The following is a 253249-nucleotide window of genomic DNA, read 5'->3' on the forward strand; positions in this document are numbered from 1 at the left end:
TAATATCAAGTGGATTTTTAATCGGCTCTGCGTTGGCGCTTGCAAATTTTCTTCCCGACAACAACAATATTCATGGCCGGAAATATTCTCATGCGCGTGCCATTCAGTTTTAAGTTCGCTTCGCTCAGGGAAATTATTTGCTGCAACAGGAAAGTTATCATTAAATTTGATGTATTTTTACTTGATAGAAAAACGTAAATAAAATTGGCGAAGGCCAAAAGTGGGTTAAAAAGTGACGATCAAATACTTGTAATTCCGTATTCAGCATACAATTTTCAGCGCGTTAGGTTGTCGGTCTCTTTTTAAATTGATAATATGGAGCCGAGGCATTCACGACCTTCGATAGCTCAGTTGGTAGAGCGGTGGACTGTAGAAGCAATGAGTTGATAGAAATCCATAGGTCACTGGTTCAAATCCGGTTCGAAGGAGAGATTTAAAAACTTTTTTCGATTTCATTTTTTTAATGATTTGACAAAAACCTTTTAGTTTAGTTATATTATTTATTTTATATGTTTATAATAATTTATTTTAATAGGATTGGTTTTGTTGCTGCACATGCAGCTTCAAATTCACTATGGTTTTCTCTCGAATGATTATTTTTCATTTATAAGAAAAATATGCACGTGGTTTTTGACAGATGATCGTAGTAACATAGTAACCGGCAAATACATAGTTTGAACAGCGCATGCCTTTTGAAACAAGAAAACACAGTATAAAAGCCAAAACAAGTTCTTTATGCGTGTTTGATGTGCGCATTTGAGCGACCTCTGTTCATCACCTTCGATAGCTCAGTTGGTAGAGCGGTGGACTGTAGAGGCATCTCTTAGCAATAGTAATCCATAGGTCACTGGTTCAAATCCGGTTCGAAGGATGGTTGATACTTTTTTTTGTTGACGTTCAGTTTTCAACTTTTTACTTTTAACTTTCGCAAATGTTTATTATGACACTACGTTCGATCGATCGGTATTGCAATTTTTGTGCACGTGAATGCTACTATGCTAATTTAAAACGACTGTACATTTTGCTGACATGTGCTTACATTTGTTTTATTAGCTTATGGATATAATTTTACGCTGTGTGTTGTTGCAACCGCATGCAGGGGATTGCCGAACTTTTCGAAAACGATATCAACTTCCCAGCTCCTTTTGCTCAACAACCTCCTAATTTATGTTCATTATTAGTTATAATCAATTACCGGTCCACTTTTATATTGTTCTTCGTTATGTTTTGACCTTTGCGCTGTCATTTTGCGCAACATTCTGCGGACCTTGCGTTACGTTCTTCCTAGCCAAACATCTGCCTAGCAATCGAATTTCGACCGACTGGCCAAACTTCAAATAAGGGTCATAATGGTAGTACAATAGAAAAAATATAAAACAAAGACAAAGTTAAAAAGTACAAATAAAGTCCAGTAGAAACACCACTGCGCAGTGATTTTTTTTCATCACTTTTTAAAAACTACTCTAGATGCAACGGGGGATACATTTAAAAATCAAACATCGTCAAGGATAAACTATCGTGCTAAGCGTCATAACACTGCCGTCCGCTGGTTGAGAGAGTTTAGGTGCTATTAACAATTTTTCTTCCTCCTTCCGGGGGGCGAACTCCCTTACGCCATTTCTTCGCGACGAGAAGAAACTTCCATTATCCAAAGTTCTGCATACATACTATTATTAAAAATTGGATAATCTTTACACCTTTCATCACGACATTATTTTCTGTTTTTGAGTACTGATTACAATTGCTGTTTTTTTAATGTTTTTTTTTGCCTGGTACACCCACGCATACCCCTCGTTAAATATCGGTTCCAGGCTTGATGCTTTCGATACATGATTGCAAAGAGAAAACGGAAAAAAAGAAACAAAGATAAGTAACCGAAGCGTAAAGGAAAAAAAAAATATGCACATTAAATGTAAATAAAAATGATGAGCTACTAAGAGAAACCTAACAAGCAGAGGTCACCTCGATGGCGAATCGAAAGCTTCCTGTCCAATGGTTGCGCGACCTGTCGTCGTGAGTTTTCTTCCGTCGATCGTTGATCTCTTTTGCTTGCACGCTCCATTACTTGTTGCCACCGGACTCTGGCAGTTCGGTCGCCGGTGTCGACTTGGCCGACGGAGCCGGTGAGCTTTCGATGATCGCAACGAGTGCACCAAGCTTACGCTCCAGATCGAGCTCCTGGTGGCGTCTTAGATGCGCGCGCAGTTGCTTCACGATGCCGCACGATGAGTCCAGCTTGAGCAGCACCTTCTGCGCCTTTGCCCCGGTGGCAGGTGCCGCCGTGTCTAGGACGCGCACCACCTCTCGCAGAAGTGTCATCCAGCGGGCCAGGATCACTTCCTGCGGACTGTTGTCGTTTCCCTCGACTCCGTTGCCGTTAATCGACTCCACACCTGCGCCGCCACCACCACCAAGGCCACCGGTCGTCATCAGTTGTTCCATCTGTGCGATCAGCGTCAGCACGGTGAGCAGCAGAAACTTGCACTTCAGCACGAGCCCGAGCAGCAGGTCCGTGTTGAGCAGCGTCTCGAACAGTGGCAGCAGTTCCGCCGCACTCGCGTACTTCACGTGCAGCTCGAGCTGGGCAAAGAGCGGACTCAGCTGATCCTCGGCGTCCTCCCGATCGCGCTTCGGCAGTGCGACGAGCGTCGCGAGGATCGTACACCAGACCGTCCACCGGGCCGGATGGCCGCTGAGTGCCTTCTGGATGCGCTTCAGCAGCAGCTTGCCCTTGCGAACCGAAAGGAGACGCAGTATGCCCTCCGCATTCAAGCCGGGCAGTATTCGCTCGAGCAGATTCTCGATCGTGTCCTGCTCGACCTCCGACACGTTACCAGCCGCGGCATGCTGCTGCTTCGACGGACCGCCGCCGCCACCGCCACCGGCAACATTGTTCTGCTCGTCGGTGGCCCGATTTTCCTGCTGAGCGAGCAGTCGCTCTTTGGCGCGCTTTTCCTTCATCTGCTGCTTCGCTTCGATGGCCAGCGGGTTCGACATGTCCTCGAGGCGCAGCACCAAGCGGTAGAGGTTCTCCACATGCAGCAGCACCTGGCGCGAGCGGCGCTGATTGGCGGCCGTGTCGGAGGAGCTGTTGTTGCCGCTTCCGGAGCCACTTCCACCGGCACTCGCACCGCCTGCCGCTCCGCCCTCCGCCACCGAACGATCGACCACGACATCCTGATCGATGATTTTTCTCGGCGCAATCACACTGCCGCACTGCAGCTTGCCGAGCGAGTTCTCGAACTGTACCGGCTTGTAGCGACGCGGCTGAATCTCTTTGATGTTGTCCTTCGCCGAGGACGAGTTGTCCGAATTGCGCCGCTCGCGGATCAGCCCGTTCCGGTGCAGCATCTGCTGCGAGAACGGATGGTAGAACGTGTTGTCCTTATGCGCTTTGCTTTCTCGCTCCGCACCACGCTCGCGCTCCTTGCGGTCGCGGAACACGCAGAAGTAGTAGTCGTTGTAGTACGCCGTCTCCTTGTTCAGCTGCGACAGCTGGATGCCGAGCAGCCAGTGTTTCGCGCGGTCGCTCATCATGTTCGCGTACTCGTCGTACTCGAAGTGACGGTTCAGCTTTCCATTTTGCAGTCGATCGCCGCGGCCCTGCTGCTGCTGCTGTTGCTGTTGCTGTTGCTGCTGCTGCATGTTGCCGCCGTGATGTTGGTGGTGCTGTTGCTGCATATGGTGAGGATGGTGGCCACCACCGGGATGATGGTGCTGCATCTGCTGCTGGGGGAAATGATGATGCCCCGGGTGATTATGGTGGCCATGGTGATGATGGTGCGCCATATTGTTGTGGTGATGCGGTGGACCATTCCAGTTGGGCGCCGGAAACGGAGGATGAGGATGGTGGTGCGGCGGCGGCGGCGTCATAAACGGATGGTGCTTAAAGTTTCCGTGGGGCGGTGGCATCGGGGGAAGCACCGGACCGGGGCCCGGGGCACCCGGTGGCACACCCAGCGGCAGCGGAGGTTGCCCCAGACCTCCGGTGGGCGGCGGCTGACGATAGTGCGGCAACATGGGATGATTCTGCTGGATCTCCTCCACCAGACGCTGGCTGAAGCTGGCATTGTTGTTGTTGTTGTTATTGTTATTAGTGCTGTTGTTACTATTGTTCGGCGGAGGTGGCTGGAAGGTTATCGGAAAGGGAAACGGCCCACCGCCGCCAACTCCTCCCTGCTGCTGTTGCTGCTGTCCAGCTACCGGGGGTGGTGGTGGCATGTTCGTCGGGGGAAACCCGAGGGGCGATTGAACCCCTCCTGCTCCACCGAGTAGGGCGGGTGAGGCAAAGGCCAACGGGACAGGAACGGGACGATGAAGCATCGGATTGGGTCCCGGGGGCATCGGTTGCGACTGGCTGGAGCTTGGAGGCGCGAAGCCGGGCGGTGGACGAGGCAGTGGTGTCATTCCTCGTCGCATCTGCTCTTGCTGCTGTTTGATCATGTTTTGCTCGATTTCCTCCAACGAGCAGATACGAATCTGGCTCGGATTTGGCAAAGGATACCGTCCCAAGGGTGCTCCGAAGCGGTCTGGAAAAGGAATAATCCTTGTGATTGAATGTTTCTCTGAAAGCCGACGGCCATCTTTTACTTACCACCAGCTGCTGATCCTGCCGGCACAGGGGTTGATGATCCGATGACCGATGATTGCAATGGAACAGAGACCGGGGGTACAGTGTGGCGTGGTGTTTCCGGTTTGCTGGGCATCGTCCACACGCTCGGGTCGAGCTGCAGCCGGGCCTCCGGTTCCGTATCATTGTCCAGCTCGAAGTTGTCGATCCCGACCGACGAAAAGTTGATGTCCAGGTCGGAATCTGCCCCGGAATCACCGTCCCCTCCTTCGCGCTGGTCCATTCGCACGAGATCCTCGTGCAAATTCTCCCAATCGTCCTCCCGTGCCTGCCCGAACGTTTCGTCGTTGAGTGCATCATACTCCTCCTCCGAGTCGGAACCACGGCCTCCACTGCCGGCACCTCCACCGAGCACTCCACGATTGCGACCGGCCCTACCACCTCCACCGTCGTCATCTTCCCCGGGTAGAGCCGCGTCAAAGCCAAAGAATGAGTCCGACATCTTCGCTACCTTCGCCTCGCCAACTTGCCAGCCAGTGATTCGTCAATCGGCTGCACTGGGGCGGGACCTTACAACGACACAACCTTCGGTCACCTGTCGCTCCCAAGTGGACGACGTCGGCGACGTCGACGGAAGGCAGGAATCGATCCTCGAACACCTCCTACCTCCTCACTCAGTACGACGACCCGCGCGCAATAACACCTGGCAACAACAGCACCGTGTCCACCCGGGGGCACTTCAGCGACCGTATCACCGACGGATTGATCCACTTTGGCTGCAGGTACCCGAGGCGAGCGATAAACAACGAGGCTGCTGCTGCTGCTGCCACCACACCGCACGGCCTTCCGCCGTTTACCACCGCGCCCGGTGGCGAACGATACACACACTCAGCTGCGGCAACTGGTTCGATGGCGCGCTGCTTGGAGATTTCCGCCGTTTTCCGTCACAATTCCGATGCGGCTATTGTTTGCTGGGTTGTGAAATTGCCACAAACGGTGAGGACGGCAATCTCCGTGGAGTACAAAAAAAGGACCAAATCACACGACAGCAGACAATGCGACGGACGTTTTTCTGACAGCACTGCGCGGTTTGACGTCTATCGAGCGGCACTCGATATCTATGACAGCGCGATTATACCTCCGGATCGAGTGCTGCAGCGGGCAACATTACTTGCAAAGAGTTTTGCTCGCATCTGCCTGAAAACGGGTAAAATACTGTTTTTAATTTTTGCTGAACAAGTGTGTATTAATGATGGTAAAAAGAGTACCCGAGGGACATTACTCATCATCGTTCGTTCAGTACGATTTTCAATATAAAATCTCTTTATTTGGGATGCTTTTGCTGCACTTGCGATGGATCTTCGGAGTTTACCACAAGATTATAAACGAACTACAGCATCCTGATCTCGCACTTAGAAGATGCAGCTGACGAAGGAAGGATCCTTTCTGCATCGATGCACGTATTGCAGCGCGCGCTTATCAAATTCCGTTGTCCGATAATGCATTTTGAAAGAGTTTGCGGATCTTTGCAAGCAATAAAAAACAGTATCATCCAATCTTGTACTCAAACACGGTTTCATTTTATTTTCCGATGCGGAATCATGGTTTCGTTTGAAATGTGTATAAAAATACGAAATATTCCCATTTTTCTGTATACTTAAAGCGATGGCGATATTTTTATCTGCTCTCTTGGTGTTTTCAAAAACTCCGGTACTTTCAGTTGCGACTGTTTCTAATAAATGGTCTCACAAATCACATCTGGCATTCTATTTGGTTTAAATATACGTTTCCCAACGACAAACTTGTTTAGTTCTAGCTCTGTAAAAGTATCCTTACTCACTAATTGACTCGATTTGGTTTCACTTAGTTTACTAAAGAAAGTCGAAACGCCACGGCGTACTCGGCCACGAAATCTGCATCTACGCTGCGCCCCTATGGGTTATCAGTGTGGGATGCCCTTGTGGTGGAATTCACCCATGTGATGCGGTCAATAAATAATAATCTTTCTTATGATAGTTCCAACGCTGTACGCAACGCCACACACTTATCTTGGAATAAACACGCATCATAAAGACACTTTCTCTATTCAAGTTTCAACATCTCCATCCACTGTCTCTCTATCTTTTGTTAAAGCTGAGGAATACTGGTTTTCTGATTCGCCTCCTGATTGGTTTGATATGCCTTTTTGAAGACTGTGTAAATTTTAGAAAATTGATCGTCATATTCTACATCGTGATACGTTATGGTTTGCTTCTTATGATAAAAGGATTTGGTAAAGTTGCTGTCGAATGCTTGCTGAAATCTCATCCTTTCAAAAATGGCAGTAATTCTTTGGCAATATCGGAATTCTTTCATTACAATCGCTGGGAGAGATATGCTTTGGCCGAAGCTGTTTGTGTTTGGAGCTTGGTGTTCCTAACCATCCCATATGGTCTAGTGGCTAGGATATCTGGCTTTCACCCAGAAGGCCCGGGTTCGATTCCCGGTATGGGAAAGATACTTTTTTGTTTACGGCTGCGACTCATTCGTATCACTTTTTTGTTTTTGGTTCTAACAGGCCATTTCGGCGCCCCAAGGACGATAAGGCTTGGCGGCCGTATTGTAGCCGTGAGTTGATGTGCTCACGGGGTACTGCGGGTTACCGTACGCCGATAGCCCACGGTTGGGGTTGTGGTTGGACAGCTCCGTGTAGGTAGGGGCGCCGTTGTTGGCCGACCCGGCACCGGCTTGTTGCTGTTGGTCAGCTTGTTGCTGTTGTTGCTGCTGCTGCTGCTGTTGTTGCCCATTAGCGGCCGAATCGTGCTGGCTGCTGTATAGCTCATGCAGCGGCGCACTGGACGCGTAAATGGCCGCGGTCGCTGCCGAAGAAGCGGTCGATTGATGCCCACCGGTCAGCTGTTGCTGTTGTTGCTGCTGTTGCTGCTGCTGTTGCTGGTGGTGGAGGTGTTCGTGGGGCGGTGGTATGGTGGCCACCTGAGGAATGTACGGAGCGGTCGCACTCTGGTGTGGTCCGTAGTTCTGGTGAGGATGGTAGTATCCGCTCGTGCCATGGTGTGTTGAAGGGTAGGCAACGGCGGCGGCCGCCACCGGATATGCCGTGGTACTCCCGTGGGACCATGCCGGGCTGGTAGCGGAGGCGGCATTCGCTTTCGAGGACAGTTCGCGCTGGGTTGCGAAGCACTGCAGGTGAGACATTAGCCGCAATCGAAGGGGATCCTGCACGTCCATCCCTTCGATCGTGACCAGGTAACGGGCCACTTCGGCGACACACTCCCGGAAGCCAATGATGTGATAGTCCATCGCGAACCGTTGCGGATCGTAGCTGGCATCATCGAGTCCTGTAGGGCAAAGAGAAAAAATGGAGAAACATGAGTTCGATGTCAGAAAGAGCAAGGATTAACACCTACAGAATTATGCAATGGTATTGGCGTTACCGTAACGTTCAACAGTAGTAACGCTTTTCAATAGAAAACACGTTGCTATGGTAAACCGATGATGTAACGCCAATCTTATCGTTTAATGCTGCTCGGCTAAGGACCCTCATTATACAAACTATTGGAAAAAAAACATAAACCCTCTTCCACTACGAAAGGCGTCAATAAGTCAACACACAATCATTGACGCCACTTCTATCCCTCCCTCACCAACACCCGCCCATCAAACAAACTCCCCTTCCTTGTTGTATCCTGTGCTAAAGCCGGCGTGTAACCGGCCAGGAACGAACTCTCTCACGGTTCGCGCACCGGACCTATTTCTCCAGTGGCGTAGAACTCGCGCATACGCAGATCCTTTGCGTTGCTCAACATCGAGGGACCACAGCAATTGCTGCGGTATTCCAATTCGTGTACGTGTTCGTATCGCACGGTTCGCCGGATCCGTTTCCCCCTGCATGGTTCCGGATCGACGGGTTCCCGCGGGTGTCAAGGGAGGTGCCTTCGTGTGTGTGTGTGTGGGAAATTACATGTACTCTCCACCCTCTTTCACCCTCCATATGGAATCATCATCATTCTAAAACATTACCGCCAACATACGCCGTTTCTCCCCTACGAGCTGGCGTGAGTTTTTTTTATTCAAACTTTTATTAATCTTCCCAGTTTTGCTGGTACTATCGGCGGACCTCATTGCGAAAGGGGATTAAATCATCCGCCTGTGTGTGTGTGTGAACCCTTTCGGTTTCGTTTCCATTTCGAATGCAGCCAGTGCGTTGTGCTCACGGTTCGGTAGGAAACACTATCGGCTCCCCTCCCCGGAGGGAAAGTATGCACCGCATTGACTTGTTCAGGCCACACGCAGGGGGAAACAGTGAAGGAGGGGGAGGAGGGAGGGATCCTTAATGGCGTGGGAAAGTTCTACGCGCCATTTCCCGGGCAGCTTTGCGCTCCTTCGGACACTAATGATTGTACCGAATGGGTGAAAGAGGAAGGGGAGAAATGGACGAAAATAAAAACACTACAGACCCCTTGCGATTAGAGAAAATGGGATTGGGCGAGTTGATGCTGCCGGAATCAAATTATGCTTTGTTTCAGCACCATACCGGAGTTGCATTCCCTTGCGCCGGGGCCACAGTCATGTAGGGTGATACGGGGCAGTATGGATTCGTTGAAGATAAACAAACATTTGTCTCAAGTTCGAAATAAATGTCAACATTTACTCTGAGGAGCCATAGATTGCTTAAAACAAACCAAAGGTAAAGTTATTTAAAACCAAAGTTTGCTTAGACCTGTGATGCGTATGTTTGGAATCAGCTGTCACACTAAACCATAAAATTACACATGGCCCCCGCGGTGCATATTGCACCAACCTACCTTAATAGTAGGAGCTGGTGCAGAGCACGCCGATAAATTGATATTTATCGCGTAATTGGGACCGCGCTTCCTCGTTGTGACTATTGTGGGGTGAATTTGGTGTTATTTAGTTTTTTGTTTCTCACATCCACATGAGAGTGATGACTTACTCGTGCCGCGCGATATGCCCGAAATGGAGACGAGTGTCAATTTGGAGTTAGAAAAGTGAGGAAGCGGGCGATAGGCCTTAAAAACACCTCAGGCCTCCCAGAGGTTTATTTATTAGTTGGGAATCGGATACTGTTCATTAGGTTTCTTCCATTGTTCTTTGAATGCAATTCTAGACGCAATAGGCTGTAGAAGTTAGAACGCATCACAAGGCAAGTGGATCACAAGATCTGTTAGGAAAAAACCGCCATCAGGTTTTTTTTTATGAGAAAAAACATAATCACCTTCCCTTCCCTTCCATGGGCAAGATCAACGGCATGTTTCGTTCCGTTTCGCTTCAGTTGACGCACAAAGTATCGTTTGCGAATATCGTTTAACTTCTGAAAACTTGACCCTACACACGCGGTGTTTGTGGAAGTTCCAGAGCCAAACACGGACCGCCACTATAGGCATGTTGTTTTCCACTTCAAAGCACAAAGGAGGGTGCTCGGGGGGAAATGGAAGGAAAATAATAACTGGGAAAGAAAGACCGCTAGGGTCTAGGAAACAGCCGTGGGAAACACAACTGCAAAAAGGGACTCGGGGCCTCCTCACGGCAAAAGGACCTCGGAATAGAAACTCGGTCCCTAGCGGGACCCTCTTCAACGTTGAACGTACGGGGAACGTTAGGGAAGCGTAAGGTAAAAGCGGTTCTCAGGCGTTAAGCACAAGGGAAAAGGACACCACGTCGAAGGCGAAGTCGGTCCGGACGACCGGATATTGCTGTCGGAAGCAAAATATATGAGCCTAAGAAATAAAGGCCCGCTTTCGGGACCGGGATCGTACCGAGTGACTACGGTTAATTAAACACCAAAACGGGCACGTCCCTGCGTTCGCTGTAATGAGCCGATCGTCTTACACAAATCTCATACCAATGCGGGTCCCGATCTTCGCTCGGGACATTGGACGAACGGGTTCCGCTGGAACGGTTAGGCATCGGAAGGATCACCTTTCTGCCCGTCTAACCCAAACGTCAATACGTCTTGTGTCCGAGACAGGAAGTCAACGTCGACACAGCCGAGGAGCGGTTCTCCAATTTCTTTCGCAGCATCCCGAAACAAAAAGAGTATACGTGAAAGGAAGCACCCGTAAAGCAGTCTTACCTCGTGCGTGTAGCGCCTTCAGATGGTCAACCGTCAGTTGCAGGATTTCGGCCTTCTCCAGCTTGGCCGAGCCCTGCTTCTCGTACGCGCTCGGCACCAGCCGCTTCAGCTCGGTCAGCGAGGAGTTGATCCGGTCCCGGCGTTTCTTCTCGATCACGCCGCGGCGCCTTTTGCGACTCAACAGTTGACAGCTGTCAGATTCGCCCGGTGATGTACTGCAAGGCGGGCCACCGGGGAGAAGGGTTCGACGACGACGACGACGACGACCATGATGATGATATTGCGAGATCGTGCGAATTGATCGACGAGACGTGAGAAAGAAAAAAAAGGAACACACACACACCGTATTAAATAATTTGTTTGCCGCAAGGGAACGACGAGGGTTTGCTGTTATTTCCGGGTTTCGAAAAAGCGTGGGAACGGAGGGTTCTAAGATTGGTGGGACTACGTGAGATCGGAAGTCTTTAACTGTTTATTGTTACCGAACAGAACATGAATTTATGGAGATTATGATAACATTAGAAGTAAGTCTTGTTATCAAATAGATCCAAAACAATTTTCTACTATCATAGTATATTTATGACGATAAAACGACAATATCAAGACTATTGAGATCGCATTTGATAAAACAAAAAACAATTTTTTCCTGAATCTTGTACTTGTTACCACCACTTCTTCTTCTTCTTCTTCTTCTTGGCGTAACGACTTCTTGGTCATGCCTGCCTTTTAAGGGCTTACGAGACTTGTTTCCCTGTTGTACGTGGATAGTCAGTCGTACAGGGGAGCCACTTATTTAAATTAAAAAACAAACTTCTCTAAATGTGCATTTTTAATATAAATGCATCTTGGTATAACTCGTTGTTTGGAGGATCGTTAAAACTAAAAGCGCAAGGAACACTTTATCTGACACCAGGAACCACTCCAATGTTGATTCTATTTGAGAACTTCACCGTAAACACTCTGATAGCATTCTTTTCTCATATCTCTCCACAGACGTGAGGTAACAAAATACTCACTGCTCCTTGGACGATTCCTCTGAGTAGAGATCCTCGCAGTCACTCTCGGACAGCGTCCGCTTGTGGCCCTTGGAGGACGGCGGCGTCCACGTATTGTGACCGGCGTGCGTCGGCGTGGAAGTTGCACTTGGCGTTGTTGCCGCGGTCGTGGAGTAACCCCAGTGCAGCGGCGTACTGTGGTGATGATGGGCGGCATGGTGATGAGGTAGGTGATGTTCCATTTTCGTTTGTAAGTTTCCTCCCCGTTCACCCTGTGTTTCACTGTTTATCACTGCTTTTCCACACACACACCACACACGCAATCTTATTGAAGTTGTTTTCACTTTCCCGACGGCAACGGTCGATTTGAATCTTGTAAGACACTTCCGGATTCGGCCGTAAAGACAGACACAGGCACACTTGATGCAGATGCGGATGCACTTGGCGTAGAACTTGGCACTTGGCCGCAGCGAGCTTGCGACAAGTCGTGCGGCTCACTTTTTCGGTGGTCCGTCTTCCGGTGACGACGACGACGAGGACGAGGACGACTCCTCACACGTGACTTGTCATGTGCGCAAACGGCGTCCGACTGATTTAATGAGCGTACGCCGAGCGCATGCAATGCATGATGCCGCACACACAGCCCACCGCACCCCTCGTGCACACGACCCCCTCGCCTGGTTCGCCGGCGTTCGGTTGGTTGGTTCATGCGCCGCACGCCGGGAAAAGATACGCACGAACGCCACGCGACCCTCGCACTTTGCTGCCCCCGGGTCGGACCGAGGGCGGCCTCGGATTGGCCGAGAAGGGCGAGCGAAAGGGACTTCCTTCCCTTCCCGCTGGTGAAGGGCACAATCGTTTCCACCTCATGCCCGTTTCGTTCATTCTCTTTTGCGTTTCTGGACGACTTTCCGGTGGTGGGGGAAGCGTTCTGTTCTACGAAACGTTCATTCTTGGTTCCCCCACCACGCCGCTTTGTAAGATGAATCATTCACCTCTGGTTCATCTAAAGAGGAAGGGCTGGATATATACGTCCTGCTTCTACACACGCACACACACACACGAACGAAGCATGGCCGATGAAAGGACGCACGACGGACGGGCACACGCGGAGATGACACGCGAACGAAACGCGAACACACAATTCGCTGCTCCCGAGTTGCATCCCCTCGGCGGTAGGTGCAGGGGGGGGTAGGTGTGGTGGAAAAACCTCATCCCAACCCCCGAGCGTCTCGGTCCATCCACCGGCGGCGACCGGCGACTGGCCACGTGGACCGGCATGCGGCCCCAAATGCCCGCGTGGCACGCGTTTCCTCTAAGCGTCCGCGACGAGCGTGCTCCCACAATGTTGGCGTCTGCCCTGGTTACACACACATGCACTTGTTGCTGATGGCCGGATGCTGCCGCCCGCCGGAAACACTTGACCTTGGCTCAGCTGGGCGCAATTAGGTCTGCCATGCTGACGATGGCGATGTACGGATCGATCAGAATAAGGGCAGCATCGGGCGTGACGATGTCAGCTGATCTGCCGTGCCAAACTGCTGGCTTCAGAGGACATAATAACTTAACATAAGTATTCCTGCAACCGATAAACCACACCGTTAAATTTGTGTGTTAAACTCCTTTCTGCTCGTTTAACACGTTGACTGCTAAGCGTTTTTAGCACACTTTTTTAGAACTATCTTTTTTAATAAAATTTGTTTATAACATTTATTAAACCAACGGTTTTTGACGGCTAAACAAAGACTAAGCTTCCCAAAGAATTGATATTAAATATTACTATAATTTTTATGTTGCATTTTCAATTATGTATGGGCCAAAAACTTTTTAGAACTAATGACAGCTGGCTATCAAAAATGATACCCATGGCATTCAACGTGTTAATATTTTCTCATTTATTTCATCTCCTTCTTCGCAGTGCAGCTATAGAAATATTTTAAAACGAGATACCGTAGATGTACCATATTTGGCGCAGTTAAGGAAATTCTGCATAAAAAGTTTAGTAACAAAATCAATGTTCGGTCAAATCATACCATTTTTTGCACAGTGCTAGCCTAACTACCATAGAATATAAGAAAAATAAGTGAGAAACTCTTATATTGTTATTTCTTCAAGTTTCAGAAACTCTTTGTGTGGCACATTATGTTCCTAACTTGGCGCATAGTTTTTGCAATGTTCCTTACTTGGCGCGATGTGTTCCTAATTTGGCGCACTTAAAACAAAATGGATGTAGTTCATTGAATTCAACAGCTATATTCAAAAGTCAACTTAAAACAATAGAAACACTTTTCAACAGCAATTTAAAAAACAATTTAGCTTTTTTTGCAGCGGGATTTTGGCTTCTCTCGTGAAAATAAAACTATCTCATCGCTAACTTTTATAATCTCATTCATCAAAGCCTTCTATGATTCAAAAATATCTAGCAGCGCAAACAGCCATATTCTCCACGGTGAATAATTAGGAACACTGTGAGCCAAACTTGGCGCAAAATCGTTCGCTTCAAAATTAGCATAAAAATCTCAAAAAGCGCCGAATTTAACCACGATTCATTGAAAATACTTACTTTTTGATAGTTTCTGATAAATAAAATCCCTAATAATTTTTCCTTTGCGTATAAATTATTGGAAACAGTTGAACCCACTCCTTAGCAGCGTTGCTAACGCGGGTAAAAAATGGCGCACTTGTGAGATGGATTTTTTCATTTAATTAAATTTACATTCAATAACTAAAAACCAATAACATGTTTTGATGCGGATGTATTGTACAAACATAAACAAATATTTTACTGCATATTTTAGGCTGAAATGATTTGGAAATAGTCTAATATCGAAGAAAATATTAGAAAGTGCGCCAAGTTTGGACCCGCGCCAAGTATGGTGCTTCTACGGTACCAATAATGCGCAAAACTTACATTTTATTAGCCATCGATCACCAGCAATTAGCTCAAATAGCTAAGCTTTTGAAGAGCAACATGATGAAGAGTGTGAATAAAGAAATTTGTAAAAGACATTGGAGAGCCTATAGTCAAGGATATCGACTTATCCATAAATAAATACTAATGCAGGAGTAATTTTATCTGTATTTTTGTGCATCGTTTTCTAATCAGCAATATTTCAGAATAACTGACCATTTATCTTTTTATTGCTTCAATAAAAAATGTATGTTGTGCATGCGAGGGAAATCACTTTAGTACACGGAAGAGTCAATTAATTCCACTACACTTTTATTTACAAATTACTGTTGGTGGATTACGGTGATTTTCTTCGATTTGTTAGAAAAATCGATAGCTAAGACTCATCGTTAAATAGGTTCCATTCAATGACCCTTGATTCGAAGGATTATTTGTTGGTCCTTTCAGTCTTTGATTACGTCATTGCGTACATTTAAATGAATTCCGTTTTGCTTTCCCACAACGGTGCTTTGCTAGAAATAGAACCAGTGCACATTTTTATTGCCAAAGATAATCTTCCATCGTTAATCTGCACCTCGTCTGCGATTCGCATTCGTCCTTTTCGTCCTGTTTGTCCTGCAGGTGCGAGCCGATCGTGGGAAAGTGCTCCCGCTCCGTGTTCCATGAACCTTTTCACACAATTGTTTTTATTTCCTTTTTTTCGAGAGTTTTCGTATTTCTCTCTCCCTCTTTCTCTTTCGGTTACGGCCTCAAGCCACCCTCGTAGTCCTGCACTTTGCGTCGTCCTTGTGGGATGTCCAATGAAAGTCCCGAACCGAGCACAAACCGTAAACTCCTCCCATCCCTTGTCCGGGGTGTGGAGGGTTTTGCCTCTTGCCGGTTCCGATAAAGGGCCTCCCGGTGCCGTTTTCATCTAGCATCTCTAGGAAGGGAGGGCTTTTTTTACGCTTGGTTTTTCGTTTGGACTCCCTACGATGAGAGTTTTGCTACAAACAGAACCCCTCACGAGTTTAGGCCTCGAACAGAGGGGTGCAATGTCCTTAGTGTATGTCGTGTTTCCCTTTCCAACGCCCTGTTGCCATTCTGATCGTCTTCTCTTTTGCTTCCTTTTGCGCTCACGCGTGCCGGTCTCGTGTGTGAACCGAGCCTCTATTTGATTTCCCACGATTTTCATCACGACCCATCAGCAGCAGCGGCTCTCGTAAAACCATTTCCCGCACGAGACCCGGACCCTTCCCGGGGTTGGGGTACTCCTTCCTGGGTTTCCTAAAGGATCCGCTTGCACTCTTCATCTCTTGTCCGGTGGCGCGTGTTGTGTGCCATCACCGTCGGCGTCTGCTTGTTTGACTTTCTTTGCTTCTAGCCCGACGGAACAAGGACGAGGAAGAAGTATTTTCACATTCTCAAGTAAAACCCTGAAAAAGAGAGCTAAACAGGAAAAGCAAAATAGTGCATTTGTAATTTAAATGCATGAAGTAATTTGAAATTCAACAAAAGCTGTAATTGGTCACTATCAGTTCGTTATGAACAGGTACAAGTACATCTTTTAAATAAAAAAGTAGACAAAAGTGTCTGACCATTAATGGTCGTGGTCAGTGTCACCATAAAAACCATTTTTTTCGTGTACAAAAACACTTGTCATTTGCTTTGTCTGGCGAATTAGTTTATAATGAATAAAGCGTAACCTATTGTTGCGCTTGAAACACGAAATGACATCACACACACATTGTGGCCTTCCGCAACACTCATTTGGAATGACATTCGAGGTGTGAAAATAATAATCTTCACATTAGCCGCCCCGGTGGAAGGCTTTTTAAATCCACATCAGACGAAACTGGATTCAGATGCATTCGGGTTCGTGTGACCTTCGGAACTAACAATGTGGCCCTGTGTGCAATGTAGTGGCGAATCGGAAGTGACCTCAGGTGTAGCGGTGAGGGTTTTCCTGGGACTTCTTCTCGTTGCGTGCGGCTCTTCAGCGTTTCCGGAAGAACGGCGCATCGATGTTCCTCAACCGAAGGCTACAATAACGGACGCAGCGGATGTGGCTTATACTGACGAAAGCCGGATGGTGATCGACTGGCAGAGCCCACTCCGACATCTGAACATCTTGTACGCGCCAAGGCTTCGAGAAATCAGCGGGACACAAAATCTCCAAGCACTCCTCATTAGCGGGTGTGTTCTGGAGCGCCTGGAGGACTCACTCGCTCAGTTGCCCGCCATCAGAATTTTAAAGCTAGTGTCCTGCCAGATGAATGGCACACTCGATTTGTCGTTGCTCTTCCTTACGCCATCCCTTACTTCGCTCAACCTGGAGATGAATCGCTTCGAGTGGGTCGTTCGTACACCGGAACCAGCGTACGCCAACCAATCGCTACCGTTGAAGTTCCTAGACCTCTCTGCCAACGCACTTGAGCACTTCGACCTGGGCGTTATGGAACCGTTTACGGCAATCATGGAGCTTGTCCTCAGCCGCAACCGACTGATAAGCTTGGTGGGAGAAGTGCAGCTACCCAAGTTGGCCACCTTGGACCTTCAATTCAATCGTTTAACGCAGGTGGACCTGCGGGGTTGTGATTGTCAGGCGTTGAACCAGATGCAGTTTTCCAGAAACAACCTGACCAGCTGGCCAATGTTTGCTTCGTCCTCCCGAGGGGTAAAATGTCTAGCGCTAGGCTATAATCAGCTTGAGATGGTGAACTACACCGCGCTGGGGCAGCATCGAAATCTCCAATCGTTGATGCTGGAGAAGAACGCCATCAGCAGCCTTCATCCGAGCGATTCAAGCGACCACAACGACACTACGGCACTAGTGGAGCTGCCGATCTTAAAGGATCTCTTCCTGTACGAGAATCACCTGGAAGCGCTGGAGCTGGAACGCTGGCAGATACCTTCGCTGGAACTGATCCGTGTCGATATGAACCCACTGCGGTACATTCCGGCCGAGCTGTTCCAACGGTGCCCGAAACTACGCTACTTTTACTGCTTCTGTCCGGACATCGAATGCGAATGGATCGAGCTCCAACGGAGCCACCTTCAAGCGGAACCAAATATGCAGATCGATCAAGTGGGGCCAAATAAAACCAACCGGGACTGCATCAGGATGCCAAGGGATGATTGTGTATATTGTAACCCTCGCTAAAACGATTTGGAATAAAACGAAATGAAACGAAATTTTCTTTCCTACCGTTTGCACATGAAAATAGAGCGCAACTTTCGTAACTGTAATTTCATAACATTTTAATTCACTTTAAATCATAAACCGATATGTATAGATAGAATGAATCTTGGCATAAGTGGAACGAATATCTACAAAATATTACACTTGAACAAAAGTTGTGTTGCCGTACACGCAGTTACGCAGTTGCAAGGCCTACCACCTTGACTGGCCTGCTGCTTTCTTGCTTCCTGCCGAGCTGCGGATCCTAATGCGAATAATAAATTTTTACACTTGCACTTCGGCACGCAACAAAAAAGGGTGGAAAAATTACAAATGCTTTCTTAGGGGTAAGTACAACCGGAAGTGGTCGTTGTACAACTGCACAGCTTCGATGGAATCTTATCAACTAGAATTTTCTATCCCCTACTGGATGAGGAAACCCACCACCCCCATCCTGGCATAATCGATAAGTAATTCATTTGCTTTAGAAATAAAAACTGACTACGACGGGGGGCAAGAGAACGAAAGTGTGACGAGGAAAAGGGGAGGTCACTTCTTGCCATAGTGATTTTGATAGTGGTGATGGCCTTTGCCGGTGGTGTCGATGTACTTGGAGGTGTACGTCAGCAGCATGTGCCGCTGCTTGATGTGCTTCGCGCGGATGTGTGGCGACGGTATTTCCTTGGTGTAATTGCTCGGGAACCAACCGACGGCCCCGTCCCGGATGCGTTCCCCCTCATACCATCCTGAAAATCGGAAAGAAACACCGTATGGTTAGCGAATTTCGGTGGGAGTGTTATTGAAGACCCCCTTTCTTTCTCTCTCTCATACCGTCGGCCATTTTGCGATGCACGTTCACCACGTCCTTAATGTCGAGATCGAGCTCATCGGGCTGCAGGGCCTGGTACGGATGGACGGCGATCACCTGCGGACAGTTCCACTGCTCGTAGATCTTCTCGTCCGGATTCTCCGACGCGGGCGGTTCCGTCACCGTTAGCCAGCGTTCACGCTCCGTTTCCGATGGGCAGCTGAGAATCTGCGGAAACAACAAGACGGTTTAATGACGGTTTCATCAATTCTTTGGCATTATTTTCCCCCGCGCTTACCATTTCGACCGTCTTTCCCTCGTGGTTCTCCAGAAGCGTCATGATGATGAGATTTTTACCGATCGTTTGCATCTCCTTCGCCGGCAGCCCGGGCACAACGTCCCCCGAGCTGACGGTCAGCAGTGCTCGTTGACAGTAGTCCGTCACAAGAAAGCTTTCGTCGCTGAAGGAAAGAAGAATGGAGAGAAAGTGTAAGTACAAACGTTTTCCGCACAAAAGACGTTGACGCTGTGCGTTTGGTACCTTTTCTTTTTGGTCAACACGAGCAGATCGGTAAAGAGAAAGGCGTACAAGTTGCTCTTGGAAAACTTCTTGCCGAAGGTCAGCTTGGCGTCGTCTCCGCGCCACAGCAGGTGCATCAGCTCGCCCCGCTTCTCCAGCTTCCGGTGCATGCTACTAGGGGCCGCCCCGATGCCGCACGGTACGATCGCGAGCGGCCGCACGTGCGTCGGAAACTCGATCTGCCGCGACAAGCGCTCCATCTCGTACATCTGCTCGCTTCGGTGCGCCGCATCGTTGCACTGCGTCAGGATGCGGTTGATCAGCACGAACGTTTTCTCCCAGCTACCGAACTCGTCGTCGTTCTCCGGATGGCAGCGCTGCAGGACCGCGTCCAGCAGCAGGCGCATACGGGTGATGCGCTGCATCGGAAGCATCAGGAACGAGGAAAGGCTCAGGCTGCAGCAGACGGGATCGGTCTCGAGTTCGGCCAGCGTGCGCGCAAAGTCGGGCCGGTTCGCCCGGAGCGTCTTGAGCGTGCGGTCGATCTTCGCCTGATGCTCGCAGTACGACACGTACACGTGGAAGTGCTTCTCGGCGTGCTTGTAGATACTGTGGCTCAGGCCGAGCAGCATGATGTTGTCCTGCCAGCAGTTCTCCAGGTCGCACAGCAGCCGATCGGAGCACTCCTGCACCGGGATGATGGACGAGAAGAGTGTCTTCCGGTCGGTGGCACTGAGGATGCGCTGGTCGCGGAAGGCCGGATGGTTGACAAAGTGTGTCCGCAGCAGGTTGAGCGACTTCAGGTACGACGCCTCCGAGGTGAGAATCTCAAACTTGGCCTCTTGCAACCGCTTCTCGGTCGGTGTTAAGGTGGCTAAAATTAAATAAAAAATAAAGAACTTTAGTTCCGTGCTAAGAGACTGTCTCGAAGAGTATGTTACCTAATATTTCCGAGTTCCGTACTTCCGGTACCTCGCACCAGAGCGTACGGAGCTTGCCGACGTGCGGCTCAATCAACTCCAACGCCGTCGGTCGGGAGGGTTTGCGCAGATGCAACGACGAGGTTTCGCTCCGGTCGTCTCCATCGGATCCACCACAGCTCGAACCACCATCGTGCTGCTCCTCCGCCCGGCGTCGGTTGCGCTCGGAAATCTTCTCGTACCCATCATCGTACAGTTCCTCCATGGTTTGGCCACTAATCTCCGCGTCGATATCGCGCGTGATCGACTCCAGCTTGGCCGCGTTATAGATCTGGTAGAGCGGTTCGTTGACGAACATACTGTGCGAGTGGTCATCCCCCGGACCACCCTCTCCACCCGTCGATACGCCCGAACTCTCGCTCGAACTCGCCACCGACGCGCCACTGGTTTGGTAAATGTCGGCGTACCACGAAGACGCGCCGGTCGCTGCCGTCGTACCATTCCCGCCTACCCCTCCCTGCACACTACCGATGTCCTTCGGTGGCAGCGGGGAACGGGGACTACTGCCACCGGCACCCTTGGCCAGCGACGATTGGTCACTGTCGGTGCCAAACGAGTGTGGTTGCTTGAACACGGCGCACTCCGCGTACCAAGAGGTGGCGCCTAGTTTGCGGGTGGTGGAACCGTTAGACTTGCTGGATCCCGTTCCCTTCCGGCTGACGAGGCCAGCCTCGGCCGGGGGAGGTGGTGGAGGAATCGACGGCCGATTGCTTCCCGCGGTCGTGCCGAGTGCGATCGATTTCCGACGGACGTCGCCGAGCTTTAACGCATCGTTGCTTGGCGGCGGTTCCGTGGACACCTGACACGATGGATCCGTGCCGTTGAAAATACCCGAATCTACGTCCACCGCCGACGTGGACACGTAGAAGGTGCTGCGCGACCCATGGAACGAGCTGCCCATGGTGTGGGTGGCCGTGTCCGACACGAGACTTTTGCGCAGCTTCGAACGCAGAGACTTGGAGCTCTTGGACTTTTTGCGGGTGGCCTCGGCGAGGGGTTCTCCGAGCGGCCGGTTGCCACTGACGTTGCTCGATTCGCTGGTGCTCCGCGGTAGACTGACGGCAAGGGCCTGCTCCGAGGTCGAGGGACTAGAGATGAGCGTGATGCTACCGGCTGGAGGCGACGGCGGAGGTCCCACCAAGGGTGAGGACTGCTGCAAAGGCAAGGGCGAGACCGGCGGCAGTGGTGAGGGCCCACCTTTCCCAAACGGCGCATTTTCGTAGTCCTCGGGTGGCGGCTTCGGAACACCACCCGCTCCACCTAAAGGGATCGGCAGTTTAAAGGCGCGCCCTGAGGACTTCGACGATGTCTTTGAGGACGGTTTCGGCGGTAACACGGTGGGGGAGTTTTCGTACGTCACAGCACCGCGACCCCCATCACCACCACCACCAGCACCGCTCGCTTTGGGAGACTTCTTTTTCGACAACTTGTGGAAGCCTTTCGCTATCTCCGACTTGGAGAGCGTTCCGAGGTTCTTGATCTTCTGCACCAGCACGTAAACCTGGCTGCTGGACGGTGGTGGATCGGGCAGCTTTGCGTTCCGGATGTAGACCCCACTGTCCGTGCGGTGCCGACATCGCTGCTCGTCCTCCTCGTCCTCCTCCGTGTCGTCGCTGTCGAACGAATCGAACTCATCGTCAGGGGTGACCGCGAGGTCGGACCGGTGCTCGTGGAAACTTCCGCCGGAAAATGGTGCCTGTTGCTGCTCCTGCTGCAGATGTTGCTGTTCCACTGTAGAGGAAGCCCGCGATCGTTCACTTCCATTCCGGTAACAGTCATTCGCTCCGATCGAGTACAGTGACTCATAGTGATGGTCGGAATCGTCTGAAAAAAAATGAAAAATAGAAAATGTTACGATTAGATGTCTATTGATAAGGATTGCATCTACTGATAAGAGGTAAGAGAAACCGCGACTACATTGTAGTGACCCGATTGATGCCAATCTTTCATAACACCGTAAAACGGCAATAGTGGCATGTGTTGAGCAGCGATCAGTGCACTTATCAGTACCATTGTAACAACGATCAAAGACGGAGGTTGTATAGAAAGAGTTCTCACTATGATCACCATGATCAACCTGCTATCACTCGCCATGTAAGTAGAGATTAAAAATATTAACATAATTTTTCCTAATTGAACAATATTTTCTCTCGATTTGCAGATTGTGTCTGTGTGGAGTGACCATCGGGGCTACGGTTAACCTATCGTGTGAGAAACCGAAGGCCACGGTATGCCATATAGCGAAGCTACCGGCAGGGATGGACATCACGCTTCCTGATCTAAGCCGTCGAACTAAGCTAAGCATAAAAGAAGGAACGCTGAAGAACCTCACGCAAGCGATGATCGCTCCGACCGGGTCGCAGTTACGCACGGTGCATTTGGATGGACTCGGTATGGAAAGTGTCTACTTGTTGCCCAACTTCGAGGAAGTCCGGCTGCGTAACAACCGACTGTCGACGATCGTGTTGCCATCTGGTGAAAGTTCGTTCGCACTAAAGGTTCTTGACTTGAGCCGAAACCAGTTCAAAAACGTCTCCCAGTTGGCAGCTTTCACGAAGCTAGAAGAACTCAATCTCGACGATAACTTCATCAGAGAGCTGCCTATGGGGATGTTCGAAGGAATGGAGAATCTCCGCGTACTCTCGGTAGCCCGGAACAACCTGACGAAGGTGGTGACACCTACGGGTAGTGGGGAGTTCGTTTTACCCAATCTGGAGACTCTGTCCCTCGCCTTTAACCAACTTCAGGAGATCCAGATGATGCGCTGGCAGTTACCGTCCCTGAAGGATCTTTTGCTGAACGATAACCAACTAGTGCAGCTATCAGAACTGGATGGTTTTGATCGGTTCTACAGCCTGGAAAAACTTGCACTGGCCAGAAACCGTTGGAGCTGCGCATGGCTTGTACATGCCTTGCAGAATGTCACAAAACCCGGGCAGGGTGTGCAGATAGTTCGCGATCCGGCAGGCGAAAATCAGCAGAGCTGTACGTTCGAGAAAGTGGCCGGCATTTGCTGTCAGTTCAACGTGGCCGAAGATGCGGGAACGAAGCAACTGTTCGATCCAGAAGTCGAAAATGCACGGGAGATGACTATGCGCATCGACAAGCTACATGACGAGTACCTCAAATATGGTGCGGAAAAGGTCACCGAATTTGCCAAACACGTTCGCGAGCAGATAGACAAGCTGACTGAACTGGTTCAAAGCGGCGAACCACAGGTGGTTACTTTGGAGCATGTGTTGCACCTCCGCGAGGCTATGGAAGAGATGACCGAGAAGGTGGCTGAGCATGAGAAGTTGGCGGAAAAATTCCTGGAAGCTGATAAGGAACAGAAACGGTTGCTACACTTCATGGTCGATATGAAGAATAAGCTTGTCGGTCAAGCAATCGATGCGGACAAGATATTAGACCTTGTGGAACAGGAGAAGGCTTCTTTCGATCAACAACTGAAGGCACACTTGGCCAAAAACTAATTAGGCTACAAACTTTTTCGTACGAATATATAAAAACTGTAATTGAAACCGTACTATTACTTTATTGTGTTTCCTTTTTTTAATCCTCGAGCGTTTTATAATGGATGCTTAGAAGTCTTCAGCAAGTTCTCCCGATATTTGACTGCATGTTTTTCTATAGTACTCGTACGTTGCACTCACTGTATTCTCCAGCTTATCGTACTTATTTTTGAGCTCCTGGAATAGATCCCGGCCAGTGGACAGTTCCTTCTCTAAACCTCCAATACGATCGGATTGGTCCTTAAGTTTGATACGCTGATCGTAACCTTTTCCCGTGTAGAAGTTGAGCTTGCTCCTCATATTTTCCAGCTCCTCGCGAAGTTTGCTCAGGGCAGTTTCATGTTGCGCCGTAACCTGGGTCCAGTTGGAGAAGAGCGAGGATCCGTTGCTACTTGTACCGTCCGCCTCGATTGCCGAGAGGGTTTCGTTCCACTTGGCATCGAGCTCGGTGCGAAGATCTCCCATGCGGGAGGACAAGTCCGTTTCGAGCGTGTCCAAGCCGTCTCGATGTATGCCGAGGCTCTCTTCCAGTTTCTCAAGGTCCTTCGAGTGCTCTTCCTGCTTTTTGAGAAGTTCATCCAGTCGTGTGGACAGTGCTTCGTGTTGGCTTTCTAGCAGAGGCTTAACGGTGGTCGATCCATTGGCGATCGACGCGTTCAGCGTACCGATTAACTGCGTAAGTCGCTGCAGCTGGTCCCACTTGTCCTGGTACACGTCGAGAAGGCTGACACTGTCCTTACCACGATGGGTACAGCAGTGGTCCATATAGCGAATCATGTTTTCTTCCTCACAGCGGTCCGCCTTGTCTGAATCAATCTGAAGCGACGGTTTGAGGCTAGCGAACACCGGCTCCGCTATCAGCCAGTCACAGTACAGTCGATTTCCAGCCACAGCCAACGATTTCAACGCAGCGAACTGCGTAAGATTGCCCTCGATCCGATTGAGGTTGTTCGAGGCAACGCTGAACGTTTCCAGCGCATCCATCTCCCAGGCGTGCATATCGAGCGTGGTCAGCTGATTCCCGGCGAACGAAAGCGTCACCAAACGTTTGAGCTGCACCTGAGAAGTCACCGTGTGCAGGCGGTTGTGGGCAAGCGACAACATTCCCAATACGGACAGTTTGCTGAACGCACTCATGTCCAGAGTGGTCAACAGATTGTGGTCCAGCTCCAGCAAGTACAGCTCCACAAACCGCTCGAGCGAAGGCAACGCTGTCAGCTTGTTGTGCGATAGCTTTAGGAATTGCAAACTGTACGGCTCATCACCTGCTTCGTCCAGCTGCAGCTCATCGATCTCATTTTTGGTGGCAAACAGATATTTATAATCCGCTCGAATGTACAGTTTCACGATGCCGAGTCCATCCAGTCTGAGATCGGTCACATCGGATAGCTTGCTGGCCAGCGTTTCCGAAAAGTTCGGAATCCGACCGGACTCAATTACCAGCCGATTGTGAAGATCATCGAAACTTGCGTACTCAATGTCGCTATCTGTTTCTAGCGTGACCTGCGCCAATCTGCACATCTCATGCAACGACGAACATCGGTAGGTTTTCCCGGCAAAGGCAATACTAGAGATTTGTATCAAAAGTGCTGCACAGCGAAAGCTACAGATGGAAACATGAGTTTAGAGACAAATTAAATGTCTTGGAACACTAACAATAACTTTATCAAGCTACTTACAGACTCAGCTGGCTAACCATTGTGATGAACCGTGTTGTAACCACAACGTTCCTTCAAGAACTGAACCTGAACACTGAATAAAGGATTTCCTCCCATCGAACGATCTCCCTCTCGACATGACCCAATAAAACTGCAACAAAGTATCGCAAAGAGCTCGTATCAGCACGCCGATCAGTTGCGATAACCGCGAGGTCAAATCTGCTCAACAACAAGACGTGTTTTGTCAATGGAGTAGAGGATCTTATCGTGGTCCTGCTTTTCCTGATTCATCTATGTGATAGAATGTTACTCTTTGAGAAGTAAACAGTTTACAGGGATGATCAGTATAGTATGTTTCAATTCATCATCAGTCTATTTCCATCAGCCTTGAAGCTTAGTGTCCGTGCTCCGTTAGCCATGTTTGTGCACTACTTTGTATTAGGGTAAGTGTAACAGGAGTTATTAGTCTTTTTGTTCGAGGGTACCCTGGATAAAAGTGGTTATATGCTTACTCTTCCAGTTCGTTGGCGTACCTGGCTAGATTTGCGCAGACCGCCCCCGATCCTCAACTAGTGTATAAATGTGTTTCTAAGATCGGATCGGTATGTGTCATCCCAGTGATGAAGTTCGAGGATTCTTCACAAACATTTCAACTGCACGATTCGAAAGATAAAACCCAGCTAAACATCAAAGGAGGCAACATTGTTGCCTTAATGAACAAGCAATGTGAAACTCTTCGATCGTTCGAGAAGATCACTATCGGCCCGACCGGCCTGGGTGAACTGTGCGTTGCGAAGTCGTTCCGGGAAGTGTCTGCAGAAAATAATAACATCCGAACATTGCATGCGAACGTCGCCGATGACGGAGAATTCCGTATCGAAATTTTGAAACTGAACAACAATAAACTCGACAGCCAGGCAATGGGGGTAATCAAGCATTTTGTTGCGCTGAAGCAACTCCATCTGGAGCGTAACGCCCTGACAACGTTAGACATGGCCGATTTCACTGAGATGACGAACCTGGAGGAACTTCGGTTGAACAACAACCGGCTCAATAAGATCACGGACGGGATGATTGCTCTGCCAAAGCTTAGCTTCTTTGGGCTGGCGAACAACTCGCTGACGGGACTGAACGTGCAGCAGTGGAACATGGAATCACTGGAGACGCTCGAGCTTGCCTCCAACAATATCACCTACGTTCGTGGTTTCAAACAGTTACCCACACTGAACGAGGTGACGCTCGCCGGAAATAATTGGGAATGTTTTGCGTTAGAACACATGCTGGAGTCGTTGGAGTCGAGTGCTGTTACGGTTCGAGACGGCGATCGCAATTGCGATGGTGTTCGTAACACAAGCATATGTTGTACGGTCGAGGCCAACCAGTCAGAGCATACGCTTCTGGATGAGTTGAAAAAGTACTCGGAGCTAGAAAAACGTTACATAGAAGCTAATTCGACGCTGGAGAAGAATATCAACCTCCAAAAACTTTATTTTGCAAGTGCTATAGAGGAATTCAAAAAGAAAATCGACGAAAAAAAAAGTACACCGCAGTTCGCAAGTTTGACAGAAAAGTCTCGAACTGGTTGTAAGGAGGAGAATGTTAAAGGTACAGCAACATCATCTGGCAGCGATCCTGCTCCTGGTACGCCTGCTCCTTTACCTGATAACGATGGTGGTGAATCGACTCCAAGTACCGATCCTACCATTACAGACGGTAAAGCAGTAGAGAAGCTGGAGAAAGAGCCCTGTGAATCATCTGATAAAGAATGCATCTGCCCCAAGAAGGAATTGGACAATATTAAAGCCGATCTGAATGCTCTGACAGCTAAGCTCGAAGAGAGCGATCGTAAGGTGACGAACGCGCTAACTAATCAACCCTATCTGCAATCGTTGGCGGCATTGAACCGCCACGAGTTTCGTACGATGGTTAAGCGCGGTGAGGAGAAAGTAAAAGAGGTGAACACGAAGCTAAAAATGCTGAAAGATTACATAGCGAGTGAGCTAAACAAGTTGGTTTAATAAAGATCCCTCACTGTGGTGATCATAGACCCAGTATCCCCAGAGTTCATGTTTGTTTATTTGCGGTAGGGTTATCGCTCGCAGTCGTTACAAACAATGTAGTCTTATCTGATTTCGATCATTTTGAAGGTACATCAGTTTCTTCGCTGCGGGAGATGAGTTAGTTTTCATTCGAATACGGAACGCGCCAGTAGTTACGTACTTTCGCTAGGAAGATGATTGGCTTTCGGTAAGCACAGTTCACTCGGTTTGGTTTCGAGGAGGATTCGTTTCAGTGTCTTTTCTCTTCCACAACAGGATATTGCTACCCCTATTGGGACTTCTGGTTGGAAGTGCGGTCGGTGTTAGTTACAACTGCGAACAACCTGATGTAAAGGAAGTAAAAGGCACATGTGTTCTTGAAGGTGTTACGCTACTATCTCCAGGGGATATCAGTAATGCCTCTTTTCCTGACGATATTGCGAACGGTCCAGTCAAGCTTATCAAAGGAAATGTTACAAACTTTTCGCTTACATTAGCACGAAAACTATCCGCTGTAACGGACGTTACCGTGGATGGCATGGGCATCCGAGAGTTGGTAGTATGGCCTACCTGGAAGCATCTTTCCGCCCAAAACAATAGTATCACCACGGTTACCTTTGCTGGGGCCGATTTGTTGGGGGGTTTGACAGATGTTGATCACTGCCAGCTTCTAACGCTGCACCTTCAAAACAACGCTCTCAAGCGTGTGCCATCGTTCGGAAGGCGTCTCAAGCATCTCAAGGTGCTGCTACTCGACGATAATCTACTGGAGAGCGTGTCTATGAACAGCTTCGCTAATCTCGGCCAACTGCAAACGCTTTCGATCGCCAGGAACCGGCTGATTCAGGTGACGACCGGGGCGGAAAGTCTATCGAGTGTACAGCTGGTGAAACTGATGCATCTCTCGTTAGCCAGCAATCGATTGCTGGAGTTGCACGTCACCGGGTGGCAGATGGAATCACTCGAAACACTGGATCTATCCGGAAACGATCTGTACCAAATGGACGTGCCAAATCTCGGTCATTTCCGTGCCTTAAAGGAAGTCCGATATGCCGGGAATGATTGGAATTGCGAGTGGCTTAGTGCAATGCAGCTGCACCTCGTGGAGAATAAGATCTCGGTCACCGATGCTGAAGCGAGCGGAAGGTGCGAGCGGGAAAAACTCATGACCCTCAGAGGGATGTGCTGTTACGAGCCGGCCTCAAAAGATTTCTCGCTGGATCTGTTCGGGGATCGCTGGGAGCAGCTATACGAACTACAGCGCCGTTACGATTTGGTGAAGTTCGGCTACGACAAAGCGGAGGCAGCAGACATGAACTCGATCGTTGAACGTACTCACAGCTTTCGAGCGAACCTTTCCGAGCCAGCGAGTGGCCAGGAAGCGATCGAAGCGGGTTTACGCCGGTTACGTTCGGCGCTGGACATCGAAACAGCGCGCATGGAAGATCTAACCACCCGAATCGATCGCTCCGTGACCGAAGTTCGTCAGCTAATCGAAGATATCTACCAGCGGGCGACGCAACCAAAACCGACGTTCAATGCCGTCGTCCAGGAGTCGCTGACGGACAGCATTGCTCGAATCGAGAAGAACATCGTACCGCTGCACAACAGCATTCGTGAGTACGTGTCCGAGATTATTGCGTACGATAGAAAAATTCTGCAGCTCGACAAACAGATTGCTTCGATCGACAAATCACTGTTGGAGCAGGCGAGCGATTATCGACAGCTTAGCGAACGGGTCAAACACATCGAGCGCGACGTTGCAGTGGCATATAACCTCGTTGAAGAAAAGACTAACGACTTAACTTCTCTGTCCGATCTAGTTGAAACGGGTTTCAACGAGCTAAAGTGGGAGTGAAAACAAACAGGGTCGAATGATATCTGAAGGAAACTCTAAAACTAGTGCACCAAAAACTTTTCATTATTCAAGCGAATAAAATTATCTAAACGACGAGTATCATTACTCTACAGCTATATCGTTTATTAACATGTCTCTAATCACTCCGAGTTAGTGGACGTTTCTTCCTCTTGACTATCTTGCGTCGGTGGGCGTGCGCAAAGTGCCTCTAACTTCTCGAACCTTTTGGCCATCTCCCGGAACTGATGTGCGTGCTTGCGTTGTGTCTCTTCCAGTGCGTCTATTTGCTTCTTGGCCCCACGAACCTGATGCTGCAGCTCGTCTACAATCCCGGTACGGCTTACGAGCAGCAGCACTGGATCCGGCGTGGTAGCGTTTTCACTGCAACATAGTTAATTCTCCAGCAGCAATCCAGGCTGACAGTCTGCTTCGTCCTCGGTGGTGAACGAGTCCATCTCGCGCGATTCTAGCCGCTCCAGCATCCCGAACAGCCAGCCACAGTTCCAGGGGTTGTGATGCAGTTCCACCGTCCGTAGGGCCGGCAGTTCCTCGAGAAAGGTTAGCAGGTAGCCGAGCCGATTGTGGCTGAGGTCGAGTACGCGCATTCGCTCCATCCGCCAAAGGGTGGTATCGAGCACCGGGAGCTGGTTGAACTGCAGGAAAAGTTGCTCCAGGCGTGGCAGAGACAGTGTCCGGGTGGCGCTGTTGGGATGCGTGGTGATCGTGCGCAAGCGGTTCCGTTGGAGTGTTAGGATTTTCAACCGCCCGAGTGCCGCAAAGTCGTCGAGGCGAAGCGTTTCGAGTAGATTGTCGTGCAGATAAAGCTGCTCTATTGCGGTGAGTACTCGCAGTCCGCTGACGTCGGTCAGACGATTCTGATAGAGATGCAGCTGTTTGAGTGGGAGCCCTTCGGAAGCCTCAACGCTTGTAATAACGTTGTCGGGTGCAAACAGGATATGCAATGATTCGCACCCCTCGAGAGCGAGGTGTTCTATTTGGAGTTGGTGTATCCTAAGATTTTCCACCGTCTTTAGCCTCTCGAACAGCTCGCGATTGAACGTGGGAATGGTGCTATTGATGATCCACAAGGCTTTCTCTCCAATCGGAAACTCTGCTCCTTCTAAGGGCTTGGTTACATTTTCAACCACGCAGAAATCTTTCACAGGTTTCACACAATTGTAGGGGAAAACACTAGGTATGATGAACATCAGAAGTGTCACCATGGGCGTAAGAAGCACTAACTTCGACATTGCTAACAACTTCAAGCTAAACACAGCTAACAAACTGATCACTTCACAAACTCGCGAAGACCAACCAGTGTTCACGAGGAAGTTTGTGTGTCGAATAGCTTCTATTCCTACTCTGACATCTCGTCGACCGATCACTTCGAGATGCTGTTATCAGCAACGTTATTCCAATGATTACGGAAACATTCGCAAAGGTCACCATTCGCGGACGAACCGTGACGAGTTGATGATAAAGCTCTGTTGATATCATTTGTCATTAATACCACTCACCAAGAAAGGTGGAAATCGATTGCACTTCGAATCGATCCCTGTCGGCGTCCGGCAGCGGGTTGTTCGCGACCACCTTCCACTTCTCCTTGCCGTCCTGTAAGGGTCCGTGGCCGCCTTCAGTCTGTTCGGGTTTGCGATCGATGTCTATCACAGGAAGCGACGGTCCCTTTGCCGCGTGTTTCCTCCTCGGAGGTACATTCGGAGGTTTCGGTGGAATGCAAGGCGGTTCGGAGCTTTCCGTCACTCCCGCCCGAGGGTCTGGATGGCGCACCCGAACCGTCGTAAGGAGGGACGCCGTGGGGGCCGGTTTTCGCGGGCGCCCGGTGGCAAAGTTTTCATACACATGATCCGAGGAGAACGAAACCCTTGGTCCGGTTCGCTGGAGGCGCTCCGGTTCGTCCGCGTTCGGCGGAGGTTCTTCCGCTCGCGGAGGATCATTGCGATCGTACAGGTAGACACTGGAGGTGGAGGACACGGAAACTTCGCCGACGGCACGCGGGCGTCGTTTTCTTGGCACTGTTCCGTTGCAAACCGGTGGAGGCGGCGGAAGGTTCGGGTTCACACCACCTAACACCATCCTAGCGCCGTGTCCGTGTTCACTTCGGCCGATTGGCAGCGCCATCGCAGGCCGCTCATTGTTGTGACACTATTATACAAGTAAGTCCAAGAAGCGTGGAAGCTTTTCACAGCACTAGAACTGAATTGTTGGGTTTGGATTGGAAACTAGCTAAAAGATTTACTTATTTAGGACATCTTTAGATGTTTTCTAGTAGTACAAAACAGAACGGAATGGAACTCATTGGAATGCGTAAACTTGTTGACAGTGAAACTTAATGTAAATAAGAACAAAATGGAGAAATCTTCACCAAAACAAAGCCTCGCTTGATTGACCATCGATGAAAAGGGTGATGAAAGGAGTCCATCGACTTTGCCATTACGTTGCGGGGGTGAGTTTGAAATTGATCCGGTCCATCAATTTCCGCCGGTAACCTTTACCATCTCAATCTGCCCCTTCGCTCCAATCCTGTACGGTATCCGGCAAAAGCAGAAAACAGTGAACTTTGAACCTCACCCCGGCCTCGCTTTCCGTCCGTCTCGTGGGAACGGCTCATGTCTTCCGCTTGCGCGATCATCAATTTGGCAAGTCGGCGAAAGTCGGCGCTTGGGAACGACCATGGGCCCGGTTACTAATGGTTGCAAAAATCGATTCCACCAACAATTCCACACGCGTGGCCATGTTTGGCTTGGTACAAATTTTAAACCTGTCAAAATGGGGTGGATTTAAGGTGTCGAAACGGGTTCATCCACAGTCATCGCTTTTCAATCGTAGTACGCGGCGAAAGTGATTGCTTTTTAATTCTTTAGGGTTTTGAGGAGTGCAGCGTAGTAGACACACTGTTTCCATCATCCATCGCACATCTCCAAAGGTATTGGCTTGTGTTTCCTTTGCGGCCGAATGATTTTATGGACGCGCTGAGTCATAAATACTTTCACCGGCCCTCAATTAAGGTTGCAGTTTGTTTGCGGTTTGGTCCGTCATATGCTCGTCCAAATGCATACATAACGATTTTATTGATTCAATTTGATCGGTACTACCTTTTCCGTTGCCGATTGCTCACTAAGCTGCCCGAAATAGCGGAGAAAACTCGCTTAGAGCAAACCACGCGAGTTCCATTGGAAGCGGTTTCAAATTCATCAATCAACAACAATTGGATGATTTTTTTTTAATCATATGTTATTTGTTTCGTGCTCTCTTCAGATAGTCAAATTGGTTTAGACCACGAAAAGAAAACACACACACCTTTAAAAACCTCCCTAAATAGCTTTGATGAACTGCAGCGACTTCTTCGCGAGTTTATGAAAGGGAAATTATAGTTCCGAATCGTATCCGTTTTTCCCCGCGACGGCCATTGCTAATCGTTGGGCCGCCTTGCATAACACCGGCGCGAGCAGCGGTTCGTTACACCTTTGCGGTGCGTCGCTTTTCCGAGCCACCGCGGAAAAGGCCATTTGCGCTACTACACCGGCGGAAACAAAAACGCGGCTTCAATTTAAAGGCAATCATTCGATTATTACGGGGCCACCGCGAGATCACATAATGATCGGAGCGATTGAAGCGCTCCGTTTCGGCTCGAGCACAGGGGGTTTTCCACTGGCCACTGGGTTTTCGTAGCACCCAAAGAGGCACAACTTATATATTTTGTCAACCGCTTCCGAAACAACGGACTGTTAGTGGTGGTGGTGGGAAAGTGTAAAAACGAAATTAAATTCCACCGGAGGTCGCGATCAATAATTGACGGCCGCACTTTGGTGCTTCCGTCTTTGTTTTGGCTTTGAACGACGTGATGAGGCGTTTACACTTACATTTGGGAAAAGTAGTTCTTCGCTCCGGCGAGGCATCATTCACACAATCAACGCCAAACCAGCTTCAGCCTCAACGAGCCAGCATGGTTTTGCATTGAATTCATCAGTTACGAAAACATTTTCTATTTTGACACCGGCTGGCGAAGGTCAGGTGGTGAAGCCTCCGGCGCAGAGAAGCAAAAACTCACAAAAGTGAATCTTTGTTTGAACCTCTTGCTCATTTTCGCGCGTCGACAAACGCCCCATAAACGGGGTATGGAGGCACGAAGGCAAACCGTTTGAGACAACAGAGAGAGGGAGGCCTTTTTGGGGATTTGAATTTTCGATTAAAGCACTGCGCAACTCCGTTGGATTGTTGGTTTTGTAGGAGATTATGTTTTACGAAAACGGCCCCGCTTCCTACCGTGGGTTTTGTTGGAGGGAATTTCTTAATTAACTTCTTTACTTTTTTCTTGTTTCCACCCAACGAAGATTATATCCGGAGCCCCGGGGTTCAAGCAAACAGTGCAGCCTCACAGTGGTCCATGCATGTTTTATGGAGGAGGTTAAATGTGGCGCCGTGTGCAACTCGACTCCCGAGCCCGTGATCAAGATACAAGCGTCACGCGGCTCGGTTGCATTCTGGAGCGAAGAGAATGGACCCAACTAGCGCGCCGGATTAATGGCCGAGATGTGTCTACTTAACATTGAATGGTCACCGTAAAAGTGTGACGCCAACTTGCCGGCAAAGTGGAGCATTTGAAAGTATAACAAAAGCAAAACCACCCTGGTTACTGGATGGAAATAGTTTTAGAGAAAGTGCCGAAAGCGTTTCTCAGATTCTAAATATTCTTACCCAAAATATTAAGTGATTTGTTTGTTTTCAAATATTTGCTCTTTGGAAAGCAACGGGTTGTAGATTATATTATTTCAAATCAGATTGTGGCATTATCTGGGAATGGTAGTTTTTATAACAGGGTTGAAAATATGAGCTACATTTATGGACCACAAACCAACACAAATAGTGTTTCCTCATATGATTGCTGTTGCCAACTATCCGTGACGATTTACTGAACCACAGCTAATCGCTTTCCCTAAGCCTAAGTACATCCGGTGGTTTGGAGTCAACACAACTATAATTCCGCGGACCCATTGACGTACACCAATTCTAACGCTAGTGTCACACGCATTCGTGGCCGATTGGGAGCGCAGACACAGACAAGATAGAGATAGTGAACAAAACCGATTTCACAATGGCACAAAACGCTGATGACAGTTAGATGACCGTTCGGACGGGAATTGTGCGTGAGTGGAGCGCTTAAGTGGGCGTATGGGGCGATTATGGGGAGCCGCCAAGGTCAGGCTGATTTTGCATACAGTACCAGCGATCTCAAGCCTGCACTGAAGAGGAGGAGGAGGATGAGGTGGTGGTGGATGGATGCATACTAGAGGCGGCTACTTCAACACAAACTCACTGGTGTGCTGGAATAAATTTATATCGTTTGGTTATGTGTGTTTGTCGGGTTGAAGTGTGGAGCCGGCGGGTGTCTAGCAGATTAGAACCAAGTCTCACAGATAATACCATAACCACGGTGTAATCGCGTGCATTGTTACCTAACCTACACACCTACACGTCGGTGCACCTGAGCGCACCTAAGTGCATTCGAACGTTGAAACGCTCGGGTGGGTGAAACTTTCCACGGAAACCCTTTCCCTGGCACTACGAGGCAGGTGGAACTCCACACCCCAGTTTAAGGCCGCTTGGTTGGGTGTCGGATGCCTCATAACTCACGCACACACCAAGCAATGCATTTGCAACGGCTCTCGGTTTCGTCAATCGAAAGTCGCGCGTCGAACACCGATTCTTCTTCACTAACGATCCACTTGGTAGTTATTGCATAACGCCAAGCCAGCAGCATTAGGTTCGCGAGGAATCTAGATCTAACAACAACGAAAAACGGCGGACAGCCTTTGGGGAAAACATGGTAAAAGGCTGTAACAAGCACTGACACCGAGTACTCATCCATGCCTTTTTTTAAGAAAAGGTCTACCAACGACACGAACCAAAGAAACAACAACAGAAGCAGAAAGAAAGCAAAAACGCGTCACATTATGTTGATCACCCTTTTCGCAGTGAGCCACGAGGTTGATTGGTGCGAGCATTTTTCCTTCGCTCCAAGCAAAGTGGCCAATTTTCCGTTACATGATGGTTCGGGAAAACCAAAATCAAAATATTAGCCACAGCGAAACAACAATGGAGCCAAAGTGCAGCGGAAAAACTGCATTTCGTGCAATAATCTTCGAAGAGGTGCTTTTCATCGATTATCACGCTTTACAAACGGACGAAAATGGGAATAAATGGATTGTTTGCGCAGCAGTTGTTTGTAATTTTTGACACACGAAAATGGATCGAAATTTCAAAAGGAAATCCTTTTCATCATCGCGAAGACGAATCCAGTTTCGATCAGCTCTTTTTTTCATTTCATTCGCGTGGTCCCAATTGAGCAATTATTGATAAACCGATGAGAAACGGTTCGATCGAATTGGCAGCGAATGACGTAGCTCGGAAAATTCACTTTGAAGATCAGCTCAGTGAAGGCGAACGATAAAGAGGGGAAAAAAAAAGAAAATTGGATTATGATTCGATTGATGTTTCAAAGATTAAACAATCATTGCAAGAATTAAAATCATATTGCTGATCGCTTGCTTGTGGACTAGATTTCATGGAGCTTGTTTAGGCACAATTTTGAATTGTTTCCATTATGAACACATTTTTTCTAAAGCTTACGCTGGTTTGTTCGTTGTTCGAGTTAGAGAAGGAAACCCCCTAACTACAACACGCTTGTGTGACAACGTCCTTGCTTCAAATGACTCTGAATTCTATTAGAATAGACCATTGTAACGTTGAGAGCAAAGGAAGTTTGCGGATCCAACCACGGATGATTAGACTACTTCCTTTTTTCCCATCAGCGCTTTTCGGGGTGGGAAATTTCAACCGTAGGAGGCTCGGTTTGGAGGATTTATCGTTTTATAATTCCACCACACGGAGGGACAATCGTCATCACCATCAACATCAGGGCTCATAATCATCTTCTTCGCGCTGTCACCCGGGGGTACAAATTTGGATTATCCATTGTGATCGAACGGATACGGATCTACGACGATGTTGGTCCACGGTCGCGATAGATGTTAGCCGTCAATTAAAATAGAATCAAATGCCAACCCCCGAGGTGCGTCCTAACGGCCTTCCGGCGCTCACGGCAGGCTCCGGTCGATTGAGAATAGCCTTGAACGCTTCAGCCGACCATTAGCATGGCGTGCGATGATGAGGCCGCATTATTACAGCCCGTTTGCCGATGTTGCCAGATGGTGGGGCCCACAAAAGCTCCGAACTCTTTTTGGCATCTTCGTTTGCCTACCGTGCGATCGTACGATCCAACGGAATGACGCAGAAAAGAGTTGCTCCCGTCGTGAGCTGGATTAAGCCCGAAGAGCAGTTTGGAAGTCTCGAAACCTAAAGATAATGTTTTACGCCCAGGAGCGACTACTACGACAGCAAAGAACTGGAGCTATCAGAGAACGTTCAAGTGCGTCAATAACGCTTGTTTCCTTGTTTCACTATAGTCCGCTAAAAACCAGTCCCGGGGCAAGTTAAACTTCGTCCGACACGTAACACTGAGACCAAGGAGTGTGTGCCAGCGAAATATAAAGGTGTTCAAACACCGAAACTGTAGTCAAATTGGAACCGACACACTGAACCTGAACCGGTTTTGGGGGATCATCTGTTAAAGGAAACTTGATCCAAATGCCGAGATGACTCATAACTAGCCGCAGTTGCTTTTCAGAACTCGTGTTCCACCATTCATGGCACGGCCTGGCCTTCGTTGCCGGTTTGCGGAATATTAGCCAACCTCGATGGCGTCTCTGTTGGCACCAAACACTTTGTTATCACTGTGTAAATTATCATGCCACACAAACAGCTCCAAGAAAGCCGCAATTGGGACAAGGGATCCAACTTCCATTGGATGATGTAACAAAGACTGGTTTTCATCTTCAATTTGCCTCGATCCGACTTTGGGAAAGTAAAGCAATCGTGAACGAGGAGGCCTTCGTTGAGGATGACGCAGGGCCAAGGGTCAACCAGAGTCGCTCGATCGAAGGGAGAGGTCTATCATTCCACTCCAGTGAAGCGTAATTCCTGAGTATTCCGCCCACTGGGAGCAGTCACAGCACACCATCCCTCGGCGAGGACAGAGGATTGCTCAGAAGTCGCCCCGTAGCATGCACTTTCGTCCATCGATCGAGCCTACGCTGACTGGCTTTACTCGCAACGTATGATTAATCGCGTTGGAAGTTATTTGCATCGCTGACCAATATTTTCAATTGAATCCCATGAAGCTTAATCAAGAGGGAATTTCCGGTTCTAAAACAACAACTTTTCTTGGAATTCATTTCAAACGCAAGAAATGCTCAAAATCTCACCAATTACCATTACTGATTCCGTACAACATGATAAGAGACCAAGCTGTTGAAATATACGTTGACTTATGACCTTTCTATCGCGTTGTTTGATGCGTTCATCGAATCGGACGATCACTTTGTAGAAGAACACTCTTGCACGGTATATTGCTGATCTCATACGAGGGACACCAGCAATACGTAATACTGTTTTATTAGCTTTTTTCCGTACCGTACACAATGCAAGCAAGTATTTGTGATCGCTTTGCGTGTCCGCAATGTGCTGCAGAACAAGTTTTTCGTATAGCTGTTGCGGCTTGCCTTGAAGCGCCCGGTTTGTGCAGCTCCTTCTCCATACTCCATTGCTGTTCACGGACAGGATACGAAAATCGTTCGCCGCAAGTCTTCAGCGCATTCTACAAAACCCACCCCAGACGTAGGTCACCAACTTTCGCGGTCGACGATCTCCAAACGCAATTACCAGCATCTCTAGATGCTCTTGGGTGGGATCGTGGGTAGTCGGAGGTTCGATTTAATTAAAAAGATGAGGCGAGAGCGCGGTTATTTAGACAGTTATTTAGACGACGCAGCATTTAATCCAGTAGGTTTTTACTTTCGCTTGATTAATCTTCGCTTACGTGGTATACGAAGGCCGCGTATTTTGGGGGATAGAAGCTCCAAAGCAGGAAATACAACTCACTCTCTTCGAGCAGCTTCATTCCCGAGCTTTACCACCATTTAAACGAACGACATGACACAACTTCCGGCCATGTTGGCTGCTCCGAAAAATGGTGCACCATGGTTCGACAAAACAAAAAGGTTGGCAACGATCGAGCGTTTCACGAATCCGGACGAACTCGTTGCAGGAGATCCAACGGAAGTCTTAGGCTGTTAAATAGGCCGGACACTCGTCAGACCTAATTACAGCCTGCGACACCCTGCATCATGACATACGGTGCTTGCGATTAAGCGTTTCGGGACCGCACACAAGGCAGTAAAATGAGAAATAAGAAATCCACCACTGGTTTGGTTCCAAGCTGGCGTTAATTGCTTCAGGAACTAGGAACACACCATGCACCGTTAGTGAGTTCGAATTTGGGAAGGAAAATGTTGACCTTCGCAAGATACAAATGGATGCCAATTAGCAGCTCTGGCTTCAGCTGTGGAAACAAACCGTAGAAGTTAAACATCTCATCAGCTACATAATTCAACAAACAAGATTTGAGGCATTGGAAACAATTTGTGATGCCGATGTCTGGGCATAAATGGAGTTGGTTTAAATACTGACAAGGGTCGCCCGATCACGCCCGACCGGATATATCAATCAATATAATTTGAAATGACTCTAGTTAAGTTAATGAGGTCAGCCTGAAACACTCCTCGAATTCCGTTCTATTCCATTCCGCTCGGTTTTATACGACTCCAGAAGTAACGTAAAATAATTTGTCCGGACCACTCCCTGAATGATGAATTCGATTCGAAAGCATTCAAAAACTTTGGAACAATCGAAGTGAAGCATGGATAATGGTGACTCCAATGTTCAACTGAATTACTGAGTGAAACACTGAATGCAGGAATCGACCATTTTGTAAAACAAGTGTTTCCAGTTGCCAATGCCCAGCTATTTAAATTTCCAACACCTCCACATAATTCACTACACGGCGGTAACACTTTCTCTATCGCACACGACACCTTGCCGTTCGGTTCGGAATTTTCACAACGAGTCGTCACAGTCCACGAATTATTACTCTTTACTTGCGTAACAAAAGCAAACGTGGATTTGCGAAAAAAAAAGCTAAAAATTAACACATATTCAAGGGGGACTTTTGCACTACGACGGTATGTTGATGAAGATACACATCGATCACATGATAAATAACACAAGAAATTTCATTCAACAAATTTCCACTACACATGTTAAAGAAGTTGTTATTGAAAAAAACTTAGTCGAGGAACAAATGACGACGTTTTTGAATACGTCCAACGAGCATCTAGAGAAAGGATTCGCGTTTATTATGTCACTGCGTTTCGTCGATCGTTTGTGCAATCGGCTGCATTTGATCGAATCCGGTATTTCTGGTTGGTATTTATCGGAAATGTTTCAGTATGCTGCCGCAACCTCGTTCACCGTGGCGTGTCGTTTTGTTGCATTTGGTCACATTTTTGTGTGCATGCTTTGATCCTCAACTCCCTCCTCGATCTCCAGCATTTTTCTGCGCCACCCTTTCCTACGTCCATATCCATTGATGGAGCATGACTCTTCGTTGCATTCGTTCCGCTTGGGTTCAGATGTGCGGAGTTTCGAAAACATGCTCGTAGCCGATCATAACCATCAAACTGCAGGCGGATGGCACCGAAAAGCGCTGTTGTGGAAAGTGGTATCCCTTCGAACGGCACACATACACCACAAATACACTAAACAAGGCTGTTTACGCCTCATTTCAGGGCTCTTTTCCGGTGTTAAATGCGAGAACTTCGTGCGGTTTGCGCCAGGGGATTTATTTTACTTTTTTTTTCATACACAGAACTCTTCAACGAACAATCGACAGAACACGGAACAAACTCTCGATCAATTTAGGCACGTCCCACGCGAAGATTAATCCCCTTGACGGACGGACTCGTGGGTGCTACGGCGTAAGAAATCCTTTTGGAACGCATTACATGACCTCACCGTGGACCACACAACAAACGGAGGGAACAAATTCGCGCATACCTTAGGGGCACATAAACACACACACACACATACATCGGTGAAGTAGCACACAAACTGGGACATAAATGTTACGAGCCACTGGCGACCAGAAAAAAACCTTTTCCTTCAGCATTTACTCGAACAACGAGCCGTCTGAGGGTCACGCTTGGTTTTATGTTTTCAGTGCAACACACACACACAACACACACACAGGGACAGCCAACATGAGTGGCATGCTTACGTTGAATATTCCAAAGCCCCACCGACTGGCCAACTGAATCACGATCGACGCCACAACAGCGTGCAGCGGATGAGGGCGACGAGAACTGAAACCCCGGACCGATATTGACGCGTGCGTACACTCTCATGCACGAAAGCTTACTAAACCCTCCGTTTTTCCAGCGATCGTGAGCCTCGCGAGCGTTTTCGCTGGTGGCGCCTAAACCCCGGACCCCCATCGTGGAGCCGCGATCGCTTAGTCGCGATTCTTGGAGAGCGGTAGAGAGGGATCGTGCTCTCTTTGGTTGCACTTCTCTCCGCAGCATCGGTGTTATGCGACATTTGCCGTGTGTCAAACGGATGCCCGATGGAAGGGGGGATTCCACATCTTCCCCAAAGCCGGGGAGATATTTGTGATCAAGCAAACTAAAGGCTACCAATTGACTTTATCGGTGTGTGTGTGTGTTGAGTTAAAGATGACTGATTGTTAATGGAAGAAAAATAGAGCATCACTGAACCAGGCGCAAGTTTTATACTGATGGTTTATGTTAATTTTCTGCTTCGCATCAAGCGGAATGCAAATGATCACACCGTTTATCTGCTGCACCAGAAGACGAGCTAAAGCCAAGAATTCACCCCGGTCCTATTGAATGCTGAAATTCCGGCACTGACCAGATTTGACAGGTGAACTAGAGCTGCCAATAATTGCCTAAATTGCGTTTGGAATCGTTATGAAACGCAGCTTCTTGAAACTTCAAATACCCAAGGTTGTGCATCGAGAGATCTTGCTGATGCTGCGGACGACTCATGCTGTGAAATTTCACACCCTCTCGGAGACCGCTTCACGATGGCCGAACAATGGACACATGGAGAGAATCGGATTGCAGTGGGGTTGGAGAGTCTTTTAATAAGCATCATCGTCCGAGCATCAATGGTCCGGTATTTCGAACGCTTCTAATTTCAGTCCGTAGGAAGCCAGCTGCGAAAGCATTGCCAATGCCATTAGGTGATGCAAATCGTACCCGATGAGATTGAAGAAGACGGGTGTGTGATGGGGATGTATGTGCATCACATGCACCCGGCACCTTCCACAGCTTGATTAGATTGACATTTTAAGGTGAAAAATGGCCTTCATGATCATCTTGGCGTTCGTCTTTTTTTGGCGATCTTGTGCAGCGTTACTTGAAGCTCGCAAGAGAGGCCCAAGGCACGATGACCCTTCGTGAGTAGTTCACTGAACGCCATTGTCCATCCCAGCTCATCCGAGATCGACGAGATCGTTTCAGAATGCGTAAAAGTGGCTCGCAGTGGATGAAGACTTGTGCAACTGGAGATCAATCAGCCGGGTCAATTAAAAAGCCACATAGATACACCCACGTACGTGAGAAATCTCCCGCTCCACCACGGCGATCCTTGGAATCTCCCGGGAAATCTCCGCACCGAAGGACCATTCGGGCGTAATCGATTGAGGCCCGTTTGTCAATCGAGACAGTGTTCTCAGCCGCCCTGGGAAGCTGGTACAATGTCTCCGTTGAGTCAATTGCTCCGAGTCCACCTAATTTAACTCATACGATGGGGTGCCTGCTCGCACACAGAACAATAGTGCGATTAATAGTGCTGTGCATTTTGTAGTGCCAACACGATGATACGAAAGCACCGTCTCTGCTGATGCATTCGAGCAAGTGCAGTCCCAGCAGTGGTGCAACCGATGGTGTCGTGGTAGTGACTGTCGCTGCTGGTACTTAGATTCGATTAATTTTGTGGCAATGATGACGGCGTTGAATGGCGCTTGGAACTCTCTTAGTTCCCAACGTGCCCGAGAGTAGCATGTTGCTACTGCCCGAACATCTTCTTATGTAAACAGGTTTACTATTGATTTACTTTCACACCCCCGTCGGCCACAGGCACACATATGGGGGCGTAAGTCCGTGAGCTCCGTGGTTCAATTGTTGAAGGCGAGCATTACGGGCAGAAAAACGGCATTTCACCAACGAATCTTTCACCGTTTTCTCAGCTGGTCGCAATCTAGCCCAGTGCACATGTTCACACAGTGGTAGCGTGCTAGATGCAATGGAAAAGAGATCAAACAACGTGGCGGCAGACGATAACAATGACAAATAAAGCGTGAAATAATCATAAACATCGTGTTGCGATGTTCAACAAAACCCGCCAACGCATGCAATACTATGCGTTGCGTAAAGCAAACGAAACAATAATCAAGCTAATCATCATCTTTACCATAATGCGAAAACTATCTCCGCTAAGAAAATAATCAGCTTTAATCTCCACAATATCGCATTAAAGATAGATAATAGAAAAAATGCTCTAGCAATGTAATTAAGCCTTGTTTAATTACAGGCACTTCATTTCACCTAAAAAGAACAATTTTATGATGCGATTGAGCAGTATTTCTTCAATCTAGTAGACTGCTCTCTGAAACCCTATTTGTTCTGCTACCGTTACCGTTACTAACGTAGCCGTTACGGTGTTTATACTGTTGCATACATTTAGGCGTAACATTACGAATTTCGTGCGAAAACGAAAAACGGACGAAAAATGTTGGGAATATACGAAAAATCTTGAAAAAACGAGATGTTGAACTATTGCATTGAGTTTCTCAAGATTGTGGACGAAAGAGTACATAATACAATGCTACTCGCTATTCATAAAACACTGATCAGGTTTCTACAACAACAAAGTTGTATGGCATATTCGTTTTCTTAACCAATAATATTTTTTTCTTTTCAAAAATCGGTAATGAAGTTTAATCATAAATAATATTAGGAATGTAGCGTAAATGACCAGCGGGAAGTGATTAAAACCACAGCACACTTCATTAGGCCGATGGAATACCGTTCTAGTAACGGGAAACTAGTTGTAAGGGTACTGATCGAACCAGTAAAGGGGGAGAAATGATTTGCATAAGCAGACGATCATCGTGTGCCACTTACCGTCTGTCTTCGGGTGTGTGATGCGAGGCAGTTTCCGCGACCTTAACGGCGTCTGGTGGGTTCGTTTACGTTCGCGCACACTAAAAGAGAGAAAATTGTATAAAACAAATACAATGTAGTGTCAAGCCTGCTTAGTGGAAAGCTTCCCCGGGGGAATGGGAACTTACACGATAAAGTTCGGCCGCTTAGATGCCGTCGTCCCAGAGGAAACCATGCCGTCGGATCGGTCACCAGCCTCATCCTCGTCGGAGATGTCGGTCCAATCGGCGCTGTTGCTTGTATCACTACCACGTTCACTTGGTGGTGTTAAGCTGGCCAGCCCTGCCGTGGTACCGTACAGACTGTTGGTGATATTTTCCGACGCCAGCGTCGTCGTGGAGCCGCCAATGTTTCGCCGATTAAGTGCCATGTTGCGTACAAACTCTAGTCGCGAGCCTATCGATTCGTAGCAATTCGACGATACCAATGAAACGTTATCTCCTGGTGGCGATGGAGGCTGCGTCCGCAAACGCACCGGTTGCAGCATCTGCTTCTCCTGTTGCTGCTCGTACAAACGACGGTCTGGCACAGGAAGTTCCATTTCAGCTGATCCACCGCACGCCGGATCATCGTAGTCAACACCATCGGCGCTACGAATGAAGTCGTAAATATTCTCTTCGTAGATATTCTCCTGCTGTGCCTGCCCGTACTTCTGCGATCCGTGGGGCGATTTGTCCAGCAAATCGCCACCCGGACTCAGTGGAAGTTCAGTAGATGATATGCTCTCAAGTGTGAGGTTTAATCGATCACTGACCAAAGTCGGGCTGGTGACATCACCTAATGCTCTGGTGTTGGTGCTGGATGCGCCGATTAGATTATTCCTTGGTGGTAGGGGAACCCCCTCTGGCTTTGGAAGGTCACCGGATGATATGCTCTCAAATGTGATGTTTAGTCGATCACTTTCGGCAGTCGAGCTGGTTGTGTCGTTGGATGCGACGCTGCAGTTATTCCTAGGAGGCAGGGGAACCTCCTCGGGCTTTGGTGGCCTTGGTGGAATCTTGCTATACTTGATCATCTCATAGTTCGACTGATAGGTCACCTGCAGGTGCTTCGGAAGCGTTTTTGGTGAGGACGAAAGATTGCGCTTTGGTTGTGGCAGTGTTAGATCGTTGCGGGTATCATCCCTGGCCGGTGGAAGATCCGGTGGGGGGCTGCAAATCTCATACGTATCCTCTTCCTTCGCTACAGCGTCAGCAGATGCATTCTTTCCTTGTGGATTTGCGCCGAGTTCAAGCTCGATCGACTCGTAATTTTCAAAGGACTCATAGCTGTTGATGCTGATCGTATCTTCGGGGATGAGATGAGTTGCTGGGGCATCTTCACGTCTACTGTTCGTTCTGGAAATGCTCTGGTAGATATTTTCTGACTCCCGCTTGGATTTGTGAATAAACGATTCAATCTTGCTTGTGAGCTCAGTCAGATCGATCGATACCACTGGACTTGAGCTGGGTACCGATTGCTTCTCACTGATCCCCGTTAACTGCGTACCCATTTGTTGTATTTCCTCCGGTTTCGTCACGGGCTCATAATCGTCCTCCAGATCCCGCTGCAAGCGATCCCGCCGTTCGTTAAGACTCATTCTTTCCACCGTTCCACGAGAGCAAGGAAAATGATGGTCATCCATCGAGACCGCCTTGTTGATAACAATAGTATTGACCGCTTCAACAATGTTCATCTGGCTGGTATTTGTGTCACCATAAGATAGCGAACCTGACCCAGCGCCACGAAACAGAAAGGACGCATTCGGACGCACCGGCAAATTGTCACCACTTGGCTGTTGACCTTCTCCCTCTTTCGTCCCTCTGGCCTCGTCGGGATCATTGAGTGTCAGGTCGTTGAAACTTTTCGACAGATTATCGATTCTATGGCTGGCGGCAGAGATTGCTTCCAGAATTTTCTTCTCGGAAACTTCCATCTGTTGGCCGAATCGTTCCGATTCTATCGCTTGCTCCGATTGTGGTTCATCAATTTGTATCGTCGGTATTTCGATAGAAGAGATGAACGATCGTCGAGTAGATCCGGTTGCCGTCTTTTCGCCGGGATCGTCACGCAGAACCACTTCCACAGGTGCGTCCGGCGGCCTGGTAGTATCGATTTGTATTTTTTTCGATGATCGGAACGTTAGTCGCTCGTATATTTTCGAAACCGTGCTTTTGCTTTTCTTCTTCTCTTTTGTTTCTTTCGATGGAATAGCTTTTTCTTTGCCTTCAATGTTTATCACACTTTCCACCGAGGGCTCGACAATGTTTGCTTCCTTAGATGGATTCTCTTCGCCGGACGCTGTGCTCTGTCCACTAGATTCTATTGTTATAACACTCGTTTCCGTAGTTACGGTACTTTGGCTATTCGTGTCTTCCGGTATCTCAGGGGTGTGAAGTTCAGTTCTCGACACTGCGACACTGCAATCCTCTTTCCCAAGTGTTCCATCGAGTATCGTATCTACTTCCTCGCTGCTAGACACCGGCCGGACCATCTTCGACTTAATACCTTTTGTCTTTTGGAGCAGCTGTTCACTTTTGTCCGGCACCTTCGGTTTACTGCGTCCCGGTGGAGGCTTACCCGTATCACCGTGACTAGATGCTCCCGCTCCATCGCTCTTCCGGCCGCGGGGAGTAGTGTGCTGTACGTTCGGTTCGAATATCTCCAGTACCTTTCGCACGCCGAGTGAGCTTCGACCCATTTCACCCCACTCCGGGCGTCGGTAGATATTTTTCCTCAAGCTCGGACGCTTCTTGACACCCGCTTTCCGAACCGACGAGCTCTTGCTGGACGCCGACGATATGTCATCCGAGCTTTCATCCGTCCGACACGCACTACCGGCGGTGCTACTACTGCCACTGCCTCCAGCGTTGGAAGAGTTCTTCTTACGTAAACTCGCCCTTCCACTACCGTTCCGGCTGGCCGCTGTGAATCCGTACGCATCGGCTCCAACCGATCTACCCGTATCCTCCACGACCTTATACGCCACGTTACCGCACTTGTGGATGTACCCGCCACGCTTCTTCACCTGCTCCAACAATCCCGCATCCTGTTGGATCATTTGGTTGAACTTATTGGTCAGTGCGGCAACTTTGGTGCCATTTCCGGCCAACAGCCGTCGGTTGTACGGTGAAATGTTGTTCATGAAGCTTATCTTTCGCGTCGGAGTGTTTCCTTTACGCCCAAGCGACGAAGTACTCGGTTGCGCCGGTTCCGGAGATAAAGCGCACGTATTTGGCATACACCCATCGTCGACAGTTTCTTCGATCGAATTTTGTTGAACATCCATTTCTGCTGTAGTTTCTTCTTTGTCGTCGACATTTGACGCGGTTATGGTGCACACCGAAGTCTCCAAAACATCTTCCGGCCCGGTGATATTCTGAATATCGACTCCAATAAAGTTGTTGACGTAGTTCTCCACCCGTATCGGCATTTTGCCTTGCTTTTCGTCCTGCGTCAGTGCACGAATTCCAAGTAGTTCCTTCCGGCGAGCCCAGTGTATCTGGTTCCCCGAGGGAGTGGAAGTTACCAGCGGAAAGGAATCGCGTACCGTGGTTCCTGCGGGAGTCGAGCTGGGAACAGCTAACGCCGCTAGCCCTCCACCACCACCACCACCACCACCACCAGTGCTAATGCACTGTCGTTTCTCCACCTTCTGTGTGTCTCTGTCGGGGCTAAGAAGAGCCGCATTAGAGGTCCGTTTTGCCGATCGACGGATTGAGCCGTTTCGCTGAAAGCGCGAACCGGCCTTAGGTGAGGCGGACTTCCAGGTTGCACACCGACTGGCCGCTCCGGTCGGTGTACCGATGGTAGCACTTTTCGCCTTCCTCACCAGCGTATCTATGGCAGTTCCACCAGCTGGCGGTGTGCTGGCACTCGAGAGCAACCGGCTGTTCCAGAACTGGCGCAAACGCTGCACGCTGTACGATGGATACTGCACCGGTGACGAGTCCGGTGATGATGACGATTGCGTGCCGTTGCTCTCGATGGCGCTCGAAGGAGGCGATTCCCGCCTGGACTCGATGTCGCCTTCAGCCTTTGCCTTCTTCACCTTCGGCTGTCCGTAGTCGGGGCCGTCGCTCTTGTCCGTTCCGGGCGTTGTGCCAGCGTTCGTCCCGAACAGGTAGAACCTTTGGATGAAGCTTGCCACCTTCCGGGTGTCGGCCGCCGGTTGCGGGGGGTCCTTCTTCAAGGGCTTCGGACGCTTCTCACCAGCCACCGGCGTGGTGTGGTTGCTTTGCACATGCATCATGACCCACCGAGGCAGTGGAAACTCTCACCACCGCTGACCTAAAATGAAAAGGAAATCACCTTTTAGTTTTATGGAAACACGTTTTTATCGGATGCTAGACCGCTCAAAATCGTTCGTGGTACACGTTTAGTATCGCGAAGTTCATATCTTATAATCCTCCACCGGGGTGAAAGCTATTCAGGTGTGTGGTTTTCTTTTTTTTTCCAACAAAGTTGCACACTGCTCACACAAAGTCACGGTCAGGGGAACGCGATACATCCATTCAGGGTCGACGGTTTGTTTGCCATTGCGGTTTTTGGACGCCTCGTTCGGACTCGTAAGCAACTCTCGGCTCAACTATTCGTTTTGCAAACCACCAGAAACCAACCGGTTTGATGGCGCACCACCAAAAATAGCCTCAAGATGCACTTTTACTCTCTTTTGTTATGTTTCATTTGTGTGCTCTTCCAGCGAATCTAATGGAAGAAGCAGCGAACAGTTTTGCATTCAAACGGAAGTGCTAACTGCTTTTTTAAGGCGAATATTGGTGATTAAAGATTCCAATCCGTTGCAGCTCGAAAGGCTAGACTGAACTAATTGGATATGCAACAAATGTGTGTCTTAAAATTGGCTGAAATATGTCTGGTAATTTTCACTTCGACACGTGTTTGGCATACCGCATGTCGGAATCGTCGGAACACAAATCTGTCGTCGGAAGTTATATCGATTGATTCCCTCCATTCGAACCGGTGGCAGCGACAAGAAGTGGAATGTCCGTCGCGGACAAAGCATTGTATAACTGAATAATTACAAAAAAAAATATGGAAAGATGGCCACCACCCCGCACCGGGGGTGAGTTTTGTATGAAAATGCAACAAATATGCCACCAAGTAGCAGCCTGGCCAAGAGGAAGCTAGGAAGAGCCACTTTCAGCCCCACGGGGCGGCAAAAATTGGAAATCGACCGACGGGGGGAAACCCTAGCAAATAATAACGGCAACAAAAAATTGGTATGAAGGAAAAAAACGCGCGCTGCGTCGAAGACGTGCCCGACAGGTGCTTTTCTCTTGCGTAACCGCGATGGCAAAGGGAAGCCTGCGCGCACATACATCCATTTTGCCCCAACCAGGAAGATAAATCAATGGATGGTTCGGGGGCAAGGGTAGTATCGGAGCAAAGGGGGGGAAAAAGCTAAACTGTCGCCGTTTGTTTGATGTCCACTCAATAAGGCCGGAGCGTGCGTGCGGAATGGTGAGCTGTATATGTCCTGGGCCACAATCTGGGCTGTCTTTTGCCGGGGTTTGGTCTGATTGAGACCCAACCTGGCCATGAGGAACGATGGTTCCGAGGGGCCCTGATAATCCCTGATACTCTGATCCGATGCGATGCACGTGCCGGTCCGGTTGGCAAAAAACGAGGTGCATAAAATAGGGCTCAATGTATTAACTTTGCATTGCGTGATGTGCAGCGACAACTACTGCGAGGGCATTTTTAAAAACCTTCAATGCACCACGAACAACAATACTCCTAATATGACCCGTATGGATGAGCCAGAGAAAGCCAGAAACATCGCAGAGGAAACAAGGTTATGCAAAGAAAAGTGTCACAGCTACATTTCCATCCAAAATGGACAACAGTGAAATATATGTATTAATGTTTTGCATACGGCAAAGGAAGGCGGTCAAAAGTGTCTCGCCTCAAGCTGGATTTTTGCATATCAAAAGACGAGCCCACGGAGGAAGGCTCCGGAGCACTTTGCGTCGTAACCTTTTCCAAGGATTACGTTCGAGGCTTCGGGCGAATTCGCGACGTGCGTAAGCGATCCTGATCGCGGGGACACCGATCCACCGATGACATCATATTTCGGTGATATAATTTGATAAGATATGTAGCACAATCATGTGTGAGAAGATGCGACAGGTTGGAGAACAAATTCATCAAACCATAAATATCGCTTTCGTGAAGTGATCTTCATCATTAAATGCAATTGTAAAAGAGAAAGCATGTCATCCTGCAGTATGCCATCTGCTGCTGCAGTGTTCCACAAAATGAAACCAAGTTGGTCGTAAATTTGCTGATAGGTAACCCAATTCCAACAGCCATTTCTGAGTTACACATCCTCGATACCGAAACGGTACAGACAAATCTAGTCGAGTCTAATCCCATCGAAAGAATGAACACCAAATGATGCGCCCCACCGGGTTGAGATGTAATCAGATAATGGCCATTCCTTGCCGGAATAACCGTTTCGATGTTTTCCTAATTGTGTAGAATCGTGGCGTGAAGCTTGGAACGGAATGCAATAAAGTTGTTCTTCATGCCGTACTTTTTACGGAGATTGAATCAGAATCGTTTTTATTACCGTTTCCTAGCTTATCGTCTAACACCCTGCTTCCTGCCTGCGCCTCGGACGATGTTGGCCTAAATTAAGATGCCATCTTCCACCCCGAGATATCCAAGACGTTCTCCAACCACGCGCACTCCAACCAACACATCCGTACCGTTAGCCCAATAGTAAGCGATTTTGGAGGGAATTGTGGAATCTTGACCCAGCTGGAATTGGCAAAAAAAAACGGAGAAGGAAGGAGGAGGAAATAAAGCTGCTGATGGCGAGCTTTCGCTGCTGAAAATGTTAAATGCTGTGGCATGTAACCGGGAAGGCGAAGAAGAACCCGTTCGCCAGCGAAGATCGACAGTGGAAGTAGTCAAACCGGCCCCTCTTCGGAACCGGACGAACCTGTAGCTTATGAGAATGTCGGAGGTCTGCAAAACCACGGTGGTAGGGGTGGCCACGGCGCTCTAAGATCGGACACCCAAAGATTCAAAAGGGAATGTGTTGGGTATCTTGCTGTGTGTTGTAGTGTTTCGCGTCATACAGATGTTTACCTCTCGTTTAGCAATCGTTCGTTGTGGATGTGTCTGTTTGGGAGTGCTTCATTAGAGCGGAGAACTTCTCGGTAGAAACCCGTTTTTGTCTCGTTGGGGTGATGGAACCAAACCAAGAGGCTACCACGAGTCGGTGGTGGCTTTATACCTGCTCCAGCATTCGAGGACACGGGCAAACAAAGTGCCAACAACTTCCTTCAAGTCCGGTTCAGTTTCCAGAAGCTTTGGTAGTAAGGGAAGAAGAAAGGCACGCAGATCCAACGTACTATGAACAAAGAGCATAGGCGAAAAAAAATCAGCGTTCAGGAGTACCGCAAGATCCCGTTTTCCAAGTCCTCCAACACCTTCTCGCTGCCTCTCTCCGAACGTCCCAAGGTTCCAAAGGAAGAATGTCGGAAGAAAGGGTAGGCCATGGCAAAAGCGAAATCAAAACCCAAACAACCCGTGATCTCTTGGATGGCGAGAGAGGGCGCGAAAGACGCAAGGACTGTGCAAAGTCGGCGACGTGCGTGGAAAGTTCCAATCCCAGGGGTTCAGAAGACGTCCCTGTACGTGGAAGGTTTTTTGTATGTCACGCACACGAACGGAGGCCTTACGGGCCTTGTGGATATCACAAACGGGAAAGGTAGGCATTCCTGCTATTGGAGAAATACCCGCGCGTGCACCTTCGCGCGGGGATCCGATATTTTGGATCGTTCCCCCGATTCCCCAACAAGGGCAGAAAGGAGGTTGATCGTTTTCATTGGCTACAACAACGGGGCGTTGGGTGCGTTCGAATCTTGTCAATCCGGAGAAACTTACTCGAGACGGGGACCGTTCATTCATGCACATTCATGACGATAACTGAAGGACTTATCTGCACGCCAGGCAACAAGCGTAGTACTTTTCGTTTCGTTAGGATGTTTCAGTTACGATGCGCCTCACCCGAGACGTTAGAGGGATGATCAGGTGTCGATCATACGATCCGGTCCCCCCTCCCGGCGGCAAAGTTTTCTCATTTCGATTTCAACCAGGAGAGTACAACCAGGAAGCGACACATAAGAAACCAATTCCTTTGCACTATTTCCGAGCAAGTGAAATTATGTCAACCGGCAAACCCTTAGGTCGTCGCGTGGCTGTGGTTTCCTCCCATGTCCAACGTAGGTCGCGTCTCAAATATAGCTCACACACCTGACTCACCGACGAAGGTCCGACAACTTCTCCGGAATAAACACTGACTGATTTATGCTGCATTCATCGCGCGGACTCGCTCAGGCATCGTATATCTCAAGCGGGGCCAATACTTTACGATCTAACTACCAAGGAAAGGTGAAACGTTCGTCGCATAAAGCGCGAACAAAAGGCACAACAACAGCAGAAGCACCTTTGAAAGACGATACCTTCACCAAACCGCGTCACACAGTCAGTCAACTGTGGCGTGTTCTTTCACGGCCGTTTGGCTGGAAATACCGCGATTCTTGGCCGCTGCCCGATCGATAGACGTTTTGCATGCCGCAGACCACGGAGACGCGCAAATTAGTATGCAACAACCGAACACCCACAATAAGGCCGCCGTCGGCGGGGGGTTGAACTCCGATGGAGCGATGGAGGGAGCGGGTTTTTGGCAAGGTTTGGCATGTTTAATTTGTTTGCGCCGGTCCATTAGTGGACGAATCTGGGTGGCTTCATTTGTGAGCGTTCTATAGAGGTGTGTGGTTTAAAATCTCAGCTCCAAACCGGATACTAATGAGATGACTATTTAAAATTTGTCTTGCTTTATTTGCTCAACGACTTAGTGACTCTTAGTGAGTAAGTAAGAACGATCCATAACGAAAAAGCTTAAGGAATACGCAAATTTAATAACGTTTCCGAAACACTTTTCCTCTTCCAATGCGATGGAGACGGAAAATAATGCAGCGAGGGAGAGAAAAATTGAACAATTATTACATTTTGTTTTCCTCTCAAATCAAGATCCAACAACCCCCGCACTGGTCAATGGCCGCGCCGGAAGCTGCAAATTCGATCGATGAAATGGAAAGTGTGGGTATATGTGTGTGGCTGCCGATGTCGTCTCTTTGCATTGGAAAAGAAACCCGCTCCCCAGACAGACCACCCCGCGTTCGGGTAGTGAGTTCATTAGAATTAATTGCTCTAATAGTGGGCAGCTGAAAAGCAGCATAATGCAGAACAAGCTCCACCGAAGGTAGGTGAGAAAATGAGTGGTGTGAGATGCGTGAAAGCGGCAAACGCATTTCGATGACCCGTTCGGTCACTTTTCGGACGCCGGAAAAATGGCAGTCGGCATGAAAAACTTTCACCCGCTCCGGTGTGGGTTTTTCCCGCAGTGACCTTTGCCCAACCCCCCCTCCCCAATGCCGTTCGGGTTTGAAATGAGGCGCTGTGTTGCGGGGTCACACAAATGTCGTAGGTTGAATGATTAATAAAATTGACACTTTTCCTCTCTCGTGGACGATGGTTTTTCTTCTAACGTCTAACGTTCTAATCCCACGTCAAACCGATGAAAACCCGTCCCGGCCTCGAGACAGAGTGGTTCTCTAGTAGGAACGAGTTAAGTGAGTCTTGAGGTGTGTTAGGGCTCATTACTTCGTCCAGTTTCTTCGCTGTGTGGAATACAATTGCAAGACGTTTTCCCCGATGCACCCGGTTGTTGATGGGTGTTGTAAAACTCCATTGAAAATTTTAGGTATCTCCATCGACTGGGGGTTGGATAAAAAAAAAACAAAACACAGCTCCTCTTTGACGTCAACCTTGATTGGCAAACGACCAGAAAAATTCCCAGCGTCGTTATGGTGCGGAGTGCCATAAATTGTAATTTCAATTGGTCACTCAAAAACTTACCCAACCCATCGTCTTCGCCAGTGTTCATTACCCCGGAATGTCCGAAAGTTTTACCGAATGCTTCCTGTCCTAGAATTTCGGAACGTGTCAACGCTGAGTCGCAGTTTTTGTCGGGGCAGAAGCGTCAGGAAAAAAAAACGGTAAAACCATGCATGTAACATGTTGTCAACTAGATTTCTTTTCCTTCAACATTATCCACGAACATGTAACAACATGGATAATGGTTTTCTTTTACGGCTCGGTAATAGGATATCTTAAGATCGTCTTTAAGTTGGCTAATTAATCCAGTCCGAAAAATGTTACGAACTGTGTTGTTGGTGGAATGGTTTCAAGGCAATAACACTGGCCACAATGTAAGCTTGGAAAATAAGATTCTTTTTCAACCAAATCCGATGAGTGACACCATGGAACGCAGTTGAACTTGAAAAAGGAGTGCAACCACTTGAGACCGGACGATATTGCTCCACTTTTTCACATTTAAAGACAATCCACTCGAGAGATAAGCGAAGCAAACGGAACAGGAACACATGGGAGTTAGATAGTGTCGTTGCAGTAAAAAACGGATCGAATCAAGGGCAAAGAAGGGCCAATTTTTCAATGGTGCAGTCGAGTGCACGGTTAGTTAAACCGATGCTTGACTTTGGGCCTATCGAAGAGAGTAGTCGCAAACGCTTCGAGCGCAACAAATTAAATTTAATGTGAGTCAAAACGGGGCACACAAAGCTGGGATGCAGGCGACTCAGGCAATTGCGACGAAATCATGAGATCGTGCCCAAAGCCTGAAGGCTTCCGAACGCGTCCGGAGAACACGCGTTGAAGCAAAACACATAACCCATCCGCAGTGGATGTCGGAAATTGAGTGGATCGCGGCAAAATGCAGCTTCTTTTTCCTTCGCCTGCAGTTTTCGCCATCGCTCTTAGGGGTTGGGTTTTGCGTGGTTGGGAGGCATGAACAATAAATGAACATGATTGTTATTATTTTCGACTCGGCGAGCCATTTCGCTCGTTTCCACATTCCATGCAATGTTTCGCGTGCGCGTCGAAGATGCGCTTCCGCCTACAAAGAAACGAACGGCAGAAGGTAGCTCGTCTCTTGGCCACCCAATGCAGCAAACCGTATTGCTTTGCACGACACTAAAACAAACCATCAGCAAAGAGGCAGAACGAACAAACCATCGTAACGATCAACGATCTGAAAGTGGTCAGAATGGACCAACGCTGGTGATGCATTTCCCGCATTCTTCTCGCACGGACCATTGACTTTTACGCATTAATTTTCTTGCACCATCTCCTCCATCTCTTCCCGCGAATGCATCCCATTCATCATCATCCGGAACCGGTTTGTTTTTCTTATCGGACGTCGACGCGAGGCGATGCAGTTTTTCCGAGCGACCTCCGGAGTTCTACCAGAGTAAGGTTTTCTTGCGTAAGAAACATTCCTATAACGCGTCGTTCGTGGCGTTGAATGTGTGGTGCTGACCTTTCAGTAATTAATTCATGAAGAACGCAAAACATCCTCTCGGAGATCGAGCGGTCAGTTGCCTAACAGCAACTTCGTCAGCAAAATTATTGTTTCCGGAGCAAACATTGCCGTGTTTTTAAGTATTGCCTAGTAGTGTGAGAGAGGGAGGGAGGCAAAGTGGAAGGCAAATGTTTGCATACCACTAACACATTTCCGGACCATGCAGGGAGGGTGTTAACCATGCAGAGACTGCTATAACTCGTGTTGCATACACATGTTTGATTGTTTATTATTCAATCATCGCCACAACTCGTTCCAAACCTCTTCGTGCCTTCATTTAGAAGATTGTAATTACAGTATTCGTCTTCAAGCGAGATTATAAAGTTTAGACACATTTTCAAACGCCTCGCCCGTCTCGATAGTCATGCGATTTACTCGAATTGATTTTCCATAATCGTCTTACGCCAGAGTAAAGTAAAGGGAATCAGGCTATCGGTTATCTAGACTCCATTTTCTTGACTTCGATTCCGTGAAAAGCGTGATAGCCATGAAGAAGATACCCTAGCGCGATCATTTTCACACCTAACAATGGAGAGTGTGGAAACGAGGCATAACTCATGCAGCGTGTCAACCGACAGCATCGCTGGAAAAACAGCCACACTAAATCTCACCGGTGTCGATGTAACGGGCCTCCATCACCGTTTCTCCTGCCGTCGACGGCTGCGTGTCGGCCGATTGTTTGCTGCAACGCTGGCAGATGCATTGCAACCTTGTACTTAACGTATAATTCACCATCGATGCAGCTGCAGGTGGCTCGTCGCAGTGCAATCGAGTACCGGGGAAGGGGACACCAACGGTGTGAGAAGTCGTAGCATAACGCAGCATATAGCTGTACCTTCAATGTCTCCCTTGGGGCAATTCGATCGAGGTAAGATCAGCACCTGTTCGGTGCGCGAGTGAAATAAGATGTAACGGGAAGACTCCCACCGAGTAATCGCTGCGCGACTTTGGTGCCTTCCTGGCTATCCCACCCGGTGTTGTGGCCACAGTTCACGTAACCTTCCAATAGCAATTATCGTTATTACACCCACCACAACCATTAGGAGTCGGGTAGTTCTCCTCTTCGGCGGCGTTGAGGGCGTTGACAGGCGATCTATTTTCCATGGCTCGGGGGTTCGAGGTTGAGAAATCGAGACATCCACCGAACGCCGGGGGTTTACTTCAAGTGAGGCGCCAATTCTACGGAAAGGAACCACTTTTTGCAGGCGTCGGAGAAATACTTCATCCCGTTCGCTGTAGGCCATTTTAATCACGCACATGCCTCACCGAAGGCTACAGGGTTGAGTTGAGTTGCAGAAGTGTGGAAGGAATTGCCACACTGTTGTGACAAATATCAACCCTGGCAGAGGTCACAAAATACTTTGTTTATATGTTTCAACTTGCTTGTGGAACATGCTTTCGGAGCACGTTCGGGCACGTCCAGCGAAGCGTCGTCTTCATGGAGTCATTCTCTTCACGAGTCGTTACATGCCTTTCCTCTACAGTCAACGTTGTCAACTAACCTATTTTAATGTGGTGCGCTAAGTCGCCGGGGAATATCAACACGTGCTTTCCATTCTCAACTACAACCGGTGCCACATTCTTACCAAAGGGCATCATCGTAATGCTTTCACCTGCCGGCCCTAAGAAATGAGCGTGTTCACAGCTTGGTGTTAATTTAACAACCGTGCTTTCTTTTTTAACACTCAAATAATCTAGGGAAGGGTGCCTTCCTCTGAAGAATATGCTTAGACTTATGCTATGTTTACCATCGTTAGACTCAATTTATGAGACGGTCATCTATCGAGCAACTTCTATCTAGGCCAAGTAAAAACAAAGCACAAACCGGCTCCAATAGCGCCCTTCAAATACCATCAATTGTCTAATTTGGTGAAAGGAAGTATCCCTAAATACACGGCCAAAAAACTCGTGCAAAAAACTCTTTAAAGTATTACAAACTTTGCTACTGACTCGAAGACACAATCGGGATCGGTTACGTCGAAATGAACGACCGTTTAAAAGGCATCTTCCTTGCCCGTCAAACATCTGTCCGACGAATTTCTCCACCGTTTAATCGAAACTTTCACGGCTCGCTGCGCCACGTGTGAAATATCACGCACCTGCGCTGGCCTGGCTCCATCTCCACGTCGTTGCCTTTGGAGTATGTTATGTTTGACGTGTGTTGTTTATAATCGGAAATGCACCGTCCACGATGCGGCATCATTTACACACAAATGAGCATCGAATGGGACCGTCTAACGTGAGCATTATAGGAAAATGTTGGAAATCAGGATCGTTTTACGACCACCAAAAGTCTCCCTTCAACAGCAGGGAGGTTGGTGACAGGGCTGGACTTCCCTAAACTGTGCTGTTTTATTTATGAAAATATCTCTAACGGCAGTGGGAAAAAACCAACGCCAAAGGTGAACGATTTTCTCTCACGCTCAAGAAAAAACGGTTAAGATATTTATATGCGTCCGCTGCAGTTTATAGTTTTCTCTTGGATATTGGATTATGATGCTTTATGATCTACACGTCATGGGGTCGCGTGTTGCGTAAGGCATTTAGACATCATTAGGCGGAGGAATGATTATGATTTCTTTAACTCAATCAGGTTACCTAAGTCGAGATATGACATGCAGTTTACTTTCTCGGCGAATCTACAAAAGTAAATAACTCAATCAGCGATAAAGAAGCTGCATTTGTTGAATCGTTTCCACTATGAACCGAGAACGGTATGATAAAGGATTGATTAAGCTCGTGCCGCTAGCCATGACACGATCAATATGTTTAGCACATATTGACATATGTATTTCGGCAAACGTTATCTAATCTTGCAATTCTGAGAAAGTGTGCCTTAGGATTTTGTTTACGAACTGTACAGACAACACGCACGGTAGGAGGGCTTGTAAGAGTTTAGTAAATATTGTTATTCAGTTTGGTAACACACACACATTGACTACTGTTATGTTCGTTCCCTTCCAAAAAAGCGGTAAGATTGAGCAACGAACCATCACCATAATTCGAGTCCGGCATGAGCGTGAACGATCGCACATGATTTTAATGATACCGGGATATCGTTTTCATTGTCGTCTGATTTCCATACCAGTCCACAACCAAAAAGGTTTGTTGACGTCGCCCGAAGCTAAATCCGAACATGCCGTTTTGAGGAAGTCGTGAAGAAATGAGGTTTCGATTTCACAGAACCAATGATAAAATCGAACTCGATGTTCAGTGAATTACAGTCATCTTTCGATGTAGTTGCCTATTTAGTCGCGTTGTTGGTGGATTCACTGATGCCGAGATGTGCCCAAACGCACACACTCGAAAGAAAGGCATCTACCGATAGAGTTGTCTTTGTTGTTGCTGGACTATCTAAACAATGATGTAATTTAGCTAAAACAATACCGCATCTCCAATCATGGGAAGATTAGTTCGTGACATGTGTCTCCAAAGGGTTAAGCACACACATTCACATCATCTACAGAAACACCCGTTTGTGCAAATGCTGTCAAGGGCTGCAAGTAATCACTGAAAAACATGCATCCACGATAAGCAGAAGCTCTTTTCATGTCGTCAGTATCGCCAGTACCGTACGTTTAGCAGGACATTCCACACTGTTCGCAAACACTGAAACAAATTACACACATCCTTTCAGCTTCACCATAAACAGTTCTTTATCACATGCATTCTGTTTGTTTGTTTGTTTCTTCTGCTGCTTCAATGATCGTAGGATATTGAAGGATGTTTCATAAACAAATCTATAACTCATCACTTTTGCTAACCTTTATCTCACAAAGCCACTCGATCGATAGCTGGTCGGTTTGCCTGTTGGTATCCGCTACATCCCGTCGTTTGATTGAAACAGGATCGATCCGGATCAAATGTGCTCTTGCTGTGGCGATTCTTCTGTCAGATCTATCAGATCAGAGCAGTGACCGAACGCGCCATCTTCCTTTGCTCGTGCTTTGCAGAAGCTCACACGCGCCAAACACAGAGTCAAAAACGGAGAAAAGACACAACAAAGCTCTATTCACAAAAACACTTCCTACGTGATCTCTTCGGAATCTGCGGATGGAATCTAAGGAAATTTTCTCCAACCGTAGATAGTCGCGTTTGGGTTCAATCGCACACGCACTCACAACACACACGCCGAAAATCAAACCAAAAGAAACCAAATGGACATCGCAAAGGCAAATGCCCAACAGAAAGCACACGAGAGCAAGAAAAAAAACTATAAACCACAGACGGAATTAGTACAGCTTCACACAACAAGCGTGGACTGTTGAACGCGAAGACCGATCCCTACGAAACGACACGATGGACTAAACGTGCCACTTGGGGCTACAGAGAGATGGAGCCCCCATGAGCGGCTCCAGCAAAGCAAAGATCAAATTGGCGAGCGATGGAAGTGACGCCTTGTGGTGCCTTAGAGGGACAGGGAGCGCTGTATGGAGCCAGCTATTTTTCCAGTGAGAGAAATTCCCCCCAATAATGGGGACTCTCTGCTCTCTTGGTCGGAGGAAGATAACAGCCCCCCACTGGGGGGAACGTAGAGAACTACGCGTGTAGTTTTACAGATGCAAAATAAAGTTGTTTTGTTCTGAGAAACTTTTTCATTTGAACTTTACAGATTTGTAAGGTGGAGCGTTTTGCTCGAAAGAACCCTTAAAAATAAACAAGTTAGTGAGATGATGCATGCAAAGAAATGTGTTAAATAACGTGTTGATATAACGCATTCTAAAAATACTTCCAATAATTCCTGCAAACTCACAATGGCCCTCCTATTGTCGATCTCTGATCGTACACGTGGTGAGGAAAAGTGTAAACAAACTCCACCGGAGAGAGGTATCCAATCTTACCAACTGGAAAGGATTATTTTTGACGATGTGACCTGGTAGATAAATAGCGGCGAAATTTGAAATTTGCATAGTTTTTGCTTTCCTATGGAAGAGAAACTTTAGTTCCATTCAAATCACAACTGTGCTATAAAGCCTAAGCAATATTTTCGAGCACAACGAATTCCACTAGTACGTGATGATAATTCCAATTTGTACTGCTCTTCGCAGGCCCATCCGTACACAAATCTTACCGGTTGATGACGGGGCAAACAGCTGATGAAATAATCACTTCGTGGTTAGGGTACACAAGCATGAGCAATATCGATATCGAAAATATCCATCGAAACTTAAAGGAAACCTTTTTAGTATAGTAGAGGTTGCGCAAAAACTGGAGGGCATCTGTGCAATATTTTGCAATGTGGAAGATGAGCTATTCTTGACATGATGTCATAAGGAAGACTGACTTCACAACTCATCGGTACATCACCTCATCGGTGTCTCATTTACGCTTTGCAGCGAATAGTTAGATGACGGTGGTATTTTCGATTTGAATCGGACCGTTTATAAAGCCTCAAAGATTCTTTTTCTTCTTCCAAGATTATTGTGTATAAAAAGTTAGCTGGGTTTATCTAAAAATTGGGATTCCTTTCGAAATTGATAATAAATAAGACTTGAATACAGAGAACAATAACACAAAACAAAAATGGGTTTTTAGATCAACTTTACTCGATTCCGTATTGATTTACTTCGTTTTTATTGGAAAATACTTTCCCGTTCGGTGGAGAAAACTCTCCCGGAAAGTAGTTGCATCGTCTTTGCTACAGGAAAATCGTTAGAGAGCATACATATCCGTTGAAAAGAGAGATTAAGTGACGCGCCCCAGCCTATGATTCCCTTGTTTCCGCCAGACACCACCGTTTGATCAACGAGGCTAATGAATTGAATTGTTATAAACCTGTTTGTGAATGCAATCGCGGGCTGTGATTTTCTCCACGTGCAGAGGAAATGCTCTTGGACAAATGTTTAGTCGATCAATGGCCGTGAAGATTTCGTGTGGCTAGTAAATGTCAAGAAGTCGAAAAACACTCCTGGGAAATGTCAACATTGTCAGTGGAAGAATGTTTTTATAAAATACCAGATGTCAACAAGAAATACCACATGGTAAACACTATGTTGCAGCCGGTACTACCGGCTTTAAGGGAAATATTTTTTAACATATTCATGCAATGAAACAGAAGCTGCCGTATATTGTTCTCTATATGCACATTGCCTTTTGCAAATTGTTTTCGATTTCAGCAAAATCACGTTTTCCACTTACGTGAACGACGATAAATCATGCTCATCCGTTGACACGCAGCTTGTAAGAGTTTTCCCTCGCGTTGACCCGAAGCTTATGGAAAATAGCGTCGGAAAAGAGAAAACGATTTAACAAGTGCTTTTGGCGAGATATGGTGGCTTGACTTCACGACAAACTTTACACCGCGCAGTGTAACCGGCAAGCCGTTGGCCAAATCTGGCGAAGGCAGGAAATGGGGGGAAAGTGGTGAAACAAACAGGAAGCAAAATGTGTCGTGCCGGTTCGTTTGTACCGGCGCTGGAAAAGCCGACAAACTAGCAGTTCACAAGCTGCGGAACTTTTTAAGCAGGCGTTAACCAATCGATCGAACGTCGAAGAATCGGAAGAGGAACTTATCTTCGCTTCTCCATTGCGGGTGAACAGTACCGCACGAGTAATTTTGAATATGTTCGGAGACAAAAATAGGCCAAGAAAAGACGTGATAATAAACGATCATCACACAAACTTGTAACATTATATAAGGAAAGCATTTTTATATACATTAAATTGTTCGCTGTATTACAGTCAGTCAGGTTTATTATAGTAGTCAATTAGATCCAACAGTTTGTTATTTTACTTATACAATAATTATGCATTACAATCCATTGAAGAGTTTTTGTTCCGTACTGACACACGGATATCCTTTCGTATCGATTATTCCGGCTCTACCCTAGCGCTGACACATATCACCTCGCATGTGGGGTTTACATTTCATTACCACGTCTTTCGTCATGGTTGGTGAAAAAGCATTTCCGACGCCTCTAACGCGAGGGCTGTCAAAGATGACGATTACATCATTGAATCTTCTGCATTCCCGAATCGCTCACCATCGCCCAGCTTCCACCGAGACCTGATGCTGCATCAGGCCAGCAGCAACGAACCTCCATCGGTCGTAGATTACGCGTGCCTGATTAGGTGGCTGTTGCTGATAGGATGCCGAGTACGCGCGATCACCCATGACGAGCCCAGTTCGGCGCATAATCGAGACCCACACTCGCAGGGCGATCGACACAGATCGGCAACACACAAATTTTTTTTTTTGCCTCCAGTGTGTTTATTTGCATAATTTATGCTCGTTTGAAAGATACCGCCGAAACTTTGCTACAAAAAAAAAACTAAATCGAAGCATTGTGCCAGGGTAGGTAGTGGTAGTGTATTCAACCGTTTTATTCGCTTCACAAAAATTCACAATCAAACGACTTCGATGCTCACTTCCGTATGCATGAGACGAACCCTACGCCCGTCTCGAAGTTGCCCACTACAATTATATTTACAGCGAGCTATAGTCTTTTGGTTGGAAGTCTACCAGCATGTAATAATAACTGTACATAATTCAATTTATACAGAAGAAATGTTGTGGTGGAAACGATCGAACCTTTCATTGGTCCATGATTATCACTCCCACCAGTGGGATGTTTATGTTATGCATTGATTATTTTTAATTTATCTACAAAATTACACTTAACCATATCACTAGGTTAGGGTTTAATTGATTTCGTAGAGTGTAAGAAGTTACATGATAATATATTATCAAGATAAAAGCCGCTGTTTCCATGAGCTGCTTTCCGAGATAGCAGAATAATAGTTGCATACACCCCGAATGCCGCCATTTAGGCGCAAAGCGCTTACTTTCGATGCTGTGAGTTGTTTTGAAAGCTGTGAGAGCATTACATTTTCTTTTCTTTTCGCAATTCAATCATCCGAAGGGAGGATTTCTTTTGCCGGCAAAAGATTAACGATTGTTTTTCCCCTTGATTCCCTCCGTACAACCGTTTCCTGGCGAGAGTCCCAAACCCTTACAACCGCCACAAATGATTGACGGAACCGAAGCGGCCTTCGTAATTTGGACATTTTTTATCCATTTTGTCCATTCCCTGTGTTGTGGACAATCGTGACTGGATTGGGCTATGACACAGCAACAAACCATGGTGTCCGGAAATCGGAAGCTGTTTCGTCAGCTACAACGCGCGCGCCACCTTGTTGGCCAATGTTCCGCGAAGCACCTCACTCTGCTCCCTCCCTTACGGCCAAGAGAGTATGAGTGTTAAAAGTGATTCGCTGCGAAAGTGTGAAGCTGTGTTTGAGCCAAACACGTCGAATGATCACCGGTTAGTCATTACTTTGCATCTGACAAATCGGTCGCGATCGTTTACTTTGGTGAAAGGCGATTCAGGGAGCACACCAAAGAGCTAGAAGAAAGTTATAAAAAATACGATCAGCTAATCAACGAAACATGTATCTCGAAATCGTCGGGAATGCACCCTTTAACCGTTGTGAAAAAAGAAAAATAAACGCCATAATTTTGGAAGGCACGTTGCTGTACAAAGCTGAACTTTGTCCAATTTTCTTCACCCGGCGTCCGGAAATGAACACAGAAAACGGAAGAAAACCAGCAACGAGTTTGTTTGGAAGGTGTGTTATATTTGCACGTCCAGATTTTGCATCCCTGCACAAAAAAGGAAACAAGTAACAAGACAAGTGTGTGGATCCTTTCATTCACAGGTTAACAACACCTCCGTACCATATTTATCAACATTAGATATAATTTCAAAAGGTTTTCTCACCCTTTGCAGCAACAAACAAACCGTTGCCATTTTTCAATTGAATCTGCGTAATTTTTACGAATCATACCACGTTCGTTTGAATAACATCACGACTGCAGGGTTTTTTTTTTTGCGAGGCGCCACTGCCGGTTTGATCACGTGTGCAATTTCACTTTTTGTAGAGAGTTTCACCTTCATGAGCCGTGAAACGTCTCATCTTCTGTTCTTTGAATACAAATTGATATGTTTATGTGTTTGAAATGGCATATCATTGCCTAAATGCATACAATATACAACTTGTATAGTTCTTTTAAGAAAAAATCAATTGTGATGACTTCGAAATGGCCTCGTTGTTCAATTCAACCTTCTTACTTACTTCAATACTCAATTAAAATAAAGTTTATTTACGTTTTTTAGAGCGAAAAGGAGAAGAACTCTAAACGAAAGATCAATTGCTTCAGTTATTGCCATTGGGGTGTGTTTCTTTTTGTGGTGGTGGAGAATCGGTTTCCTAAAGTCCACTTATGTATCTCCATAATGGCAACAAACTGTACGATTTTGCAAGAAAATCTCACATGTGAGCGCGCGAAATAGACGACCACAACTCGACTTCAAGAAGGAGGCACAATTTGGAGCCCGAAAACCTTCCATGTATGTACGAAACATTCAAGGTTTATTATGACTCAACATTGATTTTACCATTAGTGGCCAAAACAAATGCAAAGGTCATCGATTTCAGTGAAAAGCCGGCTGTAATTGCTCTCGAAATTAAAGGGTCTTTTCCATAACGAGAAGAGCAGATGAAGGGTCGCATAAGAAAATTTTATGTGGACAACCTTGATGTGTAAAGTATCCGAATGAGACCCAAAAGTTTACAGCAGATACATCCATTAGTGATTATTTTCCTCTTTCTTTTCACAAACCCAAGTATGCAAATACTTCTATAAAAGCATACAAAAACTGAATATTAAGTTGATAAAAATCACTGTAATTCAAGATGCACATAAACAAAACGCAAACTGTTACAAGTTGTGCGGAGCCTTCAGCTAAACCTAAACCAACCTCTATACCGTGAGCAATGCCAGTCACGACTCTCGAAGTGCAGCAGCCCGAATGCATCATCGTGCCATCAAGTATAGTGCATTTTCAGTGTTCCACTGGTGACGGTATATTGTCGTATACACATCGAATACCACGTAAAACTTCATGTGACACAACACGAAATTCAACAATCCGGTTTCAGTTCCCTGCCCTGTCGGGAATTGTACTCGACGATAATTTTCTCGAGCGAACGTCCGTTTACCTGTGTGTCTTTCGGAAGAAGGTCAAAGTCGTCGGCCGCGAAAGAAATGCCGACCAAGTTTCGAATTGAAATGAGGGCCGGGCTTAGTCACTGCCATGAAGGTAGACCACCGATCGATCGATTTTTTTCCTACAACAAAATTTCGACCATACTCCAGCCTTCCGTTCGATGTGGCCTGCATTTCGGTAAAGTCCTGTTTGTGGACAAAGAAGCTAGATAACATTTTGAAAAAAGGCTCGAAAAGTCCTATTCGATAACGATCCAATACAGGATTTCAGGCGTGACCCCCGAGACAAGGCGCGGACCTGTGGACCAATTGCTATCGATAGCTAACGGAATTTCCAGCAAACCGTCCGACCATCCCGGTGGGGGACGTGCCCCGAATCCGTTTTGGAGAAACAGGTTTATTTTGGTGGTGCCGTCTTATTAGCACAAAGTCGTAGGTGGGCCTCGATCGTGGTAGGAAGCAAGCGATCGTCGAATTTCTCCATTAGAGCGCGTGGACAATCTTTCCAGACTCTCGTAGAAGCAAGTTGGTCGTTTCTAATTTCCGTAATTCTACAGATCTTCGTGTTTTATACACAACAGTGTCATTCTTTTTCAGGTTGCAGAAGTAGGAAAGAAGATCGCACTAATTTGCATAGAAAGTTGTCTGAGAAAGAAGACAAACCCGTTGCGTTATTTACGTAAGACGATCGTACCTCAAGAAGTAGGTTACGTTTTAGTATTCTCAGCACCGATCAAACACCGGATTCATTGAACACGATGTTCAAATATCAGCCCAAATTGAAAATATTCTCGAGGCTCCATTAGCCATGCCAGTAACCTTCTGAGTCACTCGAGAAGAAACTATTCCATTCGTAGCGACTTCTATTGCTTTGGCTGTCAAGGTGCTCAAGAATAATTATCCAAGCCATTTTCTGGGGCGTCTCGTGAAACTAAAATCAGAATCCATATAAAAACACTATCGAGCGAACAGAGGCTATTACTCTAATCGTAATCTAGCTCAAAGTCGTGTCAATCACCGACTCACAGTCGATTTATTTGAAGGTTGATCGTCAACGCGTTTGGGAACAACTTGTATCGATATGGGAGGGAAACATAGCCTTTAAAGATATGCTGTAGATTTTTTCCGAATGCTGCAGGCAACACAACCGCTTCGACACATAGCCTTCACTCTTTCCATTTAAGATTACCTCTTTCGATGCATTGAGAGTTGAAAGATAGCGACACATTTGTCAGCAAAGTTTTCAGAAAAGAACCCAATAGTTTCTTTCCATTTCAACCAGAGAACCACTTGATCATCAATTTCCAGACAATCAATTGGTGTGATGAAAATTAGATAAACATACTTACCCCATTTTGAGTTTGAAATTTTCGGTGTTATGATGTTGATCAATTTTTCGTATCTAATTTTCGGATGATTTAGCACACAGCAGTTTCTCACTACACTTTTGACGTTGATGTATGTTCACTTTTAAACAGTATCAATTATAAATACATTGCTTCACTTAGCAGATATTATATTTGTTTAGTTTAGTCACTGAATAAGAAAGAAAAATAGGTAAACAATTTAAAGATCACTTCACTTCATCACATCACACATCACAGTCTGGTAGAACAGTTCTACCATGCTCTCCTGGTTGCACTTGCACTAATATTATAACACTTGTTTGGAATTTTCACTCGGCCAACGCAAGCCGACATTTGATTTCGTAATATTTTTTGTATTCACCGGCAAACAAGTAGCACACACGTTTTTTTATGATACCCAAAATTTGCACTCTAGAACACACCGCACACTCTTCGAAGCAACGAAGGTATGAATCTTCTTCCTTTTGTCACTTTTTTGAGCGGACTAGTTTCACTAAAAACTTATGATTTGAATAAACACGTCCACAAACTGGTTTTTGGCAATTTGGCGAGCAAGAAAGAGAGAGGATCGCTGAAAAAGGCCAAGAAAACTACCTCCTCATGTTCAGGACCGGTGTCGGCGACGGTCGCGATGAAAATGATGACGACGTCCAAGATCGTACCGCGGGTTTTGCGATCTGCCAAAGCTGGCGAGGCGAGCTACCCCCTGCAATAGTGGATGAGGAGAGAAACATATAGATCGTGTTAAGAATAAGAATATTCCAGCTGATTTCTATCGGAATTTGACATTTTATTTTATCCACAATTTAATATTATCGAAGTTACTTGAATCGCATAATCTGAAAAGTATGTTGATTTAATTATGTCAAAACAAGTTGATTGCGAATAGTCTCTTTGCGCTGCTTTGAATTTATAATTTATTATAATTATAATAATTGTTCTTCATCCAAAAGGAGCAGCATAAGCAATAATTGATTCGTTTGCCACAATACGTTAATGTGGTGATTGAAAAAATAGACAAACAGATCTCAAATCCGCTTCCTGGTTTGCGAGTACCCGAAAAGCGAAAAAACGGTCGCTGGTTTATTTTAAAATCTGCAAGGTAGAACAGTTGCAGATATTACCAAAGAAATTGAGAAAGAGTTCGAAGTGAAATAAAATTAAAAATGTTGTTCTCAAACTACAGCATCCATTCAAACGACGGACGATTTTTCGGGGTAAATTAAAGACAATGTGAGCTCACATACAACCATGTATGGCTCACCAAACTGCCAGCAACCTTCGAGTTAGTTTCACTTCACGCTAACTCAAGACACCATGCGAAAGCATAATGTCCCGCCGGTTTTTGTGCATTTTCATTGTTTGCTACAGCCGTATGGGGTAGTTTCCCGCAATTGTTTATCTTCTGTTTTCGAACAACAATGTGCAGAGTGGTTACACATACCATGGAAACAACGTCCACAAGGGGTGATTTTCCAGTTGCAGTTTTCCCGAACGGAACCAGAACAACGTCGCCAGTGGGAAGAGCGAGAGAAATTGGGCGGGAAAAGTTTAACAATTTTCCTCTTGATTTTCACCATTAACAAGATAGTGATCAATCGCGATGTGCTGTGCACTACGCGGAGCGTGCATTTCAACTCACAAGATTTTTCAAACTCGTTTTATTTCCCCAAATGGTCGTCAGAGCGATGAGATTGTGTCCGTTAGCTATGTCGTCTGGAGCGGCGTGGAATTCCTCATTCCAGCTGCGTTTATGCAATCGTTGGCAGAAAAAATGGTAAATTGAAGCTCCGGTTTCCACATTTACTCGTCAGCTCATTTGGCGATGTTGACCAACAGAATGACTCATACAACTACCGGCCAGGGCGATGTTGTGTAATCTACTAATGCAATGAAGAAAATGTGTGAAATGTGTGTTAAATGTTGGAAATTATGATAAACACCTTACCAAAAAGAACCTACTACCAAAACAACCGTTGCAATTTCGGTTTTATTTTATTTACAATTGCTTCATCAAATCACAACCTCAACTGTGAAAACAAAACCGGATGGGTTCACTGGGGAAAGGAACTAGGTCCGAACGGTACAGGTTCTTTTATCAAAATGGAACGAACCTGTTGTTTCTTGTGCCTAGTGCACATAAATAATTTTCTCAAAAACTGGAAACAAACGAAACGATCTTTTGTTGCACAAAGTTGCGCGTCTTCGAAAGACCTTTCATTTGAGGGGTCTCATGTTCAAATCGGTTCAGCGATCACAATGTTATTAACAAATATGTTATTTCAACGGAACATAACAACCAAGGTTTCTGTACCCACGTACCATTCAAATATTTGTTTCAAACACTAAGAATTGAGGAAAAAACTTTGTTGGAATTGTTTGCCTTTCATTTGAGGGATATTTTGCTAAAATTTTACCGCGACACTAAAAAGTTTTTATCAAATTAACTGTTTCTCCCATTATTTCAAATTGTGCCCAAGGTTTGTGAAGCTTGTTGATGTCAACAATTGTCAAAACAAACGTCAAGTAAATATGGTTCGCAATTTATTTGACCATTGTGCCTCAAAGCGCCGCTACGTGATTGTTTTGTGCCGTGAAATATTAACTGTTTGCTAGAAATGGAAGGTTCTCTCGGGCCGGACATTCCAGGGAATCTAGAGGCGAGCATGCTGAACGTTATTGAAGAGGTGGACTCTTGCCTCGAGCGAATCCTTGTTCGTCGCTCCAGCACAAACTCGGCCAGAAGTCGAAACAGCAGCAACATGGTGTCGCCAGTACACGAAGCGAATGCAGAGCAATCCCGCGATGGGATGCAAAGTGATAATAGCAGCGACGCTACGATTGAATTGGACATCGATTATGCTGCAGGGCAGCTATCTACAAGCGGAAGCGCCGACGAGGCGGTGTCAGTAGAAGAGCTTAGCAGCCAATCCGTCACTGTGCCAGAAAATGGTCCCCTCCCTCGCCAACTACGGTCGGAAGATTACGCTGCAGGACAGCCGTCTACAAGCGATAATGCGACCGGTGACTCAGACGAGGTGGTGTCAGTTGAAGACCTTGGCACTCAATCTGTGATCTTGCCGGAAATTGTACCTCTGCCTCGCCAACTACGGTCGGAAGAAGTGATCGACCTTTCCGATAGTCTACCAACGTACTCTAATCGATTTCCTACTGCGGATATCATTGAATTATCGTCGGATGAAGAAAGTCCATCCACCAGCCGCTCTACTGTAGCAGCACAGCCACTGATGCACATAACTTACAGCACTTCCACATCGCGTCCGCCTTCGCAGAGCACAAACATAGTAATCGATTTGCGAACATCTTCTGTTAGAAATAGAAATGCCCCTTTTACTCAAACATCCAATTCCGGAACGATACACACATTGGATTCTCCGGGGAACACACGTCCAGTTGTGCGAAGTCGGCTGAATGGCCGTATTCGATTATGGAATCCTCCACCTCCAGATCCTTCAAAAAGTACAAATCAGCCTCAACCTTCCAGCGTGAATTCAGACGACACAAAAGTTGCATGTCCTATTTGCTATGAATCTCTGTTTCAACGTAAGCTGCTATCCACCATTTGCGGGCACGTCTTTTGTGAGCTTTGTCTCCGCACTGCTCTGAGGATGTCAAAAAAATGTCCCATCTGCAACCGTAGTATCACAAGAGCTAATCAGACGCACCCGCTCTACCTGCCACTTAACGAATCGTAGTATCAAAAAAGCCATTTATGTGCCAGTTAAGCATTAATTTTGTATGTATTTATATGAACTATTATTACACATCTTATGAACTTAGTATGTTATAAGTAATGCAACAATGGAAAAATGTATCAAGTTATCGAATCTAATGTAATCTAATCTTTTGAATGTGATCAAAGACGCTCAAGACTCTAGTAAAGAGTAGACGAATAAAATAATAAACTTGATGACGTAACTTAATAATCTATATGTTTTCATTTTCTAATTTTTCAACAACGAAAGATTTCCGTGCGTAAAATTGCGTTCTTGTTTATAGCTCACCGCGAGGCAGTCCGTGCGTTTGAGAAAGAGGAATGGTAGTAATCTATCAGCCGCAGAGTATCAACCTTCGGATCACTTGTGTTACGAACGGACGATATGTTTCGTTCATTTTTTAGGATTTCGCTTAACCGAATTATGCAAGAAATTAAATTTGAAGGAATGTAGGTAGAATACCCCCTTTAAAGTGCGACGAGATCGCCAGGCGCAGAAAATCGCGCCGGAAACATATTTTTTATGTTTTACGATAGGGAACCTTCGGAAGAACTTGCGCGCTTAACTAAAATCTACAACGATAAAGATCGTATTTCCAACGCCCGTTAGTTTAGGACAGCGCGAAGGATACGAGAATAAGGATAACCGGCGATAGCCGATAACGCGGTACCAACGGGACCGCCCGTAAACTTCGCTAGGCTTAGATCCTTTATGTAAACTCTCGGTACGTTCGCGATCGTGATCCTAAATAAACACAATAATGAAAGGACACGACGCGTCGGTACCAAGAGGTTTAGGCGATGCGTGTGGTCGACTAACGAAATGAAACGAAGATAAGACCCACGCAACGATGCGTTCGAAAGCGAGATCAAACTAAGATCATAAACATCGAAACTCGCAAGGATTCTAGAAAGACCTAAGTAAACAAGATAAAATCTAGGTCACGCTTTCCACGCGGAAAGAGCAGAATAGAAGATCGCGTAACGAGGATCGAACCGTACCAGGAAATCTCGCATGTTAGAGCGAGATCCTCTATCTCGCTTACGTTCATTAGAATATAAGGAGCATTTTAGTATATAAACGCTCAAAACTTTGAATAAACGAGTTATTTTCACCAGGACACCTACGAGTAAAGTACCCGAAATTCTTTACTCCAAGCACCGAAAATCCGAAATACCCTGAAACCCTTCCAAGCTTACGCTAGATTCTGCTCTGTTCAGCGGCACGTCACGCTGCAGACCGGCTTCTCGTAAGAACCTTCCTAAAAAACTTAGAGAAAACTCCGAAGGCTTCTCTCCGATGTCGGCACGTCACGGCTCGGACGGAACTTTGGAAAATTCGACAAGTTTCCCGCTTTCTGCGTGGTCCTCTCCGTTGTCGGCACGTCACGACTCGGACCGGTCATACTAAGGCACCCCAATTCCTCGTCCAAAAGAGTTAGGATAACTCGCGGAACACCTCTCCGTTCAGCGGCACGTCACGCTGCGGACCGGGTTCTCGACTTGCCCTAACTTCAGATCTCCGTATCACACGTTGTTTGCACCGTTGTTGGCACGTCACAACACGGGCCGAACACGTTGATACGCGAAATCGACGGACTTCCAAATCCGGCGAAAATTCTCGCGTGAGAAACGACGACGCACTCGGTCGGGTTCACCTTCGCGCCCGCTCGGACAACCGCCTCGTTACAACTTGATTCATCTACAACTGTGCTTCATATGAGCCGCGTGTTTGGGCTACACATGCCGGTACGGATAACACACGATACTGCACGTACATCGAAGAGGGCTGTGCATTCCTACCGCATTACGAAAAGATATAGAATCACAGCCACGATCACAGCTTCGCACACCGTCCAAGATCACGATTGATTCATGCTAAACTCCTTTTTCCCTCCACTAGAACCATCGTCCAAAGCACAGTTGACGGGATGAGGGACGTTCCGGAAAGAAAAATATACCATCGTCGGTCCATTCGCTCAGTGGAACTGGTTTGATCTTCTTATCGGTTTTCTTTGTACCTTGTCGGGGCCGGTTGCATCGGAAGTCCAGCGTGTGCATTCTAAAGGTGCGTCATAAAGAAAGCTTTTAAACAACCATCGTCCAGTTGGAGACTGATGACTCACCGTCCTCTTGGCAAGTGATGATCGTAACCAACGTGTACATCCTAGCATACGGTGACCGATCTGAGGTGAAATCCCCCACAAATGGGAACCAGTTAAAAGGGCAGACATTGGCAAAAGCCATAATGTCTGTGGAATTGAATATGAAGAAAGCTAGCGAATTACCGCTTTGCTGAAAAGTAACAAAACACATTGCTACAAACTCGGGATTTTATTGCATTGTTTGTTCTTGATAATAAAATATCGATCACATTCTCAAGACGAACGTTTGCATAGCATGTCGAAAGTAACTCGTTTTTGCATGAGATAAGATAGCGCCAGCCTGTATTTATGTTAGCAAGAATTCAAATCATGTTTCTTCATTTAGCAATACTGAGTATTTCAACTTCCAAATAAAAATGTTAAAGTTCCTTACCATCAAAGTAACGACGTGCCTTACGGCAATGCGCCAAAGTGGTGTAGGGCCCTTTGCACTCGGTTAGTAATGAGCAGCGTGCCAAGAAGATGACTTTAGCAAACAATGTAACTACGGCATAGTATGATCAACAATTTCACACGCTTATCGCGACGATGGCATTTCAACGTTTCTCTTTTTCACTACGTTACTGTTGTTTACCGTTGATCATACTCCAACATTCGAGCTTTAACAATTTTGTAAAACATCACCAAGCATTTTGAGACACAATTTCGTCCGTGGGACATTCGTTTGGAGTTGATAAACTGGAAGGTAGAGCACCGAACCACGTGGTTGCTAACCGTTATACCACAAACATGCACAGGTTTCAGCTGATTCTAACCTAAAATACTGCGGTCAGCCGAACTCTGTCCGAGGGGGGGGTCATTTGTTTTCGATAGGAATTTTTATGGGAACCTCGAAGCTACCTCGTGTTATTGACCGATTCGAGAAGCGGGAAACGGAACAGAAAACCTCTTGGTGCACTGTCGTCGGCGGAATCATTCGACTGGACTGAAAGTTGAAATGCATAAACGAAGCTCACTTTTCCGAACCATAACTTCTTTTCTCCGTGGTTGACTATAATGGCCACAGCATAAGCAGTTTCTCACCCATCGTGCATCCCACATTATTGTTTTATTTCTTTCCTTTGGGATTATTCCTCTTTCCTGGTTTCGAAGTTTTCGGACCATCGAGAAAAAGGAAAAAAACCCTCTGATGCCGAAACTGGATATGACTTTCCCAAGCCGAACTTTTTGGCGTACTCCATCGTCAGTCGTTCGAAGCTTCAACTGTGCACTTTCCAGTCTTATTTCGTCTTCGATACGATGTGATCATTGCTCAAAAAATATTCAAAAACAGTTTATAAATGAATGGTTGAACAAAAATCAACAGTTATTTAAGCTGTAGTTTTAAAGGTAAACATTATTTTCGATCCATGGTTGGATGGTGGTTGTAGGTATCACTGCTTGCCTGAACGACCTTTCCCTTTAAAGTCGATTTTCACAACGTTTTAGGGTATCCACTCTCTCCACGCTCAAAGCCCCCCTTTTCACGCTGCTCTTGGTTAAACATTGCTCACAGCATGATTTGAATTGGAATAGAAATCGTTTGCTCTAACCACCTTTATCTGGCATCGTCACATTTTTTATCAGTAGCATTATACACAAAGCACAAACTTTACGCACAAACGTGTTGGCTCACCGTAAGAACGAAAAAAAAAACTATATAAACATTAAACTTCCTCCTTACCGGTCGTAACGATTAATCGATCCGAGCGGTTTCGCGTGTTCCAACAAACTGGCGAGCTGAGGCGTTTGCGCCGCATGCCGCGGAGCTTATTGCGCGTGCTGGCGGGTTTTCGCTTCTCTTTCTTGCGACGGCTCCCTGTCTATCTTTCTTTGATGACCACCTTTTCTTGCAAGATGCAGTTAGCGAGTTCAAAATGGAGACAAAAAACCCCACAGGCTCAGAACCAGCGGAACCACGCATTGTTTGGGCTTCGACAACAACGATCAACGTCTGCGAGGAGGGAAAGCAGCGGGAGACGGCAGCGAAACGGAATGCTGTCGGATCGACACGATCGAGTGTTGGAGGCTGCAAGAGGTCGGAAACTACGGCTGAATGGAGAGCCAGCTTGCACCGAACCACTTCGACAACTCTAGGTCTAGGTTGACCTTGCGGCAAACTTGCCGTCGTTGGTCTTGGTATGCATGGTAACTACATTCTACAACGTCGAACAGGACGTCCAAGTTGGTATTCTAAGAGGAAACTTTCTTAGCACCGCACTATCGATCAACTGTTTGGATAATAGTACAACCAGAAATTTATGCTAAAGTTATATTTAACTTTAAGTATTCTGTTATAAAAAGAAATTAAATTATAGGTCTACTCATTGTCTGATAGCTAGAAAATTAAAAAAAAAACTTAGATGTCCGTAATTTAGCATCAGCCAAACCTAACCTGAACTTCAAGCTGTCGAAAACTGTAACCAACTGATGTCAACCTCAATAAGCCTCGTGAGAATGGAGCCCCCCAAACGGTCAGGAACCTCTTCCAAATAATTTTTGACCATCTTCAGCGTCTATATCTTTTACAGTGTAATACTGTGGCAGTGTGTCTTCGAGAACAGACTTCACCCATAAATCTCGAACACTACAGAGATCGCGAATGAAAATAAGAAAATAAAAATCCAAATTAAAAACGCCAAACCCCCGAAAAAGACCCGCTTGCCACACGGGTAAACCCGTCGAATGGATCACCGAGTCGCTAGATCCACCCCCGCGCGTGTCTCTCCTTTTCTGCTTGCTGATGGTTTTTTTTTTCTTTGGTGGGGGTGCGCAATAGGAGTCACCCGTTTCCCCCCACCCCACCCTTGCTACCCCGGGAAGGGGCAAACAAACCCTCGCCAACGCGGACGTGCTAAAGTGGGACGCAATTTGCGTCTCGATCTTGAGGACCACAACCGGAACTGTGGAGTAGAAAGGTGCAGGGGGGTGGGGTATCCGGGGTGTGTATTAATTTGAATAGAAATCTCACGTTCTCGTCGCTGCCTCCCTTTCTCTTGTGGCGGCAATCTCGAAGGACGTTGACTCCACACCACCACTACCACCAACTAAGAACCAATGGAGCGGAGACACTAAGAAGTGGTACATAAGGTTCCACCAATCTCTAACGGAGATCTGCGGAATGATCTCAACGATCGAGTAAGAAATGAAATGGTTCATCTGAACGCGAACTACGTCACGTAGTAGAGAGTCGAAACGAACTTAAAGACGGACGCACCCCTTGAAGATTATTCAACACATACTTTGGGGTTTGGTGGAAAACTGTCCGTTAATTAGTCTTAAGCGAAACTACCTCCAACCGACTGCAATTCCTTTTGGGATCGTTGTGTATCGCGATCAACCCTTGACCACCGGGCGATGCGACCAAAGACCTCCCAGACTTAATGAAGCGTTGCTAAATGGCACCCAAGCTACCCAATAATAATGCGGTGGCAGTTATAAGTGAGGTCTACCGAAAAATTACCGTTTCCCGCTGCACAGTCGCAAGTAACAATGAACTAGAGAAAGAAGGAATAACCCGTTTCACAACTCACGCAGTCATGCCGAAGAAGCCCTTGCCACTTTCACTATCTTCCGGTACTTCCTTGGCGGGAACCGGCCAGGGAAGGGCGGCGATTTAATGGAAGGTGTGTCCCATGCCGCTTTCTTCAGTTGGAGTGGTTTCCCCCCCCCCCCCCCCCCTCCCAATGCCAACTGTTCGCCACAAGGTCAGACACTTGAGAAGGTTAAAAGCCACCGTTTGGATGAAGCCTTATCCCGGACCAAAGGGGTGTCTAACGGCAATAGACGGTGCAAACGCTTATCTCATGAACTCTCGAGATTTTCTTCCTCGTAAGCTGCACTATCTGGATACTGATTTGAGGTAGTCTCTCTCGAGTTTTGATGTATTAATCCTTTGTACTTATAATGTATCGAACCAAAACAATTTACTTGAGCAAATATGTATACGGGCGCCATTTACAACAAGTGCAACGACCGTAAAACGTTTTTCCGGTCTGTTCCTACGACACTAGCTAAACGAGGAAGGTTGTTTGCATGGATCTCACCACGGTACACCATCTTTCATTAGCGGCTAATATGTGTCATCACATGTACGACAGCCTTGTCGACCCAATCTCACCGAGATATCATAAACTAGCTTTTCCATCGATCGAATACCCGTCTTCCCGTGAGGAACGGCTTTTAATTATCCGCTGCATGGCTAATAACATCGAGGTAGGAAAATATACCATCCACATCGACCGAAAGCTGCTGCGATAGAGGAGCGAACAGCGAACATCCTCCATCGAGTGACGGATTGTTGAGGTAAAAGTGTGGCAAAATGTACACTTGCAAACTTGCAAATCAACTGAGCAAACTTCACGGGCTCGAGCCCGACTCCGGTTGGCTTTTCGCTTTCGTGTTTTAAAAATAATATTTCCATCCCCTCGCGCGGGGCATGTCGAACGCGACTATTTCCACATTTTCCACCTTCGAACAGGGCTTTCACACTTTCCACCTACCTACTGATCTGGTGGGCGCAATCGCGACACTCGACACTGCGACATCCACTACTGACCGAGATTTCCCGGAGGAGGAGGAAATGGAAAACCTGTCTCCGCGCGACTGAAAGTTGACTTGCACGCTGGTGGTGGGTTTGCATTGGCTTGAACCATTGATTAATCGATCGGTTGTTCACGCCGGCGAAAGGGTTCGACTCTGCCATAAGCATAAATAATCGACCATTAGCGGGACGTATCCCTTATTCCACGCTGTGCTAGCTAATAACACCGGGACGTACCTTGAAGGAAATTTTCTTTTCGTTTGCATTCCCATCACCAGCCCCGGGGAGTCAACCGATACCAAGAAACCAGATGGCCGGATGGGGAACCACGAGGATCAAAAAGTGTGGCGAATCGGGAATCCGAAACACGGTTGAAGATCGTTCACTCCGAAAAACGGTACATTACGTTGGTTCCGTGACGAACTTTTGTTGGGGAAGGCCATCATCACCTCCACCGCGGGAAAACGTAACTGTAGCGCCTGCGCCAGCGATGCTCCGCAAAGTCACGTGTGTTGTTTCCGTTGACCATGTTCCGTTGCCAATGGTAACCGGGAAATTACTGCGCCTGCGTTGATCGAAATATAACCGCGGAAATTCCATACTCCAAGCCGCATCAACAGGTGTCGGTAAAACGGTCAACCTGAGGTGTATGTTGACGGCATTGTCCCTAGCAACGGAATGGTTTCCTCCCAACCACAAACAATCAGCTTACTCGGAAAAATCCGCCAGTTGTCGGTCGGAGGTGTTTTGAGGTCAATTCTATTGGTTTCGGTAGTCGCTAAGTTGTGGTTTTATTTAGATTGGCACTGATCGAATCGGTTCCGGTCGGGATGTTTCTCTGGTAAGTTGTCGGCGAAAAGCCCATCCCCTAGGGGTTCGGGATTGGTAATGCTATAACAACCGCATCCTCCTCACCCGATCCGATTGGGGTAATTTTTAATAAACACTTTCCATCTGGGTTTTCATCCTCAGCAAAACGAAACCCACCGACAAGTGGCTGGACGCCCAGTGCGACGGCACGGCAGCCTTGCATACCCTTCCGGCCTGTATGACGCTGTGCGATCTGAAGAACGATCACTACTACCAGCTGGTCATCGTCGATGTGCCGATGTTCGATTTTGATGTCAAACCGAAGCTGAAGGTGTACAAGGGAACTAATCTGGTCAGCGAGCAACACCTTCCGGGCATTCCCTGTGCCGTCGAGAGTCTCTACATCAACGATCAGGAGCCCCGTACACCTAGTAAGTTTTGTAGTTTGCGGGAATCTCCCGACGATGTTTTGCTCAAAGACACTTCGCTTCCATTTTCAGTAATTGCCGTGGCGGTGGAGTCGTCCGTTCTCTTCTATCGCAATATGAAGCCTTACTACAAGTACACCATCCCAAGCATGACCGTGGAACCGCTGGAGATTGACGTGTGGAAGAAGCTTCCGATCGAGCGAGGGGATGCGCTCGACGCACTGATCGACAGTTTACGCTCCATCGAACCCACGCAAATGACACTGCAGACGCAGGAACTGCTAGGTCTGCCGGAGAGTGAACGCGGTGGCTACATAAAGGCGAACGCCGAGCGGAAGCTGGAACGGCTCTCCATCGTCACCGCCATGACGAGCATCAAGAAGGCGTCGACCGATCCGAAAGCCGCATCCTGTCTCATACTGGCCACCGAGTCCGGCGAGCTGCTCCTCCTCGACACGCAAGCCTTTGTCGTGCTGGCGCAGGCGAAAGTTGGCCCATTCCAGGGCACGCCCAGCATGATCTCCGCCAGCGGTCAATACGACGTCGACTATCGGGTGGTGATAGCAACCCGCGAGGGTTCGCTGTACTTACTGCGCAAAGGGTGGCTCGCAGGGCAACATATCGTGAAGCTCGAGGCACCGGCAGCCGGTCTTTCACTGCTTCCGATCGATCAGACGATCGTCGTCGTTTGTATGAACCAGTCGCTGCTGTGCTACTCGAAGAAGGGAAAGAAGCTGTGGACGGTGAGGCTGCCACAGCCGGCCGTCTGCATGACACCGGTGTGTCTACCGCATCTCGGTATCAACCTCGTGTGCGTGGGGTTGAAGGGTGGACTGGTGCAGTTCTACAGCCAGAAGAAGCTCGTGGATCAGTTCTACGCACCGGAGTCCGTCTCGGCGCTAACGTTCGGCCGACTCGGGCAGGAGGAGCACGTGCTCATACTGGTCACCATCGATGGTTCACTAATAGTAAAGATCCTCAAACGGACGGCCGCGTTCGTGACGACCGAGAACATCTACGACACGAAGAGCGCAACCGAAGAGGCTGATGAGCCACCCGGAAACCTGCAAATACCGAAGAAGACCAAAATTTTTGTGGAGCAAACACTCCGCGAGAAGGAACACGCGGCCACCATTCACAATTCCTTTCAGTCGGAGCTTTGGCGAATGCGGCTCACGACGGCCCGCGCCACGGTGGATGTGATCAACTCGGCCGATAGCAACATGTCGACGGTGGACGTTGGTCTGGCCCCGCTCAAGCTGGCGGCGGAAGTGCTCGGTCTCGGGCCAGTGTTTAAGCTGTTTCTGATACTTGAAAACATTTCCACCCGAAAGGAGGCAACGGGTTTGAACGTGCTAATACAGGCCGATCATCGTCACTACATCGTGGAGCGACCGTACCAACGGTTGCCGATGCTTGTGCCCGGCGCACCGATTCGATTGGATTTCCGCGTGACCGTGACGGTGGAGCCGGCGGACGGTTTACCACCGGTTGATTTGACGCCGGAAAATTCGTGCATTAAAGTGTTGGTTTTCAAAACGGGACAGGTAAGAAAACGAAACAATTTCAAAATCACTTGACAAACACTGTAAACTCACGAGAACCGTTTCGGAGAACCGGTTTCGACCGGTTCGGGCCGACCAATCACGACTCTCCGTTTAAAAAGGTCGTTGGTTCAACAGTTCTATGCTTTCAGAAAATTTTACAAATTTTTAACATTTTTAAATTTCAAAACTGTGGCAATGCATACATTTAAGAAAACTTATGACTTAAGCATTTTCTTCATTTTCTAATGTCTAACACTACATGTCTAACAGCTTTATAACCACTTTCCCATTCCTACATTCCAGGCCAAACCCCTCATCGCGTCGACGGTCGTTATGCCGCAGCCGGAGCCGCAAATAATAAACTCGTTCTAGAGGGATGAGCAATCGGTGCAGACCGACGCCAGATTATGTCACGAAAGCATCGGCCGAAAGTACACTTTATTAGAGCTCGCTTGATCTATGTGGGTGTGTCCGTGGAATGTGTGGAATAGAAATTGGTTGAATGTTTCCCAGATCAGGTTGTTATGTAATTTGATTTGAAACTTTCCGCAGCTCATTGTAACAATTTATTTTTCACGTCTCTTTCGTTCTCATTCTCAAACAAAATTAAAACACATGCACAGTTCTTAACAACTCTAAAGAAATCTGAAGGGTTTGGTAGACAGAAAGCCAACAGAGTCTGTAATCTCAATGACTTATGGATGTCCACTCAAGTCATATCTGAAGTATCTCTCATCCCGGACTAATCGGGGACGGTTTCCTGTTATCACTACCGCGCTGCACAATCCCACAAACGCACACTAATCCTAACCAGGGTGTCATAAATATCGTTATCGGTTACCAAGAAAGTCAGGTTGGATGATTTCGTTCAAGTTTGTGTGCAGCATACCCCGCGAATGCTGATGATGTGACCCTCACCAGCTACCCCCCACCCGTGCCACCCACACGGCGAGCCGCTGAGAACATGTACTACGTCGAGTAGGGAACGCAACGACCACAATCATCGCCGACACATAGCGCATACTTTACCCGCGGAATCGCGATCAGTCACCGTCGAACCAGCGCTTGAGAAAGAGGTGCGTATTACCGAGGGGTTCGCTTCACTAAATATATGTAGAACTGGGGAGTTCATTCATCGTTCGATCAGGTCACCGCGTTGCTTATCAGTTTCATTTGACCGTTTGGCCGTTTGACATTCGCGTTCAAGTGCAGAGTGTTTAAAATTCATATGATCCCACAATCGAACCGCGATCGTTTACAAAGTTTTTAGTGAAGGTCAGTTGAAGGTATTAAGGGAAGGTTTCAATTCAGTAGCAGTTCTTCATTGCAGGTCCATTTTTATCGGCCTCGGTGGTGTTCCGTGCTCGTATCGTTAGCAACCGTGGGACGCGTTTTCCTTCGAACGGTGAGGTAATAAGGCGTCCGGCGACTCCGGCCCTCATAAGGCACATTAGCACGGACTACATTGTGCAGACAACATGCTTCGCATATGCGGCACACACAGTTTGCAACCTTAGTTGGCCACGGTGGACTTCAGACAGGCCATTCTTTCTGGCGCACCGCACAGTGCCATGTTTCGTCGTATGATTATTAATTGCGATTACTGAAACGGTCACGAATGGACACACTCTGGTGCATGTTTGGTTGCACATATTCTTTTTCGCCTCAAGACCACCGGTTTGTGCGTTGTGCTGCATTCTAACATCCGCTGCGGAGTCGTTTATTATAAGTTACTTTGGTCGGTGTTCTGTTGCGAAATCTTCTTAGTACACGATCGGTTTTCTTTGATGTCAAGAAGTTTCAACCTTTCAATGAATATGATTGAAATGTCTAAATTCGTAATTCGGGTTGATAAATTATTTTAAAAACAAACATTAAACCCACATGAGAATCAACGCACGCAGTGAAAAATGTCTTCGAATATTCATAAACAAAATCTTAAACTGAGTCGGTTGGCGTCCACTTCCAAAATGATCCCCATCAATCTTTTTCCCTTTGAAAGGAAACGTGACTAGTGGGAACTAACCTTTCTTGCCAACACTGTGTATCTATCTTTCTGAAGATCGATTAGCCGTACGAATGGTCGAAATGAGAGGATTTCTCCCGTTGCTATTTTATATCCCAAAATTTGCATACGCCTCTCTGGTTGAACTGAAGAAGTCCCAACAGTCCCAACGGGTGTCGTTGGTTCGAATAATCGAAAACAGGTTATAAACAGCGCCCAGTAGACCGATAAATTTGTTGAATGAACGGTGTATTTAACATCCTCACAAAACATGTTTGTCTAGACATTTAAGGGCTTATCAAACGATTCACACGATCGCAGCATGATCATGCGCCAGTGGATGAACTTAAACCACCTTTCACAGACTTTGGTTTGCACATCTTGGTAAACGGCACGGAAACAAACTAAAAACGAATGAAAAGTAAAATTCATACATTCACACACACACGCCGAAAAGGTGCAACAGATACGTTGCGGGCCGCGTTGCAATTTGAGTTGCACTTTTCGGTGAATGGTGCAACGGTAGGTTTTGAATGGTTTAGCGACCAAGCGGATCTACTTGCGTCATCGTGCTTTTTTTTGTCTTTCCGCGCAAATGACCAATGTATGTTAAGCACATGTAAGAAGAGGAATAAACTTGAAACAACTTCGCAATTGAAATTGCGTAATTATTTTACGCAATTCATTGTGGGGTAAATGCACACAAAAAAAATTAAACGAGATAAATAAAAAAAGGTCCCTGAGATGGCAAAATTAAAAAAAATGCCACCACACACTACCTTTCCTGAGAAACCACAAGAAGAGAGCTTATATTCTTGAGTTTTTGTTTAGCTTTATTTAGATGTCTCATAAGTGTTGCTGACGCAAAGTGATCCCTCTTGCCCGCCCTTTTCTTCCTTCCAGCATGGAAACCGTTTTGCCTTTTTTTTTATTTTCGTTTGAATCATCATTTTTTGTTTAGTTGGTGCTGCTCGTGCTGGTCTTATTTGTATAGTAATGGGAGGAAGTGAGGTGAAATTTTAATGCTCCATCGGCTTCGTCCATCAACTTCAACCACCCAACCTTGTTATGGTAACCTTTATGGACAATGTTCAGCTGTGCGCTCTCTAGCAACTTGAGTACATGCTACCATCAGGTGCATTTGTTTTTTCTGTTTGTTCTTCTTCCTCGGCAAGTTTAAGGTTAAGCCAGCGACGGTCGAGCCAAAGGTAGTGCTTGAATTTTATTGTTTATCGACTACGATAATTGGGGGGGATTTATTATAAACGCGACACGTACGTGAGAAGTGCCATTGCTGTTAGCGACCTCGTTTCACTTTACCAACCCCAAACCACCTTCCCAGAGCAATTCGGCGATAAATCCAAGCACCGACCACGCCGCGGAACATTATTAACACCGGGCTTTTTTTATGATGGACAGGATATAAGCAACCAATATGGTACAAAGTTCATTAGATGTTTGTTCGATTGGAAGTTTTCTTTTTCTTTTACCCATGCAAACTTGTTGATTTTACCCCATCGATAATGATTATCGTAAACCTCATGCCTTTCTGCTTCCCCTTTCGTAGCCCATTTTCCAGCCAGCCCTAGTCAGATATTACATCACTTGATAGCACCATGGAGCAGGTAGGTGTTTCGGTGTGCTGATAAGAAAGACTGCCCTCGGAGCGGTTGCAACACGCTTGCTCTAACGGATTTGTTCGTTTTGTGTCTGGTTAGAAATTCAACGAAGCTGCCGAAAAGGTGAAAACCTTCACGAAGCGACCAAGCGACTCCGAGCTGCTGGAACTGTACGCGCTCTTCAAGCAAGCCACCGTCGGAGACAACGATACGGAAAAGCCCGGCATGTTCGACCTAAAGGGAAAGGCAAAGTGGCAAGCCTGGGCCGACCGGAACGGCACCTCGAAGGATGCGGCGATGGAGGCGTACGTGAAGCTGGTCGACGAGCTGTCGGCGAAGTATCTTTAAGTGTCATGAAATGCAATCCTTAGCTGATATAAAGGACTTTTTTTTAAAGCTATTACTGTTACATGGGGCCATAACCGAGGAAGTGTTTTCATCGATGTTGAGTATGTCCTTGCTTTTAGCTAAGAAAACGACTGGCGAATAAGTTGTTGGAACTATCAGCTGATAGCTCACGATGCTAGAAAACATTAAAACTCGGACGTTGGGGGAAATTTAACCAAAAAATCACAAATACAGGGCTTAATAAATGTGTACGGCGAAACCAAATTCAACTCGAAAACATATCAGACCAATTTGCAGTCAACAATAAAAAATAATGAAAGAAACAAGGGAATGTAGGTATCGGTTTGAAAAATAGTTAGGACAAAAATTATTTCGTCGTAAAACTGTAAGCAGATTATAACGGTTGTAAAACGTGTTTTTGAATGCCTAGGTGTATGCAACCAAGTAACCTTGGTCGAAAGGTAAACATTTTTAAGAAAACTGATAGTGATGGGGAAACTGAATCCCAGCAGGAATTCGAATCTTTCGATTCAAATCCATTCTGAGATCCGGATCTACGAGTCCGAGATCTAACTTGCCGATTTTTCATGAGATTTGTTTAATTCATTGAATGATTTACGTAAGAATATCAGCATATTTGACATTATTCTTCTAACTAAGTTCAAACAACACGATTAATCTAGCCCTTAGCCCTTCGCCAGCCCCGCAGCTCGAAATATCGTCCTGAAAACGTTCACGAAGAAACGTTCTACTTTTTTGTATGGGGATGCAATAAATGTAGGATGTTTTCGAACAGGTTCTACTTCGTACTACTCACCATGCAAACCTGCTCGATGTTTCACTAAGAACGTTTATTAGGACGATTTGCTCGGAATCGCCTAGCGGGGTTTTGTAACTCGGGCTCCACACTGCAGCGCGACGTCCCGTTTCAAAAGTAGCCCAGTTTCGGCAGAACAATCGCGCAAGCCAAGCGCGACAGAGGTAGGAGAGTATGTGGAAATATGTATCTCATTGGGGCACAAACTCAGCTAAATTTTTTGTTGAATTTTGACGTAGTAATGCATGATATTTGTTTAGCTACGTATTTTATGCACCCTGAGTGAGTTTGGCGCTTCTACATTTGAAATTCACTGAGAAAAGAAACAAAAACAAACATCGACGATATTTTGCCCCACCGTAGGAGGTATATATTTCTCCGTCATCTCCTACTTATTGAAGAGCAGTTTGTTTACGCTTCGGCACCCGAAAAAAATTTGGTAAAAAAATCAATTAAAGCGAAGTTTCATAACTGAATTACATTTGTAAAGGCTAGAAATAAGCAATAAAACTAAGAATCCGATGTTTCGTGGAGAATACAGTCTGTTCTCGAGTTACGCGGTTCTCGACTTACGCGGATTCGGAGATACGCGGTTTTCAAAGTTTGACAGTAGATTGGGTTTATTACATCGATTTAAATTCCTGAGATGTACAACCACACGAATAAATATGTAAATTACACATTTGCATAACTTACGCTTTTTATTTCGTTTGCTGCAATTTATGTTGTTTGAATACGCTTGCATTGCATTCATATTAATGAACAAAGAAAATTTTTGAATATTCTATGATGCATGTACACAAGAGCTCGATCTCTTAACTCCTAGTATAAACTATGTGTCAAGCAATATTCGAGATACGCGGAAATTCGAGATACGCGGATTTCTCTGGTCCCCATAATCCGCGTAACTCGGGAACAGACTGTATTGCTCGTTTTATTCGCGTTTGTGTTTCGGTTTGTTTACGTTTTGTCCAGCTGTCGGTTTGTCTACGTTTCGAAATGACATTTGACAAGAGCTAGCGCGACGTCGCGTTTTTCGCTGTTTCTACACTAGCGCGATTTGTGCGACATTTTTTTTGTATGGAGTTCGGCCGCCTGTCAGGCGACGTCGCGTTTCGTGACGGGACGTCGCGCTGTAGTGTGTACCCCGAGTAAGAAAACTGACATCTCGCTTCTTCAGAAACTGTCAGTTGTCAAACAGCCGTCGTGGAATTCAGTTGTCGGTACCGTGTATTATTGCATCGTTTCGTGTTGTTGTGGAGGAGTTTTTCCGTTTTCTTCAGTGAAAACGCTTTCCATTGCTTATCAGTGCGATCACCGGACGACCCAGGATCATGTTCAGTTTGTTAACAAGTTCATGCAAAACTGTGCTTAAGAAGTGGTGTGTAAACGCGGTGAAAACAGTGGAATGAAAACACAGCGCCCCCCCAACCCCGACACTCCCCTCCGCGAAGTGCAAAGTGTTTCCGAAACAGTTATTTGGAGATATTTATTTACATAGTTTTCGTAATTTTCACACGGATACAAGCGCTACAGCAACAGGTAAAGAATACATTTTCGATGCCACACATAAAGTAAAAAGGTGTTTTAAAAATAATGCAAGTGCCTACGTTGCTTCTTCGTTTGGAATATTGCCCGATTATCATATGATCGTGTGTACTATCTACGTAATGATCGCTGGGGGTTTTGTTGTTGGTTAGTTCAGGCGTCTGGTTTACAATACAAATTTTTCTAAAACATGTTGGCCCTTCAGATGAGACAATAAACAGTTCATATTATCTACGTGTTGTGTGTGATATCTTACAGAGCAAGCAAGTTTAAGAAATAGTCAAACTGGTAGTCAGAGCTTTGCACTCCGTGCAGGCTTTTGCGGCTAGTTCAGCTGAGGTTGGGCTTCGAGCTCCTTCGCTCAGCTCCGATCGTAGCCCGAAAGTGGGTCACTAAAATCCGCTACTTCGCCCCACGACTGCCATTCGAAACGGTCGCTTCGATCATGCATGTCCATCCCACCCACATCCCAGCATCTTTCCCCCCCTGCGACGTCCAGCGCAAGAACTTGTTTCTTTCAGGCCTCCGCTACACAATGTTTTCCTCCATTCTATCCGCAGAAGAAGCAGGAAAATCACACCTACCGTATCAGGGGTCAGGTGTCGTATCGAACTGCTTTTTGGACTATCTGTTCCCATAGAGTAAATTTTTAGATAGGTATTTTACCGATACACAGCACATGTTGTAGCTCGTTTATTGGGGATTAATGTATAAGCCATACAGCTGGAAAATAACGGAATCATACATTAGAATCGCTACAGCAGATCCCTTCTTGTTTCGTTATAATATACTTTTGATCTGGACAAGATTCATTCGTTAACAGCTTGCCGTATTGTAACCTCTTTAAGTCCTCCGGATGGATGCGCCTAAACCATTGGCAGGACCAGTTATTTTCGCATAAGTTCAGAAAACTCGTCAGATGCGAAAAGCGGGTGCACACGTCGCCCAACTCGGTAAGACGATTGTGACTTACGTCCAGCTTCCACAGGTTCGGCATTCCCCAGCGGGAAACGTTCAGCACGGTGAGCCGGTTGTGGGACATCTGGAGCTTCTCGAGTGGAACACGCAGATGAAGCATCGAGGTGGATACGTTGGTCAGCTCGTTTGCCGCCAAGTTGAGACCGCGTACCTGTGTGAGGTACAGGTCATCCATGTTGAAACTTCCGATATGGTTGAAGGATAGCTCTATCGTTTCGAGTCGTATCAACGAGTTCCAGCCCGCCGGGGCAGACGAAAGACGATTGTGGCTTCCATTGATATTTCTCAGCATCGGTAGAAAACTCCAGCGTGTTAAATTGAGCGTTCGCAGTTGGTTGTGCGATACTGAAAGTTCCTGCAGGATTGGCATCGGGACAGTAACGTCAATGTCCTCCAGTTGGTTCCAGTCCAAATGTAGGCATTTCAGTTCGTTCATCGCGCCGAACCAACTCATGTTGACGTAGTGCAGACTATTGTTAACCAGGGACAACTCTCTGATGGGCAGTTGAGCCCCAGCGATGGGTAGCTCGAAGATGGTCAGTATTTGGTTGTGACTAAGGTCCACCGTCTTTAATAGTGGGACGCTGAGGAAATCGTTCAAATGGAGATACCGCAGCAGGCAAAACCGTATGATCAACCTTCGAAGTACGGAAAGCAAACCTATTGTCCTCGGAATTTCCATCAGGGCGCAGTGGTCGATAAGCAGCTGAAATGTTTTCCGATTGTGTTGGATATAAATATTCCGCAGCACTGGTGCTTTGAACAAGAAGTACATATCAAACGAAGCGGAACTTAAGATGGTAAAGGAGGTCTGATTCCATTCCGATGTCTCGAAAGATGTCACTCCTTTGTACGTCAACACTTCGCGGTACGAATCCATGTCACACACTTTATTCCATGTTATCCTGATTTGTGCACATGCTATAGCACAACTCCCATCTGTTTGTAACCGAAATGTCACATGAAGAAAGCAGATTTAGTGAGAGTGGGATAACCTAAAATTCTTTAAGCTAAGACTTACACAAATTTGCTAACAAAATAGATGCCATCAGTGTCACAATCCATGGCGTGTTTCTATTAACGATGGATATGTTTAAACGGAAAGTTTTTGTTACTCTCATTTTCATTCGAGTTAAATTGTGAAACTGATTCTCTGGAGCGCAGTTTGGTCAATAATATTCCATTTACTGTTGTACCCTTTGGAATGCATTGACATTTGAATGTAATCACGTGCTTACCATTACAACGTACTTTTTGTGTTCAATAAAGGTTCTGATAATTTGGTTCGGGATACGCTTTGAAAAGATTTCTAGAATGTACGGTACATCCAATCTTTTGAATCGGTTAGCGTACTGATCGGCTTTTAATGGGTGAATTAGACTACCAACCCGATATAAACACCTCTCAACTACAACATCACCCCAAACAGAACTTGAAGGTGTATCGAAGTAGGCATTAAAAAAATGCGTTTGCCGAAGTATCTACCAGGTCAGTACGAATACGGCTTTTGGAAGATTCTGGAATACATTAAGTGCACATTTTTCTTCACATTTTAGAGCTGCCATTTTTTCTTCTAATGTTGGTGAGATGCTGCAAAGGAAACTGTAACTTCAGCAAAGGCTATGTCTGCGAGTTGGCTACAATTGACTTCGGAAACGATGGTTTCTATAAGCTCCGGGCGGCTGTAAACAGTATAAAACCATCACAGGTGGTTAGAATCCGGCGTCTTCTTGTACCGAATTTGATTTCTGGGCCGTTCTTGCTACGTTTGGCACTCTTAGCAAAGAGTATTATCTACGATGTGTACCGCGATAGCGTATTTCTTTTTCCTGCGAACGTAGACATTACGGAACTTACGCTGAGAAACGCTTCTTCCTTAAAGTCGTTCATCATCGGTGGTGAATGTCGGCTAAGACTACTTGTCATTGAACAGTCCTCCCTCGATCATATCCCACAGATGGTGGACAAAGTGCGTGGCCTCAGAATCATCTGGTTAACATACAGTCTACTCACCGAGCTTAAGTTGGATGCGTTCTTAAATGCTTCCGAACTGATGCTCGTGAACGTTGCCTTCAATCAAATTACCCGACTTACTCTCAGTAACACTCGTGGCAACAGCTCGCTCGTAGAGTTAAACCTGGAAGGGAATCGGCTGGAGATCCTGGACATGAGCCTGTTCGTACCGTTCGTGCGACTCGATCGCCTCACGCTGACGGGCAATCGGTTGAAGCAGCTAGCATCGACCAAAACCACCAACTTTCCTGCCTTGAAAGCACTCACTCTCGAGCGGAACAATATAACCGATTTGTCCTGGATCAACCAGCTCGTTCTGTCGCAGTTGAAAGTCCTCATGCTCACTGATAATGCCATAACGCAACTGCCAATCACTTGGAACACGTTACCGAAACTGATCACCCTCGGATTGCAAGGAAACCGACTGAGGACACTGGACATAAGCTGGTTTAGATCGCTCAAATCCGTGGAACAAATCTATCTGCTAAAGAACCAGCTAGAAACTGTTTATTCGAGTGGGCCGGCCTTTCGGTGGCCATCGTTGAAATTACTCAACCTTTCCAACAATCGTATCTCAAAGCTGAATCTCACCGGCTGTCAAATGTCGAATCTCTTCACGCTGGTCCTGCATGACAACTTGCTCCAACGGATTCCCCCGGGGATCTTTCAGCAAAATCCTGTCCTTTCCTTAGCCATCAGAAACAATCCCCTCAAATGTTCCAGCTTAGAACAGTTTCGCGTTCAACTTGTCGCGCGGAAGCTTCGACCGGCATTCGAACAGGCGAACTCGGGGAAAACATGTTCCAACACTTTGCTTCGAATTTCGGAAATAAATCAAACGATATGCTGTGAGGCATAAGGCCGTTAGATATAATGGCAATTTAAATATCCCATGCATTAGTCCATTTTGTTATCTTATTTTCACTGGTTAGTCCATCAATTATCACTATTGACTTGTTACTCAGAATAACAACAAGAAGTTGTAATGTTTTTTTAAAGATCAACCCAACTGTTGGTACTGAGCATACCACTTCCATTGGCACAAGGCTCGCACTACGTTTTATCTAGTATCTAGACTAGACTAGGCAGAAGACTATCAAACGTGTGTAGTGTGTTTAAGGCAGTAGCTATGAAGTGTACGTACATAGTTAATAGCGGACGGGCCATTTTCTTTATTTATTCTTTAATTCCTTCCTCCATCCATAGCCGGGGGTGCATCGTATTTCTTCACTTTTGTCACTTTTGTGACACTGGTCGGAATCGGCTCATCTAACGATTCCTGCATACCGGGCAGTTATTGTATCCTAGAATTGGTTGATTTAACCAAGAATGGCATGGCAGTATTGCGGAGCTCTTCTAACGCGTCGACAATAGAAATCAACAAGTTGATCCTATCCTCAGCACCATCCGGATCAGTTTTGTTGCGTTTGGCCCAGTTCGCAGATTCACTGTATCTACTAGGATACAAAGATCCGGTGTTTCAGATACTCGAAGGAACGGATTTTCTCGAAATAAGTATCCAGGGCAAAGGGCTTCGTTCGTTCGTGGTAAACGGCATCAATAATTGGCTTACTTCACTGGATCTGGTAGAAACGTCACTCGATCGGATCCCAACAACAATCGGTAATATACGAGCTCTACAAGCACTAAGCATTTATCAGAGCAACGTTGGCAGAGTGAACTTCGATGCGTTCCTGAACAATCGTGCCTTACAGTATCTCTACATCGATGAAGGTCGCATTACCGAGCTTTCTCCAACCAGTGGCAAGGACGCGATCCTGCCTATCGCATACCTTTCACTGGCCGGCAACCGACTCGTGCATGTTGACATGGCAGTGTTTCGATCGTTACCAAATTTGGTTGAGATAAATTTGAGAGAGAACCCAATTCAATCCATCGATAGCAGCTCTCTCGTGACGTTGCCTGCCCGTAATAAACTCTAATCTCCGTACTGTAATATATAAAAAATCGACCTAACACGGGTGACATTGCCAGAGCTCACTAGGCTTCTACTGCACTTTAATCGACTGAGTTCGATTCCGACACAATTGGGGAAGCTCAAGAGTCTATGGTGGATCACGTTGGGCAATAACTCCATCAAAGACGTCGATCTAGCTCCTCTAGCCCGCTTACCAATGTTGAACACGATTGACATCGACAACTGTAACACCGAGCGCGTCTACAGCAGCGTTGTGCCACTAGTCCTACCCAGTTTAGCCTCGTTGGCGTTGTTTCAAAATAACGTGCGCCGTTTCAACCTGACCGGTTGCGAACTACCTAGCATTAAGTCCATAGCTCTTTACAGTAACCAGCTGAGGGTGGTGCCGGGTGTTATTATACGCTATCCTGAGCTGCGCATGAACTTGATCGATAATCCAATACAGTGCGACATGCTTCAGGCCTACAAGACAGCGATCGCTAGTGGCCGTTTGATGCTCGACAGAACAGCTAAGGATTTATGCTCTGCTGGGAACTTTATCTATAACGACCAGGGTAACTTCGTTTGCTGTATCGCCAAAGAGCTACAAAAACAAACCTGATGTGGAAGTTATTAAAGGAAAGTATAAGACAATTTATTTTGTGGACCACTTAAAACAGTCTTGGTGTTTGGACATTTTTCATAACCTTGGTCCTGAGAAACAGATCTAAATTATGAACCTGGTGTAGTGGAGGATCATAGAGCTGAAAAGGCTTGCTGAACAATAGATATCCATATAAAACGAAAACTATTAAAAAGGCATTAGTAAATGATTTCGAATTCATAGGAAATAGATCATTCGAGGAATTGGTATTGTATGAATAGTGAAGCATCTGTTTTCACCGATGGTTATTTTTTAATCATAATTTAACTAGGACGTCTGGACGTCAGTGATACATTGGTTTATCATATGCTAATGATCTTTTTTCACTGAACAAGGAGAAGAGAGATAAAATGCTGCTCCGTATCGCATTAATTCTGTAGTACTTTCATCACATTCAAAGGACATCCATAAAGTCGCGAGTTTTAACTATGCATTCCGATTTAGTCCTAGCATTCCTGCTTTGTGTATTTTCTATAAGCTTTTGCAAGGCCCAGTGCTCCAACGACGATGAGTTCAGTTGCTTTATTCCCAAAGTCAACATATCTGCTGGTGGTCTGGTGAAGCTGCAAGCGGAAATGTTAAGCGCACCGTTTCGATCATACTACATTGAAAAACTTATCGTGGTCAACCCTCCTTCCGGGGCCTTTCTGCAGCGAGTCGCTTTGATGGTCAATCAGATCAGTTTCGATGTGTATCACGAACCGGTCATGCAGCTACTCAGCGACAACACCTTGCAGTCCATTACTTTGAACAGGGCACAAAACCTGCACGGATTTGTAGTCGACGGAACGAACGATCATATGAAGGAGTTGGTGATCGACCACAGCCTGCTTGATCGTGTTCCATCGACACTTGGCAAGCTGCGCCAGTTGCGACTTATTCAGATAAGGTACAGCCATATAGAGATGTTGTCCCTCGAGGTGCTTGCCAGCAATGCTGAGCTCATGTATGCGACATTCACGAATAGTCGTATCGCCAGGGTACTGCCTCTGAAAAATGCCAACACCGAGTTGAAGCTGAGAGAGATAGACCTGTCCGAAAACCTTATCGAGCACCTGGACATGTCTAGCTGGGCTCCGTTTAAAGCGCTGATTAGGATCAATCTTAGCCATAATCGCCTGCTGGTACTAGACACACAGCACTCATTTACGTTAGACAATCTCACTACGTTGTATCTCGACTCGAACCACCTGAAGACGATCGACATGAGGCACCTTACCTTACCCCAACTGCAAACAATATCACTGAACGATAATAACTTTACCGAGGTGCCGTCTAGCTGGGGCAAAAAGGAAGCTCTATCCTATATATCCATCAACAACAACTATATTACATCGTTCGATTTCGGTTCATTGCGTTCGTTGACTTCTTTGGGCACCATCCTGCTTGAATCCAACCACATCCACAGTGTAACCGTAAGCAATCCCGTTGTTCATCTACCGCAGCTGAAATGGATCTACCTTGCCAATAACACCCTGAATCGGATAGATCTCAATGGTACCGATTTTCCGCAACTCTCCTACCTTACGTTGGCTCATAACCAGTTTACTTCCGTGCCAACAGTCTTCAGGAAGTACCCGAACCTGCGCCTGTCGGTGGAAGTAAATCCGATTAAATGCGATAACTTCAAGGCGCACCATTTACACCTGGAATCGTTTCAAATCATTAGCGTTTACGCCTGGGAAGACGATAGATGTCCGGATTTGTTCATCACTTATGGTGGTTATAATTACTGTTGCGTTGGTTAGTGGAATTTAGCTCTAAAAAGGAGATAACGTGAACATGTATATCCATCTAAGAGTATATTGACATAAACTTTCAGATGTAGTAGTGTCGAAAATATAAAAATGTTCGAATCCCAGATTAGTGTCTCGAATAGTATTTATCCCTTACGAATAAGCCTTACATAAGGGATACAAAAACACTTTTTTAATTTTTTTTTTTTGCAACACAGGGGAACTGTCGTGAAGCTAATCGCATTCTAAATGTGTTCCAATTGTAATTATGAACGTTAAATCAAATTTAATGTTGATTGGAGTTGTTAAAAAAGTATAATATATATGAGCTAGACGGTTCATTCCAGGTTTAGTGAAGTACAAAACGTTGTCGAGGTCTGGAATGGGTCGCTCGCCCCTTCATCGAAGAAAACTAAGCTTGCTTCCAGTACAAGTGCTAGTGCTTTTAATCTGCTTCCAAAGTCTGGCCCTTCCTTGTCTGGCCCAGTGCGATTCGATAGGTTTTCTGGTATGCATTTTCACAAAAGTGAACATGACCTCGGACGGTGGGGCGAAACTACGCCGGATCATCGACGACGAGGACCAGTACTTCGCGTCGATTCGCATCGAGAAGTTGATCGTCAGCAGCTCAGCATCGGGGCCGTTCCTTTTGCGCATCGGAGCCTACTCTGACTCCATCTCGTACGTCCAATATCGAGACACGGTGTTCCAGCTGCCTTCCGGAAGCACCATCACCCAACTCTACATTGGTGGCAGTGGAGCTCTGCGAACATTCACCGCCGGACAGAACGGTGCCCTAGAGCGACTGTCCATTGCAGACTGTCTGTTCGATCGACTCCCGCCAACTCTGGGAAATATGGTTAGTTTGCAGCGTCTGGCTATCAACAAATGCCTTCTGACCGGGTTGCGAATGGACATGCTGGCCGCAAATCGTAATCTGGAGGATGTCGATTTGGCTGATAACAAGATTCGGCAGCTCTTTCCGTTGACCGCTAACAAGGATACTGCCGAGTTGACCGTTGCGACAATAAACCTTGCGAATAACCAAATCGAACTGCTCGATATGGCGGTATTTGCCTCTCTGACGGAACTGAGATGGCTCAATCTTCGCAACAACGGAATCACTCAGCTCGGAGCTTCCGCTCCAATAATCCTTCCCAGTCTAACAAGATTTTCAGTGGACTACAACAAAATCTCTTCGGTTAATCTAGCAAACGTTACATTCTCTAAGTTGTACTTGGTGAGCTTGGACGAGAACGCTCTTACGAATGTGCCGACTCAATTAGGCAAATTTCCCAGCGCGCGCGTGCTGTCGCTCGTAAAGAACAAACTTAAACGGGTTGATCTAAGCATGCTGCGCCCTATTAGTTCCACGCTAGAGCAAGTCTACTTTTCTAGCAATGAAATCGAATTTGTCCACGCCAGCACCCCAATCGCAATGCCCCAGTTGGAGCTGTTGGTACTCGAGGATAACCGGTTAGCGTCGATCAACCTGACTGGATGTGAACTCCCCAATATCAGTGCAATCGGGCTGTCCAACAATTTGTTTAGGACCGTTCCAACCCTGTTCCAGCGTTTCCCAAACGTGCAGCTGTCTCTGGATGGCAATCCCCTTAAATGCAGCACCCTGCTGCCGCTGAAAAATCGACTTACCGAGGCACGTCTCATCATAAACACTATTCGGATCACAGACCAATGCCCCACAAACGGCTCGATTCCCTACGATGAGTATAACAGAGGTTGTTGTTACAGCTAATCATGATTCTCGAACACATAAAATAAAAATTAATGGGTTTTCACGGCCTCCTTAGGCATTTGAGCGTGTGAAGTTTTCTCCGATTAAGTTTTATTTTGTAAATCCGAACCAGCTACCAACACAGTTACCTCTGATCATACTCTTGCTTTTGGGAATAAGCAATTAACGCGTTACTTATACATAGTTCATAGAAGATGTTCAACAATTGGTTTTAAATATTTATCAGGTCGGTTCTGCAGGTTAGAAAATTGGCCCACGAGCGACGAGGCATGGGTTCGCATCCCAACCGAGACCAGACCCCTATACGAGAGGACTAACTATCCACGTACACAAAGGGAAACAGTCTTGCAAACCCTTAACGGGCAGGCATGACCAAGATATATGGTCGTTATGCCAAGAAGAAGAGGGTTTAGATCCAAAGCTGGAACAGACGCATTACAAGCGGTAGCCATCGGAAGCAATGGATCACGAGAACACAAAACATTACGACGAAAAGAAGCGCTTAATATAGATCTGGGCCGGTGGGCTCAACTTGGTGCATAGACGAAGATTTCAGTTAGAAGAGAAGGAGCATCAATTGAACCAGTTAATAATTTTTGTAAAAATACAAAAAGAAACGTAGTAATATAAAACACACTTTTCACAGTTTGTTTTTTTTTTAACACAGGTGGACAGTCGTGAAACTAATGGCGTACTAAATGTAAATTATTGTAATTGTGATCCTTAAATCACATTTAATTTTGATTGAAATTTGAGTGTTGTTAAAAAAGTATAATATATATGAGCTAGACGATTCTTTTCCAGTATTAGTGAAGTACAAACCGTTGTCGAGGTCTAGAATGGGTCGCTCGCCCCTTCATCGAAGAAAACTAAGCTTGCTTCCAGTACAGGTGCTAGTGTTTTTCATCTGCTTCCAAAGTCTGGCTCTTCCTTGTCTGGCCCAGTGCGATTCGACAGGTTTTCTGGTATGCATCTTCACAAAATTGAACATGACCTCGGACGGTGGGGCGAAACTACGCCGGATCATAGACGACGAGGACCAGTACTTCGCGTCGATTCGCATCGAGAAGTTGATCGTCAGCAGCTCAGCATCGGGGCCGTTCCTTTTGCGCATCGGAGCATACTCTGACTCCATCTCGTACGTCCAATATCGAGACACGGTGTTCCAGCTGCCTTCCGGAAGCACCATCACCCAACTCTACATCGGTGGCAGTGGAGCTCTGCGAACATTCACCGCCGGCCAGAACGGTGCCCTAGAGCGACTGTCCATTGCAGACTGTCTGTTCGATCGACTCCCGCCAACTCTGGGAAATATGGTTAGTTTGCAGCGTCTGGCTATCAACAAATGCCTTCTGACCGGGTTGCGAATGGACATGCTGGCCGCAAATCGCAATCTGAGGGATGTCGATCTGGCCGAGAACAAGATTCGGCAGCTCTTTCCGTTGACCGCTAACAAGGATACTGCCGAGTTGACCGTTGCGACAATAAACCTTGCGAATAACCAAATCGAACTGCTCGATATGGCGGTATTTGCTTCTCTGACGGAGCTGAAACGGCTCAATCTTCGCAACAACGGAATCACTCAGCTCGGAGCTTCCGCTCCTATAATCTTTCCCAGTCTAACGAGTCTTTTAGTGAGTTACAACAAAATCTCTTCGGTTAATCTAGCAAACGTTACATTCTCTGAGTTGTCCTTGGTCAACCTGGACGAGAACGCTCTTACGAATGTGCCGACTCAATTGGGCAAATTTCCCAACCGGCTCGTGCTGTCGCTCGCACAGAACAAACTTAAACGGGTTGATCTAAGCATGCTGCGCCCTATAAGCTCGACGCTAGAGCAAGTCTTCTTTTCGAGCAATGAAATCGAATTTGTCCACGCCAGCACCCCAATCACAATGCCCCGGCTGAAGCTGTTGGTACTCGAGGAAAACCGGTTAACGACGATCAACCTGACTGGATGTGAACTCCCCAATATCAGCGCAATCGGGCTGTCCAACAATTTGTTTAGAACCGTTCCAACGCTTTTCCAGCGTTTCCCAAACGTGCAGCTGTCTCTGGATGGCAATCCCCTTAAATGCAGCACCCTTCTGTCGCTGAAAAACCGACTTACCGAGGCACGTCTCATCATAAACACCATTCGGATCACAGACCAATGCCCCACAAACGGCTCGATTCCCTACAATAACAAAAATAAAGCTTGTTGTTTCAACTAATCATTTGCGTTGTTTATGATGCTTAAAAAAAATAAAAAATAAATTAACGGGTTTGCACGGCCTCCTTAGGCATTTGTGCATGTGGTGTTTTTTTCGATTAAGTTTTATTTTGTAAATCGAAATCATTTACCGACACATTTTCTATAATGTAAAAGATTCATATGATAAAGAAGAAGTTCAACAATTGGTTTAAATATATTTTAGGCCGGTTACACCGGTTAGAAAATCAGCCCACGAGCACCGAGGCGGTCCGTCGACGGCATGGGTTCGAATCCCAACCGAGACCGGTCTCTCCCCTGTACGAAAGGGACTGACTATCCACGAGCACCAAGGGAAAAAGTCTAGTAAGCTCTTAATCGAAGTGTGACCGAAGAAGATGATGCATCTGATCCTTTGTCATTGATAGTTTATGCAGTATACTTCATTTTTCGAATCGATTCCATCGTCAAAGATGCGCGCAGATGCTCGCGATCCAGCTTCTCGTTCGCCGGCGGGATAATTAGAATCTTCCTGTTGATGAGCGCAGAAACCCGAAGCTCTGGGACTGGGCTTCGATTCCACTGGCGCACACGGGCGGATAATGATGATGCAATCGATTGCTCACTATCATCGGAGGAGGCGGTAATTATTTTGGCTCCCCCGTTCAGTGAGGAGAGTCTCAAGAAGTGCCCCAACATCTTCTCCTGGGTCGGTGTGAATTAAAAAAACCAATACCGTGGAGCGACTGCCGCTGCCGGAGAGCAGAAAGACGAGGGAGGAGTGTATTTGCGAATGTCGGAGCCGGCACGGTTCAAGCGGAAAGCGTCGATGTTGTTGGTGAAGATTGCTCCGAGCGATGGAGTCGTTGAACTCCGTCATCATAACTGTTCTGACATGGGATTGTGTGCACCGCTAGACCGGTAGACCGATGTTGCTCCGATCTTCGGTTTTGAGCTGCAAAAACAAAAATGAAAACAAACTCGTGAATTTCATGTCTCGACCGCAGAAAGCCCATAGTTAACACCAAGAGGGAAGTGTGGCGTTGTGTTTTTGTTTGGTCGCAGTTGCTTTCACCGGGACAGAGGATCCCGAAACGAATTTCACACACCAACAACCCGGGTGTCATCGCAGACCGACAGCTGCGACACCGAACAACGCCGTATAGTGGAACAACCCGTTTTCGGCCGACCGCACCACACCCCCTTCCCTGGCCACTTGTCATCCCCTCCGGAGTAATCCTCATAATCATTTTCTATTAATAATTCCTTCGTGTGTCTTTCCGCCTCGAGAGGAATTCGCATCGGAATGCGTTCACATGTTATGCTATTTCTCGCCTCGGGCACAATCCCCGAAACATTACGCCCGACAGGTTCGGTGTCCCGCCCTCCGGTAGGCTAATGTGGTCCAGGGTAAATATGTGTTTATTGCTTCAGGACGGTGAGCAGCAGCGTGTGGTGGCATACTTTTGGTGGCCGGAACTGAGGCGAAGTGGTCTATACATAAATCTGCCACCAGACCGGTGCAGTGGTCGTTGTGGGTCAATGAACGTGCATTGTGGCACACAGGGTAGTCGATTTCTCAGTTAGTGTTTCTTAGTCAGAATTGCTAACAAGTTATATATACGTTACGTATACATTTAATTAAAAATACATAAAAAAATACATTTTCCTGTTTTTTTTAAATGTTTTTTTGTTTTTCCCTTTTTTTTTACAGAACACCTCTTCGGACGGAACACTTTCTAATGACACGGTTTAATTTCATCCCCAAGTCTGCAACACACTGGATAGCTTCTTCCAACGAAGTTGTCCCCAGTCTTGCCTTCATTAACATTTCATGAAGCGTTTAAACGGTTTATTCTTTTAAAACGCCCTGCCTTGGAAGCGGGTTGCTTTAATGCGTTTACATTCAACAGGACCATTTAAACTGTACTCTTTTCTTTCCTCCCAGGGATTTGTTTGCTCAACAAAATGTGTGTCAAATGTGAATAGGGTTGGTGTGAACCTGTTTCTGTAGTGATATTGTTAAAATAAAAACCGACCTAATGTTGCTTTAGCAAAAAAAAAGAGAGAGCTTAAAACACATTCGAGGCTCCATGTCCCGTCCATGTGCCAACTGCATGTAGGAAACACTGGTAGACAGGGTACGAATCCTTCCATCCAACCACAATGCACGATCTCTTCACGACCGTCCTCTCCAAGAGGGATCTGTCCCGCGCCGGGGAACTGTTTTCCATCGCGGACTATGAGATTGTTAACGATTTAACCGAGGTGGTGAGTATAACGAAATGAAATATACCATACAATCAAATGTATCGCTCACGGCTTGGTCGGGTTTCGTTCGCCTGCTTCAGTTGGAGGAAATTTCCTCCATCATTTCCCACGAAGACTACCTGCAGAACAGCAACGATCAGTCGGTGATCGAGATCTGCATCAATCGTGTCACGTCCTGCATCAAGAAGACGAACACGATCGAGAAGCACTGCGCGGGTTTGGTGAACCTGCTCGAAACCTGCCTAAGGTATAACCTGCAGCCGTCCGGGAAGGATGTGGATCCGCCGCATGCCAAAATTTCCTCTGACATCATCTCCAGCATTTTCCTGGTATGGGATGTTGCAAACACGTTTCGTATGGACAATATGTTCACCTGTTTTTACTAATGTTTTGCAGAATTACAACAAAAAAGTCGTGATGGAAGTGACGCTACCGGTCGCGGTTAAGTTTTTGAACCAGGGCAACCTGGAGCTGTCCCGAAATCTGGCCAGCTACCTTTCGTCGGCTGCAATCGAGTACTCGTATCTGCTGTCGCCGCACGTGCACGTCATTCTCGAGTCGCTGCTGGGCGGAAACTACGGGCTGTGTCACGTGCTGTCGCAAATCTACGAAGCCACCCCCGATCCAATCAATGCGGCCGGTCCCAAGTTTGTCGAGATTGTACCCCGCTGTGAGCTGCAGGAGCAGCTCGTCATCCTGCAGCTGCTGGTGACGATCGCGAAGCTACGCCCTTCATGTCTAACCGAAAGCATTCCTTCGCTGCTCGAGTTGGCAACCACAAGGCCACCGCTATCGGCCGCCGCACTGCTTGTTTTGCTGAAGCTTGCCGAAGCAAAGCCGATCAAACTGGCCGAGTACACGGAAGCGTTCAAGTTGATCGCCCACGGCGTCCCCCAGACGGTGGGCTTCGCGGCACAAATTCTCTCCGCCATCGGTCGCTCCGGTAAGGACCGGGCACAGGTTGCGCTCGATTTCGTGCTGGAACATCTACCACGGGCGGATCGACCCCTGCAGACGATCCTGCTAAACGAAGCGACCAAACTGTGCACCAAGTACCCGGTCCTGTTCACCGACAAGGTGACCTCCGTTGTACGGCAGCGTCAGCTCAGCAACAACAACAGCCAGATCAAGCAGACCACTTCGGGCGGGGTCACTATCGTGAACCTGAACTCTTCCGCCACCCTGCCGACACCGACAAACACCAGTGTAACGCACCCGGTCGCTTCGGGGAATGGGCTCCATGGTTCCACGGGAAATGGCTCCACCGCCAATGGCAGTGCGGCCACTTCGGGTGGCATTCTGGGAGGCGCTGGCATTGGCGGTGTGCCGTCTGGCTTTGGTCAACACCAAGGACTGCTGCTAGACCATGGACGACCGATTATTTCCAAAACACCCAACGTGGCCGTAATCAGCAATGGCGGAACGCACAATGCTAGCGCAACTCCTATGATATCGACGACGGTCATCAACACTTCCAACGGGACCAGCTCCACCATTCACCCGGCGCTGCTTACCAACTTCATCAATTCGGCCAATGGGATCTCGAATTCGGGCGCGGTGAACGGTTCTGGAGGGGCAGCAGGTGGTACAGTTGTCTCACCGACGCCACATCACACAGGGTTAGTTTTTGGGAAACCTCTCATACTTTCTCATATTAACTTATCTTTCACATCCCGTAGGTACACTCGAAACCGTCCAAAATTGGGTGATTCACGCAGTACTGGTCGATTGCACTCCGGCGGTGCCAACAAGAGCACGACCCGTCTTAACAACGCGGGCGGTTCGATGGGAGGCTTGCACAAATCTCGCCTCGGCTCGTCGCAACTCATTAACCAGTTCAACGGCGAAATGAGTGCCGGAGCGTCGATTGACCCGGAAAAAACTGCGACACCTGCAATCGGACCGAACGCAATTCCTGTCGCTAGCGGAACAACCAATGGCCATGGCCCTCCAGCGACAGCCACAAACACGACCGATGGGCCGCATGGAATCATGATGCACAACAGTCATCACTCGAGCGGAAACATGGCCATCAAGGGAATGGCAAGCAGCAGTGGGAGTGGTGTTGGAGGGTTGCTACTCGGTACTTCCGTGCCACCGCCCCTTAGCCAACATGTGACCATAACGGGTGAAAACAAGTGGGGTATTCCGCAAACCAAGATCACGTCCTGTGGAGTCACGGTGACGACGTCTCCGACACGTGCACCCCGGCCATACTCGCACGGTCCCAACACCAACACACCGATGGGATCGGCCGGTGCGCTCGGGGGAAAGAGTTCACTCGGTGGACTCAACCAGTCGACGGGTTCGATCGGCATACAGGTACACCATGCGTCACCGGCCTCGCCAACGATGTTCAACAACCACTCGCAGCAAACGTCTCCACAGCTTACAACCACACTATCGTTGCATTCGAGTGAAGATCCTGGCAATCAGGTAATGCAAAACCACTGACACTTGTTTTGAATCACTAGAACCGAAAACTTGGGCTATGTTGTAAAATCTTACCTTATGGGAATTTATGCTAGCTTTAACTTTATCTACAAATAAGTAACCAAAGAAATCTCCTATAGCAACGAATTGCTGATTTTAAGGCATATGAAGAAAACTCCATGGCAACATGCGATTTCCCACCAAACTATAGCTAAATTATTTTAAATAGTTGCCACGAAAGCAGCATCTAGTGTTGATTATTGGTACACAAAACAAAAACGTTACATATTAAATAAGTTTCACCCAGCAAATAAGATTGAAGGATTTGTGATGAAATGTTTTTTGTCAGGTAATCGTTTCCGGTCCAGCGACGGTCACAACGCGTCCCCGAAGCGATAATCGCAGCGTCACGATCCTGAACGCATCCTCCGGCACGGCAACCTCCGTCAACCAGCGCATGAGCGTGTTCGAACCATACCCGATGCGCGACACTATACAGCATTTCTGCGAGAAGCACCTGGACAAGATCAAAGCGTACACGGAGGCGGTGGCACAACAGATCCCTCCCCCGGCCAAGTGCATCATTGAGGAGCGGCGGGCGAAGAAGATGGCGAAGCTACACTTTGCCTGCCAGGTGCGCGGTCCGCACTGTCTCTACTCGCGCACCATGTTCACGATGCGGACGCGCAACCCGCGCACTTGGATCCACTTGATGTTCCTGGATCTACAAGCGCGGGCCGGCAAGAACGCCCTGAGCAGCTGGGATCCGAGCGTGAGCCGCCTGAAGCACTGCTGGGACACGCTCAAGTGCGAGAACCGGACGTTCATCACGCTAGTCACCAGCGCATTTCCGAACGGCAAGGAACAGGACGCACTGGTCAACGAGCTGCGCCATGCCGGGTTCTTCGATGTGTTCGAAATGGGTCCCGTGGCGGTTGATCCCAGTGGCACCATGGAAGCGTCGTCGTCGGGTGAACCACAGGGCAAAGCGGCATCCGGCAGTGCCGGCGTTGGAGCAACTTCAGCCGGAGGTGGCGCTGGTGCGGCCTCAACCGGCGACAGCACCGAGGATCTGGAAATGCTCCAGTGGGGTTGCTTCCTGTGCCACCATCCGGAGAAGGCGATGGGTTTCCTGCACGGCAACAATCAGCCAGTCATCGAGGGTCAGCTGAAGGAGAAGAAGGGGAAATGGCGCCTCTTCCGTCGTTGGCGAACGCGTTACTTTACCCTCTCCGGGGCACATCTTTCGTGCAAGGGTTCTGTGAGTGAGGTTAGTAGTTCAACACCAAAACTAATGCTATGCAAACAGGTTCACGTCGATCATGCCTCCATTCTACTTATTTTCTTTTCCCATAAGGCCGGTGGGGAAAGTATCGACGTAAACCAGATCCGCTCGGTGAAGGTGTCCCGGGGTGCCCGCAACATACCGAAGGCGTTCGAAATCTTCACCGGCGACCAAACGCTCATCCTGAAACCCAAGGACGGTAACAAGGCGGAAGAGTGGGTGCAATGTTTGAGCATCGTTCTCGCGCATTCGCAGGTAGGTGGATGGATTGTCATCATTTTCCTTCCCGCATTCCCAAAGCATTGCGTTTAGTTTGAGTATGGCCACAGCTAAGTTCTCTGCTGCGCTAGTTTATTGTTTTACAGTGGATTATTACAAGTATAAAGGGCTTAACGTCTATTTGTAGTTCGTAGTTTTTTTTTTCAACATTTTGATAGACCCGCTGGTTTTGATTTGGAAAAAGAGAACGTAGTATCTTCAAAAAAAGAAGACAGTTTTCTTCGATTCTGAGAACTGATTGGAAATGTATTACTGGAAAACATGAGTTCAAATGCGATGTTTTAAAGAGAAAATAAGAAAAGAATACGAAAATACGCTTACAACACCTTCCGCAATTCCACCTCGAACACAAGTGTGCTGTTCGGTGGGATCGTCGGCGGGGCACCCTTCTGTCCGTAGGCCAGCTTGTGCGGGATGATCAGCTTGCGCTTGCCGCCCACCTTCATACCGGCCACACCAAGGTCCCATCCCTTGATAACTTCTCCTCTGCCGAGGGCGAACTTCAGGCCCGGACCTTTGTTGGTGCTGTCGAACACTTTGTTGTTCGACTTCAGCCGCCCCTCATAGTACACCATAACCTTCTTGCCCGGCTTGGCCTCGGGTCCAGTGCCGACTTTAAGGTCCTCAACCACCAGACCGTCCTGCAGGGTGCGTACCGATTTTACCTCCTGCTTCTTGGGCGCGTCCTTGGCCGAATCTTTCGGACTAGCGTTTCCGTTCTGCGAGCCCTTGGAATCGTTAGCTTGCTTCAATTCCTTTCCCTGCTTTGCCTGCTTCTGATTCTGGGGAGCGGCCTTTTTCTGCTGCTGCGGGGCCGGCTTCTCTTCCTCCTCCTCCTCATCGTCGTCATCTTCATCGTCCTCATCGTCCTCATCATCGTCGTCCTCGTCGTCGTCGTCATCATCGTCGTCCTCGTCGTCGTCATCATCGTCGTCCTCGTCGTCGTCGTCATCATCCTCGTCAGCGCCATTGGTAACGCTATCCTCAAGCATCGACTCGGAGAACGTAGCATCTTCCTCATCACTGTCGGACGGCACCTCGCCGGAAGCTATTTCTTTGGCGACCTTGACCTTAGCCGCTTGCTTGGCACTACGCACCTTACCGGCATCACCATTCACTTCCTCCTCCTCCATCTCTTCGTCATCAACCTCGTCGTCGTCGTCCATGTCTCCGAATTCGTCCGGGAGCACATTTCCGGTGAGGTGCACCACACCCTGGCCTTTGGTGGCGAAGCTAATGTTGTCACCAGCGGCGAACTGCTGGTCCAAACGGACTTGCGGGATACTCTTGTTGAGCGTACACAGCAGGTATGTGATGTTATCCGTCGTCAGCATAACCTGTACATCGCCGGAGGAAGCTGTCAAATCCAGCGCGGCGTGGGTCAACTGGAAATCCTGCTCCACAACTTTGGAGTACTTCTTTCCCTGTTTGACGATCAATCCTGCGGAAAAAGTAACGCGAATGTTACTTTGAGTCTACAATGAGCCCCCTATGGCAGACAAATGTATCGATTCGACCCCCCGGAGGAAACCGCATGTATTCAGTTCCAAGAAGGAAAAGCAACACCAACAGCTCGGTCGGTACAAAAGTTTGCGAAAACGACTTACCCCAGAACATTTTGTGACTTTTTTAACTGTTACACGCTTTTATGAACGACGATAAAATAGATTCGCTGTTAGCGCACGTTTTCCCGGAAACTTGCGGACAAAGACTATGAACACTGAAAGAGTTGAAACGAGGTACGACGGACAAGCGTGTTGCTCTATCTGACAGCTATTGAACGAATGACTTTAGAAGAGCGGCAAACACCCGGTTTGGCGGTTGACAGTTTGACACAAACTCAAGGTTGGCCTTTTGAGAGGTGGGTCCATTGCATCGTTGTGGCAGCCATATTGCAATGGACTTTGTATGATGAAATTATCATGTTGCAACTGCTACTTTGCAACGGATACCCTAAGGCAAAGTAGAATGCTGCCATTACTTACTAACGAAACAGTTCAATAACAAAAAACCAACATCTCATGGGTGCCAAAGTAAGTTATAGAATGTGACGTTGTAGTGCGGTAATGTTGCCAGTGCACTGTTACCAGAATGTAGCACGAATTGTTAGCCTAAATATGGCACTTGCTAGTTCTTTCTAATTTCTAGCTGCAATCTTGGAATCACACTTAAGAAAAATAATGTAAAACTCAGATCGATTGTCAAAGTCACAACGATCCTATGAGCTCACCTCTTGTACCTTGGGTGTTGCTACTGACAGCTCTTCTGTGAAGCGTAAATGTATAAACCTTGGTACCGTGAAAATTCGAAATTTCGTGCAACGGAAAGTGAATTTCCTGTTTGTGAATTTTTAGAACAATTTCATTTGAAATATGCGTCCTTTTGTGCCTGGTGTTGCAGTAAAATTCCTGAATATGTCCACATGTTCAACTGTTTATTTTTATCTTTCTTTATAGGCCCGTGATAGTCCAACAACGCGCACGAACAGCCTGCCGGCAAGAAGCATTGGCAACAGCAGAACGGTTTTCTAGTACGTTACGCACAAGAAACAGAAGAATTCGAGATACTTAATCAGAGTTAATATATTGCTACTTGCAGTATCACGTATCAAAAAGACATTTCGCAGCCAACAAAAGTACTTAAATACGAGCTTTGTGGGGAACAAACGGCAAAGGGTAGTGCAGCATGCATTGCAATTTCTTATCAATTTACTCCGGCGTTAAGCGGTTAGCGATAGGAAATAGAGTTGTTTTAAGCGCATTTATACTTTTGTAAGACACCTAGATCGTTTTCTACATCTTATTACCGTAACTTAAAACGAAGAGATTTCATCCCGCATAAGAAGCGTAGGTAGCATCAACGAATGAAAGATGTGCGGGAATCAATCAAACCTATGGCTGTCATCTTTACGATACATTTCTAAGTAAATTTTTTAAATAATATTTGAGACGTTTAGTGAGAGCGATGGCGTGTGAAAGAAGAAAACATAGGCAGAGGCAGCGGATCCGAAGCGGAACATGTTTTTTCCCGCCGTGTGAGACATTCATCCGACACACGATTTATTGCGAACAATCAACCTCTAGCGAACGAAGGTTTTCTCGTTTTGTGTTCAGCTGCAAGAGGAGCTCTGTGCTTCGTACTTACATTCTACAGACGTATAACGTTGACTTTTTTACAGAATTTAGACCATAAGCTAGATAGAGGTTACATCCAGCCGGACGCGCGCAGCTGAAAGTAACGAGTTTAGTAGATAATTTATTCACGTTCGTTCGTTATACATCGTCCTAAATCAAAAGCAAATAAAACCGGACTGCTACATCTAATGGGTTTTATTGTGATATTTATTTCTTTCGGTTCACGCGCTGTAAAGTCCATCAACGCGAGATGGGGTTTGGTGTTAAACTTAGTTTCCATTTATTTTTCATCGTTTACCTTCCACATTTTTCCTTCTCACGTTTCCTTTATCGCTCCACCCAGAGTGGTGTTTGGTTTTCCGGTTCCGGGCCAACATTTTCCCGATTCGAACCGAATTTTCCCTTCACCGGTGCGCGGGCGTGTGTGACCCCCGAAAAGAAAAGCGTGTCGGTAAACCGTGTATCGCTACTAAATCTGGTTTGATTTTATCATTTTTTAAAATAATCATTTTCGTTAGAAACACTACCAGTTACGGAATAAGGTTTGAAATTAAAAATCAAAAATACGGTGTTATGAAAACACGCTATCGAAAATATGCCATTTTTTTGTTTGCTACTAATGACTAAAGCACGTTATTAAGTATTCCTGCTCGACTGTTATTTGCTTGGATGCGGGCACGCTTCAAACAAAAAGTGGATGGCGCTCGAGAAGTAGAAACAAAACTGGGCCGTCGCCGAGAGCGTCGAAATCGTTGACGCTCCCCCCCGACACCCTCGTTAAAATCTATTCCTATTCCGATCCGTTTTTTAGTATAACCATGTGTCCTTTTAAGTTGAAAAAAAAATATGTGCGGAATCTTCCCTAACTCCGCCAACTCCCCCGTAGCGTTCGTTTGATTAGTTGACTAAGTGTTCGATTTTCTACCTTGTTACCCTTACACAAGACGCTTGGAAGCTCTAAATCTGGGGACTGGCTCTAAACCAATGGCACGTGGCGGCGTTTTAATTTACTACTCGTTCTCCGTTGTGCGTTTCGTTTCATTGCACACAATTTACACTTCTTGTGCGCTTGGTTTTAAGGTAAGGCATGTAGATTTCCTTGTTTGGCAAACGTTGGCATCTTTTTAGCTACAATTACTTTTGTTTTTACCCGAAAAAGGAAGCAGCGTTACAATAAATCTCTTTAAATCTGCAAAAATACTGGCTAAGGCGCACTTCTCGTGTATTATATCCGTCGCGTCACGTTTCGTGAAGGCAAATTGTGATTAAAAAATCCCTCGAGGCACATTCGTGAGTTTCGCTCGTGTTTCGTTTATCGTGTTCGAACAACAGTGTGCCACAAACACAAAAAAATACATAAAAACCACACACACGGTTTGTTGACTTAGAATTAGGAGGTGTTTTTACTTTTTCTCTCGTTAGATACAAATTTTCCTTCCTCAAACGAATTAAAAGGTTGTGTTAGAAAAGTGTGGCACATTTCGTGTTGGTTACATGTTTACATCGGAGGGGGGGAAAAAAGGAGGAACCGGGCAGCAAATGGTACCCGAAAACGAAAAGGCTTAAGTTTAATAATTCGCTTTGTTTAGTAAAATTTAGTTACACGCTACCATAACTACACACTATCGTACACACTTACGGACTACAACAAGGGGTCAACAAGAATCGGGCGGCGGAATTGGTACGAAAAAATTACACACAAATAAAACCGCTCGAATAAACCGGTTCGAATTACAATAATTAGTGCAAAAACACAACTTTACACACGCACGAATTTAGACATGGGGGGGAGGGCAAGGAAGCCACGTGGGAGACCATTGTCGATGTTTACTTCCATTCCGTACCGCCACCACCGCCGGACGATTTCATGGTCGTGGAGGAGGACGTCGAATGGTGATGAGAGGAGGAGGTGGTCATCATCTGGATCTTTTTGGTCTGGACGATTTGCTGCTGCTGGTGCTGCTGTTGTTGGCTGCTGACGGTTGACGATGACGCACGTTGCTCCATCATTGTCCGGTTGAGCATGGTGGCATCGGTCGGTGCGCCACTGTCAAAGAGACTAACGTTTCCATTTTTAATCGGATGTACGGAAGGTGAACCCCCCGGGTTGGTGGTTGAGGTGGTGGTGCGAAGGAAGTGTTGCTGCTGATGCTGCTGATGTTGCTGCTGATGTTGCTGCTGATGCTGATGATGGTACGGTTGAGTGCTAGCGGCGTTAAAGGAGGCACTAGTAGTGGCGGCGGTAGCAGGATTAAAGCTACTATTCGAACTTGCGGATGTTGGCGTGCCAACGTTGTTATTGTTGTGCGGTGGCGTGCCGGCAAACCTTGGCTGTTGCTGATACTGTTGCTGTTGCTGCTGCTGCTGTTGCTGCTCTTGTCGTAGATCGTGCTGATCTAGGTTAAGCTTGGCAAACTTCTGCTCCACGGTGGTTAGCGGGTTGGGATTAGTAGTACTGTTGGCATTCTGGAAGACACGGGTTTCGTATCTGTTGCCGTTGTTACGTTTTGGCGCGCGCGAGCAGGGGTGGGGAAAGGCAAACAGGGTAGGGTGGGGGGGTAACAATCACAGGCGATAAGGGATCAAACGGAGCACGAAAGAGTGGAAGAGAAAAAAGAAACGAAAAAAAAACATTGGTTGGTTTAGGTTAGGGTTGCGATTATGCGATTACGACTAAGAATAGTTGAGAGAATCAGGTATTAAATTGGATGATGATGACTATTACAATTACAAGGGTGAAAGGTTTCATGATGCTTGAGAACTATACAGAAATTGGGGAAATTGAGTGAGATTAGGCCAGGGAAAGAGACGAAAAATATGTCACAAAGTGACACCAGCGTTTTACATCTCAGTTAGCAAACCCGGCAGTATGCGTAGAACATCAAACAATGCTAGCCTACTGTAATTGATGTTGAATCATCAAACCTCCTTCAAATTGGAACACAAACGAGTCAATTTTCCACTACTTTTACCTGTACCCCTCGACTGGTAGTCAACTATCATTGCGGTAGATCCTAGAAAGCGACGAATTGCCTACTTGATCCGTTTGCGTTGCCATTTGGAGGTTTGACGATTCAACATCCAAAACTTTACAGTAGGCTAGCATTGTTGGATGTTCTACGTACACTGCCGGGTTTGTTAACTGAGATGTAAAACGCTGTAAGTTTGTTTAGAAAGTATTATTGGTTCTTTACTTCATAGCATGGATTATTATTATCACCACCACCATCACCACCATTTGCTTATTTTACAATCCAGCCGTAAAAGAACATTTGTGGCCAATGAAGTCAGTCACAGCTGATATAAAATTATAATCGTACCATGCGGTTTTTGTGAGGTTTAAAAAGAGAAATATACGAAGATTAACTACTTTTAGATAAGGATGGCATAGGGAAAATTGTCAGCTTTTCCTGTTTCTTCTTACCGAAGAAATAAAGAAATGTAGACGTTTATGTGACGAAAAAGGAAAGAAATACATTTCCCAAAGGGGAAAAGCCTACTATGTTCAGCGCTGTGGGAGAGCTTACCTTGTGGTGAATCCTTCGTACGTTTGCGGGGCGCTACCACCATTGGTGTGCGGATGCTGCTGCGTTGGGGACGAGCGGAACGTACTCATCGGTTGCACCTTGTTCTGGAGGTCTTGTATGGCGGCATCGAATTGCGTCCGGTTGAACTTGGATGCACTGAGGTTAGCGTTTTCGACGCGTGTCGTGTCGTACGCACGGTTCAGCATCGAGGGTGAAACCAGCGCCGAAGGGGACTTTAGCGCGTCCGATTGGTACGGTTTCGGGACGGCGTTGGCTGTGAGCAGCTGACTTCCCTGAGCTCGCTGCAGGCTGGGACTTCCCGGTGAAACGGTTCCGTGAAGACGAGGCATGGTGCTCGCACCACCGGGAGACCCACCAATACCACCGGCCGGGGAGGAGTACGTTCCCGGTTTCGGTAGTGTTTGCGGTGGCTTCGGTGAAGTGGACTGGCCGTAGCCAGCGAACGGTGGCGGTGCAATGCCACCCTCGTCACTCTCGTCGGTTGTGAAGCCACCTCCCAGCTTCTGCCGGTACTTCGCGTGCCGGATGGCGATCAGTTTGTTCTTCGCTTCCTCCAGCTGTCGTTCGCGCATTAGGATCTCCGAGCGGGCATTGATTTCTTGCGCCATGCCGTCCACCATGTTCCGGTTCAAGCGCAGCGTATGCTCCTCCTCTCCCTCGATCGCTTGCTGGGCGGCTTGAACCAGCTTGTCAGTCGACTTGATCACCGCATTACCGGCCGCCTGCAGTCGCCGTCCCGTCTCCGAGTTGGGATCCGACTTCACCTTGCACGCAATCAACAGCTGGGCGGTCGAGCTGGCCACCTGTTTGGCCGAGGAAATGAGCATCTCCTCCGTGCCAACTCCCTGGACGAGGTTCTGGGCCGCCTCGACGAGACTGTGGGTGGCCGCAGCAACCAACCGGGCAGCCGATATAAGTCCCTCCGACCACTGGCCATCGTCCGACGATGTCAGCGGGCGCTTGGCCACCTTGCCTTGGTCGATCAGCTCACGCTGGGCCGCATTGGCAGCGCGGACCAGCGACGACGATGCCGCCATAATGCTCTTGGCCGCCTCCAGAATCATTTCATCAAAGTTTAGATTTTCATCCGCCTCCTAAAAAAGCACAGATATAATAGAAAGGGAGGTAAGTACAAGCACTCAAGAAAGGGATGATTAAATAAGTCTAAAGTTAGTAAAACAACGCATACAAGCTGAGAAGAAAAACCAAAACGATTGAAGAAATGAAACAAAACAAAAGCCAAATGGAATCAACCAATTGAATGAGGAAAATAAAATTTGCTTGTTTTAAAACAAGTGAAACAAAAATTATTAAATTTAAATTCGCAAGAAAAATGAAACGCTTTATTTATATTGTTATTTCACAACCAAATATCTTTTACCAGAAAGAGTACTTTCACTCCGTTGATTTTATTTTTGATAGCACAAACACTTCACGGGAAGTGTTAACTTTGTTTCACAACTGATTTTCCGATGACCAACGATAATCACAGTAATAATATGTTTGATTCCTGGGTGATAGTAGAAAACTTAACAACCAAGAATATCAAACATATCTCACCGTAAACTATCCAACCTTAGTAAACCTCCACCAGCGAAGTTTTGTTAGAAGGAGACGAATTGGGGTTATGGAGAACGGGTGGGAAGGTATTGGAAGGGATAAAGTGGTTAAAAAATCCTACGAGAAGCACACTCTTACGAGTCTGAGATGTTAGTTAACGGACACTTTGGCACGTGCGATCGATATTATTCGACTTACCTTCACCTCCTGTCGTCGTGGGCGCAGGTTGGCCAGCTTCTTGGCGGCCGCTTCGATCGATGCAGCCGCACCCAGCAGTTCGTTCTCCGCAATCACCGTCGGATCGTCCGGATCGACCCAGTCCGAACCCTTGAGCAGCTGCGCCATTCCGACCAGATCCGTCACGCACATGGCAACGCGTCGCGAAAGCTGCATCCGCTCGTCGGCCGTACAGTGATTCAGGATGCCCTCGAGCAGATCACGGTACGCGATGGCCACGGCCGAGCCGGCGTCGAGCGTGCGCTGGCGCAGTTCCGCCGTATCCGCGCACGACCAAGCGACCGACTTGCACACGATCAGCATGTCCGAGATCGTTTTGCGACCGAGGTTGGCGGCGGCGGCGATGTCCGCCTGCAGATTGGAGGCACCGGCCGACACCGCCTTGGCCGTGGCCGCCGTCACGTGCTTGGTGACGTTGATCAGGTCTTCCGGGCGCGACAACTGCTGCATGCTCGAGCGCATCATCTCCGGGGCGAACTGCATCGAGCGGAGCTCCTGCGAAATGGCGTCCACCGTGGCTTCCATGGCGCGTGTGCCGCGCGTGTGTTCGTCTTCGACGGCCTTCACCGTCTTAAGCAGCGAGGTGACATTCATCACCATAACCTAAGCTCACGGAAGAGGTGTAGAGGAAGATAGAAATCGATATTAAAAATTGGATGTCGTCCGGCGCGGAATGAACAGTCGTTAGTGAGAAAATAAACACAGCAGCGGTTAGATGAAATATTAAACAAGCGAGATTGGATGAAATATTTTGAGAAACTGGGAAACTCTGTTGTTTTCTTTTGACGTTAATTGACTATGTTTTAATTTGGTTCTTTTAGGCACATTTATTTACCCCTGTGATTGCAATTCTTTCATCAAGATATTTCATCCCTTTGATTAGGGACAACACACTATCACATCTCTACGTGGCGATAGCATATTTTTCCCTTCATCAAAAGTTTATATAAACGGAAACATATTACCTACAGTTGCGCTCGATTTCATTTCTGTGTTTTTCTGTTCTAATCCCGCAGTGTTTCATTTTATGCAAATTTCCTCGATTCCTGTCGGCCGACACATACACACACACATCACACACACGGGGACATACATTCACACAGCATAATGGAGAGAGGCGGAAATCAAACGTCGGCCAGGAAGGAAAGGGCAGAGTCCGGTTCAAAATCAGCATTTTGGAGAAAAGCGGTGCGAATAACTCTCGAGAGGGGCACAAAGAGGAACACAAGTAACGGCTGCACTTGGGCGGGGGGTGTTGATAAATACATAGAATACATTTATTTCCGAAACATAAAAAAACACCACATTGAACGGCCATAGAGTAAAAGCGGGATCCCTTGGGGGAATTGTTCTTCTAATAATAAATACTAGTTCTTTTTTTGAATGACACTTAAACCAGCGATCGAAGGGGCAAACAACAAGTATGTGTTTGGGGGGAAATCGCTCAGAACACGCCATCGAACAGGGTCGGTACGGTGGACAGAAGGCGCAACAGTTCTTCCTCCTGATCGCAAAGCCACCAGGCGGCGGCCAACTGCGATTCGACGCCCAGTTGCTGCTGTTTGCAAAAAGTAACCGACGGATTGGGTTGGGTTGGTTGTGTTGATGAATGTGTGGGCAGACAGCAGTGGTGTAGCGGATGAGGGGGTGCAGTTGGAATGAAAGAAAGAAAGAGAGAAAAAAATGGGGACACAGAACCAATAGGTGGAACAGTTCTCTACAATTTTTCTTTTCGGGGGAATGGGTGGAAATAGCGTGAAGAGTTTGGAGGAGAGATTGAGATCTGGGAAATCTCAAAAGGGTGACAGTAGAGTAGCCATTTCATCATTCCACAAAGCGTACAACAACGCAGATGCATAGTAGGCACAACGATTGCACTCGCCTACTAGAGATACGTTCACATAGCAACTACAACTACACGAGACGATGCCGACTAAAGCTCGAGGGTATTAAAGGATGTACGCAATCGGGTTAGGGTTGCACGGTACGAGCGGCTCGTGCGGACGTGTGTTTGCTCTGAGTGTGGTGGTGGTGGGTGTGGTGGTAAATGTACTGTTGGCCAACATTCTCCTCCTCCGGACGATACCCGGCCAGCACGGACATGCTCGTCTCGGTGAGGCACAGTTCCCGTATCATCTGTGGAAATGGAATGGAATGGAACGGAATGCAAGTCACAGGCGGCGAGACGATAATGGCGCAGTACCCTTAAAACACCAAACCCAAGGCATTGAGGAATGGTGGTTGGATTCGGAAGGAAACCCCACAGCGTAGGATGTTTTTTCATTGTGGAAAAGGGAAATCATTCTTCGATCCGTTTTTGGCCACAGAGTTTGAAACATATTCTTAGTGAAATCCTTATGGTCGGAGGATTCCATCAAGTGGTATTCTCAGTGGTATAGCACCTAAGTAGGCCTTTATCCGTGGGGATGCAACCAATATTAGTTCCATACCCTCAACACTACTTTTATCTATCGAGCATATCGTTAGAGCATTCCAAATACTACGAAACGGTCATTCCAACTTCTACGTAGTTTACCCCTAGAACAAAGCCGCTTGTTACGGCAATCGATCAATTTGTTTAATCCTCCAACCACGATTTACGTTTCCAAATAATATGGGGATGCGGTTAAGTACGAGCAGTACAATTTCCATTCGATTCTAAGTAGGTAAGTGGTTCGGTGGCGACTCCACTGGTCGGTACTCTACGCCTTCTACTATAACATGCAGGACGAGCAAAACAAGACGGGGTATTTTCAGTCAACTACATTCCCTTGGCATTCCACAAGACGTCACGAGCAGTATAACCTCATTCCATCGATTTCCAAGCAGAGTTGATACAAAGATGCGACGGGAACTTAAACGATGAAAATAAGGGGACAGGTGCGTGTGTGAAAGAGAAGAAACAGTAGGAGGGAGATAGTGATAGAGAGAAGAAGAGACGAAATAGATCCCGCACTGCATGCACAACGGACATTAAACCACGCACGCAGATTGTGATCTCTGAAGCGGAGACACTTTCCTTCCCTTCGACGAAATGCGACACTCTTGTTGATTCCACAATATTCCGAGGACACACGAATGTACATGTGCCGTGGTGTGCGTGTGTGTGTGTGTTTATGTGGAACGAGAACGAGGTACTACAAAAGGACGATCATACGAATCGAAAGAAATCGTAGCGAAACTGTAAAACTATGTCCGTGTTGATTATGCTAATTAATGGGGCTCTATAACGGACGTGTGCTTGGCTTGAGTTAGGATGTGGGATGATATGGAATGCGCGACGCATTTGAAAATGACGGTTTCGTTTGAAGGGGGGCTGGTTGTCTCTTTTTAAGAATGTTGTGTTTGAGTCAAAAGACCAAAATATTAAAAAACAAATATTTGTCGGTTATTGCTTTCGATTAGAACGATATTAACATAAATATATATATACAGATTGTCCCGAGTGTCTCGGACTTGGGTGTTAAGTGTTTGATTAGATCAGGCGAAGCAACGTTTTCGGGGTGTACGATTTGAACGGGGACAGTGAAGCTTAGTAATAGTGTTGCATTGTTTTAAGTTGTATTTTTGTCTAAAACATGTTAGGTTAATTGTATTGATAATTTTAAATTTAGACACATAACTTGGCAGCGATTGCGATAGCGACCGAACCAAACGAAAGTGACTCTCTCTAAGTGCCCAATCGGACGCAACGTGCTTCGAAGTAACGGTTAATCACGAGAGTTTCGGTTTAGGAAAAGCCAATAGAGTAATCTTGCACAATGCAGAACAAAGTTTGTGTTTGTGTATTGCAAAGGACACATAAGACAACCGTTGGCCGGAAACGAGGAGGGTGCGTACACGCGTTTAAAGAGGGGGCTTGCACATTGATTGCGAGCAAAGACATCGAAACTGCGCGCATGCACTTTGGTATTGGGATGGGAATTTGGAATAAAACCAAACGAAACGAGGCATTCTGGAGGAAAGTGGTGTGTCGATGCAAAGGCTGCGGGGATGATGGGGTTGGGCGAAACGAAAAACAAAAATGGGGCAGTGAAGTGTGACAGGGGGTTGGAGGGAGGGAATGAGAAAAAATATAAACAAAAGAAAACAAAAACTGAACAAAACGAACATACCTTAGCGCTATCTTTCAAATCATTCATAGCTGGATCGTTAATGGGCTTGCCGGAGGCGAGTTTAGTAGCGTTTATTAGCTCACCGAGTGCAGCGGCAACGTCTTTGACCGCGTTTATCACCATCACTTGCGAGTCGGGCTGTCCGGAACCGAGCGAGGCGGCACCATGCTTGACGGCGTCGGCTAGTTGCACTAAAAAATCGGAGAGGAGTGTCAGTATATCGCTTCCATCACGATGAGAATCAACTTACGAATGGTTGTTACTGCGTTCTGGGCTGCGGCAGCCAGTTGGTCCTGTGTACCGGCAGCTCCGGCCACGAGAATCTTGGTGTCCTCGACGAGTGCCTTGGCCGTTTTGAGGATGTGCTCACGGTGATCGGAGAACTTGCCGTCCTCGTCGCTCGATTGCAGAGTTCCGGCCGTGGCGAACATGATCGTCGTGTCGAGGTCGCTGATGATCGCCGAAACCGTGCTCGATGCGTTGATGCACGCTTGGGTGCCGCGAGACCCGGCCTGCAGGGCGGCCAGCACCTGGGCGACCTTCTCCGAGACGTCGCGGGCACCGCGCGAAATTTCCACCAATCCGCTGCTGTCATCCTTCCGGATGCCCGTCGTCGACTGGATAAGTACGTTGACCGAGCGACCCAGGTCCTGCACCGTGTTGCGAATGCGTATGGCCACATCCGGCGTGGTGGTGAGGGCCGAAGCGCCGATCGCATCCTGTGCCAGCTGCGTGTAATGGTGCGTCATCTCAACGCACAGCTGAGCCAACTTCGACGGGTCGATGGCGGCCTTCGCGTTGATTTCGTTCGCATACCGAGCGATCTCCTTCGCACTCTGGACCATACGCGTCTGGTAGTCGACGTAGGTGTCGTTAAGTGACGCTCCGAGGAACGACTGGCGCTTGTCCGAGATGCGCGACATCGAGCGAGATATTTGCTCCATCAGTCCCGTCACGACACCGTTTTCCGTCGAGAGTCGTTCCACCGTAGCGTTCAGCTCTTGGATGGCCTCCCGCGTCGACTCGACCGCTTCATCCAGCTCCGGGTGGAGTTGGTTCGCCCGTGGATTACCTCCCGCACTTTTGGCCGTCTGGACGAGCTGCGCGCAGCATTCCACGACCGACTTGACCTGGTTAATGAGCACCGTCTGCTGGCCGGAGTGGACAAGCTGCGAGCACGCACCGATCACACCGTTCGTCAGTGGGACGATATGCTTCGCGATTTGATTGACGGCGTGGCCAAGACTTTCGGCGTTCTTCTTTGCCGACGACTTGACCGGCTCGAGGCGATCGATCAGTTCGGAGGCCGCATTCAACGATTGGTTCGTGAAGCCCTGCAGGTTGCTGTCCTTGCGCTGCGGCAACCCATCAACACCGACGGCCAGCGCGGCCGAGTTGAGCTCGCGCGAACAATCCTTCAGCACCTCCAGCACCTGATCGCACTGCATCTGTCCGGGGGCCTTCTCGCGGATGCTGGTGGCGAGCATTTTAATGCTATCCGACACGTTGCGGCTGTGGATGGCCAGCTGCTGCCAAACGGGTGGGTCCGTTGGCGTGAGGGCAAGCACCTTCGCCGTGCGTACCATATCGACGGCACCATCCAGGATACCGCGACCAGCCGATAGGATCGGTTCCTGCGCCTTACGTCCCTCGGTGGAGATACGTGCCGGAATCGAGATGAACTCCGGAGACGACGCAAAGTGACACAGAGACGAGACGGCTTCCAGCAGTGGTTCGGTAGCCGCCGCACAACGTTGACGCGAGGCGGGGCTGTAATCTTGATCGAGCGCTTTAATTTCGCGTACCAACGTGGCGGTCGAGTTGGCAACCTCTTTGGCCGCTTGTACGAAATGACGCTTTGCGACGGGGTTGGTGGTGGTTGAGCTAGCGTTACGGCAAGCGTTGCACAAGGCCGACGTGTGCTTCGCAATGATGGTCGCCGCGGAAAGAACTTGCTGCTGCGACGATGATTGACCGCGCAGGATGTCGCAACTCTGGCGAATCGCTTGCGAGGCGCGGGCATACTGCGCTTGATCGACGATTCCCGGGCGCCCACCAACGCTGGTCGGGTTCGAAACACCGACGAGGTAAGCAGCCTGGGCCGCCGACTCAATCAATCCCCGGATCGATTCCGAAACCGAGTTAACCGAATGGCCAAACTCGACGTGCTTCGAGTTCTTTGCGTTGTTCGCAATGCCTGTCATTCCGTCACCAAGGGCGCGCGATTTTTCCAGCACCGTATCGAGACAATCGAAGTATCCCTGGTCGGTCAGTGACTCCTGGGGCGATTCGAGCAACGGTCGGAGCGACTCGATGCTACGGATTGCACTATCGCACTCCTTCTGACCCGGAGCTGCCTGAGTGCAGACATCCACCAGCCGGTTGATGCTTTCGGTGACCATACGTGCCGCCGAAGAGAGTTCATTCTTGGCATTCGGACGATCCGGATCACCGGCCACGTAGCGGGCCGTTCCGAGCAAACTGATCGATTGATTCGATACACCCCGAAGTGAGTTGACAATCTCCTCGCGAGCTCGCACCTCACCGGTTTGTCCAGCCATCTCTAGCGTCACGGTGAGCAGTTCCTTATACGCCTGACAGAACTCTTGACTCGTGTTGGCCAACTTGATGGAACTATCGTACGACTGAGCCACCTGCCCTCCAGCCACGTTCAACTGATCAGCAGCCGACTTCAGTTCGTTTTGCAGCTGACCGTACGCTCGATCGGAAGGTGGATATTCGCCCGTGTCAAGGATGCTGCGCAAATCGCTGATCGTCTCGAACGCTTCGTTGATGTCCTTCACACCCGGCAAGCAATCGATCGTGCGACCGAGCGAATGTTTCGTACGCTTGATCGCAATCAGCAGCGCCTCCTGGTTGTCCAGATTCTGCAGCGTTCGCTGTGCTTCCTCGATCACGCGGAGCGAATCCACGATCACCTCATCGGCACAGTCGACCACGGCCGGATTCTTCGTCGTCACCAGCACGCCCCGAACGCTCTTGGTGTAGTCACCGAGCGCGAGCGCAGTATCCCGACCGGCCACTCCGGCGTACGTCCTATTGCCCTGCTGTGCAGCCGTCGCCAACTGGTGCATCGATACATCCACCGAGTTGCTGGCGGCGGCCAACTGCTTGAAGCAGCTGTCGGCCGTCTCACCCGGGAGCGGCCGAAGGCTACCTTCCTGCGCAGCACGGCGCGTGTCGTTCAGCACATTGCGAAGGTTACGCACGGCTTCCAGTGCTGCGTCCAGTTCGTTTCCACCGCAAGCCTCCCGGGCACGATGTGCCGCCAGACGAAGATCGTGAATGGCATGCGTGAGATTGACGGAACACCGGCCAAGCTGTTGTGAAGCCGCCTGATCCATCACCGTCGGTTGGAGCTCTCGTGCCGACGCAGCCATCTGTGCACCCGGCTCGAGGAACATCTCTGAGGCGTCGATAAGACCCAGCTGTGCATTCGGATCGTCCGGGCGCGATAGGGTGCTCTTTACTCCGGCCACAAGCCGCGGGATTTGATCCGCCACCGCCTGGCAGTCCTGCAGCAGAATCTCCTTCGTCTGCACGTCATTGCTGTGGATGAGCGAGTTCTGAGCGGCCGTAATGCACTGCGTGGCGGATGATGCTGCCTGCTTTGCGCACTGCTCCAACCGACCAATCAGCTGCCGCTTTATCGCGGGTGTGTTCGCCGTCGTCGTGGTAATGACACGCAATTCCTCCGCTGCCGCACGAAGCGTTTCCTGGTGGCCAGAATCGTGCGGATTGCCGGCGCACAATCGAGCCGCCTCGACCATCCGGGCCGTTGCGTCCGCCAGCTGCTTTGCCGCCTCGAGCAGCTTCCTCTGCATGTTGGAATCATTCTGGCTTTCCGCCTCGCCTTTGATGCTCTGGATCAGCTGCGCCGTCGCTTTGCCCAGCTGCTGCGCCTGGCGGATCATCTCCTGTGGGTCCGACGAGGAGACGAGAATGTCCGTCGCTACCAGCACGTTGTCGACCGGGTTTTCATTCTCCACCCGTCGTGCCTTCTCACGTGCACTTAGCTTGATGTGCTCCAACAGATCGGTGAGGGACTTCGAGACGTCTTTGGCCGCGGCCGTAAGATCACCACGCAACTGTTGATTGTCCGTCGCTTCGTTGCAGACTTCGGCCAGATGGGCGACCGCTTTGGCCACTTCTCGAGCGGCTGCTTCGAGCTGCTCGCGACAGGCCGGACTCTGGATCGTCGGTGCAACGACACGGGCACACGCAACCAACTGACTGGTGGCCAAAGCGCACTGGCTAGCAGCTCCAATCACTACGATGTATTGGAAGGAAAATAAATTAAATTAATTTTTGAAGAATTATTCGATCCGGAAACAACTCAGTACATACCTTTATTTCTGGTCGCCTCGTCTTCCGTAACGGCCGCAATCGATTTCGCTTTCAGCACCAACGCAGCGGTCGTGTTGGCAACGGCCTTGGCCAAGCTCAGCAGCATGTCGTGCAGCTCACGGCTCTCGATACTCTCCTCCCCGATCGTGCTCAATACCTGACCGCTCGCCTCACCAACACGCGTCGCCGCATTCAGCAGATTCTGGCGCGGTTCCTTGCTCTCCGGTTCGGCCGACTTCAGCAGATCGCTGAACGCATTGCACAACTTCCGGGTCGCCTCGAGCAACTTATCGCCGGTGCAATCGTCGTCCATGAGCGCCGCAATCAGGCGCACCTCCTTCGTTACCTCCGGGATGCTCTGGGTGATTTGCGATACCGCCGCACCGACCGCTTCGTGGTCGATCTCGTCCGGCTGCGAGGCCGTTACCACCTGCGCCGTGGCCGCATTCATCGTCGCCAGATGCGTCGTGACCGTCTGCTTCGAGGTGTCGAGCGTTTCCTCACGCCACTGCAACGATCCGGGATCGGTACCGAGCGGTGGCAGCTGGACCTTCGTTTCCAGATCCTTCTCGGCCTGGTTGAGCGCATCCTGCCCGGCGGAAATGTACCCGAGCAGAGCACGCTGTGGCTCCGACAGAACCGAACTGATGCGAGTTTGTTGTAACTGTAGATGATGAAGTGGCAAGAAAATATAAACATATGTCCGATAGGGGGAAAACGAAATTAGTTTGCGATAACCATTTTTCTTAGTTGTATAAACATGTAGTAATGTTATGGGGTTTGTGTGAGTGTGTGTATGTGTTTCTCATTGTTAGATGTTGGTGCATGAAGTGTACTGTTTCACGTTAGTGATGTTATCTACTTTAACATATTGAAACAAAATCGTAATTCACCTACGTCTGGAAGTTTGTATTGATTCAAGTTCGATTCGGTTAGAGTTTGGGGTTAGACAACAATATTACGCAGCGTGAAACGAAATGGAGAACAAGAAACAACAGGCTGATGATACGATCAATGGAACATTTTCTAAGAAATTAATTGTTAGCTGATGGTAAACGTACAGAATTAGAAATTATATAGCAAAAATAAAGGATAACTCTCACCATTGGCGGCTGATGAGCCAGATTGACCTGTCCAACGATGGCACCGTACTGTATCGATTGCATCTCACCAGTACCGTACGATCGTTCGCCTACTTTCACACACACACACGCACACACACACACATACACAAATGCGCACACAATCATAAGGGATGGGGCATCAACAGAACGACCATTGTAACGGAACGGAAAAAGGGTGATGAACGAAACGTAAAAATATAGAAAAGAGATAAAAAAAAGGATAAAATTAAAAATTATTCAAGCATATGAAGATAACGTATGGAAATAGTAAATATATGGACGTAAAACTGAAAAGACTCTATAATGTGTCCGGTAAAGGCGAAACTTACCGTCAGTTCCCCGCATAACGGCTGGCTTGGCAATGGAATGGGTTTCCACCTTGCCGGACTTGTTCGTTTCCTCGTGTTGCAGGAAGGTGGCTCTAAAAAAGAACAAGGCAGAAGTTAGATTGTGCCGATGGTCGGTCATTGGCGTTAGTTGTTGACCATTATGATGGGTGATGAAGTGTGACAGTTATGTTCGTCATGAAAAGAAAAAGTCCCCCGTTTAAAGACACTTAAATTTAATCACCGTCTAACGGAAACAATTGCTACGACAAACATTTTCTATCCATCGTTCATACACCTTGATATGGTCAACGTTTAGGCTGCACCGGATGACCCGGTGCTCAGCGTTTCTTTTACTCACTTCGATGGTGCAACACTTTCCTCCACCATGGTCGATCCTTCGTCACCTTCGATGCCGAAATGGTCCTTCGCTTGCTTCTTCTTGAGAATGATATCGATGTAGCCGGCAATCAGCTGCACGATCTGCTCCGCTTCCGTCGTCTGTACGGAGTAGTACGAGTCGGCGTAGTCTCCAAAATCGAGCGTGAACGTGTTCGGCGAAGCACCCCATCGGCGCACGGTGGTGAGGGGCCAGGATTTTAGAATTTCCTTCGTCAACTCATCCAACCGCAACACGGAGTCCTTCGTGACGCCCAGCAACCGTGGTACGAGCTTGTTCTTGCCGGTCATCTTTTCCTTCACCAGGAAAAACGTCACTCCGTACGTCGGAAGCTCGCGGGCCGTCTTGGTGTAGCGGTACTTCGCATCCAGGTCCGACAGGCCGATGTGTTTGCGATGCTCGGCAAAGATCTTCCGCTCAATGTTCTTCGTGCGTACGTACGACGAGGGAAGGAATTCACGTAAGCTACAAGAGAAAAGGTTACAGGACAAGTTAGAGCAACAATAGAGACGGACTTATTGGGAAGGTACTTACTCTAAAAAGCCAGCTTTGTGTTTCGCTTCATTGTGGTCGCCAAACTGTATCTGAACCTGGATGCCCGCGAACTCACACGCCTTGTCCTGCGTGACGGGATGCGTTCCGTCCAGAATGGCATCGCGCGCCTGCACATACAACAGATTCAGCTGTACCGGGTCGCGCGAATCGATGTTCTGGTCGGAGTAGAAGAACTTGCGCCGCAGCAAAACCGTCTCCTGCTCGTCAATGCCCTGCTCGCGCAGCGTCTTCCCCACGTCCACCCAGTTGATTTCGTCGTCTGTGCGCAGCTTCTTCCGCAAGCTTTCCATCTTCGTGTCACGCTCCTTTTCCTGCGCCTTTCGGCGCAACGTCAGCGTGCTCGTGTTGGACCGGTTGTCGGGCTGGTTCTCGTTCTGTGACTCGGGATCCTCCCGCACCAGCCCATACTCCTCGTGGTTGGTGATGCCAATCTTCGTGCAAATGACCACCATCAGCTGCGAGACCGGCTGCGAGTCGTCCACCAGGATCGTCTTGACCGCACCGTCCAACATTCGGACGCGCAGCGTTCGGTGCTTCTGCCGGTACTCGAGCACGTCGTGATTGTGCAGCATGTAGTAGCCGAGGTTGCGGGCAGGCTCCAACCAAACGCCCTGGCGTGTGTCATCGTCCGCTAGGAACAGGCCGAACTCTTGCGCCTGGCCCTGCACCGCCTCCGCGAACTTGTCCTTAATGATACGGCAGGCATCGAACACGGTCGTGTTCGGGTCGAACTGGATCGTCTTTGTCACCCGGCCTCCCTCGAGGCTGATCCGCAGCGAAAGTGTGGACATTTTCCTGCCCCTCGACCACTGCCGGCTATGTCTTCTTCGACGATTGCAACAGATCTGGTTGTCGCCTTAACGACACTAAAGAGAGAGAGAGAGAAAAGTGAACACATTAGTTTAACGGCATATCCTTCCTTCATCGTTCAGAGTTAGGAGTTATGGGCAATGGAATGGTTCTGCTGTTGTTTATCTCTTATCACATTGCGCGTCACTAAACCCTTCGACCATCCCATCTTTTCAGCAACTCTCAACTCAACAAATGCCACAAACACATTTCGACACCAGCAGTGTTCGTACATAAATTGACCACAAGAGATCTCCTATCATCAACCTTTCCTCTTCCCGCCTCCGAACCAGGACACCGCTCGCGTCCGTGTGCCGCTGAAAGGACAACGAGCTCACACATGGTTCCGTGCTGGCGCCACTCCGGATGACGTCGAAATTGTCATAAATCAAATTTTATTGTCCACTACCCACCACCAGCAACACCGTCACCATCGCCAACTGTGATGAAATGCGGTTTTGTGGTCGACGGAAGTTGAGGAAAGCGAGGAAAAGCTGTCATCGATGGTACGCGAAGCGATTCGGCGTTGGAAGAAGGAGTAGAAGGTGGGTTTTTGCGAGTTTTCCACTTTTTCTTTTTACCCCTCGGCAGAGGTAGCCGAGAGCTTGCACATTAGCGGCTGGTAAACCACTCGAAAAACCACACACTACTCTTCCGAACACACACATACGCAAACGTACGGAGGATAATGAACGCTCCAAATCCAGTCAAGCAGTCAACAGTAGGCTATAGAAGTGTACTTTTGTTTGAACGAATTAAAAAAAAACATCAGTATCTCATGGAAGCGTAAAAATAATAGTAAACAATAAAAAAATCGCATAGGATTTAATGTAATAATTGAATATAGATGAATTTTTCAAAACATTTTATTCCCACCAAACACCTCTTAACGAACCACTGTGCAATAGGTGAAGAGCAAACGGGTGATAAATCGGCATTCGAGTGAAATGGGTAAGGCTAAAAAAGGGAACGTCAGGAAGACACAGAAGCAGAGGTTTGGAAGTGACTGATGGAAATCAATCGATAGAAAACAACACGGGAACCAGTTGGAAACATTCGCCAGCCGCAACACGGTGCGATAAAAAGCGCATCATCGTTGAGTTTTACCAACGAACACTTCAACCAGCAGCCTTCTTCTTATCGAGCCAAAAGGGGTCACATCACCTCTTCTTGCATTTTTGTGACGAAACAGAGATGTCCCCTCTTTTTTTCGCCTTTCCATCATTCTCGTTCCCGTCTCGTTGTCGTCCTCGTGAAAAACGGAAATTCCCGCGGAATGTCCTCTCGACGCATCGCCATAAGTCACGCAGCGATATCGCAGTCACGTTCACGGACGATTTTGTTTTCCTTCCTCCCGGTCGGCGGTACGATAAGCAAGCACTTGGCTGCATGAGCCGGCCCAGAAGAACTCTCGGCAGTTCCTCATCATGGGTGCTCTGCTGCTTCCGGTAGCGGTAGAGGAAAAAAGGCACACTTCCGCATTCGAGTCGATTACTAAACCGTTCTCCGCTACCACCTCCAGCATCTAAGCAGGCTATAGTTCTAGGACCCGACGCCGAAGGGCTACGGCGAGACGATGGATCCTTAAGCTCCCTCTGACCAAGTCGAGTGGAAAATTAGTCGTTACATTAAAATATGTTGCCATCGAAAAAGGCCCATAAATTCAACCTCTCACGCGTGCTCTGTCCACATCCGCAAGTCGTTCCAATAATCGATAACGAAACGCGAGGTGGGCTTTCCCTTGTCCGCCCTCGGCCCCCCCTCCCAGGTTGATTGAAAGTACCTCTCGTGAGGGGGCGTACGCTTGTGCTGCTCATTATCGTCTAAAGGTTGTTGAAAAATGGTTCACCATTACTATGCCGATTGGATTTGCCCTTATGTGCTTCCAGGGAATATCTTCGCCAAAAAAGCTAGCTCGAATCATTCTAAAGCCTTAGTAGGAATTTGGGAAGGCTCTCGATGGTACGGCTGGGAAAAGAAGAGCACCCCGATACCACGGCGGAGCCGACCGTTCATTAATTTTATTTTCCTAATCTGACACCGCAGAGGTAGGATTAATGTGATTATTCACTTTTCGGCAGCCGGAGTCGACACTAGACAATGCTCCCAAGGATAGCGGTGGCGTCATCCTTGAACAACAACCAGAGGCATTTCCAGGAGTTAGCTTTTCGTTCGAGCCTCGAAGTTCTGGGCCTCGTAATTTCTCCCAGAACCACATTTCACTCCTAGCAACGGCCGGCGACGGATAAATGGATATTTCGCTTGAGAAGTGTCAAACTTTCTCGTGCGCCAGTAGAAATTAATTAAAACAAACTGCTTCGCTTCACAGTCGATACAACAAGGTCCCCGAGAGCGGCTTGCTCTCTTTCCATCGGTTCGCAAACCCTACCTCACAAAGCCTTCATCAAAGTTGTCTCCATAACAACAAAAAAAGACGCCTGCGCATACAATGACGGAAGACCTACTTTCCACATACCTTCATACAAGAAGCTCCTTTAAATCGGAAGCTCTCACGTCAAGGAGGCGTTGCGAAGGTGTCGAATCATTCATTTTCGAGCAAGAGAAATATAATAAAATTCAATTTTTATACCAACTGCTGTTCAAGGTAGGGAATTGCTTCGGGAACAAAGGCGAACACTGCAGAACCGTCGGCCACAGTTGTACTTTGTGGAGTTTTGTGCACAATGTGCCCTTATCCTCCGTTCGCTGGGTTTCTTTTAAGATGTCCATCAAACACCATCAAATACACAGTTGCACACAGGCCAAAGATTACATGAAGTCTGACGGCCTTTTTTCCTATTCCGCAGAAACGGAACTCAAAGAAACTCAAATAGGATGAAAACCCCTGCCCACTCTGTTGGAAAAATCGCCACCATCTCATTTTTTGAAGAGAGCGGGCGGCATGGGAGGGGGTTTTCCATGAACCAAAAACACATGGCGACCGACGGCGTGAACTTTGATGACACGAGAAAAGTAGTACACAACCGGCCGGGGGGAGAGCAAAGAAGTGAGGGATAATAATCCTGCAATTGTGTGAAAGATAACTGCCGATGTTTTCCGCTTGACGAGGGGAAGTTTTCGTCCTACTGCTTCCGGTTTGCACAGGATCAAGGATGCCATGACCCGACGAGGACGATGCCGTAACGCGGAGAGGCGACAACGAGTGGCATTTTGAAAGGCACAAGGTTCGGTAAGCTTGTTGAAAAATACTAAAAAGACGCTCGGTGTGTGTAGTGTTGAGATTTCCACCGGAGATAAAAGATGCCAGTAGAAATCGATGCGAACGAAGCAAAGCTAAAAGGACATCAAACAACGACGCTAAATTGTCTTCCAGCTTTTATGTTTTTTCCCCAACGGCTTCTGTGCACAGTCAGCACAGTTTATACCGTTTGCAGCGCACTGGGAGGTGGAAAATCTCAAACACGTTACACTCCACGCCAAGGTGTGTAATTCAATACATTTTCCACTGCGCTCAATACGGTCTCGACAGCCAGGATTCATCGATTGGCAGGAAAGGCAGCATTTATCGGAGCCGTCGTTACGATAGCAGCGCACATAACGGAAGCATTATGCTTCGTTCCAGCTTCCCCCCGCGCTTCCCCCCACAGTGGATGGGCTTTGTTTGCAAACGTTGTGGGTGGGTGGTTGGAGAGTCAAATGAGGAGCGTTCGATTGTCTGCTTAGGTGAGCAGCCGAGGAAATCCTTCTGTTTGGAGTACCAACAACAAAGCTGCATCGTATCGATTGCATCGGTTAAGATTTAAATAACGTATCTGTTCCTGAGGAGAAGGTTTTGAGCAATGAAAGAGTGTGACGACACGATCACAGGGTTGGGAAAATTTGTCGGTCAACTCGGGACGAACGATAAATGGTATTTATACTCGACTATCCTTATCGAATGTCCATGCATCGATCAATGAACAACCTGTTGAGTGAACTCAACTGAAGCTCGCTGTGTGTACCTCAAATACCACCTGAGAGTCCTAAGCGCCATCGGACGCCTCGACGTTTGTGTGTTGGTTGTTCCCGATGCTTCCGACAAACCGAACCGAAACCGACCTGTCAATAATTTATTTGCCTACCGCCGGGGACTTTGCGCCGGGTGTGTTGCGGTGTTGTTGTGTTTGGAAAGCATCCTATCTGCGCTGCAGTGGCAGTTGTGAATAATGGCAAGGAATTTAATTTTATCAATCGCATTGCTTATCCAGGTGCGACGAGCAATCCTTTGGGTAGCTCTAGCAGTCGGATGCACAAGCGGAATTCACATAGCTAAAGCTAAACCTACAAACGAATGTGCAACGACGAAATGCAGCTGGGGTTAAAAGGTAGGTGGAAAACGCTATAAAGCAGCATAAATTGTGTTTCACAGAAATTATTTGTATTCTGCACATTAGTTTCTGGCCAGAGATTTAAAAAAATCAAATATAGTTTAAGTTCTAGAAATGGAAACAGGAAATGTCAAATGAGATTTTAAGGTCAGCTTAACTCAAAATGATTAAAATACACCTTGTTAGAAAAACGTCGAAAAAGATCATGTAAAAAAAGAATAAGATTTTGAAACAAATGGAAAAGAGTCTCTGAAGCAACATTACGGAAGTTTCAGTTGCATCGAAAGTAAACATTTCCATGGAATCTTAATCGTGGGGAATCGAAACGCAAGAAAGAAAAATATTACAAAAGAGTCACTCAAACCCGATGAAAGGATGAAAGAAAATAAGGGTGTTTTAAGCTGAAGGAAGAAAATGTCCGAGAAAATAAACAACAAAGGCGAAGCGAACTCAATATATCTTTCAACTACTTTTTCTGAATTTTTAACAACAGGAGAAAACGCACTGTTCATACTTTACTGTGAAGCAATTTGTCCAAAACGCTTTAGCTCGAACTCAGATTTATCGATAAATGTGAACTTAATGAAGGTCCGACCGTTTCATCCCCTCCAGAAAGGGGTTGGATCGGAATAATGCTATCAGTAGCCACCGAAGAAGGATCACGATAAGCTGTAGAGATGCTCAGAGCTGCCGGAAGGATCGTTTAGCTGTTATGCCTGATTAACTTCCGGTACGAAGTGGGGTCCGATTCCCTAAACGCCTGGAGGAGGAGGGCGGGAGATTCTCACCCTCGACCGTGCCATGCAAATTGCGGTAAATTGATTGGTGCGGGGAGCGCCTTCTGCCCAATTTCTCACACACGACCAGTTGTTGTAGTGGTTACGGTTGGGCGGTTTTTTTTCGCTTAACCGGATGCAGGATAAGAGGTAACTTCCAATGCCGCTGCCGTAATTTTATTTATCACAAGCGAATCGGAATCGTAGAAGTAAGAGGAGTGAATAACGTATTTTAAAGAATTTTACCAAACCTTTGGCTATTGAAGCATCCAAATAATAAAATGAAAGATAGTACAACTATACTTCTGATCGACTCCGAACAAACTGAAAACTGTATGCGTTAAACTTACCGCTTGAAGGAAGACATTGCCATATCTTTCTTCCCCTTTTTCCTTTTCACGAAGTGAAGATGTTTGTAATATAATATCCTAATATCTCCACAATTCCGTCAGTTCATTCTTAACTTAAGTTCATTCTTATTAAATTTCTATTCCAATTCGGCCAATCCATGTCACTTCCCGTTTTTTTATAGGAAACTCTAAACCTCTCCGAGGGAGTATTTTCAGTAAGCGGTGAAAAACACGCTTTTCCGAAAATTTCCACCTCCTTTTCAAACCCGTATTTAGAGTGAGTGTGTGTTGGTACCGGAGTCGCATGGACGGAAAACACCACACCAAAATACGACACACCCGACCGACACACCAACACCACCATACGACCACCAGCAACTGGGATGTTGATAAAGTTTCCTTTCTTCGGTGCGCTAATTTACGTTAAATACTACAAGCGTCCCTTCTCTCGGGTGAATTCACTTGAATCGTCACAATACACACACACACTCAAACTCAAGGATAACACAATTTTCATCAGTCAATTGATTAAAGATTTCATGAAGACAAACTGGATCTCTTTTATGTAAAACTGATGCTTCTTATCACTTTAAACACCATTAAACAAACGGTTCTCCATACACACACACTCACAAACTCTGGTGGTGTTCTAGTCGGAAGCAAACGAAAATCGCTGTTATTCCAGCGATGGCACAGCATCAACTGAACGCGTTGGGCATGAAAACCCGAATCCAAACCACCGTCTGAAACCCTCGTCTCACCATTCAACTCATATTTCAACTTCACCAACACACACACACACACATCACCCTCCGATTGGGAAAGCGTCTCGCTACGCGCGACGGACTGCCGAAGGGGTGGAAAATGCAACACCCCTCCTCGACACATCCCTCGAAGAAATCCTACACAGCAAATGTGTGCGACGGGATGACTTCTGCGCAGTATCGCGCACGTGTGTGTCACTTGTCAGCACCAACACACACACAGGCAGGCGGGCAACAACGACACGGGAAAACCCGTCACGAACGAACGTTTATCCCAAAACCCGTACAACAAGCAGGGACAAGCGTGGCCATCGTTTCGCACACCAACGCACCCCACCCCCCGAAAGCCAGGTTTTCCGTTTTGTCTTTCCCCGAGAGGGTAGAAAGGCTTGTTCGCCACAGATCTTCGCACCTTTCCGGTGAGGAAAACACCGAAAACACCGTTTTCCCTGTTACATAAAGTGGAGCAACGTTGCCGAAGGAACAATGGCACCCACATCCCCCTTTTCGATGCCCACACACACACAAACACACACGCGCATACTACATTCTTACCACAGCATATAAAAGGGCGACGTCTTAGGAAAATTGGAAAATCTTTGCAACCCGGCTTGCTTGGATGTACGTGTGTATGCGTCTCGGGTATTGTCAATGTTGATTTGAATTCTTTCTGATCTTCACGGAGACGCTCCTCGTCTGTCTCAGTCTGCCGGCAGGAGGGCGGTAACTCAGGAGAGTGCTGCTGCTTTAAGAAGGATTAAAATTCCTTTCTTTACCGTGCGATTGCACGGTGTGCCATATGTGTGTGCTTTGTAACGTCTGACATTTAAGGGGACACGGATGAGTCTAGGCAGAAAACAAACAAGAAAAGAAGACACGACAACAACTGCAGCGGTTTGCAACAAAAATCGACCGGTTGATGGATTTAAGCTTCCCCTTTCTCCTCCCGCAGTATCCATCGATAGAGGTTTACGCCAAAAAAGAATCTTGAATCAATGATTGGGAATCAAAAAAAAACAGAACCTCCTCTTCATCCATCTTTGTTCGAATATCGAAACGTTACGTTACGGCAACCTGACGACCGAGTCGCAGGCAACAACAAAAAAAAAAAACAAACGAAACCCATTCATCGTCACGTTCCATTTCGTAGCATCCACAATGTCCTTTTTCTTACCAACGGCGACGGTGTTTTCTCGTTTGCTGCTGCAGCAACAGCGAAAGTTTATGTGACACGCGCGCGCCAAAATGGATTATCAACACCATCGCCATCTTCGTTCGTTCGTTCGTTCGTCGTCGTCGTCGTCGTCGTCGTCGCCTACTTCGCAACACGCGAAAGGAAAATAATCCACCGTGCAAGCGCGTTCAGAGCAAAGCAATCAATCGAAAGGAGCTTTTTCATGGTGTGTTGTTTTTTTCTCCTGCAGCGACGCACTTTTTGCTGCGGCATAAATCGGTAGAGAGCAAAAGACGCCGAAGAAAAACACCCTGGTGTTTTAAAAATTAAACCAATATTGTGGCTAAAAAGTAGGGATCGATAATGAGACAAAATATAGCTTCAGCGCTTGCCCACCAACACTCGTGTACTTGTTTTATCAAGAACTTGATTGATTGGTGTTTGAGGGGAGTTTTTCACGTCAATCGTGTGAAGTGGAGCAAGGTGTTTAGAAATGCCGAAATCCCTTATTGCCGTTGTTCAGACATTGAAAGAATAAAGATGATTATATTTTTTTATCTTACAATAGTTTAAATATCGATGTTAAATAAATCCACAGCCTCTCATAAGCATTTTTCCTATTCTCGGACTTGATCAATCCTTTTTATTGGTGATTTAAACTACCAGAAACATAACAAATGCCTTTGCAGTAGGCATTCTTCTTTCCTTACAGTATGAACTTCCAAAAATGAAGAGAGAAAAGTCACATGGGAAAACTTGCACAAGTTTTACGGGCCACACGCTGCCCAAAACGTTTGGTGTGTAAATGATTAATTTGATGGTCGTTTGCCGACTCTCGCTTGGGGTTCATGGACCGTCGTTTCCACCCAATTTATTGCCAAGAGATTTGTCTGTAAATGACGGGGCGTCTCCATTCGAAGATTAGGGAGGATGAATCTGTTGTTTGCATATTGGAATTTGTTTTTTTCTTCTTCTAACAATTCATCTTCAGTTTTCGTTCTTTAAAGGCGATAGTTTTAAATTAGTTTTAGCTCTTTAATTTGTCAAACCTTCCATCGAAGTCTCTTTAATAATTCAAAGAAAAAATAATCATGGTATTATTCAATTACCAGTTAGAAAATTCATAATGAGCTTTTCATCCACCATTTTGGCTTCTCTCGGTAACTGACCCGATTCTGCAATGACTCTCACAGCCCGGAAAATACGCGAAAAAAAACCCCGGCACTTATGAAATCCCCTTATTAAGCCCTCGTCGCTTCCTTCTCTCGTTCTAGGAGCAAAAAAAAACTTCGGCCTGTTTGAAAGTTTGACTGATAATTATTGACACATTTTCGTCGTGATACTTTTTGCCTGCCGATTTAAAATTTTCCACTTGCCTCCCAATATGGGTTTTTGTCTCTTTACGCCGTCCGTCCGGGGTTGGCCCGGGTTTTGCAATATCATCAACGTACATTTTCTGCCAACGGAAACACCGGCCCCAACATCGATGGCACACTCCGAAGATCAAATAGAAAGTGGAACAGTGTGGCAACGAAAATAGGAAGAGAGAAAGAAAGAAAAAAAACGCGACAACGGAAACGAAAAATCATCGACCGCCCGAAAAGGGACACACCGGAATCCGGCGTGGCGTCAATCCCCAGGGTGGGATGGACAAATCATCCCCTCGTGGTGCGCAATACGAAGGGGGTTTTCCATTGATTAAAATGAATTCAATTTTAAGCTGAACTTAATGGAAAAATAATCCTTTTAAAATCAGTTCAGGTTAGTTCCGTTGCTTTCCGTCGTTATGTTTCGCTTCCATTTTCAAACCGTGCATTGCCCTGTTCTAGTGATGGAATTCCTTTGTCCCCTTCGAATTAGTAGATAATTTTTCTGGGCTACGTTAAGGAAGGGATGTATTTTTTTGAAGCCACACGAAACGGCAACTTTTCCTTGGGAGCGCTGGTGCTAATGAGGATATGATATTCGAACGATTCATGTCAATCAACGGTAGGTGTTTCTAACTTATAACAAGATAATTGGAGCCCTCCTGCAGAGAGAAACGTATTCTTATCTGGTCGAACATTTTTTTCCCCCGGAAATTCGGTCAAGAAACAATTCCCCTCGGTTGTTCCCAACTCAGCATGAAAATTAACTCGAGAAAGTATCGAAACGTTCGTCCCGAGGCCGGATTCCTTTCATCTGCTTCCCGCTGACACGCGATAGAGAGAAGCCAAGTGGAGACAAAATAATTGAATAATTCTATCCCATTTTCCCGCTAGCGTTTTCCTCATTTCCGAAGCGGTATGGTTCATTTAATTCTAATTTTTGTTTCGCCGTTCTGGCGAAATGTCTTGAAAGTTTCCTTCGAAACAAGAACGCCGGCAAGCGGAACATACGCGGAAAAACTTTTATTGGATTTGTTTCATCCGGTTCCTTTACCACGATGCGATGGGCAACATTCATTAGAAGGTGGTTGTATGTCGAAAGGGATTTTGCTAGACGGAAAATACAAAAAGGCGACGAACAAATTTTCTCAGTTCTAATTTTACGCGAATGAGGCTGGATGGGGAGGGTAGGGCTGCACGTTGACAGGTTAGCAGAACAAAACCTACCACATGTCAATCATATGATGTATCTCTTTTCACGTACAAATGTAGGAGACGGCCATTGTTGTGTGCATTATGCAGCTGAAATCGTGAAACTTTTGTGTATTTCTCGGCGCGTGGATCGTGTCACTTTTCTTCACGGCAGGGCATAGGAATCATTTCCCCAGCCACAAATGGTTTCTATGGTTACTGCAGCATTAATGACGAACGAGGACTGGATGAATTTTCCCTCCCCTCTCCAGCTGTCAAATCACTTCGGACCGATAGATGACCTGCTTTTACGCCTTTTTTCGTCACGTACTGTGCCAATCCCGGGGGGGGACATTTGATCCGCAAGCCTCCCTGTTGCCGGTCAAGCGCAAGTCAATTCACCTCCCACCCGGTATTTTCCCACCCACACGAAAATGGAACCCCTGCTAAAGTAAAAAGAAAAAAGGTGCTGCAAGTGAGAAGAGGAACAGAAAGGGTCCAGCACACCGCTCAATCATCCTAATTAGAGCCAATGCCGCCTTCCCTTCCACCCACCCATGCCCTCTTTCCCCCCGTTCGGTGATTGAAAGGTTATGATCAGAAGGGAACCGGCGAGGAAACGACCGTCCGATATTGGTTCGCAGCGAATGGATGATCGGAGAATTGAATTCGATAGGACATAAAGATGTCTCACAGTGTGTGTAAAAATAAATCACCCTTCTGCCGGCCCACGGAAAACTGTTTACACACAAACAATCGAAAATACTTTTCCGATATCGTTCGGGTTCGCGTTACGCAAAGCGACGGAGGAGCGGCGCAATCGCCAAAAACGACGAAATCGAAGCTCCAGCCCGAAATGGATAAGAAAATGTCTTACGTTTCCCTCCTAATTGGGCGGGCCCGAGCGAACGGTACGATGCATTGATTGGTTTCACTTTTGGCGGGCCAAGTGGTGGTCGGTGTTGGGCGTTGTGGATAAATGTTGGGTTGCTTTATTGAATTATGACATCCCGCACGACGAAAAGAACGTTGAAACGTCGTGAAAAGACGCTCATCGTTGGGAGATTTCGGCAGGATATCCGTTGTGGATTGAGAGGCATTGGAAGGAGAAACAACGAAAAACACAATTACCCCCCCCCCCCCCCCCCCCCCAACCCCGTCGCCATGGGGAGGAAAGTGACCGGGAAGGTTCATTTGTGTCATCGTCTAATGAGTTACGATGACAAACAGCATGCCTCTGTAAGGACGTGGTGAAGAGGTGTGACGGGTGGTGTTCCGGCGGATGAATGCAGCGTATAAAAATAGCCCAATATGGTGTCCCCTTTGGTCCCCGGCAAGCAGAGATGAAACTGGATTCCATTGTGACGAATTAACCAGAACTGGTCAAACGATTCGGAGATGGAGACGCCTGGTCTTGCTTGGGTACGGTTTGTTTTTCCGACCGCTTTGGGCGTGAAATCATAAAATCCATATTGAAAGGGAAGGAAGGAATGGCAAAAGTTTGATGTCGGCAACGTTTGGTCTTATCAATGCATGTGTAAGCGACAACACAAATAATTGGAAGATAATGAAAAACGCAAGCCTGAGTAGGACAAGGAGTTAAGAGTTAAACAATCCTCAAATGATAAAAGTTCGCTCCTAAAACAAACGTAATACCCACTTCAAAGCACCAATAAAATAGATGCGAATTGCGTACATAGGGCATTAGGTACAGCTGGTCTTACTTATCCGAACAGGGGACTTTCCCATTGAAGCTCACAGGGAACATTCTTTCCTTCAAAGGCAGCCACCAATTCGATGGTCTATAAATTCGGACCAGACAAGTCAAGTTCCACTCAAACAACAACCGGAATGTTTCGGGTTCCCCGCACCAGCGCCAGTGAAGTGTGGGAGGCGATTCCTCCTGCAAGAATTATCGTCTCCTCAACAACAATCCGGGGTACCACCAAATCCTTGCTTTTCTGTCACTTTGTCCATTGGAAAGTCGATCTCGCTTTCGATACTTCTATCGGCGCGCCGGTCCTCGGAGTTCCGGGTTTTATTGCCACCCGATTGACACCAGTTAACGCCTTTTATTATATCCCTTTCGGCCATCGGGGCTGGGAACTCCGAACCGAAATGAAATTGTGGTCGAAAAATTCCAATTAACTCCAACAGCCAATATAAACCGGAGGTGGATCCTTTTTTTTTTCGTTGTTGTTGTGTCTCCTTTTCATTTTATTCATTTTCCGAGCGCCTCGGGCGGTCGCTTTGGTTCGCAAATAAGTTGCAACGTTGGTCAAATTGCGCTCAGCTAAATGGCGCTGGGGGGAAGAGGGGAGGGTGGAAATTATTATTATCACTTTCTCCTTGGCGCGACGTTTCTCGGGCACATGCACTGTTACAAAAAAAAAAACAATACCAACCAACCAGTACCATGAAATCCACAGACAAACAAAAACCCCATGGAAAGGGCGAAAATAAAAGCAGATACCAATGAAGCCGCTTCTCCGCCGCATGCACATAATTAGTTAGTACCGCTGCATCTGTTGAGTGCAGCGTTTCATATATGTTTGTGGAAACCGCGGTCAGCCCGACCCCGATCACTATTCTCTGGTATTAATGTTCGAACATCACAATGGCACAACTGGACAACTTTGATCCGGGGTCCCGGAGCAACATGACTGCACCATAAAACCCGAAGAATGTCCACATGGATAGGAAGCAACACCGAGCGTCAAGTACTGTGGTGGGGAGAACTGGGAACTGGTGAGGAACACGAATAGTGAGAGAGACCAATGAACCTCTAGCTTCCCGGCCCTCGTTGGCCCGAGGTGATCATTTATCGTTTATGGCAAGTTCTGTCACAGCCAGAACAGCTTGCTGCTTCCCATTTGGAACGGATATTACCACTCTGGAGTTGCGCTTAAAGCTGAGCCGGGAGGAATTCTGGGATAAATGTGGAGTCCTTCCCCCAACGAGTGAAAATATCTGAGATAAAAATACGAATGTCTCCCAAAAAAGAAATTTCATCTCCTTGAAATAAGCTGCTAATTACGTCAGTTCGTAGTTCCATGTCCAACCCAGAGCCTTAAGTAATAACCTAATTTTGTCAAATCGAGTGATGACCCTAAGACACTAAGTTTTGTTCTATAAGGCAACAAGAGACGGTGACAAAGTTCTGGTCACAAACTCGGTGCACTTTCACAACCACACTACTATTGCATTTCGTTAGTGTCAGTAGTCGTCAGGATGAGAAGAGCACGCAAAACGCGGACTTGGGAACGCTGCAGTTAAAAAGGGAAGTAGCAAGGAAACCCTACCCCGAACTTTTACCGGGAATGAGTTTTCGACCTGGTTCGATAGGAGGAGTAGAAATCGATTTTTAAAGTCGTTCAAACTCAACGTAACGGAGGTGGATGGTGGTGAGTGTCTGCGAGTGGCCAGGCGAGGAGAGCGAAACTTCAACATGCCACCACTGTGTGTTTACCGGGAGCTCCAGTAGAACTGTCAAAAAAGCGGTGAAATACCAGGAGCATTCCAGCCGTGCCATATCGAGCGATGGGGACTCCCCGTTGACTTGGCTTACTTTTCGGAGCATCGTTGGCGTCCTCACATTCACTGCCGTTACCGAGGTCTAGGACTCCCGGGACATGAAAGGTCGTACATTTCGTGCGCACATGTTGTGTAACCGCATCACCACCGACCGTCGGCGCTTCGACGCAAAGTCGGTTCCTCCACCTCCACCGACCGGCGCCACGCCACAAGGCGCTCACATTACAACCCGAGCGGGGTTTTTGGGTTTGGAATTTGGAGAACACTCTGCTCGCCAACAATAAGACCATCCTCACCCATCCAAGCAAGCGAAACACGGTACCGCAGGTAGGGAAAACTTCAGCCACACCATCGACCACGTTTTGGCTGATTTGGAAAACGGTTTGCTAAATTATCACCGAACCCTTTGAGCCCTAGGACTGCCCCCGTCGTCACCGACCCATTAGTAAAATGAGGACGAGAATTCGTTTAGCGAAAGGTTACCGCGGCTTAACATTCCATCTCTTATCGTTATCTCGCCAGCTCTGTTCGTGGCGTTCGCCTTTCGTTCCAGCTGTACCTGCCCCAGAACTCCGTCGGATTTTGGAGTAGAGCGCGCCAGGTCAGACTTTTGTCGATATTTCTCGCACCTCCGAAACTCATTCCGGTCTGTTTTATCTGTTACTTTCGCGCGCCGGGTATGTCACCGAAAAGTGGCCGGGGGCCCACTTAAATCCGGAGGTTGTTGCGCACGAACTGCTCGACATTTACACCGCCTGAGAGGCCGGTGGCCAACGACACACTCATCCACACGAACCCGGGGACCGTCCGTCAGAACTTGATATTAATGGTTTCGCCGTTCGGGAGCAATGTGTGGATTCTGCAAAATTTACACTTGGCGGTTATGTGCGGTTAACCTCGTTTGCGGCTGGTGGAGCAAGTGATAAATTAAATGTTCCTTTGTTTTTAGTTTAGTCTTTCGCAACTCCAGGCGAGCAAAACTTCATCTTCATAGGAGAATTAATCATCCACGGGCAAGGTTGAATAGTTTGAGACATAATGGTAAAGTGAAAACTGTAATAGTTCTTGGTTCAATTTAAGACTCAAATAATATTTTAGAAGCTACACAGCAACCAAAGACAACTACGTTCGTGCTTGACTTACCCCTCGGCGTCGACATTTGGCACCAGATGATCCATGATGGCGCGGCGTTTGGCGAGGACGACTTTGACTCGCTGGATGGATTTTTTTTTTCGTTTGTCTTATTACTTTTTCAAGGGAAATACTCTACGACTATACACAAGCGCACACACACACGAAAACGAAAGACACGCGCTCTGGAGGGCGCGAGCAAAGAGTGGGGTGGGGGTGGGGGTGTGTTGGCGGGGTAAGAAAGTCCCGCCGGACAAGGACCCGAACTCTGAACCACACAAACTTAGAGGCGACCCAAAGAGACGAAAGGCACAAACCGGGAACGTCTTGCCTGGCCGTGTCCTGGCGTGGGGCGGGGGTTTGGCGGTCGGTGGTGGGGTGGGAGGTGGCTTCGTCTGGAAGGGAAAGACCGCCTGCACCCACACACACACACACACGCGCGGGCACCCGCTCGTCCCACTGGACTGACCGAGTTAAAAAGAGAGAGAGTGGAGCGAGTGATACTGAGATAACAAATGCTCAAAAACAATACTGCTCAATAAAAGGCACACAGGGTGGAGGAGAAGGAGTAGGCGACGGCAGCGTGTAGAGGTGCGTGTTCTGTGTATCAGTGCACGTTACGTGTCTTGCTTCGCCAGGAAGGTCCTGAGCACTAGGACCTTAACGTCAGGAAGCAAATGGAACTTTGGACGTCAGTCAAGGCACTACTTTCTCGCTCCCCGTTACGTTGTCGTGACTAACTACCGCGTGCGAAACATTTCATTTCAGCGGTGAAAGTTCAATGCACATGTATGCACACACACACACGGGGCATCGGGATTCCATTTCATCGCAGACGGCGGCGGCGTGCATCTGTGCGGCTTCTTCCGTAATACTGCTGCTACACTGCGCGCCATAGTTATAGGTCGTCGTCGACGGTCGTGATGTTGGTGACGTTCGGTGGTGGTGTAGTTTGAAGTTAAAAAGTTTAAAGAGAAAGAACAAACGAATTGATAGCGGCGAAAGTGTGCGAGAAAAAGCATCCAGGAGTTGAAGGAGGAGGAAACTAAAAGGAGGAATTTGAGGATCTTCTTCGCCGTACGAGTTTGTTGCTACTCGCATTACACGCGCCACGCCTACTGTGACAAAAATACCCAGCCCGATCGTAAAGGCATTGTTCTAAACATTCTCCGTTCCGCTGGGGTTTACCAATAGGCCTCCACAAACAACATGCATACCTTTTCAGCTAAAAGTGAGAAATATCTACATTTACAGGTTGTGTGTAGCCGGTTCTAAAACAAGCTCGATGCGTCCAAGGATAAGCATCTCGCATTTTGCAGGCAATCTAGCCTTGAGAAGTTTTATTAAATTTCGTAAATTAGTTTCTCGGTCGGGACTTTAGGCAGAACGAACAAAACACAAAACACACACACTCACTACCGACATTCGGGGCACATAGAATGTTTGGGTTTTGTTCCTTCTTTTTTTTATGGGGAGGCCAATATTCAAATTCAACACAAAATATATTGCCTGTGTGCTCTCTACAGCACCTTTTTAGCTTCCCCGTGTGATACACACCACCGAGGACCAATTGCATACTTTTTCCAATTTAAAACTATTCCCTTCTCTGTCCCTCTCTCTTTTTCTCTCTTTTGTGTCCTATCGACAGAAAAAAAATCCACCAAAAGAATAGCATTTGGGGCGCTCATGTAAATGAGAATATCTTGAACGTGAACGTAGCACAAAAAAACGGGAAAATGTACACATATCGGAATATGGTAGGGAAATCCACATCCTTTAAAGAGAGTCGGTAAAAATCAGTAAACCATATGGAGAGTCTTGAAAAGGTCAGCACAATGCATTTTGCATACAAAAATATTATAAAACCTTAGGATAAATATATTGAATATAAATACTGAAAAATCATCAGTTAAAAAAAATGCTTTAAATAGAAGCACTGTCACATTTTTTTACATATCATCCGAGGACATAACCGAAGAGTTGCACAATCAAGAGAACAATCGACTTCCAGCTGGTTAAACTTCCACCTCGGAAAAGTTGCCAGCTGCGGAAAACTTTACAGCTTTCCGCAAACCGATGTGGACCAAAGTGGAGAGCTGGCCAGCTGTGGCCAGCGCTACCAGCTATCGGGATGAACAACAGTTTGGCTTTCATCCCCCCCAAAAAATAAAAGAAAAACCCCCACACACACACACAGACACGAATCTAGAGGGGATGATTTTTCAAACTTTTTCGCTCGACCAGTGGGGAGAAAAAAAAGAGGAACTCATCGTTCACATCGCAACTCGTTGGTCGGCATTCCAAGTAATGGAATTCGCCAACAAAAAAAAAGCACCCATCCGACCGTTTCCACGCGTGTTTGTGAATTGTAAATCGGAAAAACTTTGCCCCAATCGCTGCCGAGCGAGCTGCTTTCTGCTGGCGAAAAGGGGCGAACGGGAACGGGTCCTCAATTTTGGGATTTCCCCCCACGTGACAGACTGATTTCATCAAGCACACGAAGTTTCCCAAACCCATGTGGTAAAAGGGAAATATGCGGGACAGAGAGTGAGAGACAGGAGCACATACAGATTCCTGATTGATGGGAATGCATATTGGGTGAGAATGTTCATTCATTGAGGTCAGCATTGAATGTGTGTAATTGGTTATGCACGTCAAAGTATCAAACTAATTGCGAATGGCATTTGAAACATTCTAACGGTTCATTTTATAACATTTTTCCAATTTTTATGTTACCGTTTCTACCAAAAACCACACAGTTCGTATCGGTACCGAAAATTGAATATAATTCCAGACCGACTTTTGAAAACCCAATTTTAAACCGAGTATAAAATCAAACAAAATAAAGACCCACTCCAAGCAAGGATATGCACGATCCAGAAAAGTTCAACGACATGAACACATACGGCGAAGAAGATAAGGATTTTTCGGGTAGAAAAATGTTGCCTCATTTCATTTCGGGACGGGCAAACTATTCTCCAAAATGAAAAAAGGGAAAACAAAAGACCAAAAAAACGAGAAGGAAAAAATGGAAAATGGGGATCCTCCCGAAAGGAATGGGAAATGAGTACACTCACGTTTCAACGCCAGCAACGGTTCCGTAAAGGGTTTCCAAATCGGCACCGGGTTCCACCACGGCTTCGTGCGCGCGAGACTTCCGCGAGATTTGGCTTTGGCACAAAAGTTTGCCAAAGTTTTTGCCGAACGTTTTTCGCGGTAGCAAACGGCGCGTATGAATTCGAACTCAACAGAAGAAGTAAAACTGTTTGACTTTATAACAACTGGCTCGCCGGGGGGCGCGCGCGTACTCTACGCTAGGCGAAGAGTAGTGGATTTAAGGTACACTTATGGCGAAACTAGTAGAGACTTGAACTTTTACCCGACTTCGGCCGGAAGGACAATTGGAAATGAAGAATAAACTCAACCTCTCGGAGATTGCAAAAACGGTGCAAAACTTAACTTAACAGTGTCTTCTGAAGGCATCGGTTGCATCGGGACGGGCACCGCCCGGGTCTTATTATTGTCGCGTTTCTGAGGCACACTCGTTTCGTGAACACACTTTCAACAACTGGGGAGGCACTTTGTGAAAGGTTTTGTCGTTGGAAACTCTCCCGGCAACGATCGGGGGATCGAGGAATCCCATCGTAGGGACTCTAAGGAATCGTAGCCATGCAGCACTAAGTAAGGTCTCGAAGTGTTCCTAGCCACTGTTCACCAAAAACACTGATTCCTCGAGCCGGATCCTCCGGCTGTCAGCTTCGGTGGTACACACATAGTCACTCCAGAACTTCCTCCCAAACTTCCAAGAGGTCTCTCTCTCTGGGAACCGTGAGGCGACGACTTGCCGGTGGCACGTCCGGAGCACGACTACGAACTGTTGCAAGTGTCCACCTCGAGGTAGGTCCAACTCGTTCGACGGCCACAACACCCCACAACCACGGCCATACCAGTGACTTCGCCCGGAGTTCGCCCGGAGCTTGCGAAGACGGTCGCGTGCTGTCGTGCCAACGGTTAGGCCTAGAATGACGTTAGCGCACTGCCGGGGGATGCCGACGTAAGGTTCTTCTCCTCTCTGCAGCGCGAATATCCGGACTTTGCGCCGCCGGTACTAGCGTCCTTCCTTCGACTATGACGAGGAGGACAGGCGAGCCGCGGATGATATATCCCAAACGGTTGGAAGCAAGGGGATGCCTAAGCCTTGGCGCCACGGCCACGAGATATTCCACTCCGTTATTTACTTAGCCACTACACACATCGGCGAGGGTGAATTTCAGGAGGAACTCGAGCAAAACGAGAAAGCAGAATCTCCCGCAACGAGGACCAAGCCGAACCGAACCGAACCGGGGTGAAGAAGAGGGAAAACTCCGAATCCTTATCCACATCCACCGGAACCGATGGGCGAGGGACGAGCGGCAGCAGTTAGGATCACCCAGCATCGAGTTGAACACTTGTGCATTTGATGAACGTTGCCGCCGCTGGTGCAACATCCGAACGTGAACGCAAGCGCAAACACTAGCACACACGCCAGGAAGGTTTTTCCCGAGCGTCCTTTGTGGTCGTACCATGGGGTGCCCCGGCTCGCTGGCGTTCGTAGTGGTGGTGGCCCTACGTCGGGGCATCACATCGTACACAGGCGCAATGAAAAACATCGAAACACCCCATATCCCAAGCGCGGTTTCGGCTGCAGATTTTCCATCCGCGAGGGGAAAAACGCGAAAACGGTGTGTGTGTGCGTGTGAAAAAGCCGCCTCTTCGTGCACCGTGGTAATGGTGAACGGTTCGCCACAAACACATCCTAGCACAAAAGTGTGATGCAAACTACACGACGACAACCAAACCAAACTTGCTTTCGGTATCTCTTTCTACCGTCTCGGGCGTCCCGTAAAACCCCCGGAGGGACACGTGGCTATGTAATACACTTCCATTACATAGGCAGCATGATTCCCTCCCTTCGTTCGTCCTTTTTGCACCTTTGTCCCAAGCCCTAACACAAGCGAACCATCCACACACGCTTGATAGCTGCTGCATCCGAGCCCTTTCCGCACCAGATTTTCCGTGTGAAAACCCACAATTGAACGGATAATAAATCGTAACGGTATAATTTTGTCTTTCGGAAAACTAACTTCTGCATCTTTTGTTGGCGTATGTGTGTGTGTGTGTGTGTTTAGCTCACCGAATTCGATACACTTACTCCTAAAAACAATAGCAAAGAAAGACTTTTAAGTGTTTCAACACGTTCGAATCGTACATTCCGCTAAGAGGCATTTGCACGTGGACTGACTAAAGGCAGAAGATACTTATGTTATCCTTATCCTAAACCCCATTTTTTATCCTTCTAATCACCATAGACGAAGTACCGTATTCTCCATTCACAGACGGTAAGGCCGTATGCATTGCATTCCACCGGCTTAGGGTATGTCTTAGTTTAATTTCATCTGAATGCTGCTGAAAACTTTTCCTTCCATTTCTTTTCCTACCAAAGCAGCTCAACGAATTCATGGCCTGCGAAAAGCGCCAGCAATTTTCTTGGCGTGGCACAGCAGGTATCCACAACAAGCGATACCCGCGCGGCAGAGGTGAGATCTCGAAGGCGCTCGCCACGGGGATGAATCGATCCGCCTGGAAGGACGAAAAGAACAACATCATCCCACCCGGGTGGTGGTGGCCAGTAGCAACGGTAGCCGCTGCTACCAAGGATCACACTAACGTCGCCCGCCACCCCGTCCCATCTTGTGACGACGATGGTGGAGGCGGGATGATGTGATGATGTGTGGGCACCAATTTTCCTGCAGCCCGGGAGCAGCCATCCAGGATGGCGCGACCGATTGGCGCCCCGATAGATTCGCAGAAGGCGCGTGCCGATGGACGAGAAGCCAGGACTGGCGTTACCACGAGCGATGAACTCGTGTACTTGTTTTTTCCTTTCTCCCGATGGAAACTTTCCGCACAATGCAACGGGCGATCGATGGGAACTAACCGGGGAGGCTCGAAAACAATCATCACATCGAGAAGACGAGCAAAATGGAAATTTTCCCCAAGGAGTAGAGTTCAGCATGTGATAAGAGAGTTTTTGCACGCTGCTACTAACAATCTACAATGAAAACCAAAAACAAAAACAGGGTTTTAATAAAACACTTACCGTTAGTAGTTGTCCAGTGAATTAGCTTCGATTGAAATCAATCCTCCTCGCATACGTTAATGTTGTTGGATGGTTAGATTAGGTTGATGTTATACCGGGAAGATATCGATTTGACTTCGGCACTTGTGCGTTGTTGTGGCACGACGCACGGAACGGTATTATTAATTGGTTCTTAAACCAAAGCCACTTGGTAATAAAACGAACAAAAATCTTAAAAGATAATACAGAGACACAAAACACACACGGACACGGACACACTTCCTTCCGAAAAAAAAGGCACGTTAGGTTGCTTTATCGAAGCGGTGCGCGATTATACTTTCTTAATTATTGCTTGCACGATGCCGCTTCAGTCGTTTCGTATGTGTTGTTAACGTCGTTTAACCCAATTATCGCTCGGTGCAGTGTAACTTGTTCCTCGGTTCCGATAATTCTCCGTGCGTAGAGCGTAATATTGCTGGATCGGTATTGCTTGGGATCGGTGTTGTAATTTCTGCAAGTGAACAAAGATGATAAGAAAGAATAAAAAATTATTTCATCGGCTTTTATGCGGGATAAATTCAAATGTTAAAAACTTATTCATAATATATGTCATATAGTCTTCATAACTTTCCATGGAATAATTTTATAAAATCATAAAACAATGAAGTTACACCTAAGGAAAGGTAATTCTAAGAAACGTTTAATGATATGGTAATTAATCGTCGTATAATTAATCTCCACGAAGATAAAAGAGCTTGCAATCCACCGATGCAGTCAAAAAGTGCACCAACGTTCGTATGCTGTGAAAATATGCTTTCGCGCGTAGAAAAAAAACGTAACACCACACATGCTACCAAAGAGAAAGGAAAAAAAGAGGAGTACATGCCGACGCAAGGACGACTTTGCGAGGATGTGCTTTTTCCTTCGCACAAAACCCCACGGAGGAAAAGGAACGAAGCCGGGGCAAGCGTACAAACAACAAAACCGTACGATCGACAAAAATCGAGCTGGCGTCCGACTGGCGGGCGCCAAAGATTTTCCCCGCCCCACAGCATCCTGATTTCCACCCTACGGCCCCTTCCTTTCCTTCCCTCTCCAAAGCGAGCTCAGTGTATATCGCAAGGAAGGATCGATGATGGGGGGAAAGGGAACGGGAAAAACTGAGGACGAGATGTATATCATCCTTCTCTCCGGGTTGCGGGAAATTATCCGCAGCTTTTATCATCGGACGACGCGGGTTCGCTTGTTTTTCTCGCAGGACGTCGAGCCTCACAGGATGCTCCTCGATACAACGCAGGGAAACAAGTCAACCCTGCGGTCGAATGGGAAAGGTAGAGAAGAGTGGTGAGAATGGTGGGCAATTGTACGATGGAAAAAAAAAACAAGAAACAGAAGAAGCCCCCAGGGCGGGTCGGAAAAATCTCCAGGCAACATCACTTGTCGTCAACAACTTCCGTTACCTTTGCTTTGGCTTCCTTTCGCCCCGCTGGAAAAAAAGACTTCCTTCCTATCCTACCCCCTCCCCGCCCTCCTCTAATAGCCCCACCAAAGAGGGTCGGCTCGAATGTCGTCGAAATGTCAATGGACCGATTATGGCACGTCGTCCTCTCGCCGGTGCTTCGCGTAAGTGGACGTCACGTCCATTTTGTGGGCCCCGCGCTTTGGGTTGTCCGCGAGACGGCGCTGGGGAGTAACGTCGGCGTACTGGTACTGTCCTGTCCCGACCCGAAACCGTTTCCTCATAATTCACATAATTTTCCGTACTGGTTTTTCCGCACACTTTTCATTCCATCATTGCTAGAACAGCATCATGTTATCGAAGGTTACTATGATTTTCTTCTTCTCGTAAGATGACTGCTCGTCTTCGACCGTCGAGTGCGTCTCACACAATCCACTCAAACATGCATTATTACTCCAATCACACACACACACAGAGAGGTCCTGCGGTGCGCGAAATATTATTTATTACCTCGCGTTACCAACCAACGGTGGTCGGTTCGGATATCGGAAAATGGGAAAATCATTTCGCGGAAGGTGGCTGGGTGGGAAAGAAAAATGTGTCTATCACAACGTGACACACGAATTAAATGCACTTGTTGAGATGAAGATGTTCAAATAAATCATCACAAAGCTGGAGTATCTAATAAACAGCCAGAATAGAAAGAATACACACAAACAAATATGAAAAATATGGTTCAATGACGTGCAAGTTTTAGCGTGCACCTTCAATTTTCAACTAAAGTGAATGTGTGAATTGTTACAACTTTCCGAAGCGGCAAATTTCACACGAAAAGGCAGTACAAGAAGTGGAGGTAGCTTCCTTAACATGTAATGATGTAAATCTATCTTCCCCGTTTACATTTAAAAAGCGTCATGTAATAAATCACCCGATGTCATTTTTACGACGCACTTTTGTGACGGCGAAATGCATCTGCTAAACATGCACAAATGTGCATGAAACAAGCTAAAATTAGTTTTGCCACAATGTATGCACGCTTGACTTTGTTGTGGAGCTATTAAAGTTGGAAAGTACAGCGATGAAAAGTAATTCCGATATCGATAACTATAAATAAACTAAAAATAAACACACTATCGAACATATATTTTTCTAAAATTTAATTCGATATTTCTTCTAGACCGAACAGGGTTTTTTTGTTGGTGTCGAATGGATTTCCCAGATTTGCTACAAACTGTAACTCTCGATGATGACGAGGCTAACGAGGCCGGATGCGGTCGAACGAAAGCAGTTCGCATCTTGAGGAGCAAGCGATACATTTTCACACATCCATCCGTTTGTCGCCAGGGTGCGGAAAAACAATCAACACACTCCACACATGTGTTTTGCCTTCCATCGGTGACGGTAATGCGAAACGAAGCTCGCCAGTTGCCCAACCTTTCGAAGGAGAGTGCCGAGATGAGGTGATTAAGAGGGTAACGCATCGGAGGGGAATGGAAAATCGTCTCGAAAATAAAATTAAAACAAATACTAGAAAGGACGGATGGAAGATGCATCCGCTGCAGAGCGGAAGGTAAGGGAATGTTTGAGGTCCGCTTCTTCGGGTCATCGGTGCGTCACACGCCTGCCCGAGGAGATAGAGCGAAGAAGTGCCTCGGTTCGCGCCCCATTCAAGGCGTTTTTATAGTCAGAGGGAAAACGGAATGAATGACTGAGACGCTGCTATCTTTTGGTGCCCCACCCGATGCCACTTCCTTTCTTCGAAGAAATGGCAAACTTTTCAACGCCAACCATCCAACACCAAACACTCTCTTTAAAAGTGTGGTGCATCACCGCGATGGACCGATGACTGCAGCTGCACTTACGGTCCACCCCGTTCTGCATGTTGCAGGAGTGGCTGCATTCTAATAATATTTACACAATTCCGTTGTCTGGCTTTTCGTAATCTTTTCCGCGCGCCTTTGGAGCGCGATCTCGAAACCCCGAAAGGGTTTACTCATGTGCTCCCGAGAGTCAACTCGGTCGATCCTCGAGCTTCCACAACCCGGCCCACTTCGAGATTGAGACACATTTCGTGACGCCAATCAACGCCGAGACGGCTGGCACCAATTCCAGTGCAAATAGCGATTTTATCGATGCTTAAAAACAAACAAACAAACAAACACACCGACGAATGTGTTTCCTTTCAGGATTTGTGATCTTTGCAATTGCAAACAAATGGATAAGCAGTTTTATTTTTAAGCAAATGGTACTCTAATATAAACAGTGCCGTTTATGCGATAACATTCTCTATTTGCTAGTAAGAATATTGAAAAATGTGTGCATTAAACAAGCTGAACAATCGTTGACAAACAATTGTGTTTCCAATATAAAAATATCACAAACAAGAATGAAAAAATAATAAACTTAAACATAACATTAAAAAACAGCTGCAAAAAAGGCACCAATAACCAACCCATAAAAGTCCTACGTATACAACACGAGTACGTGAGCTTATTCAACAACGCCTATCAGCATAATCATAAAAACAGAAGACCTCGGCAATCGCTTTTAAGTTAGAAAAAGGCTTGTGAGTCCCACAGAAAAGGCCGCAACTGTTGGCGATGAGTAATACACGTCTACTTCTCATACGAACAAGAGAGTAATTGTACGATCGCCAAAATCCGCCACGGGATTTTTGATGATCTTCGTGAAGAACCTGGTTGGTGGTAGGCGAGACGATCTTTTCAAGAGAATAAAGGTGAACACGTCGTTTTGTAGCACACCACAGTTTACAGTTGTTTTCTCTAATGACCCGAAACTCGCCGTCGTCCAACGACATTCGGCTCTACGTCAGTCGTAGGATCTCCTCCGACTAAGACCAAAAAAATACGTTTTGGCACAACTTCCGTCGATCCCCAGTCGAGACACGAAAGTGATTCATCTGTAAGTCGGTCGGGGAAAACCCCACACAGGAGCACCCCGCCCTCTGCCAAGCCTCTAGCCCTTACACAACGCCAAATGGGACACATGAACAAAGCCAACCACAGACAGTCGTTTCGAATGTGCATTCGTCGAATGTGCGTTACGATTGCCAAATCATTGATATTCACCTTTCGACGCCAACGACTCTCGGGTAAATATATCCCCGCGCTTCGCTCGTCGAGTGACGTTTGTTTTCTTTTTCTTGCGACCGGAAGTGGCACACGAACGAATGAGGACAGCTACGACGATCACGATCGTGAGGATCGAAAAAAGGGACTGAAAGCGAGGACTTATTTATGGAAACCCCTCTGCATCTTGGGCGTGCATAATAAATCTGGCAAAGAGGGATTGTCCTGCTCTCAATCTCTGCTCTGTTTTGTCATCAAATCGAACGGAATTGGAATGTTTTTGTCTTATTTCTCTGCGCTTTCCCTCAGTTCCCAGGTGAGGTGAAACCAATCGATCGATTTTACACGGGTGGAATTTATTTCCACTTTCCTATACGACGATCTTCGGCAGCCCACGCTGTGCATCGTTGACGCTACTTTGAATATTTGAACAAGCAAATTGTCACTAAACCACGATCAGTTCGAGGCGACATAATCTTCGATTTCGCGGCTCTGCGAGGCGAAAGACGAGAAGACCCCCAAAACATCAGCCAGGTTCGATCCTCCTGTTCTCGTGGTAGAGGTGTTTGCTTTGCTTTCTTTTTCAGGTCGTAAATTACACCTCAAAAACCCCGACATCTGTCTCCGGATCGGATACGAAGACGCATCAAAACACCTACACATCTTACGGATGTTTTCTTCACTTTCCGTTTCGTTCCCTGGGGGTTTGACTTTGTTATTTCAACGTAAATCAGTAGGCAAACCAAGATGATCTTCAGGCCACCATAACAAGATCACGATTCGTGTTCGTTCCCCTCCAACGGATTGCGAAACATGGGAAATGGAACGATTTTGTTTACCCTCCCCCACAAACGCGACGGAAGCTGATCCAGCGCCATATGTTTGAAGGAACGGTGAAATAAGCTATATGCTCTGCGAATTTTACCAGACGGAACTAATTTCAAAATTAGGCTAAGATAGAAAATGTTTCAAATGAGATAAAAAATACACACTTTCTTCGCAAATAACCGTAAATCAAAATTCTAATTAAACTTCTCCAACACACCGAGCTCTAATCGTGAAGCCGTGTAGATCTAGAGGATCGCCTTGATTGACGCTTCACCTTCAGCTGTCGATTTTGGCCAACTATGAAATGGCAAACACGATCCTCGCGGTGGAGCGAAAATTTATGTACCCAACACACCGCGTCGCCATAAAGCATAACATACATTACGGCGACGGCGGCGCCAGCTCTTTTTGCGTGCGATGCTTATTTTTAGTGCGCACCGTCAGCAGAAGTTGCGCCATCGCTGCGTCAAAATTCAACACTCGTGGTCCTCTCTTGGGGCGCGGTGAAGTCAGATTTTCCCTTCTATTAAACCCCGTTGCACCTTTGGGAAACTGCAGCGAGGGAACGATGGTGTCCAGGGTCGAGGGCACCCATGCCACCTTTGCCGACGCTCCCGCAAGAGAGCCTCACAGGCACAGCACTTTTTTCCACGGTCAGCAGCTGTCGGTGGTCGGTGTCGATGTCCCAAGCAAGGAAAGATTGATAGCTCGCGATGGCCTCGCAAACCCCCACTTGAAGGGGAGGGCGAGGGCAAAACTAATGCACACACCCGGTCTGAGAAAACCACACACAAATCAATCCGGTTGACGCGCCGTTTCTCGTCGACTGAAGATCATCGAGCGGAAGGAGTTTGTCGTCGCCTCCATGAGTTACTTTGCGCGTACGATAAGACGGGAAGGATGAGTGTTAGTTCTACAAACACTGTTCAAGCGAGATAACACGCCCAGCAAACCAACCAACACACCTTTCCATAGGGAGTTAAAAGAACATTACTCCTCATCCAATGACAGTAGATAAAATACCTACCAGGGAGAACCCTTCATATCATCGAACGTTCACGACAACCACCGAGAAACTGATGACTGATGTCGATGACAAGAAAATAACGGGAAGAAACGTATACAACGCCCATAGCTTACAGCTCGTAGTTTGAGTCTTCACCCCGTAAAACAAACTTGTGCTATTCAAAGCTGCGTAACTTGAACCCGCGCGTGCTATGCTGACATGGCTAAATAAATGTGCAAAGGCGCCCTCTCCGCTTGAACGATATGTAGTAGCTGCAAACCGAGCTCCATCGTAAGACACTTGCACCAGGGACATCCGGAAAATCAGACGCACATAAATAAGACTATTTTTGATTGCGCAGTACGGCCCTTGAAATGCACTCCACGAACCGAACCGAATACCACAGCCTCAAAGACAACCAGTGTTCCGATGGCCACAATCAGTGCGATCATAAATTAAGTATTCACGAGTGTCCATCCAGGGCCAAGTTACTGAAACCCGCTCGAACTCTGGGGTGCGTTTCACAATTCCAGCGTCAATTGGCCACCATTAGATCAATCGATCATACTTAGGTGTTGAACAGCAGACGGCCATGTCCAGACTTTCTTTGGAGAAACAGTAGAAAGGAGCATTGAGACATCAAAGTAACCTCTGATGCTGTGGAAAAGAGAAATTTAAGACATAAAATGCAGAATCGAAAATGAATGTTTAAATTGTTTTACATCGAAAGACAAACATGCAAAGGGTCCTAATGAACATTGATTGGGTTGTTAGTGTATGCCATACAGAGGGAAAACCGTCGCCCAAGAATCACTAATCCGAAAAAGGGGCGCACGCCACCGATTGCTTCACACTTTACGAACATGGTGCTTCCTCGATTCCACACGCTCGATCACCTTCACGCGATGCGGCGCCAGAATAATCATAAAATATTCACATGACATTTCCTAAGCCAAGTTACGACCGCAACTTGTCTAGCCATAAGTTGACCACTACACCACACTTCCCACTAATCCCCCCACCGAGCTTTAAAGCAGCGCTAAAACTGGCATCGGACAAAATCGGTTGCTAAAACCACGGACTATTCTTCGGAGATCGTTTTCCCTTTGGCCAGCATTGGGGTTGTGGTATAAGCTAAGCAGCTAATTTAATTAACAAACCCCCGAATTGTTTATTTAAACCGGCTCGGAATGAAACGCCAAAACAAACGCACCTAAATCGTGCCGAAAGCGAAACATACTTGCATTTGCGTACCGCATGCAAACCATCTTCGAGCCAACACGCAAGAGAAGATGTCCGTCGATACGCGTGTTTGGGGTTTGGAAAGACTGGAAGTTCCCCAAGAGAGTACTGGCTCTAAGTCAAACTCCATAATGTAGCAAACTGCTTGGTTGGTGTTTGCTGGCCCCTCCGAAGGCCGACAATCTGTTGGTTGATCGACCTTTTTGGGCATCAGCATTCGATTGTGTACGCTTCGTTCCACAGTTTATATGCTATGTTCTGCCATCGTTCATTCAACGACATATGCTTCGTTTCGCTGCGTCTTGCTTGGAAGAGGTACGTTTTGTGTCTCTGCAGCCTCGCGGAGATAAATTTAGGTTATGTTTATTATTCTTACCAACATTCCAACCCATCCCTCTCGTCCTGACTGACCCACGTTGGACTGCAAGTCACAATCTCGAATGCCTTTACCGGCCACAACTATAGCTTCGGGAGTCGCAGTAGCATTCTGTCCCCTCAACTCAACGATCGTCGGGCCCAGGAAGAATCTAAGCGATTCCGTTGATGGTGAGGCACCTCACCATAAATGGCGCCCACCAAGCTAAATCGAACCGACGATCGAATACGAATATTAAAACCCCTCTCGGTCGCATGAGCGAGCGGAAGGAAGTCGCTGGAGTAGCAAATATTTAACACACACTCAAACAAACGTCCGACGATTACTCGCGGTTCGGACCAACACACCACCCCCCAAATGGGTGTGCAGAATTCGAATTTTTTCCACCCGCTTCCTACATCACAACACAAATCGACAACAAGGACGGCCATTTGCAAGCTGTTGGAAAAAAAATGACGTCATGATCTTTGAGACGATTGAGCAGCGAGAGACTTCGCGCGGAATTAACCTCCTCAATTAGCGGCGTCGAGATCTACCAGTACAGTTCCATGGTTTGCCAGTAGATACGACCAGTAGATGGCGACCTCTAAGCGATGGCCTGCCTCTGCCATCATCATCGATGAGGTAATGCACGTCCCCGTTGACTACGGCCATATCAATGACCAGTTAGTGTCGGGCGGCTCGTCTTACCACCGACTCCACTGACAATGAACGCTAATTGACGTCCTACGTCGTCGGCGTCGTCATTCGTTTGACCACTCGAACTGGCTGCCGGAAACCAATACGCCTTATTTTGGCGTAGAGGGCAAAGACTTTAAATCGACTCCAACCAAAGGGGTGTTGTTTAAGGGGTTGGCATTTATGCTAAACACCGACCATACGGAGGAACTGAAAGCACAACAAAACCCCCCTGGATAACAACAGGTGAGCAACCTGTTCTGCTAAACCGGTCTCCTAACAAAGTGGCCTTACAGAGTGGCTTATCTCTCGACATTCTTTTCCTACCTATCGCCAGAAGGTATCACCCGTATGGGAGACTAATGTTGTTATCTTTATGATTGTTTCGATAAAAAAGGAAAACGAGGTGAAGTCCAATATTTATCTAGTAAACAAACCGCAGAGGCGATCCACTTTTCTGGATGAACTTTTGGAAACACATGAGCGGTAATAAATGATCTGTAAAACATCTCTGCTAAAACCATTGTCCTCTCACCCTCTCACCCCCTCATTAACACACCCGAAAAGTCGAGAGCATCGAGCTACGGAGCGTGCAAGAAATATTTAAGTTCTAAATTTAAACCCCCCTCAGCCACTTTGCCATCGACGCGCGGATGGATTGCCAAACAAATTCGGCACACGCCAAGCCAGCCAGTCGCGTCTGCATTATGGTGGAAATATGACATGCCATAAAACAAGCTGAATGGGGTGGGGGTGGGGAGGAAAATCTCGGATCTTATACTATACGCATTTTCTTCCTTCCCATGGTTTACATCAGCTGACGGTTTCTTTTTTTTTTGGTTCGCCGAAGATCCGGATGAATGATCAACTGAGTGACAGACGGTATCGTCATTACGGACCGTTTGGGTTCATTGGGCGAGCCACGATCGTTGGTCGATTGCGTCAGTGTTGACAATCCCACATGGTCTGTTTGGATGATAGTTTGTAACGCTATGTTTTATGAGATTTCATAGGTTGTAAAATATTTTGAATACTGGGGTTGAGTTTACAGACATTCTGGGGATTGTCCTTCTACAAGATATTCCTAATGTGATAAGCATTAACAGAGCGATCCTCTAACCTAATATAGGGCTAATTTGGTGGAAAAGAAATCTTATTTTCATTACACCAGATGTTGCAAGTAAAACGCCAGAAAACATCTTGCAATATAGCAAAAGCGGGACAACATTTACGTGCGGTGGTGGTTGTTGTTCGAACACGATCGAAAACTATTTATAACCCGCTCGCCACATCACAGGCGAGAGGCGTGGACGAAACACGACCGAATTATCCAGCGCGCGGACACATGCCACAAATCCCCAAAAAACTCTGGATACTGGATGGGAGATTTCAGATTTTCGGACACACACCGGCAGGATGTTGCAACTGGGAAAGGAAGAGACGGGTTGGGAAAACGAGTCGTGCAGATGTCGATTGCATTGCGGCACGTTGGCACGACACTATCGCGGATTTTTTGGAGGAAAACAGAATGTCGAAAAAGAGTTATTAAAGAAAGTTGACGGCTGGATTTTAGCCAACATAGGCGGGACACACTGAGATAGGCGGAGATCGCGAATGAGCGAACCGCTGGGTCCGTCTCCTTGACGTAATGAGCGAAGGACGAGCAGTCCCCCCAACGGAGTGCTCTGAAAACAAGTTCCTCCTCGAGCCCAGCAAAAAAAAAGGCATCGGGCACAACATGGCAGAAAAACAACAACTATCAACAACAACGCACACCTGTGATCTCATAAAACCGACTTATATTGGGACGCGGGGCCAGAGATAAAATCACCACCAGACGGGGCGGGAGAGCGCCAGGAGACGGCAAAAAAAACTGGTTAACCGGATGCGAACCGACGTCCGATCCCGGCGATATCGGAGCAGTTGTGGTGGGCAAGTTTCTCTCCCCCGGTTTCGGTCGCGGTGTGTGTGTGTGACGTGGCGTGCTACCGCCGCCGCCACGAGTGCACAGATGTGGCCATGAGGTGAAAAGTGTATTACTCAGACGCGAGCTAATTCAAGAAAATTTCGTCACTGACTCACGACGGTTTTCTCGGAACCAATTGGTTACTAACGTTAGGTGGTTTCCTCCTGCAATAATGGATGTTGGATTGCCGTCACTAAGTTTCCGAGGAAACCAATCAATCCTCATCTTCTATAGTCTTAAAGACGGAATACCAACAATGTTTACAACCCATTTAACATTTCACCAATGTTATGCAGTAGTGAACAGAGTGCGCTATAAAAGAACTGACTTATTTTTGGCCAGATCCCCGAAGATCACGGAGTACCATCCGGATGATTCACAAAATGAGTACCATTGGCTTCAGTTCTGCTCCGATAAATCTTTGCTCAGCTAAATAGCACGTCATCAACATCCAACACTGATCATGGTTAACCTTCAGTTGGGCGTCCCCCACGTTTTCCAATTAACCTATCACAACCTCACAGCAGTTTCACACAATTACGTGTAGGAACAATGGCGCAGCTGTTCATGTTCAGGCTTATCGATCACCGAACCTATGAGGAATCTAAACATTTTTAACAACATATTTTAATGTGAATTTGAAACGTGTTTAAGGGTTGCGAGCAACCCTGAGGCTCTCTCAAGCTATTGACGGATTTCAGAAATCGTAGGCCATTTGTAGACACGCCGCTCACATACAACACACCCTTTGCCGCTGCGATCTCCGATTCTGTCCGGATGTGGGACGAACCCTCTTACACCGACGTGCTGTACACATTTCGAGGTTATTTCGATCAGTGTGGAGGCGCCGGTTGTCTTACTAGAGAGTAGTGGGACTCAACGGGGAGCAATACACACGGCCACGATAGGTAGGTAGTAACACACACTCGACGCCAAAGCTGTTTTGCAGATGGGTGGGCGAAATTATGCTTCACGTTACACACGCTGATCGGCCGAGTTTTCGAGCGAAACTCTCGAAACCACATTTTTATGTTATAAAAATACACTTAATTCTTATGTTGCCTCACAGCGAAACTCGGCTGGGGGTGGCGCACCCTAGGGGATGTTTACTAATATTTTCATTTCTAACTTCGTCTTTCCGAATACACTCCGAGCTTGTTTGAGCTTTGTTAACTCTCGCTCTTTTTGGGTAGAATAGTTGATCACTTTTTGCTAACGTTCGCAACGCTCCAAAAGCACAGAATTTTCACACACGTTTGATAACTAATTTCCGGTGCATCCCATCCAAAACAGTTACCATCCCAGTGGGACAAGAAACATAAGAAACGTAAACTGAACACGCCCCTAGCTAAAGACACAGTTTAAAGACCACCGTCTTTGCTGGCAAAAATTGTAACTCGAACGGACACAAAGCAGAGCCAAAAAGTTGCAGGATGTAGTAATTGAATTAAGCGGATCATTCGCTAAACTAATTAGCGGTGAAGTATGGAAAGGATTGTTGGCAGAAAAAATGAGGGGGGGGGCGGGGGGGAGTGGGAAAGGTTGAAAACGGAGATAAAGGTTCACCCCCCCTTTCCAAATGTTTCTTGTACGCACAGCACCGCAAACATCACATGATGTTGATCACAATCTGTTGTTTGGTAAATTCCTTCACGTTTCTTTCACCACGTTCGATTTCTCAACGCTACGCATAACATTGTAAAAGAAACGATTTGCAGTTGATTTTTTTTCACTACTGTCACCAAGTTATAACTTTTCCTTTAAAAAAATTAACATTATATATCAACCTCTATGTACGTTGTAGCTACTAGCAACGTTGACTAGCTTTTTATGAAAATATAACACACAAACATATTTGCACAACTCCACACAATAATTCTGGTGCTGGCGTAGCACCTTACCTAAAAAAGCAAGATCAGCACCACGGGAATAACGGACGGAGGGGGTGAGAAAGAAACGGCTTGTGAGTGCGCGCGCGCGCAAACCTTTACCTTTGCTCGGACTCTTCAGGGATCCTGTCCCCACACCCACCGTTCGTGGAGAACCGCACTGTACTGAACCGAAAGCGAACCGGCACCGACAACCTGATCGTACGTACTGAAGACGGTGCCGCGAGCATGATCGTGACAAACCCCCCGACCGTTCGTGCAACCACATCAACAGCGCGAAAACCGCGACCGCGTTCGCGAGAAAAACTCACGAGCCAAAAGAGTGCCCTGAAGATGCTGGGGCGGTTTCGCGCGATCGATGAGGATCCGCTTCTGGTATGCCATAAAATCAATAGACTCCACCACGGAGGAAGGCAAAGCTTGGTAATTATTTGATTACACATATAGGCATTTCTTGCGCGAACGCTCTCGCGGTTCTGCTCCATAACTTAGGAAAACTTTACGTGTGCGCTCTGGCAGACAGAACACTCACAACCTTTGCGATAGAAATTTGGAGATTATTCGGAAGAATGCATGTTTGAATCATCAAATCAAACGGTTTGGGATGTTCCACGAGCATCTTGCATATTTTTCAACAAGAAGCTGTGGAATGTGAACCCAAAGGGACCAGTTTGAACGGGAGAAAACGACTACTGGTCCGAAGAAAACCACAGTCCGGTGAAAAGCGGGTCCGCCGCAATCCAACCCGGTTTCAACGAGAAATGACACTTTCAGAGTCGAAGGCTGAGTTTCTTCCCTTTGCGCGGCACCTGTCAACGATTCACTTGCCGTTACGTGCCAAAAAAGGGGGTGCCAAGTCACCGAGCATGGTACATGGCACTTGTTTAGCCCCTTTGACCAGCGCTGATGGGCCTACTACACCCAACTGTCTCCCAACGGTTGCTACTTTCTCCAGGGGAAATCGGATGAACATCAAATGGTGTTTCGCAAAAATTTGAAATACATTCTAAAAAGGGTTTAAAAATTAAATACAAAAAAAACTAGAAATGTTACCAAATAACGGCCTGAATAATGTTAATCCCAACCATGAAATTGCTTGCCTTCTCTTGCCATTCATAAAATCTGTCAACGTCCAGCGAGTGACGAATAACTGGATCCATCGTAAAGGTCCACTTCCCTTCCATATTTCATCCAAATCCGTCCCACTACTTATACTTTGTAGTGACATTTATTCGATCAACTACTTAAACACCTTGAATGGCGTAGAGTGCGAGCGGTAGAGAATTGGAGCGAGAGAATCAATTCATTCATCCAACCTTAGAACAGTGTTAGATTAGCGACAGCGATCGCCCGCATGGCCGGGGAGTAATGCGTAGGATTTGTTTCCTTTCGGTTTTGGCGTCGCAGCCCGTGTTGCAGGTTACGCCACACGCAACCGTACGCCGATTCGAAAACCAATCGTCCGCCCCCGGCCTGTGCTCCGGAGTTATGGCCAATTGGGCGCGAATATGCGAAGGCGTCAGGGCGAAAAGTTGAACGAAGAAGACGATGGCGAACAACGTTGTCGGTCAGCTCTGCTTCACACAAAAGGCTCCACAAATGTATCCAAGGAGGCTCCTGCTGGTGCTCCTACTTCTCCATCCGAAGCTTGCTTGAATGTGAATATCGTGCCATGCAAAGCACCACAAACGGAAAACTTGTGTAAAAATAGTTCAGCAATGATATCAGCAAGCTGCTCCACAACAAGCACCTACGTGCCAGCGCGGACCAGAGACACGAGAGTGGGTGTTGCTTCATTTCATCGATCCGTCTCCGTACACACAGCTGCAAGTGTGCATCAAGTGCAAGTGCAATTGCGTGAACTAGTTGGTGGGTAAGTGTGTCTTTGTGTGTGTGTGCATATTCTTCTCCAGAAAACCGTGTATAAAACCGCACCGGTTCGCGTTAGCGTCGGTATGCTGGTCTACAAAACCTGCCATTCATAACTGCACCAAACAACGGGGTGAAAATGGCACTCAATGGAAACCGCTGTCCAGCAGTCTGGGGTGTTGGGGAAGCCAACATCGTGCAGATCCCAGCACTGATCCCGGTTCCGACTGTAGCTCACCCCATGCTCTGCCCATCCTCAAGGCAAACCGGTATCGGTGGCAACAATCTCGGTTGTCGACGCGGACAACAGTGGCTCCCTTTCGCGGGAGCGACTTGTCCGACTTGCCTGTTAGATATCCATCACGGACGAAGCCACCCAAATCAACGGCAACATCGGCGAAGGTCGGCATGATTAGTGGCAATCGACCATTCGGACTCGCAAATCTATCATGGTACGAGATTAAACGATCCCTAGACCGTAGATACTGGAAAGAGAAAATTGTAGGTTATGATTGCACATACCAAGCGCACCATCGTTGTGTAATTATTACCATCTAACGCATCGGTAAACTCTTTGCACATGCTAGCTGCATTTAATTCACATGATTTACCTTAAATAAAGTTGGATTAGGAGCCTATACTTATGTTTAGCTGTTTTGTCCGTTATCCAATAATTAATCTAAACATTTATGTCAGTTCGGGAGATTATGTTCGGTAACCGATTACGGGTCACAAATGCCAGCTAGCAAACCCATTGATCCCCAATCAAACGAGTTCCATAGACTCTCATGTAGATCACAGACTCATCTCGGCATGCTGATTGATTGACAGCATTCCACCGTGGAGTCGGGTGTGTCGAGCCGAGAAACAAGTTGTCCCTCGGGGAAGCAATGTATAGGTGTCCGATTTCCGTTTTAACCCGACGCGGGAATTCGTTTTCTTTTGGAGACCACGAGATCCACTTTCCATTGGGGAATACCAATGGGTGGTTGGGTAAACTACATTCAACTGTACCATTTCAAACGCAGTTGAACATTTTACCTTTCGACCTGTCCACCGCAAAAGAACGCCCCCCTCTAGCTTCCCTGCCCTGCGATCTCCTTCTCCTTCCCTCCGGCGTGGTAGTTCACTGTTTTCGAAGCCAAAAATAACGCTCGATGATTTCATATGCAGTTATTTTTAGATCACGTAAAATAAACCGTTCTACCGTCCATTGAAGCATCACTGGTTCTCGCTGACGCGGGTGCCGCTGACCAGGATGGGTTTTAAATCGTGTGCAATGAACGGAGACTTTTCCCAGTTGACTGGTACGTTATGTGAAGAAGTCGTTCGGAAAGCAGGAAATCACATTCCAACTACATGGAACAATGTGCTGGTGCGAGATGATAGTAGCAGACTGTTGCCACCGTTCGTTGCATTTCCTTATCAGTCTGCTCGGCAATTGGTGAAGGTCTCCTTGTATAGCGTTTCCGAGCAAATCCAGCGTTCTTATCGTACCGCGTTGAAGCGACATGAATCATAACGACACGTCCTCCTTTTTTTATTCTCATAAAGAATGGACTTCGGGCGTTTCGTTCTATTAGGGTGGAGCAGTCTCGAAAAGCCACCCACAACAGGCACAGAAAACCCATTTTGCATCTCCTCGAAGCACCACAGGATTAGTGTTGACACAGCGGATCGATGGGTGGAAAAAATGGCGGCTCCGGATGGTTAAGCACGGAAGGAAAATCCATAATTTAATGGTAATAACTCGTTTGTTTCAACAAAACCGTACAGTAAAGTGGCGGCACCAGCATATTTCTTCATTTCCCATAGTTAACAGACTGCATTTCTGCTAGTTTAACTGCGAAACACCATTCAACCAGAGCTGAGCTAGCTTTTCGGTGAATTCTGCGTGACCAACCAGATGCAGATTATGAACACAATTTCCGGCACTTGCACAACGCCAATCAGCCGGATTACAGCACCCACGCACTTCAGAACGATTTAATTAAACGAACATACCTGTTTTGGGAGGTTTGGGGATGTTTTTCACTGCGGAAAAGCACGGAAAATACCGCGGCACAAACTAAAACGTCCAAGATGTTTACTTTTTTCTGATACACCGTTTTGCGATGACAGACAAGCGACAGAAAGAGATAAAGAACAACAAAAAGAGATAGAAGATCTTTGTGAACCGGTTCAACCGGTTTTTAAACCGATTTACCAAGGTATCTAGTCCTAACCTATTTCTTGCCAAGATACTTAATTTTAATTGAACAGTTTAACTTTAATTTATTTAACTATTTTTTTAAGTTTAGTAGTTCAAATAACTAACAACTATTTCCCATTCTTCGCACTATGGACTTCAAGGAATATGTCCCCGAGGACAACCCGTGTTTCAAAGCGTTTGCATATGACGAAGCTCCAAATCACAATTCTAATATTTTTCAACTAGTTTGCAATAACTCGATAAAAATACTATAAAATAAAAATTTGTTGGTAGTCTGGCTTTTATGTAAAATCGTGAAGACGCACAGCGTTATGCAAGATGCATTTAAATTATCAAACGAACATAAAATAAACATCTTCTCTATGTATTTTAATTCTCAAAATAAATATTGAGGTGCTACTACGGCTAGGAATGTGGCATGGTCCTAACTATTTTTGAAACTAGGAAACGAGATGAATATCCTTTGAATGACTCAATGAACCACATGGCCTTATATTATGCACAGTAAACATTCCTAACTCTATTTTGCCATTTATATACAATAATGCTGAATCCATCTTTCCAGCAAATGGAGATTTTGCTCTAAAAGATAGCTAGTCTAACGACCCCCAATCCTAAATCACGACCGTAAGTTCATTGGCTCGTGCAGCAAAGAAAACTCGCGCACAACATCTAAGAAAACGGTCCTTTGCGCAGTTTTCCGTTGCCGCATGGATCCACCCACACCTCGAGCGGTCCGGGAAAATTGCTGATGGCTGCTACCATGATGCTGTTTCGCTACTGGTTGTTTGATATTTTCCTTGCCATAAAAAGGAACGACTTGTCGGGTCTCCCCGTCGCAAACTGTCTTTGCGCACGACGTTAGAAGTACAAGAGTGTGGGGTCTACCGTTTCTCGGAAGAATAGAAAACAGCCCGTATTCTTTCCGCTCTTTTCTTCTTACCAATCTATCTTGTGCTGGAGCAGGTAGATAAAGTATATAAACGGACAATGACTTCTGAAAGGAAAAAGAGAAACAAAATGGCGTAGATGTATTGTTCGGAGCTAGAAAATAAAAGAAAAGAAAGGTAGTACGTTTTCCACTCGCAGAATCATTCTAAAACATGTGCATCTACAAAACAAAATGTCTGCAACATGAATGAATCAATTTGGATGCCAGCTAAAGTAAACTGGTTATCTTGTCAGTAACAAACTAAAGTTTCCACTGCAGAAAAGATAAAAATCAGTTTACTGGGCGTTTTCCCTCGGTTGCGTCAATGTTCCAACCATGGGGCAAAAATCTGCGGGCAGTCTTGTTGGCGCCAGCTTTATGTCATTATCCTACCCGGAAATCCGTTCTACCACCAAATTCTTCATTCTGCTCTTGTTCCTAAGCCTATATGGTTCGTTTCTAGCAGTATCATCATTTTTTCCCGATAGAGTTTGTTCTGCCCACTGCAGGAAAAATCGGTAGTATCTATTTACGAGATGGGGCCACCGAGTCTCTGCGCAACCCGCCATTTTATTCTTTCACACGATGCACATAACACTAGCGGGTTTTGTCAGTTAGTAGCTCGTGATGGTTTTGTTCCCCCTTTCGACGAGAATAGCCTGCGCATTCTGCATTTCTTTCTTTCGCACCAGGTTCAACGCAACGATGGGAATGGGAATATGCTGCGAAAAAGGAAAAGTTAAGCTTGGCGACTGAATGGCGCCACCAATTGCGAAATTTTTCCCTCCCAGCAGCCACCAAACCCAGTTGTTACTGACGAAGAGGAAAACCCCCGTGTCGGAGCATTAAAATAAAACAAACTGAGGCATTGAAGCTGAAACACATGAACATGAGAAGAAGCCACTATGAATCCGTGTTTTCTCTACATTTAATTGTTCTTCTGGAGTCCATGAAGTAGTTGTAAATAGTAAGACATTGACGAAGATTCCAAGGCAAATTTGAAATTGGACAACAATACCGCAGTATTAAAATGGAAGAAATATTACCTACATACTACATTTCTGTAGGGTTTTTTTTCTGAGCTGTTAGTTTGCAAAGTTGTAGATGAATAAAGAATACTGAGGTTTGCAACAGGACATCCTACAGTCGACAGAAAGGGAAAAGAACGCTCATAACGCACATCTCTGGAGTACACGAAATTGTGCGAATCGGCAATCGGTTGGTACTCATGAAGTACTTTCATTTAATAAATGTATTTATATCCCTCTGGCCACTTTTCGCAACCTGCCTGTCAACAGGCACGCAGCAAATTGGGCCATAAATTTTCATTACCATCCCGATTAATTGAATCAAGTTCCACGAGATATCGTTTTCTCCCTTGATTTTCCCTTAACACCCCGTCCGATTTGGTTCACTTACGCATTGTACGTTTCGGCCCATCAATGTGGTGCGTTTGAAATCGCACCGAGATTTATCGATGAATCTTCATTTTACGCAAGAAACTCTGTACTCCATGATGATAATGTTAAAATTTTTGGTTCAAAAGGAATAACAACGTGGAAAAACGCGCGCACAACCATTTGTGCCGAATCGTCCACATGTCAAGTAGTGTGCGGAATAAGCTAGTCGATTATGGTCTGCACACATTATGGCCTGGACTCGTTCTGCAAAGTGCAAAAATCCCGGACAAGGGTCCCCGGACACGGATTATGACAGCTGCCCGCCCGGGATTGCGTGAGCGTAATGGTAATGTTTTCAATTAATTTGATTAAATTCCGACCAACTTTTAAGCTGCACGGGCTCCGATCTCCGCAATCCTAGCGCCACCCGAAAGGATGTGTTGTGTTTGTCGGTGTTTAGAGTTCAACTTTATCCTCCCTTCCTGGCGCGCTCGAACGTTGGTGTTTATTGCACTTTCGTTGATTCGCATAAATAAGTCGTAAAGGAAGGATGAAGTATAAGAGGGCTCGAAAAGGACGCATTTAAGAATTAGAAGAGAAGGTTGTTCTGAAATGGTTAAGCAACATAAAAATTCTTCGGTGAACGTTACTCATAATTTAGTTCGACTTAAATGGCTCTACGGTTTGGTTCATTTTGGTTTTATTGCATCTGTTGTTAGGTAAGTTTTTAAGAATTTTATTATAATAAACGCTCTTCTCACCTTATGTTAAGCATGTTAACAACATTTCAAGTTGCATGATTAATTAATTTCTTTGTCAGATTGAACAGAATTTCATGCAGAAAGGCCAAATAAACGGTCACGTGCAGGTGATTTGCCAGTAAATGAGTTGCCGGCACGGTTTTCCTCTTCTTATTCTCAAAACTGAACATTGTCAACCAAAGAGAAGGGTAGGAAGGACCTTTTTGTCACCCTCCCTGAAGTAAGGAGATAAATAAATATCACTTTCCACGTCATGCAAACAAATCCAGCACAAACGTTGGCATCCTGCAATGCATTACTGTAATAACATTATTTCAGAAAGCCTTCAAGCGGCTCGCCTTCCGCGGAAAAGGCGAATAATATTCATATCGCCCTTGCGAGACTCCGCCTTGGCAGCATTTCAAACGGTAGGGAAGGACAGGAAAACAGCAAAAAAAAAGTATCATCCGAAACGTTCGGACGAATTGTGTGCCCTCACTCCGGATGCACAAGCAAGTTTTCCACAGTCTCCGGCTAAAATCGGTTTCAGTAACGCTGCCATTATGGACAACTTCCGGGCCTTGACTTCCGCGAACGGAAGGCAGAGAAGTCGGGGTGGATCGGTGGAAATTGATTTATGACACTCCAATGGAACGGTGAATTCTTCGGAACAACAACCTCCAAGACACAGAGCTCTGTCATGCGTTTATTTTTATGTTCCGCTTTTATCCTTCGTTGGGCGGAAGTAAAATCCAATCCTTTCGATCGTTTTCCCTGCGACACCGTGGAGTCATCTTAACGTCCTAGGGCTATTGAAGATGTCACTGCTTTATTGTTGTTTGTTTTAGCTATAATTGTTATCCTTATCGATTCTTCAAATGGTTTTGTGGTTTCACAAAAAAGTGTAACAAAACAGTTGATTAGATCTTTTTAAAGGCAACACTTCGTTCCCCAAAAACTAAACTGGACGCGAGTTTCCTCCCTTCAGGATGGATTTTATCATTCTCTTTCAAACGTTTTCCATTTGCATGGATGTTTCCTTGTGCCGGAAAGTGGTGCAGATGTGAACGCGCTTCTACTTGCTCCTTCTTTACTTCTGGCAAACTGTCCTTCGTTGGTGACAATTAAATTTTCCCTGTTTTAACATCGCTTCACAGTGCACAAAACCAGTAGAAAAAAGCGATGATCCTTAGAAGGGGAAGTTGGCCCGTCGAAAGGAAACTATCATTAAACCACGGAAACTAACATTGGGAGGGTCGTAAAAAATCGTTAAATTACGAGTTAATGACGCCTGCGAAATCAGCTCGAATTAATCTGCTTCGGTGCCGATCGGACTCTTCAGAGGCGTAGAAAACATGAAAAGACGAAGGTTAGCTTTACTTTGCGTTGAGTCGTTGAAAATCCTCTTCTTTAGCTCCAGTGATCCAATGCATCTGCGGAGTGTCTTGTCATCATCTTGTCAATGAGCACTGGAGGAAAAAAGTGGCATGAAGTTTCATCATTTTTCAACCCCCCCGAGTGCTTCGGCCTGCAAATGAACACAATAAATATGCATGAGAACATCGCGGGAGGGTTGGTTACGGCCTCGATTCGAGGGGGATTCGGGTTGGGTTGATTTTTATGACCCGGAAGAGATGATGACAATCAGCAACGGGACTCGTGGCGAATTTCGGGCGCAACTGCATAAATAAATGCTGTAATTTCGAAGTGTCTGTTTTGGCTTCCGTAGCATCTCAAGTGTTTATGTTTTTATTGATAAAGAGCACCCCTTTTCGATAGTTTTTATTCATACGGATATGCTAGAGATTTTGGGATGCAATTAAAAATATTTCCCAACTCTGTCTCCAATTCATGATTGCTCTGTCGAGCTCAACGCCGTCTCCCTGCAATCTCGAAGTACATTCACGGTACATTTACTGCAATTTTCTATTCCCTACATTCGGAGTGATTCGTAAAGGGAGCGAAACGGCAAGCATAACATAAAAATTCTACCACGTGCACATACCGCCTCCTCGAACGAACCGAACGATTATCGTATCGGAGCGTTGCTGAACTATCGAGGATAATAAATCTCCATTTGCCACGAGATGAGTCATAGTCTGAGCGGTCTTTTTTTCTTCGGCATCGACCAAAGTCACAGACAGATGGAGCAGAAACAACTATCTACCCTTTTAAGGCAGTGGAAAATCTCTCCCTCTTCTTCCCCATGGCGACATGAAATGATGGGTTGGAAAACATAACTGTCACTCTCGGGTAAGAGTGTCCCGTTTTCCAAGGCATAGCATGAAAATGAACATTTGAATTTTACTGATCAAAATAAATGTAACGGAGAGGACTCCCCACAGCGTGTCATATGTTAAATCGTTTCGGAATCTTTCCAACCATGTCGATTTGGACGAAAAACTAAGAGATAAAAGAAACAACCTCTAGTTTGTTTCCTCGATCGCAAAGTGATAAGTCCTCGTGGTTGTTCTGGGAGTAAACTAAGGATCCGTTTCAGCCCATCGCCATTTGTATAAATTTTGTTGTCACCCTTGTTGTAGTACGGTTGATTTAACTTGCCTTTGCCCCTCCTTTCCGAAGAGAGCGCAAAGATTTATTTGGCTTCACTAGTAGAGATCAATCGGCGAAACTAATTCGGACACTAGTAGAGAGTTGCAGGACATTTTCCCAGAGATTGGAAACCAAAAGAGGTCGACGAGTAAAACCGTATCGAAAGTGTGGTCACACGGGGCAAAATGGAAGGGAAAACACGGAAAAGTCGAAGAGAACAATTGATTTGTTTTTATTTATGGCTGTTGTGTTTCGATTCGATACGCAGGGAGTTATTCGAATCTTCGATCTGTTCGATAAGGTTTTAAAGACGGCTACCGGTCTACCATCTTCCTGCGATACATCCGCTCTAACGCCCTCTCGGTTCGGCACACCGGAAGTGCCAAGAGTCGGGAATTCCGTGTAGATGGAAATAAATCTGTGCATTATCGGATCGGGAGGGCAATCCGAAGAGCGCGGAGGTCCTGTTCCGATGGTAATAAAAATTGATGTGTGACGTTGCTGTCTTTCAGCGCATCGGTTCCGGTGCCGGTTGCCGAACGGTCACGCTGCTTCCGGTGTGTGACGAATCGATCCACCCCGGGCAAACGTGGGAGGGGGGCGAAGCGGAGCAATTGATCGGTCAGAAATATTTCACTGAACTACCAATCCCGATATCCGGGAAGGCATTGCCGGAACGAACGTGAATAAGGTTGCCACCACGTGCCAAATAGCCTAATGGATAAAGTTGTCGGTCGGAAAGCGGAAAACAAATTGACGAAAATATTTATTTGCAAACTTGTGGACATCTTTGCGTCTATTGTTAGAAAACCCCGCAAACGCTCATAAAGGAAGACAATTTACTTTGCTTTTCCATTAGTCATGGCATGTGTCTCTTGTCTGTGTCTTTTGATCTGGGTACATCATACTAATGGACCGAACAAAAAATCAGAGGAAGTTATTAAAACATTGGTAAATTTGTTACCTTCAGAAGAAAAAAAGAAAAATCATGATTGAGTAATAACTCCACGAAATAAAAATATATTTTTATGCTTCCATATAATCAAATTTAAAAGTTTTAGCATGCATTTAAAAACTTTCAGAATAAATTTACTACTTATTTTTGTACTCGATGTAGATTGGGCGCTTATTTTAGTGCTCCTGTAATAAATCACATCCCGTTCCAGTCAGTGAACGTTTGCAATTGCCATTACAGCTTACTTTATGCATTCTTTAGTCATGCGTGGCAAGCATCGATATCAATAGTTATCATCGTCCATAAAAGATTCCCACCGCCGATCTAATGCTTCTAAGGACATTTGTCTTTTCATTCTGATTTCTTCTTTAGAATGTTCTTTGACCCTACGTAAAGCGAGCCCTGGATGCCCTCCGTTTCCACAATCAGGCCCAAATGGTTGTGCTTAGCCGCTGCCTTTCCATGAGTATCCAAGCCTCCTGTTAAGCATAACAAAGGTTAACTCAGAATCATTTCTAGGGAATAACGGGACGAAAAGTTACATAAACAGTAAAAGGCACAGTGATATGGGCGGTGGGCCAACACAACCAGCTAAAAGCTATTTCCCAGGTTGCTGGAATCAAACGAAGCCTCCTCAGAAAAGACAGTGAGCAAGTGGAAGAACGTTTTCCTGACGTCGAAGGAAAAAACCAGGAGAAACTATATAAGAAATGTGTCTTAGAACGGAAGGAAAGTGCGAGGTAGCATCTCCGAGGAAGTCTGAGACGAAGCAAGAACAGAGAATAAAACTGTTTGCACATAAAACTGGCGCCAAGATGGCGGCAAAGTTTTCCAACGTTACCGAGGACTGTCCCATCTTCCCTTGTAGATCCACAGCGTCATCCGGGACTTTGGGACCAGCTTCTTTTGTGTTGAACTGCCCGTTTTGGATTGCTTCGGTTCTTGAACCGTCGAAGAGAAACTTCGATTCCTATGAATTTTGCGCTTTTTCACCACAATTGTACTTCGTGTCACTCTTTCGTATATTACAAGAAAAGAATCTTCTCGACCTGAAAAGCATCTACGAATGACACATCACAAATCCCCATGGCTCAATCATACACATTTGTCTCCACTTTGTATGTCTTTAGTCTTGATAACCATTTAGCCAGCGTGGAGTTCAGCTTCCCCTGGTGGACGAACTTCATCTGATAAATGGATTCTGGAAGTAGCCTTACTTTCTCAACACTCGAGAACACCCAGAGCCCTCCTCAGTGTTGATTCCCAGGGGGATTTAGGGTTGCTGGTTAAGAGGAGCGATTTGCTAAGGTTTCTCCGAGTCAGGAAATGGCAGCACTTGCGACAAATGTTTGTTCATTATGTAATGAGCAACGCAACTAATCATCGGGAATTGCTCGGGAAGGCAGAGACGCTTGTGACTAAGGGGAAGATTTGGGAGGTTCTTGACATTGCGATGTACTCTTTAGCATATAGCTTACAAATTATTTCAAATGAGCCAGTTTGCTGAGAAAGTAAGGCATATGTATTCGTGACCATTAGGAAAACGTATGTTCAAGAACTTTGCCATACCTTTTTTTGTGGGGAACACATTTAAACTTAATTTATTTTAATTACACATAAAACTCCCTCAAATCTTTTCAAATTTAATGAACTTGGAATGTTTTAAGATGTTAATAGTTAATTCTTCTTCACATTCGCCTTTAGCTCTTTTTGAGTTTAGTGTTACAAAGGAACAACCTAGTGCTAACTTAGCAAGTACACAGATCATGGGAAGAATTTGTTCGTTTAAACATTGCTCAGATTGAACTCTTGAACAATGTTGGTCCCCCATCGAGCCAATATTACCATTAATCTTACGAAACTCGAAACGATCAAAACGTGTGTTTTCAACTCTCTTCTCAAGTCGAAGGCCCGTTTCGTGGGCTGGCAAACAGCAGAGCATGTAAGTGTGTGTACGGGTCGAATTTCCGCTGATCAATTCCTTCACCTCCCGATGTGTTCAGGAAGCTCAGACAGTGCGCCACGTGAGCTCAATCGAAAGGACACGAGTCAACGGCGGACACGCGGGGCTCAAGGATGTCAACGGGCGTAAACAGAACAATCGCATAAACATACTTCATGCCCCTGCCCCGTGTACCCCGGTCCATGTCCGTGTCACCCTGGGTCGACTTTTACTTCCGACTTTCCCTTCACTTTACAGCAAACCTCAGCAGTAGGAGGAGTAGTTTTTCCGTTTTGTTTTGCCTGTTTTACTTCCGCCTGCCAAAGGAGGCCTTTTCTTCTCGAATGTTGCTAAAATGTTTACTCATCGGTTTCACTTACTGCCGAAATGGTAGGAAACGGTGGGACGAAAGAAAAAAAATCCGTTTTCCCAGATTTGTTATTCTTCCTGTGGCCGTTTATCATCTCGAAGTGTGTTCTTCTTTCGTGCGCAGTTTCCCCCTCCATACGGAATAGAGTAACTTTTAACAATTTCCACCGAAATCCCGACCAAGCAATGAGAAAAACAGCAACATTAGGGGAACCGAACATCCCGATGGTTATCTATGGTAACGGAAAAAAAGGAAAACTAAAACAGCACACCGATAAATTGACGCAACGAGATTGCTTTATCAGATCGGTCCGACAAGCGTTTTTTTGTTTTTTCGGGAAAACCCTATAAAAATATGAGACATTATCGCTTCAATCGCGTGGCAAACTGTTTTGAATTAAAAATATTGCACCTAGTATAGTGAAAATTCGAGATGACAGATGCAAATGGTGGTCAATCCGTCCGTCAATGACCGAGGGAGGGTTAATGTTTTAGGAAAATGTCTCCTTAGAGGGTTGTTGAGTGTAGATGGAAAGGACGATTTAATAAAGTACCCCGCATAAACTCATAAACCTATTTACGCCTTGTTATAGGAATGAACGGGAAACTTTTTTGATAAATGTAATTGGTTTGAAACTTCCACTAAAATTCTTTCGCAAATGTAACAGGCAATAGAGAAAATTAAACAACTTTCCATAATCTGATCTGATCCAGTTCGTACATTCATAAATCTTCAACCTGATACTAAACTGACCACTGATTGCCAGTTTTTCCGTCAAACACACGATCGACTCGTGCGACCGGTTCGACAAAGTTCGACCACTTCATTTCCCATCCTTTTTGGTGAAATAAAATCCGCCCATTCAACTTATGCAACCTGCTAGAACACGGGGTGCCGTTTCATCATTCCCTCTGGGGACCAATTTTCATATCGAACTGTGGTCCTGAGGCCGGCGCAGTAAATGTTCTCGTCCCTGCTCTCCGATTAACAATTAATTTGAAACGACTTAAAACCAAATTACATTGGCGTAAATCGTTGCGCCTCTTCTATTTGACCGAGTGCAGAAGGGAAAACCTATCCCTTTTGAGCACTTCAGAAGCCAGAATTTCCCGGTTACTTTCGTGGTGTTGATTTCTGACCCCTCTCAGCTGGAAACGGGAAACAACACCCAGCGAGGGGTGCAATTACCGTGGGTTGAAATAATTATACACTTCTGTTGCTCATCCTTGTGCGTCTTCAGGACGACCGCGACGTGCAAGCATCCCATAACAGACTAAATAAATTGACTTTATTGCCAGCAAGCCGGTGGACGGCTATGGGTTGTCCTTGCCCGCCTCAAATGGCTTGGCACGGGATTAAATTGTTTGTTTGCCAGGATGCTCTAATCTTTTCTGCCCGATCTGGTCCTCAAGAAAGGATCGTCTCCGACAGTATCTTCTGCACGCGAGGGGATCCTTCCTAATGAAGTGCAATTGTGTTGAATCGAGTGCCACATTGTCATGTCATTGTGGTGTATTGGTTTTTGTATGATGTAATTCATCTCGTAGGTTCTAGCCCGGTGATCTTGCCAGTTGATTACGAGCCACACGAGCAACAAAGTAATTGTTGGGTAGATTTCGTCAATTTAGAGTCTTGTATCGCTGCGAAAGTGCAATTACTGAAAAAGATGAATAGCTTTATTTATTTCCTCTTGATAAAGTCCCAAAAATAGCAGTTCATTACGAACGTGCACTGCTTATTTACATTTTAGGTGGGTAACGAAAAGATGAACGATAAAGTATCATAGCTTTCTATGGCTCAGTGATTCTGAACGACGAACAATGTTGATTGAAACATGTGACGCTTGTTATCAAAGCATGGAACGAATGATTAAGTACGTACGATTTAAAAGATCTTTGTAATACTGAATGATTCATTCTGAACAGCCTTGAATCTTTTCTAGTCCATGATGGTCGCTTAAGTATTCGGAATTTGGTAACAGCGTTTGAGAGTATACTAGTGTTACGATACTCAATACTTTATTCCATTATGTTTACCTACATCAAAATTGAAATAGAATTATGTTGAGTTCACATTTACTCAACTGACCGTCATTTGATTCAAAGACACCTAATTCTATTCTTTGTTCAGAGAAAAAACTGTTTATGCTCAACTATTACATTCTTATTTTTACAAAAGGCAAGACATGAGCTAATGACTACAATACAGTAACGGTTGAATATAACGGGATTTTAAACAATTGAAAGCGTGTAATATTTCATGTCTAGAATATGGAATGTAATATTCCACAGCATAATTGAAACATTTCACTAACAGGAATATTTGTCCAAACGTATTGAAATAAATTTCCAAAAATTAAAAAGGATATAAAAATATTAACTTTTACAAAATTGTGTGTCTTGAAAAGACCTTTCATTTAAAGGGTCAATCGTGAAAATCGATGGAAAGAATCAATGGTTATTAACAAATTAGTTATTTTAGGAGTCCTCCGAATCCCGATTCTGTCAACATAGTAAACAAACAACAGACGCCATGACAAAACAGTTTTGTTATCATCGACCCCAGATTCAAAGTCCAGCTATCACAGTCGAAAATGTTGCGAATGTTCGGCGGTCGCACATTCTTGCAAACAGCGCGTGTTACGATGGAACGAAATTTGTGCAGCAGCTCGGAAGTGGCCGCTAAAAGACTTACCGGAAAGGTGGCCGTGGTAACCGCTTCAACGGAAGGGTAAATATACTAATTTCATCTAGTTTTATCCAACCCTAACGTGTTCATCCCGTTCACATAGAATTGGCTATGCCATTGCGCAACGATTAGGACAGGAAGGTGCCAAAGTGGTGATAAGCAGTCGTAAGCAGCAGAATGTTGACCGTGCTGTCGATGACCTACGGAAGGGAGGCCTGGAAGTGACCGGGATCAAGTGTCACGTTGCCAACGCCACTGACCGGAAGGCGCTCTTTGACCATGCCGCTCAAAAGTTCGGTGGTATCGATATTCTGGTCTCGAACGCAGCGGTGAACCCGGAAGTGGGAGGTGTGCTGGAGTGCAGCGAATCGGCGTGGGATAAAATTTTCGACGTCAACCTAAAGTGCTCCTATCTTCTGGCCAAAGAAGTACTTCCTTTCATTCGGCAACGCAAGGGAGGAAGCATTGTATTCATTTCATCCATTGCCGGCTTTCAACCATTCCAACTGCTCGGTGCTTACTCGGTTAGCAAGACTGCGTTGTTCGGACTTACAAAAGCCGCAAGCCAAGATCTGGCTGCGGAGAATATTCGCGTCAATTGCATTGCTCCAGGTGTTGTGCAGACAAAGTTTGCCGGAGCTGTAAGTAACACTGATTCATAATCGAATGAAGCCAGAATAATAATGCCCTTTTCCCCCACAGTTGCAAGAATCAGATGCGGCTAAAGAGGAGACTCTTTCACGGATTCCGATGGGACGGATTGCACAGCCTAAGGAAATATCTGGAGTTTGTGCATTCCTGGTGTCGGACGATGCCAGTTACATTACGGGTGAAACAATAGTGGCTTCCGGTGGAATGCCTTCGCGTTTGTAATTAGCTGAATAAGCGCAATCTTCTGTCTTCCATAAACATGTTGTTATTCTGTTGGTGGTTATGTACCTTTATTTCAACTTATTTTCTATAAATAAAGTGTTCTTGTTCATCCAACCATAGTACGTTTTCTACCACGTGCCCGAACTTCTTCATATTTGGCAATGGTTTCATCACAACGATTCGTATTATGTTCACAATAAGTTTTCAAAATCATCCCAAAAAGTTTCGGAAGCTGACTGTGGGCGCTTAGAATGGCTCGCTCAAGCACGTACAGATCCACACCTTTATTTTCGGTGTTGTCGCTCGAGTGGGATAATCCAAAGTCGATCGTCACCAGACGATATGGCAGCGTATCCTCAGTATCTACCGGATCTAGCAGCATGTTCGACGTGGTCAAATCACCGTGCACAATGTTGTTCTTGTGCAAAACACCCACCATCTGGCCAATCTGTTCGGCGAGCTTTTTCAATTGTGGTGATTCTTCTGCCCCCGAACCCGGTGAACCGGTCAGTTCATCGATGAAATCCTTCGCAGTTTTCGCCTTATCGAGATATTCCATGTAGATCTTTCTTTGCTCCAAATCGACCCCGTATAAAGCGGGAGTTACGACGCCGGCCGTGGCACATCGCTGAAATGCTTTCTGTTCCGCCTTGATCCGCTGGCGCGTAAGCTGCCGATCGAGTGCCGGATGCCGGTATTTCTTTTCGAACCGTTCCTTCACCAAACACTGCTTATCCTTGTAGGTGCCGATATAAAGTTTACCTTCAGCTCCCTGTTTTAATAGATTTTCCTTTACTTTGCCTTCATTTTCACCTCCCATTTTACAATTTTACTCCGCCGGCACTGTCACAATTCGGCAATTGTTTTGATAATAATGTATGTTGACATTCGGAGCAGTGTTGCCAAACCAAGCTCTACTTTTAAAAATATTTTAGTTTATTTTCCATGAAAAGAACAAATTAAATTATGCATGTTCATATGATGCTTCGCACATGCGAGCCAACAGTCCGGACATTTGCAACAGCGAATTGAGCCCATCGACAATTTTCATATGAGTTTCGCCGATCTCGCGTATAAAATATAGCTTCAGCTTTTCATTCATGTCCATTCGGCGGCAGACGCGGAATATGTTCCCTATGATATCTTCCGCTGCGTATCCCAGCCTCCACAGTTTGTTCATAATCTTGTACGCCTTGTGAATGTCCCCTTTGATGCAATATTGAAGCATATCCTGCACGAGCAATGGGTGGGGTTCGTCGCAAACCTTGAAAACGTTCACACCACTGATGTGCCCGAAACCGTTGGCAGTGGATTGTAGATTGTTCAGCGCTTGACGCATATCACCCTGTGCAGTGAAGACGATCGCCTCCAAGCCGTCCTCTTCATAGTTGAGATTTTCTCGCTGGCACACTTCAACCACTTTTGCAAGAACCTGTGCGTCAGAGAGTTTTGAAAAGCGTAGCATCGCACAACGCGACTGGATAGGTTCGATGATCTTCTCGCTGGTATTACACGCCAAAGCGAATCGAGTTGTGTTGCTATAGATTTCCATCGTTCTGCGAAGGGCTTGCTGGGCTCCTTCGGTCATACTATCCGCCTCGTCGAGGATTACAATCTTGTGGCGTCCACGAGGCAGCGTAACCTTTTGCTGGGCAAACATCTTTATCTTGTTACGTACCACATCAATGCCACGCTCGTTGGAAGCATTCAATTCTAGGACTGCTTCGCGAAAGTTTGACCCCAGGAGAATTCGAGCCAAGCAAAGGATGGTTGTTGTCTTACCCACACCCGGAGGACCCTATCGAAAGGAACGATAAGTTGAACGATGCACTCTTCGGTCGAAACCCTTTTTACGGAAAAGCTTACCGCAATAATAATGTTGGGGGCATTTCCCTGCGACGCAAATATACCTAGTCGCGCTACGGTTTCTTCGTTGCCGACGATTTCTTCGAACCGCTGCGGTCGATATTTTTCGATCCTACAAGAAACACAACAATACAATGGTGTTCTACATGGACCATGGATGTTCTACCTACCATGGCAGATTTTTCTTCTTATTCTCAGCAGGGGCATCCTTCCGAGCGGAAGCAGAGGACGTCGATGCTACTTCTTCCGGCATTTTAAGCGAAATTTTGATACAATTTAACTGCAAAATAAATTTCTCCGGTGTGTTCCGGCATCAAACAAAAACACCAGCCGTATTTCGCGCCGACAACTTGACAACTGTACTGTCATCGAGTTGTCAAAAATAGACATCGCGGGATAGAGCGAGATAAAAGATCGAACAAGCACCGAGCTGTCTTCGAGATGCTTCAGTTTTCTTCTTAGCCCACAGCAGTAGCAAGCAGGCAGGCAAATGTTTAGATAATTTCCGAAAGTTTTCCTCTCCGGAAAATCCACCGTAAAGAAAACCTTTTTCTTTACTGTTTGCCGACGATTCTGATCACGTAGTGACGCCGAAATGTTTTAAGTTGTAAGTGGTGTTGCGAGACGGGTCAAAACAAAGCCATAAAAGTGCTCCGCAGTTCGGACCGACGAAGGGAAAAAGTGCTCGAAGCGCTAGTGCGTATGTGATTTTTCTGTGTCCCTCCGTTTTGGTCACTGTGTGCCGAGGAAAAGTATGGAGTTGCTGGGTTGAAATTTGGTGACAAAGCAAGGTTTGACTAGCTAGTGGCAACGAAAATCATCGTTTGATCACAATCGCCGATTACAGCAGGAGCGCAATATTGTATCGAACCAACAAAACACAGGACATCTATGGTCCTTTGCTTGGTTGTCGAAGAATTGTACCATCAAAAGCTGTCCGGAAAAGGTAAATGTAACACAAAAATAGGCATCCTGCTTTCGAGCGGTAAAAGAAACGTGCGTCCATCTGGTTGCATTTTCCATCTGCATTGAGTTGGAAATGACATAAGCGCCATTAATATATCGCCACAGCAAAGGCACTCCGATTTGATGCACCCAAATGGATACCTTTTTTGGTTTGAGTTTCCTTCGTCCTGCAATTGAGGGAAAAACGCCAGAGGATGTAAAATGCGAACAATAAGACAGGCGGAAAAATCAACAGAAACAAGCGTGAAAAAAGGGAAAAAGATGTCATGAAGCAGGCAAATGCCTCTGAAGCCCTCTGGAGTCTCTCTCTTTCCCCTCCCATAGGGAGACAGATGTGTCTGCACGACGCAGAAGGACTCGACCGTCGCCGACGTCAGCGAAGACGCAACAACTTTCCCTTCGGTCGTTCGATCGATCGTTATTTCATTCATACCGAAGGGCCGGAGAACCTTCCTTACGAGTAGCCTCGCAGCTTGTTGCACATGCCCGATGCGCTCCTTTCAATCCAAGAATGCCTAGCAAAAAAACAGAGCTGTATTCTTACGAACAGCTGATTACCCTTCTGTTGGCCTTTTAATTGTTTTCGGTACAGAGACTCAATTTTTGTTGGATGATCGTTTCGTACCACACAATTTAATTAAATATATATGCAGAACGTAATAATTTACCGTTGTATCCTTATTTTTTTGCAGATAATTCCACCGCCTTTACAAGAAGACGCCCACATCTAAAACTCCAGTCCTATCAAAACGCACGTTGATAAAGAAAAAGTGCTTGGTGTAACATCTTCCCGTGCCGTCACGTGCAATCTCCGGTGTGAAACTTGTGACCGACCTACGGGTGTTGTGTGTCTGTGTGTGTGTGCGCGTCAAGCGTATCATTGGCGCGTGAAAATATTGTGCATTTTCTTCTGCGAGCGCCGTTGAAGATTCACTGTTTTATTCCTCGTTCAACATCCCCCCAAAAAACCAACGATCCTTTACGACACAATGCACGGACACTTGCCACAACAGCATCCGGGGATGCATCCGGCCAGTCACCATCAGCCACCTCCGCATTTGACGCATCTAGCCAACCTACCGCCCCACAGCATCCCGCGCGAGCATCATGCAAGCCGGTAAGACCATTTATTATTTCAGGAATTATATGCCTTTTTATTATCTTTGCCATATATTATCGTTTCTGAACGAACATTATCAATTTGTGTAAATTAATTAACACGCTTTGAATTGAAAATATGAAACGTTTTTCCTACGAATGAGAGAAAAGTGTGAGTTCAGGTGGAAAAGATTCATCTGTGTTTACAACACATTTCGATTTGCTAAACCCCCTATCTATGGCGCGGTGCAATCGATTGTAGTTGAAATTGGCGTAATTAAACAACTCTATAAATAGGAGAAAAGTGGGATAAACCCATTGAGGGGTAGCGGAAGAGAAATAAATAAATAACTGCGGGCCATACACCTTTCTCCCCCGTAATCGGCCTCGCAAGTGGAACTTTATGTCATCCCCGGAATATATGTTCCACCTCCACACCCGTTCGGTGGTTTGTGGGCAGTCGGGATCGGGTGAAAGCTTAGGTAAAAGAGCATAGAACGTCATCTGCGTAGTGTGTCACATAAAAACGAATTGCATGGCCGACAAACAACGGTAGAAGAAGCACGGCTCCGAGAGAACTGATGGTAGAACGGATAGTAGAAGTGCACTCTTCGCCATATTACATTCCTCTTCTGTGGATTTAGGCTGCGCGCTCTTCCTCCCTTCACCCTTTTACAGGGCACAACATACTTTTTACTTTGAAATTCCCCGGGCCATGATCGCCAGTTCCAATCTCTCTCCGTCATCAAGCATGTTTTGTCTGGCTTAACATGTTGAGGCAACGATGGGCTGACAGATGAAAATGATGCGTGTCGCATGTTATGCATCCAAACACACGATTGTTGCAGGATATGACGATAGCAAAAATAAATACATAAAGTCCCCTAAAGCAGCTTGATTACGCTTGCTTAAATGCAGCCGCGTGGGGGAGAGAAATCGATAATTTCACCAACTGGAAAATGCAACACGCTGGTTCGTTTGGTTGCTCTTTTTTTTCAATACAATTGGAAAATACAGTTACGAGCCCGGCGTTACTTCCCAAAGTACAGAAAAGCTTCAGTTTTATTCCTTTACAGTGGATATCGGATCTTTTTAACGATTCCTTTGAGAATAAGTCATGCACGACGGAAAAATATAATCCACACGTGAGCCTCCACTATGTCCGGACAGCAACAGATTTGATTTTCAATTTGTTACCATTTCCACGGCATTGACGTCAAACAGACAGGGTTCGATGAAACATGGTGCACATAAAAATCTCGATAACTGTCTTGCCATCCATACTCGGTAAAAAAAATGCAACAAACTGCATTCCTTATGTCTGTCTGGATTTTTTTAACACTATTACATTATTTCGTCCATGGATAACATATTTTATTGTACAAAGAAAGTAATGATATGTTCCAATGCGAAATGTTTAGTTGAAACGAATGATCTGTTTAAGTGTTTTGAAGGATTTTTTTTTTGTATATTTCATTTTTAAGAATTAAGCCTTGGCTTAGAAGAAGCTGCTACCGGAACCGATACGAAAGGCCAAGGAGGAAGCAATGAGAGCTCTTTAAATATCCGAATGCTTTGGTCCTAACGGGTTGAATCCCGGATGCTGCTCGCCGTTCCCTCCCTAAGAAGTATTCTTTTTATTCTTCTGCAGGGTTTTCGCATTCACAGTTCCCCCCATAGGGGAAATCTTTGTGGGTCGGTGTAGAATGCTCCTTTATTCAAAAACATTAAGGACAGCAGCAGGAGCAGCAGGGACCAGCATGGGCAGCCAAAAGAATAAACATAGGGTGAAAAGCGAATTGCAAATTAGGTGTCATTGGACCGAAAGGGAGAACCCAGAGCGAAATAGAGTGATGCACAATGTTCACCAGACTTGATGAACGTATAAAATAAATTGCACATTCGCACACGTCCAGGGAAAATGGTCCTCTGCCAAGCATATTATGTAGAGAACACCTTATGTGTGCGGAATGGTGACCAATAAAAAGTGCAATAAAATGCACATTTTGTAGCAGAGTAACGTAGCCCAAACAAAACGAAAAAAAAAAAATAGAAAGATCAATTGCATCCCATGCGGCGCGCGTTATGGAATGGAAAAAAAGAACGAGCAGAATAATATGCACCACAGTCTGGAGGGTTTCTAGTTCTCAAGCAAAGAAGGGAGGGGAAGAAATCGGTGCACTCTTTTATAATTATGCAAAAAGATCGATTCCATCATCACCGTTTCTTCGCTGGCCAATTCGATTGGATGAATGGCAGTTTAAGCGAGGGGAAAAACCAATGAAAACTGGCGAACGAATGGCACGGAAAAGTGCGGACTTAAGGAATGGTATTCCACGTCAGTCACGGTAGGATGTGCATTCATTGATGCAATTATTTGCATAAACACAGTCAAAGTTAAGAGAGGATTATACTGCATCCTGCTGCTACTGCTTTTTATACCAGTGCCCTAGCTAGCGGTCTTGTTAAAACGATGAATTCTCGTTTTAAACATGTTCACCATTCAGCTGCAGCAACATTCAACTGCATTTTATCCCACCAATAATTATACTATGCTGCACAAAAGGTTCCGTACACGAAGAAGAAAAACGTTTGAAAATGCAAGCAGGTCTGTTGCAGCGTGCAGGGAGCTTATTAATTAGCCCGGATGTACCCTTTACTTTCATGAGCTGCAAAACAGAGAGGTGCTAAGAACATTACGCACCATATCGATTTCAACTTCTTCGATTTGCTTCGATTTTATATTTGCCGATTTTCTTCCATGTTTTTCATATGGAACGCCACATTACGGAACATTCTGGAACCTTATAAAATACAGAATTACTAAATGCTAATATAAAACAATGGGCAATACACGCTCTACTAGAAAAGAATTTAATTATTTAGGGGATAAATTTAAAATTATCTTTTACGACGAACATGAAATACAAAGAAGCCAACAGACGAGAACACTAGAGCTTCTGAAAAAAATTAACACTGATACAACAAGAATCCAATCGTCGTCAATTCAGTAGTTTAAGTCTTGTCATTTGTAAGTAAATTTTTCGTGGAGTTGACTTTACGATAGTTTGGTATCACATAAGCGTAATAGCAGTGATGACGATCGTTAATTTATCGCGGCAAGAACTAGTCGATAACGCAAATCCGAAAACGCATTGTAATACGTGTGAACCCGGATAGGGTAACGCATCAAATTGATTAGTGAAGTTTTAAGCAAAAATTTTATTATAAATGATGGATAAAAAAAAAGTGTGAGTACAAGGGTAACTGCATAAAACAACTCATTTCAGTGTTTGCTTTTACGTGTGTGCATAAAGTAATCAAAAATATTTTTTTAGCGGCACTCGCACAACAAAACGACAGCAAAAGATGATGGTTGAATTAATGGAGCAAAACCCTGACGTTGCATGCGGTCTTAGGAAAAACCAAATCGGATTTTGGAAGGAGGTGACCAAGAAACTCAATTCGATAGGTCCGCCATACAAAGAACCTACTTCATGGAGGAGAGTAAGTTTACATTTAAATATTTCGTAAAACCAACATGAATATTAATTCCAATTAACCTTTTTTTTTAGGTTTGGATAGAGAAGAAATATAACGCTAAAAGAAAAATGAGCTTTAACAAAAAAAAGATGAATAAGATGGGTGGCGGTGGTGGAATAGCGAAAGAGATGTTATTAGATGATATCGATGAGCGCGTATTATCGGTTACCCATCTGAAAAACGCAATAGGAGTACCGGAATGCATTTATGTACAAGCTGAACAAATAGCAGTCAAACTTGAAAAGGAAACAGAGTCATCTGACACCGAAGATTCAATCGATTCAAGGAAAGAGGAAGGAGAGCCATCGAACACCAAAGGTTTAAACGATAAAGAGGAAGAAGGGCCATCGAATACCGAAGCTACAAACCAACAGGATATAAAGCAAGCTAGCCAATCAACATCAGCTCAGCATCATGATGACGATAAAATGGAAATATTGATCCGCCAAAATGATGCAATTATAAAATTCTTAAGTGACATAGCCGACAGCGCCAAAAAGCATGTGGAGGAAACAAAAAGTTTTCATGGTGCAATTTTGGAATATTTGAAAAAACAATAATTATCTTCGACAACATAATGTACTAATTATGTATTGCATTGCGAATGTATAATTAAAGATAAGAATTAATTATTAAATTACGAGAATTCAAAACAATTTCATTAGATTTCTATTTCATTTTTTTTTATTATACCTAATGTTCAATTCCAGGTAACTCCGCACAAGCTCACAGCATACATATCACTTGCGTCATTGTATTCACGGTTAAATACGAATTCCAACCCGGAAACATATTTTAAATTGACAAGCTCGACACGGTTCTACGTTTTGTACTTACTGGCTTGTAATCAAATCACACGATTGATAAAAATTCACATTACAATTAATTTGACAGCTTGCAGGTTCGTTCATGAGAATCGTTTGTGCAATGCATCACCGAGTTATTTATCTGTTAACGATCGTTTAACTTTGACGACTTCGGTAGTTAGTTAGTTAAGATAATTTTGGGTATTTTGCGTCTCTTGGCACAAAGCTGTTTCGTTTTGAAAGTATTTCTTTTTGCCCGAAACGGCAGATGCCAAAATATTTCCCGTTGACATTTTCCTTCTCATAATAAGTATGGAAACGGTCAAATACTTTCGGGCAAGACCGTACAGAAGCATCACAGCAGGCGGCATCTTCCAAATGCTAGCATTATTTATTTGTTTTATTCGGTAAATGGTCGTAAATCCTTTTCTCACCTCGCCGTGTGTCAGGATGTCGTCAGGGCGAGGAGAAGGAGAAGTGTCCGCTTTACACTGTCAAGTTGATCCAGGAATGGAAACCCCCCTCCCCAACGATGGCAGCCTTTAAATATATGCACCCGATGGCAAAACACACGGCGAAGCAGAGTTGGTTACCATAGCAGCAGCGCATCCTTCTTTCCGTAATCCGGTGATGGTAACATCGGAAAACCGGTGGCTCGCACGAGCATCCTTCCCGGCCAATAAAACCCACTGCCCGCCGAGTGATGCCACTCTTCGGCATTCTGTCACCAAGCGCAGTAGAGTCCTTTCAAACACGCACACGCACCTCGAATCGTTGAGGAATGGGTTAACTTTGCCGTTCTGCATTTTGCGGACCGAAAAAAGGGGAAGAGACATCCACTGGAATGGACAGCATTCACTTTCAAACGGTCGCAAGAGGAAATATGCCAATGTCAAGAAAGGCTAGAAAGAAAGGAAGACGAGCAGAAAAAGGACGAATTGAAAATCACCCCATGCAGACATGCAGCAACAGGTCGGCGCTGGGAAAGACAGTGCTGTACATGTTAATAATATATGACACAGTGTGTAAATAGGGTAAATCAGATTGCGGTTACTCGATCCCATACTCACCGCATATCCCTTTGACTTGGCTTGGCACCGAAATCGAGTGTCCTGTCTCGTAACCAACTATGTGCGTGTGTGTGTGTGTGTGTGCGTTTGGTTTTGAAGGGCAATCAAAAGCAATGTTGACCGACTGAAAAGCATTAGACCGCGGATTGTTGGACCACACATCGCTTGTACGTTCAAGTTTCTGTATGTGTGTAAGCACACTTGCTCTCGAAAATACAATGTACGTCCTTTAGTTTGGCTTAGTCCGTCGCTAACGGTGTTTCGGATCAGTTCGGTGCGTGAACGTGTGGCCAACTTTTGCCCGTGGGCCACTCCATCATGCTACAGGACAGCAGATATACGCGGAAAGCAGTGAAGACGACAACCACCATTCGACACCATTTGTCCCCGGAACGATCCATCAGATCGTTCAAATATTTCCTTCACTGTCACAAAAGTTACTCATTCTTGCATCCAGGAACTTACTGTGCTCCGTTGTTTTCGTTTGCTTTCAGACTGAATACCGCCCGGCATCATCATCCGCGCGGCGTAGACCATCAGACGGCCGGCGGCATGGCACCGCACCTTCCGATGCAAGTGCCACCACCGCCCCATCAATCACAGAACCCTAGGAAGCCGCCGGGTCCAACATATTACGCGAACGGGGGCATCCACGGTGGGGGGCTACCCAAACCGCTGCCCATGACGGCGGCCCACATGCATCCGCCACCTCCGCCTCCACCCGGCATGAGCGTTGGCCAGCCGCAGCCACATCCGTCTGGCCCGATGCCCCTGCAGTCGGTGGTTGGTGGAAAGCTACCGTATGGGATGGGTGGTATGGGACCGCACGGAGGAGGGAAGCCAATGCAGCAGCAGCAGCAGCAGCAACAGCAACCACCACATCAACCGCCGGTTTCCGTGCATCATTCGGTTGCGATGGCCCCACCTGTACAAGCACCAATACCCGTGGTGTCTGCGGCGACCCCGGCTGGCACGAAGACACGCCACATACCTTCGAGTACGGACCGTAGGTATCGCGCAGAACAGACATAAGTTCACCGGCTAATTGTTCTCTCTTGTTACTTCAAGATAAAATCCACCATCACTCGAGTCAACACTCGATGCAGTCGAATGGAGGAGGCGGAAGTAGTGGCCCAGGTTCAAAGGGTACCATGATGCACCATCAGCCGATGGATAAGCCCAAAGTGGGAAGCAATAGACACCAGCAACAGCAGGCACACCCGAGTAGCCAGCAGATGTTAAAGGCAACGGATTCTGCACACCCGGCGAAGGATGTGACAACGGCAGCCCCAGTTCCGTCGACTCCTTCGGTAGAGGTTGGTGCTACAGCATCAGCTGCGACCACTACAAGTGTATCAACGAACGGTGCGACGACGACACCTACGACACCACAGGGAGTGGATGGCACGGCGGCGTCGGCCACACATCCAACCACACTTTCATCATCCAACTCTCTAGAAACCTTGGCAAACATTAAAGAGAAAACGACAATGTGTTTAGTTAACGAGCTGGCGCGTTACAACAAGATCCAACACCAGTACCGGCTGACGGGCGAGTCCGGGCCGGCGCATAAGAAGCGCTTCACCGTCACACTGAAGCTCGGCGACGAGGAGTACACGGCCGAGGGGGCGAGCATCAAGAAGGCGCAGCACAAGGCGGCCGGTGATGCGATCGCCGAGACGAAGTACAAGCATCCGCCGGCTCGGACTAAACCACGCGCGAAGACGGGGCCGCGGGGCAACGTGAGCAGCTTCACGCCGACGGTTGAGCTGAACGCACTGGCCATGAAGCGCGGCGAACCGACCGTGTACCAGGTGAAGGCGGTACCGTTGCCGATGCCGAAGTATCCTTCCGCCAATCCCGGCGGAATGCCGGGGACGGGTGTGGTGGCGGGAGGGCCAGGACGCCGTCCCGATAAACTACCACCACAGGCCGCGCAGGGGTTAGGCGTGGGCTATGGTGGTAGACACGTTCACCCGAACGGTGGTGGCGATTGGGGCCGTGGAGCTCCTGGAGGTATGGTCGGAGTTGTTGCTGGTGTTGGCGGACGCGGAGGTATGGGTGGATTTCATCCGGGACATCAGCAGCAACAGCATCCGCCGCATCATCCGCGCACTGCTGGTGGATCAGATGAACAACATCACGGACTCTACCTTGTCCGCCTTCACCCAAATCAGCTGCATCATCATGCGCACCATCATCATGAAGGTCCGGCCGGCGGTCATCCGCCGGGCGGCGGCAGCAGTGTTATGCCGGCGCAGGAGTTCTACATGGCAACGCTGCGCGTTGGTGAGCGTACGTTCCTCGGGGAAGGACATTCACCGCAAGCGGCCAGACACGATGCAGCAGCCCGAGCGTTGGAGGTACTAAAGCCGCTGACGGCCGAGGCAGCGGCCAACGATGGCAAAGGCAAAGCGACGATCGCCGGTGGTGGTGACGGTGAGGCGAATGGGGACGATGCAGGAAGCGATGGTGACCCGAACGCGGAACTAAAGTCACCAATATCGCTCGTACACGAGATGGCCGTGCAGCGCAACGTGCCGGTCGTGTTTGAGGTGATCAGCGAAAAAGGCCCGCCACACATGACCGTGTTCGTAACGCAGTGCAAGGTCGGCACGATCGTTACCGAGGGCGAAGGGACGGGCAAGAAGCCGTCGAAGAAGCGCGCCGCCGAAAAGATGCTCGAGGAACTGCGCAAGCTGCAGAAGGCCGAACAGCAGCACTCTAGTGCGGGTTGGGGCGGAGGGGATGGCGCCTGTGAGAAACGAAAGACCCACTCCAAGTCGTCGGCTGCGGCTGCGGCGGCGGCTAACGCATCCCAGTTAGAAGCGGGCGTCGTCACGGCCAAAAAGAAGGCACGCAATCTGATCAAGGAGAAGTCGGTGACCGGTGGCGATGTGGCGGGAGAAAAAGAAAACCCCATCTCGCGGCTAATGCAGATCCAGCAGGCGCGCAAGGAGAAGCAACCGGTATACGTGGTGGTCGAGAACGAGCGGCCAAACGTCGGGCGGCGCCGTCAGTTCACGATCGAGGTCTATGCCGCCGGCAAGAAAGCCACCGGGGTCGGGATGACGAAAAAGGCAGCCAAATGGAATGCGGCGGAAGCGTTGCTGGTGGATCTTGGATACGCCACCGCGACGACGACGATGCCAACGGCCACAAAATCGCCGGCCGCCGCGAATGGAACGGCAAACAAAGAAAACCAATCCGGAGCGGCTAACGAGGCACCGACGGTGGCGATGGCAAGCGGCGGTCGGAAGGTAACGTTCACCGAAGGGTCAGAAAATGTTGCGTTAAAAACAACAACCAACGGAACGGATTCACGGTCACCTTTAGGTGGTGCAAATCAAGGTAAGTTACGGCGGGGGTGGGTGGGCGTAAACCCCGATACTTACGGATGAATTTTGTTGCCAACACTTTTTTTCGCAGCCGCACCACATCACGCGAAAAGTGATACATCCAGGGACGCGATGAATGACAGCACGGCATCGAACGATAGCATGGCCACCAACAGCTCCGGCGTCTCCAGTGCCTCCTCGGTCCCAGCATTAACCACCGTATCATCATCTCCAAGTGCCCCGTCGAATCCGGACATAGGCCGCAAGAAGGAGCAACTGCTGTACTTGGCCCAACTGTTGAAATTCGAGGTTTGTTGTGCACTCCTTATATCACTTTGTGTCCCCCCCTCTCTCACATGGTCTAACCCTCTCGCGCTCTCTTTCCCGCAGGTACAATTTTCCGACTTTCCAAAGGGCAACCACGGCGAATACCTTACGCTGGTGATCCTTTCCACCGAACCACCGCAACTGTGCCACGGCAGCGGCGCCAGCCTAAAAGAGTCCCACGATGAGGCGGCACGTGGCGCCTTGGAAATACTGTCCAAAATTGGGCTGGACAACGTGAAACCCAAGGCGGCGACACCGAGCAGCAACACCGCAACGGACACGACGGATGTGGCGGGTGGTAAATAGAGCACAAAAGTATTACCAGCTGTGTGTGTGTGTAACAAGACTTTTGGTGGTGAAGGGCCATCAAGAGCAGGGGGCGCGTATGTGTTTGTGTGTGCGTGTGAGTTAAAACGTTCTTTATGTTAACTAAATGCATTGATGCAACCGGATTGCAACTGTAACAAACAAAAGCGAAAGTTAAAAGAAAGCCAGGTGGAAGGTTGAGAAAAGCGTGACCCCCGGAAGCATTAGACAATTTAGAGAGAACAAACAAAAACGATAGGAGGACAGCAGCGCCTAAATAACAACAAACTTTTCCGGCAAACTAGGTCGACCGGCGGCAATCTACTGTAAAAAAGAAAAAAAAAATACCGTAATCGGTGTGAAAACACGCGCCAACGAGAGCTTCTACAACTCTCACCCAACAGGGCCAGGGATATCAATTTTCCCACGGCCCCACATTTGTTACGTTTTGTTTGAGTTTCCATCGGAACATTTGCCTACTTTGATGTGTATGCCAACCACAAAGCGCGTTCGTACTGGACGAACGGACGCGATGACACGATTGTACCACCAATACGATACAGAGTGCTGGAAGCTTGCCCTTTTATCAAGTGCTATGTAATGTGACCGTTCGAAAGAAGGACAACGCGATGGTCCAACTTCCCGGTGGTTAGATAGATGTGTGGACATGTATCTATCAAATGTGCTGAAGGGAGAAAAGATAGAGCAACAGGGAAAAAAAGTGTTTTGGAAAGGATTTAGATTCCTCTACAACTGATACAAAAACAAAAAAAGCTTTAAAGACATTGTAGGATAGGCAGGATGCGTTAGAATTCTACTCACGTTTCACAGGATAATTTGAAAAAGCTGCAGTACTAGCCGTATGTGAGTGTTTGTGGTGCATACTCGTGATCGAAGTGTGCTCCGTCGTACCGAGCCGAATAGCGGAACAGGATGTGGCATTATGGCAGAGCAAGAAAAAGGTTAAAGAGATCGTGCAACTCGCTACAGCACTGCGTCGTTCGAGCTGGCGACGGCAGAATTGATTACCATTTACCTAAGTGAAGAGTTTCATCATACAGACAAACGGTCAAAAGCAACACTTTACGTTTGATCCGATTACCCGTGGATATCGAGCGAAGAATCGATTTAAAGAAGAGTGTTTGAAGGTTCTTGAATCACGAGTAAATTGCAAGCATATTAAATAGCAGCTGTGCCAACACACACACACACGACCATCGCTGATGAGAGGAAAGCGTCTATTATTGTGGACCTCTGTGTGTTGGATCTTAGTGTAAAAATATTTCGTCGTAGACCGGAGATTCTTGATCGCTGACTGGGGACAATGCAGAGGAGTGAGTCAGCTGATCAATAGCATCTACCCTACGCTGTCCGGGAGGCAACACTCCATCGGGCATCGGCGAGTAGTATTTGTAGTCCATGTATTTCGTTTGATAACCTTCATCAATCTACTTTTCAATGTGCGGAAAAAGGCCGAGGAATGCAGTAAAATCCCGACTGGCCAGACTAGAGGTGTGTGGTCGGTTGGTTAAGTAAAAGCAAGGCGCATCGAGATTTTACTATGTTCCAACGCTTACCGACGAGCGCGTTCGAGTTCAATATTAACTATATCGCTCCAGTAAAGAACGTCGTTTGGAAAGGAGTCGATATTGAGCGCAAACGTGTTAAGGAATATCAATTACTTACAATGCACAGTGTGTGGCACCACCTTGTTGGAGACTCGAGCCATTTTTGCAAATGTCGTTCAGAGATTCGTGGGGTGGCAGCCGCCCATGCATTGATAAATTTAAGTGTGTTTCTGCTAGTGTTCATGTACACGTATATAACTGTAAGAAATAATGTATTTTTTCGCTATTAAAACACGGGCCAGGATTTAACATCGTATGGCATAGAATCAGTAGTTTAAACTCCATCCCATTCAACCATACTCACACACACACAATCTCATGCAATCAGGAAACATTCCTATTGCATAAGGACATAACAATAGCCACGTCAGTGCAGCTTCATGTTGCATCCATTCAATAGCCTTCAACTGCTAATCACCGTTTCACGATCCGGCAAAACAAAACAAAAAATACATTCTTTCCCAGTACTAGTAGGAAGAACCGAAGGATAAAGAAGTGTCACTGAAGAGAGAGAGAGCGGAAGGAAGGAACTGTTCGGAAACACATTTTATTTAAGTCCGTCGTCGATGTAAAAGCTAGTAAGCGCACGTATGGCTTCACTAGAACATAAACGTATTACACCCCCGGCAGCATGATGAGTTATGGTAGTGGCCAACGGAGCGGAAAAAGCCTACGACGGAAAAAGCAAAAACTCCCATTAGGCATATGGTAATTAATGGTGGTGCAACGGAAGAAAACTCCAGATAGATTTGAAAGCCGTTTTTGTGGAAGAAAAAGATAAATAATTTATTATTGTTGCTCGTGATAAAGATAAAATAATGCAGGAATTCGGTAATGCAACAGTTGGTAGCGATAGGAAACGGGGTTTATCTCTCCCATAGTATGATGGAACGTACCACCGATGTAACTGCTTGTGTCGTGTCGTATTTGATTTGTATAATTTCTCCGGCAGTTTGTAATTTTTTTGTTGGAATTCACTTATTTATTTATCGTCATTCAACGTTTATTTGAACGTCTCCTATAGATGCGGTTTTAATAATTCATTTGCTTCACATTACTTTCCCTAGGGAACTAACGAGGTAAACTAGCTAAACTTGATAAGTGAAGTAATGTTGCTCAGTACGAATTTTTGCGATGGAATTTTCGATTCCCATCTATCGGTAGGTGTAGCTGTTGTTGTGTATAGGCTTTACAAGGATTAGGTTTAAAATGTTTTGAAAACTTGTTAAGTTTTTAATCGTATTGATACTTCAACGCTGGATCTAGCTGAACACGATACTGCCATCCTACTTGGACCGAGATTGCATCCGTTTTCTTACCACTGCCGTTGCATTCCGAACCTGTTTTTCAACCCGTAGACCGCAGAATACGCTGTGCGTCTTTTGGGGGATGTTTACTTACTCTGAAGCAAAAGAAAAAGAGAACTAAAAGCTAACAGTACTGTTACCAATATTATCGACCGAAAGCAAACATTTACTGGCAGGAAGAAACTACAAAAATAATCATTTTTAAAAAAGGAAAAGAAAACAAAGTCGTTAAACTGTTTTGGGAAATTTTAACGGAGCGGATGCCAAGACCAGTAAAAGAAACGTTTGTAATATTTTCATTACCCATCAAATCACGATCGAGTGCATCACCCAGAACCAATAGAAAAGAAACACACTCCTCAAACCATCCCAAAATCCAACGGGGCAAACCAAGTGAACACATGACCTGTTGTTTTTGTTTTACACTAGCTATATGCCTGAATATGAAAAGTTTCTATCTCGCAGTGTGTAGCTATTGGAACAGCTGTGAAGGAGAAAAGATACGCAATTCCAACGTTAAAACATTATTATAATAGAGGTGGCTCAAGAAGAAACATGGATGGCCCAGAGAATGTAACACCAGGGAGCTATGTGTGTATTTGAAAATACAACGTGTGCGAACCACGTGCTCGTAAAAAGAACAAGGCAAGTAAAATGTGTAGATCTAGTAGTCTAACGAGACACCCCTCTGTAAACGTCATATTTGTACAAGCAAAAAGAAATCTATGGAATGAATAAAGAATCTATCCTACAAACAATATGAAAGTATATAAGTATGGATTCAGTTCAACCCACTTTGATTTTTAACTAATAAAATCTGTTCTTTTTTCTTTATTATCACAATATATTTTTCAGTTTAAAGAGAACCTGTTGAAGCAGTCTTAACTTGTTGAAGGTGAAAAAGTGAACTAAACGAACGGGTTCGTTCGTGGCAACGTTTGGTTGCAACAAGTTCCGCACGACCCCAACGAAATGGTCCACCACAAACGCCTCGAACTGGTCCGGTGTGTCGTCGGCGTGTGAGTCGAAGGAGGCACGTAAAAGTGGCGGCAACGTTATGTTCGTGATCTTCAGCATGGCTTGTAGGTGCTGGTACGAGTGAGGAACATAGATGCCGGGAATAATCGGGATGGTTATGCCGACCTGCCGGCAACGCTCCCGATACCGGAAGAAGGAGTCCGCGTCGTACAGCGTTTGGGTGAGCAGAAAATCGACTCCGATCGCAACCTTTGCCTGAAGATATTGCAGCTCTTCCGTGTCCGATCGGGACTGCGAATGGCCGTAGGGATAGCCACCAACTCCGATCGTCAGTTTGACGCCACCGCCGTTCGCTTGCTCACGATCCCGCAGATGCTGCACCAAGTTGGCCGCGTTCCGGAACCGCTGCCCGGGCGTTACGGTATCACCGCGAATGATGAAAAGATTCCGCACGCCCGTAGCTAAAAACTTTTCCACCTGCTGCTCCGTTAGGTTGTAGCAGGACAGATGGTTTACTACGGTGTATCGGGCTTTCTGGAGCTCTTTGCTCAACCGTAGGGATGGAGCCTGAGGAAAGTTATCCTCGTACCGTAGCGTTTCGTCGGAAATCCAGGGAAAGGAGCAGAAAATTGGCTGAGGCGATAGCTGCTCCAACAGTTCCATATCGAAGTCATCTTTGGCCGATATTTCGATTGAATAGCACACGGATGAAACAGTTTCGGACGGCGAGCCGAAAATAGTCGCCAATTTAGTATGCAAATTTTCGACTTGTTCTTCCGCCTCGTTAGCCGGTGTAAGTGAAGCCATCGCGAACGCTGATGTGCTGAACGACTGAGCGATGATGAACACGCAATTTATTGTTCGTGCTCTCGGAGGAAATGATAGCTTGTATGTGTCCGGGGATGCTCAACTCGAGTAATGTTTGCGGTTCGCGGCTATGGGAACGTCCGATAAGATAAGAGCTTGAGAGGAGAAGAAGCGAAAATTAATAACAAATTGTTTCTATACTTCCCCACACAATCAAATCTGAACCAAAAAACTTGATGAGCTAATGTGCTTATATTCATTGAACTTGAAATAGGTTTCTAACAAAAGGAACCGAATCATACTAGGACCAATTTTGGTTAACGTTCATAGTCGGAAGAATATATTTGATAAGATTATATTTATTTATCGTAGTTAGGCTACGCCATAGAAACAAGCCGTTTAATGCTTGATGGGGTGCCTATCTTTACTGTAATCTAAGAATAATTAAGGTGCTTGCTTTTCGGACAGACAATTTAGTTCCTCTCTGGCAACTGAGGCAACCACAGGTGCAAAAGGACATTATGTTTGGGCTGTACGTGGCCCTTGCGGTGCTGGCGATATGCCTGTACTTTAAATGGAAGTTAAGTTACTGGCACCGAGTGGGAAATATAGCCGGTCCGAAGCCGCTTCCGATGTTCGGAAATCTACTGGAACAGTTCACCGGCCAGAAACACTTTGGGGAAATCTTCGAGGAGATGTACCGGTCGTTTCCGCAGGCCAGCTGGGTCGGATTCTACAAGATGGCCAATCAACCGGCGATCGTCGTGCGTGATCTTGACCTTGTGCGTGATGTGCTGGTGAGCAACTTTTCTTCGTTCAACGAAAACGATTTCCATGTCGATGAAACGGTCGATCCACTGATGGCGGCCAACCCGTTTGTACAAGCCGGAGATCGATGGAAGGAGCGACGTGCTCAGATGAGCATGATTCTCACCCAGAATCGCATCAGACCAACCTTTCCGTTAGTACAGGAAATTGCCAATGATTTTCTACGATACATTAACACCACACGAAAAACCGATCACCATTTCGAGGCAAAAGATGTGAGTTTGTTTCGAAGCAGTACTTAATTGAAAAGTCGCTAATTTTTAATTATTTTCAATGACTTTAGATCTTCGCCAAGTATACAATCAATGTAGTGGCAGGAGTTGCCTTCGGTATCGATGGAGAATCATTCACGAATCCCAATGCAGAGTTTTCCCGAATGGGCAATGCATTATTTACTCCAACGTGGCAAACGGCCATGCGAACACATTTAGCCATGTTTGCTCCAGGCTTAGCGAAGCTTCTACGTATACCGTAAGTTCTATCACCATATTATGGAGATGAAATTATTATTATTATTGTTTGTTAATGTAGGTTTGTCCCCGCTTACGTTGAACAATGGTTCCGTAAGATGGTAAAACAAGCAATTCTTCAACGAAAAAATACGAAAAGGCAAGACTTGTTTCAAGCTATGTACGATAATTTGTCCGAAAACGGAATGATCGAGATCGATGAAAACCACGCGGTTGGCCATTCGGTAACATTTCTAACAGAAGGATTCGAAACCTCCAGCTCTTTGATGAGTTATTTGCTCTTCCAAGTAAGTTTAGATATTCGTAATGCCAGAATCCATTGCTCAGAATCCATCTACTTCATAATTCCAGCTAGCAATGAATCCAACTATTCAGGATCGAGTAGTGAATGAGCTGCGATCAGTTCTTAAGGAAACGGAAGGAACATTAGTGGAAGCAAGTCTTCACAAGCTGGTGTACATGGAGGCTGCAATGATGGAAACCCTTCGCATGCACAGTTCAGTTTTTACGTTGCCACGAGTTTGTACGAAGGACTTCCAACTTCCACCGCAGTTTCCCAACGACACAAAGCAAGTTACGGTACGGCCGGGTACGTCCGTCGTGATTCCGGTTCATGCGATCCACTACGATCCCGAAATCTATCCAAAGCCGAACGTCTTTGATCCGGACCGTTTTCTGGAGGAGAATCGCAAAACACGCCACCGGTACGCATTCCTCGGATTCGGGGAAGGACCTCGAATGTGTTTGGGTATGTATTGGAAGCTCAATCATCAAACCTCTCCATCATACAACATTGATTGCTTCTTCTAGGGATGAAATTTGCAATGCACCAGACCAAAATTGGGATTGCGACACTCCTGAACAACTATCGTGTCAAGCTTTCTCCGAAGCAGGAGCTGCCACTAGAGTTTGCGAAAAATACGTTCCTTCTGCAACCTAAGTCGGGAATATGGCTAAATTTCGAAGATCGAGAATGACGGCGGAAAGTAATAATTTTGCGCAATAGAACCCCGGCAGCTATCTGCGGTTGACTTACTAATGAAGTGTAGTGGGGTTCGTGCTTGTGGTGCTCTGCGAATGCATGATAAGATAAGCAGACGCCACGGCAAAACTGTGAATAAAAATAAACGTTCATTTGAATAACTAATTTCCACACTTTGTCAGAAACACATTGGTGCGTGCCAAAATTATGCATACCCATGAGATGAAGATTTTTTTTTTTCACATGTGCTTGCTTGTGATGCAATGGGGGAGAATATCAACGAGTATGAACATACTGATCACACCGATCTTGAGGGAACATCATATTTTAAATGCGCACGTTTTAAATTCACTTTCCTTCAACGTATCGTTTACCCTAAAGACGTCATCTTTAAATAGCTGGAGAAAATAAACAAACAAAGCAATCGATGAGTTGTTGACAGTGGTTTGTAAACTTTTCTACGCGAGAAGCGTATTCGTGCGGTCTAAAAACGACCAAATGTTGCGTAAAGTGCGCACAGTAGGGTATCATTTCAGATAAGAACTAATATTTTCGAAGTTACGGACGCGCGAGTTTCGACCGCCAACCCTATTGTATTTAATCACACTCAATTCTGCTCAATTGGATTTCACCGATTCGGCAACAAGCTGTCTTCGTGAACTGGTTGTAGCCGGCAGTATCGACGGCGTTATCAACGACGACCGAAAGGTGCCCGCTGTCGCGGTGTAGATGCACCAGTTCCCATTCAGTTGTTGAGGCAACGAGGTGTATTAGAACGTAATGTTTGGGCTGTACGTGGCCCTTGCGGTGCTGGCGATATGCCTGTACTTTAAATGGAGACTAAGTTATTGGCACCGAGTGGGAAATGTTGCCGGTCCGAAGCCACTCCCGATGTTCGGAAATCTCCTGGAACAGTTCACCGGCCAGAAACACTTTGGGGAAATCTTCGAGGAGATGTACCGGTCGTTTCCGCAGGCCAGCTGGGTCGGATTCTACAAGATGGCCAACCAACCGGCGATCGTCGTGCGTGATCTTGACCTTGTGCGTGATGTGCTGGTGAGCAACTTTTCTTCGTTCAACGAAAATGATTTCCATGTCGATGAAACGGTCGATCCACTGGTGGCGTTCAATCCGTTTGCCCAATCTGGTGAACGGTGGAGGGAACGGCGCGGTCAAATGAGCACGATCTTTACGAGCAATCGAATTCGGCCAACATTTCCGCTGGTCCAGCTGGTAGCTGATGATTTTGTGCAATACATCGACACCACACGAAAGACCAATAGTCATTTCGAGGCGAAGGATGTAAGTATTGCAGTATTTTAAATTACGAACAGAGTTTGTGAATCTGTTTCTTCGTTCAATTTCAGATTTGTGCCAAGTATACAGTTAATGTTGTGGCAAGTGTTGCCTTTGGACTAGATGCAGAATCATTCACGAACCCTGATGCAGAGTTTCCACGCATGGGTAATGCCTTGTTTACTCCTACATGGAAGACTGCAATCCGATCGCATTTGGCTTTATTTGCTCCAGGTTTGGCGAAGCTCCTGCGCGTGGGGTAAGTCGGGTTGGTGCGGCCTTCCAAATTGTTTGACTAACCATGTTCTATTTTATAATCTTTTAGATTTGTACCCCAATATGTTGATCAATGGTTCCGTAACATGGTCAAAGAGGTGATTCGTCAGCGAAAAGATTGCAAACGGCAAGATCTGTTTCAAGCCCTATATGATAATCTGTCCGAAAATGGAACAATTGATGTTAACGAAAACCAAGTGGTTGGTCATTCGGTTACGTTCCTTACGGAAGGATTCGAAACCTCCAGTACTATGATGAGCTATTTACTCTACGAAGTAAGTTTAAATAACTGTTTGACCTATGCAAAATCTATATCATGTTTTATTATTCTTCACAACTAAAGCTTGCAGTAAACCCCACGATTCAAGACCGCATTGTGGAAGAGCTAAGATCGGTTCTTAAAGAAACCGATGGTAAATTAACGGAACCAAGTCTGCACAAGCTGGTGTACATGGAGGCTGCAATGATGGAAACCCTTCGCATGCACAGTCCTGTGTTTACGTTGCCACGTGTTTGCACGAAGGACTTCCAACTTCCTCCTCAATTTCCCAATGAAACGAAGCAAGTTACCATACAGCGTGGTACGTCAGTCGTGATACCAGTTTTTGCGATCCACTACGATCCCGAAATCTATCCAAAGCCGAACGTCTTTGATCCGGATCGTTTTCTGGAAGAGAATCGCAAAACGCGCCACCGATACTCATTCCTCGGATTCGGGGAAGGACCTCGTATATGCGTGGGTGAGTATTTCGTAGCAATTGTATGTTGCATTCAATCGAATATTAACAAAAATACATTGGATCGTTTTAGGCATGAAATTTGCATTGCATCAAAGCAAGATTGGAATTGCAACACTCCTTAAGAACTATCGTGTCAAGCTGTCGCCGAAGCAGGAGCTGCCTCTAGAGTTTGCCAGAAATTCCTTCCTGCTCCAATCGAAGTCGGGCATTTGGCTTAACTTTGAAGACAGAAAGTAGACGGTACATCCTGCTTCACAAAATATGATTTTACGCACCCGTTGTCGTAGTTAATAGTGCACTTCTAATGTTTCAAGTAGTAACTTGTTGACAAATAATAAAATCCTTACGAAATGATTTCGCTACAGAACTGGTTTGATTGATTCTAAAATTATCCTTTCACGTGGGCCGAAATTAAAAAAGGAACTGTGTTTGGAATGTTCGGCCCTGCCGGTTTGACGTTTGGTGGCATAGCAAAACGCGCGGGGGCAGCATCTGTCAGTCGTTGTTTACGGTTGCAAGCTTTTGATTCGGCGTCGTTTTTGTTTCTGATCACGCTTGCTTTTGGTTCTGTGTATAAATAGTTGAAATTAAGGTACTATATAATTGCTGTTACCATGGAACAGGAACGCTTGACTCAACTTCCAATGGCCAGAATACGGACGGTGATGAAGACATCGCCGGACATGGGAATTATCAACCAGGAGGCACTGTTCCTAATGTGCCGTTCAGCGGTAAGCATCCGGTGGCGGTGACGGAGACTAGACCCTTCCACTAATGGCTTTCTCTGCGAATCCTTAGGAGATGTTCATCGAACACATGGCCAAGGGATCACACAAGGCTGGGAGCAAATCACTAGATTACAAAGATTTAGCAGAGTACGTGCAAAAGAACGATAACCTTGAGTTCCTGCAACAGATTCTTCCGGTAAAGATCACCGTCAAACAGTACCGAGAGTTGATGGCCAAGAAAAGGAATCCGGATAGTGACACGGAAAGTGAAGAAGAGGAAGAGGCTGGCGGCGACGAAGAGGCGGAGGTGGAGGAGGAGGAAGAGGTGATAACAGTGGAAGATGACGATGATAAAAAGAAGGAGGATGCCGACAGTGAAGATTCCGCATCGTCCAGTGGTGAAAGCAATAGTGTCATATCGATTGATTCTAGCTCGGACGAAAAGGAAAACTCCAAAAACGTCACTAACAAAAAGCTACAAATGAAACACAAAACTGGAGATTCGCCGTAAAGAAGCGGCAAACTCATATTCGGCCATCGATGTGGGTAACTCTATCGAGTAGTGCTAGTAAGGATACGTTAGCTAATCATTTTTGAAGTGTAAGCAGTGTAATGCAGACCTTTTATTAAGAGTGAATAATTCCACTTAGATAGCAAACATGATATACATTTTTTAAATTTTAAATTAACAAGGGTTAGAAGAAGCCAACAGGGGTGTAAGGTCCCTTTAAGCTTTTGGTAACAACATTTTGAAAAAACGATTAGTATGGTTCGTGTTACATCCCCGAGAGGTGCATGCATCTCGATCAACTGCTATTTGTACTGAATTCAGTGGAACCTGGTGGTATATTTATTATTAACCCCATAAGAAACCGCATGTTCTGAAACCCACAAATCTCTAACGACATTGACCACAAAACATCCTGCCTCCAATCAAACGATTAAAAAATAAAGTGAATCATTTTAAATTCCATATTTCAACAAACTTTTATCAATTTTTTTTTTCTGAAAGTAAAATTCAAAATTTTGACCAATTTGGCCATTGCAATCAACCTTCTTCTTCTTTCGCTATGCGAGTCGGGGTATATCCTCCTACGCTAAGTCGAACGTTTGTTCCCTTACTCGTAATCAGAGGCGTACCGACTCTGTCCGAACTCCTATGAAGGGGCTCGTCCTTTAGGATCGGCTATAAAAGCCATATTTCCACCCGCCGTCCACGGGAGGGATAATTCCTTCCGTTGTCAGGACACAAGAACTCGTGGTCCGCTTGATTGACTCAAACAGCACGAGATGTGCGGCAGCTAGGATTTTTCTGACCTGAGCTCCAGCTCGGCGTGACCACGCGGTCGTGCCGTAACCTTACTTTTCCGCTAACCCTTTCAGGAAACTTGTGCACTGCTAACCTCCGCTCTGATTCACTGCCGAACTGGAACTGGCAATCAACCTAGTGTTTCGTGTTGTCATATCGCATGGGCCAACTAACCGAAAAATGTCAAAACAAACTACATCGGAAAAAGTTGTTGTTGCTGATGTGTTGTACGGTTTTCTTCGACTTTCGTGTGGTCTGAAAAAATTACCAATTCATCCACCGCAGTCGATGTGTAGATTTATGTAAATATAAAATTGTAGTGACGCAGTGTATTAAAAGTCCACACCTTACCAAAATGAATTCCGCTAAAAGTGAAGTAGATGAGCGACTAATCGCCCGGTTTAATCGAGAGCTCGGCCCAAATTTGCAAAATATGCACAAATGTGCAGATTTAGTCAAGTTCTACCGGTCCGAGTTGGAAGACCTGCGAGAGAAGGTATAGTCCACCAGTGGATTGGTGTCGAAGTTAACAGTATGCATAATGTATGCTTGATATTACAGATAACAGTTACCTCAACGGGCTGTATTCCAAGTGTAAAAAGTATGATCGAAGTCAGTCGTAACAAGTTGGTGGAACTGGACACCAAGGAAGCCAGCGTGGACGAATTTGAACAGGAAATTACTCACCGCATCGAAACCCACGATAAGTTGATGGAGATGGTCGGTGAAAAGATGAAGAAAATTCGAGAACTACAGACTGTGCGAGACTATCTGGCGCTTGTAAAGGACATCGAAAACATCAGCCAAGAGCTGGAATCGTCGACGAACGCAAAAGACGATAGTAAACCAATCGCACTGTACGTTGCACTTTCTGGCCCAAACAGTATTCTTGATCGGATACAGGGTCTCGATGCACCGAACCTGACTATGTACGCACGCAATACCGCATTCCATTGGCACGACGTGTTGAAGGCGAAGTATTCGGCCGAATTCGAGGCGTTGTTGAAAACGATCAAGTGGCCTAATCTAAATCAAACGCTTGAACAATTTAATCCATCGAAAGATCACATCAACAAACTGGTCGTGCTGGCGGAATACTTGTTTTTGCTTAAACTGCCCGGCGAGCAGGATCTGCTGAGCGTGAAGCTAACGCCATGGATCATCTGTCCGCCCTATTCAGCACCGGTCGAGTTGTTCGTCAAACCATTCCGACAGCGATTTCAGTTTCACTTTACCGGCAACAAGCAAACGAACCGTTTGGACCGACCAGAGTGGTACCTAACACAGGTGCTTTCTTGGGCCAAGGAAAACCACATGTTTGTTGGGCAACACTTTCAGTCACCTGCACTCCGGGCCGGCATATCCGACAGCAGTGTGAGGGTAAGAGAGGCGAAATGGCCATAGCGAGATCCAAAGCGAGAGAACACTACAAAACAATATTTTCCTTTATTGCAGCTACAATTCGTACGGGGGGTAGTGCAGCTGGCGGTGGAAAAGTTGATTGTGGACATTGAGCAGATAGCGACGGATGAGGCACTTTTTGCGCATCTCATCGATGAGGTGCTTACGTTCGAGCAAGAATTGAAAACCACGCTAGGGTATCCGAACAGTTACGCAAGCGTTGTCTCCGTTTTGCTTCAACCGGTTTACTTTATCAAATGGATGGCGATCGAGGAAAAATGTGAGTGCAACTCCTTGCCGATTAATCCGGTTTGACTGAATCGGGTTGATATATTGACGTTTTCCTTATGCGCATGTACAATCCTTTCTTTAACAGTCACTACTGATAAGATGGATGCCATGCTTGATACGCATGATCCCTTCGAGTTGCTAGATCCAGCGAACCTGGACGAACTGAAGATTCCCAAGTGTGCCGATCAGTTCATACGATTGTTGGACGCAATTAAAGAACGCTACTGCAATCTACCCCAACCGAGGCAGCAGTTGCAGTTTCTCGATCTCCAGTTAAAATTGATCGATAACTTTCGGCGACGCCTGGTCCAACTGTACAACGATGGTGTTAATGCGACTAAGATTCTCAACGCCATCAATTATCTCGGTTCCGTGCTGCTCGAGTGGGGTGAAAACGTTCACTACCTTCACCTGCACGTTGCCACTTTCGATCCGGATGCCGATCAGGTAAACTCGGTGTTCGATGGCGTGATTGAAGAGCTCGATCACTGGCAGCGAACGCTGGTGAACGGGCTAGTGACGTGGATTGTGCACGAAATAACGGCACGTTCGCGTCCGTACCGCCACGACCTGTGGCCAACGATGAAGATCGTGCAGGACGCCAAGGAAACGCTCATGATGTCCCCGACGGCAAGCGAAATGTTTCAGACGACAATCAGCCACCTGCACGACATGCACCACGAGCTGTCGGAGAACGTGTTTACGATTGTGCTGCGCATGGTCGCGGCACTGCTGGACCAGTGGATGATAGCGGACATGGTGATGAACACAAAGTTTTCCCCCGGTGGTGCACAGCAATTTCAATTCGATATGACACGCAACCTGTTCTGCATGTTCGGGCAGTACGCGCCAAAGCCGAATGTGTACTTTAAAAAGTATGCAGTGTAATGGGAGGAGACTTTCGATACTGAATAAATCTAACGCTCTTCTCTTATTAATTCCTATAGGATAAATGATGCATGTATACTGCTTACGTTACCGATTGGATCGGCTATGCTGTTACGGGAAACGCTTCTACGTGAAACGACGGATGACGACGATGCAACGCAAGCCTTGCGAGAAGTGGGTATGACTATTTTTAACAAAACTGCCGCCCTGGAAGTGCTTGACCGACGAGTGGATATGCCGAGAAATGGTTGAGCAGCAAAAGAAAAGAAAAAACTCTGCATTAAAACCAAACGTTAAACGTTCCTTCACTTTTTCGGTGTTGGGCACATTAAAGGTAAATCGCAAGTCATTAGTTTTCAATGGTTTTGATGACATTATTCTGCGGCTTGTAGTGAGAGTAAAGATGATTTTACAAATAATACTTCTAGGAATGATAATGAACACAGCGCTTAGACAGGTTGTTGCTTCTTCCCGCGGCAACAGTTGATGCTTCGACTGGTCGAGGTGTGCATTTCGATCAGTATTTGATCGAGAGGTTTGCCCTTTGTCTCGGGCACTAGCGCAAACACGAATACAACGAACACTGCCGAGCAGGCGGCAAATATCCAGAAGGAAACATACGTGCCCGCTTCGTCGGAAATGAGCTGGTATAGCTTCGACACGCCAAAGCCCACCGATCCGGCAAACATCGTGTATATGGCCGCTGCGACGGCCTTTACGTTGGTGGGGAAAATTTCGCCCAGAATGGCGAACGGCACCGTCGCGAGGCCCACGGTGTAGAACACGATGTACACCATGATGACGACGAGTGGTATCCAGCCTATTCCGTCCACATCGACCTCTTGGTGCACGAGGAAGAAATAAAGCCCGACGATGAACGTGCCCACGGCGCAGCCGATGGTGGACAGGAGCAGCAACGGTCGGCGTCCAACGCGATCGACGATCGAGGATGAGAGGGCCGCTGTGACAAGCTGTATGACGGCCATAATGATAGACGATTCGTGAGCTTTAAGCCCACTGTTGACCTGGTCGAAGATTTGCTGCGAGTAAGCGATGATCGCCTGGCTTCCGCACAGCTGCTGCAGTGCACCAAGTCCCAGAATGATGATCAAACTGCGTCTATTGCCTCGCGTTAACAGATCCCGGAAAGTTCCTCGATTTTGCTGCGATCGCTCAACGGCAGCCTGCATCATCTTCAATTCGCTTTGCACGTTGCTAGACCGGCGCAGCCATCTTAGATTCTTCTCCGCCTGTTCCGGGCGCTGCTTGGACAGCAAGAAGTAAGGCGACTCGGGAAGCCATAGGAATAGCACGAAGAAGGCGCTCGGGAAGCCAAGCGAAATCCATGCCAGCGTGCGGAAGCCCACGTAAGGGCCGATGGCGTACTCCAGCAGGATGCCCGTTTTGGCCATCACCGTGAGCAGCGTTCCGATCGAGCCGCGTATCCCATCGGAAGCGATCTCACCGAGATAAACTGACATCGAAGAGTAGGCCATACCGTACGAGATTCCACTGAGTGCACGGGAAACAAACAGCACCGCCACAGATTCTCCAACACCGATAAGTATCCAGCCAACAATGCTAGGAATAACCGCCACCAGGAGGGCAATCTTACGCCCGAAACCATCTATTAGCCAAGCGGAGGCGACAGGGCCGGCAATCGACGTTAGCACCAGGATCGACACGATCCAGGAGCTTTCGTCTGGCGTGATTGGCACCGGGGAGTCATCGGACAACAAAAGTGGCAGCGTTGGTGACGTCCAGCCGTAGGATGCGGCCACCGAGAGCATAAGAAGAGTACCTGGGAAAATACGGTAAGAGTTGATCGAAACAGGTGATACAATTTTTTGAACTCATCAAACAAAAATGGCCAACGAGTGAATCAATGACGGGGTACAATTGGACGGCCGATAAGATAAGTTTGACTGGGCGCCTGCACTAATGCATGTTAGTATGCAAATGCAAAACAGCAAGATCGTAGCCTACTTATCCCAATGGTGAGTTGATCTTACCTGTGAAGGCAGCCAAGTATTGATTGGCATATTTTCGAAAATCTTTCACAGTATCCCAAGTTCCCATCGTGCTGTTATTTTAACGTCGGAGGACGGTTTCACAATCGATGGACAGTAATTAATCTACACCGAAAAGGTTTCACCCGTACACCGGCCGGACGATTTAAGACAAACTTTTGCTCCCACTCTTTACAACAGACGAGAGTGAACTGTTCGTCCAGGGTTTCGCAGGGCAATCGATTGCGGGCAATCATCTTTTTCGCTGGTCAGGACAGGACAGACCGGCTCAATAAAGGTAGACGATTTTCAACTTGATTACGATATGCCGACGGACGGTGATCGATTACTCCCGGACTGGCCGCCCCCTCAATCGTCTGGACAATTGGTGTTGGTGTGGAAGATGCTTGATACCGTCATATCTTCTCTGAAGGGATGCGAGCCTTCTGTATTTATGGTCCCCGATACCCTGGCAAGAGGTATTTCGGATAAGAAGAGCCCCTAAACATCGGATGACGAGCTTGATAAACCTCACCCCCTTGTAACGGATGGGCGTTCCAATCCTCTCCGATCATTTCGGTGTGACACGCGACACCGAGGTTGGTTATCGCTGCTATGACGTAGTGCTACGGGACCATTTGTATGTGTCTTCATTCGATCCTGGGGGCAATAGGGAGTCGCTTTATCAGGCCTTCGATAATTTTATTGCCAATATCGACTCATGAATATGAAGATAACATGCGTTGCAGTCCGGATTGGATTATGTTTACCGATAACGAATACACGTGATGAAATAATTTATCAATTATCACACCGTTTACCACCGATTAATGTGCCAACCTTGCTGTTCGTAGAAAGTTCCTGCTCATTTTTTAACATAGCATGCAAAGAAAATCTACGTAAAACGTTGTCATCTAAACTATGGCAACTGTAATATAAAGATGTTAATTGCATTTGAGGTGAACGAACTATAATAAATCCATTCGTTCACTAGACTAGGTATCATATTGCCGCAATAACTTTCGCCTTTAGCAACGAACCCAGTCTGTAGATAACGTTGTCAGGTTGTTTTAAGAATTAGATGGAAAGTTTCTACCCCTTTTTGCAACAATTTAGATTCCGCAGATATTAAATCTATTCTTCGAACCACATCTCTTTCATCTGTTAATGTCTCGATAACTATTGCTTGTAACTATTGCTTGGTTCCATCGCAATGACCGCCTAGTAGACTTCTATACAATCGAAACCCACATCTTGCTCCTATCTTACCCCGAGCATGGCCACCCTCTGTAATCAGATTGGAACAAGGCAACATCTTCCAAGCCACATCCCGCAGCAATAGAGAGGACGATGTTTCGACGGCAGGTAAATGATGGTTTATGGTAGACAGTATAGTGATAGCAACTGTGCCGCACTTTTCCCACGATGAGGTACGGGGTTTTGTTTGAGTTGTCCAATTGGGTGCATCATAAAACATATCAAGCGCAATGGAATGACGCTTTGTAATGGTTCCCCGTCTAATTGGGGCCCAGTCTAACGGAAGACACGGTCATTCCGTTTCCAGCAGTGGTCAGCTTGAGACAGAGTATTGACGATGAAGAAAAACTCAGTGGGCAAGAGTGCCGTTTCGAAGGGGTTCAGAGGAGGACAGTATCGGAATGAGTATTTCGCTGCATTTGCTGGTGAGTATACAAAGATATGTTCAGGAGGAGTTATTTCCTTACTTACTCTTCTTGTTTGCAGCGACCTCATCATTGGTAGCCTCGGTGGCTTGTGCCGGTTGGTCTTCACCAGCTCTTCCGGCACTTCGTGGACCAAACTCACCCGTTCCCGTGTCTCCAGATGAAGGGTCCTGGATAGTGTCGCTCCTGTCGATCGGATCTCTGTTTGGACCCGTCATCTGTGGCCTTTTCGTCGATCGCTTCGGAAGGCGAAAGGTGCTGCTCAGCAGTGCGCTACCAATCGCGGCTGGATGGCTGATGATTGCGTTTGCCCAGTCCGTCGGAATGTTATATGCTGCCCGATTGTTACACGGCATTGGCTACGGTCTTGCATACTCCGTGACGCCAATCTACCTCGGGGAAATATCTTCTGATGCCATCCGTGGGTCAACGGGTGTGCTCGTTACGGTGATGGCCAAACTGGCCTTCTTGTTCGAGTACGTTGTTGGTCCGTACGTTGGATTCCGTGCGCTGGCCTGGATTTCGCTCGCACTTCCGGTTGTGTTTTGTGTAGTGTTTTTCTGGATGCCCGAGACGCCATATTTTCTACTCACACAGGGAAACGAACGTGCCGCACGGGAAAGTCTCCAGTGGTTACGTCGGTCGGACGGCGTTCAAGTTGAGGAGGAACTTTGCCGGATGAGCAAACTCCTGCTGGATAGCAAACGTGAGGGTAATCCACTGAATCAACTGTTGTGCGCATCATCTAATAGGAAAAGTCTGGCAATCATCCTACTCCTCTCGCTCGGCATGCAGCTGACCGGAATCAACGCCATCCTTGGATATTCGCAGACCATTTTCTCCCGACTTGCGCTTCCTCTCAGTGCCGCCGAATTGTCGATCGTTCTCGCCCTCGTTCAACTTGCATCTGTACTTTTACCCACATTCCTAGTCGATCGAGCTGGCCGGCGACCTCTTCTTCTTTTCTCAACGGCCGGATCCATGCTCGGATTGATCACCTGTGCCATTTATTTCACCCTGGACGAGACCACCTCCGACGTGCTCTCGACGGAACCGGGAGCGGCCCACGGTTGGGTACCATTCGCTGGAGTGCTACTTTTTATCATCTCCTTCGCCATCGGGTTGGCTACAGTGCCGTTTGCCATTCTGGGTGAAGTATTTCCGAAGCACATCAAGGCGGCAGCAAATGCAGTGTTTGCCGTCATCTCTTCGGTGGTCGTGTTCTCCGTGGTCAAGCTGTTCCAAGTCATCTCCGACGGGGCTGGAACGTACGTATCGTTCTGGATTTTTACTGTCTGCACGACCGTGACGGGGGTTTTGATATATTTCATAATCCCCGAAACGAAGGGACAATCGTTTGAGCGTATTCAGGAGATAATGCAGCACGGTAGAACGAACATAATGCCGGATGAGCGGATCAAGAAACGCCCTCTTCTTTGTTAAGTATTCCATTTTATAAGATATTAGAACAATAAATATAATTGTGTAAAACTACATTTTTTAAAATTTTCATTCAAAGATTTAAATTTTAAATCAACCACGTGCTGGTCTCGGGCATGTCATCCACGCGAGCTTCATCTTAATCCGCGCGCTTTCTATTTGTTGCATGGGTCGTATTGTTTGTCGCACGAGTTTGACGGATCAACAATGACGGATGCGTCAAACGTAAACATAAACACGATCCTCTTCAGCTGTTTCTTTAGCGGTTTTATTGTGCGTTTTTCACCTACGGTTTGGTAGAACAGTGAAATTGTATTGCCCAAGTAGTTAGTGCCACCATAATCTCATCACAAAATGCCATTAGTTCGGTTACCACATCCACTTACGCCAACCCTGTTGGTGCTGGTTTTCATGCTCCTGGTGCCAACGTCCTCCGATGAAACCGATTGCAATACCCTCCGGATGGGTCAGTTCATCTGTCCTAATCCATCGCTGCGTCAAATCGATCCCAAAACCCAACAACTACGGGGTTGTACGCGGGAAAACAAGGCCCGGGTTTGGTGTATCGCCTCCGAGGGCATCATATGCAGTGAGACGAAGAACAACAGTTTTACACGGGAATTGCCATGCAAGTGGACGTAAGTTCGCGAATCTACCCTTGTTTCTTTCAAATATATAGTTAATCCTCCGCTTTTTCTCCTCCCCAGCAATGGTTACCACTTCGATACGGCCCTACTGTTGTCGGTGTTCCTCGGCATGTTCGGTGCGGATCGGTTTTACCTGGGGTATCCGGCTTTGGGGTTACTGAAATTCTGCACCCTTGGCTTCATGTTCCTCGGCCAGCTGGTGGACGTTATTCTCATAGCGACGCAAGTCGTTGGACCAGCCGACGGATCGGCCTACATTATTCCCTACTACGGCCCCGTCATTACGGTCGTGCGGAGCGACAATTGGACCTACCGACTACCGCAGGACAACTGGTGATTGCTGGCAAACGTGTTCCGGCTGCCCCGATGGCCAAGAACGAGGAACTAGGCTACACAAAATGCCCTTGCCTTGTGGATAGTTTGTTCGAGCATCCATCTTTCGAATATTGTCCTGGTGAGACACCTTAGTTTTCCCTTTGTGGAGGAAAGTAAGGAAATGTGATACGAATGGAAGTTATTTAGTTTCGTTTGTAGTAGAAACTTACACAAAACATCGCTAGAAAAAAAAACACTAATGTTACAAAGAAACAAATAAAATAATATTCGAAAAACGTTAAGATATATGTTTTACAAAGAAAAACGAACTACTAGGAAAATTTGACTGATAACATCAAAGCATGCCACAAACTGTACTGCTTGATTTAAAAATAACAATGAATAGGAAAGAATATGACATTTTTATTTCTCTTCCTCGTTGTGTTCCTTGGAATAGCATTAAATCGAACTTTTGATATCCTAAAATATTGCTTGTTAAAAGTGTGTGTTAAATTAAAGCTCGCCTGAAGGTTGTTACCAAATAAAAGGATCAATACGGACCTCCAGTCTCTGGTCGACTATTATTTTATGGATGGTAACGGTTATATCTCATCAGTTTATGCGGCCGGGGAAACAGTTCTTTTTACGATTCTCGTCAAGGTGGTTTTTTGGTTTGTTTTTTTTTCGTTCATCAGAAAAAAGCAAAAGCGAACTGTTCAATATACGGCCTTCCTGGGGAAAACCGTTCGAACGCGAAATGCCATCCTCGAATTGAGGACTGCGTGTATCGATGCCGTGTTGCGGTTGCCAACTTGTTCGCGAATCGAATTTACGATGTTCTCTTAAGCATTTTTGTTTTTTTTACCTCAAACAGAATCGAATTGTTCCTTCGCTTGACGCGATTTACGATGACTTTGAAAGCAGACTGTTACTGCTCGCCAGGTTTGATCCATACCGGCCAGGTTCGGAAAGGTGGTGGATTATCCGCGCACTGAATGCAACTAAACATGGATGAGTGATGTGCCGAATCGCTTTCACTCGGTGTACCTCCTTTCGGTGGACGCCGCCGATGGCCAAAAAGAATGTGACCAGCGTTTTGGCGAACCGTAAAAGAATCGATGAGATTCCATTACAATTTCTGTCCCGCGAATAAGGGCACAATGTCGACAAGCAATGTTAAACCGTTCAATCATTTCGCATTAGTTCAGGGGTGTCGAACAATCATGATATAGGAAACAACATTTCAATAATGCTCCATTTATTCGTAATTTTCTTGGGGAACGGAAAGAAGAGTTTAAGTCCTATTGTTCATCGAAAGTCTGCAATGATTCCCTGGATAATGCCAATGTCCTTGAGCCGAAGGGTGTTGCACAAGCCTGTCCTGGAATAACGTCGGCAGGAAATTGGCTGCCAATCAAAATGGGACACAGACTTATAGACAGGCCGTGATTTTTCATACATTTTACGACCAAACACGATCAAGGACATTTCGGTAGGGCATCGAAAGGCAATATGTTTAATGCCGGATATATTTTAATTTTCCCACCATCATCCTGGAACGTGGCAGGATAAGAGGAAGGTGGAAGGAAGACCAAGTGAAGCTTTGGTTCAATAAATGAAATTGAAATGTATATTCGATGATTGTATGCAATAAGACTATGGGTCATATTTTATTTTGAAACACTTTTTGGGAGTTGATAGTATGGATGAACATATTTCTACGGTCCAATTTACAACAAGAAAACACACCAAAATCATTTTTATTAAATGTCTTGCTCTGGGTTAGGAACATAAATTGAAAAATCCTAACCTTCGACAAAGAACTGTGAACTTGTAAAGGTAACGTTGTGAAATTCCAAGTTTAATCCTTCCCCTGGCCAGGTATTGATAAACAAAGCATTCAAACCGGATGGGAGAAGAAGAGAGGCAAAAGAACAAATTTATGTGTGTCAAGAACTTGCCAAACATTCCCTGTTTCCATGCCTTCGTTTCCATCCGAAATTTGTCCCATTACGGCCATTGGGAGGAAAAATGGCGAAACCAATAGCTTCCACCTTTGTGGGCAAAAATTATGTATCTATGCCGCCACCGTCGTGATACCTTCGAAACAACTCCGCCAAGTGTGCTTTGTGGTTGCGAGTCCCTCAAAGATGGTTCCAGGGGGGCAATACCGCGTGGCAGCGAGGAGGGCAGGACAACGTGAGCCCTTAAACTAAATCGTTTCACTTTTCGCGTGTCATTTCGGTAAAACTTTCCTGCGTTTGCTGCAGAGCAGCAGAAGAAGGAGGAACAGGAGTGGAAACATGCCTGACCTGAAGCCGAACCAATTTTGTTGATCGTCTACCTCTCTCACAATAACCTTTAAGTATATGATCAACAGAAACCTGCGTCTTCCTTAAAATTTACTGAACCTTGCACAAGCTCTAAAGAGCCTCCAAATAAGCTAACAAAAATTTAAATAACAAAATGATAAGTCATGTTTGGAGAAATTGTGACTTCCTTTTCGGGGAAATTCCCATTACACACCTCGGAAGTTTAGTTTATCCAATGTAGTATGTCTACTTGGATAGGATAAATGAATAGTGTATTCGTATAGCTATAAGGTTCCACGAATGATCATAGCCTTACACCGATTTCATACTATGAAGTTCTTGCGGAGGTCATGGCGGACTCCCAGAACTTCCTTTCCATCGGTATGAAATACTGTAGACATATCCTCATCATCACCACCATCAACATCGTCAGTACTTTTCGGCAGTAGGACGGCTGCCACTGGAGCATCTCCTTTCGTACTCTCGATCCATCCCTTTTCCTCTTTAGAAATCGAGTCACGGAGTACACTCCGAACGATTCAGGAGTAAGTTTTGAGGTTTCCGTGAATGAATACTCGCTAGTGAATAGGAAAAAGGAAAAACCCCTAACCTAAGTCTCTCCAGTTATTGGCTGCTCCTGCCAACGGGTTTTACTCTCCGGATTGGAGTTCTTGGGGGCAACGATGGCGTAGAATCGGGGTAGGTGTAACCACCGCAAGCTTCCCGCGTACCACCGCGTTTCCTGTGGATACCAAACCCTTTTTGGAGCTTGGTGTTTGTTGGGGCTCCCTTACGGGAAACCTCAGCGTTGGAGGAAGATAGCAAACGCCCACGGTAAGTCCAAGAAGTTGCGAAGTATTAGTATTGTTGGTGGTGGTGGTGGTGGTAGTAGTAGTAAGCTCCATTTACCCTCCCCCCCCCCCCCCCCCCCCTAGTGCAAGCCACCCGCTTCCTTCCCCCTTCCCTTTCGGCACGGCTCGCGGGGTACAGTCGTAAAAGGGCATTGGCACTCGCAAGGTTCGACTCGCGAAGTCGCCTGGGGCTTCACTTGGGACTCGGCTGGCTGGCGTTTCGCAGCCGCAGCGCAGTGTTGTGTGCAGAACAGTGCGAAGCTCCAGCTCCAGAAGTCGTGACTGCCACCTGCCAGGCGGAGGACCAGGAACCCAACGCGGGCAGCGGATGGTGTGTCGCGTGTACGCCGTGGTGTCGCGTGTCAACGCTACGACCATTCCATAGCTGAAGGTGCGTGAATCCTGTCAATCCGTTTTCGATAATATATACTTTATACAAGGGTGGAGCCGAGCTACGGGACCCCTCCTTCGTCCGGGGGGGGTCTTCAGTGGATGGATGGATGGACGGTTAGATGTTCTCCTGGCACCCTCCTTATCCCAGCCTAGTGACAGAAAGGAAAGGGCTTTCTCCCCGAGAATGGGAGTTCTCGTTCGGTTGCATTCGGTTGTGTTTTTTGAGGCCTTAGGACCACCGTCAACAAGGGGGAAGTTAGTGACAGGCTGGGAAAAAAAGGGTCAAAGCCGAACGGCATCGGCTCGATCTGGTTGGTGTTTTCGCTTTTTCGGTCGTGGTCGTGATGGTGGTTGGTTGAAGGTTCAATCAATTGCAACCGCAAAAACCCCGATCTAGTCACTCTTACTTATATTGTCTATTTTTTCTGTTTCTTTTTTCTTCCTCCACGCTCGTCAAGGTACCAAGAACATCGCAGTGGCACTACGACACCGACACACTACGACGTTGGCCGAACCTGGCTCTACCCATCCCTGACACCTCTCCCCCGGTGCTGGTTCTGGTCGTTGCGGTTTTTCGTTTAAAACAAGATCATGTCTAGTGCCCGCTGCTTAAACTGGTCCCGACCGCCACCGGGAAGGCATCCGGCGCTCCGGAAGCAGGTGTCGTGCAGCGTCGAACCGTCGTCGTCCCCGTCGCCAGCGTACTACCCCGCGCCGACGCCCGCCTCGCCGGCATCGGTAAGCAGTGCCCAAACAGGGCGTCTCGGGCGAACCGCGTCCCTGCCCGGGCCGGAAGACTTCTGCCACCAGTTCCTCGTCACCGGTGCGATCATTCACACGAACCGTTTTCAAAATTATCACACATACGATCAGGCTCGACGAGGCGGCAGTGCTTCCCTGGTGCGGCAGCGGACCATCGTCTCGGACGCGGCCGGCGGTCAGCTTCGTCGTCCGGCGAGTGCCAGCGTGGGTCAGGCCAGGACCGCCGTGGCCAGTCAGCCGGACCGAAGCCGGGGTGCAGTGCTGTGCAAGCAGCTTTCGCTCGACCAGAGCATCCTGGTGCAGTCATCGTTCGCTTCCGGCATGGCGACCGTTGCCTCCGGTGGTGGTGGTGGTGGCAGTGAACAAGGCGTGGAAGCGGCACTGTTGGTCGGTGATGTTGGCGAGCGATCGGCCTGGAGCGGCTTCAACCGGAAGCAGCAGCAACGCGTCGGTGCTGGAATCAAAACTGAGTGCGTATATATCTGCATTCCGGTTGGGTGATTTTTATCTTTTCGCTTGCGGAAGTAGAAAGTGAAATGTGTCCAAAGACAATTGAGTTTGCCTCTAGTGTAGTGTAGTGTTGATCCTAATTTGTGCGAAGTTGGTTTTTTTGCTATTCATTCGATAGATTAATTATTTTTCCAAATACGATGAAAATTCATCGGCACGCATTATAGTTACTTGTATGACAAAATATCAAGTAACCGAATACTCACTCGAAAATTTGTGTAAAAACAACTAAGGGAATCAGTTGTTTCCCTTTTTAAAAGACAGTTAAAGATAGTTTGCTAAACCGAAAGGACACACTGTGTGTTTCAAAATTTAGTGGTTTTCTAAAAACACTTTTCGCTATCCAACTTTTGATCAGTATTTCGGAAAAGAAAGTTTTTTTTCAGAAGTGTAGTTTTCGTTTCAATTTGAACCAATTTTGTTTTCTCACCTTGCCACAGTGCCGAACTCGCGGGATGCAAAAAGGGACTGAAAACTGGCGGTGGCGGTGGTGGCAAGGATTCGCGTATCAACATTAAAATCTTCCTCGGCCAAACGGTACAGCAGCAGGACTCGTCCGACACCGGCGTCAGTGACACGGAAGGCACGACTCCCGGCGGGCCAACAATGCACCAGCACAATGTTTCGCACGGACCGAAGCCCGCCGGAATGCCAGCTCCGTCGAACGCGGTAAGTATCCTCCGGCAGGCGAAAGGTGACGAACGTGGCGTGGGATTTTCTTCCCGATTACATCAAAGTTAAATTACGGCTTTTTCCCCCCCCGAAAAGCACGAGCTCAAATCACCGGTTGGGGAAATTATTTCAATTCATTCCACTGCACCCGGTGTTACGCCCCGGGGTCGACGCCATCGATCGCGAACGGGTGGAAAATCAGGACTGCTTGGATGCACAACGTTGGTTGCCAAAAAATTGATTCGTTCGAAACTGGAACGAATCCAGACTGGAAGGCAAAAACAAACCCCAGCCTACTGCAGACAAGAAAGAAACACCGACAGAATGAGGTTAGCGCCCTTCGCCGATGGGGGTTGTTCCCCACCCCATACGAGAAAGTGGGCCACCAGGCGGCTCCATTCAGTGGTTCGAACTTGATCATGGGGGGGAAGGGATTGTTTCCACACGATTTTCCAAACACCCTTCAAAAGGCGATGCGCAATTAAACCAGCCTTAGGCCAATGCCTTCCACAAAGTCGGGGCTTGAGGTAGATCCGGGAGATAGGAGGGAAGGAATTGGAATGAAAATGGAAAAGCCTCAATTTGTGTTATATTTTTGTTGGCTCGGAAGATTCAAAAACACTGTGAAAAATCATTCTATACCAACAAGAACAGACCTTGTAATACATTTTGATTATTTCCCAATGGTTGACAGTCTGCAGTTGTTTTTTGCCAAGGTTTGAGTGTCCTTTACGATTCTTGGAAAAGTATTGCATTCCTATTAATCCATATAGTTAAGGATTTTGTTATGTCGTCGGAACTTATCTTCATCTATTTCAAAGGATAGTCTACAGAATATGGCTATCTTTTTAGGAGTTTTAGGAGCGCTTAAGCTATTATCAATCCTCTAGGGATCTCTGTTTGAACCGCTTCAAATCGTGGCCATTGTTTCGTAGCGCGGTTGTTGTGTCTTCCGAGCTGTCAGTTCGAGTCGAAATCCAACGACCCGGTCCTGATATCCTTCGTCCCCGAAGCACAACTAGGGCGGTGGGTTGATTAAAAGTGCAGCCATGCACTCCAACACCGCTTCGTGACTGCTTCCGATTTGTTCCACCCAACTTTTGCCTCTCGTGCACTCATTAGGCAGCATAAATCGAACTCGCGGCGAATTGGAGTGGAATCCAATCGCAAACCGTAGCTCCCTTCCCGTTCCCTTTGCCAGCCCTCTTGTGGAATAGCAGTATCAGGTTGCATGCAGCAGCACCCGATACTAGTAGAGGAAGTTGTGCTTTTGGAGGCCAGGAACCCGGTACTGGGTACTCGTGGCCAAATCCACCGACGGCACCATGTGCCAGTTGCTGCCCAACGGTGAGGCAAGGCACAACCAAGCGGAGTTCACGTGTTCCGTGAGTGCAAACCACCCGCCCCAAAAGCCTTGTTGTTTTCCACCGAACCAAGTGACCACCGAGAGACGGGAAAACGAGCGTGCCTTTTTCTATACAACTATTCGCTACTCTAAGATATACAAATAGAGACACCAAAAGCTGCGGATCCTTTCAGTAGAGCTTAAAAGAAATGTTAAAATTAAGTGCAATCGGCCTACGGTAGAAGGAAAGCCGCGCCAAATTCCGTTCCGGCCTGTGCAAAGTGCATCGTTGGACCTAATTAAACAACGATTCTTGCTCCTCAAACATTTGAGTCACTTCTGGAACCTCACGTGTGCTTACTGCCTCCGTCTCAAACCCCGCAACCCGTTGATCGTTATTGTGTTGCAATTGTTGTTCACACGCAACTCCAGAGTGCATTTGCATACTTTAAGGAACGGTTCGCACGGTAGGTGGGTAACCCCAACTCGACTTCACCGGCAAAAGGGTATCGGACCTGGGACCTTCCGGAATGCATGTAAATGATAAACTTTAAAGGTACACAAAAGACCCCCTGAGGAGAAGGTACACAAATATTTCAGTTCCCGGGAATGCATTCCATTTCTCACTTTGGGTAGTGCAATGTGCATGCATAGCTGTAATGTTGCCTAACAATCGCGTTAATCGTGGACAACACGTGCGTTGAAAACATAATCGAAAAAATAACTCAGTCGAGACACGTAAAGCGCTCTGACATCAACTAATGTGTGTAATTAAAAGGTGAGAAATTAAAATTGTGTCTTTATGGGATACACTTAGTGCACTGAAAAGTGTTTTCTAGTTCGTTTCCGTGATTTAGCATCAACTAATTTATCATTTGGTCAATTTTAAAATATCTGTAGACAATGTGCTTATGACTTCGAACCCGAATACACAAGAATGCAATTCCACTTGGAACTTTTTCCTTCGTCGACGAACTCTACTGGCCGCAATTAAGTTATTTACGGCAGGGTTTGTAGTTATTGATTTGATTTATTCACCAAGGGACACAGGGAAACACTGATAAGAAGTATCTGCCAAAAATCCCCGCCACGGCGACCTTCAGACGAGGCTTAGTCACGTTCTTCGAAATATGATTGATGAATTGGGTCCAGCTTCTTCCAGATGTGGTCGTCCACGAGGAGATTTACAAGTTGCACAGCTGTGAATCACAGAACTGGCAGTTGCGGTAGCCCTGATATCCGGTCACGCTGTTACACGTTGTCTCGTAGGTTGCCAGCTGCAGGGCGCAACCACGATCCAGCACATAGCGGCCCTCGTAGGGAACTGGAAATGGAAGGGCAAATAGGAGGAGGGGCATCAGTCGGATGGGGGTAGAAGGCACAGCTTCCGTGACGTACGGTAACGCTCCACGCGGTAGCACAGGTATCCGTAAGCCCGTGGCCATGGTGGAATGGTGGCTAGGGTAGGGTTGTAGGTCGTCAGCCACGGAGGATAGGTTGAGGTAGCCACCGTCGGTGCTGGAGAGGTTGGGAGTGTGGGCCCGATACCTCCCGATGCCCCTGGGCCACAGATGACGGCATCCAGAGGATAGGCGGAGCAATCATTACACCGGTAGCAGACCATCTGCGATTGAACTGAAGATCGAGTAGCATCAAAAGAAAAAGTAGAATGTCAAGGAATTTGGCAAAGAACTAAGCACAAACAGATGACTTACCTCCGGCGACTAAAAGGCACAAAACAACAGCGTAAATCCCGGCACGACCCATTTCACAGTCACAGTCTCTAACGTAGTTCCAGACGTCCAAACTGTGCCTCTTCCGAACAGCTACTAACGCTCCTGGGTATCGACTTCGGGAACAACTACCTTCTGGCTTCCGTGGCCATGCAAATTCAGCTAGGAGATAAATTATCAGTGGCCGGTTTGATAGTCCTCCTCTCCCCCCGGCAAAGAATGCCTTGCTTCCTACTACTTGTCCCTGTTGAAGCTGCCACAGTAAATCTTATCAGTCGCGTAAGAGATAAATCGAAGTAGCGAGCAGGAATTGGAACTAAATTACCTAAAGATTCAAAACAGATAGCACCCTGGGCAGGGGGGGGAGAGAGATAGAGAGCGCTGGATGAGTTGAATGTTTGGAAAGGGGTTTTTGATGTTCGATTAATTTGAAATCTGCATGCATCATCCTAGACCGTTTTTTTGCGGCTGAGGAATGCAGTAGCGATATCGCCGGCATACGCCAAAAATGACTGACAAGTTACGAAATCGCTCAGGAATGCAAGCCCCGTGGGTGTGGGTGAAAGAATCACGCGGCCTCGAATCCATCGGACAATCCGTAGACAGGTTTGGGAATGTTAAACATCGGTTCAATTTGTTTACGAAATATTGCTACAAAGTGTAGCGTTCCATTAAACACCGGTGCATCGACGGTGTCTTGGAATGCTGTCGATCGGTTTTAACGTGATTGACAATGGTGTTCGTTTCGGAAAACAGTCAGGAAACCCACTCTCCCACTAATTCCCGGCACGCCATGGCACACTGGAGGCGTTCAATTACACGTCCATTACATGTGACAGCGAACGCCAACGCGCCTGGATGCCGTTGCACACGTGGCCCTTTCCGTATTTCCGAAAGGAACAAACTTTGTGCGGCAAAGTGTTCCTCTCCAACACCGGAATTGCGTCAATGCATTTTTCAGAGTGCGCTTCAATGCAGTTTGTGTTTTATTTGGGGTTTTTGCCAAACACCAAGAAAAGTGAAAATGCTCTGCGACGTGGGGAAATTCGCCCTTGTAGGACTTTACATGTTGTCTTCGAACTACAGCCGGCTTTTGGTTTCACTTTCGATCGATTTAACCCTTAAAAGAACAGTTTTGGAAACAAAACATTCACTTACAGTGAACAGTTCAACATGAAGTCATTGCATTAGGGAAGGGTTATTTTAATGAGTTTTTTTCAAATATTCTTTTCGAGGTTAACAAATAAAGCTTGAATTTAATTCTAAAGAAAATAGAAAAGTGTTATACCAAAAAAGGTTATCCAATTTTTTTATAATTTTGAAACATTATGTCCATCTCTTCGATTAATCCAGTAGGGGATATAACAAAGTTTACAATATGTTTGTTAATGACAGGGGGGAATTATGAAAATCCTTAAATTTGACCCTTTGTAATTTCAATGAACAAGTTAATCCTCTCAATGTGTTAACACCATTACAGGCCGTTGAGGGTTAATTAAAAAGTGTGCCGTTTGCGTTTTGCTTGCAGCCCACCGAAACAAGCGTTTCCTCTACGGCAGGTTTGGGGAAATTGAAACCCACCAACGGTACTTCAACGAGCGCTTCCAACAACGGCCAACCGAGTACGGCTCACGGCGGAACTTCAGCCGGTGGCGTAAGTACGGGCCCGAACGGCAACGGAAACGTTGGTAATTCTGGTGGACGTAATTCCTCGCTGGCGCAGCGCCGTGCCCAGTTCCAGGCGAACCGACAGAACTCGGAAGCGCACGACCGACGCCATCCGCCACTGGTGAGAGCGTTATCCGCGCCGATTCGCCCAGCCGACCCGGACACCTCAAAGTTCCTGCAGGGCAAGAAGAAACCACGCCGACGGAAAGTACTTAGGTAAGGGAAGATCTTCCAACGTTCGAGTCTACCACAGGCCAACTTATTACATCTTCCCCTAGAGAAAAAGACGAGTACAACATCTGTGAAGAGGACGAGTTCAGTGATGAGGGGGATAGCAGAACGAGCAATGGTAGTGGCGGAACTTCGAACTTTATCGGGGCAGCAGCAGCAGCCGCCGCAGCCGGCAAACCGTTTCCAGCCGGTCTGCCGATGCGATCCCGTTCCGTGTTAGGTGGAGCCTGCGACATCGAGACGCTTGTTTCACTGCTCAGCTCCGGTGGTAGTGATTCCGAGAAGGAACAGGAAGCGACGCAAGCGTCCTCCCCCGGTACAACCGGCAGCCCTTCGCCGACCACAGGCCCACCTACGTTTCGCCAGCTGCAGCAGCAGCAGCAACAGTTTCCGTCGGCTCACTTCCCTACGAAGGGACGCGCTCCGATGCTGAAGAAGGCGGGCAAGTCGGTGTCGTTTCAGGAGACCGACCTCAAACCGTCGGTCGCTACGGCCGGACTCAACCGGGACTACCGGAAACCGACGTTCCAGCCGATGGTGGCCAACCGGTTGCGCCGTACGCAGCAGCTGGTGAGCACGTTGAACGCATTCCAGCTGAAGGACAAAGACAAGAGGTATCTATGGCAACGAACACACATCCTATGATTGCTTTTAAACTGGACAGTATGTTACTTTTAGTACGGAAAAAGATGGCGGTGAAGAAAAGCACGACCGAGCGACCAAGGACAAGGACAACTCGAGCGCGGAAAATCAGACAACATCGGTGTCCAGCACCGGTGCAAGCAAACCCGATTCGAACAAATCCACTTCCACCGGCAGTGCGGCCGCGTCCAACGGTGATCTGCAGACGCCAAAGGAACAGGAATGCTACCGACTGTTCCTGAAGATGTCCAAGAAGGGTCTCGCCGTCTCGTACGACACAATCCTGCGCGGGATGCTCACACCGACCGAGCTTCGCGTGCTGCAGAAGAAGAAAAGCCGGGAACAGCGAAACAACGGTGCCGAGGAAAATGGTGGTGGCGTTCCCGAAGAGTCTTCCCCGGAGAACGGTGCCGAGGGAATGACCTTCGAAGAGTTGCGAGGATTGAAGGAGCTTAACTTCGATCGCAACTCACAACCGCAGGCGCAGGATGAGCCACTTTTACCGCAGCCAACCTCACCCGACCCGTGCGATGACAAGGAAAGTGGCACTGAAGACGAAGAAAACACTTCCTAAACCAATGCATGCAATGGCTTGTCGAAGCATTTTATAAATCTTTTACGAACGAACGGTTAATTTCTAGTTCGAGCGATTAGGAGGAACTGTGATAGGAAAGGACCTGCGTGCGTGTGTGGAATGATTTGATGTGATTTATCGCTTCTATGTTTCGTTGGTACTGAACAGAGTTTAATGGAATGTTTCATGTTAAATTTGGTTGGTTTATAGAGCAAGAGCAAGAGAGAAAGAATATTCGTGCGTACATAAAAATTGGTTATCGACAATGGTGTTGCAAAGACCGCTAAACCGGTTCTTAAACGGATTTCGAAATCATCAAGTGTAGCAGCACTAGAAACAAACGCACTAATAAAATTAGCAACAAATGAAACTATAAAACGGACATGCTTTACTCTCCTTTACCGATGTTTGTCCTTAATTACGATTTCTTTCATTCTGAATCAGAACATGCGTAGATGGACATAGTTTAAACTAACCTGTATAAGCCGTTCTTTATATTTGCAAGAACAAACTGCCTTACTTCCTGCAACCAGTTAAGACTAACAACATTCCTTCCCTTTCCTATGAGTTTTATGTTCGGTTCTTAGATTAGAATTTTGTGTAAATCTCTGACCACCTGCTCCCGCACTTGAATATACTTTACGAGATTGAAACGTTTAAATAGCGATACCGTCTATGGTTGACGTTTCATTCCTTTCAACCTTTTTTTTTGCTTTTTTGAGGGAAAATATTGATATATTCTTAAGCTGCTGCTTAGATGATATTGTTATTTGTACACTAAGAATAATTGTTCAACTCTCTGCACTGCATGTCCTCATTTCTTTTAGTTATCTTGTATGCGCAAATCGCTAGTAGTCTGAGATGAAAGAAATAAGGTATGCTCTTCTGTTATGAGGCTTTACTTAAATATAAACACATTAGAAACGAATAACATATATCACACGCACTTTTTGTTTAGCAAACTTCGTTAGGCACAAGAAGAAAGTCACTGCTCGGTGGAGCGAAACGGAGGGGCGAAACACTTCGAGGGTGTGTACGATCATCCGTGTATCGTATCCTTTCCGGCTGGAACTCGTTTCGGCTCCACCAATCACGATTTTGCTAATACTGAACTTTGCCATCCGCAAAAGACTGCTTTGCGTTTGCCAAACCACCGAAACACACACCACCATCACGACAGAGGATGATTGAAATTGAACAAATCTACATCGTTCTTCCTACGACTATCACTGGATATTCTTGCTGGCAAAAATAAAAAAATAAACTAAATGACGTTCTGTTGAACAAATAAAATCAAAATCATGATGCTTTCCCGGATCGAAGGGAACGCAAAAATACTGGAACGATTAACAGGTATAGTGTGGAAAGATGTTGGAGATAGAAATCCACGCTGCATTGGCACATTAGAACGCGCTCTCCAGCAAGAAAGCGCCAGCAGGAAGATCGTTATTTCAAGGTTGATATTCGCATGCGCATTCGGATTAGATTCGATTTAAGTCTCTCGGTTTTTGTTGCTCTGACTGCCCACCCTGTTTCCGGCCTCTCTCTCTCCCGTCTAGTCGCTTTTCAGTACAAACTCCAACGGATTCTGGCCCTTAAACTTAGAGCTGGTGGCGGCCGGCGCCGGGCTGCCACTTCTGCCGGGGGCTTTCGCTTCGGCTTGCACCAATGGCGCACTCATCGCGGCCACATCGACCGAACTGTTCCGCTTGCCATCCAGGCAGCTCATCCACTCCGACAGCGTAATCTTTCGGTCACTGTTTACGTCACAGTAGCGTGGCATCTTCTTGCCACATTTGCGCAGTTGCCTGGCGGGAATAACAGGGACAACATAAGGGAGCTTGGGTTAGTCACAGCAGTTGAGGGGAAAACTCGAGGAAGCGTCTTACCTTGTGGAGGTCACAAGCTCCCGGAAAGCTTTCCACTCTTTACGCTCCAGCTGCTTGTTCTGGTTCTTGTCCAGCAGAACGAAGCTAAGGATGGCGATCTTTTCCTCTTCCGTGTTCCACACGGGTATGATTTTGCTGCAATAGGAAGCGATCGATAAGGAAGGATGGATCTCGTTTGGCCTCCCCAAATCGAACCGTACTTACCCAGCAAAGGACGTGGTAACCTGCTTGCTTAGGAACGCCTTCAGGTCCTTCAGGAACTCGACCTTCTTCTCCTCCGGGCATCCCTTCATCGGACGCGCCGACGAAGCGTACTGATCGCAGACCGGTTTCTCGTCCTTCGTCGACGTGCCCGGGATGTTCTTGCCGGTGTCCTCGTTGACGCACCAGCAGTAACCCGTCGACCGGTAGCACTGGATGCGTTGGTATCGCCCATCGGCCGTGCACTCTGGGACGTACAGTGCGTTCGTGCCGTACTGGAAAAGAAAGTAAGTTAAATTACGAAACCATCGAACCCTGAGCCCTCCCCACACACTTACCTTCTGCTCGTCCAGTGCGTACTTGCGATCGCTCAAGCAGTCCGAGTCGGCCTCACTATCTTTGAAGATGTTATCATCTTCACCTTTCGGGTCGACCATCGTCGGTCCTTGCAGCACTGTCTCGGAGGAGGAAAAAAGAAATCTCCCGTTACACTCAGATAATGCTCGGTATTGGTTTTCGGAAAAAAAAAAGGAAGGAGCAGGAGAAAGGACTGTAGTATTTACCGGAAAACAAGAGCTGTTTGGAATGGTTTTTTGTTTGTAAAGAATTTGTTGGGGATTAATTTTGAACTGCCACGAAAAGGCTTCCACCCTTAGGGCGCACCTTTTCGCATACAGAACGCCAAACCATTACGAAATAAAAGTGTGTGTGTTGGGGTGTGTATGTCCAAACCGAAACATAAATATTTGTTTAATTTTGTGTTACGAAGCCAAAACCGAAATCTAGTTCGAAAATGAATTACTTATTAATGACGGCCCGATGACCCGTCGCTTACGGACACGTTTCGCTGGCAGAGAGCAGGACTGTTTGAAGGCTGAAAAAGCTGTGCGAATTGTGCTAATTGTGCGTATGATTTCGAGAGAAGGTATGTGTGTATTTACTTCTACTTTACTGGTGCAGGTTGGTGCGATTTTCTCTTACCAGGTGCTTCCACGCTTGCCAGTTTGAATGATGTTACTTTACGTTACTACTAAGGTTCACAAACACGGGAATCAACATGAACGCGCGCACACAACGATACAATATCGGTAAGTATCAAAGAATCAAAATGTCATCCGCAGCATCCGCTTCAACTTCCACCACGTGTTGTAAGGGACAGGTTCGATTTATATCTGCACCGCAGATCAAGAAATACATCGAGAGAAAGACAGGGAATACGGGATTGGAGAATTGGAGAATGTAGCAGGATATGGGGAAGGTGGTGATCGATTTCGGGTTGAGTAAAGGGCTCAAGAGAGAAAGAATATACATACACAGGTATGGCTGCAATCCGTTAACGGGCAACTGCAATCCGTTCAGTAGTGCATTATCACTGTCGGGCAGTTCGTCCGAATCGTACTCATTCTCTGAATGATCGTCATCGTCATCGTCAGTGAAATCGTTCGACAGATTCTGTGAGTCGCCGTCGTCGTCGGCGCGCAGAAAATGGCCACCACCGCCGCGGACCCCACCACCACCACCAACACTGCCGCGCACCTGCAGACCCCCGATAGTGCTAGGATGATGATGATGTTGATGATGATGATGTTGTTGAGGATGTTGTTGTTGATGTTGTGGGACAGTGTAGTGTCCACCAGAACCACCGGAAGAGGAACTAGCGATTGGTGATGATGATGATGATGGTGACGACGGGTTGTGATCTAGAGACGAATGTTGTGTGGGTTTTTCGTGAGGGGTGAGAGGTGCGGAATGGATTGCAAAAGGGATGATTTTGTGTAACAAGGGAACCAATATTAACGGACCCGATTAAAAAAAAAACAAAACGGTGGCCATAATGGAGAGCGTGATTGATGCATTAGTGAAAAGGAGGTGGTGGATGGTTAGGAGAAAACAAAGAGAAGAAAAATACAACCGTTGTAAGTACAGCTAGAATAATATTAATTACAAAACAACGTTTCGTCGGTGTGCTAGTGCTAGAGAGCTGAATTTTGCAAAACGCAAGATCATTTGGACAAATATTAAAGATGGTAGAGAAACAGTTTCTTAATGGGAACACGAACTGAGAAATCATTCAACGAAAAGATCTAGAAGTTTAGCTCGTAAAAATCCAGTTTGCTTTAAGGGTTTGTCAATATGTTCATGATTGTTTTTGCAATCGTTCAACCTCCAGTTAACTCATCTCCATATTTAATCTGAAATAAACCTAAATACCTGATGTTAATTACCTCCAGTGTGTGTGATTTTATATTAAACGTTAGTTACCGTTTTCTGTTACCAAAAGGTTAATCGAATTGGGAGAGGTCGAAAGCAGACTCCCTTCCGGCAATTCGTAAATTTAGCGTTAAAAAGAATACAGCGTACAAGAACAAGGAGCGCTACTCACGTGTGACGTCGTCCTTTGCTAAACAGTTGTACCATTCGTTACGCGACAGTCGATCGTCCTGGTCGGCGTCACAGTTCTTTCCGAACGATCTGCCACAGCGCTTCGGTTTCACGACCTACCCAAAACGGGGTGTGAGAGAGCATTTAGTCCCAATTCTCTATGCGGAGGTTCGTCTAACCTACCTTCTTGATGAGTCGCTTCATCGTGCGGTATTCCGTTTTGTCCAGCAGGTCATTCCCGTTCAGGTCCATCATGTTGAACTTCCAGTCCAACACGGTTCTTTCGTTGATCGGCCCGGTAAGGTTGTGCTGGTTGACGCGCACGTGCTCGTTCTGGAAAAGCTTCAGAAGGTTCGTGTTGAACACGGCGCGATCGATTCCACTGCAACCTGAAGCGAGAGACATGTCCATGAAGCACTCAGCGACATGAGAACTTGGTGTTGTGAAAAGGACAATACTTACTGCGCTTGTTCCTGATCGGATTGCGAGGCGACGAGCGACGCTGGTTCGACTTGCCCTTCTTCACGCAAATGGGTTTCCCGTGCTGGACCATCGTGTTCGGTAGCTGCTTACCCTGACCGTTGACGCACCAGCAACCACCGCCATCGATGCACTGCACCGGGGCGTAGGTTCCATCCTCCCGGCAGCGGGGCACGTACTTGATCGTGTAGGGAGCATTTGCCCGCTGCTGCAGGGCGTAGGTCCGCGAAGCGATGCACACATCTGAGGGGAACCAAAGCTGGTGAGTTCGATGCAGATGGCCCGATTTGGGACGTTCCCTTACCCTTGCAGGATCCGCGATGCTTGAAGGTGACCTGATGCCCGCTGCATTGCGCCCGGATCAGATGGCAGCGGGTCGGATAGGTCTTATTATCGCTGCCACACACCGGTCGCCCTTTACTCTCGTCACATTCACCTCCTTTGGCAGCACATTCCGATATCTGTGAGCAAAGAGAAAATTAACAAATACATTTAAATTCGTGAATCTTTTTGATTCCTAAGCGATTTCTGAACCGAAAATTCTATTGACTTGCTTTAAGTCCTAACCATGGTTTCGGACGAATATTGGAAGACACAATTTCGTTCCTTTTCCAAGAAATATAGGAATAAATGTGATTGGGGCGAAAAAGTAATCGAGTAGACATGGAAATAGAAATGGTAGGATATAAAAAGGAGCGACGAGCTGTAGCAGAGAGAGTTTTATCCAGAGTGTGGAAGGAAAAGGTTTATAGTAAAGAATATAGAAGCTACACCTTTAAACCTTACATAAATCCTAGTTTGATGTTGAGTTTATAATGGATCGAGGATGGTGATTAATGAGTGAAGTAATGCGAATCTAACACCAAACATCGGAACGAAAGCCTCAAATCTGAAACTGGAAGATGACTAACGGGATAAACAATTTATTACGTTCCTCCCATTTCTCCAGGCTAATTTCTCCCCGCCATTTCCATAAGTTTTCATCGGGACCTTAACACCTAACGGGCGTTTACCTTGGCGGCATTTGGCGGTTGGCCAACGTCATTCTCTTGCAAGTCGCCGCCGTCCGCTTCACACGATGCGGAGCGAAACAAACACACGCCCGTCCACGTTCGCGGATTTTGTAGGCTAAAAAAAGAAACCTAGCAGGCGGCGCCATCGTTATCGACGCGCGCGCGAGTTCAAACCGAGGGGTCCAGCCGTTCGCCAGCGAATGTTGTTCCGCATTAGTGAGAATATGTATTAGCAAGTGCTACTACTCTCCACCCTCAGCCGCCAGCCCTCCCTTCCCAGACTCCCAGATGTGGAGTTGAGCCGCGACCGACTCCCCGGGCGTATGGTCGTTAATTTTTGTGATTTTTCAACCAACTCTAGCACACGAGTGATCGTTCAATCGATCGTTGTACCCCACCGCCCCCCCGCGCCTCCGGCCATACTCGCCGGGCTGCAATAATGCCGTCCAATTGGCACCGGGTTGGTGTTATGTTCCATTTTATTTTGCTATACACAACAACTCAATAATCTGCTGCTCCCAGCCGACAACGCTATACAACACACTGTGGACCGTGGAAGAGTTCCGGGCGTTCCGGACGAACAACCGTATCAGCTGATACCCTCTTACTCCCTCCTCCTCCCTGGGCTCCACCATCATGCGGAGGCGAATGTAAGCGCCACCTATTTAAAATCCCCTTTTGCCGCGTAATGGCTCATAAGAAGTGATTACTGACCAGCCCGGGCATCCACCGATGTTGGTGGCGCTCCGGTGGGGTTTGGTTTGTTTGTTCTGGCGTGTTCGCATTACGCATTGGTGTGCAGTGTTTGTGGAAGTTGCAAAAAAAATAACAACAAAAACAACCACCAGGTGGAGATGCGTCAAGGGGTGCGGGAAGGGCTCTTGTTCCCCGCAACACCACCCACCCACCGTCGTCGAGGAGTCGTTCGCTTCCGTAAAGTGCTCGCAAATGGTTTTACGATCTTGTCCTATTAATTGAGCGCCGTTTATTGATTCGATAGACCTATCCGATGGTTGGAACGGATGGGGAAATCGAAGGGTAAGTGAGTATCTTGTTAGGGTCCTCGAGAAAGGGCAATTTAAATAAGATAAAGGCGGTACCAGTTCTAACATTGTTGCTCGTTAGTGCGTTTATGAGCTACATTGACTGACAGCGTTTGCAAATCACAACATTAGGATGGCTAATAATTTAAGCCGATAATTGCATCGTCGTATTCGTGGTTTATTGAAGCTGATCTGAGTCCATTAAAAGACTGTGCGATTGAATTCTAGGATAGGATTAGACCTTCAGATTTGATCAAAGAAGCTTCAATGGACCTAATATTTCTCACATCATCTTGTTTAATTAAATAGGTAGTATGATCACTCGGAGTAGTTAAATATTAGTTTCAAAGTAAAACAGAAGATTGGAGAGTTTTCTGGTTTATTATCATCCTTAATTGGTCTATACCAATACATTGTTTGGCGAAACTAGGAAAAGCTTAATGGTCGTACAAGCTTTAGCAGCTGGACAACATGGTCTCGCAGTATGGGACTCATCTTTTCGTGCTTGATTTTCGATGATGGCTGTGACTGATCACGTCCCAGATGGTAGAGATCGGCATAGTGCTGTAAAGTACGGAAACATTACAAGATATCAGTTTCAGTCATTGGCGATAGAACGGACGGAGCTTGTTACATTCATTCCCTCGACTGGGTTCGGGTTGAAAACGGGTGACACTTCCACCGTGTCGATGACGCTCGCCTTCAGTGGCGTCACGAGCAGCGTTGAGTGGTTCGGCAGTCGTCGATGTTCAACGATTTCGCGCATCAACAGCACACACATCCGACAGCCAGAGAGCAGGTTCCAGCGGGACCAGGAAAAGTTGTGCGTCAACGCCAGCAGGCCCATACAGTCGTACAGGTGCGACTCCATCATAGGATTCTTCTCGCAGGTACCTTCGGTGTAGTTGAAGGCGTCATCCTCCGGAAACAGGTCGACCGCAGCGAGACGTAACGTTTTCACCAACCGACGAAGGGACAGCGTTTGGCCGAGAATTTCCTGGAGGGCTTGTGTTGGACCACCTTGCAGTGAGTTGACGCGAAAGCCCGCCTCCGTTATGGCCATTTCGGTGCTCACTACCGAGGCGGTCAGTGAGAAGATGACCGTGCCAGGACTGGAACGAAATCGTTCCTTATCAAATTAAACCTTTTTTCTCTAATCTACTAATTTTTCAAACACTATTAAACTATAACATCTAGCCTACAAACGCAAGAGAACTTAAACGTTGCGACTCGAAAGTTATACTTCTTTATGTCTGGCTTCAACTCCCACGACTGATAGGGTACATTGCTGTAGCGATTGGCGGCGAACGCGAACGATCCCAACCGTCCGATGCGAAACTGTATCGTCAGCTTGTCCTCGTTGAACTTCACGTCATGCACGTCCCTCGTCGACCACTTGCCAATGTAGCGCTTTTCGTTCTCCACCATACTGTAGTTGCCCACCTCCAGTATGTTCCCATAGTCGACCTCTTCGTCGTCGGAGTCAAACTTACTTTTCGCCGGTTTTTTGCCCTTCTCGCCCTTATCGCCCCGCGAGGACCGTGTGTCCTCGGAGCGGACTACCTGCAGCGATTGCTTTCCGGTTCCACCCGGACCCTGGGTAGAACCTGCCGCTGCTTCTTGCTCCAGCTTGGCCTGGACTTTCGGTGACTTGGACTCCAGGAATTCGTCCAAATCTTTCATGAAGCTGGAAAACATGTACACTTTGCGGCGAGAGGAGCGATTCTGGGTGACATCGTTATCCGACTCGTCGTAATCGTCTAGATCGTCACTGTCCGAGGTGGCCGTGTATGGATAGCACTGTCGGTTTCGACGATCCAGCACCTTCAGCACGCGCCGTGGCACGCGAGTAGCAAATAGAAAATCCGGGATCTTAGTCTCGTACACGATGCTCCCCAAGGACACACTCGAAGGCATCTTGTGCAGGCGCCGCTTTTGCTTCGATGATCGTTTTCCACCGGATGAAGGCGTTGCGCGCCGTTTATCCTCGGCTACCACCACTTTGATACTACAGCTGTCCGGTAACTTCGGTAGGATGAAGTCCGTCACGATCGCACGCAGCGGAATGTGCTGCGGTACGTCGAGGATGTTGAAGTCCTCCACGTACTTGGTGCGTCGGTCCAGGTTGGATCGTTCGTTGCGTTCTTTAGCGGCCTGCAGCACTTTTTCGTGTCGATCGAGATACTTAGAGAACCCGGGATCAGACTCTAACGTTTCCTCCTTCAGCTCCCACCGACAAACGATCGGTGGTTCGAACCAGAACACATTCTCCGGCAGCTGAACGGTCACCAGAGCTAGTTTGTCCAAGTTCTCCTCCATTTGTTTGATTTCTGCCTCAATCTCCTCCGGTAGTCGACGAACGCCAGGCTGGGGTGCCGGAGGAGGACGATATGGTTGGTAAAACTTCTTGCGCTTAAGTTTTCCCGGTTGTGGTACTATCAAAGAGCCAAAGAGGAATGAGAGTAACTGCTATGAAATCAAATTGCCCCACACTGCATACAAAATTTGAACAATACCTGTTCTCAGGAGCGTTTTCTTGGCAATTTTAATATCCTGCATCGGCTGCTCGAGGTAGTCGATGGCGTACACACCGGCCACAATACGATGACTGCGCATGTTCACATCATACTCCGCCAGATTCAGCGTTTTCGTGCCCTTCTTGGAGCGTTCCTTCTTCATCAGCTCGTCCGCATGCTCCGTGTAGATCTTGTCTACGTCAATATCCTGCGGTGTTTGTTCCTCCTCGTCCGAGTCGGTTTTTTTCTCCTTCGGTTCCTCGTACACGGCCTTCAGAATTTCTTTCCGCTTTTTCCACTCGATGCGGCTAATGATGCGCAAATCTGTCATCGGAAAATGGACCCATAGTTACTACTACTCGTAGGAAACCTAATGCCACCGAATTAGTTGAACACCATACCAGCCAATTGTTCCTGCCGGTAGGGCATATCGTAGCTTGGGCAGTAGTCACTGAAGTGATCGTAGCTGATCCATAGCCCACGAATAGCTGCGCGGTGACACTTGACGGCTGCTGGGAGCGTGAGATGAAACCCTAGGCTTGGAAAGTCGATACTGGTGTGCTTGCTGTCTTCTTTGGCTCTTTCTTTAGGATTTCTGATTACACAAACAGAAAGGAAACGAAATCAAGAGTCTACTTCACGAGAGAGTTCCACGAGAGAGTGCATTACAATTGAGGCGTCGGCATGTCCCGCAACCCAAAGAGGTGTGCTTTGAAGACTTCCGATTCGAACTTGTGCGAGACCTCCAGCAGTCCGTTGAGTTCCATATCGCGATTGATGTTGCTCAAAATCTTGTACGCAAACTCATCGATGTAATCGGCCAAAACATTGCGAAACTCCATCTTTAGCTGCAAAACGAAGGCTTTCAGTTTAGTTCCATGGTAGCGTGGAGGGAGGGGTTTTGGCGGATCTTAACCTCATTCAAATCCTCCGCCATGGAAGGCCGCACATCCGAATCGTGCAGTGCGTCATCGATTTCATCCAGGATGCCCAACACTTCCACCGCCTTTTCCGCGTACGCTTTCCCAATCTGAGGCTGCTGCAGTTTGAGACTCTCCATCGACAGGTTTGCCACGTTGACGTTCTGCGTCAGTATGCTCTGCTCGTTAGTCTGCAGTAGCCAGTTACGTTCGTCTTCGTTCGCCTGCCGAATACTTTGGCACCAGATGTGCAGATACTTCCGCAAATCGGATGGATCGAACGCGTTCGGCAGACCGTTGCAACGCATGTACTGCTCCCACTGGAAAGGTAACGTACGGGATGTATCCTTCCATAGGTACTCCATCACACCTTGGCCACCCTTACCTCTCGTTCCTTCTTCGCTTCCGCCAGCACCTTTCGAACCTCATCGCGGATGCTTGCCAGATAGGTGTAGCTTTCCTCCAGCTGCACCTTACGCAGCTTGTTGGCCACGATCTCCTGGACCTGCTTTCGCTCGGCCTCCTCCTTCTCGCGCACCTTCCGCATCTTCTCCTCCTCCACCTTACGCTGACGCTCCTTTTCCAGCTCCATCCGGTGATGTTCGGCCTGTTCGGCCTCCAGCCGGGCGCGTTCTTTCTTCGACATTTTCTTCTTAGGGCTCTGCAACCAGCGCGGTGTTTAAGGTTCGAACAAGACAAAACACCAGTACAAAGAACACCAGTAGAATAAATAGATAGAAATGCACCCACAAATTGCATACACACACAGACACAAAGGGATCACTATGATATGACGGATAAAAAGTAGGTTTTGAGATTAGCACTAGGTCAGTCTGTGCGCCGTGACCAATGTCGCCTAGGAGAGTGATTGGAGCTCAAGGACTCTTCCAAGCTAACCGGGTTAGATCGCGGCGTTAGCTAGACGAAGGATTTAAAGTAGGGTCTACCGAGGGAGAGAACACGGAAACCGTTTTATGCTACCATCTTTGTGATGCGCCCGTGGCGAACTGATTCGTCGTTGCGTTCGTTGTCCTATGCAGAGTCCTATGCCTTCCTTCGACGAGAAGAGGTCGATGAGGGGGGGACCCTCCGGGTCAACCGCGTCGCCCCACGACCCCGCGACAAAATGGATGTCCTACGTAGGGTTAAAGGGTTGGGTTGATTGTTTCATATCATTAAATGGAAACAATGATGCCACATAGTAGCAATTATGCTTACGTTATATACCTGATCAGCTCCGGTTCTCGGAACTCCGTTCCGTTTTCTTTTTTGACACGCCACACACTACACGGGCTGAACACGCTCTGGTGGGCACCTGCAGCCCCCTGCTGCACCCTCTCTGCACAGACTTCAGGAAATCAGGTGATAGTTGTCTCCTTTTTTTATTCCACAAGCCAACAACCTCACTGTTCCCACTTTCCCACATGCTCAGCCGCCAGCACATGCAGTTTTGTGCTTTTTCCCCGTGCGGATTAATGAGGACTCCTCTTGCAAATGCGGAACTTGAGCGCTAGAAAAAAGGGACCATAGGACGCCCGCGGAATAAACAAACTGCTAGACGAAACGCAAATGCGCCCTCTAGCGGACGGTTGCCTTGGCGATTGCCGTGTGTAGTAGGCCATGTATTTGATTAACCGAGGCCACGGCGATCCTAGCAACTGGCGTAAACATGGCGGTACATATTACCATTGTCTGTGCCTAGGCAGGGGTGAGTTTTCAATCCATTAGTCACTTACACTGCCGCCAGCAGTCAGGCCACAAGATACGTGAAAAACTCCAACGGAATACCGAATTTGCCTTTCCACTAATAAAGTGGTCGAGTCGCTGGCGGCGGGGAAAGTCAATAACCGGAACACGTGTACCTCGGTAGGGTAGGTTCCCAGGCCACTTTTGGTCCGTGAGTGAGACGGAGTGAAGTTCCCGCAAAGGGCCTCCTGCCGAAGGGATGCCCGGGAAAGCCCATCGTGGGCAGGAAGAGAGCATCGTATCCGAATGGGAAATAAAAACAGAACAAATCAAATTATCTTCAACCCCACCGGTGGAAGGATAGAGAAACGGGTGGGTGAAACGAAACATATAATGTAAACCACATTACACATTTACGACATAACGGGGTAAGTATATAATAAATCATTGTTGGTTAAAAAACAAGCGCAACTTCATAATCATACTGCATATGTAGTATTCCAAAAACTACAATAATAAGCGGATTTCCCTTTCAAAAAGAACAAAATATAAGAAAATTATTGAAACTTTTTGTGTTTCAATTGCTATACAAAACATCAATTTAATCTTTTAAATATACCAACAACACAATTTGTTTGAACCAGCATAAACCAGGATTATGAAAGAGCTAAACAGAAATAAGAATAACAATTTCTTAACCGTTTAAATTTCTTTTTCTTAACCGTCTAACCTGCTTTCAACTAATCAAGTTGATTATTGTTGCTCAATGTCGTTATACAAATTACAATTATTTCTTCTGAACGATAAATTTGGTTTGTTTTTTATACGAAAAATATTGCCATCCCAACATTTGTTCTATAAAGCTTTCAATAAGATCAAATTCAATGTTTACCATATTAAAAATGTTTAATATTTCAAATAATTACTAAATTAGGTTACTACATGCGTCTGTTTTGCATATCACTTTTTCTTATCCTCCTCCCACAGCTTCGAAGAGAGGACAAAGAAACACGTACAAGGGGAATTCTGTAGCCATGGCATCATCTGTAGCTAAATGTGCCACAGTTAAGTATCTGGACAGCGTCTCGCACTGCAACGGTACCAACCTTTCACTTGCTTGCGGTCGCGGGGAGCGTGTTAAAAAAGTGACCGTATTTCCAACGCCAGACTCCAGAACCAACCCATCCACCCGGTCCGGGGGAGGGAGGGAGGTTTGTTTTTTTGCATCTTATTCCTCCCACGAAACCGTACGCAGGACGCCACGAGTCAGCGTGTTTGTTTAACATGCTGTCGGTAATGTTTTTAATTGCAAGAGCGAGTAATAATAACAATAATCAATTCGCTTGTTTCGAATGCGTTCATTTTCGCAGCACGACGACGCCCCCGCGAACCCCCCGCCGTCGCTTGACAGGCGACAGAGACGCCGGGACGTCGCCAATTTGACGATGCCGATCTTGACTCCACTTCCTTTTCCTCCCGCCTCCTCTCTCTACCGTCTCTACACACTGGTGCAACGGAAGGCGACTGTGGCTAACACTTCACTTTTGCCCGTAACTTCCATTGCCTTTTTTTTCGAACACATCTCAGAATGGAAACATTGACCAGAGTCGTGTGGCGCTTTTTTAGTTTTTTTTGGTTGGCGCTATACGGAATCATCTGCCTTCTTCTTGATGTAGTTCTATTTTCTTGAAGTAGCCTCGATTCGGTTTGGAGAAGAAGATTGAGATACTCTTTCGAGTGCGGAAATTCCTGACCAATTTGCAAACACACATACACTGTGCCAATCGGTAAGTGGGACGGTCAAAAAAAGAACACTTGTCTGACTTTGCGATCAATTTTAGGGTACTTAGAATTGATAACAATGAATTTCGCTTATCACATCTTTTTTGTCTATCTTTCTACGAAGCATGTGCAAAAAGAGAGAGTAAAAATCGGTCACCAAGCGGCGCAATGATCGAAAAAGTGCAAAAAGTCAAAATTTTGTCAGCCAAACGTAAAGTTGGACACTTGGGATTCCTAAGAATGTCTGCGGCTGAAGTGTTATAGAAGCTAGCTTAGGCACGTAAAATCATTTTCTGATGATCTATGATATACTAAATTATTGTTATATGTATAAAAAAGATGAGTTTTGATAAATTATTTACACTTTGTGGTTGAAATATGTTACACCACTGCAAGGAATGAAATATTATCTTTTTTATCATATAAATCGATTAAAAATGCCAAAAGTTATCGAGTTTTATCAATTTAACCAAAGTTACTGTTTTGCGATACACTAACTATAAAATGCGATACACTAACGATAAAAAAGCCCATATTGTCAAAAATATAACTTGAAATGGGTCATCTTACAATAAACTTAAAGGACGATGATGTGAGATTCATCAAAAAACCAACTGAATTGAAGACTTTTCCTCAATTATAGATGTCTAAGAATTTAATAAAATAATGAAAGCATTAAGAAGGTTCCAAACTATTTCCAGAACATACCCGCAGAACCCGCAAACAACGCCTTTACTTTCCAAAACTTTATATAGACGATGATTTTAGATTATATTGAAAGGTACTCTTCCTATCTCGCTCAAATCCATTAATTTAATGTGGTAATTGTCGTCACAGTAAGTATGACTTACATATGAAGCAAACATATACACTTTTGGTTAGAAAGGCAGGCAGTTTTCGTAAAACGGAGCTGACGAGTTTTAAAAAAAAATTTGTTTTAACTTCTATTCCTTGGAGGTCATTTGTTAATGTTGTAGGTGTTTATGTGATCAGAATGAACTGAAAAACTTGTTTTTAATTAAAGTACGATAAGTACACATCACAACGTTCATATGATGAAGAAAATTATGACAGATGTTGTTGATATAGTTTGACTATTCCAAGATTAAGAGTTCCGCCAGGTTAACTATACTCACTATAAGCTACGAATAACACAAAAGTTACTACTCTAAATCAGCCTCAAAGTTAAGAAGAATCTTTCTGAGTCTTTAGTATGAAATCCAATAGTCAATTTGAGTAAAATTGTACAGTATACTATGTTACAAACACTGTATAGTATAAATTGGTAACAACACAGCAATAGGAAAAAATTTAAGCAGAAATGTCCAATAAAGTTAGATAAAACTGTTGTCAAGCATCAACAAACAGTCATCGACTATAACAGAAATAACATTAAATACCAAAAACTTCTGGATATAGTTCAACAAACCACGTATTAAACCTGAAAAGCAAGTGTCCAACTTTACGTTTGGCTGGCAAAATTATGACTTTTTGCACTTTTTCGATCATTGCGCCGCTTGGTGACCGATTTTTACTCTCTTTTTTTGCACATGCTTCGTAGAAAGATAGACAAAGAAGATGTGATAAGCGAAATTCATTGTTATCAATTCTAAGTACCCTAAAATTGATCGCAAAGTCAGACAAGTGTTCTTTTTTTGACCGTCCCACTTACCGATTGGCACAGTGTACATCGACCGAGTAGTATGAGCCATTTTTTTTGCATTTTTGCAATAACATAAAAAAAATGTTTGTACCCAACGCTGAACAGTTCCTGCGATTGTTTACGTTACGTTTGCGCCAGCGAGAGGAGTTGTTCCCTCGTTGCTTAACTTTTTATTTTCACATTCCACACCCAACAGCGAGGCGCCAGACATAACCTCGAGGAACTGTACGGACCCCCCTTCCTCCCACCTCCTTCAAGCACGAGTTGATAACTTTCCTTCTATTCTTGGATCTTCGATTTCTCGCGGACCATTTAGTGCACACACTCTAGTTTCTCTAATGGAGATGCCGTTGTCCAAACATGCAGTTAATTCCTTCCCCCCCCCCCCCCCCCCCCCCCCCCCCCGGTCTACACCACTCCTTCGCTAAGGGTTGTGCATGCACATCCTCCACAAAGCTTGATTTACGGGCAGATTTGCATACGTATATGCATAGTCCGATGGCGCTAGCTCTGTATGCTATTAGTGTGCCGGTTTTCGATCATCCCGTACATCCTCATCCCCTGGACACGATCGGTGTTTCTTGTTTTGTGTATCTCTTGTGCGTGATTTCGCAAGATTCGCCGTTTTGTTTGACAGGTTGCCGTAACAGGTACATGAGGTTTGCAAAAGGCTGGACCATTGGATGGGAATTGTTCATTTTTCACTGAAGAAAATACGATCACACGACGCCTGCTATGTTTTACTCTGGTGTTATAGTTCCTTTTAGTGGTTATTTATGTTGGAGCTCATGTGGCACGTTACCCCCCTGGTGGAATGCGAAAAGTCGAGATTGGAACCGAGATGATCACCCCCGGAGTTCATAAGCATAGCAGTCTGATTTGCTTTCCAAACTTGCACAAATGCACACATTGTATGCCACACATACTTGCCTCCGGAAAGTGTCCCAGTTCCGGCTCCACACAGAGCCTGGAGCCAGAGGCTACAGGGGGCCTCCTCTTTGCTACAACATTCCTTCACATTCGGTCAAAGATTCGGCAATGATGAAAACACACACACATAATCAGGCAAAATATGCCAGCGAAATCTGTCGCCATATAACGCCATGTAGCGCCTAAACCCGGCTGATAGCGGAGTTGTCGCACTTTTATGGATCTTTCGGCCATCCGACCACGATCCCTTCCCCCCCTCCAACCAGCTTAAGAAGATTGTCGCATGCAAATGACCAGCCATCGCCGGTGTAAACTCGGTTTTTTATGTTCACCCCGCCGGCCATTAGCATTGACACCATCGTTGGGGTCGGTTGAATGTCTCGATCGATCGTTAGTAGTGTGTTTGCATTTGGCATAGGGGTGCGACGAGGGAGGTTGGGATGGTTTATTTATCTTTATTTCCCCCCCCCCCCCCCCCCTTGCCCCCCGGCCCGTTGGATCAGCGTTTTCGACGGTTTTTTTTTCCACAACACCGACGGGGTGACGAGGGTTGTGGCAATATTTTCGCCTCGTTATTTTCGCTCGAAATCGACAAAAACAATCAGCACGAGCCGTCAAAAAGTTAGCTGAGTAAAAAATGCGAGATGAGAGTAAAAAAAAAAAATCAGACGCCAGTGTGGTGATGATGATGATGTGGTACCCTGGAATTCCATCCTCGGGAACATATACAGAGAGCCGGCTCCGGGCGGGAGTTCCGGCCCGGAGTGTCGATGGCCGGTTTTAGTCGGGACCGGTTTAGCACTTGACCACCCGGCGGCGCCGGTCATCTCCGGCCGGGCTGAGAGATTTATTGGCGCCGTTAAAAAATTACCAGCTCCACGGAGCGACACCACGACGTACCAGAGAGTTTGGGGCATTGGTGGCGCCTTCACCTTCTTGCAAATCTGGTTCCCCCTCCGTGGGGGGGAAAAGGGTAGAGGATGGGTAAGCTGCTCTCGTGGCTTTTTCTTGACGGGGAGGGGGGTTGTGTTTTGTGGATCCACCAAAGCGGGCCAATAATGATGGAGACACAACGGCGAACGACGCTACCGTTTGACGCCGCGCCATTGTTGAAGATCGATGGTGATTTTTCTGAGTATTGATTCGTTCACCCAGGGACCCAGAGGTTGAACGACAGGATTAGGCCCCCCCCCCCCCCCCCATCTTCGCCATACTGCCTCCTGCTCCCCGAACCGGTCGGAAGGGATCCCACCACCTGGGTGGAGGGTGTTTCTCGCCTCCATCTTTATGTTTGTTATCGCTTTTTTTTCCCCCTTGGGAGGTGTCTTTCCAATTTTAATTTCATCAAAAGCTGACAAGTGGGATGTCTGGACGTGGTGTGTTGATGGCAGATCATTATTCAATTTTATTCCGATTTTCTGGCGTCTCGTGGAATTTGAGACAATATTGATTATCTCGCGCGCCCCGGTAGGTGGACATATTTCGTACACACTCCAGTAGGCAAGCTGTGCTGTCCGAAACAAATATTTAAAAGTTCCAGGCCTTAGTGAGATCATCGGCGCTATATGCACAAAAACCCTGGTGCTACCTGCTGGTGGGCAAGCTTCGTTTTGAACTTCATTTTTGGCGTGTTGGTGTTGAGTAAATTTGCCATAGACAAGCACCTCAAGACACTCCACATATCAGGAGTTCCTTCCGTAGTATCAATCGGGCCAAATCGGGGTGGTTGGACTAGCTCCAACAACACTTTTATCCGATCATATATGATTGATTTCTTCATTTCGAGTTGTACATCAATTCTCTATCAATCAAAATTCCTTACACCCTATTCCTATACAACAATCACTCGGGTTCCACCATTCTGTTCGAGGAACTGTAAGCTGAAATACAGATGCTTCGTTCGCTCTATGACGCACCCACTCTATGACCTGAGATTGTCTCGCCAGGAAGTTTTCTGCGTGTTTCGATCATTGAGCCGCGGACAGGGTCGATGATAAATAGGTCTCCCAATCCGCCAACACCAACTGGCGAACCACGAGCACCACATTCTCGAGGGTGACAAACTGGCAACAAGCGATTAGGTGGAGAGCGCTGACTACTCCTGTGGTTATGATGATTTATGCCCCCCGACACTCTCAGGGACAAGTGCACGTTCTAACATCAGAGAATCATCTCCCTTAAGTCGTAGCAAAAAGAATCACACATCTTAAGGTGTGGTTTACTCGATCGCACAGATGCGGAACGATACAACAGAACGGTAGAGGACGTTCTTCCGATGTTGAGTTCTTTTACTCTATCGATTGAATCACGCAGGATCTCTTTAGCTGCAAATTTACGATCACTGATGAACATATCAAGAATCACGGCTCAATAATACCTGAAAAAGACAGGCTTGAGTGCTGTATCTTCTGTGCAGCTACAGATTTTCGATCTCCAAATGAAGGGGATTTCCACGCATCTAGCACTAAATCAAGATCCACCTAGAAGATTCACCACATTCACCACATCTCTCACTCCATTAAATTTCTCGTTCGCCTAGTCCTTGACTATAGCGACCACACACACAAAAAAAAAACCAAAACCCGATAGACTCGACGCAGTATCTTCACCAAACCGACGACTTTCGGGGATTCCACAGCTAGCCGAAAAGCTGTCGCTCCAGGGGCTTTCGAAGCGGGCCAAAGATTTCACACCATATGGTCCATTCCCATTTGGGCCAAATTTATCGCCGTTTGATGTTTATGATTCATTTGTGGGGCGTCTAATGGTTCATAATTGGATTCAAATTTATGCAATCCGAAGCCAAGATGTTTAGTGGTTCGTCTGGTGATACGAAGTATTATGTAGTTTTCTTAGATTTTTAACTAGTAACGGAATTTTTAATTTTTAGAAATTAGTTTTTTTTTATATTCTTTTTCTTCTGGCCACTTCTTTGCTACCATATATTTGTCTTAAATAAGTTACTTAAAAGACAACTTTGGACTTGTGCACTTATGAAAGGTGTACGAACAGGTTTATTGTCTACAGAATGTCCAGGACTCACCAGAGATATAAAAAAGTTACCAGCTCTAATCCGTACTTCATGCTATCCAAAAATTCCCTCTGCAAAACCACGTGGCACGTTGTAGTGTACGCAATAAAGGAAACATAAAAAATGTAACCTTTTCATAAGAATTCGCCAACCTAATTCGACTCTACGCAGCAAGACTATTTCGGGGGCTGGCCGGGGGGGCACTCGTTATACAACCCGTACCCAACCCTCGTTTGGAGGAAGGGTTCATCATCGAAATGGCACTTCAGCATCGTAAACCTCAATTCTCTCCAATCAAATCCAATCTGAGCCTGACCGAAAGCCGAGGAGGAAGGGATGATCGCCTTTCTCCAGCCGTTCACCGCCGAAGAGGTGATGTGCAGGTTCCGCAACCGAGAATGATTATCCGGGGCTGGCCGTTGACGTGCGTACGCGATTTTCACGCTGCGCAATAATTGTAACGCGTGAGCGCAAGAGTAGGGGTCGCGTGTTGGGTTCCATTTAGGCGCCATTCTTCATATTCAGCATTCAGTTTTACCTCTTTGCATTCCACTCCACGGTGTCTTGCCGGGGGGAAACCAATTTCGAACGTAGGCCACAGTGTGACAAATGCAATGTAAAGTGAACGGTCTGCAATTTCCAACGGCCAGACATGTTCCAGTGCATGTCCATTTGGGTATTTTTGTATTCATCTCGTTTCATGACCTCTTCAGACCTTCCATGTTGCAGCGCTGATAATCTCTCCGAAAACATCTTTTGCGATGTTGGACGGGCAGGGTTTCAGTATGTCAGACGACCGTCCGTCATCAGTCCTTCCCTTGCGGACGAAAAAGTCACCATATCCATTCGCAAGCCTTCATTACCAGCGTTATTGTTCTTTATTAATATTTTATGACAAAAGGAAATGTTTCGTTTAGTAACGTTTAATCATGCTGCTCCGGAGCTGCGTCGGCTGACGATTGCAAAGACGGACGTACGACGGACGCTCCAGACGGCGACCTGAGCCAGGACTTGCCCACTTCATTTGCTCAATTTGGGCAGCACTCCCCCGGGCAGCTCGAGAATCTTCGAGAATTCGGGGAGGTTGAGGCATTCGGTATGGCCGGTCACTTCATGGGACGAGAAATTGCCAGACGCAAATTCTCGTATGCTGGATAAGTACGGTCCTGGCGAGGGATAATTGGACGGTGTTACTTACGTCGTAAATGTTGTGTTCATTCCAAAGCAGAAGCAAACAATGAATTGTTGTTCAGGAGAAGAGTATTTTGTATAGTACAGTGAATATTCTACTTTTTCTAATTTATTTTTTTTTTAGAAACAGGAACCCGAAGTCAATCAGTTGTTTGTAAACAGTACGAATTCCCAAGAGCATCCCAAAGTTTGAACCACACGATTCCGTTCTTTGTTTTTCCTTGTGTTGTCGCACAGCAGGGGTTACTTCACACATGGATAGAAACCCGGTAGCCAGGCTAAGGGCAGCTGGCAATGCTAGACATCATGTCTCCGTCTCCGCCTTTCGTAGGCATTCATGCTTTCCACTGCTGCCAACATGAACCCAATGTTTGACCTTCGATCGGAAGGAACATTGCAAGATATGCTACCAACACCACGCTGATTCATGTGCTTTCCGTAAGCCACATGGAGGATCCACGGAAAGCCTACGTTCAGTGTGTGGCAGGGACTATAAACAGACGCACCGGGAACCCACCACTGGGCTGCATGCAATGCACGCTTTGCCCGTGGTGCCAGAATGTCTCCCACCTATAGGACAAGAGGGAACGACTCCCCGAAGAGCAAACACACCCCGACTGCGTTGATCGTGGAACCCCCAGTTGTCCTGACATACATATCTTTTGGGGAACCTACGAGGTTACTCCTCTGTTGCCCCTCGCTACCTCAAGAGACCTCCACACTCCAAGCCGACGCGCATTTGTTTGCCCTGTCGGGCATGTGTTTGTTTGTTTATTTACTTGTTTACAGATGCTTGAAAACAAGATATGTTTTGTAAACAGTAAAACCACATAAGCAGCTTCCGTGCATCGTTGGAATCGTTGGGAGCTAGTTACAGGTTTTGGGAAAGCAAACGAACAAAAAAAATCCCTCGTCTTGTGTTCGTTTGCTATCGGAACACGGGGTTTAATTTGTTTTCATTTTTTCCCATTTCAGAAGCGATCCACAGACGATGTATATTACGTTCGCTTCCACTCAGCTGCATTGCATTCTGTCGTCAGTATGTCTAGCCGTTTATGGCCAACCCGAATGGAGTGTTTCCATGGGGGAGACACCTAGCCACGCCTTACAGCACCGACAACGGGCAGGCGAAGATCAACACAAGCGACTGCTGGGTCTCCAATTTTCCGGAATCGAACGAACGAACGAATGACCGAACGAATTGAACAAATTATTGACCAAATAAATCAAACCATCCCCACGAAAGCAGGGCGCGGCGAACCCTTAGCATCGTTTACCCCCATTGACTCCCGCCCAATTGACACCGTTGCCTCCGGGGCCCCCCCTTGTGGGCCCCGTCCACCTTCGAACCACACCAAATCGATCTTTTACGCCACTCTTCGGTTCATTCGGTCCAAAAACCGAACGCGCACCGTCTGTCCCACACCAAACCTTCGAGGTAAAAGATTCATGATTCCCAACGCCCTACTTCACCTGGGTTTCAACCTGCGTCCCCCGGAACCCTCGTTAGAGCTCGTATGCTGTATGCGTTTCACAACATCCAGGACGGTGGAACCACCAAGAACAAGCGGGCGTCGTGAAGAAAATTGGTGTTAAACTATTCATCTTCGCCTTTTCGCCGTTGTGGCAGGCGAAAAGGAAACTGAAGAGAAAACCCCTCCCCCGGGGCTGGAGGAACGGGAGGAACGTGCACGAGGCGAAGCGCAAAACTTCAAAGCGTTCGAAAACTTCGCATCGAAAACCTCGCGCGAAGGGCCTGCACCACATTCTGGGAGACTCGGTGGTGCTTGTTGCCTTTCCCGTGGGCTAAGGAGCCGTTCTCCCGTGCCGATCGCCGTAGGAAAAAAGGGCGAGAAAACCCATTCTTTTCCTTCCACACTTCTTGTAGGCCACCTCTTTGTGTTTTCTTATTTTCCGCTCTTCCCAACATAACAACGATCGAGAGCGGTCGATCGAGAAGCGAAACCGATCAAGAGGAATATGTATGTTCTTTGATGTTGTTTTTTGTGTTTCGTTGTTGCTGTTGCTGGATCTTCCCTTTTCTTCGCTCCATTTGTAACAGCGCGCAACACGGAGGAGTCCCTTTCGCCGGAACCCTCGCCTCTTCCCACCCTTCATGCGGCGACCACCAGAGATCGTACCCGACGGCCAGACCGAACCAGACAAACCGTCGCCACTCCCTGCTGGGAGAGTTCAGATCTTCATCTTCTTGCCTTTCCGCCCGCCAAACCTACCACCACCAGCTGGATGGTACGATGTTCTTTTCCGAAGGGTGCCTCCATTTAACACCACTCGATGTTCCGCGCGATCTTGGTTGGAACGCTCTACCGAGCGACTCCCAACTCCTGAAGACCTTTTCAGAACAGAGGCTCCTTGGATGTGATTTGTTTTATTTCTAGCTACTCTAAGAATTTAGTGAACCATTAAAAATATTAATTTTATCAACAACTTTGACCTATCAAAGGGTTCTTCAAAGATCTTTCAGTCAATCCTTGTGCATTACAACACTTGTATAGCAATAGGCACATACGTAATTGATTCTGTACAAACCCTGAATCAACAGAACGTTGCAGACATGAAGGCACCGTGATGATGCCGGCACTTCCAACCACTCAAGCCCTGAGCCAATACCAAGCGGAGGATCCCGGGTTTTAAAGTGATCCTCGAAAGTGATCTCGTTCCGAAGGCGGACACCTCTGTTTGCCATTTGCTTCTCACGTGCATCATTCGTCGAACCTTTTTTCTTCCCTCCCCGCATGGTTTCTCCTCGACGCTGGCCTTCGTGCCTCGGAGCATAAGTGCGCGGACGCGCCGAAGATCATCATCTAGAAACGAAGAACGGCCTGTTAGACAAATGCTGAGCCCCGCGGGGCGGGCACTGCCAAACAATTATAAATCGACCATGGGTCGCCGGGATCGGCAGTCGGAGGAAAGGAGCTGCAAAACGTAGCGGCCACGAGCGCGGGCCAAGAAGAGAAATAGGCTGCCGGGAGGGTTTGTGTGCCGGTTCGACCGGTGATGATAATGATGATGATGATGACGACGACTGAACTCGGCACTTGAGTTATGTATGGAGTGGTCGGTCGGGTCCAAAAGCCACCGTTCTATAAGTGGAAACCAAAAAGGAATCCCGAAAACCTCCACCTCCTCCGGGTCAGTCCATTTTCACGGACGAGCTAAAAATCGAAAAGATCGTAACAGTTCTCTCCAGACAGTCTGACGCGTCGAAGCATCAAATGGAAGGCCCATACACTCGAGCCCAAACACACGCACACAGAACATAATGATTCCCAAGAAGTCAGAGGAACAACAGAAGAATACGTCAAGGCAGGACACGTCCGGTCAGGATACCAGCATACATCGAGGTGCTTCTGAAGCGGTGTTGTAGTGCCATAATGAAAAACCAAAAGGGTCCCACACCGAAACAAACCCCGAAAAGCGAAAACGCAGGTAGTGTTAAAAGTGAACATTCTACACAGCCATGCACGGAAGGTGCGAAAAACCACTTGAGGCCGCAACAAATTACGACATGTTTAACGCCAAAAAGAAGAAAAAGGAAACACGATACGCTGGGCAGCATCGACATCGACGGACAAGACATTACTACCAGACCAGCATAAGAGTCAAGACAAAACAAAAAAACAACCGGCGAAAGATCCCCTTCACATTATGCGCGATGAAGGGAAGTTTCGATCGAAGCTTTTAACTGCTTCAAAACGCACCTTACCTTCCCGTCGAGTGATCGTACGGAGGACGGTTTGCATTAATTTTCCCACATGTACCAACGGTCCATGGAATGATGATGATCGCCGCGAAAAAAAAGCTATCGATCTCGCGGAAACGTTTTTGAGAAAACGCAAAAATCGATCGATCAATCATGGCGGACGAATTCAGGGGGGGTTGGATCGTTTCATCCCTATGGTGCTCTGAATCTTGGTTTCCTTTTCATGAATCCATCCAAAATGAATCCATCCGAAAGAGTTCCTCGTTTTGGGGATAAATTGCAGAGTATAAATGAGGTTCGGGTGATCCTCGCGTAATTTCCTGTTGAGGATGTACAAAATCCACGATTTCGGTTAACTGTTTCATTTCGATACTTAAATAGACTACAGCTTAAAACTGACAGATATGATTCAACGGTGAGTTGAACCTTGACCAATCAATGAACTACACACACTGCAAAAGGTTAATAAACTGTGTCAACTGTGTTCCGTTTCCGGAAAAAAATCGAATCGTTCTCCAGGAATCACTTACCGTAGGTTCCGATTTCGGTGTAATGGCCGCGGCCGATTGGAAACTGCCGGCCAGCAGGACACACATCGCCAGACAGCAGACCGATGTCATCCACATGTTTGTGCTACTGAGTTCTTTTTTCTTTTGTTTCTACAACAACCTCAACCTTTGCCGTTCGTCGAAACGACAACACCGAAACACGTTGTTGGGCGCGGACTGACGCGAAAAAAGACAAACCCGCCGTACTTTCTACGAATGCAAACGACTACGGATGGCCCCAGGCTGGAGCCAAGCGGAGATCGAGTTTTCCAATCGAACGCCGAACCGTGTCGTGTCCGTCGGTTCTAATGCGCCTTGATTCACGGCCTCTTGTACGGCCAGGGTGCCGAAACCGATGGGCGGATGGGGGTAAGGGTGAAAATGATGCCCCGTGGTGTCCAGTTTCACAGTCCGGAGAGCTGGAGCTTGTTGTTTACGGTAGTTACGGTGTGAAAGATCGCGACCGCTTTGCCGGGATTCGCCGGAACAGGTTGCTGCCGGTGCCTCCGGTGGTGTCGTTTGCGGTTTTCGCCTGGCGCCAGCGCCGTCTAGCAAACAGGCAGGGGGTAGGAGTGGGGAGAGGAAATTGGTAGCTCAGGTTTACCGATCACCCTTCTCCGTTTCGTTTGCTTCTTTTCAACAGCCACGGACTCAAATTAGTAAGAGTCTGGTTCGAAGAAAGTTTGAACGATCGCGATCGATCGTGACCGTTAATACCCTCAAGCGTTCACACACACATAGTACAAACACAAACACACACTTTACAGGTGTACTAATCCACTAGAACTCTGAAATACACCACACTTTGCTGGGCACTAACAATGAACACTTGTGGCCGTTCGATTTGCGTTGCGACAACACAACCTCACTTATCTGCAAAACGGAGAGAAACAAACGGATGCGGCTCACAATCGCGGCTCGCGAAACGGACCGGCTCGCTGTTGGTCTGATAGCAAAGTGGAGAAGTTATAGCTTTTTGATATAAATTGACCTGATTTGATAACGCGATGCACCGCGCCGTACCGTTTACGGCCTGCGATTATGTGTGCAATCGGTGCTCGCGTCAAAAGCTATCAAACACCAAGCAGCAGCAGCTTGGGGAAGTTTACGCCGAACAGCTAACCGACGACGATCGATTCACCAACATCTGCAATAGAATAGAGGAGAAACTTGTTAGTATACTGATCGAAAATTAGTTGATGAACAACAGGCTGAGTGCAGTTCTAGCAGTTAATTAGTCACAACAAGCTCAGTGATCAGATTTAGTGTGGTGTTTCCAAGTGCAGGCGACGAATGTAGATCAGACGGTATACTGTTCTGCCATTGCTCTCTGCAGTCAGATCATGATGAAGCGAATGCTCCATGCAACGGTGTAGCTAACCGTATGGTGATCATGGCATCCGTTATTGTTAGGCTCATCGCCACCAGCGCGTCGAAAGATGAAAACGAACCATTTCAATTGCTTCAATTATCGCGAGCTCTACACTCTGACCACAGTATGTTCACTTCAACATGGTAAAAAAAATAAGGCAAATTAATAAATTCCAACCTCGGGCCGGGATTCGTACGCCGAGTGATGCAACAAGTGCAACCACCGCACGAACCACAATGGACCATCGAAAACTTCTAACGTAAACCAATTAGCTGCAACAATTTAACGGTGCATTTTGGTTTCCCATCCACGTTCGATCTTGATCTGGAGAGGTGGACCACGCAGTAGACGATGAAGTCAGCGGTTTATTCGGGTGACGATCGGTCATCGGAATTGACCCCGAAAATATGATTCCAACGCAAAACTGCACCCAACGTGTGCACTGGATGGATGGATATCTGATCGGGTGGGCCATTAGGAGATGGAATTGCATACAAACGTTAGCGTGTACGTATGGCTCTACCATCACGCCAAACGGAGATGACCTTAGGATGACTTTTGTTGTCGGAACTTGTCAGATCTTCGTTTGAGAGAGTACAAGATGTTCAGAAACACGATTCACAACGTCATGTGCAACGTCATTAGATCTTTAGTCAAACTGGGAAGATGAAACGCCAACAATATAAAAATGAGACTGGCGTATGTGGCAAACATTATTCCGAAGACGGAGCTCGTATTTTGATAATTTCACTTCAGCGAACCAGTTTTTGGTTGATTCCGCAGGCACAAAGCTGCCACCACGGCAAAGTTCATGCCACTTTTGGACGTATTTTCCTTTCACCTTGGTTCCAAGTGGATCTAGTGGCGTCGGTCGAAACCAGGAGTTTAACTCCTCGCCATGCAAATAGTTGTGTACATGAAAGATGGCCAAGGTTACCATTTTATCCAGTGCATTTAGTCCACTCGACGAGACAGAGACTCTTCGGATTAGTTAACATGGTGTGGCTAAAGTTTCTCGACATTCCTGAATTAAGACCATCCATAAATCAATGAAGATCTACAAAGCGAAGGTTTTAATAGCCAACAGGAACAGCTCATCAACGCATGAACTGGATTAACTCGCCGGAGCCAAACGAGACCGTTTTTATAAGGAAGTGACAAATTAACTCGCGATGGTTGGCTTATGTGGGCTTAGTGTCTTTTCTTAAAACATTTGCATTTACTTGAAATACCCAGTATTCCATGGAAATGTTGGAATGAAACTCTACAGGAAAATGTAAACTGACAAGATTGAGGTGCAAGAAAAATAAGTATCACATCCAAAAGGTGCAGTATTTCCAGTGGCCTCCTCGTGGCTGGAGGATCAAGATGTGCCATTCCCATAATGTCACACAGTTTATAGCTCTAGGCCATCTGCCTTCCCCATACGAGTATTTCACTCGGCTTGATGATGATCGACCCGCAAGATACGCGATCGCAATATTCGCAACGATCAAAAAACGAAAACATGAAATCGCCCCGCTAATGGGATCTAATTTATGATGACTTAATTTCCAACTTATTAACGGCCAATTAGTAGTGAAAATGTTCATCTCAAATCGCTGCCCACGGGCCAATTCGTTCCGAACGATGAAACGGACCAACTCCCGCGACGGGGGGACACGTTTCGGGAGGCGATGGAAGCCCGTATCGGAGGATTCCAGTTGACGTGTGCTTTATTATCCCTTTCGTTTCTCGACATCGGGCAAAATTGGATTGGGGGAATATATGAAATTTGAATAAAAACACAGCCTTTGGACACCACTTGTGGGCTTGGGGAGGCTGTGGCAGAACATGACGAAGGGAAACACACATCTTCGCACGAAATGGCCAAATTTTTAAAGCTTGTGCTACGCGTACGGTGTCGCTCTGAAATCCGCCGTCCTGAGGCGTGAATCTTGACGGCAAAATCAAGATGCAAAGAAAGATACACGGAAGGGGTCGGAAAGACGAAGGGCACCGGGACCACTTGAAGAAGGAACAAGAACTTCCTGGTGAAGCACCTATCGGTGAAAACAGGGATCGGGGAGGGCACACAATGAGTGAGTGAGCATGGCATGGCCTTTCTGGATGCTGGCCTTAAAGAAGGAAGATTCGAAGAAACACCCGAATACACTATCGTCTTGCCATTGGCCGCCACCCCATTCCTTGCTCTATTGCGGGATGCATGGAGACACGCTCAAGAGGGGGAAAAAGCCGGCCACAAAAAGTGTATTTTTTCCTTGCCTCGTCTTCGGGCAGAAGGAAGGACCATAAGAAAAATAACACGGCCACGCCGGGCGTACATTCCGAAATCTTGTTCTGCCGAGCTTTTCCCTCGGCGTCGGCTCTTCGCACACGCTTCTTGACGCTTGACGGTGATAAATAATCCATTAAAAAATCGTCGAAAGCACCGCTAAAGCACCGAAAATGTAGTTAAAAAATTTAATGCTGGCACACCTTCGCCTTCTTCTTTCGCGTGAAACACTCGACGTTTTTTTTTTTTGTGCCATCCAATGTTGTTGCACACTTTCCTTTGCTTTGCTCCTTTGGCAACTCTTTGGCTGCTACGAGGTCATCGGGGCTCATATTTAAAACTTTAAAAAGCAAATCGATACCTTTTCAGGCAGTCGACGAATTCGTAAAATTCTTTTGAATCTGTTAAAAATCCCTTTTTTCCGTTCAAGTAAAGCAACTTAGAACTTAAACAGTGCGACTGAATCTATTGGCAAATAATCATGAAGAATAGGCCGAGCTCATGAACACATTACAAGATGAAAACGGAACATCAAGCACTTACCTATGATACAGCTTAGTTTAAACTGCAGTCCAAAACCTCTTCACGACGAAGTCGACCTTTTTTTAATTGCCAGCTATTCCAAAACACAACAGTTACACTTCAGGGCCACTGGAGCGACAACACCACCGGCAGAAAACAACTGTCCATATGGGCAAGTGCGGCAAACTCCCAAATCGGTGCACTTTTGCCGCATGTACTGTTTGCGCGAGATGAAGGAATTATGCAACGGAAACGGTGCCGCCAGTTAAGCGCATTTAACGCTAGTTCTTCCCTCCAAAATGTACCAATATGGTGCGCAGCACAACAACAACGCTCCGCTCACAACGATCTTCAATCCAAGTCCACGCGTACCCTCGAGACACAACGATGGCACTATCTATTCACGATCGTTGGATTTGCACATACTCCGCTGACGGTTGGTTGGGTTGGTGCACCGATGCACGTTGAACGGCAAGCTCACTGCGGAACGTCGCTACACGTCTATCCTCTACCGAGCGCTGGAGCGAACTGACCACGAGTCTCGCAATCCGAACGATCTTCGCTGCCGTTGCAGCATCCTTGATCTTGCCTCGGGCAAGATGATTCCTTCAATCCGCGGATTCATGCTCCTCTCCCAGCTTCTCGGTGAATTTTAGTTTAAAATGAACCGAGAGCGTTCCTACCTTGCGCACGTGAAGAAACATTTTGTTGGCTTCCAAATTACTTCAAATTCTTATTTTCATTGCTCTACTTTTGGAGAATCATATTCACAGCATCAAAATTATTGTTCACACAACACTGTCGATTGAAACGAGTTAGAATTTTTGTCCTCAACTTCTAATGTAAAAATTAAAACAAAACATATTATCCCAGCCGTTTTTCATAAATTATAATCGATTTTAAATTAATTTATCTATTTTTAATAAATTTTGCTTTTTACATCTGTTTCATACTGTTGCGCGCAACAAAGTTTGACATTTGATGTTGTTTACTAAACAAATAGTCGCGAAATGTCAGTCCACAGTAGTGATGGGAAAACTGAATCCCTACAGAGATTCGAATCTTTCGATTCAAATCCATTCTGAGATCCGGATCTTCGAATCCGAGTCCCAATCCATCATATCATGCGTGCCTACCAAATTTACCGATCTTTCATATTATTTGTTACTTTAACAATTGTACAATCAATGGTTGAATTGATCCAAAGGCTAAATCGAGCTTTTGAATGGTCCCCAGGACCATCTGGATCACTATCGCTATCCGCTCCAAGGGGGAGCTGTTTCATTTCATTTCCGAGGAAACTACCCACCACTATGCGCACAATTCTCTGAATTGAAAATGCTCTCGCAACATCGCAAAATCTCTCTTTCGAAGAGAGAGATTGCGCATCGGGACCTTTCGAACTGGGTTTTCCAGGGATTATATGAAAATGACATTTGGAGGTTTTCGAAGAGTTTCGGTCGACCGGGCCATGTTTACAATGTGTCGCCGTATTAATTTCTCCAAAACTGGAAACGATGGATAGGTCTTTACTTCGACAAAGTTGTTGGTCTGCAAAAGACCTTTCGTTTGAGGGGTCTGTCGTAAAAATCGGTCCACAGAATCAAAAGTTATTGGCAATTTGGCTGTTTCGGCCATTTTCCCATACAAAATCATTTTGCAAAAACTAAGTAGCCTGGAAAATCTTACTATCGTTAAAGTTGTGTGTCTTGAGCAGACCTTTCATTTGAGGGGTCACATGTACAAATCGGTTCAGCAGTTATAAAGTTATTAACAAATTGGCAACTTTTTGCCTAAATGGCTATTCGAAATATTGAGTACGTTGTTCCGGAGATTTCCGAAGCTTTTCGAAAAATAAACTTTCTCAAAAACTAGACAATATTGAACGATCTATCGTTACACAAAATTGTGTGTCTTGAGCAGACCTTTCATTTAAGGGGTCGTATGTACAAATCGGTTCAGCAGTTATAAAGTTATTAGCAAATTGGTTATTTCAGCAGAAAATACCAACCAAAGTTTCTGCACCTACGCCTCAGAATTTCATAAACTAAGAATTACGGAATAGTCTTTGTTGCACAGAATTATTAGTCTTTAAAAGACCTTTCATTTGAGGGGTCTGGCGCTAAAATTGGTCAAGCCACTAAAAAGTTATTTACAAATTAGCTATTTCAGCCATTCATAAGGCAGCTTGGTTGTTTCAATTTGAAATCTTTAATGTCTGAATGAATTTCACGACAATGACGATTCACCAGCCTGGCAATTCAACAAAGCTACCAACTTTATCACGTTGGCACAACGCAAAACCATCTGTGACAGCGTAAAATTGTCGCCTGAAAGGCCATTCTTAGAATCGAACCATTGTAGTAGCCAGACGAACGTTAACGTTTCGTAACGTAAATCGTTTTCAAAGCAAAGTGAAGTTTAATTGGTGTAAATATGTCTCAAATGGTGAATGCTTTGCAATGCAATTGTAACAATAGTGAAAGCAGTGTGCCAGACGGGATATTGTGCCAAGATGCACCAACAGTCACATTCTCGGAACCGGTGGTAAGTGTGGAATGTTTAAGTTTTCGTTTTTTTTTTGTATGAAAAACGTTTGGAAAACGTATATAATTAATCTATGTGGTCATATGTGTCTTTTGACCCACGTCGTTATTACATAATAGAAACATTAATCTAATATATAAAAGTCACCGTTGTCTGTGTATTATATCCCTACCCCTCCCGAACACCTCCTCTCTAAAATTAATGAAAAACAATTATAGTTCAACAATTATTGAACGAGTTTTCACAAAAATTAGTACACATACTGCTCACATAGGGACATACCATGGTTTAAAATTTCATCTTTCTAGGAGAAAGGGAAAGGGCGGCTCCCATACTACCCCCTACCTTAAAAATGGTTAAAATGCAATATGGGTATCAATTTCGCAGTATTTATGGTTTCTAAACCGAATAACCTCACTATTAATGTTCAATCTTAGCTCAAACTCCCTCTACCCCCCTCCTCATCTTCAGCAAATCAATAACATAGCTCAAAATGAAAAGTGTTAATTCTTATCACATGTATGCAACGCAAAATCTACTAAGTGTATCTGTGCCGAACTTGGCTGGAGTGTAACTCATTTTCTCGAACTAAATCGAACCCAGACATCCCAGATTTCTTCTATCTTCTCTTACGTAACATATATTCTCAATCACACTAAATCGGTCTAATCAATTTATACTACACATAATCATAAGAAAGACATTTTTTCAAATGTGAAATGTCCAACATTCTTATGCCTCCTTCCTGCCAATAACTTTCTATCATCTGGACGATAGAAATTAAGTAAAACAATATAATGCCACATTACTACGGAAGCGACGAATTTAAAAAAAAAGCGTACATATCGTGGAGTGACGATTTTACTGGGGTATTTCTCATACTTGCTTCAATTGATTAATTTTAAATGGTTGAACCAAGGTGGAAGCACAATAAGATAGCGAATGCAAAATGTATATTAACATGATTTCGTCGGCTAAAGGTAATACAAAAAAATACCACTATCCCCAAAACGCTAAATTTAAGATTACAAAACTCAAGATACTGAATGAAAACATTCTTTCGTTTGGAATTTCTTTCTACCCGGATGAAATCGGGTTAATCAGCTAGTATTTGTTTAAAAAATAACTGCCCTCCTACGAAAAAAGGCTGCAATTGAAGCGCAATAGGCACAAATCCACTTTAAATAAAAACGACAGGAACCTAAAATTCCAAACGGAGGATTTTCGAATAGATCAGCTTTTAACAACTTTAACTTGAAAAGACCTTTCATTTAAGGGGTCAATCGTGAAAATCGGTTGAAAGAATCAATAGTTATTAACAATTTGCCACGCGGTGCCGCCGGTGGGTTGTATTCTGTTCCAATCATCTTGCCATGCATGTTTAGAGATTGTCCGTTTACGAAGGGAATCATCTAAAATCTTCCATAGGTGTTTTACCAGGTTCATATCTGGACTCTGTGGGAAGCGAATGGAGTTGTTTACGGCTGTGTGCTTAGGCTCGTTATCTTGTTGGAATAGGAATCTTACTTGAAATCGTAACTTCTCGGCGCTTTTTATACAACTGTCTTTCAAAATTTGAACGTAGGATTTGTGATCCTTTATCCCATCAATTAAGTGCAGCTGCCCCACTCCTGCTGCACTAATGCAACTCCAAACCATGTCGGAACTTTCACCATATTTCACCGTTGAAATAAGATTCTTTGTTTGCATCTCAGTATTGCATTTTTTATGTGGTTAAAGCTCGTGGCTCCACCTTTTCGTTGCTTATAGTCGAATGTTTTTGTAACGATGAATCGATCAATTGCCGATTGAGCTTTAAAACTAGGTCTGGCCACAAGTTTTGCTATCTCATTGGTAGACTCATGCAATCGAACGATTCGTTTTTCTCGTCAAAGGTTGCCTCTAACGCCTTTCGATCTATGTTGTGAACTAACTGGACATTCCGAATTAACACATTAAGCGCTCCGTTCATTTTCACTACTTTCCGTTAAGTCGTTAATTCGTCATAGATCATCGACGGTAGTAGTGAGCAGTGCTTGCATGTTCAAACATTCCTTGTTTGAACAGAACAATGCAAAAAAGTGGTAAAATAATGACTTTTGTCAATTTTTTGTTCATGTCCCGACGCCTCCTTAATGTACTGCCGGTCCCATTGGGACCTGGTTTCCCTACAAAAACGGCTCTGTCGGTTCAACGAGACTATTAGAACGCTTAACGCGCTATTGCCAGACCGTGGTGTACTAGATTTCATTTAAATTGAAGGTAAAATCCCCAATGAGGCCCCCTAGTCGCCGCATCGTCATCATTTTTTCGATGTTAGCGCCTGGCAGTAATGTAGTAGGTGGCACATCAATTCAGTTTGAATATTTGAACCGTTGAATTTCCGTTAGAAGCTGTAATAATTTGAACTAATCGGTTGAACTGGGCAAGATGGACAGCATAAACCAATGATTTGGAGTGAAAAAATGAGTATGAAACGGCGGCGCGCCCGCAGCGAGCGCAGCGAGCGGACTGCGCTAGGTCTACCGAAAAAGGGAGTTTGTTATAAATTTGTGAAATAAGGGGGGCCCGTGGGCCCCCCTCATACCGCACCCCTAGGTTGATGGCGTAGCCGAATTTTCATACACTCCAATCCTGTTGCACATACTTCATTGTATTTGTGAACTCCACGAAACGTCGGTTTATCAATGAATTCATTCATAAGCATTGTTAATGCTGTCCAAACCAGAAGTAACCTCCAACGAGCAGATTCTTTGAAGATAATTAATTATCATCACCAGTGATCGATCGAGCAATTTTTCGTTGATTCGAAGAGCGAATATACAGTGGATCTCGGAAAATCACGGAGGTAAGCATAAATTACATTAATATCAGCTTCAATGAAGTCCGTTACGGTGTATTGCAAAAAGCAGCAGTTTCGAGGATTGGACACTTCTCAAATAGGGCTCCGCAATGGGGAACCTATATCGTACAGTGTATAATAGGTATTGTTTTGGCTTTCCTCCATGCATCCGGAAAGTAATTTACTTTATAACAGCAATTTAGGATGAATAATAGAAAGATCCCGCTAGGCAGCTCGGGAAATATCATCCTAAAAACGTCCTACGCGCGTGTAACGAGCTGGTTGTCCGTTGTGGTATGCGTCGGTAGTCTTCAACGCGAAAACCTTTTACTCTCTACTCAATTCCTTCGGTTTTAGTATCAACGTGTTCGGTCCGGGCTGTGACTATGCCGCGTCGGAGAAAACAACGTGTGATGCT

The 253249-nt window shown here is 46.6% G+C and overlaps 28 protein-coding genes and 3 non-coding genes across 34 annotated transcripts; 21 read left to right on the plus strand and 10 right to left on the minus strand.

The window, feature by feature from the left end:
• The first annotated feature begins 336 nt into the window (after positions 1–336).
• Trnay-gua (transfer RNA tyrosine (anticodon GUA)) lies at positions 337–428 on the plus strand. Its single transcript is given in 2 exon segments — positions 337–373; positions 393–428. It is a non-coding gene; the product is annotated as a tRNA-Tyr (tRNA).
• Positions 429–777: 349 nt separating this feature from the next.
• Trnay-gua (transfer RNA tyrosine (anticodon GUA)) lies at positions 778–871 on the plus strand. Its single transcript has 2 exons — positions 778–814; positions 836–871. It is a non-coding gene; the product is annotated as a tRNA-Tyr (tRNA).
• A 154-nt stretch (positions 872–1025) lies between these two features.
• Positions 1026–5576, minus strand: LOC131263687 (protein PAT1 homolog 1-like). 2 transcript variants are annotated; one of them, XM_058265929.1, is made up of 2 exons: positions 4612–5576; positions 1026–4534 (listed from the first exon to the last, which is right to left on the minus strand). In XM_058265929.1, exons 1-2 carry the CDS (start codon positions 5070–5072, stop codon positions 2062–2064), a joined length of 2934 nt encoding a protein of 977 aa, XP_058121912.1. In that variant the 5' UTR covers positions 5073–5576; the 3' UTR covers positions 1026–2061. The 2 variants fall into 2 exon arrangements, with proteins under 2 accessions (XP_058121912.1, XP_058121911.1); XM_058265928.1 differs by having other exon boundaries at positions 1026–4529; positions 4595–5576.
• Positions 5577–6992: 1416 nt separating this feature from the next.
• On the plus strand, positions 6993–7064 carry Trnae-uuc (transfer RNA glutamic acid (anticodon UUC)). Its single transcript has one exon. It is a non-coding gene; the product is annotated as a tRNA-Glu (tRNA).
• Positions 7065–7120: 56 nt separating this feature from the next.
• On the minus strand, positions 7121–11901 carry LOC131263689 (hairy/enhancer-of-split related with YRPW motif protein-like). The gene is made up of 3 exons (XM_058265932.1): positions 11681–11901; positions 10665–10879; positions 7121–7908 (listed from the first exon to the last, which is right to left on the minus strand). The coding sequence occupies exons 1-3, from the start codon at positions 11899–11901 to the stop codon at positions 7121–7123; spliced, it is 1224 nt and encodes a 407-aa protein (XP_058121915.1).
• Positions 11902–16449: 4548 nt separating this feature from the next.
• Positions 16450–17712, plus strand: LOC131265338 (leucine-rich repeat protein SHOC-2-like). The gene has a single exon (XM_058267597.1). It carries the CDS (start codon positions 16450–16452, stop codon positions 17710–17712), a length of 1263 nt encoding a protein of 420 aa, XP_058123580.1.
• Positions 17713–17790: 78 nt separating this feature from the next.
• On the minus strand, positions 17791–58733 carry LOC131263684 (uncharacterized). The gene is made up of 9 exons (XM_058265926.1): positions 58544–58733; positions 46913–47593; positions 43453–46861; positions 43286–43365; positions 20000–21862; positions 19080–19932; positions 18837–18999; positions 18562–18766; positions 17791–18476 (listed from the first exon to the last, which is right to left on the minus strand). The coding sequence occupies exons 2-9, from the start codon at positions 47553–47555 to the stop codon at positions 18280–18282; spliced, it is 7413 nt and encodes a 2470-aa protein (XP_058121909.1). The 5' UTR covers positions 47556–47593; positions 58544–58733; the 3' UTR covers positions 17791–18279.
• Positions 58734–68737: 10004 nt separating this feature from the next.
• Positions 68738–70092, plus strand: LOC131263691 (E3 ubiquitin-protein ligase RNF126-like). Its single transcript, XM_058265935.1, has one exon. The coding sequence runs from the start codon at positions 68774–68776 to the stop codon at positions 69869–69871; it is 1098 nt and encodes a 365-aa protein (XP_058121918.1). The 5' UTR covers positions 68738–68773; the 3' UTR covers positions 69872–70092.
• A 7316-nt stretch (positions 70093–77408) lies between these two features.
• LOC131263688 (Bardet-Biedl syndrome 1 protein homolog) lies at positions 77409–79769 on the plus strand. The gene is made up of 4 exons (XM_058265931.1): positions 77409–77419; positions 77551–77819; positions 77889–79363; positions 79667–79769. Exons 1-4 carry the CDS (start codon positions 77409–77411, stop codon positions 79733–79735), a joined length of 1824 nt encoding a protein of 607 aa, XP_058121914.1. The 3' UTR covers positions 79736–79769.
• Positions 79770–80419: 650 nt separating this feature from the next.
• Positions 80420–83387, plus strand: LOC131263692 (acyl-CoA-binding protein homolog). 2 transcript variants are annotated; one of them, XM_058265936.1, is made up of 3 exons: positions 80420–80439; positions 82936–82993; positions 83087–83387. In XM_058265936.1, exons 2-3 carry the CDS (start codon positions 82985–82987, stop codon positions 83333–83335), a joined length of 258 nt encoding a protein of 85 aa, XP_058121919.1. In that variant the 5' UTR covers positions 80420–80439; positions 82936–82984; the 3' UTR covers positions 83336–83387. The 2 variants fall into 2 exon arrangements, with proteins under 2 accessions (XP_058121919.1, XP_058121920.1); XM_058265937.1 differs by lacking the exon at positions 80420–80439 and adding an exon at positions 82397–82576.
• A 2006-nt stretch (positions 83388–85393) lies between these two features.
• Positions 85394–106547, plus strand: LOC131263686 (protein melted). The gene is made up of 8 exons (XM_058265927.1): positions 85394–85533; positions 98905–99227; positions 99308–99556; positions 99624–100846; positions 100907–101663; positions 102010–102930; positions 103018–103200; positions 105681–106547. The coding sequence occupies exons 2-8, from the start codon at positions 99123–99125 to the stop codon at positions 105753–105755; spliced, it is 3513 nt and encodes a 1170-aa protein (XP_058121910.1). The 5' UTR covers positions 85394–85533; positions 98905–99122; the 3' UTR covers positions 105756–106547.
• LOC131265339 (leucine-rich repeat-containing protein 15-like) lies at positions 88142–89550 on the plus strand. Its single transcript, XM_058267598.1, has 2 exons — positions 88142–88166; positions 88235–89550. Exons 1-2 carry the CDS (start codon positions 88142–88144, stop codon positions 89548–89550), a joined length of 1341 nt encoding a protein of 446 aa, XP_058123581.1.
• On the plus strand, positions 90026–91231 carry LOC131265340 (leucine-rich repeat-containing protein 15-like). Its single transcript, XM_058267599.1, has 2 exons — positions 90026–90620; positions 90687–91231. Exons 1-2 carry the CDS (start codon positions 90026–90028, stop codon positions 91229–91231), a joined length of 1140 nt encoding a protein of 379 aa, XP_058123582.1.
• Positions 91702–93021, plus strand: LOC131265341 (chaoptin-like). Its single transcript, XM_058267600.1, has one exon. The coding sequence runs from the start codon at positions 91702–91704 to the stop codon at positions 93019–93021; it is 1320 nt and encodes a 439-aa protein (XP_058123583.1).
• LOC131265342 (chaoptin-like) lies at positions 95755–96978 on the plus strand. Its single transcript, XM_058267601.1, has one exon. It carries the CDS (start codon positions 95755–95757, stop codon positions 96976–96978), a length of 1224 nt encoding a protein of 407 aa, XP_058123584.1.
• On the minus strand, positions 103296–104987 carry LOC131263690 (46 kDa FK506-binding nuclear protein). The gene is made up of 2 exons (XM_058265933.1): positions 104832–104987; positions 103296–104665 (listed from the first exon to the last, which is right to left on the minus strand). The coding sequence occupies exons 1-2, from the start codon at positions 104839–104841 to the stop codon at positions 103542–103544; spliced, it is 1134 nt and encodes a 377-aa protein (XP_058121916.1). The 5' UTR covers positions 104842–104987; the 3' UTR covers positions 103296–103541.
• Positions 106548–106821: 274 nt separating the features above from the next.
• Positions 106822–160671, minus strand: LOC131263683 (talin-2). The gene is made up of 12 exons (XM_058265925.1): positions 160580–160671; positions 144195–144684; positions 122571–123457; positions 121998–122501; positions 121640–121731; positions 121290–121378; positions 120187–120850; positions 116069–120109; positions 115819–116009; positions 111665–112306; positions 109886–111000; positions 106822–108846 (listed from the first exon to the last, which is right to left on the minus strand). The coding sequence occupies exons 3-12, from the start codon at positions 123380–123382 to the stop codon at positions 108186–108188; spliced, it is 8811 nt and encodes a 2936-aa protein (XP_058121908.1). The 5' UTR covers positions 123383–123457; positions 144195–144684; positions 160580–160671; the 3' UTR covers positions 106822–108185.
• Positions 160672–172217: 11546 nt separating this feature from the next.
• Positions 172218–173346, plus strand: LOC131262879 (dehydrogenase/reductase SDR family member 4). Its single transcript, XM_058264964.1, has 3 exons — positions 172218–172408; positions 172470–173007; positions 173069–173346. The coding sequence occupies exons 1-3, from the start codon at positions 172272–172274 to the stop codon at positions 173237–173239; spliced, it is 846 nt and encodes a 281-aa protein (XP_058120947.1). The 5' UTR covers positions 172218–172271; the 3' UTR covers positions 173240–173346.
• Positions 173278–174127, minus strand: LOC131262880 (EKC/KEOPS complex subunit bud32). Its single transcript, XM_058264965.1, has one exon. It carries the CDS (start codon positions 174057–174059, stop codon positions 173346–173348), a length of 714 nt encoding a protein of 237 aa, XP_058120948.1. The 5' UTR covers positions 174060–174127; the 3' UTR covers positions 173278–173345.
• A 30-nt stretch (positions 174128–174157) lies between these two features.
• LOC131266408 (replication factor C subunit 2) lies at positions 174158–175451 on the minus strand. The gene is made up of 3 exons (XM_058268921.1): positions 175276–175451; positions 175106–175217; positions 174158–175037 (listed from the first exon to the last, which is right to left on the minus strand). The coding sequence occupies exons 1-3, from the start codon at positions 175356–175358 to the stop codon at positions 174204–174206; spliced, it is 1029 nt and encodes a 342-aa protein (XP_058124904.1). The 5' UTR covers positions 175359–175451; the 3' UTR covers positions 174158–174203.
• Positions 175452–175591: 140 nt separating this feature from the next.
• LOC131266414 (double-stranded RNA-binding protein Staufen homolog) lies at positions 175592–189606 on the plus strand. Of its 2 annotated transcripts, none has more exons than XM_058268928.1 (6): positions 175592–175712; positions 176764–177188; positions 183083–183594; positions 183657–185939; positions 186018–186235; positions 186317–189606. In XM_058268928.1, the coding sequence occupies exons 2-6, from the start codon at positions 177061–177063 to the stop codon at positions 186557–186559; spliced, it is 3384 nt and encodes a 1127-aa protein (XP_058124911.1). In that variant the 5' UTR covers positions 175592–175712; positions 176764–177060; the 3' UTR covers positions 186560–189606. The 2 variants fall into 2 exon arrangements, with proteins under 2 accessions (XP_058124911.1, XP_058124910.1); XM_058268927.1 differs by having other exon boundaries at positions 175597–176051.
• Positions 189607–190331: 725 nt separating this feature from the next.
• LOC131265343 (methylenetetrahydrofolate reductase (NADPH)) lies at positions 190332–191279 on the minus strand. Its single transcript, XM_058267602.1, has one exon. It carries the CDS (start codon positions 191277–191279, stop codon positions 190332–190334), a length of 948 nt encoding a protein of 315 aa, XP_058123585.1.
• A 521-nt stretch (positions 191280–191800) lies between these two features.
• On the plus strand, positions 191801–193675 carry LOC131263496 (probable cytochrome P450 308a1). The gene is made up of 5 exons (XM_058265701.1): positions 191801–192322; positions 192391–192578; positions 192639–192864; positions 192929–193325; positions 193388–193675. Exons 1-5 carry the CDS (start codon positions 191801–191803, stop codon positions 193552–193554), a joined length of 1500 nt encoding a protein of 499 aa, XP_058121684.1. The 3' UTR covers positions 193555–193675.
• Positions 193676–194015: 340 nt separating this feature from the next.
• Positions 194016–196229, plus strand: LOC131262475 (probable cytochrome P450 308a1). Its single transcript, XM_058264485.1, has 5 exons — positions 194016–194861; positions 194927–195114; positions 195181–195406; positions 195475–195871; positions 195942–196229. The coding sequence occupies exons 1-5, from the start codon at positions 194340–194342 to the stop codon at positions 196106–196108; spliced, it is 1500 nt and encodes a 499-aa protein (XP_058120468.1). The 5' UTR covers positions 194016–194339; the 3' UTR covers positions 196109–196229.
• A 164-nt stretch (positions 196230–196393) lies between these two features.
• Positions 196394–197568, plus strand: LOC131263457 (chromatin accessibility complex protein 1). The gene is made up of 2 exons (XM_058265658.1): positions 196394–196602; positions 196670–197568. Exons 1-2 carry the CDS (start codon positions 196486–196488, stop codon positions 197108–197110), a joined length of 558 nt encoding a protein of 185 aa, XP_058121641.1. The 5' UTR covers positions 196394–196485; the 3' UTR covers positions 197111–197568.
• A 587-nt stretch (positions 197569–198155) lies between these two features.
• On the plus strand, positions 198156–201104 carry LOC131267750 (RINT1-like protein). The gene is made up of 6 exons (XM_058270701.1): positions 198156–198404; positions 198470–199288; positions 199364–199589; positions 199686–200475; positions 200548–200822; positions 200917–201104. Exons 1-5 carry the CDS (start codon positions 198264–198266, stop codon positions 200738–200740), a joined length of 2169 nt encoding a protein of 722 aa, XP_058126684.1. The 5' UTR covers positions 198156–198263; the 3' UTR covers positions 200741–200822; positions 200917–201104.
• On the minus strand, positions 200938–202567 carry LOC131265344 (facilitated trehalose transporter Tret1-like). The gene is made up of 2 exons (XM_058267603.1): positions 202501–202567; positions 200938–202289 (listed from the first exon to the last, which is right to left on the minus strand). The coding sequence occupies exons 1-2, from the start codon at positions 202565–202567 to the stop codon at positions 200938–200940; spliced, it is 1419 nt and encodes a 472-aa protein (XP_058123586.1).
• A 1524-nt stretch (positions 202568–204091) lies between these two features.
• Positions 204092–205622, plus strand: LOC131265346 (facilitated trehalose transporter Tret1-like). Its single transcript, XM_058267604.1, has 2 exons — positions 204092–204179; positions 204241–205622. Exons 1-2 carry the CDS (start codon positions 204092–204094, stop codon positions 205620–205622), a joined length of 1470 nt encoding a protein of 489 aa, XP_058123587.1.
• Positions 205623–205850: 228 nt separating this feature from the next.
• LOC131263554 (TM2 domain-containing protein CG10795) lies at positions 205851–207136 on the plus strand. The gene is made up of 2 exons (XM_058265767.1): positions 205851–206257; positions 206327–207136. Exons 1-2 carry the CDS (start codon positions 205974–205976, stop codon positions 206601–206603), a joined length of 561 nt encoding a protein of 186 aa, XP_058121750.1. The 5' UTR covers positions 205851–205973; the 3' UTR covers positions 206604–207136.
• A 3592-nt stretch (positions 207137–210728) lies between these two features.
• LOC131265348 (uncharacterized) lies at positions 210729–218596 on the plus strand. Its single transcript, XM_058267606.1, has 6 exons — positions 210729–211369; positions 211850–212078; positions 214244–214299; positions 216699–217043; positions 217106–217672; positions 217737–218596. Exons 1-6 carry the CDS (start codon positions 210729–210731, stop codon positions 218272–218274), a joined length of 2376 nt encoding a protein of 791 aa, XP_058123589.1. The 3' UTR covers positions 218275–218596.
• Positions 218597–219829: 1233 nt separating this feature from the next.
• Positions 219830–243351, minus strand: LOC131263763 (SPARC-related modular calcium-binding protein 2). The gene is made up of 10 exons (XM_058266018.1): positions 243256–243351; positions 223531–223687; positions 223209–223469; positions 222930–223135; positions 222748–222862; positions 221678–222064; positions 220703–220818; positions 220368–220639; positions 220164–220298; positions 219830–220082 (listed from the first exon to the last, which is right to left on the minus strand). Exons 1-10 carry the CDS (start codon positions 243349–243351, stop codon positions 219830–219832), a joined length of 1998 nt encoding a protein of 665 aa, XP_058122001.1.
• Between the last annotated feature and the right edge of the window lie 9898 nt (positions 243352–253249).

The sequence above is a fragment of the Anopheles coustani genome, chromosome 2 (genome assembly GCF_943734705.1).
Source record: "Anopheles coustani chromosome 2, idAnoCousDA_361_x.2, whole genome shotgun sequence".
Taxonomy (NCBI): domain Eukaryota; kingdom Metazoa; phylum Arthropoda; class Insecta; order Diptera; family Culicidae; genus Anopheles; species Anopheles coustani.

Coding starts and splice junctions, on each gene's coding strand:
- LOC131263687 (XM_058265928.1), bottom strand. CDS start 5,072: ATGTCGGACTCATTCTTTGGCTTTGACGCGGCTCTACCCGGGGAAGAT. Junction 4,530..4,594: donor GGCAGGATCAGCAGCTGGTG/GTAAGTAAAAGA, acceptor TTCCTTTTCCAG/ACCGCTTCGGAGCACCCTTG.
- LOC131263689 (XM_058265932.1), bottom strand. CDS start 11,901: ATGGAACATCACCTACCTCATCACCATGCCGCCCATCATCACCACAGT. Junction 10,880..11,680: donor GAGGAATCGTCCAAGGAGCA/GTGAGTATTTTG, acceptor CCCGCCTTGCAG/TACATCACCGGGCGAATCTG. Junction 7,909..10,664: donor GAAGGCGCTACACGCACGAG/GTAAGACTGCTT, acceptor TTTGCCCTACAG/GACTCGATGATGCCAGCTAC.
- LOC131265338 (XM_058267597.1), top strand. CDS start 16,450: ATGTGGCCCTGTGTGCAATGTAGTGGCGAATCGGAAGTGACCTCAGGT.
- LOC131263684 (XM_058265926.1), bottom strand. CDS start 47,555: ATGATGCATGTGCAAAGCAACCACACCACGCCGGTGGCTGGTGAGAAG. Junction 46,862..46,912: donor CACTGGTGGTGGTGGTGGTG/GTGGTGGTGGAG, acceptor CGACTCCCGCAG/GAACCACGGTACGCGATTCC. Junction 18,767..18,836: donor AGGGAAAGACGGTCGAAATG/GTAAGCGCGGGG, acceptor TTGTTTCCGCAG/ATTCTCAGCTGCCCATCGGA.
- LOC131263691 (XM_058265935.1), top strand. CDS start 68,774: ATGGAAGGTTCTCTCGGGCCGGACATTCCAGGGAATCTAGAGGCGAGC.
- LOC131263688 (XM_058265931.1), top strand. Junction 77,820..77,888: donor TCAGGAGCCCCGTACACCTA/GTAAGTTTTGTA, acceptor TTCCATTTTCAG/TAATTGCCGTGGCGGTGGAG. Junction 79,364..79,666: donor TGGTTTTCAAAACGGGACAG/GTAAGAAAACGA, acceptor CCTACATTCCAG/GCCAAACCCCTCATCGCGTC.
- LOC131265339 (XM_058267598.1), top strand. CDS start 88,142: ATGCGTTTGCCGAAGTATCTACCAG. Junction 88,167..88,234: donor TTTGCCGAAGTATCTACCAG/GTCAGTACGAAT, acceptor TTCACATTTTAG/AGCTGCCATTTTTTCTTCTA.
- LOC131265340 (XM_058267599.1), top strand. CDS start 90,026: ATGGCAGTATTGCGGAGCTCTTCTAACGCGTCGACAATAGAAATCAAC. Junction 90,621..90,686: donor TCTCGTGACGTTGCCTGCCC/GTAATAAACTCT, acceptor TGACATTGCCAG/AGCTCACTAGGCTTCTACTG.
- LOC131265341 (XM_058267600.1), top strand. CDS start 91,702: ATGCATTCCGATTTAGTCCTAGCATTCCTGCTTTGTGTATTTTCTATA.
- LOC131265342 (XM_058267601.1), top strand. CDS start 95,755: ATGACCTCGGACGGTGGGGCGAAACTACGCCGGATCATAGACGACGAG.
- LOC131263686 (XM_058265927.1), top strand. CDS start 99,123: ATGCACGATCTCTTCACGACCGTCCTCTCCAAGAGGGATCTGTCCCGC. Junction 99,557..99,623: donor TCATCTCCAGCATTTTCCTG/GTATGGGATGTT, acceptor AATGTTTTGCAG/AATTACAACAAAAAAGTCGT. Junction 103,201..105,680: donor TCGTTCTCGCGCATTCGCAG/GTAGGTGGATGG, acceptor CTTTCTTTATAG/GCCCGTGATAGTCCAACAAC.
- LOC131263683 (XM_058265925.1), bottom strand. CDS start 123,382: ATGTCCACACTTTCGCTGCGGATCAGCCTCGAGGGAGGCCGGGTGACA. Junction 122,502..122,570: donor CACAAAGCTGGCTTTTTAGA/GTAAGTACCTTC, acceptor TTTCTCTTGTAG/CTTACGTGAATTCCTTCCCT. Junction 120,110..120,186: donor CGAGGCGACCAGAAATAAAG/GTATGTACTGAG, acceptor AATACATCGTAG/TGATTGGAGCTGCTAGCCAG.
- LOC131262879 (XM_058264964.1), top strand. CDS start 172,272: ATGTTGCGAATGTTCGGCGGTCGCACATTCTTGCAAACAGCGCGTGTT. Junction 172,409..172,469: donor GTAACCGCTTCAACGGAAGG/GTAAATATACTA, acceptor CCGTTCACATAG/AATTGGCTATGCCATTGCGC. Junction 173,008..173,068: donor AGACAAAGTTTGCCGGAGCT/GTAAGTAACACT, acceptor TTTCCCCCACAG/TTGCAAGAATCAGATGCGGC.
- LOC131262880 (XM_058264965.1), bottom strand. CDS start 174,059: ATGGGAGGTGAAAATGAAGGCAAAGTAAAGGAAAATCTATTAAAACAG.
- LOC131266408 (XM_058268921.1), bottom strand. CDS start 175,358: ATGCCGGAAGAAGTAGCATCGACGTCCTCTGCTTCCGCTCGGAAGGAT. Junction 175,218..175,275: donor AAGAAGAAAAATCTGCCATG/GTAGGTAGAACA, acceptor TGTTTCTTGTAG/GATCGAAAAATATCGACCGC. Junction 175,038..175,105: donor CCCCCAACATTATTATTGCG/GTAAGCTTTTCC, acceptor TCCTTTCGATAG/GGTCCTCCGGGTGTGGGTAA.
- LOC131266414 (XM_058268928.1), top strand. CDS start 177,061: ATGCACGGACACTTGCCACAACAGCATCCGGGGATGCATCCGGCCAGT. Junction 183,595..183,656: donor CATACCTTCGAGTACGGACC/GTAGGTATCGCG, acceptor TGTTACTTCAAG/ATAAAATCCACCATCACTCG. Junction 186,236..186,316: donor CCCAACTGTTGAAATTCGAG/GTTTGTTGTGCA, acceptor TCTTTCCCGCAG/GTACAATTTTCCGACTTTCC.
- LOC131265343 (XM_058267602.1), bottom strand. CDS start 191,279: ATGGCTTCACTTACACCGGCTAACGAGGCGGAAGAACAAGTCGAAAAT.
- LOC131263496 (XM_058265701.1), top strand. CDS start 191,801: ATGTTTGGGCTGTACGTGGCCCTTGCGGTGCTGGCGATATGCCTGTAC. Junction 192,579..192,638: donor GCGAAGCTTCTACGTATACC/GTAAGTTCTATC, acceptor TTGTTAATGTAG/GTTTGTCCCCGCTTACGTTG. Junction 192,865..192,928: donor TGAGTTATTTGCTCTTCCAA/GTAAGTTTAGAT, acceptor TCATAATTCCAG/CTAGCAATGAATCCAACTAT.
- LOC131262475 (XM_058264485.1), top strand. CDS start 194,340: ATGTTTGGGCTGTACGTGGCCCTTGCGGTGCTGGCGATATGCCTGTAC. Junction 194,862..194,926: donor GTCATTTCGAGGCGAAGGAT/GTAAGTATTGCA, acceptor GTTCAATTTCAG/ATTTGTGCCAAGTATACAGT. Junction 195,115..195,180: donor GCGAAGCTCCTGCGCGTGGG/GTAAGTCGGGTT, acceptor ATAATCTTTTAG/ATTTGTACCCCAATATGTTG.
- LOC131263457 (XM_058265658.1), top strand. CDS start 196,486: ATGGAACAGGAACGCTTGACTCAACTTCCAATGGCCAGAATACGGACG. Junction 196,603..196,669: donor TCCTAATGTGCCGTTCAGCG/GTAAGCATCCGG, acceptor GCGAATCCTTAG/GAGATGTTCATCGAACACAT.
- LOC131267750 (XM_058270701.1), top strand. CDS start 198,264: ATGAATTCCGCTAAAAGTGAAGTAGATGAGCGACTAATCGCCCGGTTT. Junction 198,405..198,469: donor TGGAAGACCTGCGAGAGAAG/GTATAGTCCACC, acceptor TTGATATTACAG/ATAACAGTTACCTCAACGGG. Junction 200,476..200,547: donor CCGAATGTGTACTTTAAAAA/GTATGCAGTGTA, acceptor TAATTCCTATAG/GATAAATGATGCATGTATAC.
- LOC131265344 (XM_058267603.1), bottom strand. CDS start 202,567: ATGGGAACTTGGGATACTGTGAAAGATTTTCGAAAATATGCCAATCAA. Junction 202,290..202,500: donor ATACTTGGCTGCCTTCACAG/GTAAGATCAACT, acceptor GTATTTTCCCAG/GTACTCTTCTTATGCTCTCG.
- LOC131265346 (XM_058267604.1), top strand. CDS start 204,092: ATGAAGAAAAACTCAGTGGGCAAGAGTGCCGTTTCGAAGGGGTTCAGA. Junction 204,180..204,240: donor GTATTTCGCTGCATTTGCTG/GTGAGTATACAA, acceptor TCTTGTTTGCAG/CGACCTCATCATTGGTAGCC.
- LOC131263554 (XM_058265767.1), top strand. CDS start 205,974: ATGCCATTAGTTCGGTTACCACATCCACTTACGCCAACCCTGTTGGTG. Junction 206,258..206,326: donor GAATTGCCATGCAAGTGGAC/GTAAGTTCGCGA, acceptor TCTCCTCCCCAG/CAATGGTTACCACTTCGATA.
- LOC131265348 (XM_058267606.1), top strand. CDS start 210,729: ATGTCTAGTGCCCGCTGCTTAAACTGGTCCCGACCGCCACCGGGAAGG. Junction 211,370..211,849: donor GGTGCTGGAATCAAAACTGA/GTGCGTATATAT, acceptor ACCTTGCCACAG/TGCCGAACTCGCGGGATGCA. Junction 217,673..217,736: donor CTGAAGGACAAAGACAAGAG/GTATCTATGGCA, acceptor TGTTACTTTTAG/TACGGAAAAAGATGGCGGTG.
- LOC131263763 (XM_058266018.1), bottom strand. CDS start 243,351: ATGTGGATGACATCGGTCTGCTGTCTGGCGATGTGTGTCCTGCTGGCC. Junction 223,136..223,208: donor TCCGATCAGGAACAAGCGCA/GTAAGTATTGTC, acceptor CTCTCGCTTCAG/GTTGCAGTGGAATCGATCGC. Junction 220,299..220,367: donor GTTACCACGTCCTTTGCTGG/GTAAGTACGGTT, acceptor TTCCTATTGCAG/CAAAATCATACCCGTGTGGA.